Source organism: Ranitomeya variabilis, chromosome 4 (genome assembly GCF_051348905.1).
Source record: "Ranitomeya variabilis isolate aRanVar5 chromosome 4, aRanVar5.hap1, whole genome shotgun sequence".
Classification (NCBI taxonomy): Eukaryota; Metazoa; Chordata; class Amphibia; order Anura; family Dendrobatidae; genus Ranitomeya; species Ranitomeya variabilis.
This window is the reverse complement of record NC_135235.1, coordinates 410,477,683-410,741,311: the sequence shown is the minus strand read 5'-3', so window position 1 is coordinate 410,741,311 and position 263,629 is coordinate 410,477,683. Positions and strand designations below refer to the sequence as shown.

The 263,629-nt window shown below is 45.3% G+C and overlaps 1 protein-coding gene across 1 annotated transcript; it reads left to right on the top strand.

Moving 5' to 3' along the window:
• Positions 1–25,304: 25,304 nt before the first annotated feature.
• P2RX3 (purinergic receptor P2X 3) lies at positions 25,305–179,731 on the top strand. The gene is made up of 12 exons (XM_077251172.1): positions 25,305–26,294; positions 62,252–62,387; positions 68,013–68,084; positions 76,006–76,069; positions 93,748–93,826; positions 122,868–122,945; positions 126,114–126,237; positions 146,844–146,980; positions 147,303–147,396; positions 164,913–164,978; positions 177,392–177,469; positions 178,411–179,731. The coding sequence occupies exons 1-12, from the start codon at positions 26,176–26,178 to the stop codon at positions 178,525–178,527; spliced, it is 1,164 nt and encodes a 387-aa protein (XP_077107287.1). The 5' UTR covers positions 25,305–26,175; the 3' UTR covers positions 178,528–179,731.
• Positions 179,732–263,629: the final 83,898 nt, after the last annotated feature.

The following is a 263,629-nucleotide window of genomic DNA, read 5'->3' as shown; positions in this document are numbered from 1 at the left end:
GTCCATCGGAGCACCACCAACAGTGCCTGTCGGGCTGAGCTGGGCAGATTCTCACTGCAACTAGCAGTCCTGAAGAGGGTGCTATCCTTCCAGGCTCGCCTACAGAGTAGCAACCCAAGCTCCCATCACCATAAAGCCATGCTACATATAGGTGGTCCCCACAAACTAGGACCCCCAAAACAACTCACCCAACCTGACCGAACCGTCAACCAAAACAACCTGACAAAAGCCACAATCAGGAAGAGGGTAGAGGAGGGGCAAGAGAAGTACGTCAGTGTCTGGAGGAACGAGATCAGCAGCTCACAGAAACTGACCGTGTACCAGAGTCTACAGAGAGACTACAGACTGGCTCCTTATCTGGAGAAACTCTCGGATACCAGAGACCGCCAGATCCTGAGCCGGTATAGACTCGGTGCCCACAATCTGGCCCTCAAGGTCAGCCGGCACAGACAGAGCTACAAGCCCAGGGAGGGCAGATTGCCTAGACTGACCTGGAGGATGAGACCCACTTCCTGTTACACCGCCCCAAATACTCAGCAGTGAGGGGCACTCACTTCAGGAGACTCTCCGATCTCTTCCCGGATTTCAACTCCATGAAGGAGGAAGAGAAAACATCCTGCTGGGGGAAGAAGAGAGCGCAGTGGAAATAGCAGCGCAGTATGTGAGCGTGTGCCATAGACTGCGAGAAAGACAACCATGATATGCCATGGACTTCCTTAGCCCCTACCCTGTACCCCATCCATCGTACCCACAGTCCCCACCCATTATCCTCACAGTCCCTATTCCCTACTGTACACATGCTTTGGCAAAACTAATGTTTTTTGGTCCTGCCAATAAAGCTTTATTGAATTGAATATATGTTTGTGTATATACTTGACATTGATCTCTCCTTCAAACCACATATCCAAGCCCTTTCCACTTCCTGCCGCCTTCAACTCAAAAATATTTCACGGATCCGTACATTCCAAAACCAAGAAAATGCAAAAACCCTAGTCCATGCCCTCATCATCTCCCGCCTCGACTACTGTAACCTGCTCTGTGGCCTCCCCTCGAACACTCTTGCACCCCTCCAATCTATTCTAAACTCAGCTGCCCGACTAATCCACCTGTCCCCCCGCTATTCCCCGGCATCTCACCTCTGTCAATCCCTTCACTGGCTCCCCATTACCCAAGGACTCCAGTACAAAAGCCTAACCATGAGATACAAAGCCATCCACAACCTGTCTCCTCCATACATCTGTGACCTCGTCTCCCGGTACTTTCCTGCATGCAACCTCCGATCCTCGCAAGATCTCCTTCTCTACTCCCCTCTTATCTCCTCTTCCCACAAGATTTCTCTCGTGCATCCCCCCTACTCTGGAACTCTCTACCACAACATATCAGACTCTCACCTACCATCGAAACCTTCAAAAGGAACCTGAAGACCCACCTCTTCCGGCAAGCCTACAACCTGCAGTAATCACCGATCGACCAACCCACTGCACGACCAGCTCTATCCTTACCTACTGTATCCTCACCCATCCTTTGTAGATTGTGAGCCCTGGCGGACAGGGTCCTCTCTCCTCCTGTACCAGTTGTGACTTGTATTGTTAAGATTATTGTACCTGTTTTTATTATGTATATCCCTCACATGTAAAGCGCCATGGAATAAATGGCGCTATAATAATAAATAATAATTATATATATGTATGTGTGTGTGTGTATAAAAAAAAATGTACGCAATAGAGTATTACTCCAAGTAAATCAAACTTATGTGAAATCAAACTGTCCACTTAGGAAGCAACACTATTTGACAATTTCACATGCTGTTGTGCAAATGGAATAGACAACAGATGGAAATTATTGGCAATTATCAAGACACACTCAATAAAGGAGTTGTTCTGCAGGTGGGGATCACAGCCCACATCTCAGTACCAATGCTTTCTGGCTGACGTTTTGGTCACTTTTGAATGTTGGTTGTGCTTTCACACTCGTAGCATGAGACGGGCTCTACAACCCATACAAGTGGCTCAGGTTGTGCAGCTCATCCAGGATGGTACATCAATGCGAGCTGTGGCAAGAAGGTTTGCTGTGTCAGCGTAGTGTTCAGAGGCTGGAGGCGCTACCAGTAGACAGTCCAGTACACCAGGAGACGTGGAGGGGGCCGTAGGAGGGCAACAACCCAGAAGCAGGACCTTCTACCTCAACCTTTGTGCAAGGAGGAGCACTGCCAGAGCCCTGCAAAATGACTTCCAGCAGGCCCCAACTGTGCATGTGTGTGCAGAAACTAACTCCATGAGGATGGTCTGAGTGCCCGACGTCCACAGATGGGGGTTGTGCTCACAGCCCAACACCGTGCAGGATGCTTGGCATTTGCCACAGAACACTAGAATTGGAAAATTCGCCACTGGTGCCCTATGCTGTTCACAGATGAAAGCAGGTTCACACTGAGCACATGCGACAGATGCCGTGGAGCTTGATCTGCTGTCTGCAACATCCTTCAGCATGACCGATTTGGCAGTGGGTCAGTACTGGTGTGGGGTGGCATTCCTTAGGAGGACCACACAGCCCTCCATGTGCTTCTCAGAGGTAGCCTGTCTGCCATTAGGTACCGAGATGAGATCCTCAGACTCCTTGTTGAGACCATATGCTGGTGCGGTTGGCCCTGGCTTCCTCCAAATGCAGGACAATGCCAGACCTCATGTGGCTGGAGTGTGTGTCAGCAGTTCCTGCAAGATGAAGGCATTGAAGCTATGGACTGGCCCACTCGTTCCTCAGACCTGAATCTGATTGAACACATCTGGGACATCATGTCTCGCACCATCCACCAATGTCACGTTGCACCACAGACTGTCCAGGAGTTGCTGGATGCTTTAGTCCAGGTCTGGGAGGAGATCCCTCAGGATATCATCTGCTGCCTCATCAGGAGCATGCCCAGGCGTTGTAAGGAGGTCATACAGGCACGTGGAGGCCACACACCTATATGAGCATCATTTCCTTGTCTAGAGGCATTTCCACTGAAGTTGGATCAGCCTGTAACTTCATTTTCCACTTTGACTTTGAGCATCATCCCAACTCCAGACCTCCGTGGGATATTAGTTGTGATTTACGTTGATCATTTTTAGGTTTTATTGTTCTCAACACATTCCACTATGTAATGAATAAAGATTTACAACTGGAATATTTAATTCAGTGATATCTAGGATGTGGGATTTTAGTGTTCCCTTTTATTTTCTGAGCAGTGTGTATGTATTTGTGTGTTTGAGCAGTGTGTATATGTGTATGTGTATATATATATATATATATATATATATATATATATATATATATATATACACATACACACAGCTCTGGCAAAAATGGACCACTGCACTGTTTTATAAAAAATCAGCTTCTCCACATGTCTGACAGTCATTCCATTCCAGTGTCAGTTGAATTCCAACTAGAGGACACCTCATTCTACTTAATGTGCTTCTGATTAGGTGATCGCCTAAACCTAATCTTATTTAACAAAGGAAAGTATAAAAAAAAACCTGCTTTTGTGTTCACAATCCTCTTGCTATAAGACATGCTGGATGGCAAAACAAGTGCTAGTAAAAGTAATAGAAATGAAAAAAAGTAATAGAAATGGAAAAATAACTTTAAGACTTTTCTTTTCAACTCCTTTGGCATGGTTAAAGGGCTCAATTCTGGCTTTACTAGCAGAGTGATGCAGTGAGCGTTATGTTGCCTCCCTCCTTAAAATTTCTAAGACAGCAGTCCGTTACTACAAGGTCAAGCAGCAGACATTGGGGACAACAAAGCTACAGACCGGCAGAGGGCGAAAACGACTCTCCACTGACCGGGATGACAATCATATTTGAATGTCTCTCAGAAACCGCAGGTTGACATCAAGTGACCTACAAAAGGAATGGCAAATGGCAGCTGGGGTGAAGTGCATGGCATGAACAGTTCGTAACAGGCTCCTAGAGGCAGGACTCAAGTCATGCAAAGCTAGAAAAAAGGAGCAAAAAGAATGCAGTCATATAATCCAATAAAAACCAATTTTTATTAATAATCAGTAAAATTACACAAATAGAAGACCAAACAGTATATGGTGAGACCAGTAGATGGAAAATATGCCTAAAGCAACATGAAAGAAACTAGTCACCCGGGAACTAACGTCCCCAGTGGTGGTCCGGAATCAGCCCGTACAGGTAGAGGGGCATATAGTACAGCGCAGGATCAGTGCACAAAAGGTATCAGATAGTCACAGTGTCTGTAACCTAGTATAACCGGGAATATCCAGCAGTACCGTGGCTATAAATAGGGAAGAAGCACTGAAGTAAACATATCACCTGCTATGAAGAGTCCGGTCCAGCCCAGGGGACGTCAGATCACCCCGACGCGCGTTTCGGCACGTGTACCTTCTTCAGGGGGCGCTTAAAAAGCTAGAAAAAAGTAATCAATCAGAAGCAAAGGAGAGCCAGGCTGAAGTTTGCCAAAGTCCATCAGAATTGGATCATAGAGGACTGGAGTACGATAATCTTTCCTGATGAGTCTAATTTTCAGCTTTGCCCAACACCTGGTCATCTAATGGTTAGACGGACATCTGGAGAGGCGTACAAGCCACAGTGTCTTACACCCACTGTGAAATTTGGTGGAGGATCGGTGATGATCTGGGGATGCTTCAGCAAGGCTGGAATTGGGTAGGTTAATATTTGCGAAGGACACATGAATCAAGCCGCATACAAGGTTATCCTGGAAAAACAGTTGATTCCTTCTCAGGCAATGTTCCCCAGCTCTAAGGACTGTATTTTCCAGCAGGACAATTCGCTGTGCCACACAGCAAGGTCAATCAATGTGTGGATGAAGCACCACCACATCAAATACCAGTCATGGCCAGCCCAATCTCCAGACCTGAACCCCATTGAAAACCTCCGGAATGTAATCAAGAGATAGATGGATAGTCACAAGCTATCAAACAAAGAGCTGCTTAAATTTTTATACCAGTAGTGGCATAAGGTCACCCAAAAGCAGTGTGAAAGACTGGTGGAAAGCATGCCAAGACGCATGAAGGCTGTGATGACAAATCATGGTTATTCCACAAAATATTGATTTCTGAACTCTTCCTGAGTTAAAACATTATTTTTATTGTTTCTGAATGATTATGAACTTGTTTTCTTAGCATTATTTGAGGTCTGCAATCACTGCATTTTTTATTTTGAACATTTCTCATTTTCTGAAAATAAATACAAAATTTACTGCTTGGAAGTTCGAAGACGTCAGTAGTTTATAGAATAAAAGAGCAATTTACATTTTACTCAAAAATATACCTAGAAAGAGAAAAATCAGACAAACTGAAAATTTTGCAATGGTCTCTTAATTTTTGCCAGTGCTGTATATATACATATATGTGTCAGCCAGATACAATGTTCAAATATAATGTTTACACACACAAAACAAATGTTAGTGAATATAATGTATGTGTCAGCCAGATACCATCATTAATAAAATGGTACATAAAGAGTTAAAAGACACACACGAGAAATTTGCTTGAAACGAATTAAAAAAAGTAAAAAAAACTGCGTAGGCTCCTGCGTAATTTCCATAACCAGCAAAGGGAAAGCTGAGGGCTGATGTTAATATTCTGGGGGGGAGCCAATAGCCATAAAGGTTCCCAGGCTCTTAATATCGGTCCACATGTTTGCTTAGCCTTTACTGGCTAGTTTACAGGGGATCCCCAGAAAAAAATTGACATGGGGTCCCCCTATAAAATCGAACCAGCAAAGACTAGGCAGACCGCTGCGGGCTGATATTAATAGCCTGGGAAGGGGTCATGTATATTGGTCCCCCCAGGCTAAAAACATAAGCTCTCAGCTGCCCCAGAAATGGCGCAACTTATAGATGATAAATACAACCCCTGGCAAAACTGTTCATTCAGTTGTTTAATTTTGTAGAAAAAAAGCAGATCACAGACATGGCACAAAACTAAAGTAATTTCAAATGGCAGCTTTCTGGCTTTAAGAAACACTAAAAGAAATCAAGAACAAAAAGTGTGGTAGTCAGTAATGGTTACTTTTTTTTAACCACGCATATGGGAAAAATTATGGAATCACTCAATTCTGAGGAAAAAAATTATGGAATCATGAAAAACAAACAAACAAAAACACTCCAAAACATCACTAGTATTTTGTTGCACCACCTCTGGCTTTTACAACAGCTTGCAGTCTCTTGCAGCCATGTCTGTGATCTGCTTTTTTTCTACAAAATTAAACAACTGAATGAACATCCTCCAAGGCCGATAATTCCATAATTTTTGCCAGGGGTTGTATAATCCACCTGTGTGTAATCAAGTCTCCGTATAAATGCACCTGCTCTGTGATAGTCTCAGGGTTCTGTTTGAAGCACAGAGAGCATCATGAAGACCAAGGAACACAACAGGCAGGTCCGTGATACTGTTGTGGAGACGTTTTTAAAGCCGGATTTGGATACAAAATTATTTCCAAAACTAAACATCCCAAGGAGCACTGTGCAAGCGACCATATTGAAATGGAAGGAGTATCATACCACTGCATATCTACCGAGACCCGGCCGTCCCTCTAAAGTTTCATCTCAAACAAGGAGAAGACTGATCAGAGATGCAACCAAGAGGCCCATGATCACTCTGGATGAACTGCAGAGATCTACAGCTGAGGTGGGACAGTCTGTCCATAGGGCAACAATCAGTCGTACACTGCACAAATCTGGCTTTTATGGAAGAGTGGCAAGAAGAAAGTCATTTCTCAAAGATCCATAAAAAGTGTTTAAAGTTTGCAACCGGCCACCTGAGAGACACACCAAACATGTGGCAGAAGGTGCTCTAGTCAAATGAAGCCAAAAATCGAACTTTTTGGCAACAATGCCAAACGATATGTTTGGCGTAAAGGCAACACAGCTCATCACCCTGAACACACCATCCCCACTGTCAAACATGGTGGTGGCAGCATTATGGTTTGGGCCTTTTTTTCTTCAGCAGGGACAGGGAAGATGGTTAAAATTGATGGGAAGATGGATGGAGCAAAATACAGGGCCATTCTTGAAGAAAACCTGTTGGGAGTCTGCAAAAGACCTGAGACTGGGATGGAGATTTGTCTTCCAACAAGACAATGATCCCAAACATAAAGCAAAATGTACAATGGAATGCAAAAACAAAAGAAAAAAAGTAGTTGGCACTCACCAAGCCCGCTGCTGTAAACAAATCTTTATTAGGACATGGACAGGGAGAACATGATGTCCTCATCCACATCCCTGTCCATGTCCTAATAAAGACTTGTTTACAGCAGCGGGCTTGGTGAGTGCTAACTACTTTTTTTTCTTTTGTTTTTGGATGTAATGCACTTTTTTGGTTATGCACCCCTAGTGCCCACGCAATGAGTAGGAGGTAAAGGCACTGGTACAGCACTTTATAGCACGCTGATAGGTGATCGCGTATGACAGCAGTGCGGGTATATATATTTTCTTTTTTTGGACTTTGTGTACAATGGAATGGTTCACAAATAAACGCATCCAGGTGTTAAGAATGGCCAAGTCAAAGTCCAGACCTCAGTCCAATCGAGAATCTGGAAAGAGCTGAAAACTGCTGTTCACAAACTATCTCCATCAAACCTCACTGAGCTCTAGCTGTTTGCCAAGGAAGAATGGGCAAAAATTTCAGTCTTTCGATGTACAAAACTGATAGAAACATACCCCAAGCGACTTGCCTCTGTAATCACAGCAAAAGGTGGTGGAACAAAGTATTAAGTTAAAGGGGCCGAATAATATTGCGCGCCCCCACTTTTCAGGTTTTGAATTTCCACAAAAATTTAAAATAACCAATAAATTTTGTTCAACTTCACAATTGTGTTCCACTTGTTGTTGATTCTTCACCAACAATTTACATTTGGTATCTTTATGTTTGAAGCATGATATGTGGGAAAAGGTTGAAAAGTTCCAGGGGGCCGAATACGTTCGCAAGACACTGTATATGGTAAATAAAGACACGGACAGAATACAGTACTTTGTTTGAAGTAATCACACAGACTTCTTTATTGAATTTTAATTAAACCACACTTACTTAACGCCTAATCCCCTGAATCCCTCGATCTCCTTCAACAAAAATAAAATAATAAACCAGCACAAATATTCCCTGCCCAAAGTAGTCCATTTACCGAGTGTCTCACGACGATCTCACATGTAGAACAGTCACATCGGGAGATGTGACTGCTCTACCTGGCCTCCGGTGATACACTGAGAGTTCACCAGAGTTCGTGCTCTCACGGCACTACACTCATTATTAAATGGACTACAGCAGACAGGGAGTATTTGTGCTGGCTTATTTTATCTTGCAGGAGATGCGGGTGTTAGGGAACTAGGTGTTTGGTGAGTATAAATGTTTGGTTTTTTTACAATGGAACACAGTCGCCGGATGAAGAGACTACTACACTCCCATCATCGGCTCATGCTGTCACTGCTATATGTGACACCAGACACAGCCGGATGGGAGTAGTAGCCCCATCAGATGATGCCTGGCTACACACACAGACACCCGCACACACAGACGCAGGTGCACAGAGACCCACACATATTCTCCGCTCACACACAGACCCACACATTCTCCGCTCACACACTATTCCTTCTTCCTTTGTGCAGCGCTTTTGGCACTCAAATCCGCTGACCTTTTGACACCTGTGGTTTGGCTGCGGATTTGACTGACTCAATGTAAGTCAATGGGTGCAGAAACTCTGATCCGCAAAAAGAATAGACATGCTGCGGAAAATAAAATGCCGAGAATCGGTGTGGAATTTTCCACAGCATGTGCACACCAATTCTGGATTCCCATTGATTAAAATTGCCTGAGCTACCCTTTGTGGATTTGGTGCAAGTCCGTGCGGAAAAAAATGCTGCGGATCCACAACATGTGCACATAGCCTGATACATATTTATATCTCCCTATATCTAAGGGGCATGGGGATAATGTAATTGGAACAATGGAAATATTTGTGGGTTTTGTTTTTACAACTGAGGGGGTCAGTCAAAATTTAAATTGTGTTCCCAGTTCTGTAGAAAATAATTTTAGACATTAGACATGTTTATTCTTTTGCCAAGGCTAGAAACGGCAATACGGACTGCACATTGCTTTTTTTAAAAATATTTATATCACACAGTATGTCCCCTTTGGGGGACATTTCAACATTTTAAATTCAACCACCTGCTTGAACAGCAGAGCTGGACTCTGACGACATCTGCTCCATCACAGCACTGAGCAATCACATGACCACTGGGTCCAGAGGAAGCGCTGATGGCGCTTCCTATCTTGTATACATGGTGCTTACTCAACTCCGTGAATATAGCAGTCAGGAATGCAGAGATGATAAACTGTCTGCTCTCTCTGTAGGGAGTTCAACTGGGTCTGACCTCTTGCTCCCCAATCCTGCAGCTGCACAATCCCATAGAGCTCTTTATAAAGCAATTATATTTTAGAACTTCATTGCAGAGTAAAATGTGGAATTAAAGTCTATGGGCAGTCTGTAAGTAGTTACTTATGTTATCTTGTCATGGGGTCCATTTTGTCATTGCTTGCTTGCATAGCCCCTGAAATTTATGTTATATTTTGGAATCTGCTGTGTACATTAAAACCAAACTAGTTGAGACTTTTGCTTTGAACATCTAACTAGCAACTGCTGTGAGGAGGCAAGTTCCATGCTTGGTCAGGTAAGGCTGTTTATGTTGTCTATTTGGACTTTTCAAAGGCCTTTGATGCGGTGCCATGTAAGAGGTTGATGTGCAAGATGAGAACAATGGAATTAATCGAGAAATGTGTAAATGGATTAACAGGCTCTCTGATGAGTAACACAGGGTGGTTTTTAACCCCTTAAGCCCCGAGGGTAGTTTGCACGTTAATGACCGGGCCAATTTTTACAATTCTGACCACTGTCCCTTTATGAGGTTATAACTCTGGAACGCTTCAAACGGATCTTGGCGATTCTGACATTGTTTTCTCGTGACATATTGTACTTCATGATAGTGGTAAGATTTCTTTGATATAACTTGCGTTTATTTGTGAGAAAAATGGAAATTTGGCGAAAATCTTGAAAATTTCGCAATTTTCAAAATTTGAATTTTTATGCCCTTAAATCACAGAGATATGTCACACAAAATACTTAATAAGTAACATTTCCCATACGTCTACTTTACATCAGCATAATTTTGGAACCAACATTTTTTTTTGTTAGGGAGCTATAAGGGTTAAAATTTGACCCGCAATTTCTCATTTTTACAACACCATTTTTTTAGGCACCACATCTCGTTTGAAGTCATTTTGAGGGGTCTATATGATAGAAAATACCCAAGTGTGACACCATTCTAAAAACTGCACCCCTCAAGGTGCTCAAAACCACATTCAAGAAGTTTATTAACCCTTCAGGTGTTTCACAGGAATTTTTGGAATGTTTAAATAAAAATGAACATTTAACTTTTTTTCACACAAAATTTATTTCAGCTCCAATTTGTTTTTTTACCAAGGATAACAGGAGAAAATGGACCCCAAAAGTTGTTGTACAGTTTGTCCTGAGTACGCTGATACTCCATATGTGGGGGTAAACCACTGTTTGGGCGCATGGCAGAGCTCGGAAGGGAAGGAGCGCCATTTGACTTTTCAATGCAAAATTGACTAGAATTGAGATGGGACGCCATGTTGCGTTTGGAGAGCCCCTGATATGCCTAAACAATGAAACCCCCCACAAGTGACAACATTTTGGAAAGTAGACCCCCTAAGGAACTTATCTAGATGTGTGGTGAGCACATTGACCCACCAAGTACTTCACAGAAGTTTATAATGCAGAGCCGTAAAAATAAAAAATCACATTTTTTCACAAAAATGATCTTTTTGCCCCCAATTTTTTATTTTCTCAAGGGTAAGAAGAAATTGGACCCCAAAAGTTGTTGTGCAATTTGTCCTGAGTATGCTGATACCCCATATGTGGGTGTAAACCACAGTTTGGGCGCATGGCAGAGCTCGGAAGGGAAGGAGCGCCGTTTGACTTTTCAATGCAAAATTTACTGGAATTGAGATGGGACACCATGTTGCGTTTGGAGAGCCCCTGATGTGCCTAAACATTAAAACCCCCCACAAGTGACACCATTTTGGAATGTAGACCCCCTAAGGAACTTATCTAGATGTGTTTTGAGAACTTTGAACCCCCAAGTGTTTCACTACAGTTTATAACGCAGAATCGTAAAAAAAAAAATTCTTTTTTTTTCACAAAAATTATTTTTTAGCCCCCAGTTTTGTATTTTCACAAGGGTAACAGGATAAATTGGACCCCAAAAGTTGTCCAATTTGTCCTGAGTACGCTGATACCCCATATATGGGGGGGAACCACCGTTTGGGCGCATGGCAGAGCTCGGAAGGGAAGGAGCGCCATTTGGAATGCAGACTTAGATGGATTGGTCTGCAGTTGTCACGTTGCATTTGCAGAGCCCCTGATGTACCCAAACAGTTGAAACCCCCATAAGTGACCGCATATTGGAAACTAGACCTCCCAAGGAACTTATCTAGATGTGTTGTGAGAACTTTTAACCCCCAAGTGTTTCACTACAGTTTATAACGCAGAGCCGTGAAAAAAAAATTCCACAAAAATTATTTTTTAGCCCCCAGTTTTGTATTTTCCCAAGGGTAACAGTTGAAATTGGACCCCAAAAGTTGTTGTCCAATTTGTCCTGAGTACGCTGATACCCCACATGTGGGGGGGAACCACTGTTTGGGCGCATGGCAGAGCTCGGACGGGAAGGAGCGCCATTTGGAATGCAGACTTAGATGGATTGGTCTGCAGTTGTCACGTTGCATTTGCACAGCCCCTGATGTACCCAAACAGTAGAAACCCCCATAAGTGACCCCATATTGGAAACTAGACCTCCCAAGGAACTTATCTAGATGTGTTGTGAGAACTTTGAACCCCCAAGTGTTTCACTAAAGTTTACAACGCAGAGCCGTGAAAATAAAAAATCCTTTTTTTCACCACAAAAATGATTTTTAGCCCCCCAAATTTTTATTTTCTCAAGGGTAACAAGAGAACTTGGACCCCAAAAGTTGTTGTCCAATTTGTCCCGAGTACGCTGATACCCCATATGTTGGGGTAAACCCCTGTTTGGGCGCACGGGAGAGCTCGGAAGGGAAGGAGCACTGTTTTACTTTTTCAACGCAGAATTGGCTGGAATTGAGATCGGACGCCATGTCGCGTTTGGAGAGCCCCTGATGTGCCTAAACAGTGGAAACCCCCCAATTCTAACTAAAACCCTAATCCAAACACGCCCCTAATCCCAACAGTAACCCTAACCACACCCCTAACCCTGACACACCCCTAACTCTAATCCCAACCGTAAATGTAATCCAAACCCTAACCCTATCTTTAGCCCCAACCCTAACCATAACTTTAGTCCCAACCCTAACCCTAACTTTAGCCCCAACCCTAACTTTAGCCCCAACCCTAACCCTAACTTTAGCCCCAACCTTAACCTTAGCCCTAACGGGAAAATGGAAATAAATACATTTTTTAATTTTATTATTTTTCCCTAACTAAGGGGGGTTTCATTTACTTTTATAGCGTTTTTCATAGCGGATTTTTATGATTGGCAGCTGTCACACACTAAAAGACACTTTTTATAGCAAAAAAGTTTTTGTGTCTCCACATTTTGAGACCTATAATTCTTCCATATTTTGGTCCACAGAGTCATGTGATGTCTTGTTTTTTGCAGGACGAGTTGACGTTTTTATTGGTAACATTTTCGTGCACGTGACATTTTTTGATCGCTTTTTATTCCGATTTTTGTGAGACAGAATGACCAAAAACCAGCTATTCATGAATTTCTTTTGGGGGAGGCGTTTATACCATTCCACGTTTGGTAAAATTGATAAAGCAGTTTTATTCTTTGGGTCAGTACGATTACAGCGATACCTCATTTATATCATTTTTTTGGCGCTTTTATACGATAAAAACTATTTTATGGAAAAAATAATTATTTTGGCATCGCTTTATTCTGAGGACTATAACTTTTTTATTTTTTCGCTGATGATGCTGTTTGGCAGCTTGTTTTTTGCGGGACAAGATGACGTTTTCAGCGGTACCATGCTTATTTATATCCGTCTTTTTGATCGCGTGTTATTCCACTTTTTGTTCGGCAGTACGATAATGAAGCATTGTTTTTTGCCTCTTTTTTTTTTACGATGTTCACTGAAGGGGTTAACTAGTGGGACAGTTTTATAGGTCGGGTCATTACGGACGCCGCAATGCTAAATGTGTATTTTTATTGATTTTTTTTTTGTTTAGCTAAAGAAATGTATTTATGGAAATAATATATATATATATATATATATATTTTTTTTTTACACATGTGGACATTTTTTTTTTAACTTTTTTACTTTGCCCCAGGGAGGACATCACAGATCGCTGATCTGACAGTTTGCACAGCACTCTGTCAGATCAGCGATCTGACTTACAGTGCTGCAGGCTTACCAGCTCCTGCTCTGAGCAGGCGCTTGGTAAGCCACCTCCCTGCAGTACCCGGATGCAGCCCCGCGGCCATTTTGGATCCAGGGCCTGCAGGGAGAGGAGGTAAGAGATGCTCAGAGCAACGCGATCACATCGCGTTGCTCCGAGGGTCTCAGGGAAGGCCGCAGGGAGCCCCCTCCCTGCGCGAAGCTTTCCTATACTGCCGGAATGCTGCAATCATGTTTGATCGCAGTGTGCCGGGGGTTAATGTGCCGGGGGCGGTCCGTGACCGCTCCTGGCACATAGTGCCGCGATCGGCCGCGCCCCCCCCATGAGCGCGGCCGATCACATATGACGTACTATCCCGTCACTGGGAATTACGTTCCAGGTCACCTTGACGGGATAGTACATCATATGGGATTGAGGGGTTAATAGAACACACTTATTAGGTCACATTCAATAGTAAGGTACCACATTGGTCAGTATTGGACCCTATTCTTTGGAGCATATTAATGACCTTGCAGAAGGTATACAGAGTAGAATTTCAAAATTTGCAGATGATAAAAAGCTCTGCAAAGTAATCAACACCAAGGAGGATAATTTATTTCTATTGAGGAAGCTGGAGCCTTGAGCCAAGAAATAACAATTGATGTTTAATGTGTAATGTAAGTGTAATGTAAGGCCGTACATTTGGGGTTAGGAAGCAAAGTACAATTATGTAATAAATGGTCAAACAGTGTGTAAAACTCAAGGCTTTGGTGTATGGGTGGGCTGTCAACTCATCTTTAGTGACCAATGGCAATCAGCTGCTGCCAAGGCAATTAAAGTCATGGGATGCATTAAAACAGGTATTGTCATCACTCTGTTGTCGGGTATCCTGGGACCAGGGGCTCCTTTCCTGTCAGTACCGCTAGGGGTTCCCTAACTTGCCCTTTTCCCTGGATTACTTCTGATGGTGAAGATTGTGGAGCCATTTACCTTGCCTTAGCTCCTGAACTCGCCCTCAGTCTGTACCCTTCCCCCACCCAGGGAAGAGGGGTGTACTGTAATACTCCAACCAGACTAACAACAAGATATTACGAACAAAGTTAACGAAAAATACCAAACATAGAAATATACTCACAGAGGAATGCATCTGGGAGTAGAGGAGGGGGTTAAACCAAAGTAGGAGAAGAAAGGGAATTACCAAACACTCAAAACCTAGAAACAGTGACAAATCCACCAAACACCTCCAATAATAATCACTAACCACATCTAGCCATGCAGCAAAAGTTCGCTCTGACAATGAGTGCTAGCCATTATATAGGAGATGGGAGTGGCTATCAGTGCACAGCTGAGAGCCTTAATGCAGGAAAGCTTCCAGGAGCTCTCAACTGAGCAGATTATCCCCTGCACTGCTAAAAGAAACTTGCATTGTTTAATATGAAAGTGAGGTGCTTCTAATTAGTGCAGGAGTAGGAGAAATCAGATGCTGCGGTCTTCTGGCTCCTTTCTGTGACAGTAAACCCGTGACAGGTATGGTTTTGCCTCCATACAAGTCACTAGTGTGGCCATGCTTGGAATACTGAGCGCAATTTTGGGTTCCTGTGTATTAGGACTTAGCTGAAATAGAGCAGGTTCAAAAAGCGACCACGGTTATGGGATGGTTGAACTGCAGTACCAAGATGTGATAACTTAGAATTAGTGATGAGCGAGTGTACTCATTGCTCGGGTTTTCCCAAGCACGCTCTGGTGATCTCTGAGTATTTGTTAGTATTCGGAGATTTAGTTTTCATCACGGCAGCTGAATGATTTACAGCTATTAGCCAGGCTGAGTACATGTGGGGGTTGTCTGGTTGCTAGGGAATCACCACATGTAATCAAGCTGGCTAATAGCTGTAAATCATGCAGCTGCAGCGATGAAAACTTTATCTCCGAACACTGTTGTGAATTCTGCTCTTGGGCTCCCTCCGGTGGTTGTTGGTGGTAGTGCAGTTGTCTTGGGGTTGTAACCCGGGCAGGTGTTTCTGCTGATTGCAGCTCTATTAGGTATTTTGGTGTGCAGGATCCATGAGTCTGTGCCAGTTGTCCATTGTACTTGGAGGGATTGCATCTCTCTCTGGCTCCTCATGCCCTGCTGCCAATTCAACTAAGATAAGTGTCTGTTTTTTTTGTCTCTGTGCACACATGCTGTGTGCTTTGCAATTCAGTGCAATTTATTGTGTTTTTGTCCAGCTTAGACTTTGTTTGAATTTTTCAGTCATGCTGGATTCTCAGGAGATGCAGATATACTTTCTATGTCTTTAGTTAGATGTGGAATATTTGTATTATCTGCTGTGGATATTTTTAGGATTTTAATACTGACCGCTTAGAATTCTGTCCTATCCTTTTCTATTTAGCTAGAAGTGCCTCTTTTGCTAAATCCTGTTTTTCTGCCTGCGTGTGTCTTTCCTCTTATACTCACAGTCAATATTTGTGGGGGGCTGCCTATCCTTTGGGGTTCTGCTCTGAGGCAAGATAGAATTCCCATTTCCATCTATAGGGGTATTTAGTCCTCTGGCTGTGTTGAGATGTCTAGGACGTGTTAGGTACATCCCGCGGCTACTTCTAGTTGCGGTGTTAGTTTAGGGTATGCGGTCAGTACAGGTACCACCTACTCCTGAGAAAGTCTCTCATGCGGCTCTAAGGTCACCAGATCATAACAGAACACTAACAAATTCTCGGAGATCACCCGAGCGTGCTCTGGAAAACCCAAGCAACGAGTGCACTCGCTCATCACTACTTAGAATCATAGAATGTTATAGTTGGAAGGGACCTCCAGGCACATCATGTCTAACCTCTGCTCAATGCAGGTTTCACTAAATCATCTTCGACAGATATATGTCCAGCCTCTGTTTGAAGACTCTAGTCTCCACTAGTGATGAGTGATTATACTCGTTACTCGGGTTTCCCCAAGCATGCTCGGGTGGTCTCTGAGTATTTCCGCGTGCTTTGAGATTTAGTTTTTGTCGCCGCAGCTGCATGATTTGCAGCTGCCAGACAGGCTTAATTCATATGGGAATTCCCTAACAATCCGGCAACCCCAACATGTATTCAGGCTGCTTAGCAGTCGCAAATCATGCAGCTGCGGCAACGAAAACTAAATCTCCAGTTTTTCAATGTTTTTTTTTTTTTAAAATGTGGTGCCCAGAACTGGACACATTATTCCAGATGAGGCCTAACCAAGGAGGAGTAGGGGGGATAATTACTTCAGATTATCTGGGCTGTATGCTTCTCTTAATACTTTCCAGAACTGTTAGCCTTTTTTTTGCTGCTGTCTCACACTATTGACTCATGCAGTCTGATCTATTAGTATACCCAAATATTTTTCACACGTGCTGTTGCTTAGTTCTATTCCTCACATTCTGTAGATGTTCTTTAACTTTTTCTTTCCCAGATGTAGAATCCTACATTACTGCCTACTTGCATTTCTCCCATTCTATTAGTTGCTACTAGATATTGGCGAACCCAAACTGTAAAGTTTGGGGTTCATACCATTTACTTAGTGTCCGGTGCTGAACTCCAAACAATGACTTATCCTGAAAAGTCCGTTTTAATGGTTTGGGGAGGAGAGTGCGACTGACTCTTTAGTGAGATCAACTAAACTTTTCTCAACCATGTTCTTGAGTCCAGGTTGCAAAGATGTTCTTGTGGGCTGTCTGATTCACACAAAAAGCATGGGTACTTCATGTATCCTCCTTGCAGCCCAAGGAGTAAAGCGAAAACTTTCATTTCACCACATGTTGAGTATCCTTGAGCCTCTTAGTTAAGTTTCTTGAGAATAAAGTCTAAATTCTCATGGATTTCCTTAAAGTGCACAAAATGCCCTACATGCACTGAAGCTTCCTTGCTGCCATTGTTGTTATGACCCAAATGGCAGAGGGTCTCAGAAATAATAACCAAGTCTGCAAACACTAAAAACCAGCTCATAGGGCAGTGGTAACTGGGCTGACCATATATCTAATCCTAGCACCACAAATAGAAGTAGCCGGGGAACGTGCCTACGTTGGTTCTAGACGTCTCACGCCAGCCGGAGAACTAACTAACCCTAGAAGGGAAAAGAAAGACCTTTCTTGCCTCCAGAGATAAGACCCCAAAAAGTTGGATACAAGCCCCCAACAAATAATAACGGTGAGGTAAGAGGAAAAGACAAACATAAGAATGAACTAGGTATTTAGCAAAGAGAGGCCCACTAGCTAATAGCAGAATATAGTAAGATGACTTATATGGTCAGCAAAAAACCCTATTAAAATATCCACGCTGGATATTCAAGAACCCCCGAACCGTCTAACGGCCGGGGGGAGAACACCAGCACCCCTAGAGCTTCCAGCAAGGTCAGAAATCACATTTAGTACAAGCTGGACAAAAATAGAAGCAAAGCAAATAACCCAAATAACCAAAAAGCAAGACTTAGCTTAATTTTGCAAAAACCAGGACCAGCGGACAGGAGCAAACAGAAGGATCTGATTACAACGATGCCAGGCACTGGACTAAGGATCCAGGAAGTTAATATAGCAACACCCCTGGACTAACGGCCCAGGTGAGTGCCAAAGTGAAGAAAGACAATCCCAGAGTCATATCACTAGTGACCACAAGAGGGAGCCAAAAAGTCTAATTCACAACAGTACCCCCCCCTTAAGGAGGGGTCACCGAACCCTCACCAAGACCACCAGGGCGATCAGGATGAGCAGCGTGAAAGGCACGAACTAAATCGGCCGCATGCACATCAGAGGCAACCACCCAGGAATTATTCTCCTGACCATAGCCCTTCCACTTGACCAGATACTGAAGCCTCCGCCTGAAGAGACGAGAATCCAAGATCTTCTCCACCACGTACTCCAACTCGCCCTCAACCAACACCGGAGCAGGAGGCTCAACAGAAGGAACCACAGGCACAACGTACCGCCGCAACAAAGACCTATGGAACACGTTGTGAATGGCAAACGACACCGGAAGATCCAAGCGAAAGGACACCGGATTAAGGATTTCCAATATCTTGTAAGGACCGATGAAGCGAGGCTTAAATTTAGGAGAGGAGACCTTCATAGGAACAAATCGAGAAGACAGCCATACCAAATCCCCAACACGAAGTCGGGGACCCACACCGCGGCAGCGGTTGGCAAAACGCTGAGCCTTCTCCTGTGACAACTTCAAGTTGTCCACCACATGATTCCAGATCTGCTGCAACCTATCCACCACAGAATCTACCCCAGGACAGTCAGAAGGCTCCACATGTCCCGAGGAAAAACGAGGATGGAAACCAGAGTTGCAGAAAAAAGGCGAAACAAATGTAGCGGAACTAGCCCGATTATTAAGGGCAAACTCAGCCAACGGCAAGAAGGTCACCCAATCATCCTGATCCGCAGAAACAAAACACCTCAAATAAGCCTCCAGAGTCTGATTAGTTCGCTCCGTTTGTCCATTAGTCTGAGGATGAAAGGCAGACGAAAACGACAAATCAATGCCCATCCTAGCACAAAAGGATCGCCAGAACCTGGAAACAAACTGGGATCCTCTGTCAGACACAATATTCTCAGGAATGCCGTGTAAACGAACCACATTCTGAAAGAACACAGGAACCAGATCGGAAGAGGAAGGCAGCTTAGGCAAAGGTACCAAATGGACCATCTTAGAAAAGCGATCACATACCACCCAGATGACAGACATGCCCTGAGAAACCGGAAGATCTGAAATGAAATCCATGGAAATGTGTGTCCAAGGCCTCTTCGGGACAGGCAAGGGCAAGAGCAACCCGCTGGCACGAGAACAGCAAGGTTTAGCCCGAGCACAAGTCCCACAGGACTGCACAAACGACCGCATATCCCGAGACAAGGAAGGCCACCAAAGGGACCTAGCCACCAGATCTCTGGTGCCAAAAATTCCCGGATGCCCTGCCAACACCGAGGAATGAACCTCGGAAATGACTCTGCTGGTCCACTTATCAGGAACAAACAGTCTGTCAGGTGGACAAGAATCAGGTCTCCCAGCCTGAAATCTCTGCAACACACGTCGCAAATCCGGAGAAATGGCTGACAAGATAACTCCCTCTTTAAGAATACCAACTGGTTCTGCGACTCCCGGAGAGTCAGGCACAAAGCTCCTTGAAAGAGCATCAGCCTTCACATTCTTTGAACCTGGTAAATACGAGACCACAAAGTCAAAACGGGAGAAAAACAATGACCAGCGGGCCTGTCTAGGATTCAGGCGTTTAGCAGACTCGAGATACATCAAATTTTTGTGATCAGTCAAGACCACCACACGATGCTTAGCACCCTCGAGCCAATGACGCCACTCCTCAAATGCCCACTTCATGGCCAACAACTCCCGATTGCCAACATCATAATTCCGCTCAGCAGGCGAAAACTTCCTAGAGAAAAAGGCACAAGGTCTCATCACAGAGCAACCAGGGCCTCTCTGCGACAAAACGGCCCCTGCCCCAATCTCAGAAGCATCCACTTCAACCTGAAAGGGAAGTGAGACATCAGGCTGGCACAAAACAGGCGCCGAAGTAAACCGGCGCTTCAACTCCTGGAAAGCCCCCACGGCTGCAGGAGCCCAGTTAGCAACATCAGAACCTTTCTTGGTCATATCCGTCAAAGGTTTAACAATGCTAGAAAAATTAGCAATAAAACGACGGTAGAAGTTAGCAAAACCCAAGAACTTCTGAAGACTCTTAACTGACGTGGGCTGAGTCCAATCATGAATAGCTCGGACCTTGACTGGGTCCATCTCCACTGCAGAAGGGGAAAAAATAAACCCCAAAAAGGGAACCTTCTGTACTCCAAAGAGACACTTTGAGCCCTTAACAAACAACGCATTCTCGCGCAAAACCTGAAACACCATCCTGACCTGCTCCACATGCGAGTCCCAGTCATCAGAAAAAAACAGAATATCATCCAGATAAACGATCATAAATTTATCCAGATACTTCCGGAAAATATCATGCATAAAGGACTGAAACACTGAAGGAGCATTAGAGAGCCCAAAAGGCATCACCAAGTACTCAAAATGACCTTCGGGCGTATTAAATGCGGTTTTCCATTCATCTCCTCGCTTAATGCGCACAAGGTTGTACGCACCACGAAGATCTATCTTGGTGAACCACTTGGCACCTTTAATTCGGGCAAACAAGTCTGACAACAGAGGCAAAGGATACTGAAATTTAACAGTGATTTTATTCAAAAGCCGATAGTCAATACAAGGTCTCAAAGATCCGTCCTTCTTGGCCACAAAAAAGAATCCCGCACCAAGAGGGGAAGAGGATGGACGGATATGCCCCTTCTCCAGAGATTCCTTGATATACGAACGCATTGCGGTATGCTCAGGTACAGACAGATTAAATAATCTACCCTTAGGAAATTTGCTACCTGGAATCAAATCTATGGCACAGTCACAGTCCCTATGAGGGGGCAGAGCACTGGACCTGGACTCGCTGAACACATCCTGATAATCAGACAAATACTCAGGAACTTCCGAAGGAGTAGAGGAAGCAATAGACACCGGCGGGGAATCACCATGAATTCCCTGACAGCCCCAACTTGACACAGACATTGCCTTCCAATCCAAGACTGGATTATGAGTCTGTAACCATGGCAAACCCAAAACGACCAAATCATGCATTTTATGCAGAACAAGAAAACGAATCAACTCCCGATGTTCAGGAGTCATGCACATGGTTACCTGTGTCCAAAACTGCGGTTTATTTTCCGCCAATGGCGTAGCATCAATACCTCTAAGAGGGATAGGATTTACCAACGGCTCAAGAACAAAACCACAGCGCTTAGCGAATGACAGATCCATAAGACTCAGGGCAGCACCTGAATCCACAAACGCCATAACAGGGTAAGAGGACAATGAGCAAATTAAAGTTACAGACAAAATAAATTTAGGTTGCAAATTACCAATGGCGACAGGACTAACAACCCTTGTTAGGCGTTTAGAACATGCTGATATAACATGTGTAGAATCACCACAGTAAAAACACAACCCATTCTGACGTCTATGATTTTTCCGCTCATTTCTGGTCTGAATTCTATCACATTGCATCAAATCAGGTGCTTGTTCAGACAACACCACCAGAGGATTAGCGGTTTTGCGCTCCCGCAAACGCCAGTCAATTTGAATAGCCAGCGCCATGGAATCATTCAGACTTGTAGGAATGGGGAAACCCACCATCACATTCTTAATGGCTTCAGAAATGCCATTTCTGAAATTTGCGGCCAGAGCGCACTCATTCCACTGAGTAAGCACGGACCATTTCCGAAATTTTTGGCAATACACTTCAGCTTCATCCTGGCCCTGAGAAATAGCCAGCAAGGCTTTTTCTGCCTGAACCTCAAGATTGGGTTCCTCGTAAAGCAATCCAAGCGCCAGAAAAAACGCATCAATATTTGCCAATGCCGGATCTCCTGGCGCTAGCGAGAAGGCCCAATCCTGAGGGTCGCCCCGTAAAAAAGAGATAACAATTTTAACTTGCTGAGCTGAGTCTCCAGATGAACGGGGTCTCAGAGATAGAAACAATTTACAATTATTCCTGAAATTCCCAAACTTAAATCGATCTCCAGGAAACAGTTCAGGAATAGGTATTTTAGGTTCAGACAAAGGACTCCTGGTAACAAAATCTTGTATGCCTTGCACACGAGCAGCAAGCTGGTCCACACTTGTAATCAAGGTCTGGACATTCATGTCTGCAGCAAGCACAAGCCACTCCGAGGTAAAGGGGAGGAAGAGAGGAAAAAAAAAAAAAACTCAGAATTTCCTTTCTTATAATCCCACTTCTGCAATGCATTAAACATTCAATGTTGGCCTGGCATACTGTTATGACCCCAATGGCAGAGGGTCTCAGAAATAATAACCAAGTCTGCAAACACTAAAAACCAGCTCATAGGGCAGTGGTAACTGGGCTGACCATATATCTAATCCTAGCACCACAAATAGAAGTAGCCGGGGAACGTGCCTACGTTGGTTCTAGACGTCTCGCGCCAGCCGGAGAACTAACTAACCCTAGAAGGGAAAAGAAAGACCTTTCTTGCCTCCAGAGATAAGACCCCAAAAAGTTGGATACAAGCCCCCAACAAATAATAACGGTGAGGTAAGAGGAAAAGACAAACATAAGAATGAACTAGGTATTTAGCAAAGAGAGGCCCACTAGCTAATAGCAGAATATAGTAAGATGACTTATATGGTCAGCAAAAAACCCTATTAAAATATCCACGCTGGATATTCAAGAACCCCCGAACCGTCTAACGGCTGGGGGGAGAACACCAGCACCCCTAGAGCTTCCAGCAAGGTCAGAAATCACATTTAGTACAAGCTGGACAAAAATAGAAGCAAAGCAAATAACCCAAATAACCAAAAAGCAAGACTTAGCTTAATTTTGCAAAAACCAGGACCAGCGGACAGGAGCAAACAGAAGGATCTGATTACAACGATGCCAGGCACTGGACTAAGGATCCAGGAAGTTAATATAGCAACACCCCTGGACTAACGGCCCAGGTGAGTGCCAAAGTGAAGAAAGACAATCCCAGAGTCATATCACTAGTGACCACAAGAGGGAGCCAAAAAGTCTAATTCACAACACATTGTGCAGTAGCACAACTTTCAGACTTTTTATTGGATGAATCAAGTCTCGAATTTCTCACAATTGTACTCAATGTTAAATTTGACCATGATCATCACTGCAAATCACTAGAGCACAAGCTTGAGAAAAATATGTAAGGGATTCCTTTTCTCTGCTTCTGTTCCATGAAAAAAATTTTTTAACAATTCTAATGACACCAAATTCACCCACCAAAGGTCACCCAAAGCGGTCAAAGTATGATGCAGTAAAATGCCTATGAAGCCAGTGTTTGTGAAAAAGCTGTGAAGAAATTTTTTAGTTTATTTTCTGAATTCAGCGACCGAAAGTATGTAAAAATCACCTTTTCAAACAACTTTACCATTGCAGACCTGTGTAGTTTGTTCAAAGATCTTTCCTGGTATAGAAGTAAGTCTCACTGGCCTATAAGTTACTGGCTCCATCTTTTTTCCTTTTTTGAAGATGGGGACAACAATTAATGTATGTCCAGTATCCTGTTCGGGTATGCCAGTCTAATAAAGCTTGTTGAAAGGCTGCAGCACAGCCAATCAACAAGATTTTAGACAGTGGGCACTTCCAGAGCCATCACAGCCATGACAAGTATTAGCATGACTGTGATTGGCCACTGCAGCACGTGACACGGCCTGTATAAAGGCAGGATCGCGAGTGTCTTTGCCATTATGCTCTCATTAGTGTAGGGATAGGAAGCAGCTGGAGTGATGGACAGAGTCTGACTGCACACTCTGCAAAAAAAAAACGCTGTTTGTACTCTGCAACACATATCTGTGGGAGTACTGTGCTAAAAGTCGCTGTGTGTGTACTGTTTACCCATATTTGTGGGAGTACTGCACCTTTGAGCTGCTGTGTGTACTGTGCAAACCTTGCCTGCACGAATACTGTACCTTTTGTGCCTTTAAGCTGCTGTGTGTACTCTTTGGGAGTACTGTTCCTTTAAGCCACAGTGTGTACTCTGCCCGCCACCCATGCCTGTGGGGGTACAATTCCTTTAAGCCGCTGTCTGTATTCTGTAATATTTAAGCACTTTAAGTTTTCTTGTAGTCTGGCTTAACAAATAATTGGCCTCCGCCATCTCATTGCCATTTATAGGCCAAAGAAATAATTTTTCAGGACTGCTGTGTGTTTTCTAGTAGTGTTGTAAATAAATAATTGGCATCAGGCGTCTCATTGCCATTTATAGGCAAAATACATAATTTTCATAAGCTCGTGTGTTTTCTAGTAGTCTGGTAAGTAAATAATTGGCTTCAGCCATTTCATTGACATATATAGGCCAAATAAATATTTTTTCAGGATCGCTATGTTTTCTAGTAAAATAAAATAACTAAGACCCACTGAGGGAACCATTAGTAAACTGCCATGAGGACCAATAGTCCAGTGTATAGACCTCAGACAGACCATCAGAATAGGACACTCTAAAACATACCAATATGAAAGAAAAAACTGTGGAGCAACACTGTGCAACTTAATGTTTAAAGAGTATATATTTTTTCAATTGAATCATTACAAAATACCACTAGTGAAAAAATATTTTACATAGTACACGCACATAAACACAAGAGACCGTAAAACAAGGAAATCGGGTATAAAATGGCTGCGATGTCCAGGTTACAACAAGCAAAAAATGGTGTGAAGGGATAAGAGGACAATTTTAGGCTTGCTCTGATTGCTGACCAACTAAAGTTTGCTAAATGAGCAGGTGATGTTGCTTCATGTGAGAGCCATAGTTCTTAGTATATCAGAACTGGGAAATCCACAGCTTATTTTCTTGCAGAGCGCCAAAGTATCATTTGGCGGCAATGTGCAAAAGAACTCCCACACACGAGAATCTCACACAAATGACTCGCCAACACTGCCACCAGGACTTTCAGGCACTGTAAAGCCCTCTGCACTAACAGCACGTGCAATATTACCTGCTCCAGAGCTGACTGCAGGAAAAGCTGATTTGGCCCCAGAAGATGTTTTCAATGTGCGTCGCCTGCACTGTGTATAGCTCATGCCACCAACCTCCTTCTCTGATGACCTCTACTCCCCATTACCCCTGTCTGGTTACCAGGTTTTGTCCAACACAGAATCATCATTTTCATTGTTATCCATGATCCATCTGATAGTTGCCTGTGTGTGAAATAGTCAGCACTCCCTAATTTTTCCTTAGTATGGGGCTATTAGCATTTGCCTCATGGGGTTGCTACCTTCCTCTGGATCAACATGTTGGGCTATAGGTTGAATTATGTCTTTTAACCTCAAAATTATAATACAGAACACAATTTAAAAATTTGAGGTCTCCATTTTAATTTTGGCAATTTAACACTATTTTTTTTTTCAAATCCAAGAAGAGAACAGAAGGTATTAAAATGTGTCTATTTTACATCATGAATGATTAGACAATGGGCCCTGGCACCATTACAACATGCATTGTGTATGGCAGTACTCCTGCATTAGAAGATTTTGTTTCTTGTGTTATTTTTGCCTTGAGTTGATATTTCCTTTTCTTTTTGTTAAGTGTATTATCTTCCAAGAATGATCTTGGTTGTATTGAGAGGTCTTTTTCCTTGATGTTATTATATTCCTTCTGACTTCATCTGTAGTAATTGAGTTTTGCAAATTGAAACATTTTAACGGTCCATTGAGAATTTCAGAAGAAACCCTTTTACATTGGCTTAAGAAATGAGGAAACGTCACTTAAACATCAGATAAGAACCATATCAAGAACCATTTACTGCAAGCAAGCATACTAGAATTGTCATTTATGTAGGAGGTCACAGAAGATGTTCTTTTCAGGAGAAAATAATACCGAATATTACGAAAGAAGTTACATTTATAACCCTAGTCTCACAGGCTGGATATGGTCATTATAGCTAAAAGGGTCTTTGCGAGTTAAAGCTTTAATAATTGATGAGGGACTGCTTCGAGAATTAACATTTGCAGTTACTAAAAGTGCTAAAGAAGCCAAGACTCTTAAGACGCTTTCAAGATTAAGACACCTTCAGAATCACTACAATAATTGATCGCAGCAGAAAACATCGAATACAGGAGACGTGTCGGAAATAAGCTTTTTTTTAAGGAAAAACCTCAACTTGAGAGGAATTTTAAAAAACCATGGGTTGTGTCACTGACTTCTTCACCTATGAAACAACCAAGTCTGTGGTGGTTAAAAGTTGGACAATTGGAGTCATCAACAGGGCAGTGCAGCTTCTCATTATAACCTATTTTGTGTGGTGAGTAGATTGGGTCACTCTCTATTTGATAAGTTACTGGGCAATATTATGTATTTGGTGTCTACACAACTGGGGATTTAAAGATTTTTTGATCTATAATGTTTTTTAGATCGATGGTAGAAGAAAAGTAAAGGGCATACTTCACAATATTGCCGAGTATAGTTGAGGACATTAAAGAGGGATTTGTACATGCATGAAAAGTAATACTTCTTAGAGTTATATATGTATGACAGTGACGATAAGTGCAATATTTTAGATGGGAAATATGGAAAACTACAAGAAGTGCCTTGCACTGAATTTTACAGAGCTGTTTACAGTCTAAGTGCTGTCTTATGGTACTTTGGTGTTATTCTCCTAGAAGCAGTAGATAACTCTGCAGTATGGTGCCATATAGAACATCCCATCCTTTTTTTTTTTATAAAGATTAATGCATTAATAGAATAAAAAAAAATAATAATTGATGTGAAATGAGAAAAAAAATTTAAGTGCATTATAGGAGTTGCATATTTTGGCTCAGTACAACTCAAAGGTTGTAACAAACCTCCATATGGGCATCAGTGGTAATGAGTATTTATTTCTAGCACAGCATAGCTAAAACAATATAGAAAAGAGAGTATACTATGTGGTTACAGCCATTGTGAAGTTTACTCCTATAAGGACACTTGTAACCAACGACCATTGGCAGAATTCAGGCTTGAAGTTAATTAATTCAGTTATTTTAAGTAATTACTTGAATATATCTCCTCCTGTATTCCAATCTTAAGCCCATCATTATGTCTTTCAGGTAACGATATTTACCTATTTCCATTTCTGCTATGGTAGTTCTTCATGGTCCAGACCTATAATTACAGCCATGTTCAAAATATAACATTTCCACCACTATTATTTTTTAAAAATAGAATGATGTTAGTCATCATATCATTTTCAACCCCACATGCTACATCATAACATGATTACCAAAATAAAATTCACTTCCCATGTCTTCCATACTTCACATAATTTCCCTTTTGCCGTGTCCGTGATCTCAGTAGACTGTAAAATAACTGACATTTTATGATTCCATTAGGATTGATAACTAATAGAAATAAAAAAAAAAAACATTTTCTCAGTCTCTGTGATTGGCTCAACAAACAGCATTTTAATGTAACAGTAAAAGGTTAGGTAGACAAGCTCTATTAAAGGGAACCTGTCACCTGAATTTGTTGGGCCCTTTTTTCAGTCCAATGGGCGGTGTTTTCGGTGTTTTATTCACCCCTTACTTTCCCGCTGGCCGCAATATCGTCTTGAAGTTGATTCGCTTTCCTTCATAGAACACGCCTTGCGCACGCGCAGTATGCTTTGCCCAACTGCGGGCAAAGCCGAAAAAGATTGCCTTGCGCAGGCGTGTTCTACGAAGGAAAGCAAATCAACTTCAAGACGATATTGCGGCCAGCGTGCGGCCAGCGGGAAAGGAAGGGGTGAATAAAACCCCCGAAAACACCGCCCATCGGACCGAAAAAAGGGCCCGCCAAATTCAGGTGTCAGGTTCCCTTTAAACCCAATGACGTACATCCAAAAAAGAAACTAATTCCAGGTGACTCAGTGACCTGGCAGCTCACTGAGGTTCCTGGGTTACTGCTCATTGGGGAGTACCTATAAGCTGTCAATTCTCAACGTGAAGTGAATAAATTGTGAAAAGGCATAGAATGTTCCACGACAGTCCTAATGGAAGGTCTGAGGATCTCCAACCTATATATACCAAGTAGTGAAAGTCTTCATGAGTCTATGATAGAGCAACTCCTGAAGAAGAACCGCTTAATTGAGCAAGAAGCCTAAAGGAAGCCATTACTTCTGGGATTTCTTAGGTCATACTAGACCCATTACACTTGATGACATGAAAATAATACATGTCGTTACATGAGAGAGATTACAAATGCATGTGTTAAAGCAGATGTTTGAAGGAATTGACCAATGTCACAAGCATGAAACTTATGTAGATACCATCATTTCATTAAGGACAACCAATCACTATGCAAATAGTAAGCCCTATGGATCTTCATTATACAGCAACCCTACTAGTTGCAGACATTTTACAGACATCCTCATCATTGTCCCCATTGGTGCTCACAATTCCCTATGAATATGTCTTTGGGGTGTGGGAGGAAACCAGACTACCTGGAGGAAACCCATGCGAACAAGGGGAGAAACAAACTCCTTACAGATGTTGTCCTTGATTTAACCACTGAGCCTCTGGGCTTACTCTAAAACTTGACAAATCACATTACACTTTTTAAATTGTTACTGCATTAGTATTCTACTTAGTTTGTACTGAACAAAACTACTTCCTATAATTTTTCATCAGTCTGTCATGTTAATTTAGCCCTCAGTAGCAGGTTTTGTACATAAAGTACTTGATTCCAGTGCCAAAATAAATGAATAAAAGATTATAAAATGTATCAGTCTAGATATGATTACAAAGTTATTTCTAAGGTTCTAGAAGATTATTGCATTATTTCCAAATGAAGACAGCTTAATTTTCCCAGGATTGACCAACCTGCTTAAAGGGAATCTGTCACCCCAAAATTCACCTATAAGCTAAGGCCACCAGCATCAGGGGCTTATCTACAGCATTCTGTAATGCTGTAGATAAGCCCCCCGATGTAACCTGAAAGAGAAGAAAAAAAGTTAGATTATACTCACCCAGGGACGGTCCCGTTGCGGTCCTTTCCGAAGAGCGTCACGGTCTGGGTCCAACACCTCCCATCTTCATATGATGACGTCCTCTTCTTTGCTTCTTACCGCGGCTCCTGCGCAGGCGTACTTTATCTGTCCTGTTGAAGACGAAGTGGTGGATGACATAGTGACTAACCCAACCTGGCAGGAGGGCATGCAGTGCGAGGACAGCAGCATACATGGGAAAGGAGGCATATCACCACAACAGGCAGGAAGCAGTGTGGTGGCCACAGACAGAAGGTGTGCATCCGTTCCCCGTAACACCAACATGAGGGAAGTTGCCATTCCAACTGTTAGATCTTCCCAAGTCTGGTTATTTTTTAAAGACTGCCGATAACCCCAACAGGCCATTTGCAGCACCTGCCAAGCCCGCATCAGCAGGGGTAGCAAAACTACCAACCTGACCACCACCAGCATGATCAGGCGCATGGCAGCAAAGCACTCGACTTTGTGGGCCGAACCCCAGGCTCCAGGAACACTGTCTGCAGGTGACACCACTGCTTCTTTCACTGTTTTGCATAGAAGCCAATCCCCAGTCCACCGTGCATGTAAAGATGCCTCTAGCCCTGCACCTGTTGTTGCCCACAGTGAAGCAGCACCATCATAAAGCCCATCCACGTCCTTGTCCCAGCACAGCTTTCAGTTCTCTACACCCCAGTCATTAGAACGCAAGTGGAAATACCCAGCCAACGCCCCACAGGCCACAGTCCTAAATTCTAATATTTCTCTTCTGCTTGTGCTCGAAATGTTGCCTTTTAGACTCGTTGAGATGGAAGCTTTCTGCAACCTGATGGCGGCAGCGTCCCAAGATACTTGGTCCCCAGTCGCACTATTTCTCCCGGTGTGCCATACCAGCATTACACCAGCATGTGTCCCACAACATCACCCGACTCTCAACAAGGTGTTACTGGGAAAGTCCACCTAACCACGGACACGTGGACAAGTGCTTGTGGCCAGGGATGGTACATCTCACTGATGGCACACTGGGTTAACATAGTGGAAGCCGGGACCCAGTCGGACCTTGGGATGGAACACATCTTCCCCATGCCGAAGATTGCGGGCCCTACGTCAATCAGGGTTGCCCCCACAGTGTACAGCTCCTGCACCTCCTCCTCCTCTTCAGCCTCCATCTCTGAAATCAACACATCAGTCAGAAGCTGGAAGCACTGCAGCACTGCCTCAGCCAAGTGGCAACAGGCTGTGCTGAAGCTAATCTGCATAGGTGATAAACCGCACAATGCTGAAGAGTTGTGGACAGTGCTGAAAGAGCAGTCAGATATTTGGATGATACTGCTGAACCTACAGCCAGGCATGGTCGTGTATGACAATGGCCGGAACCTGGTGGCAGCTCTGAGGCAAGGTGAGCTCACACACCTACCTTGCCTGGCCCATGTGCTTAACCTCGTGGTTCAACATTTTTTTAAAAGCTACCCGGAGTTGCCGGATCTGCTAGTGAAAGTATGTGTCTGTCTGCCCATTTTAGAAAGTCAGCTACAGCTTCAGCCACCCTTGCCATGCTTCAGCAGCGCTTGCAGCTTCCAGCTCACCGACTCGTGTGTGATGTCCCCACACGCTGGAACTCTACACTGCATTTGTTGGAAGGGATTTGTGAACAGAAGAGGGCAGTTGTTGACTACCAACAGGGGCGGATTATAATAGGGTAAATTTGGGATGCAGCCCAGGGCCCAGTGGTGTGGGGGGGGGCCCTGGGCTACAGCTCAGATTGACTGCCGCCATTGACCGGGCGCCCGGTGGGCAGAGGGGGCCCGCATCGGGCCCCGTCTCATCTGCTCATCGGGCTCCTTCCAGCACTGCAGCATGCTATTGACCAATCAGAGGCTGGCAGCTGACATCACCCGCAGCGCGCATGTCGCCGGCATCTGATGTCATTGTCAGTCGCCAGCAAGTGCGAGCTGCTGAAGGGAGCTTCGCCGCTGGAGCACGGACAGGTGAGGAGAACTTGTTTTTTGTTTTTTTTTATGCGAACGGCAATCCGGGGGGCCTGGGGCAGAGATGCTGGACACACTGGGGGCTGTTGTGAATTAGACTTTTTGGCTCCCTCTTGTGGTTACTAGTGATATGACTCTGGGATTGTCTTTCCTCAGTTTGGCTCCCACCTGGGTCGTTAGTCCAGGGGAGTTGCTATATAAGCTCCTGGATCCTTAGTCCAGTGCCTGGCATCGTTGTAATCAGATCCTTTCTGTTTGCTCCTGTCTGCTGGTCCGGGTTCGTGCAAAATTAAGCTAAGTCCTGCTTCTTTGTTTTTTGGTTATTTGCTTGCTCTCATTTTTGTCCAGCTTGTACTAAATGTGATTCCTGACCTTGCTGGAAGCTCTAGGGGGCTGGTGTTCTCCCCCCGGGCCGTTAGACGGTTCGGGGGTTCTTGAATATCCAGCGTGGATATTTTGATAGGGTTTTTGCTGACCATGTAAGTCATCTTACTATATTCTGCTATTAGCTAGTGGGCCTCTCTTTGCTAAATACCTAGCTCATTCTTACGTTTGTCTTTTCCTCTTACCTCACCGTTATTATTTGTTGGGGGCTTGTATCCAACTTTTGGGGTCTTTTCTCTGGAGGCAAGAAAGGTCTTTCTTTTCCCTTCTAGGGTTAGTTAGTTCTCCGGCTGGCGCGAGACGTCTAGAACCAACGTAGGCACGTTCCCCGGCTGCTGCTATTTGTGGTGCTAGGATTAGATATATGGTCAGCTCAGTTACCACTGCCCTATGAGCTGGTTTTTTGTGTTTGCAGACTTAGTAATTATTTCTGAGACCCTCTGCCATTGGGATCATAACAGTATGCCAGGCCAACATTGAATGTTTAATGCATTGCTGAAGTGGGATTATAAGAAAGGAAATTCTGAGTTTTTTTTTTTCTTTTTTTTTTTTCCCTCTCTTCCTCCCCTTTACCTCTGAGTGGCTTGTGCTTGCTGCAGACATGAATGTCCAGACCTTGATTACAAGTGTAGACCAGCTTGCTGCTCGTGTGCAGGGCATACAAGATTTTGTTACCAGTAGTCCTATGTCTGAACCTAAAATACCTATTCCTGAACTGTTCTCTGGAGACCGATTTAAGTTTAAGAATTTCAGGAATAATTGTAAATTGTTTCTATCTCTGAGACCCCGTTCATCTGGAGATTCAGCTCAGCAAGTTAAAATTGTTATCTCTTTTTTACGGGGCGACCCTCAGGATTGGGCTTTCTCGCTAGCGCCAGGAGATCCGGCATTGGCAAATATTGATGCGTTTTTTCTGGCGCTCGGATTGCTTTACGAGGAACCCAATCTTGAAGTTCAGGCAGAAAAAGCCTTGCTGGCTATTTCTCAGGGCCAGGATGAAGCTGAAGTGTATTGCCAAAAATTTCGGAAATGGTCCGTGCTTACTCAGTGGAATGAGTGTGCTCTGGCCGCAAATTTCAGAAATGGCCTTTCTGAAGCCATTAAGAATGTGATGGTGGGTTACCCCATTCCTACAAGTCTGAATGATTCCATGGCGCTGGCTATTCAAATTGACCGGCGTTTGCGGGAGCGCAAAACCACTAATCCTCTGGTGGTGTTGTCTGAACAAACACCTGATTTAATGCAATGTGATAGAATTCAGACTAGAAATGAGCGGAAAAATCATAGACGTCAGAATGGGTTGTGTTTTTACTGTGGTGATTCTACACATGTTATATCAGCATGCTCTAAACGCCTAACAAGGGTTGTTAGTCCTGTCGCCTTTGGTAATTTGCAACCTAAATTTATTTTGTCTGTGACTTTAATTTGCTCATTGTCTTCTTACCCTGTTATGGCGTTTGTGGATTCAGGTGCTGCCCTGAGTCTTATGGATCTGTCATTTGCCAAGTGCTGTGGTTTTGTTCTTGAACCGTTGGTAAATCCTATTCCTCTTAGAGGTATTGATGCTACGCCATTGGCGGAAAATAAACCGCAGTTTTGGACGCAGGTAACCATGTGCATGACTCCTGAACATCGGGAGGTGATTCATTTTCTTGTTCTGCATAAAATGCATGATTTGGTCGTTTTGGGTCTGCCATGGTTACAGACCCACAATCCAGTCTTAGATTGGAAGGCTATGTCTGTGTCAAGTTGGGGCTGTCAGGGAATTCATGCTGATTCCCCGCCGGTGTCTGTTGCTTCCTCTACTCCTTCGGAAGTTCCTGAGTATTTGTCTGATTATCAGGATGTATTCAGCGAGTCCAGGTCCAGTGCTCTGCCTCCTCATAGGGACTGTGACTGCGCCATAAATTTGATTCCAGGTAGTAAATTTCCTAAGGGAAGACTATTTAATCTGTCTGTACCTGAGCATGCCGCAATGCGTTCGTATATCAAGGAGTCTCTGGAGAAGGGGCATATCCGTCCATCCTCTTCCCCTCTTGGTGCGGGATTCTTTTTTGTGGCCAAGAAGGATGGATCTTTGAGACCTTGTATTGACTATCGGCTTCTGAATAAAATCACTGTTAAATTTCAGTATCCTTTGCCTCTGTTGTCGGACTTGTTTGCCCGGATTAAAGGTGCCAAGTGGTTCACCAAGATAGATCTTCGTGGTGTGTACAACCTTGTGCGCATTAAGCAAGGAGATGAATCGAAGACAGCATTTAATACGCCCGAAGGTCATTTTGAGTACTTGGTGATGCCTTTTGGGCTCTCTAATGCTCCCTCAGTGTTTCAGTCCTTTATGCATGATATTTTCCGGAAGTATCTGGATAAATTTATGATTGTTTATCTGGATGATATTCTGGTTTTCTCTGAAGATTGGGACTCACATGTGGAGCAGGTCAGGATGGTGTTTCAGGTTTTGCGTGAGAATGCTTTGTTTGTTAAGGGCTCAAAGTGTCTCTTTGGAGTACAGAAGGTTCCCTTTTTGGGGTTTATTTTTTCCCCTTCTGCGGTGGAGATGGACCCAGTCAAGGTCCGAGCTATTCATGATTGGACTCAACCCACGTCAGTTAAGAGTCTTCAGAAGTTCTTGGGTTTTGCTAACTTCTACCGTCGTTTTATCGCTAATTTTTCTAGCGTTGTTAAACCTTTGACGGATATGACCAAGAAAGGTTCTGATGTTGCTAATTGGGCTCCTGCAGCCGTGGAGGCGTTCCAAGAGTTGAAGCGCTGGTTTACTTCGGCGCCTGTTTTGTGCCAGCCTGATGTCTCACTTCCCTTTCAGGTAGAAGTGGATGCTTCTGAGATTGGGGCAGGGGCCGTTTTGTCGCAGAGAGGCCCTGGTTGCTCGGTAATGAGACCATGTGCTTTCTTCTCTAGGAAGTTTTCGCCTGCTGAGCGGAATTATGATGTTGGCAATCGGGAGTTGCTGGCCATGAAGTGGGCATTTGAGGAGTGGCGTCATTGGCTCGAGGGTGCTAAGCATCGTGTGGTGGTCTTGACTGATCACAAAAATTTGATGTATCTCGAGTCTGCTAAACGCCTGAATCCTAGACAGGCCCGCTGGTCATTGTTTTTCTCCCGTTTTGACTTTGTGGTCTCGTATTTACCAGGTTCAAAGAATGTGAAGGCTGATGCTCTTTCAAGGAGCTTTGTGCCTGACTCTCCTGGAGCCGCAGAACCAGTTGGTATTCTTAAAGAGGGAGTTATCTTGTCGGCCATTTCTCCTGATTTGCGACGTGTGTTGCAGAGATTTCAGGCTGGTAGACCTGACTCTTGTCCACCTGACAGACTGTTTGTTCCTGATAAGTGGACCAGCAGAGTCATTTCCGAGGTTCATTCCTCGGTGTTGGCAGGGCATCCGGGAATTTTTGGCACCAGAGATCTGGTGGCTAGGTCCTTTTGGTGGCCTTCCTTGTCACGGGATGTGCGGTCATTTGTGCAGTCCTGTGGGACTTGTGCTCGAGCTAAGCCTTGCTGTTCTCGTGCCAGCGGGTTGCTCTTGCCCTTGCCTGTCCCGAAGAGGCCTTGGACACACATTTCCATGGATTTCATTTCAGATCTTCCGGTGTCTCAGGGCATGTCTGTCATCTGGGTGGTGTGTGATCGCTTTTCTAAAATGGTCCATTTGGTGCCTTTGCCTAAGCTGCCTTCCTCTTCCGATCTGGTTTCTGTGTTCTTTCAGAATGTGATTCGTTTACATGGCATTCCTGAGAATATTGTGTCTGACAGAGGATCCCAGTTTGTTTCCAGGTTCTGGCGATCCTTTTGTGCTAGGATGGGCATTGATTTGTCGTTTTCGTCTGCCTTTCATCCTCAGACTAATGGACAAACGGAGCGAACTAATCAGACTCTGGAGGCTTATTTGAGGTGTTTTGTTTTGGCAGATCAGGATGATTGGGTGACCTTCTTGCCGTTGGCTGAGTTTGCCCTTAATAATCGGGCTAGTTCCGCTACTTTGGTTTCACCATTTTTCTGCAACTCTGGTTTCCATCCTCGTTTTTCCTCGGGACATGTGGAGCCTTCTGACTGTCCTGGGGTAGATTCTGTGGTGGATAGGTTGCAGCAGATCTGGAATCATGTGGTGGACAACTTAAAGTTGTCACAGGAGAAGGCTCAGCGTTTTGCTAACCGCCGCCGCGGTGTGGGTCCCCGACTTCGTGTTGGGGATTTGGTATGGCTGTCTTCTCGATTTGTTCCGATGAAGGTCTCCTCTCCTAAATTTAAGCCTCGCTTCATCGGTCCTTACAAGATATTGGAAATCCTTAATCCTGTGTCCTTTCGCTTGGATCTTCCGGTGTCGTTTGCCATTCACAACGTGTTCCATAGGTCTTTGTTGCGGCGGTACGTTGTACCTGTGGTTCCTTCTGTTGAGCCTCCTGCTCCGGTGTTGGTTGAGGGCGAGTTGGAGTACGTGGTGGAGAAGATCTTGGATTCTCGTCTCTCCAGACGGAGGCTTCAGTATCTGGTCAAGTGGAAGGGCTATGGTCAGGAGGATAATTCCTGGGTGGTTGCCTCTGATGTGCATGCGGCCGATTTAGTTCGTGCCTTTCACGCTGCTCATCCTGATCGCCCTGGTGGTCTTGGTGAGGGTTCGGTGACCCCTCCTTAAGGGGGGGGTACTGTTGTGAATTAGACTTTTTGGCTCCCTCTTGTGGTTACTAGTGATATGACTCTGGGATTGTCTTTCCTCAGTTTGGCTCCCACCTGGGTCGTTAGTCCAGGGGAGTTGCTATATAAGCTCCTGGATCCTTAGTCCAGTGCCTGGCATCGTTCTAATCAGATCCTTTCTGTTTGCTCCTGTCTGCTGTTCCAGGTTCGTGCAAAATTAAGCTAAGTCCTGCTTCTTTGTTTTTTGGTTATTTGCTTGCTTTCATTTTTGTCCAGCTTGTACTAAATGTAATTCCTGACCTTGCTGGAAGCTCTAGGGGGCTGGTGTTCTCCCCCCGGGCCGTTAGACGGTTCGGGGGTTCTTGAATATCCAGCGTGGATATTTTGATAGGGTTTTTGCTGACCATGTAAGTCATCTTACTATATTCTGCTATTAGCTAGTGGGCCTCTCTTTGCTAAATACCTAGCTCATTCTTACGTTTGTCTTTTCCTCTTACCTCACCGTTATTATTTGTTGGGGGCTTGTATCCAACTTTTGGGGTCTTTTCTCTGGAGGCAAGAAAGGTCTTTCTTTTCCCTTCTAGGGTTAGTTAGTTCTCCGGCTGGCGCGAGACGTCTAGAACCAACGTAGGCACGTTCCCCGGCTGCTGCTATTTGTGGTGCTAGGATTAGATATATGGTCAGCTCAGTTACCACTGCCCTATGAGCTGTTTTTTTGTGTTTGCAGACTTAGTAATTATTTCTGAGACCCTCTGGCATTGGGGTCATAACAGGGGGCATTATGCTGGACACACTGGGGGCAATATGCTGGACACACTGGGGGCAATATGCTGGACACACTGGGGGCAGGATGCTGGACAAACTGGGGCAGATTGCTGGACACACTGGGGCAGAGATGCTGGACACATTGGGGGCATTATGGTGGACACTGGGGGCAATATGCTGGACACACTGGTGGCAGAATGCTGGACACACTGGTGGCAGATTGCTGGACACACTGGGGGCAGTATGCTGGACACACTGGGGCAGATTGCTGGATACACTGAGGCAGATTGCTGGACACACTGGGGGCAATATGCTGGACACACGGGCAGAATGCTGGACACACTGGGGGCAATATCCTGGAGACACTGGGGGCAGAATGCTGTACACACTGGGGGCAGGATGCTAGACACACAGGGGGCATTATGCTGGACACACTGGGGCAGAATGCTGGACACACTGGGGGCAATATGCTGGAGACACTGGGCCAGAATGCTGGACACACTGAGGTCAATATGCTGGACAACCTGGGGGCAGGATGCTAGACACACTGGGGCAGAATGCTGGACACACTGAGGGCGATATGCTGGACACACTGGGGGCAATATGCTGGACACACTGGGGGCAATATGCTGGACACACTGGGGGCAAGATGCTGGACAAACTGGGGCAGATTGCTGGACACACTGGGGCAGAGATGCTGGACACATTGGGGGCATTATGCTGGACACTGGGGGCAATATGCTGGACACACTGGGGGCATTTTGCTGGACACACTGAGGGCAATATGCTGGACACACTGGGGGCAATATGCTGGACACACTGGGGGCAAGATGCTGGACAAACTGGGGCAGATTGCTGGACACACTGGGGCAGAGATGCTGGACACATTGGGGGCATTATGCTGGACACACTGAGGGCAATATGCTGGACACACTGGGGGCAATATGCTGGACACACTGGTGGCAGAATGCTGGACACACTGGTGGCAGAATGCTGGAGACACTGGGGGCAGAATGCTGGGCAGAATGCTGGACACACTGGGGGCAGGATGCTAGACACACTGGGGCAGAATGCTGGATACACTGAGGGCAATATGCTGGACACACTGGGGGGCAATATGCTGGACAAACTGGGGCAGATTGCTGGACACACTGGGGCAGAGATGCTGGACACATTGGGGGCATTATGCTGGACACTGGGGGCAATATGCTGGACACACTGGGGGCAAGATGCTGGACAAACTGGGGCAGATTGCTGGACACACTGGGGCAGAGATGCTGAACACATTGGGGGCATTATGCTGGACACTGGGGGCAATATGCTGGACACACTGGGGGCATTTTGCTGGACACACTGAGGGCAATGTGCTGGACACACTGGGGGCAATATGCTGGACACACTGGGGGCAAGATGCTGGACAAACTGGGGGAGATTGCTGGACTCACTGGGGCAGAGATGCTGGACACATTGGGGGCATTATGCTGGACACTGGGGGCAATATGCTGGACACACTGGGGGCAAGATGCTGGACAAACTGGGGCAGATTGCTGGACACACTGGGGCAGAGATGCTGGACACATTGGGGGCATTATGCTGGACACTGGGGGCAATATGCTGGACACACTGGGGGCAAGATGCTGGACAAACTGGGGCAGATTGCTGGACACACTGGGGCAGAGATGCTGGACACATTGGGGGCATTATGCTGGACACTGGGGGCAATATGCTGGACACACTGGTGGCAGAATGCTGGACACACTGGTGGCAGAATGCTGGACACACTGGTGGCAGAATGCTGGAGACACTGGGGGCAGAATGCTGGGCAGAATGCTGTACACACTGGGGGCAGGATGCTAGACACAGGGGGCATTATACTGGACACACTGGGGCAGAATGCTGGACACACTGGGGGCAGGATGCTAGACACACTGGGGCAGAATGCTGGACACACTGAGGGCAATATGCTGGACACACTTGGGGCAATATGCTCGACACACTGGGGGCAAGATGCTGGACAAACTGGGGCAGATTGCTGGACACACTGGGGCAGAGATGCTGGACACATTGGGGGCATTATGCTGGACACTGGGGGCAATATGCTGGACACACTGGGGGCAAGATGCTGGAAAAACTGGGGCAGATTGCTGGACACACTGGGGCAGAGATGTTGGACACATTGGGGGCATTATGCTGGACACTGGGGGCAATATGCTGGACACACTGGGGGCAAGATGCTGGACAAACTGAGGCAGATTGCTGGACACACTGGGGCAGAGATGCTGGACACATTGGGGGCATTATGCTGGACACTGGGGGCAATATGCTGGACACACTGGTGGCAGAATGCTGGAGACACTGGGGGCAGAATGCTGGGCAGAATGCTGGACACACTGGGGGCAGGATGCTAGACACACAGGGGGCATTATGCTGGACACACTGGGGGCAGGATGCTAGACACACTGGGGCAGAATGCTGGACACACTGAGGGCAATATGTTGGACACACTGGGGGCAATATGCTGGACACACTGGGGGCAATATGCTGGACACACTGGGGGCAAGATGCTGGACAAACTGGGGCAAATTGCTGGACACACTGGGGCAGAGATGCTGGACACATTGGGGGCATTATGCTGGACACTGGGGGCAATATGCTGGACACACTGGGGGCATTTTGCTGGACACACTGAGGGCAATATGCTGGACACACTGGGGGCATTATGCTGGACACACTGGGGGCAAGATGCTGGACAAACTGGGGCAGATTGCTGGACACACTGGGGCAGAGATGCTGGACACATTGGGGGCATTATGCTGGACACACTGAGGGCAATATGCTGGACACACTGGGGGCAATATGCTGGACACACTGGGGGCAAGATGCTGGACAAACTGGGGCAGATTGCTGGACACACTGGGGCAGAGATGCTGGACACATTGGGGGCATTATGCTGGACACTGGGGGCAATATGCTGGACACACTGGTGGCAGAATGCTGGACACACTGGTGGCAGAATGCTGGAGACACTGGGGGCAGAATGCTGAGCAGAATGCTGGACACACTGGGGGCAGGATGCTAGACACACAGGGGGCATTATGCTGGACACACTGGGGCAGAATGCTGGACACACTGGGGGCAGGATGCTAGACACACTGGGGCAGAATGCTGGACACACTGAGGGCAATATGCTGGACACACTGGGGGCAATATGCTGGACACACTGGGGGCAATATGCTGGACACACTGGGGGCAAGATGCTGGACAAACTGGGGCAGATTGCTGGACACACTGGGGCAGAGATGCTGGACACATTGGGGGCATTATGCTGGACACTGGGGGCAAGATGCTGGACAAACTGGGGCAGATTGCTGGACACATTGGGGCAGAGATGCTGGACACATTGGGGGCATTATGCTGGACACTGGGGGCAATATGCTGGACACACTGGTGGCAGAATGCTGGACACACTGGTGGCAGAATGCTGGAGACACTGGGGGCAGAATGCTGGGCAGAATGCTGGACACACTGGGGGCAGGATGCTAGACACACAGGGGGCATTATACTGGACACACTGGGGCAGAATGCTGGACACACTGGGGGCAGGATGCTAGACACACTGGGGCAGAATGCTGGACACACTGAGGGCAATATGCTGGACACACTGGGGGCAATATGCTGGACACACTGGGGGCAAGATGCTGGACAAACTGGGGCAGATTGCTGGACACACTGGGGGCAATATGCTGGACACATTGGGGGCATTATGCTGGACACTGGGGGCAATATGCTGGACACACTGGGGGCAAGATGCTGGACAAACTGGGGCAGATTGCTGGACACACTGGGGCAGAGATGCTGGACATATTGGGGGCATTATGCTGGACACTGGGGGCAATATGCTGGACACACTGGGGGCAAGATGCTGGACAAACTGGGGCAGATTGCTGGACACACTGGGGCAGAGATGCTGGACACATTGGGGGCATTATGCTGGACACTGGGGGCAATATGCTGGACACACTGGGGGCAAGATGCTGGACAAACTGAGGCAGATTGCTGGACACACTGGGGCAGAGATGCTGGACACATTGGGGGCATTATGCTGGACACTGGGGGCAATATGCTGGACACACTGGTGGGAGAATGCTGGACACACTGGTGGCAGAATGCTGGAGACACTGGGGGCAGAATGCTGGGCAGAATGCTGGACACACTGGGGGCAGGATGCTAGACACACAGGGGGCATTATGCTGGACACACTGGGGGCAGGATGCTAGACACACTGGGGCAGAATGCTGGACACACTGAGGGCAATATGCTGGACACACTGGGGGCAATATGCTGGACACACTGGGGGCAATATGCTGGACACACTGGGGGCAAGATGCTGGACAAACTGGGGCAGATTGCTGGACACACTGGGGGAGAGATGCTGGACACATTGGGGGCATTATGCTGGACACTGGGGGCAATATGCTGGACACACTGGTGGCAGAATGCTGGACGCAATGGTGGCAATATCCTGGAGATACTGGGGGCATTTTGCTGGACACACTGGGGGCATTTTGCTGGACACACTGAGGGCAATATGCTGGACACACTGGGGGCAATATGCTGGACACACTGGGGGCAAGATGCTGGACAAACTGGGGCAGATTGCTGGACACACTGGGGCAGAGATGCTGGACACATTGGGGGCATTATGCTGGACACTGGGGGCAATATGCTGGACACACTGGTGGCAGAATGCTGGACACACTGGTGGCAGAATGCTGGAGACACTGGGGGCAGAATGCTGGGCAAAATGCTGGACACACTGGGGGCAGGATGCTGGACACACTGGGGCAGATTGCTGGACACACTGAGGCAGATTACTGGACATGCTGGGGGCAATATGCTGGAGACACTGGGGGCAGATTGCTGGACACACTGGGGGCAATATGCTGGACCAGAGGTGTCAAACTGCATTCCTCGAGGGCCGCCAACAGGTCATGTTTTCAGGATTTCCTTAGCATTCCACAAGGTGCTGGAATCATTCTGGGCAGGTGATTAAATTATCACCTGTGCAATACAAGGAAATCCTGAAAACATGACCTGTTGGCGGCCCTCGAGGAATGCAGTTTGACACCTCTGTGCTGGACACACTGGGGGCAGGATGCAGGACACACTGGGGGGCAGGATGCTGGACACACTGGCGTAGAATGCTGGAGACACTGGGGCAGATTGCTGGACACACTGGGGGCAATATGCTGAAGACACTGGGGCAGATTGCTGGAGATACTGGGGGCAGGATGCTGGACACACTGGGGTCAGGATGCTGGACATTGGGGGCAGAGATGCTGGACACTGTGGACAGAGATGCTGGACACTGGGCAGAGATGCTGGACACACTGGGGGCAGGACTGGAGACATGGGCAAAATGTAGATACGGGGCATGATTGGAGACACGGGGCAGAATGCTGGACACACTGAGGGCAATATGCTGGACACACTGGGGGCAATATGCTGGACACACTGGGGGCAATATGCTGGACACACTGGGGGCAAGATGCTGGACAAACTGGGGCAGATTGCTGGACACACTGGGGCAGAGATGCTGGACACATTGGGGGCATTATGCTGGACACTGGGGGCAAGATGCTGGACAAACTGGGGCAGATTGCTGGACACACTGGGGCAGAGATGCTTGACACATTGGGGGCATTATGCTGGACACTGGGGGCAATATGCTGGACACACTGGTGGCAGAATGCTGGACACACTGGTGGCAGAATGCTGGACACACTGGTGGCAGAATGCTGGAGACACTGGGGGCAGAATGCTGGGCAGAATTCTGGACACACTGGGGGCAGGATGCTAGACACACAGGTGGCATTATACTGGACACACTGGGGCAGAATGCTGGACACACTGGGGGCAGGATGCTAGACACACTGGGGCAGAATGCTGGACACACTGAGGGCAATATGCTGGACACACTGGGGGCAATATGCTGGACACACTGGGGGCAAGATGCTGGACAAACTGGGGCAGATTGCTGGACACACTGGGGCAGAGATGCTGGACACATTGGGGGCATTATGCTGGACACTGGGGGCAATATGCTGGACACACTGGGGGCAAGATGCTGGACAAACTGGGGCAGATTTCTGGACACACTGGGGCAGAGATGCTGGACATATTGGGGGCATTATGCTGGACACTGGGGGCAATATGCTGGACACACTGGGGGCAAGATGCTGGACAAACTGGGGCAGATTGCTGGACACACTGGGGCATAGATGCTGGACACATTGGGGGCATTATGCTGGACACTGGGGGCAATATGCTGGACACACTGGTGGCAGAATGCTGGACACACTGGGGGCAGAATGCTGGACACACTGGTGGCAGAATGCTGGAGACACTGGGGGCAGAATGCTGGGCAGAATGCTGGACACACTGGGGGCAGGATGCTAGACACACAGGGGGCATTATGCTGGACACACTGGGGGCAGGATGCTAGACACACTGGGGCAGAATGCTGGACACACTGAGGGCAATATGCTGGACACACTGGGGGCAATATGCTGGACACACTGGGGGCAATATGCTGGACACACTGGGGGCAAGATGCTGGACAAACTGGGGCAGATTGCTGGACACACTGGGGCAGAGATGCTGGACACATTGGGGGCATTATGCTGGACACTGGGGGCAATATGCTGGACACACTGGTGGCAGAATGCTGGACACAATGGTGGCAATATCCTGGAGATACTGGGGGCATTTTGCTGGACACACTGGGGGCATTTTGCTGGACACACTGAGGGCAATATGCTGGACACACTGGGGGCAATATGCTGGACACACTGGGGGCAAGATGCTGGACAAACTGGGGCAGATTGCTGGACACACTGGGGCAGAGATGCTGGACACATTGGGGGCATTATGCTGGACACTGGGGGCAATATGCTGGACACACTGGTGGCAGAATGCTGGACACACTGGTGGCAGAATGCTGGAGACACTGGGGGCAGAATGCTGGGCAGAATGCTGGACACACTGGGGGCAGGATGCTGGACACACTGGGGCAGATTGCTGGACACACTGAGGCAGATTACTGGACATGCTGGGGGCAATATGCTGGAGACACTGGGGGCAGAGTGCTGGACACACTAGGGGCAATATGCTGGACCAGAGGTGTCAAACTGCATTCCTCGAGGGCCGCCAACAGGTCATGTTTTCAGGATTTCATTAGCATTCCACAAGGTGCTGGAATCATTCTGGGCAGGTGATTAAATTATCACCTGTGCAATACAAGGAAATCCTGAAAACATGACCTGTTGGCGGCCCTCGAGGAATGCAGTTTGACACCTCTGTGCTGGACACACTGGGGGCAGGATGCAGGACACACTGGGGGGCAGGATGCTGGACACACTGGCGTAGAATGCTGGAGACACTGGGGCAGATTGCTGGACACACTGGGGGCAATATGCTGAAGACACTGGGGCAGATTGCTGGAGATACTGGGGGCAGGATGCTGGACACACTGGGGTCAGGATGCTGGACATTGGGGGCAGAGATGCTGGACACTGTGGACAGAGATGCTGGACACTGGGCAGAGATGCTGGACACACTGGGGGCAGGACTGGAGACATGGGCAAAATGTAGATACGGGGCATGATTGGAGACACGGGGCAGAATGAAAGACATGGGGCAGGATCGGAGACAGATCGTGCAGGATTATGGGGCAGGATGGATACGATGGAGACTGATGGGGCAGAATGGATACTCATGAGGGCAGGATGGGAGAACATATGGCTGGAGACAGGAATGAGATACACGGGGCCAGGATGGGGGATATTTTATTACCATACGGGCTAATTAAGGGATATTATTACTGCAGTGATGTATTTATTTTATTTTTCGAGGACACTGTTTTAAATGGGGGGGGGGGGGGGCGGTCCTGTTACTGTGTAGAGTGACACTATGTTGCCTCTTTTTCTTTATGTGGTGTAATGTAGAAGTTGGGAAAAATTAAATAATGTGTTCTGCAAGGGGAGCTCGAGATAACTGTGTTATTTCCTGTAGAGATGAGCCCTGGCTGGAAGAAGTGATGGCGGTCTGTGCTGGATGAAAGATGAAGGACTTCACCTAGAGACGTCACTGGTGAATCAGTGTTACCTATACACTGACACTTTACACTGTATACTATATACAGAGCTCCTGTGTATAATGTCACCGGTGATCACTGTATTACCTCTACACAGACACTGCATACTAAGTACAGATCTCCTGTGAATACTGGCACTTATGGTGATAGTATTGTGTTTTGTTTTTTTTTCTAACTGAAGGGTAAATTGACTAGATCAATGGATGTTTGACAGGTTATAGTTTCGGTTATAGTTTCACACAGCAGCTATTTTTCTGGAATAATCTGGTTCAGGTATATCATGACCCCGTCACATGACCGAGGGGCCCACAGTGTCTGAGCAGCCCGGGGACCTGGCTACCTTTAATCCACCCCTGACTACCAACATCAACAAGGCCGTCGATATTCAGTTCAGACTCCACACATAAGACCTCAGGAGTGAACATGGATGTCAGACATATGTACCATCCTCCAAAACTTTGAGGACTGCACCAAAATGTTGAGCGGTGATGATGCCATAATTAGCATCACCATCCCGCTTCTCAGCATTCTGAAAACCTCTCTGCTCACAATCACAATTAAAGAGGATGCATTGCAGGCAGAGCATGAGGACATGGATCAAGGAACCATACAGGGGGATTACACTCAGCCCAGCCTCATGTCTTCCCAACGTGGATTGGTAGACAATGAGGGAGAGGAGGAGGAGGAAGAACAGGAGCTACTTTCATGCCCTATAGACGGTACTACAAGCACAGCTGTCATACCGTCTGTTCAATGGCGATGGCCTGAGGACAGGGAGGATGAGGAGGAGGAGGACAGCATGGTCAGTCATCCTGTTGGTGAGGACACAGAAATCTTGTCTGTTAGCAGTCTGACACTCATGGCTGACTTTATGTTGCGCTGCGTTTCACGTGACCCTTGCATTATAACATTTTTTGGTGACACTCATTACTGGTTGGTGACATTTCTAGACCCACGCTACAAGGAGAACTTTCAATCTCTTCTGCCAGAGGCAGAGAGGTGTACTAAAATGTTGCAGTACCAGCGGGCCCTTGTAGCGGAATTACTTAGCAAATTCCCATGTGAGAACGCTGGCAGCAGACGTCAGAGTTTGTTGTACAAACTAGGAGTCCAAGCGAGATAGACAGAAGTACAATCCAGCTCAGGCAGGGGAACAATGGCAAAGTTCTGGGACAGTTTTCTCAAACCCTCCCATCGTGCCGGCACAGAGGTAAGGGGTGCTGTCACAATAAGTGCAATGTTTGGGAAGATGCTGAGTGAGTACCTTGCAGATCGTACAAACGTCCTCCGGGATTCCTCTGTGCCTTTTAATTATTGAGTGTCCAAGCTGGACACGTGGCATGAACTGTCTCTCTATGCCTTGGAGGTCATGGCCTGTCAGAGCGGGTTTTTAGTGCCGCTGGTGGAATTATAACAGATAAGCGCAATCACCTGTCAACTGAAAATGCTGACAGGCTGACTCTTATAAAAATGAACAAGATTGGGCAAGACTTCTGTACACCACCAAGTGAAAACAGCGAAACATAACCTTTAATACATTCTTTTTTTTGGGGAGGTGTATTCTCATGCACATCTTCACAACCACACATGGGTATACGCTTCCAGATTTGGTCTGTTTGTTGTTATCCTCCTCATCCTCATCATCCACAACCAGTAGAACACCAGGGTGAACGGATTGCATGATGCCAAAGTCACAAATTTTTTTGTGCAAGGGTGTTTTTATGATGCCCGTTACTAACTGGAAACCAAAACAAATGTTACTCCCACAGGGGGAAATGTCATAAAAGAGATGTATGTCTATTATTCCCATTTATTCTTATATATTCTATTTTCCCTATCTCTGGACAGTCCTCTAATGAGGTAGTATATACCTCTACAATAGAAAATTATTTAAAGACTTTTATATTATATTTTTATTTATAACACTGTCTCTGAGCTGTTGCTAGGGACAAACATATCTCATTGGACACATTTTGGCTTCAAATCTATGAACCTGTGTTCGCCCCTCCCTTTTTGTTATTTACTTTTATCGGTGGATTCACATTTTTTATTTATTTCTTTGATTTCATTATGATTTATCTTTATGTCTCCTCATTCTCCACCACTAGATCACCAGGCTTAACTTCTTCTGTGCCGCTGCAGGCAGTCCAAGTTTTGACAAGGGTGTCTATGATACCCATAGTATATTTTTTTTAAAATGTATCCCCCTTCGGGAAATGTTTGTCAGCCCATGCACTGCATGTATGGGCATTACAAGTCTAGGAGACACACTCCTTTACATTGGGCTTAGTTTTTAATGAGGCCTTCAGCAATGTCTCCTCATTCTCCACCACTAGATCACCACGCTGAACGTGTTCTGTGCTGCTATAGGCAGGCTATTTTTTGGCAAGGGTGTTTATGATGCCCATAGTATATTTTTAAAAAATGTATCCCCCTTGGGGAAATGTTTGTCAGCCCATGCACTGCGTGTATGGGCATTTGTTGTGAATTCTGTTCTCGAGCTCCCTCCTGTGGTTATGAATGGTACTTCGGTGAGTTCTGTTCATGGACTCCCTCTGGTGGCTGTGAGTGGAGCTGCTGGTTCTGAGATTCATTCTCCAGCTGATCTCGTTGAGGCCTTGGCTGGCTGCTCTATTTAACTCCACTCAGATCGTTACTTGATGCCAGCTGTCAATGTCCTAGTACTGGTTCAGTTCTCTTGGATCTTTCAGATGACCTGTCTATTTCAGCAAAAGCTAAGTCCTTGCTAGCTTATTTGTTACCACTGTGTTTTTGTCCAGCTTTCTATTATGAGTTTATCTTGTTAGCTGGAAGCTCTGGGATGCAGAGTGGCACCACCGCGCCGTGAGTCGGTGCGGTGGTTTCTTTTGCACACTCTGCGTGGTTTTTGTTAGTTTTTTATGCTGACCGCAAAGATACCTTTTCTATCCTCAGTCTGTTTAGTTAAGTCTGGCCTCCTATGCTGAAACCTGTTTCATTCCTGTGTTTGTGACTTCCATCTTAACTCACAGTCAATATATGTGGGGGCTGCCTATTTCTTTGGGGAATTTCTCTGAGGCAAGCTAGGCTGTATTTTCTATCTTTAGGGGTAGTTAGCTCTTAGGCTGTGAAGAGGCGTCTAGGCAGAGTCAGGAACGCTCCACGGCTATTTCTAGTTGTTGGTGTTAGGATTAGAGGCTGCGGACAGCAGAGCTCCCACTTCCCAGAGCTCGTCCTGTATTACTAGTTTGCTCATCTGGTCATTTCTTGTGCTCCTAACCACCAGTACGATCATAACAGTACAGCTGGCCCATAAAGTGTTAATGCATCTCAATAGAGGGATAAGAGAAGTTCTGAGACCATTTTTTTTTTTTTCCTCTGCAGTGTGTTTTGTTTCTCTTTTCCCCTAAATCTCTGGGTGGTTCAGGATACAGGTGTAGATATGGACATTCAAGGTCTGTCCTCTTGTGTGGATCAACTCACTGCAAGGGTACAAAGCATTCAAGATTATGTAGTTCAGAACCCGATGTTAGAACCCAGAGTTCCAATTCCTGATTTGTTTTCTGGGGATAGATCTAAGTTCCTGAATTTCAAAAATAATTGTAGACTGTTTTTTGCTTTGAAACCCCGCTCCTCTGGTGACCCCATTCAGCAAGTAAAAATCGTTATTTCTTTGCTACGTGGCGACCCTCAAGACTGGCCATTTTCCCTTGCGCCAGGAGATCCTGCATTGCGTAATGTAGATGCGTTTTTTCTGGCGCTTGGATTGCTTTATGATGAACCAGATTCAGTGGATCAGACAGAGAAAATTTTGCTGGCTTTGTGTCAGGGTCAGGATGAAGCGGAGGTATATTGTCAGAAGTTCAGAAAGTGGTCTGTGCTTACTCAGTGGAATGAGTGTGCCCTGGCGGCAATTTTCAGAAAGGGTCTGTCTGAAGCCCTTAAGGATGTTATGGTGGGATTCCCCACGCCTGCTGGTCTGAATGAGTCTATGTCCTTGGCCATTCAGATCGATCGACGCTTACGTGAGCGTAAAAATGTGCACCATTTGGCAGTATTTTCTGAGCAGAAGCCTGAGCCTATGCAATGTGATAGGACCTTGACCAGAGCTGAACGGCAAGAATACAGACGTCAGAATGGGCTGTGTTTTTACTGTGGTGACTCCACTCATGCTATCTCTGATTGTCCTAAGCGCACTAAACGGTTCGCTAGGTCTGCCACCATTGGTACGGTACAGCCAAAATTTATTTTGTGACTTTGTCCGTTACTCTGATTTGCTCTTTGTCGTCCTATTCTGTTATGTCATTTGTGGATTCTGGCGCTGCCCTGAATTTGATGGACTTGGAGTTTGCCAGGCGCTGTGGTTTTTTCTTGGAGCCCTTGCAGTGTCCTATTCCATTGAGAGGAATTGATGCTACACCTTTGGCCAAGAATAAGCCTCAGTACTGGACTCAATTGACCATGTGCATGGCTCTTGCACATCAGGAGGATATTCGCTTTTTGGTGTTGCATAATCTGCATGATGTGGTCGTTTTGGGCTTGCCATGGCTACAGCTCCATAATCCAGTATTGGATTGGAAATCAATGTCTGTATCCAGTTGGGGTTGTCAAGGGGTACATGGGGATGTCCCATTGTTGTCTATTTCGTCTTCCCATCCTTCTGAAGTCCCTGAGTTCTTGTCAGATTACCGGGATGTATTTGATGAGCCCAAATCCAGTGCCCTACCTCCTCATAGGGATTGTGATTGTGCTATTAATTTGATTCCTGGTAGTAAGTTTCCGAAGGGCCGACTGTTCAATTTATCTGTGCCAGAACACGCCGCAATGCGGAGTTATATAAAGGAGTCCTTGGAGAAAGGGCATATTCGCCCGTCGTCGTCACCGTTGGGAGCAGGGTTCTTTTTTGTGGCCAAGAAAAATGGTTCTCTGAGACCTTGTATAGATTACCGCCTTCTCAATAAAATCACCGTCAAATTTCAGTACCCTTTGCCGCTACTGTCTCATTTGTTTGCTCGGATTAAAGGGGCTAGCTGGTTCACCAAGATAGATCTTCGAGGGGCGTATAATCTTGTGCGTATTAAACGGGGCGACGAATGGAAAACAGCATTTAATACGCCCGAGGGCCATTTTGAGTACTTGGTGATGCCATTCGGGCTTTCTAATGCTCCATCTGTGTTTCAGTCCTTTATGCATGACATCTTCCGAAAGTACCTGGATAGATTCATGATTGTATATTTGGATGATATTTTGGTCTTTTCGGACGATTGGGAGTCTCATGTGAAGCAGGTCAGAATGGTGTTCCAGGTCCTTCGTGCTAATTCCTTGTTTGTGAAGGGATCTAAATGTCTCTTTGGAGTCCAGAAGGTTTCATTTTTGGGCTTCATTTTTTCCCCTTCTACTATCGAGATGGACCCTGTTAAAGTTCAGGCCATTTATGATTGGACTCAGCCTACTTCTGTGAAGAGCCTTCAGAAATTTCTGGGGTTTGCCAATTTTTACCGTCGCTTCATCGCTAATTTTTCTAGTGTTGTTAAACCATTGACTAATTTGACCAAGAAAGGTGCTGATGTGGTCAATTGGTCCTCTGCGGCCGTTGAGGCTTTTCAGGAGCTGAAGCGTCGTTTTTCTTCTGCCCCTGTGTTGTGTCAGCCAGATGTTTCGCTCCCGTTTCAGGTCGAGGTGGATGCTTCTGAGATTGGAGCAGGGGCTGTTTTGTCTCAAAGAGGTTCTGATGGCTCTGTGATGAAACCATGTGCTTTCTTTTCTAGAAAGTTTTCGCCTGCTGAGCGCAATTATGATGTGGGCAATCGAGAGTTGTTGACTATGAAGTGGGCGTTTGAGGAGTGGCGACATTGGCTTGAAGGAGCCAAGCATCGCGTGGTGGTCTTGACTGATCACAAGAATCTGACTTATCTCGAGTCTGCCAAGCGGTTGAATCCTAGACAGGCTCGATGGTCGCTGTTTTTCTCCCGCTTCAATTTTGTGGTTTCGTACCTTCCGGGTTCTAAGAATGTGAAGGCTGATGCCCTTTCAAGGAGTTTTGTGCCTGATTCTCCGGGAGTTCCTGAGCCGGCTGGTATTCTCAAAGAAGGGGTAATTTTGTCTGCCATCTCCCCTGATTTGCGGCGGGTGCTGCAGGAGTTTCAGGCTGATAGACCTGACCGTTGTCCAGCGGAGAAGCTGTTTGTCCCTGATAGATGGACTAGTAGAGTTATCTCTGAGGTTCATTGTTCGGTGTTGGCTGGTCATCCTGGAATCTTTGGTACCAGAGATTTGGTGGCTAGATCCTTTTGGTGGCCTTCCTTGTCACGAGATGTGCGTTCTTTTGTGCAGTCCTGTGGGACTTGTGCTCGGGCTAAGCCCTGCTGTTCTCGTGCCAGTGGGTTGCTTTTGCCCTTGCCGGTCCCGAAAAGGCCCTGGACGCATATTTCATGGATTTTATTTCTGATCTCCCTGTCTCTCAGAGGATGTCAGTTATCTGGGTGGTTTGTGATCGCTTCTCTAAGATGGTCCATTTGGTACCTTTGCCTAAGTTGCCTTCCTCCTCTGATTTGGTTCCATTGTTTTTCCAGCATGTGGTTCGTTTACATGGCATTCCGGAGAACATCGTGTCGGACAGAGGTTCCCAGTTTGTTTCAAGATTTTGGCGGTCCTTTTGTGCTAAGATGGGCATTGATTTGTCTTTTTCTTCAGCTTTCCATCCTCAGACAAATGGCCAAACCGAACGAACCAATCAGACTTTGGAAACATATCTGAGATGCTTTGTTTCTGCTGATCAGGATGATTGGGTGTCCTTCTTGCCTTTGGCTGAGTTCGCCCTTAATAATCGGGCCAGCTCGGCCACTTTGGTTTCGCCTTTTTTCTGTAATTCTGGTTTCCACCCTCGTTTTTCTTCAGGGCAGATTGAGCCTTCGGACTGTCCTGGTGTGGATTCTGTGGTGGACAGGTTGCAGCAAATTTGGACTCACGTAGTGGACAATTTGACTTTGTCCCAGGAGAACGCTCAACGTTTCGCTAACCGCCGTTGTTGTGTTGGTCCCAGACTTCGTGTTGGGGATTTGGTTTGGTTGTCATCTCGTTTTGTTCCTATGAAGGTTTCGTCTCCTAAGTTTAAGCCTCGTTTCATTGGTCCTTATAAGATTTCTGAAATTCTTAATCCTGTCTCATTTCGTTTGGACCTTCCAGCTTCTTTCGCCATTCATAATGTGTTCCATAGGTCGTTATTGCGGAGATATGTGGCTCCTATGGTTCCCTCCGTTGATCCTCCTGCCCCGGTGTTGGTTGAGGGGGAGTTGGAGTATGTGGTGGAGAAGATTTTGGATTCTCGTATTTCGAGACGGAAACTTCAGTACCTGGTCAAGTGGAAAGGTTATGGTCAGGAGGATAATTCCTGGGTGGTTGCCTCTGATGTTCATGCTGCCGATCTTGTTCGTGCCTTTCATTTGGCTCGTCCGGATCGGCCTGGGGGCTCTGGTGAGGGTTCGGTGACCCCTCCTCAAGGGGGGGGTACTGTTGTGAATTCTGTTCTCGAGCTCCCTCCTGTGGTTATGAATGGTACTTCAGTGAGTTCTGTTCATGGACTCCCTCTGGTGGCTGTGAGTGGAGCTGCTGGTTCTGAGATTCATTCTCCAGCTGATCTCGTTGAGGCCTTGGCTGGCTGCTCTATTTAACTCCACTCAGATCGTTACTTGATGCCAGCTGTCAATGTCCTAGTACTGGTTCAGTTCTCTTGGATCTTTCAGATGACCTGTCTATTTCAGCAAAAGCTAAGTCCTTGCTAGCTTATTTGTTACCACTGTGTTTTTGTCCAGCTTTCTATTATGAGTTTATCTTGTTAGCTGGAAGCTCTGGGATGCAGAGTGGCACCACCGCGCCGTGAGTCGGTGCGGTGGTTTCTTTTGCACACTCTGCGTGGTTTTTGTTAGTTTTTTATGCTGACCGCAAAGATACCTTTTCTATCCTCAGTCTGTTTAGTTAAGTCTGGCCTCCTATGCTGAAACCTGTTTCATTCCTGTGTTTGTGACTTCCATCTTAACTCACAGTCAATATATGTGGGGGCTGCCTATTTCTTTGGGGAATTTCTCTGAGGCAAGCTAGGCTGTATTTTCTATCTTTAGGGGTAGTTAGCTCTTAGGCTGTGAAGAGGCGTCTAGGCAGAGTCAGGAACGCTCCACGGCTATTTCTAGTTGTTGTTGATAGGATTAGAGGCTGCGGTCAGCAGAGCTCCCACTTCCCAGAGCTTGTCCTGTATTACTAGTTTGCTCATCTGGTCATTTCTTGTGCTCTTAACCACCAGTTCGATCATAACAGGCATTACAAGTCTAGGAGACACACTCCTTTACATTGGGCCTAGCTTTAATGAGGCCTTCAGCAATGTCTCCTCATTCTCCACAACTAGATCACCAGGCTTAACATGTTCTGTGCTGCTATATGCAGTTCATTTTTTGGCAAGGGTGTCTATGATGCCCATAGTATATTTTTTAAAAATGTACCCCCCATGGGGAAATGTTTGTCAGCCCATACACTTAGTGCATGGGCATTACAAGTCTAGGAGACCCGCTCCTTTAAATTGGGCCTAGTTTTTAATGATGCCTTCCTCCACCTCTCATCATTTTCCACCACTAGATCACCAGGGTTCACATGTTCTGTGCTGCTACAGACAAGTCAAATTTTTTACAAGGGTGTCTATGATGCCCACAGTATATTTTTAAAAATTTACCCCCCATGGAGAAATGTTTGTTAGCCCATACACTTAGGGTACCGTTACACTAAACGATTTACAAACGATCACGACCAGCGATACGACCTGGCCGTGATCGTTGGTAAGTCGTTGTGTGGTCGCTGGAGAGCTGTCACACAGACAGCGCTCCAGCGACCAACGATGCCGAAGTTCCCGGGTAACCAGGGTAAACATCGGGTTACTAAGCGCAGGGCCGCGCTTAGTAACCCGATGTTTACCCTGGTTACCATTGTAAATGTAAAAAAAAAACCCACTACATACTCACATTCCGGTGTCTGTCACGTCCCCCGCCGCCAGCTTCCCGCACTGACTGTGTCAGTGCCGGCCGTAAAGCACAGCACAGCGGTGACGTCACCGCTGTGCTCTGCTTTTACTTTACGGCCGGCGCTCAGAGTCAGTGCGGGAAGCTGACGGCGAGGGACGTGACAGACATCGGAATGTGAGTATGTATTTTTTTTTTTTACATTTACATACATCGGGATACTAAGCGCGGCCCTGCGCTTAGTAACCCGATGTTTACCCTGGTTACAAGCGAACACATCGCTGGATCCAGCGATGACAGCGGGTGATCCAGCGACGAAAGAAAGTTTCAAAGTATCTGCTACGACGTACGATTCTCAGCGGGGTCCCTGATCGCAGTAGCGTGTCAGACACAGCGAGATCGTAAGTATATCGCTGGAACGTCACGGATCGTAGCGACCAAAGTGCCACTGTGAGACGGTACCCTTAGTGTATGGGCATTGCAAGTTTAGGAGACCCGCTCCTTTAAATTGGGCCTAGTTTTTAATGAGGCCTTCCTCCACCTCTCATCATTTTCCATCACTAGATCACCAGGGTTCACATGTTCCATGCTGCTACAGAAAGTAATTTTTTTGGCAAGGGTGTCTATGATGCCCATAGTATATTTTAAAAATGTTTAACCCCCATGGGGAAATGTTTGTCAGCCCATGCACTTAGTGTATGGGCATTACGAGTCTAGGAGACCCGCTCCTTTGTAATGGGACTTTTTTTATGAGGCCCTCCTCCATGTTTCTTCCAAGGGGGGATTGGGGTGCCCGCAAATTTGGGTCAAGGCAGCCCTTGCATTCAATGCATAAGGAAATAGTATGGCAGGATCAACTGAAGAATGTGAAGTGTGTTTTCCTGTGGCCATCCAGTACCTGGGTTCAAAGGCTTATTGGGCAGGCCTTGCATTCAATGAAACATTTTTTCAGGAGTCCCTCCTGTACCTCTCATGAAAGGGGTATTGGGGTGCGTTGTAACTCTTTGCAGCCCAGCCATTCACTGCATAGGCAATAACAACATAGGAGACCCACTGTTTAATAATGGCCCTTTAAGAATATTATTGCCTCCTTATGCCCCTCTAAAAATAGGCTTTGTGACTTTGAGTCCCTCCTTCAGAAATGAAACAAGATGTGTCTGCTTATGTGTCACACACCACATGGCCAGCTAGGGTTGTTAAATGTTACAATGACATTTCCGAGTGAATGCATTTGTAGTGGTTGAAATCAATGTTAAAGTTGAAAAACGCATCAAAAACGCTGCGTGTGAACATAGCCCAAGTGGTGGAGGAACATTTTGGAATGGGGTAAGTAATTTTGCCTTAAATACAAGTCATAAGCCTGTACCTTAACATATTTCCCAACAAAATCCATTTTGGTTTCGTTTTTGTATGTTTCTTGGTGCACCTGTAAAAATGGCGTGAAACTCTGACAGCATTGCTTACAGCTGTGACCTAGGAGTCAGAAATGCTTCCAGGGGCGATCCCCATGATGTTCTTGTGTCATTTGAGCAGTGTTTCCATCATTTTCTGATGTTTCTAAACCTTAAAAGGACCCCCGGGGAGGGATTGCAGTAAAAATACTCGGGTTTCCCATAGACTTACATTGGGCTCGTTTCTCGGGTCGAGTACCCAAGTATTCCAATTTGCTCGACCCGAGCAACGCGCACCCGAGCATTTTAGTGCTCGCTCATCACTAATAATAATGAGAATATATAATTTTTTTTCTTTTTTCTTTTTACTACTTGGTACAAGCTAGCTTTCACTGTTATCATTTTTGGTACATATGACTTCTTGATCACTTTTTTACCTTCTCTGTGTGGGATAAAGTTATAGTTTTATAGTACGTGTTGATATGATTACAGCAATACCCAATTTATAAAGTTTTTTTTTCTTTTACTACATTTACACAAGAAAATCACTTGAACCAGTCAGCAAGATTGCAGTAACCTCCAACAGTGTCATTTTGGTGCCGTTATACTGATTGAAATGATACCTTGATTGATGAAATCCGTCTTGTGGTTCCTTAATCTTTTTAATGAGATTCTCATGCTCCAGGAGGTGAGGGGTCTTCATGTGGTGCTCTGCTTACATATTCATCTGTATGGCTTATTGCAGGTCAATGATCCCTCAGTGGCCTGCCCTTTATTTTACATACTGCATAGAATAACTTCACATTCAGGTGGCACCTGTGCTGTAGCATGATGCGATGGATAATATGCCGTTTTCATTTTATTTAAACATGTAGTTTTGTTTGAAACAAAAATTATTTTAATCAAAATTGCGCCGGCGGCCACTCCTGCGTAGATAGATGATGCTTTGGGTCATTATCTTGTTGGAAGGTGAACCTGCGTCCCAGTCTCAAATCATTGACAGACTGAAATAGGTTTTGATCTAGAATATCCCTGTATTTCGCACCATCCATCTTCATCTCGACTCGGACCATTTACCCTGTCACTGCGGCTGAAAAACATCCCAACAGCATGATGTTGCCACCACCATGTTTCACTGTGGAGATGGTATTCTTGGTGTGATGAGCTCTGGTGGTTTGGCGCCACACAGAGCGTTTACATTAGTGGCCAAAAAGATCAATTTTGGTCTCATTTGACCACAGCACCTTCCTCCATACATTTGCAGAGTCTCCCACATGTCTTTTGGCAAACTCAAAACAAGCATTGCAATTTTTGTAAGTGAAGGTTTATTTTTTTTTCTGCCCACTCTTCCATAAAGGCCACTTCTATGGAGTGCATGGCCTATTGTGGTCGTATGGACAGATACTCCAGTCTCTGCTTGGGAACTCTACAGTTACCTATGGTCTCTGTGCTACCTCTCTGATTAATGCCCTCCATTCCCAGGCTGAGAGTTTTGGTGGGCAGCTCTCTTGGTAGGTTTATTGTGATATCACTTTCTTTCCATTTCATGATAATGGATTTGATGGAGCTCCAGTGGATCATCAGAGATTAGGATAAAACCTAACCCTGACTTGCACCTCTCAACAGCTTTGTCCCTGACTTGTTTGGAGATCTCCCTGGTCATCATAGTATTGTTTGGTTAGTGGTACCTTGCTTAATTGTGTTGCAGTCTCTGTGGTCTTTCAGAAAAGGTGTGTATATACTGACAGACCATGTGACACTTAAGGTACCGTCACACTCAGCAACTTTGCAACGAGAACGACAACGATCCGTGACGTTGCAGCGTCCTGGATAGTGATCTCGTTGTGTTTGACACGCAGCAGCGATCTGGATCCCGCTGTGATATTGCTGGTCGGAGCTACAAGTCTAGAACTTTATTTTGTCGTCAGGTCGGCGTGTATCATCATGTTTGACATCAAAAGCAACGATGTCAGCAATGTTTTACATGGAGCTAACAACCAGCGAGAACGATAAGTGAGTCGCCGTTACGTCACTGGATCGCTCCTACATCGTTCTGGAGCTGCTGTGTTTGACGTCTCTACAGCGACCTAAACAGCGACGCTCCAGCGATCGGCTCGTTGTCTATATCGCTGCAGCGTCGCTGAGTGTGACGGTACCTTTAGATTGCACACAGGTGGGCATCCTTTCACTAAGCATGTGACTTATGAATGTATTTGCTTGCAACAAAAAATTTTAGGGGCTTCATAGGAAAAGGTGTAAATACATATGCACATGCCAATTTTTAGTTATTTGATCCCATAAATGTAATTCATGTCTACATTTTTCTCAGTTCACTTCACCAACTTAGACTATTTAGTGCTGATGCATCACACACAAATCGGATTCCGAAAATTTGTGATGCAACAATATAGGTAAAAAGCCAAATGGGTGAATACTTTCTCAAGCAACTGTATAACCTTGCCATTATATAAGGCCTTGTTACACAACACCCATGAGGGAAGAATTATTTTTTTGCTGAGTAGAAGATCACTTTTGTTGATGAAGATCTCGGGAAGCTCTCCAATTCACTAGATCTTGATCAGTTATGGTTGACACATACTATATGTTTCCCAATATGTTTAGTTTGACTATTTAATCTATTGTCCTATGGGAGACAACTAAAGGCAAGATACTACAGATCTGCTTACTACTGAAGTGTAGTATAATCCAAATATCTGAAAACAACGGTGAAACGTGTGAAGATACAAATAGCCTAATACTAGGGAAAACATTTTATCCCAACTAGTAATAAATGTGTATCCCATCTTCAGAAACCATGTTAGAATGCATTTACACAACCATATTTTAGGGACTATGTTATGACCACAATTCTTTAGCTTGACTGTGGGTCTTCTGACCTGAATCAACAGCCTCTTGCATAACTATAAAGCTGCTAGTTTGAGGGAAGGAGGCTCATTGTTGGTCTGAAAAAGATGGCCATAAAGTGAACCATAAGGTCCTGTGAATGCATCCTAATGTGGTTTCTGGATACGGGATTTAATTCATTGCCAAGGGTTCCATCACTTGAACAACAGGGCCTCCTTTACAGTCACCTCCTATAACTAACTTGCTAAACCAGATACATAACTCATGCTTAATTACATAACAGATAATAAAAGTGTAGGTCAGACCATGGCTTGAAATAAAGTGAGAAGATGAGCAGATTACACCTGATTACACCTGGAAGATGAAAGGCAATAACAACAGGAACTGCCGATAAATCATTTCCGAGACCTTGCAATGATGTCTTGTCCATCAGCATTCATTTCTCCTTGCAGTAACCATACGAAAAACTAGGACACTCTAATCCTAGATAGACATCATGTAGTTATACTTTACTTGATCTGGTCTTTAATAAGGTATGGTATTTCAGCTATACTTTATTTGATCTGGTCTTTAACAAGATATGGTTCTTCAGTAACATGCTAGATAGGATGGGTTAGGGTAGTAGATTTTTTCCTTCTTATTAAAAGATGCACACACGACGCATACAATTTGATGAATTTTGGTTCTTTTAAAAGCCAGGAAATTAAACCTAATACTGAGAAAGTGCAAATGTGCATGATTTTGTGCCATTTTCTGGCTTTAAGCTTAATAAATTTGTTGTACAGTAGTTAAGAAAAGCTGAATAAGTGAAACAATAGCATTAGTGCTTATTGTAGTAGAGAAGAAAAAGTATTGTCATCCCTGTAATTAAGATTCACAAATAATAATATAGGTTTTAATGGGGTTTTTTGAATATAGGAAGGTTCTCATATGATTCAAGTTATTACATCCTGCTGATCATGGACGTAAAGACCAAGGTCGCTGAGGTTGTGACCGCAACCAGGCAGGTGTGAGTGAGGACCCGCCAATGTCACCACAAACTTCACCTGGATGTACATACTTGGATGCACATTTGGTTAAAGTGTATAGCGGCGAAAGCAGTCAGGTCCATGTGCGGCAATACACACTACCGGCCAATCATAAGCCAATAGCTGACGTCTGCATGCAGTTGACTGGGGTGCATGGCAGTGACGTCATGCGCTCCTGTTGCTTGCACACTGATGTCTGCTGCCAGCTTCAAAAGAGGATGCCGCACGGTGGGGAAACAGAGGAAAGGTGAGTAGACGTTTACTTTTTTCTATGCATTAAAGATCTGTGCCAAAACGAGGGACATATACCAGGATGGGGGATATATATACGAGAATGAGGGCTATATGTATCAGGACGGAGCCCATGATGGGGATTATATATACAGTATACCAGCGAGGGGTCCAAGATAATGCACATACTAAAATGGGTAATTTATATATAAGGATGGGGATAAGGGACATATACCAGGGTGTAGATACAGTGGGCAAAATAACTATTTGATACAGTGCCGATTTTGCAAGGTTCCTGACCTACAAAGAATGGAGAGTTCTGTAATTTTTATCGTAGATAAACTTCAACTGTGAGAGACAAAATCTTACAAAAAAAAACAGAAAATCACATTGTATGATTTTTCATAATTAATTTGCATTTTGTTGCATGAAATAAGTATTTGAAACAATTTGTTTGCAATTACAGAGGTCAGTCTTTTCCTGTTGTTCTTGACCAAATTTGCACACACTGCAGCAGGGGTTTTGGCCCACTCCTCCATACTGATCTTCTCCAGATCTTTCAGGTTTCAGAGTTGTTGCTTGGCAACATTGAGATTTTGCTCCCTCCAAAGATTTTCTATCGGGTCCAGGTCTGGAGACTGGCTAGGCCACTCCAGGACCTTGAAATTCTTCTTATGGAGCCATTCCTTAGTTGCCCTTGCTGTGTGTTTCGGGTCAATGTCATGCTGGAAGACCCAGCCACAACCCATCTTCAATGTTCTTACTGGGGGAAGGAGGTTGTTAGCCAAAATCTTGCAATGCATAAACCTATCCATCCTCCCATCAATACGGCACAGTCGTCCAGCCCCCTTTGCAGAAAAGCACCCCCAAGGTATGAAGTTTCCCTCACCATGCTTCACGGTTAAGACGGTGTTCTTGGGGTTGTACTTATCCTTAGTACATGTACAGTTGATACCAAAAAGTTATATTTTTCTCTCATCTGACCACATGCCTCTCATGCCTCCCCTGGATCATCCAGATTTTCATTGTTGAACTTCAAATGGGCCTGGACATGTGCTAGCATGAGCTGGGGGACCTTGCGTGCCCTGCAGGATTTTAATGCATGACGGCGTAGTGTGTTACTAACCTTAGTGTTTGAGACTGTGGTCCCAGCTTTCTTCAGGTCATTGACCAGATCCTCCTGTGTAGTTCTGGGTGTATTCCTGACCTTTTTCTGAATCATTCTTACCCCAGGAGGCGAGATCTTGCATGAAGCCCCAGACCGAGAAAGATTGAAAGTCATCTTGTGTTTCTTCCATTTTTTTATAATTGTGCCAACAGTTTTTGCCTTCTCACCAAGCTGCTTGCCTATTGTCCTGTAGCCCATCCCAGCCTTGTGCAGGTCTACAATTTTGTCCCTGTTGTCCATAGACAGCTCTTCAGTTTTGGACATAGTGGAGTGTGATTGTGTGGACACATATCTTTTATACAGCTAATGAGTTCAAACAGGTGCAATTACTACAGGTAATGAGTGATGAGTAGGAGGGCTTTGTATAGAAAAACTAACAGGTCTGTGAGAGCCAGAATTCATACTGTTGGTAGTTTATCAAATACTTATTTCATGCACTAAAATTAAATTTAATTATATAAAAATCACACAATGTGATTTTTTGTTTTTAGATTCTGTCTCTCACAGCTGAAGTATACCTACGGTAAAAATTACAGACCTCTCCATTCTTTGCAGGTGGGAAAACTTGCAAAATCGGCAGTGTATTAAATGTTTATTTTCACCACTGTATATTTGGGATTATTGTCCTGTTGGAAGGTCTAAGAAATTTTCCGCTTCATCACAGAAATCATGATGTTTCCTCTTAGGATTTCCTGATAATTGAATCCATCTTGCTTTCCACACCCTACAGCTTTTAGTGCTAGAGGAAGCAAGAAGCCACAGAGGATCACTGAACTATCACCATGCTTCACTATAAGCAAGGGTTTAGTTTTAACATATGCTTCAATATTTCTCCTCCACACATACCACTGAACCATAGACCCCAAAAGTTCTTGTTTTGTTTCACGGCTCCACAGAACAGAATCCTATAACTGTTGTGACTTATTTACAGTATATATAGCTTTGAGCATTTTGGAGCAGACTTTTCTTGTGCTTTTGCTTCAGTTCAGGTATACATCTTTGGCGTTCGGTTATGGAGACCTTCAGCGTTTGTTATACCCTTTACTAGGTAAACTGAATCCTCAGTGCCTTCTGCCACCAAATCGTCTGCAGTCACTTTAGGGTCTTTGACCAACTGCCTACTCAGGTATCTTGAAGCAGCAAGTGAGAACGCCCTCTTTCGGCGTCTCCAGGTAGTGTAGCCAGTGTTCTTTTAACTTTGAACTTGTGAACTGTTCTTCCAAATGTATCTCTAGGAACACCCAATGCCTTTGCTTTCTCTTTGATATCCTTCTCTTAACTTTTTGGATCACTCTCTTCACATAACCGTGTACAGTAACAAACATACAAACAAATTAATTTGTTTGGTACAAGGTATTTGGTGTGTTTTAAAGAATCCCTAGATTAGCAGGATTGCTCAAGACATCACCTGATTTTTAGATGTTGGTTCTTATGAGGGATTCTCTTCAGGGGCTTGAAGAATTCTGATACTGCAGTAGTCACTAAAAGTGGCATTTAGTGTAGAATTTGGAGAAACCTCTTGTTATATTAGCTGTATTGAACTATTTAATGCATTCTTTTTTGATCGGTTTATTGTAAACATGAGAATTTTTGCTAAAAAACCTAATTTGGTAATAATTTTATTTGCATATACACATCTTTGATCTGTTTTGCTTTATTGCTTTACCTCTGGTTACAGTTGGGTTTTTCTTCATGAGAAAGCTTATCAAGTTCGAGACTCCTCCATTGAATCATCAGTAATGACAAAAGTAAAGGGTATTGGACGCTACAGTAAGCGAGTCATGGATGTAGCAGACTATGTCATCCCCCCACAGGTAAATCTGTTTTCCATTTGTTTTAATGTATTTGAGTTACACGAGAGCTGAAGGTTCCAATTCTAGTATAGGTTAAAAAATAAAAGGAAGTGATTTCTATGCAAGGTGACTCACTAATTCTTGCAGACATACATTTTCAGTAATCATGTCAGGTGTGACCCAGACTAATACAGATGGAAGACTATGCCATGTTACATTTATTATATTTTGTTTATTTTGCCATCTTATGTTTCATATGTTCTTTTCTAGGAAAAGATTGAAAGCTTAGCTTCCCAGCTTATTTTTATGTTCTGCAATGATACATTATCTATATGAAAAATCCGTCTATATCACCTACTGCTACAAGAAGCAGTGAAATAGAAAAAGCACAAAACTCTTCTTACCCAATAAAATCATTTTTTATTAAATAATTTACAATGTAAACACCATTAATAATCAATCATAAACCATATATCTCAGATGTGAGGGACTGATTGACTACTAATCTCTACGACTACGCCCCCTGAAGAAGTGTGGAAGAAACGCGACCTATATATCTTTATTTGCAGACTCACAAACAGGAGTGATAGCCTCCGGATCGCAGCCGGGTTTCCATATATACAGTCCGTGTTCCGAACCCGTTACCGTGGACAATAACACCACTGTGTCTTTTTGGTGCGTCAGCCGCCTGGAAGTCCCTGGCTCTGTGTTAGCTTCACACAGTCCTGGGTTGCACAGAGACATCTGCTCTGCAGCTTACAAACTCAAAACTGACACACCCAAGCAGCGTCGGACTGGAGCACCTTGGGCCCACCAGAGAAAATTATTCTTAGGGCCCACTATGTAGCTACATAGAAATAAATACAAGACCACCAATTGTGTGGTAAAACACGCTAATATCAGGGTATAATATAAGGTAGTACATGTCTTAATTATGTAGCAGGGGTAGTGGTAGGCCCCATCATAGAATATAATGTAGCCCCCCACATAGAACATAATGTAGCCCCCCTCATAGAATATAAAGTAGCCTCCCTCATAGAATATAATGTAGCCTCCCTCATAGAATATAATGCAGCCCCCTCATAAAATAATGTAGCCCCCTCAAAGAATATAATGCAGGCCCCTCTCATAGGATATAATGCAGCCCCCTCTCATAGAATTAGAATATAATGCAGCCCACCTCATAGAGTATAATGCAGCACCCCACAAAATATAATGCAACCCCCTCATAAGGTATAATGCAGTCCCCACCATAAATATAATGTACCACCCTCATAGGGTATAATGCAGCCCCCTCATATAGTATTATGCAGCCCCCCCATAGAGTATACTGTAGTCCCCTCATAGGGCATAATGCTGCTCCCCATATAGTATGATGTAGCCCCCCCAGAATATAATATAGTCCCCTGAGAGAATAATGCAGCCCCACCACAGAATATAATGTAGCCCCCATAGAGTATAATGTAGCCCCCTCATATAGTATGATGTAGCCCCCAGAATATAATGTAGTCCCCTGAGAGAATAATGTGGTCCCCCAGAATATAATGTAGCCCCCTCATAAAGTATAATTCAGCCCCCTCATAGGGTATAATGCAGCCTCTCTCCACCTCCATCATTGTTCTCCCCCCACCACCCCTATCATTGCCCTTTCCACCACCTCCATCATTGCCTTCTCCCCCACAACCCCCATCATGGCCTCCCCCCACCACCACCATTGCCTTTTCCACCACAACCATCATTGTCCTTTACACCACAACCATCATTGCTTTCTCCCCCACCACCCCATGATTGCCCATTGCAACACCCCCCATCATTGCCCATTTCAACACCTCCATCATTGCCTCCCCCCACCACCATCATTGTTCTTTCCACCACAACCATCATTGCCTTCTTCCCAACCACCCCATCATTGCCTCCTTCCCACACCACCATTGTCCTTCTCCACCACCCCATCATTGCCAGTCTCCAATACACACATCTCCAATGCACACACACACACACACAGCACACCGCACTACTCTATCACACTCACACACACACACCACTGCACCACTCTCTCAAACTCACACACAAAGCACCGCATCACACCACATACACACATGCACGCAGACAGACACACAGCACCACTCACCTCTTGCAGCACATCCCGGCAGCCTCTTCCTCGCCGACAGCTTTCTGTTTGAAAAAGCCGCGCGCTGAATGATGAAGTCATCCAGCTGCACTGCCTCATATAGGAAGTGCTGGGCAGGAAGCAGGACGCCGGGATGTGCTGCGAGAGGTGAGTGGTGCTGTGTATCTGTCTGCGTGTGTGTATGTGCTGCGGTGCTTTGTGTGTCTGTGAGAGAGTGGTTCGGCGGTGGTATTGGGGCTTTACATGCGGGCAGTGTTAGCTGCAGCCTGTGGCTAACGCTGCCTGCTATTAAAGTGAAATGGTATTCACTCCTCTCCATGCCCATGGGGTTGTAGAGAAGTGTGAATATTCATTTCTCTTTAGCAGCGGGGATAGGCGTGGTTTCCTGTCCTCCACTGCTGCTCCACTGGCACAGGGTGGGCCCCCTTGACTCAGGGGCCCCATAGCCACTGACCGAGAGGGCCCCTGACCAGTGAGGGCCTTAGGCAGCTGCTGGTCAGTATGCCAGCAGGTGTGAGTGCCTGGGTCCACCGGCACTACGGTGGGCCAGTACAACCCTACACCCAAGGCAAAACTGACAGATTTAAAGGGAATAGTGGCCATAAAACCACTTCCAAAACCCGGAGTGGAGAGAGGGATTCACCCCACTACCAAACCTGCAAATCCCTCCAAAAATAAAAGCCCTTAATGGGTTTCCTAAAAATCTGACTGAGTCACTACTTGGACCCAGTCCACCCTTTCCTTTATTTTGCCTTGTGACTCACAGGCATCCTGCTGTGAACACAAGGCACTCCAGTGGGTTTAATTGGACTCCGTCCGCATCCTGGGGACATATATTGACTCTCGCATATGATCCCCTTCACTGCCTCACACCATGTAAGGCCAGTCTCACACGTCCAGATAATTCCGGTACCGGAAAAATCGGTACCGGAGTTATCCGTGTCCGTGTGCTCACGTGGCACATCAGTGTGGCACACGTGTGGCAGCCGTGTGCCGCCCGTGTGCCGACTGGGTACCACACGGACCATGCAGGAGATAGTGCTAGAGATAAGTGCTGTCCCCTGCATCTGGTGCTGAAGCCGGAATTCATTCCTTCTTCCCAGCAGCGTTCGCTGGAGAGAAGGAATGAAAAATCATTGTTTTTTTATTTTTTTTGTGTTTAAAATAAAGATGCTTGTCACCACCCCCCTCCTACTCCCTGTGCGCCCACCCACTGGAAATAAAATACTCACCCGGCTCCCTCGATGCTTCCTCTCAGCGCCGCAGCTTCTTCCTGTATGAGCGGTCACGTGGTACCGCTCATTACAGTGATGAATATGCGGCTCCACCCCTATGGGAGGTGGAGCCGCATATTCATCACTGTAATAAGCGGCACCACGTGACCGCTCATACAGGAAGAAGCTGCGGTGCTGAGAGGAAGCATTGAGGGAGCCGGGTAAGTATTTTATTTCCAGCGGGCGGGCGCACAGGGGGTGGGAGGGGGGTGGTAACAAGGATCTTTATTTTAAACACAAAAAAATAAAAAAACAATGATTTTTCATTCCTTCTCTCCAGCGAACACTGCTGGAGAGAAGAAATGAATGGCGGCTTCAGCACCACGCTGGGGGGACAGCGCTTAATGTAGCGCTGTCTCCTGCATGGCACACAACTGCACACGGACAGCATCCGTGTGCGGTACGTGTTTTACACGGACCCATTGACTTTAATGGGTCCGTGTGATCCGTGCGCTCCCACGAACACTGACATATCTCCGTGTTTTTCAAACGGACACACGGTCCGTGAAAACATGCTGACATGTGCAGAGACACATTGATTTTAATGTGTCTACGTGTGTCAGTGTCTCCGGTACGTGAGAAAACTGACACCGCACGTACCGGAGCCACTGACGTGTGAAACCGGCCTAAACCAATAAGCCTACAGTAATTGGGCATAAAACAAACATGGGGTAGCAAAAACCTGGTGACAGTTTCCCTTTAAAGAGTTTTTTGATTCAATAAATTGATAGCATAGTGTAAGGACGTCATCAGTATACTATCAGATTGTGGTGCCATCAATGCTGCATTCAGTTCACTGTTTATTGAGCTTATGGAGCTGTCTACAGATTCCCTGTAAAGTGGCCAGGAGCACAGCTGTGCTGGTAAAAATTAGACGAGGACGCTACACCACATCGCCACATCTCTTTCATTCTCAGCATTGTGAAGGTTTCCAGGAGTGGTACTCCTCCTGATCATAAAGTGATAGCAAATCCCAGCATAATGCCATAAGCCTTATTCAAGTTTATGTGCAGCTATTATTTTGCTTTTCTTTTGTAACATTTTTAGGCCACGTTCACACGTTCAGTATTTGGTCAGTATTTCACATCAGTATTTGTAAGCCAAAACCACGAGTGGGTGAAAAATGCAAAAGTGGTGGTGTATTATGTGTCTATCATACTTTTCCTCTGATTGCTCCACTCCTGGTTTTGGCTTACAAATACTGATGTGAAATATTGTCCAAACATGTGAACATGGCCTAAGTATCATTGGGCAAAGATGGACCCAGGGCTTTGGTGAGAAGAAACTGAGGCAAATTCTAAGGGTTTGTTCCCACGGACAGTAATTGGCAGTGCTTTGGAAGCAGCACATGTCCGCTGCGTCCAAAGCGCTACGGGCTTTTGAACGCAGGTGATTCCGCATGTGTTCACTGAACCGTGCGGAATCACTGTGTCCAATACATTGTAAGAGTGATATTTATCTTGCGGAGACTCGCGTCTACGCAAGATAAATTGATATGCTGCGGTCTGGAAAGACGCGCCACATGTCCATCTCCACAGGTAATCCGCAGGTGTCTGTGCACGCATAGTGGGCATGGGATTTCTTGAAATCCCATCTGCTATGCTGTAAAATCTGGACTCTGTGGGTTGGATGCTGAGGAGGTGCGCAGCGTCCAACCCACAGCGTTTACTGACCGTGGGAACATAACCTAGGTCATTAAAACTGGTGACTGTTTGTAACAACAAAAGGCAAAATGTAGCCAATTAGTCTTTTCACCAATAATGGTCAAAGCTAGTGATGAGCGAGTGTACTCGCTGCTCGGGTTTTCCCTAGCACGCTCAGTTGATCTCCGAGTATTTGTAACTGCTCGGAGATTTAGTTTTCCTTGCCTCAGCTGCATGATTTACAGCTGATAGACAGCTTGAATACATGTGGGGATTCCCTAGCAACCCCCACATGTACTCAGGCTGGCTAGCAGCCGTAAATCATGCAGCTGTATCAACAAAAACTAATCTTCGAACAGTTACAAATACTCGGAGACCACCCAAGCGTGCTCGGGAAAACCCGAGCAACGAGTACACTCACTCATCACTAGTCGAAGCCAATTCAGAATTGATGAAAAACATTGCAGCTTGTAGCATGTGATGGGTCAACAATGACCAAACCGCTGACCCAATATAATGAAACCTTCCATAGATATCATTTTTTAAATTATGCATTGCTTAGGTCTTAAACAATGAACTTTTGCTTTTCAACTCATAGGGGTCCTCGGTGTTTGTAATCCTCACAAAACTTATAACAACTCCAGAACAAGTACAAGATCACTGTCCAGAGGTGAGTGAAACAAGGATTATGCCAAATAAAACCTCCTAAAAAGTAAGGTAACCTTAACCTCCCTAGGATCCAGTCAGGAATAGCTTTAGTTTGAACAGTATCCCATCTTATATGTAATATGGTGTACCCAGGGCTGCCATCAGAGCATTACTGCCATTACTGCCCAGTGAGCAGAAGCAAAGAGTTGGGCCTGGACTGGGTGAGATATGCTGCACAGCCTGTGCTGAGGCAGCACAGCCGAGCAGCTATATAAATAGCCTGGCAGACTGCGTGGCACTATGGGGCCCTGCTAATTATTCTACTTTGCTTTATTAAGCCCCGGAGCCACAGTCACTCACAGCCGCAACTACTCACATTGTATCACCGCAGCAGAGGGTGAAATCAATGTCAGACGCTGCCGGCCCACCCTTAGTTCCTAAGTTGGAGATGTGCCCTGAGCCCTTGCAGCACAGTAGATGCAGGAGTTGTGGGCCCAAAAGTGATGAGGTGCATGCACCTGCCTGCCTACTCTCCTGACCGTACTCCCATTCCCCCATTCTACCTCCCATTCGCCCACCTGCTGGCCCACCCACCCACTACACTTCTTGTGCCCCCTCTCTGCTCGTGCAGTGTAAAGTTGGAGGCAGTCTTTGTCTGCTGCCTGCAAACTACTAAGTACTACTAAGTTAAATCCTACTGACTTCTGCCTGCCTGCAATAAGGCACAGTTGCCTGTCTTAAAGGGGATATTCTAGCAACCCAATACTTATCCCCTATACACAACATATGGCATAAGTATTAGTACTAGGGGCCTCGTTACTCTAATTATCCCCTGAAATGAACAGAGCAACTGGTCAGACATGCGTGCAGTCGCTTGATTCATTTGTCTGGGAGTTCCGGATAAAAACAAGAGCTGATGAATATGTGTCATGCTGTGACTGTCCATGATTAGGGAAAGGGGCCCTGATCCTTCCCCAGGACTGTGGCTCTAAGTATCCCTGCTCCCAAAGGTACCTCCAAAGGGGAGGAGGTTTGGGCCACCAGCCTTACTGTCCTCCTGTTATATCCTAAGCTGTCACCTCCCCCCCAGGAGGCCTGGGACAGAAATGCTAGTATATCAACATGTAAGACAGACAGGGATAACAGAAAGCAACAAACATACAAACACTCACCAAAGGTAGAGAGAGGTATATAAGGAGCGATGGGAATAATCAACCAAATGGGAATAGGACAATTAGGAAAACATACACCCAAAAACAGCACGCAGCAATCTCCAGTAGCAACAATGATCTCCAATTCAACACAGTGTCTGCAAGAAGATAGGAAGCAAAGCTTTCACTGTCAAGAATAAGAAAGTTTGGCCAGATTTTATAGAAAGAGGAAATTACCAGGTCTGGAACAACTGTGAGATGGAACTGCAAATTTCTAATCAGCATGGAAAAGGTCGTTAACCTCTTCAGCACCAAAGGAAACAAAATCCATTTAACATGAAACACGAACACACAGACTAAATGGAAGATCTGTGACTCACAATACGTAGTGCTTTTCTAACCCCAGATCTCCCAGAAGGACGTTACCCGCTCGTGACACTACGTATATAATATGGTGCTAGATGGGAACTGGTAATGTGTGTGATTGGTGAGGCAGAGGTGGAGTTTTTCCAAGAGTGGGTGGTTGACTATGGAAGGTTCGAGGGGTGGAGGCAGAGACAAGGTGGAACCTGTGCAGAGTCTCAAGGGGGCCTGAAAATTTTACCAGTATGAGGCCCTGAAATTTCTGGTGGCAGCCCTGGGTATACCAGTGTAGAAAAATACAGTACCCAAAAACTATGCCATAATGTATCCAAATGACTCAATCAGTAAATTTTGGATGGAAGTTGCTTCAAATGCAGCTGCCTATTGATGGCTGTCAGTGCATATGTGGGATTAGAAGTGTAAGATGGAGCGACTTAACCCCTTCATGACCCAGCCTATTTTGGCCTTAATGACCTTGCCGTTTTTTGCAATTCTGACCAGTGTCCCTTTATGAGGTAATAACTCAGGAACGCTTCAACGGATCCTTGCGGTTCTGAGATTGTTTTTTCGTGACATATTGGGCTTCATGTTAGTGGTAAATTTAGGTCGATAATTTCTGAGTTTATTTGTGAAAAAAACGGAAATTTGGCAAAAAATTTGAAAATTTTGCAATTTTCACATTTTGAATTTTTATTCTGTTAAACCAGAGAGTTATGTGACACAAAATAGTTAATAAATAACATTTCCCACATGTCTACTTTACATCAGCACAATTTTGGAAACAAATTTTTTTTTTGCTAGGAAGTTATAAGGGTTAAAATTTGACCAGTGATTTCTCATTTTTACAACAAAATTTACAAAACCATTTTTTTTAGGGACCACCTCACATTTGAAGTCAGTTTGAGGGTTCTATATGGCTGAAAATACCCAAAAGTGACACCATTCTAAAAACTGCACCCCTCAAGGTGCTCAAAACCACATTCAAGAAGTTTATTAACCCTTCAGGTGTTTCACAGCAGCAGAAGCAACATGGAGGGGAAAAATTAACATTTAACTTTTTAGTCACAAAAATGATCTTTTCGCAACAATTTTTTTATTTTCCCAAGGATAAAAGGAGAAACTGGACCACGAATGTTGTTGTCCAATTTGTCCTGAGTACGCTGATACCTCATATGTGGGGGTAAACCACTGTTTGGGCGCACGGCAGGGCTCGGAAGGGAAGGAGCGCCATTTGACTTTTTGAATGAAAAATTGGCTCCAATCTTTAGCGGACACCATGTCGCGTTTGGAGAGCCCCCGTGTGCCTAAACATTGGAGCTCCCCCACAAGTGACCCCATTTTGGAAACTAGACCCCCCAAGGAACTTATCTAGAAGCATAGTGAGCACTTTAAACCCCCAGGTGCTTCACAAATTAATCCGTAAAAATGAAAAAGTACTTTTTTTTCACACAAAATTTCTTTTAGCCTTAATTTTTTCATTTTCACATGGGCAACAGGATAAAATGGATCCTAAAATTGGTTGGGCAATTTCTCCTGAGTACGCCAATACCTCATATGTGGGGGTAAACTACTGTTTGGGCACATGGTAAGGCTCGGAAGGGAAGGAGCGCCATTTGACTTTTTGAATGAAAAATTATCTCCATAGTTAGCGGACACCATGTCAGGTTTGGAGAGGCCCTGTGTGCCTAAACATTGGAGCTCCCCCAGAAGTGACCCCATTTTGGAAACTAGACCCCCCAAGGAACTTATCTAGATGCATAGTGAGCACTTTAAACCCTCAGGTGCTTCACAAATTGAGCCGTAAAAATGAAAAAGTACTTTTTTTTCACACAAAATTTCGTTTAGCCTCAATTTTTTCATTTTCACATGGGCAACAGGATAAAATGGATCCTAAAATTTGTTGGGCAATTTCTCCTGAGTACGCCGATACCTCATATGTGGGGGTAAACCACTGTTTGGGTGCACGGCAAGGCTCGGAAAGGAAGGCGTGCCATTTGACTTTTTGAATGGAAAATTAGCTCCAATCGTTAGTGGACACCATGTCGCGTTTGGAGAGCCCCTGTGTGCCTAAACATTGGAGCTCCCCTACAATTGACCCCATTTTGGAAACTAGACCCCCCAAGAAACTAATCTAGACGCATAGTGAGCACTTAAAACCCCCAGGTTCTTCACAGAAGTTTATAACGCAGAGCCATGAAAATAAAAAAAGTATTTTTCTTTCCTCAAAAATGATTTTTAGCCCGGAGTTTTTTATTTTCCCAAGGATAATAGGAGAAATTGGACCCCAAATGTTGTTGTCCAGTTTGTCCTGAGTACGATGATACCCCATATGTGGGGGTAAACCACTGTTTGGGCGCACGGCAGGGCTCGGAAGGGAAGGCACGCCATTTGGCTTTTTGAATGGAAAATTAGCTTCAATCATTAGCGGACACCATGTCGCGTTTGGAGAGCCCCTGTGTGCCTAAACATTGGAGCTCCCGCACAAGTGACCCCATTTTGGAAACTAGACCTCCCAAGGAACTAATCTAGATGTGTGGTGAGCACTTTGAACCCCCAAGTGCTTCACAGAAGTTTATAACGCAGAGCCATGAAAATAAAAAATTATTTTTCTTTCCTCAAAAATGATTTTTTAACCCACAATTTTTTATTTTCCCAAGGGTAACAGGAGAAATTGGACCCCAAAAGTTGTTGTGCAGTTTCTCCTGAGTACGCTGATACCCCATATGTGGGGGTAAACCACTGTTTGGGCACATGCCGGGGCTCGGAAGGGAAGTAGTGACGATTTGGAATGCAGACTTTGATGGAATGGTCTGCGGGAATCATGTTACGTTTGCAGAGCCCCTGATGTGCCTAAACAGTAGAAACCCTACACAAGTGACCCCATTTTGGAAACTAGACCCCCCAAGGAACTTATCTAGATGTGTGGTGAGCACGTTCAACCCCCAAGTGCTTCACAGAAGTTTACAACGCAGAGCCGTGAAAATAAAAAATCATTTTTCTGTCCTCAAAAAAGATGTTTTAGCAAGCAATTGTTTATTTTCACAAGGGTAACAGGAGAAATTGGACCCCAATATTTGTTGCCCAGTTTGCTGTGAGTACGCTGATACCTCATATGTGGGGGTAAACCACTGTTTGGGCGCACGTCAGGGCTCGGAAGGGAAGTAGTGACATTTGAAATGCAGACTTTGATGGAATGGTCTGCGGGCATCACGTTGCATTTGCAGAGCCCCTGATGTGCCTAAACAGTAGAAACCCCCCCTAAGTGACCCCATATTGGAAACTAGACCCCCCAAAGAACTTATCTAGATGTGTGGTGAGCACGTTCAACCCCCAAGTGCTTCACAGAAGTTTACAACGCAGAGCCGTGAAAATTAAAAATCATTTTTCTGTCCTCAAAAAAGATGTTTTAGCAAGCAATTTTTTTTTCACAAGGGTAGCAGGAGAAATTGGACCACAATATTTGTTGCCCAGTTTGTTGTGAGTATGCTGGTACCCCATATGTGGGGGTAAACCACTGTTTGGGCGCACGTCAGGGCTTGGAAGGGAAGTAGTGACATTTGAAATGCAGACTTTGATGGAATGGTCTGCAGGCATCACGTTGCATTTGCAGAGCCCCTGATGTGCCTAAACAGTAGAAACACCCCATAAGTGACCCCATTTTGGAAACTAGACCCCAAAAGGATCTTATCTAGATGTGTGGTGAGCACTTTCAACCCCCAAGTGCTTCACATAAGTTTATAACGTAGAGCCATGAAAATAAAAAATAATTGTTCTTTCCTCAAAAATTATGTTCTAGCAAGTAATTTTCTATTTTTGCAAGGGTAACAGGAGAAATTGGACCCCAATAGTTGTTGCCCAGTTTGTCCTGAGTACGCTGGTATCCCATATGTGGGGGTAAACCACTGTTTGGGCGCACGTCGGGGCTTGGAAGGGAGGGCGCACCATTTGACTTTTTGAACGCAAGATTGGCTGGAATCAATGGTGGCGCCATGTTGCGTTTGGAGACCCCTGATGTGCCTAAACAGTGGAAACCCCTCAATTCTAACTTCAACACTAACCCCAACACACCCCTAACCCTAATCCCAACTGTAGCCATAACCCTAATCACAACCCTAACCCCAACACACCCCTAACCACAACCCTAACCCCAACACACCCGTAACCCTAAATCCAACCCTAACCCTAATCCTAACCCTAATCCCAACCCTACCCACAACTGTAACCCCAACACAACCCTAACCCTATCCTTAACCCTAACCACAAGCCTAATCTTAACCCTATTTCCAACCCTAGCCCTAATTCCAACCCTAAGGGTACCGTCTCACATAACGATTTACCAACGATCACGACCAGCGATACGACCTGGCCGTGATCGTTGGAAAGTCGTTGTGTGGTCGCTGGGGAGCTGTCACACAGACCGCTCTCCAGGGACCAACGATGCCAAGGTCCCGGGTAACCAGGGTAAACATCGGGTTACTAAGCGGTGATGTCACTGCTGTGCTGTGCTCTCACTTTCCGGCCGGCAGACAGTCAGAGCGGGAAGCAGACGGCAAGGGACCTGAAGGACACCGAAATGTGAGTATGTACGGTTTTTTTTTTTTTACTTTTACGCTGGTAACCACGGTAAACATCGGGTTACTAAGCGCGGCCCTGCGCTTAGTAACCCGATGTTTACCCTGGTTACAAGCGAACGCATCGCTGGATCGCTGTCACAACGATCCAGCGATGACAGCAGGAGATCCAGCGACGAAAGAAAGTTCCAAACGATCTGCTACGACGTACGATTCTCAGCAGGGTCCCTGATCGCTGCTGCGTGTCAGACACAGCGATATCGTATGGATATCGCTGGAACGTCACGGATCGTACCGTCGTAGCGATCAAAGTGCCACTGTGAGACGGTACCCTAACTCTAATTCCAACCCTAACCCTAAGGCTATGTGCCCACGTTGCGGATTCGTGTGAGATTTTTCCGCACAATTTTTTAAAAATCTGCAGGTAAAAGGCACTGCGTTTTACCTGCAGATTTACAGCAGATTTCCAGTGTTTTTTTGTGCAGATTTCACCTGCGGATTCCTATTGAGGAACAGGTGTAAAACGCTGCGGAATCCGCACAAAAAATTGACATGCTGCAGAAAATACAACGCAGCGTTTCTGCACGGAATTTTCCGCACCATGGGCACAGTGGATTTGGTTTTCCATAGGTGTACATGGTACTGTAAACCTGATGGAAAACTGCAACGAATTCGCAGCGGCCAATCCGCTGCGGATCCGCAGCCAAATCCGCTGCGGATCCGCGGCCAATCCGCTGCGGATCCGCGGTCAATCCGCTGCGGATCCGCAGCCAAATCCGCACATGCCATAACCCTAACCCTACCCCTACCCGTAACCCTAACCCTACCCCTAACCCTACCCCTAGTTCTAACCCTAACCCTAGTTCTAACCCTGACCCTAGTGGAAAACGAAAAAAAAAAAATATATTTTCTTTATTTTATTATTGTCCCTACCTATGGGGGTGATAAAGGGGGGGGGTATTTATTATTTTTTTTATTTTGATCGCTGTGATAGAACCTACCACAGCGATCAAAATGTACTTGTAAGGAATCTGCCGGCTGGCAGATTCGGCGGGCGCACTGAGCATGCGCCCGCCATTTTCCAAGATGGCGGCGCCCAGCGAGGAGATGTACGGACACCGGGAGGATCGGTAAGTATGAAGGGGTGGTGGGGGGGTGGATTGGAGCACAGGGGGGTGATCGGACCACAGGGGGGGTTTATTCAAACAAGGAGGGAGCGGGCAGGAGGACGGGGGAGCCGGCAGGCGGACGGAGGGGACCGGACCCCATAACGGAGCACTGGGGGGGCGATCGGTGGGTGTGGGGGGGGGACATATTAGGTTTTCCAGCCAAGGCCGATGTTATTGCAGCATCGGCCATGGCTGGATTGTAATATTTCACCAGTTTTTTAGGTGAAATATTACAAATCGCTCTGATTGGCAGTTTCACTTTCAACAGCCAATCAGAGCGATCGTAGCCACGGGGGGGTGAAGCCACCCCCCCTGGGCTGAAGCACCACTCCCCCTGTCTCTGCAGATCGGGTAAAATGGGAGTTAACCCCTTCACCCGATCTGCAGGGACGCGATCCCTCCATGACGCATACGCTGCGTCATAGGTCGGGAAGGCACAGACTTTCATGACGCAGCGTATGCGTCACAGGTCGGGAAGGGGTTAATCTATTAAGACTTGTGGTGTAATGACAGGTGATTATACCCTCTGTGAATGTACTGGATGTTCCTGGCTCCAAAGCAAAATCTGCAACTCATAACACTGAAGTCCTTGTTATTTGACAGACATGAGGACCCAGGTTCTGCACTTCTGCACCCCCTACTGCTTCACCCCCTGCCGAAACGTAATTTGCTAATTTTTGTATTTTCAGACTGATGACAAGTATAGATGCAGTAATGATAGCAACTGTACAAGAAACAAGGCTACATCTAACGGTAGGAACATTGTATTTTGAGAAGTGTGTTTTTGCTACTATTTAAAATGTTCAAATATGCCTTTATTTATAGAACATCTCACATCTAACTACCTGGAACAAGGCCATGTTTGCCCTTATCCCCACGATTCCCTTCACTATTGTTTGTAGTACACTTGGATAAGGAGACACATATTTTTACCGCCTAATGCAGGGATTGTCCAATGCAAAAACCTTTTTTCAAGCCATGGATGGATACTCACCTTTTGCAACCCCATAGATCCTAGCACAGACCACTCCAGAGGTCTGCACCAGATTCGGAAGCGATGTCTGTGCCATACAGATATCAACAGTACCAATTAAGACTGTTCTTGGCTGCATCGTTCAGGTGACTAGAAGAGAGCGACATGTTATGTTTCTCTGATAACATGCTCCTCTAGTCATCTATCAACTGCAGTCAATCATAACCTTCACCAGTTCTGCTGACATCTGGATGATGCACATATTGCTTACGGAGCCAACGCAGACCTCTGCAGCACCCAGCACTATGATGCAGATGGATGAAAGGAAGGAGGTGAGTCTGCCTTTTGATATTTGGCAGACGCGGTACTGTATAAGGTGCGCGTCTCTGACTGGGGAGCGCCTAGATAGAGCAGCACAGAAAGGTTGTCAGTGCCAGATCCCCCCTGGCATCACTCCCCTTTAGTGATGCACTAATTGGAAGACCCCCGGCCGGCCAGTGGGCACTGGAGGGGAGGGGTCCTACGGCCACTCCTACAGGGGTTAAATCCAGGTGTCCGGCCGGGAACTTTCTCTTTTCCTCCCGGCGGACACCTGGAAGCATTGTGGAAGCATTGTCCCTGTAGTAGTGATGTCGGACCCCCTGGTTGAGGCCTTGCAGAGGAGTGCGGCACAGAAAGGTGAGAACTGGCTTCAGGCCATTGTCGCCAACATCAGGGCTCAGCTTTCTGTGCCCTCTCCCGACCCCCAGCTCACACCCCCCTCATCGGGTCTGGTCGGGTCTGCCTCGTCCACCCTCATGCCCCCGGGGCCCCTTAGGGTCACCTCACCTTCGGCCTGCTCGCCCGCTGGGGGGCGTCCTGGGCGGCCTCCCCATGGTCCGGAGCATGGATCCGTGATGCCCCTATCATCCACGCAGCGGTCCAGGGGTCTCCCAGCCGCCGAGGTTGGGCAGGCCTCTCGGAAGCGGCGGGGAAGGGCCGGGCGCCGCACGCGCCGCAAAAACGTAGTGGCCCCCCTTGCCGGCGGGGCACCGGGCTGCGCTGAGCGGCGCGCAGCGTCGCCTCCTCTCCCTGCTGCCCCGGTGGCTGGCGGCGAGCAGGCGGGCGGCGTGGAGCGGCGCGAGGCATCTCCCCCTTACCTGGCTGCTCCGGAGGCATCGCCCCCTTCCCTGGCTGCTCCGGCGGTTCCCCCAGCTGCGCGGGGGGGCAGGCGGTCTGCCCGCTTGCCCCGCGCTCCGGAGCGGCTCCAGGTTGGAGAGGGGGCGGCCTCGCCGCCTCTCCGCTGCCGGCGTCTTCCGGCTCCCTCGTCGGGCTCGGTCCGGCGATCAGAGTTAGCCCCGCCCACCAACTACGGGACTGATGGGAGGGGGGAAGGCACTGGTTACGACACCCAGGTCTCCACAGTCTTGAAATAATCAGTGCTTAAAAATGTTTTCTGCAGTTAACAACCCCTTTAAAATAACGTTATCTAGACTTTATTTGTCCATTAGGCCCATAGCAGCTGCATGGTTTGGCTCTATACCCTTACCACTGACCTACTGGCAGCAATGATTATGGACTCTGAATTATGGTGCCAGGTGTTGACACTGAGGAAAGAAGTTTGTTTCCCTCTTTAAATCACTGCTTGCTAAAAGTGGAGTCCTACTCAACACCTTTAATTACATGGGAGATTTTTGCCATTATTTTTATATTACTTTTTTTTCTGTTTCTGATTTAGTGTTTGTGTTATGGTGTCAAATCCTAGGAACTAGAGACCTCATTTCTTTTTACACAAAATAGAAATATAAATTTAGATTGTGATATCATCAGGTTTCCCTAGCTCAATGACCTTCTCTTCCTAGGCTCGTGGGAGTATTTTTTTGACATACTGTAAGTATTCTTCCCTTCCTAAAAAGGACTAAGCAAGATACATATCTGAAATGCCAAATGCTCGAATGGACACAACATTGGTGTGGCATGTACAGATGTCAAATTTGACTACTAAAGGTGGTGTGCAAAAAAATACAGTCACAGTTCAATGTCTGGATTTTTAAAACATTTTTTGCTATTTTTTTAATACAATTATTCTCCCCTTTGCAAAAAGGAGTGAATGAGAAATTTAAGCAGTTACATGTCCAAAAAGCCAGCAACCGCATCAGGCTGCAATATTGGTGTGGCATGTACAGATGTGAATACAGTCAGCGCTTAAATCAGATGATGGTTGTTAGTCATGGCTTTTTTTTTTGGTACTCTGGCAGCTGCTGTAGCGTATGTGTTTTTGCCTAGAATAAAACAAGTGTTTTCATTTCCATATGGTGCGGATTGCAAGATTAATGCATTAATCGCTTACGATTCGCGCCATCCTATATATTGCTTTGAATGTGATGCTAACAATGTTGGGTGTATTTGTTATACAACTAGAAAATTAAAGAAACGAATTGAAGAATACCTGTCCAATATAAACAACAAGATAGGAACATATTCATGTGCGGCTAAGCATTTTGTCAGCACTCACATCGGTGATACCTCTTATTTTAGCTTTTTGAAATTGAAAGATTGTCACACCCAAAAAGAGGAATGTTATGTGTGTCCATGTTGGTGATTGGTTTGCATTTGTTTAAATAGATTTCCCATAGCCCCTTTTTCTATCCTATGATTAAAAGCATTTGTCGCCCCATAAACACATCAGGTCTTAGCTGCTGTGAGGGTCAACCTGTTTTTATGGAATTTCGACTAAAGATTGTTTTTATCTTACTGGGTGGTCATGCCGGCTTTCCCCCTTATACTTGTATAGCAAAAAGGTATCTTCCAGCAGGGCAATAGTTAATACCGGACTAGTGTGCTAAGGTTCCTCCAGTAACCAAGTCCAGGGCCCCACATTTCTGCTACATGCAAATGTGACATTATACTCAATCACAAATTTATATAAATATGAACTGGATAGATTGTTAAATGAATGAGATGTTGCCTTTGTCTGTGCATAGTGATTCAAGTATATTGTGCCAAGCAATACTCATTTAATAGGGTGGCTCACCCACTCTTGCCCAGGGACCCACCAGAAGATTCCCCTGTTCTCCTGTGGGCCAGTCCAAGAGTTCCAGGTATAACGGAGAAGTAAAAGCAGCATGCTATCTATCAGCACAGCAATGGTTAATAGCAGCGATGTATGCAAGCTGGCACTTGTAGTGAGGTAATGGTTAACAGCAGGATAATAGCGTAGTATAAGTAAACTGGAGTCTCTTTTGGTGAGTTGAGATACCTGGATTGCAAAAGCCAGGTATGAACAGCATAGAGAATAGTTGACAGAAGTTGGTAGCTTTCTTGCTGAAAATGAGATGTGAACAACACCTAGTGAACCAGACTATGCTTAGCTTGGAAATAACTCTGGTTCTAGCACGGAAGTCAAGAATAGCAGAGCTAATTAGTAACAAACCCGTGATAAAGTTGAAGCAAATGTGCACAATGCTACTTAATACCCAAGCAATTGGACTTTGTCTGGTCTGGCCTTAAAAGGCCTGAGGAATAATGTCTTAGGAGTAACCTGGTGTGGGCTTCTCTCTAGACTTGGCATTGAGTTTGAAAGAGCGCTTCATTGTTAATACGTGGAGCAGCAATTATGGACAGGTCATGGTTATGCATAGTACATGTCTTTCACGACCCACTGAATCAATGTTTGGAGCTGCAGCAATGCACCATGGCATCCATGATAGGGGTTAAAACTGTGCTTAAACACTCATTCTGATTCTCCCCCCTAAGTTGTGATTATCTTCTTCTTACACCTCTTCTGCAACCAATGCACATAACACCCAACCTTAACAAAAACAGGGCAAAGTTTAATATGTACCCCCTGCTCTGTATCTTTTTGTTCTTGTAAGAAAAATGAACCAACAGGGCCCTTGATTGTGTTGTTCAGCTTTGTTGTACCAGCGCTCGGCTACAACAAGTAGCCGAAGCAGCAATTACAGTATATATGACACCCCCGATAAGATGCAGGTTATCTGCTGAGTATTTGAATTCCAGCCAATAAAGCCAAGTTTTATAGAATTTATCATGATTGTTGTTGATCTTTGAGGTTTGCTCGTTTATTTTAGAGAACCAAAGTGACTGTTGGGGTGGTGTCACTTTTCCATAGCAGAGGGATACATGGTCTAACAGACGTAATCAAATTCCTCAGAATCAAGTTTTTAAAGGCATGTCACTGCACTGAAGGAGAGCGGCAGCCGGGTCAAGGTCAGAAATGAGATCCGTGAATCTACGAATCACTAGTTGTACTTTTTCCCAGAAAGGCGACAGGAGGATCAAAAAATATGAAAAAGGCTGCCTTCCTCCTCCCTACACCTCCAACACATAGGATTGGCCTCTGGAAATATAGAGTGTAGGCGAGTTGGAACTCTGTACCATCCAGAGAGTAATTTGTACCCTCCCTCTTGAAGTCGTGAGCTGATGGATGTTTTATGTGTTAAGGTAAAGATACGCCTCCATTGATCCCTTGTTAATGTGCAATTCAGATCTTTCTCCCAATGGGTTTGAAAAAGGGTTTTAGGCTGGTCTGAGGGTTTCATCAGGAGGGAATATGAAAATGACAAAGTGTGTCTTAAGGAACCGGTCTTTGAACATTCCATCTCGAAAATTGTTTTCTCATTTTTATAAAAGGCTCTAGGTGGCAGAGAATGGAAAAATGAGTAAGTTGCCCAATTCTCCAGTGTCCTAAGGGCAGAGCTGAAGGTGATCTTTTGATGGCCAAATGTTCCCTTGTCCGAAATGTGACACTCTAAAATTGCCCTTTTTAAAACAGGAGCGAAAAATCTCGTCCTCTATTCCCAGGGGAAAAAGTGGATCACCCAAGATAGGATACATGGAAGAATATAATGGCAAAATCAACTACTAGGGATTGTTGTAGCATGCCAGAGTGGCCCCAATTAGAGGATAAGTTTTGAGTGTAGAGACCATAGATACATTGAGCCAAGGAAAGTTATTAATGGAGTGTTTGTCAAACTCTGTTCAATTCACCCATGCTTTCCCAGACCCATTCCTGGACCAATCCAGAACTTTAGAGAGATGAGAGGCAATATATGTTCTGAAATCTGGTACCCCTAAACGCCCTGAGGATTTTTGACCATATAATGTGGCCCTTCCTATGCATGGGGGTTTCCCCATCCAGATTAATTTAGTCTGGACCGTGGCTAGTCTTCTAAAGAAGGACGAGGGAATGCTGATTGGGAGCGCCTGAATGACAAATAAGATACGAGGAAGCATATTCACTTTGAAAATTGCACTTCTTCCAAACCATGTAAACGCACTCCTCGTCCATCTCAAGCAGTCCCCTTGAACTGATATAAGTAGTCTAGGAAAATTAAGAGGGAACATCAATTTAATATCTTTTGGCATGAGTATCCCTAGATATTTTATGGCTGTTTTGGCCCATTTAATAGTAAAGACTGTCTTCAGGGGTGTTAGGACAAATTGTGGAATGTTGATTTTCAAGGTTTCAGATTTAGAAAAGTTAATTTTGAAGTCTGATAGGCTATTGTATATCCTGAATTCTGTGATTAACCCCTTTCCGACGTTGTGCGTAATAGTACGCCCTTGTCGGAATTCCTCTCTTTGATGTGGGGTCCTGTGCTGAGCCCAAATCTTTCCTGGCACATTTCAGCTGTTTTGATGAGCTGCCATGTGCCTCTAACAGCTGCGGGTGAAATCCCTGACAGTGTCATTTAACTCACGCTTACCGGAAATCCCACCCATTGGAGATCCCGTCACGTTATCACGAGTCACCGATGGGTTGGCATGACAACAAGAGGTCTCCAGGCGGTGGTCGGCGCTCATAGCAAGTCAGCATTTCTGCTACGCACAGGCGATCTGATCATTGCCTGTGTGTAGCAGAAGCGATCAGGTTATCACTGCTTCTAGTCTCCCATGGAGACTATTGATTCATGCAAAAAGTAAAAAAAAATGTTTTTAAAAATATTAAAATTGTTTTTTTAAAATATAAAAGTTCAAATCACCCCCTTTCTCCCCATTCAAAGTAAAACAATAAAAAAATCAAATCTACACATATTTGGTATCGCCGCGTTCAGAATCACCCGATCTATCAATATCAAAAAGAATTAACCCCATCGCTAAACGACGTTACAAGAAAAACTTAAAAACATCAAAATAAATTTTTTTGATCGCCACTACATTGCAATAAACTGCAATAACAGGTGATCAAAAGATCGTATCTACACCAAAATGGTATCAATAGAAATGTCAGCTCGGCGTGCAAAAATTAAACCCTCACCCAACCCCAGATCACAAAAAATGGAGACGCTACAAGTCTCGGAAATGGCTCCTTTTTTTTCTTTTTTACCAAAGTTTGGATTTTTTTTCACCACTTAAATAAGAAAGAACCTATACATGTTTGGTGTCTATGAACTTGTAATGACCTGGAGAATCATAATTTCACCGAACTTGGATTTTTTTCCCGTTTTCCAGTACATGATATGTTATAACCAATGGTGTTGTTCAAAAGTACAACCTGTCCTGCAAAAACCAAGCCCCCACATGGCCATTTTGACCTAAAAATAAAAAAGTTATGGCTCTTGGAAGAAGGGGACAAAAAATGAAAATGCAAAAATGAAAATATCGCCATCATGAAGGGGTTAAATTGGGCAGGGAAGTTGTACGGAGAGCCACAATTTCAGGGTCCTGCTATGTCATTGATAGATTGAAAACTCTTGAGAAAGGGTTCCGATGTGAGTATGAAGATCAGCGGTGATAGCGGGGACCCCTGTCTTGTACTGTTTCGTATATTGAAATCCTTGAGAGAACCCCATTTAGTTTTACACTAGCAGTTGATTTTGAGTACAATGCCAAAATCCAATGTAGCATATTGGACTTCAGACCCAGTCGGGAGAGTGTGTCACTCATAAAAGTCCAATTCACCCTGTCAAATGGCTTTTCTGCATCGGAAGACAGTAGCATTAGTGGCTGCGATTTGACTCTAGTTTTATAGATAAGGTTCAAAGCCTTGGTTGTATTGTCCCTAGTTTCCCTACCCCTCATGAAGCTTGCCTGATCTGGGTGGATAATGTTTAAGAGCAGGGGAGTTAGTCTGGATGTGATCATTTTCGCAAATAGCTTAATGTCCTCGTTGATAAGGGAATAGGTCTTCCTTGTGTATGACCGATATGTGTGCTCGTAATGAGTCTCCCGGAAGTGACAAACCCTTAGATAAAGTGTTGAAACTGGAAATAAGATGGGGGTTATAGTGACTCCAGGAACATTTTGTAATATGGCAAAGAAAACCCTCTGGGCCAGGGGCCTTCCCTGTTTTAGTCTTGTTTACCGCAGATTGTAATTCCCATATAGTACAAGGTAGTTCAAGCGAATCTATTTCAGGAGACCAGACTTCTCAATGTATGCTCTAGTACATGATTTGAAGTCAGCACTGTGTGTAGTTGGATTAGATGAGTCTATTAAATATAAAAAAGAATAAGCATTTTTAAATGTTTCTGCGATATCAGAGAGAAGGTGTTTACGCTTTTGTGTTTGATCCATTATTGAAGGAATATATATGTTGGCTCTTTGAAATCTGTGGGCTCTAGCCAGAGACTTACCGCTTTTGTTGCCATGTTCACAATAATGACGCCGACATTTAATGAGATCTGCTTTTGATTTGTGTAGAAGTAATGAGCGTAGGGATTCACATTTAACTATCCAGGACCTTCTTGTGTCTTCAGACTGAGAGTGTTTGTGTGATCTCTAAAAGTTTTCAATCTCAGTGTCCAGGGAATTTTGCAAGTAAATCCTGACTATTGGGTCACCGAGGAGAGATAGGTTCAGAGGCCAGTAACATTTTTTGGTCTTAAAAGCAGAAAGAGCTATAGAGATACTAACAAGTGTGTGATCTGAGAAAATAATATTATCTATATTTGCTCTAAGTTGCAAAGAGATGTCTTGGTGTCTTAGCAGGAAATAGTCAATTCTTGTATATATGTTGTGGGAGTTAGAGTAGAAGAAAAAATGCTTGTCCGCTGGGTCGAGAAGTCGCCAGGAATTAGTCAATTGGTGTTCCTGAACGGTTCTCAATACATGTCTGTGTGGGGTGAGAAAGAGATGATATACCCCTAGTAGAGAGATTAAAGGCTATATTAAAGTCTCCCCCTACTATCAGCATTCCCTCCGCAATGCCAGTCGCCACCTGGTCTAAGTATGCAGAAAGTGCCCTGTCCTGTCCTGAGTTGAGTAGATACAGTGAAGCAAATGTTACCTTGTTGGGACCTATGAGACCTTTGACCGTTAAGAGGTGGTCCTCTTAGTCGGCACAAGAATCCTTCAACACCCACTGTACTGAACGAAATATTAGTATGCATGAAACTCTGGATTTGGAGTCAGGAGAGGGGCTATGGTACACCGTTGGAAATCTATAATTAGAGAGCTTATAGGTTTTATTTTGGCAGTAGTGCATTTCCTGTAGGAAAGCAATGTCTAATTTCCCTTTATATATAAGATTTAGAAGAATAGATCTCCTCTCTGGGCTATGTAGTCCCTTAACATTCAAGGAGCCCACCGTGAGACCTGAACAATGTTCATGTGTCATTCTGTAATAGGATGGAATAGGTATAAGAGCGGGAGAAGACAGGAGGGGACAATGGGTTTGGAAGGGGAGTTAGACAAGACGTGTACAAAAAAAAGGAAAAAAGAAGAAGAGCTTAACAAATAGCAAAAAGAAAGAACCAAGCTAATGCTGATTGTCCAAGAGAAATTCCTGGACAGCCTCCAATGACTAGGAGGTTAAGGGGATATGGAAAATAACCCCCAGGGGGAACAAAAGAGTGCCGTAAGGGCAGCAGACACCAATAGTTGAATGTATCAGTACAAAAAATATTGCTCAAAACTGAATCTCCCTTTCCTAGGGTATGGAACCCTGATAGAGGTCAGAAATAACTTTTTACATTAGGGAGATCATTGACAGTATATTATTAATAAACTAAAAATGGACTTAGTAGTCCTGTTAAGAGAGGATACTTAGGAGAAGAAAAGAGAGAAGGGAGCACAGAAAGGTGTAGTAATATTAATAACATTAAAGTCCATGCTTGAAACCCTTGTATGTCTCTCGTCCGTCTCCCTCCACATCACTCACCCGACTCCATAGCTGCTCTTGTCTACCCGATAAAGTCCATTTCTGGAAAAAGTACTCATCCAAGCAATAGGCAACCAAAGTTCCAGTAGAACAACATTAACTGGTATCGAGGAAAAGACAAGAGCAAATAGGGGGTGAGCCAATTGGGAATTGTAATTGGCTCTTGTCCCAGGAATTTAAAGAGTGCAGGAACATCTATGTGTCGTTCGAGGGCAAAGGTAGCATTCTCTTTTTTAACAATTAGATGGGAGGGGTGACCCCATCTATAAGATACACCAGTCTCACGGATTTTTACCAGTAGAGGTTGTATGATACGCCTCATGTACAGAGTACAACCAAAAACATCTGGAAAAAGTTTGATCTCTGCTCCATCCATGGATATGGGGTCTGCAATCCATGTGTTTCGTAGGATGTCCCTATATGTAAAATAATGGAGTCTACATAAAATGTCTCTCGAGTTATTAATGTCAATGGTGCCCATTCTTGTGACTCTGTGCACTCTGTGGAAGACGAAGGTTGCATCCAGGGGTCTTCGTGAGATTTTGTTAAATAGGATGGTAACCAAAGATTTCAGGTCCTCTTGGTTTCCATTTTCTGGCAATCCCTTAATGCGAATATTGTTTCTTCTGCCCTATTTTCTTGGTCATCGAGAAGAAGGGTCGTGTTTTGTACCTGGGCATAGAGGGTTTCATGTTTATTTTCCAGAGCTTGAATTCTGTCTGAAAGATCTCTAGAAGAACCTTCCGTAACTGTTGTCCTAGAAGTCAGACGATTGATTTCCCCTCGTAATGAGTCAATGGTCTGCTGGTGTGAGGTCTCTATCCTCTGTGCTAGAGAGTCAATGTCATGTTTCCTTGACAAGGCCTGAATTAATACCCGCAGTCCACATAGGTCTGAATGCATTGTGGGAGAAGATAATTTGTTTCCTTGATTAGCTGCATAGGAGGACTGACTAGTTTGAATGGTCTATGTTGTTTCTGCTTCCTCCGAAATGCAGAACTGACCAGACTCTTCTGGAGATAAGGAGATGGAAAGTGGCTCCTTCAGGAAGTCAACAGAGGCCTTGCAAGTAGTGTCTCTGGGACGTATGGTAGATTGATGAGTTAGGAATTGGAGCCATTTTAGTCACGGGAGGATTAACCCATGAGAAAAATCGTCCGACTGTGTTACTCTGCACTTCTTCAGCACATGTAGACAGAGTAGAAGATCGTATGTCATGTTCTCTGCATTTTCCGGGCATCCCCAGCTAAACCAATAGACATAGCTTAGGAGAGTTAGTCCTTATTTGGTGTCTGGAGCCCTAGGGCAAGGTGGCTTTTGTGCTCAATCCATCATCTCTAGGTCACACCATTCCGCAAATGTTCCGGGTTAGATGTAATTAGGCTGGGTCGGATGTTATACTGTATTATTGATATTGATAACAGACCTTTGTGAATGTCACCTGAGTTTCCATTTTGTCTGATGATCCAAGGATTGTGGTATGGAGGTAGTGGTCCACCCAAAAAGTAAGTCTGTAGTCTGCTATCCTCGACAGTGGAAACTAGATGGTGCTTGTATACTTAATATAGTGTTTTACAGTATATCATGGCTCATATCTTCATCAGAGGATGGAGAAAACAATATTTTTGCATATTTGCAGAGATGAAAGGTTGTAGAGTGATCCACCTTTCACTGCAATTCAAATGAGGCTATGCAGGGCCCGAAATCCTGTGTAGAAAGCTGCCTCTTATATGTCTCTGTATCAGATGTCATTGTCTTCTGCTTTCAAAATATCAGAGCGCCTGCAAGATGGACGTGATTGGCGGGAAAAAGTATATGGAAACGGAGTCCGGACTCCCGGCCTCTATAGCTCTCCAGCTCTCCCAGTAGACTCCAACGAGGGGTCACAGACCCAGGGCGCATGGGGTCCTACAGGAGAAGGGAACTGGAGCCGCTTCCTCATGGAGAGGAGAGGCACCACTTGTGGGTAAGCAGAGTGCATCTGCAGACAGGCACACGGTCCCCCCACGTGGTGCCGCATGCGAGTCTGTGCTGCTAGCCCGAGGATATCAGGGCAGATGGACTCACCCCGCAACAGCATCCAAACCTCCGGGGTATAGTTTCCCCATGTGGTACTCACCACTTGATGGTCAGGAGAACACCTCCAAGTGCACGGTGACCCGAAATCAAGGCCGCGGTTTCGGGCCTGCAGGAAGGCCTATGTGCCATATGTTTTATCTGCTTCACCAACCTGGGGCAAGTTAGCAAACAGAGACGCACAATCGTGACAATCATGTTCAGTTGTGTCTGGATTATGTCCTTTCTCCAGCAGGTACCATGTGCCATGGCCCTATCAACTTCTGGCTGAGCAGCTTGAACAATGAAATAATGGCAAAACCTATCTTGTCCAACCTCCAGTGTACTGTCAGAGAGGGTATTCAGCACAGAAGATGGCATTGTCCCACCCAAGTGGACAAGATTGTCTTCCGCAAGTGCGGAAAACCACGCACTTGTCAAAGTAAATCAGGCATGGAACATTGCTGACTTTCATTCCCCTACAAGTGATTACATCACTCGTAGAATCTGCCTGTCTGTTGATTGTATGTTATACTGTTCTGCTGCCTCCAGTCCCAATGATTTCACACAGCCGGCATCTGTTGTCCATCTGTAAGATGCTCATGCTTTCAGGAGTCGGACTACCAGTATTAACCCTACACAGCAGGACAACTCCTTGCCTGTCCAATCTATGCTGTGCTCCTCCTCGTCCATTGTATTCTTTACTGCTGCTGCCGGGGCAGCAAATGCTGGCCCTTTACAGCTAAATATTTTCTTGCATGTCCCGTTATATTCTGTACTGTGTACTTGGTGCCACTGCCACATCCACTGCCACTGCTGTTAGACAGTCACACATCTCCTGTTTGTCCATTGTGTTATATACTGTAGCTATATTATACTATCCTATACAGGGCCAATAATCCTAATATTACATGGCTTTTTAAAAAGACATTGCTTCTGCACTTACTGAACAGCAAACCTGTTGCTACTCCCAAAAAAGCGATATTTACTGAACAGCAAACATGTTGCTACTCCCAAAAAAGCAATATTTTTCCCCTTCTGACATGACAGCACCAACTGAGAGAGGGTATCCGCTCATCAAGGACAGGAAACCTACTGAATAAAAGGGTGGTACCTCTCCTCCACATCAGTTTTGGTTTCCTGTCCTTGAGGGAACCTAGGAAGTTTGTGGTACTTGGACTTACCCAGATCTGGAGGGTGTCCAGGACGGGATACCTTCCAGAGGGATGAGGTACCACTGGCCAGGAGGTCCGTGCAACGCTGTGCAGGCTGAGACCTCTTGCTACAAAGTCTGTTGCCGACACCAGGTCCCGGGTCTGCGCATGCAGGGGCGGCAGGAAAACCGGGTGCACTCTTGTGACAAGTGCGCCAGAAAGCAGGGTCGCGCGGGACACAGGGCGGATATCAGGCCGATGATGTAGCATGCTGGAAACTACAGCAGCCATCTGGGCCTGCTCGTGCGCGGAGCTGGCTGAGGCTCCCTGCCCACAGCGTGCAAGCTTCGAGTAACCGGAAATCAGTGGGCTGAATGGAGGTGTGCCTGGGCCATTCCGGTATATTGGTGGATGGCCAATGGATTATAGAAGCTTTTTCTGTGGCAGTCCTGAGCAATGGATATGCCGCAGCAGCCACTGCAGCTACCACAGCAGCAGCAGCCACCACAGCAGCCACTACAGCATCGCCAGCAGCGCCATTGCCAGGGACGTAGCAGTGGCAGTCGGATAAGCAGCAACACCAGCCTGAAGAGTAAGGCATGTCATGAGTCTTCCTCCACGGGAATATGTTCTTCTGAACTGATCCAGCCTCAACTGCGGTACCCTAGATTGATCAAGTGAATGGTGAGTGATCTACGTGAAAGTTCACCATATTAAATGGGTCCCCTTTTCTCTGTGTGTGTTTTTTACTAGGAAAGGCCCCTGAAACGTAGCGCTAAGCAGAACAACAAAGAATGTGCTCTGTGTGTAAGGGGGACGACGAGACAGCAGGTACCTACGTGCCGGGTCCGGGGCTAGAGAAGCTGCATCCACTGTTCCTGGGGGGAAGCAAAAGTAAGGTGGACCTTCCTCTGCTGCCTGAGGGAAGCGCTTGTGAGGGGCACCTTCCTGCTGACCGAGGGGAGTGGAGAAAGAGGAAAACTTCTGCGTGGTGAGTAGTGTGCCCAGCAGCAATTAAGAGATAGGGACCGTTGCAGATCCAGGGATGCGCAGCAGCAGCCAGGAAGAGAAGTGATCTGTCCCGGGAGCATCAGCATCACACAGGCCTGCCTCCGTACAGCAGCCCTGCAGACAGCAGTGGGGACCAGAGAGCGAGAGGGACATGCAGTGTGTGGCCAGTGGCTAATCAGGAGAAAGGCGCCGCATGCTAAGTGTCCGTGAGTACTGCACATGCATACAAGACTGACTCTTGCTGATTTTGATAGCGAATATTTGCCGAGAAACTTGTGACCTGACTTCACCTGGAATATAGTTGCAGAGCCACGTTGGACTCGTACAGTATTGTGGCTTGTACCCTTGTTAGCCACTGCAACATATGGACTAGGGGCAGTGGAAGGTACCGGAGATCGACTACTGTTGCCAGAAGACGGGACATTGATGCCCACAGGACTTTTCTGGAAAAAACACCATGCGAGCCGTTACCTGCGCCACTGAACTCTCAAGAGGAGTTACAGTTGGCAGAATTCCTGACACAAGTGCTTCACAAGAACTGTCGTTATCTGAACCGTCGTTCTCCTACTTACAATATCCTTTGCATCTAAACTGTTGAATCACCTGTTTAACCCTTTACCTCCCAACATCCTTTTCCCATTATACTGTTTAGCCTTTGACCTCCCTTCGTGAAGTATTCCCCAGTTATTAAACTTGTTAAGCCTTGCTCTGCCTCCTGTCCATCACTGCATCCCGCAACCTGCTTACATGTGCAGTGAGAGTTTACCCAGCACTTATGTTATAAGACTATGACCTGATTGTGTGGCACCCCAGGAGTCCGGTTGCCACAGTGGCATTGCCTCCCTCACAGGGGGTGATGTCATGCCTGGAAGCAAGGAGGGATGCCCTTACCAGGTAATACCAGCATCCAACACCTTCCTGACTCCAGACCAGAAGGGGGAGCTCTAGCACCCATTTTCAGGGAAGCTTCCCTATATGTTCTGGCCTGGAGGCGGGGTTAGTCAGTTTAGTCAGGAGCTTGAGAGTGAGAGGAGAAAGTCAAGGAGAACCTGGGGACTGGAGCTGTAGCCAGGCTCACCCCAGAACAGAGTGCTGACAGAGGACGCCAGAGTTCTTGGCTGTGTGGGTGCTGTACGCCCCGACAGCCGAATCTGGAGGGCAGGGAGCTGCAAGCTCCGTGGCCACATTGATCGCCTGGAGGCACCGCAGCAGACCAAGAGCTGGGGCTGCCAGTGAAAAGGCAGAGCCCGTAATAGGCTCACGAAACCTGCCATACAGGTTAGAAGCAACACGCAGCAGAGGAACTTGAGCAGAGCTTAAAGAAGCAAGGACCTAGGGCATGGCACAGAAGAAAGGCCTCCATACCCACCTGGCTGGTTCATCTATCATCATCTATCATCATCTATTATCCATGCCCCGGACTGCACCTGCACCAACAAGTAAAGGTAAAGGAAACTGCAATTCTTGTGTCCTCCAGTCATTTCCTGCACCCTTAGTCCTGCATCTCAATGTCTACGATCCCTTACCAACTATACCAGTAGCCCTGGGGCCGCACTCCACCTGTGGGAAGCAGAACCATCCCAGCTGCATCACCATTGGCCCCAGCAGTCTCCTTAAGCAGCATCGGCCATCCATTGCCGAACACCACAGGTGGCGTCATGAACGAATTCCCTATAGACTCTGTTTCCCCTTCATTTCATTACTTTTATTAGATACCCAAGGCCACGGACCGTGTCACTGCTGCCGTGACCACCCCCTTAAGAACTGTCGGACCCGGCCCAAGTACCCCACGGCACTAGCGGGCGCTCCAATTGCATACAGCGATCCATCTCAGAAGAAACCCCCGAGTTTTCTATGAACCTTAAGTCCATAATTAAATCTGAAATCCAGGATTCATTAAAATACCCAATGAAGCAGAAAGGGGAAGAAAGATCAGGACAGCATTGATTTGAGTCCAAGGGTTTGGTAACATTAAAGAATAGGGAAGATTCGGATCTATCTTGCTCCTCCTCCTCTTCCTCTTCTGATAGTGATATGGGGGGCAGGCCTTGTTTTTTAGCAGAGGACACGGACAGGCTATTCAGAGCAATCAGGTTAAATATGGGCATAGCTGATTCTAAGACCCCTAGAACAGTCCTGGATATCATGTTTGGGGACTTGTAAGAAAAGGCGCTCTTTCCTGGTCAATGAGAAAGTCAAAATACTCATTGGTAAGGAATGGAAGAAACCTAAGAGAAAGGGTCCGCTACCATCTTTGTCAAAAAGAAGATATCCATTTGATGAGGAGGAAACAGGCGTATGGGAGAAAACTCCTAACATTGATGTGGCAGTAGCAAAATCAGCATAGAAGTCTATATTGCCCTTTGAGTACATGGGGGCGCTTAAGGACCCCCTGAACAAGAAAGCGGAGGTTTACTTGAAACAGACATGGGAGTCATCAGCAGGGTCGTTAAAACCAGCAATAGCGGCAACCTGCACAGCCAGATCCATGATGGTGTGGCAACAGCAGCTTGAGGACCAAATCAAGAACAACACCCCTAGGGATAAGATCTTAGCAATCCTTCCACTGATGCAGGGAGCTGCTGCCTTCCTGGTTGATGCCTCAGCAGATTCGGTCAGGCTGGCTGCTAGGTCGACAAGTCTATCTAACGCGGCCTGCAGAGCTTTGTGGCTCAAAAGCTGGCCAGGAGATGCCCAATCCAAGGCCAGACTATGCTCAGTCCCATGTGAAAGGAAATATTTTTTCGGCCAGGCACTGGATGATATCTTAGATAAAGCAGTAGATAAGAAGAAAGGGTTCCCCAATGTGTCCCTTCCACAGTACAAAAGTTCCTTTCGTAAGAGGAAGTATAACAGGAACAAACCCCTTAGAGAACAAGGAAGGTGAAAGGAGAGAAAATCAAGGAACGGAGGCTTCATGTTTTAGGGCCCCTCTTCAGAAAGTCGGAAGCCCTCTAAATGATGGGCTTTCCCAGGTGGGAGGAAGGCTGTCCCACTTCCAACCTGCCTGGGAGAAAATCTCTTCCAGTACCTCGATCCTGAATATTATAAGATCAGGGCTAAAACTGGAGTTCAGGTCTACCCTCAGGCACAACCTCAAGATCTCATCCCCCAGGCCTCTGAAAGAACAGCTGAGCTGACCCTAGAGCCAGAAGTGTAAGGCTTACTGCAGAAACAGGCTATGGCGAAGGTACCTGTCCAGCAGCAGGGGAAGGGTTTTTATTCTCCCGTGTTCGTGATAAGGAAACCTGACCGGTCCTTCAGCACTATTGTCAACTTAAGCACATGACTTTGCTCCGTTAGGGCAATAGGGACCCACTGAGAGATTCACCGTGACGTGGCAGTGAGCTTTCATACAGTCTGATCAGAATGTTAAACTAAGAACCTCATGATCAGTTATATATATTTTTGCCTAGTGGCATTAGATCAATGTATGATTTTTGGAGGTGCCGTCCATTCTCTTTTTCAGCACATCTACATAAGGAAATGTTAGCAATAAGTTTTAGTACAAAAAATAGTAATAATATTACATAATTTTTTTTCTATCATAGTAGTTATCTGCTCTAAATTGTAAGAGTACTAAATATGGTTCTGCACCATGGGAATGAGCAGATCATATAAAAGTAAAAATGCAAGTGAACCAGAAGTTAAGAAAAACACGCTAATTAAAAAAAATTGCAATTTTATTGAAAAAAATTAATAATAAATATACCAATTAACCAATAGATGGCACCACATAGAAGCAATTGGGGAATAAACTTACCACATAGTCATCCTGAGTGAGACTAACACTAATAATGTCCAATGTAGCAGTTCACCACATCTAATAGAAAAATACAAACATCACCAGAATGAAAGTAGCAAATAGCAATTTAGCCATGCTGGAATGCGGTGACAGATCCCCAACGTGCATTTTGGTGCTGTGCTCTCTTCTTTCCTCGCCATGGTGCCTCTATGCAGGGAAAAAAAAAGTTAAGGACCATATAATTTAAGTTGGGAACAATTGTTTAAACTTATAGCTGTAAATCTGCTATTACAATAATCGCTACTTGTGTAATAATCTTCATACTCAGGAGCTCATCGGGTTGCTATGCCCTTGCATAGAGAGTGAGGAAGTTGTGCTTATGTATTACAGGTTTTCTCACTGGCCGTTGTGTTCTTTCATATTGTCAGATTCAAGGTTGGTGCCCAACAGAGAATGACACAGTTCATATGTAAGTATTAAACTTTTGACAAAGTGATGCAAATTTGATTAACTCTTACCATACACAGCTATTCTTTCTATTGCATTATATGGCTCGTCTTTCCCAGGTTGTTTTTGTAGTGATTTATGATATCTAGGGATTAGTGATGAGCGAGCACTAAAATGCTCGGGTGCTCGTTGCTCAGGTCGAGCAGATTGGAATACTCGGGTACTCGACCCGAGAAACAAGCCCTATGTAAGTCTATGGTAGACCCGAGTAGTCTTACCGCGATCCCCCAGGGGTCCTTTTAAGGTCTAAAAACATCTGAAAATGATGTAAACACTGCTCACATGACACAGGAACATCATGGGGATCGCCCCTGGAAGCATTCCTGACTCCTAGTTCACAGCTTTAATCAATTTTTTCTGAGATTCATGCCATTTTTCCTGGTGCCACAAAAACACATGAAAACGAAACCAAAACGGGTTTTGCTGGGAAATACGTCAAAGTACATCCGTTGCAGGTTAATGACTTGCCTGTAAGGCCAAATATTTAACCCCAGACTGAAAATTTCCTCCCCCACTTAGGCTTAGTTCAGACGCAGCGTTTTTGAAGCGTTTTTCAACTTTAACATTGCTTTCAACCACTACAAATGCATTCACTGGGAAATGTCATTGTAACATTTAACACCCCTAGCTGACCATGTGGAGTGTGACACATAAGCAGACCCATCTTGTTTCATTTACGAAGGAGGGACTCAAAGTTACAGAGCCTATTTTTACTGGTGCATCAGGCTGCATTAATCTTATAGCCTACGCTGTAAGTGGATGGGCTGCCAAGAATTACGACGCACCACAATACCTCAGGGGGGACTCCTGAAAAAATGTTGCATTGAATTCAAGGCCTGCCCTGCTACCAATTCATATGCACCCCAATAAGCCTTTGAACCCACATACTGGATGGGCCCAGGAAAATCCACTTCACAATATGCATTTTGTACTCCCGTACTCCTTTGTTTTACACATTGGCAGCAAGGCCAGCCCTGCTGCATAATCAATCATATGCACCCCATTACGCCTTTGAACCCGCATACTGGATAGGCCCAGGAAAATCCACTTCACAATATGCATTTTGTACTCCCGTACTCCTTTGTTTTACACATTGGCAGCAAGGCCAGCCCTGCTGCATAATCAATCATATGCACCCCATTACGCTTTTGAACCCACATACTGGATAGGCCCAGGAAAATCCACTTCACAATATGCATTTTGTACTCCTGTACTCCTTTGTTTTACACATTGGCAGCAAGGCCAGCCCTGCTGCATAGTCAGTCATATGCACCCCATTACGACTTTGAACCCACATACTGGATGGACCCATGAAAATCCACTCATATTTTTTAATGGTATGATGGTTCCCTCTTTGCACAATTATTTACAGGAGAATTTGGCAATTTTATTTGCCATGTTTTTAACACTAAGGTTCAGATACGGCTTTAAAAAAGGCTAATACTTGCAATACAAAGCAATTTTATTGAAAACTACAAAATTCAAGGAATAGTATGATTGAATAGTGTGACTGCGTACACTTTTGTATATGTTAACATACAAAGGTTAATAAGTACATATAAAGATTAAATAAATATAGTGATTACGTATATATGAAGATTAACTACATACAGTATACTTAGATCATCACCAAGAGGCTTTTAAATGGAATATCAGAGAAGCAACACCAAAACAGAGAACCCCTGGGAGATTACCTACACTGCATGGGCGTCCCCAATTATGCAGGTATCAGCACACTGTACATGTACAGGTACTCCAGTTTTGGCATCTGTCTTATTCATGTTTCTCTGGTCTTATACAGTGATTTACACTAAGTAGTAGCTCTAGTTTCACCCAGACCTTCAAGTGGCCACTTTTCAAGGTTGAATGAAACTGAGATATCATGGAGTCATCAGACAAGGGGCCATAAACCCCTAGAAAATAAAAGCCGCAAGGATTTAGATCAAACCACCACAGGCATAGTTTCAGTAAACCTTAATGTTTTACAATTACAAACAGCAAACATATAGAGGCTTAGAACTGTTTGTGAAGTAAATAAACAAACATTTATCAAGATTGTGTCACTATGAGCATTGTTATGGACCTGGTGGTTAGGTGCACCAGGAATGACCTGATAGTTAAACACGGAATCGGGACGGGCTCTGGGGAAATGGGAACTCTGCTGACCGCAAACCCTACTCCTATCAACACAACTAGAAATAGCCATGGAGCGTGCCTGACTCTGCCTAGATGCCTCTTCACAGCCTAAGTGCTAACTACCCCTAAAGAAAGGAAACAAAGCCTCACTTGCCTCAGAGAAATTTCCCCAAAGGTAAAAGCAGCCCCCCACAAGTATTGACTGTGAGTTAAGAGGAAATCACAAACACAGGATGAAATAGGCTTTAGCAAAGGGAGGCCAGTCTAACTAAACAGATTGAGGATAGAAAAGGGATCTTTGCGGTCAACACAAAAAACTACAAAACCACGCAGAGTGTGCAAAAAATACCCCCGCACCGACTCACGGTGCGGTGGTGCCACTCTGAACCCCCAGAGCTTCCAGCTAGCCAGGCAGTTTCATGATAGCAAGCTGGACTAGAACTTAGCAAGAAAAACCATATGTAACAAATGAACAAGCAGGAACTTAGCTTCGCTGGAGTAGACAGGTCCTCAGAAAGATCCAGGAGAGATCTGAACCAGTACTAGAACATTGACAGCTGGCATGGAGTAACGATCTGAGTGGAGTTAAATAGAGAATCCAGCCTAGCCCTAAACGAGGGCAGGTGGGGAAGGAATCTCAGAACCAGCAGCTCCACTCACAGCCACCAGAGGGAGTCCACGGACAGAACTCACCGAAGTACCATTCATGACCACAAGAGGGAGTTCGAGAACGGAATTCACAACAGAGCATTGTCTGTCACATCTGTAAATGTTTTACAAGAAATGCAGCTATGTGATTGTCTGAATGCATTCGGTATACAGTATTTTAAACTTGTTTACAAATCGCCATTTGTATATTCGCCATTTGTACATTTGAGGCAGCCAAAGTTATGGCTCTCAAGGAGAGAAACTAATATAGTGGACAAAGCTATATTTTTAATGAACTACTGAGCCAAACTAACAGCATTGCTTTAACAAATTTATATGAAGTGTATTGTGTCCAATGTGAGCAACCAGGCAACACAAAAAGAAGCTTTTTAAGTGAGCTCTTTAAGGTACACAAATGTTATGAAGTTTTGCCAACAAGGATGTGGTTTCACCAATGTGGGGTACCTTTTTTAAAAATATACTATTACCATTACAGCCCCCCTTGCCAAAACTTCACCGGCCTATAACAGTACAGAGCACGTTCACTCTGGTGATCTAGTTGTAGGTAAAGGACACACAAAGTAGGCCCAATGTAATATAATGCCCAATTCCCCAATGTGGGGTCCTGTTTTTACTAAATAAAATAGTGCCATCGCTGCCCCTGTGCCCAAAATTCACTGTACAGAGCACGTTCACCCTGGTGATCTAGTGGCAGTTAAAGAGGAGACATTGCATGAGACAGAGTTAAGAAGTAGGCCTAATGTAGTGGTGTGTGTCTCTGAGACTTGCAATGCAGTGCATGAGCTGCCAAACTATTCCCCAAAGGGGGGTACCTTTTTAAAAAATAGACTAGTGCCCCTTGCCCAAACTTTACCAGCCTATAACAGTTCTGAGCACGTTCACCCTGGTCATCTAGGGTGATAGAGTTAAGAAGTAGGCACAATGTAATGTAATGCCCAATTCCCCAATGTGGGGTCGTTTCTTTACTAAATAAAATAGTGCCATCAGAGCTCCCTTGCCCAAAATGCACCATACAGAGCATGTTCACCCTGGTGATCTAGTAGCAGGTAAAGGACACATTGCAGGAGACAGAGTTAAGAAGTAGGCCCAATGTAATGTAATGCCCAATTCCCCAATGTGGGGTCCTGTTTTTACTAAATAAAATAGTGCCTTCACAGCCCCCGTGCCCAAAATTCACCGGCCTATAACAGTACAGAGCACGTTCACCCTGGTCATCTTTTGGTTTTGGATGATGAATATGAGGATAAGGAGGAGGATAACAACAAACAGACTAAATCTAGAGGCGTATACCCATGTGTGGTTATGAAGAGGTGCATGAGAATGCACCTCCCCAAAACAGAGAATGTATTTGAGGTTATGTTTCGCTGTTTTCACTTGGTGGTGTACAGAAGTCTTTTCCAATTCAGCCCTTGTTCATTTTTATAAGAGTCGGCCTGTGAGCATTTTCAGTTGACAGGCAGATGCGCTTATCTGTTATAATTCCACCAGCGGCACTAAAAACCCACTCTGACAGGACGCAATAATTAAAAGGCACAGAGGAATCATGGAGGACTTTTGTACGATCTGCAAGGTACTCCCTCACCATCTTCACAAACATTGCACTTCTTGTGACAGCACCCCTTGATTCTGTGCTGTCATGATGGGAGGGTCTGAGAAAACTGTCCCAGAACTTTGCCATTGTTCCCCTGCCTGAGCTGGATTGCACTTCTGTCTCTCTCGCTTGGACTCTTTGGTTGTACAACAAACTCTGACGTCTGCTGAAAGCGTTCTCACATGGGAATTTTCTAAGTAATTCAAGGGCCCTCTGGTACTGCAACATATTAGTACACCTCTCTGCCTCTGGTAGAAGAGATTGAAAGTTCTCCTTGTAGCGTGGGTCTAGAAGTGTCACCAACCAGTAATGAGTATCACCCCAAATTTTTATAATGCGAGGGTCACGTGAAATGCAGCGCAACATAAAGTCAGCCATGCGTGCCAAACTGCTAAAAGGCATGACTTCTGTGTCCTTACCAACAGGACGACTGATGCTGTTCTCCTCCTCATCCTCATCCTCCTCTTCCCTGTCCTCAGGCCATCCCCGCTGAACAGACAACATGACAGCTGTGTTTGTAGTACCATCTATAGCGCATGAATGTAGCTGCTGTTCTTCCTCCTTTTCCTCATTGACTACCAATCCATGATGAGAAGACATGAGGCCAGGCTGAGTGTAATCCCCCTGTATGGTTCCTTGCTCCATGTCCTCGTGCTCTGCCTGCAATGTATCCTCTTTAATTGTGATTGTGAGCAGAGAGGTTTTCAGAGTGCTGAGAAGCGGGATGATGATGCTAATTATGGCGTCATCGCCGGTCACCATCTTGGTGCAGTCCTCAAAGTTTCGGAGGATGGTACATATGTCAGACATCCATGTTCACTCCTGAGGTCTTATGTGTGGAGTCTGAACTGAATATCGACGGCCTTGTTTATGTTGGTAGTCAACAACTGCCATCTTCTGCTCTCAAATCCTTTCCAACATAAGTAGCGTAGAGTTCCAGCGCGTGGGGACATCACACACCAGCCGGTGAGATGGAAGCTGGAAACGCTGCTGAAGCACAGCAAAGGCAGTTGAAGCTGTAGCTGACCTTCTAAAATGAGCAGACAGATGGCGTACTTTCACTAGTAGATCCGGCAGCTCTGGGTAGCTTTTCACAAAACGTTGAACCACGAGGTTAAGCACATGGGCCAAGCAAGGTACGTGTGTGAGCTCACCTTGCTTCAGAGCTGCCACCAGGTTATTGCCATTGTCACACACAACCATGCCTGGCTGTAGGTTTAGCGGTATCATCCAAACATCTGACTGCTCTTTCAGCCCTGTCCACAACTCTTCTGCATTGTGCGGTTTGTCACCTATGCAGATTAGCTTCAGCACAGCCTGTTGCCGCTTGGTTGAGGCAGTGCTGCAGTGCTTCCAGCTTCTGACTGATGTGTTGATTTCAGAGATAGAGGATGAAGAGGAGGAGGCGGTTCAGGAGCTGTAGACTGTGGGGTAACCCTGATTGACGTAGGGCCAGCAATCCTCGGCGTGGGGAGGATGTGTTCCATCCCAAGGTCCGACTGGGTCCCGGCTTCCACTATGTTAACCCAGTGAGATGTACCGTCCCTGCCCACAAGCACTTGTTCGTGGTTAGATGGACTTTCCCTGTAACAGTATTGTTGAGGGCACTGGTAATGTTGTGGGACACATGCTGGTGTAATGCCGGTATGGCACACTGGGAGAAATAGTGGCGGCTGGGGACCAAGTACCTTGGGATGGCCGCCGCCATCAGGTTGCGGAAAGCTTCCATCTCAATGAGCCTAAAAGGCAGCATTTGCAGCTCAAGCAGAAGAGAAATATTAGAATTTAGGACTGTGGCCTGTGGGGCGTTGGCGGGGTATTTCTGCTTGCGTTCCAAAGACTAGGTTATAGACAACTGAAGGCTGTGCTGGGACAAGGACGTGGATGGGCTTGATGATGGTTCTGCTTGACTGTGGGCCACAACAGGTGCAGGGCTATAGGCATCTTCACATGCACGGTGTACTGGGGATTGGCTTCTCCGCAAAACAGTCAAAGAAGCAGTGGTGTGACCTGCAGGCAGTGGTCTTGGAGCCTGGGGTTCAGCCCACAAAGTCGGGTGTTTTGCTGCCATGTGCCTGATCATGCTGGTGGTGGTCAGGCTGGTTGTTTTGCTACCCCTGCTGATGCGCGCATGGCAGGTGCTGCAAATGGCCTGTTTGGGGTTATCAGCAGAGTCTTTAAAAAATAACCAGACTCGGGAAGATCTAACAGTTGGAATGGCAACTTCCCTCATGTTGGTGTTACGGGGAATGGATGCACATCTTTTGTCTGTGGCCACCACACTGCTTCTTCCTGCCTGTTGTGGTGATATGCCTCCTTCCCCATGTGTGCTGCTGCCCTCGCTCTGCATGTCCTCCTGCCAGGTTGGGTCAGTCACTATGTCATCCACCACCTCGTCTTCCACATCCGCACCCTGCTCCTCCTGACTTTCTGACAATTGTGTCTGATCATCGTCCTCCTCTTCTAACACTTTCCCACCATTGCCTTTGCATGACAGGGGCTGGTCAAAGCTTTGGGCATCTGTACATGCGATCTCATCTGTCCCCACTTCAAGTTGACCGGCCGAGAGTTCAGAATCTTGAAATGGAAAACTGAACAGCTCTTCAGAGTGTCCAAGTGTGGAATCAGTTGTCTCAGGGCACTCAGCATGGTGGGAGGAAGGAGGATCAGGGTGAGGAATATCCGGGCCACACTCACGGCTACTTCGACTTGACTGTGTGGAAGACATGGTGGTGGCGGCTAAGTGACTGGAAGCATTATCGGCTATCCAACCAACAACCATTTCACACTGCTCTGGCTTCAATAGTGGTGTGCTGCGGTCACCTAGAAACTGGGACAGGAAGGTCGAGCGAGAAGATGTGGGTCTTTGTTGTTGCCCACTTTCACCTTGGCCACGGCCTCGTCCTCTGCATACACCATCATCATCACGTCCAATTACCTGTCCCTTGCCCCTTGCCTTGGCCATTTTAAATGGACTACTGCACTATTTCAAATGCTCAACACAAATATATTTATTAGTAGCGAAATAATATCTGATCAGTATGCCTGCAAATCTACGATTTTTAAAACCCAAACACCAGGCAGGCCTCAGCCTGATATAACAGACTGTATTCCATTTTGGGGGGCTTTTTTGTGAAGTAAATTTAAGCAAAATAGTGCTGTATAGAATTAGAGTATCAGACAGCAAAAAAAGGGGTCCACCGGCCTACAATGACCAAACTTGGAGCACGCAGATATATGAGGGCTGTCACGGAAATACCACACTGGCAAATATGTGGCCTTTTTATAATTTTATGCCAAATAGTGCTGTATATAATTACAGTAACAGACAGCAAAAAAAGGGGTACACCGGCCTACAATGACCAAACTTGGAGCAAGCAGAGATGTGAGTTCTCTCATGGAAATACCACACTGGGAAATATATGGCCTTTTTATATTTTTTTAAGCTAAATCGTGCTGTATAGAATTAGAGTATCAGACAGCAAAAAAAGGGGTTACCCCGGACTACAATGCCCAAACTTGGAGCACGCAGATATATGAGGGCTGTCACAGAAATACCACACTGGCAAATATGTGGCCTGTTTTTTTTTTAAATGCCAAATAGTGCTGTATATAATTAGAGTAACAGACAGCAAAAACAGTGGCAAAACACCCTAAAATGCAAAAACTTGGAGCACGCAGATATATTAGGCCTTTTTTGGTGAGTTTAAAATACAAAAAAAAGTGGCACAAGGCTAGCACACACAACTATGCTACGTATGCCTGACAAACTATGATTTTTCAACAGGCCTCAGTCTGACAGAACAGACTGTATATTTTTGTTTTTTGGGGGTTAATTTTAAAAACAAGAATGCAACTAGGTGTATAGTAAAGAAGCAGCAGCAGCAGCAGGCAGTTATGGAGCTTTGGGAAGGATGCAGTGGGAGCAATGGACGCATATACAGTGCCTGCAGGCTTTGCACTGATGTTGATATGCTGTGCCCTGCCTACCTAGCGCTGCAATATCAGGACCCACAAATTAGCCCTAAAAAGGACTTTTGGTTTCTGAGGAATTGTGGATTTAAGAGTTGCAGACCTACACTAACTCTAAAAACCACGGTTCTGACCCTATCTTGGCACCATCTCTCCCTACTCTCGCTGAATCCGGAACAGAATGCGGTGTCAGGTCTCTTATACTCGGGATGACGCTGTGCGGCCAAGCCAATCACTGCACGACCACAACAAAGATGGCTGCGGCGTTTCATGGCCTGGCAGACAATCCCTGCACCGTGATTTGGTCTCTAAAGTCCACCAAAAAGGCTGGGTGGAAACACCAGTTACCACCGAATAATCCCGGAAATGCTCAGTGCTCATCGAGCATAGTGATACTCGGGCGAGCAACGAGCAGTGTCGAGCACGTTCGCTCATCACTACTAGGGATCTATGTAGAAATCTTGTATAAACAGACCCTGTCAGTGCCCTTAAGACTAAAGCATGTTTTGAGCAAACGTTTTCAGAGTTTAGGGAGCAGGGGAGGAGAAGAAGTGGCTCTTAAGTAGAGAAAGAAGCAGATTTCTTGGATAAGATATATTACAAAACATATTGCAAGCTTCTTGTAACAAGAGCTGATATAGCTGAGCTTCAGTACCCGAGAATCAATTATCTGCTTCACTGATAGATCAGGTTACTGCTTGCTTCCCAATTAATTCAATAAGAGGGAAAAGTGAGAAGAGACACTGCTACTGCTAAGTACAAGTATTCTTTCATCTCATCCTAATGCTGTATTGTAGTTAGATTTCTCATTATAGTGATGTTCATCCTGATGCTGCTTTTGAGTGTATGAAAGAGTTTGGGAGATGTCATAGCAGAAATTTAAATGAGAATAAGCAGGTGGATGGCTGGACCATCATTGTAAATACACACCTGTACTTTGTATCTCCCCACCTCATTGTAGATTGTAAGCTCTCACGAGCAGGGTCGTCTTATTTTGCTTTATTGCTGTATTGTTAACATTGTTACCTATGACTGTTGTGTTTGAAACTGTTAAACTGTAAAGCGCTGCGGAATATGTTGGCGCTATATAAATAAAGATTATTATTATTATTATTATTAAGTAGAGTGGTCAAGGCAGGCCCTTAGGCTTGTAAGGTAGTGAAACTGTCTTTTATTGTGGGTTGATGTTATTCTTTTAAATCTTTATACTTTTATTCCACCGCCAATTCTGTGTGGCCCCCTTGTACTATTTTGGGGTTTCCCTTGTCTACCTGGCCCACTGTCTGAATCATCTACTGATGTGTGCCCACTTACCAGTTGTTACCCCTTCTGCTTGTCAACACAGAACACGGAAACAAAGTAGATAGTTGCAGCAGGCGAGCATAGCTAATGAGCATTTAGCAAGTGCAGCGAGTAGATTTTGCCATGCACATATTGCCCGGTTAGTGCCAGGGGCTTTAGCCCTAGCTTTAGTGGGAAGGAAACTTTCCTCTTAAATGCAAGAAGAACATGATGTAGGAGGCAAAAGCTCAGGGAGTGCGTTAGAATTTGGCCCAAGAATGTGAAGCCTCCATAAGAAACGTCCTTTAGGGTAAGGTGGCAGATAGAGGAGAGACAGTATGCAAAAGTCAACTTGTGCAACTCCTGAAGGACCTGTGCTGTGAGTGTGGAGCAGCAGGTCCATGTACATGGCATCCCTTTTCCAATAAAGACTTAACTGGGACTGTGTTGGCATCTTTGTGGTTAGGGACCAAAATCCTGTTGCCCAGAATATCATACCATGTGCATATTATACATTACAAATGTGGTCAATTGGAAATCTGCAAAAGACAGTGACAAAGCTGGCACCAAGACCTACAGAGATGCAAATGAAGTCTCTTACTAAGTATCTGATTAAAACACTGCAGGAGATGTAAAGGCTGGACTATCTGTAATAGAGAGTAACCTCTCAGAGACCCACAGCAGTACAAAAGGAAGGGCTCCTCTATTGTGAAGGCCTCACTCCCAATCATTCTCTAATCTGGTGCACATAAAATACATATCAATACTGTGTACAAATAGCATTGCCAATGAGACCAAGTGTGAAACAAAATATTGTGTGTGTGTGTGCCAAAACTCTGTTGTCAGAGTACCCTGCAGCCTAATGCTAGGGGCGCCCTAGCTATCCCTGTTCCCAGATTACTCCTGATGGTGAAGATGCCAGGGCTACGTTCCTTGCTAAATTCCTGCATCAGCCCTATATTTGTCCCCTTCCCCACCCAGGAGTGTAAGAAGTAATAATGTATGTATATACACAAACCAAACTAACAAGGGTAGACATACAGGGATAAATTAACACTAGGACTACTTAACTGGTGACCCCCCCCCCCCCCCCCCCAGAACTACCGAATGGAGTTATTTTGACTCCTGGCTTGTTTTCATTTATTTTTAGAGTTTCTTGCTCCTGGTATTGTTGTAACTTTAATTTATAAAATGTATATAGAATGTGTAGAATGCAAAATAGCAAGAATATCGTCAGGCTTTAGCGCAGTTCTTCTAGCCATATGAGCAATGAAAAATACTGCAGGCCGTATTCTACGGAAACTATGCAGTCCACTCGAGAGTTCACTGGTTCACTGACGGATGTCCTGTATATGTCCTGTGTATGTCAAGCATATTTGCAAAAAATTCTTAACATACAAGTAAATGAAAACTAAAAGAAATAATAACATTCAGCGACAAAGACTTGCACAATATAGTAGGGAGTCAAAATGACTCGCTTTGGTAATTAAAGGTAAATTTTGAAAAAAAGGTACTCTTTTTTTTTCCAAAATTATTTATTGTTACAAAATCTTTTTTCGCATCCTAAATGAGTAAAAGTCACCGAGTCTCAAGCCAGAATTCGGAAAAATGTAGTCACAGAAGAGAACTAAAAATCACGAGGAGTCAAAATGACTCTCGTGTTAAATACCAACCAGACAAATATGCATTCACAGACAACAGAGAGGAACACCGAGGAGAAAAGGACAGTAAACCAAATAGGTGAGGATGAGAATTTGCACACATCTGAAACACCAAGCAACAGTCACAGATCAACACTCCAAATGTCTCTACCAACAACTAACACCTCCACTTCACACCAGGCAGTATAAGAATAACACTGGCAATCTAGATTGCCAGAGACTAGTGTATATAGGAGAGAGGAGTGGCCAATACTGAACAGCTGAGATCATCCAGACAGGGAGGCTTTAGAGACTCCAAGCTGAACAGTTTAACCTCTACACTGCTAACAAAAACCTGCACTGTTTAATATGAAGGTGACATGCTTCTTCTAATCAGTGCAGGAGTATGTGAAATTAGACGGTGCGGTCTTCTGGCCGCTCTCTGACGTGGTAAACCCATGACAGCAAGTTTCAGGTATCTAATCTATAAGGGCCAGTGGGGTTATGGGTGGTGACGCACCCTATATTTGCATATTTATAAGGCCAGCCCTTAATCGGGTTGAGGGTTTGTACAAGGCACAAAAATAATGATTTTTACAGGTGCTAAGTGCCACGTACCCCTGTATCTAAAGCCATAGCCAGGGGATGTAAATACAAGAATAGGCTTAGTGAACGAACGTAGTTTGGGCAGTATTATTCACTAAATCTAATTTCAGAAGTGTCTGTAGCCATATGTACAGACAGGACAAAATGCTATTATCGGACCCCTCAGGTCACATATATTTTATTTATATTTTCCAATCCCACATAATGTGCTTTTATCTAGCAGTGCCTCACATCCTACAATATATCTCGGATATTGGCTATAGAAAATAACTGTCTCTGCCTGTTAATGGATTACATTACTGATATGTTTGCTTCCTAGAACTAATCAGTGGGGTGCACATCCGGGCAGGTGTCAGATATGATGAATATTTTATGAACCTGGAAAGCTCCTTTAATTTGTGGTATCCAGAAATGTTCAGCACCAAATGTGGAGCATGTTCTCCATTCCGTGCAGAATAGAGCACTGTAAAAAGAACATGGACTAATAGGTCATTGCATTCTGCAGTCCCATAGTGTACGGAGCCAAAATATTGTGCCAGTAGACTTTAAAGGGCTCTGCTTTACCCATATCTTTTTAGTACAAGCTAAGCATTGCTTCCAGCATAGTCCATAATAGAACACAACAGGGAACACTATACAGTATGACCAGGACTCCTTTGTATTAAGCTCCCGCACTGTACACTGGCACAGACCTGTACACTGGCACAGACAGTAACCAGGGAACCATTGTATGAAGCTCCAGCACTGTACACTGGCACAGACAGTAAACAGGGAACCATTGTATGAAGCTCCAGCACTGTACACTGGCACGGAGCGTAACCAGGGCTCCATTGTATGAAGCTCCAGCACTGTACAGTGGCACAGAGAGTAACCAGGGCTCCATTGTATAAAGCTCCAGCACTGTACAGTGGCACAGAGAGTAACCGGGGCTCCATTGTATAAAGCTCCAGCACTGTACAGTGGCACAGAGAGTAACCGGGGCTCCATTGTATAAAGCTCCAGCACTGTACAATGGCACAGAGAGTAACCGGGGCTCCATTGTATAAAGCTCCAGCACTTTATAATAGCACACAGAGTGACCAGGGTTCCATTGTATGAAGCTCCAGCACTGTACAGTGGCACAGAGAGTAACCGGGGCTCCATTGTATAAAGCTCCAGCACTGTACAGTGGCATAGATTGTAACCAGGGCTCCATGGTATGAAGCTCCAGCACTTTATAATAGCACACAGAGTGACCAGGGTTCCATTGTATGAAGCTCCATCACTGTACATTGGCACAGAGAGTAACCGGGGCTCCATTGTATAAAGCTCCAGCACTGTACAATGGCACAGAGAGTAACCGGGGCTCCATTGTATAAAGCTCCAGCACTGTACAGTGGCACAGAGTGTGACCAGGGCTCCATGGTATAAAGCTCCAGCACTTTACAATAGCACACAGAGTGACCAGGGTTCCATTGTATAAAGCTCCAGCACTGTACAGTGGCACAGAGAGTAACCGGGGCTCCATTGTATAAAGCTCCAGCACTGTACAGTGGCATAGAGTGTAACCAGGGCTCCATGGTATGAAGCTCCAGCACTTTATAATAGCACACAGAGTGACCAGGGTTCCATTGTATGAAGCTCCAGCACTGTACAGTGGCACAGAGAGTAACCGGGGCTCCATTGTATAAAGCTCCAGCACTGTACAGTGGCATAGATTGTAACCAGGGCTCCATGGTATGAAGCTCCAGCACTTTATAATAGCACACAGAGTGACCAGGGTTCCATTGTATGAAGCTCCATCACTGTACATTGGCACAGAGTGTGACCTAGTGCGCCATTGTATGAAGGACCAGCACTATACAGTTATAAATGTAAAAAATGTATACATATTATAGCGGTTCAGAGTGCAACTTTAATTTGTTAGCTATATAGAGTGGCTCTCTTAGCTTGCACCTGTTCACACTTGTCTCTTTCTGTTTAGAAATGACAGTCAGATTATTGATATTTATAGTACACACCTTCTGACTGAGCACTCACCCATCAACCTATGGCACATTGAAATAGAGCTTGATCCTACCTGCACATATAATTGTAGGCTTTTAGCCAGGAGGAGACCTCATGTTAAGCTTAGAGTGCCAACAAAGGGGTGGGCTGTGTCAGTGGCACAGACTGACCAAGGTTCCATTATATGAAGCTCCAGCACTATACAATGGTACACAGGGTGAGCAGGGCGCCATTGTATGAAGCTCCAGCACATTGCATCGGCACCCAGCGTGACCATGTCTCCATTGTGTGTACCTCAAGCACTATACGATTGCACACAGAGTGACCAGGGCACATAGTATAAAGATTCAGCGCAGTGGTACACAGAGTGATCAGGACACAATTGTATAAAGCTTCAGCACAGTGGTACACAGAGTGATCAGGGCTCCATTGTATAAAGCTTCATCACAGTGGTACACAGAGTGACCAGGACACCATTGTATAAAGCTTCAGCACAGTGGTACACAGAGTGATCAGGGCACAATTGTATAAAGCTTCAGCACAGTGCTACACAGTGTGACCAGGGCACCATTGCATACATCTTCAGCACAGTGGTACACAGAGTGATCCGGGCACCATTGTATAAAGCTTCAGTACAGTGGTACACAGTGACCAGAATACCATTGTATAAATCTTCAGCACAGTGGTACACAGAGTGACCAGGGCACCATTGTATAAATCTTCAGCACAGTGGTACAGAGAGTGATCAGGGCACCATTGTATAAAGCTTCAGCACAGGGGTACACAGAGTGATCAGGGCACCATTGTATAAAGCTTCAGCACAGGGGTACACAGAGTGATCAGTGTGTGACGCCCCAGGGTTCTGGTCTTCACAGTGGCATTGCTTTCCTCACGGGGAGAGTGATGTCACACTTGGAAATGATGAAGAATATCTTTCACCAGGTAATCACATACACACAACACGTTCATACTCCAGGCCAGAAGGGGGAGCTCTAAATCTAGTTTAGGGTGAACTCCCCTATAAATGCATTCTGGTCTGGAGGGAAAGAGTCAGTTCATGCCAGACAGCAGACTGGCTACCTCCCTGGCTAGCGCAGATTCCGGTAGCCAGAAGACCGAAACCGTGTCGGATTCTAAGGGACGTAGCTGAAACCGGCAGGACAGCTGAACTGCAAGTTACCTGTCCACTTTACACCCAGGAGGCACATTGACACATAGAGCCGGGGTCGTGATAGAGACCCTATAAAAAGGCTTCAGTCACCTGTTATACGGGTTTGTGTCCTAACCTATATGGGGGACAGAAGAATGGTGAGGACCTTATCAGAAGCCATAGGCAGTAAGGGACTACAACACCACCGCGCTTTGAGGAAGGCGTTCATCTCCTGGTAAAGGGAACTTTGAACTTGCTTCCAAGCCGGCCGGACCCTGCCTGTCCTGTGATCTGGTGCCCTGGACTGTTATGGACTGGTAATTTAGGAGCGACATGCGACTAGGTCTGAGCAGGTGGTAACTATACAGACCGCAGTTCCTGATCGTAACACTACACTAGCAGTAGCCGTGGGATGTTCCTGTCACTCCCTGGACACCTCGTCACAGCCGGAGAACTAGCTACCCCTAAAGGTAGAAAGAGGAAAGCTATCTTGCCTCAGAGAAAATCCCCAAAGGATAGGACAGCCCCCCACAAATATTGACTGTGAGAGGAGAAGGAAATGACATACGTAGTATGAAACAAGATTTAGCAAAGGAGGCCACTTCTAGCTAGATAGATAGTACAGGAAAGAACACTGTGCGGTCAGTAATAAAAACTAGAAAAAGTCCACCGCAGAGATATGCAAAAAATCTCCACACCTGACTAAAGGTGTGGAGGGCAAAATCTGCAGCCCAGAGCTTCCAGCTTAGCTGAATAGATCCATACTGATAAGCTGAACAAATGAGCAAAACATAGAATGTGCTGAACAATAAAGTCCACAACAAGTGGACTGCAAAAGGACAAGCAAGGACTTATCTTTGCTGAACTGGACAGAGTGTCAGGGAAATCCAAAAGAGCAGTGACTCCAAGCAGGAACAATTGGCAACTGGCATTGATTGAGGGATAAGGCCAGACTAAAATAGCCAAGCCAGAAAGACGATCAGTGGAAGCAGCTGCTGATGCTAAATCCAAGAAGCAGCTATACCACTCAAAACCACAGGAGGGAGCCCAAGAGCAGAATTCACAAAAGTGCTACTTACAACCACCGGAGGGAGCCCAAGAGCGGAATTCACAACAGTACCCCCCCCTTGAGGAGGGGTCACCGAACCCTCACCAGAGCCCCCAGGCCGATCAGGACGAACCAAGTGAAAAGCACGAACCAAATCGGCAGCATGGACATCGGAGGCAACCACCCAAGAATTATCCTCCTGGCCATAACCCTTCCACTTAACAAGATACTGAAGCCTCCGCCTCGAAAAACGAGAATCCAAAATTTTCTCAACCACATATTCCAACTCCTCCTCAACCAACACCGGGGCAGGAGGATCAACAGAGGGAACAACGGGTACCACATATCTCCGCAACAAAGATCTATGGAAAACATTGTGGATGGCAAAAGAGGCTGGAAGGGCCAAACGAAAAGACACTGGATTGATAATCTCAGAGATCTTATAAGGACCAATAAACCGAGGCTTGAACTTAGGGGAAGGAACCTTCATAGGAACATGACGAGAAGATAACCAGACTAAATCCCCCACACGAAGCCGAGGACCAACACACCGACGGCGGTTAGCAAAACGCTGAGCCTTTTCCTGAGACAACGTCAAATTGTCTACCACATGAGTCCAAATCTGCTGTAACCTGTCCATCACAGAATCTACACCAGGACAATCAGAAGGCTCAACCTGCCCTGAAGAAAAACGAGGATGGAAACCAAAATTACAAAAAAAAGGCAAAACCAAAGTAGCCGAACTGGCCCGATTATTAAGGGCAAACTTGGCCAACGGCAAGAAAGCCACCCAATCATCCTGATCAGCAGACACAAAGCATCTCAAATAGGTTTCCAAGGTTTGATTAGTTCGCTCAGTTTGGCCATTTGTCTGAGGATGGAACGCCGAAGAAAAATACAAATTAATGCCCATCCTAGCACAAAAGGCCCGCCAAAACCTGGAAACAAACTGGGAACCTCTGTCAGACACAATATTTTCCGGAATGCCATGCAAACGAACCACATGCTGAAAAAACAATGGAACCAAATCAGAGGAGGAAGGCAATTTAGGCAAAGGTACCAAATGGACCATTTTAGAGAACCGGTCACAAACCACCCAGATAACAGACATCCTCTGGGACACAGGAAGATCCGAAATAAAATCCATGGAAATATGTGTCCAGGGCCTCTCAGGGACAGGCAAAGGCAAAAGCAACCCACTAGCGCGGGAACAGCAAGGCTTAGCCCGGGCACAAGTCCCACAGGACTGCACAAAAGAACGCACATCCCGCGACAAGGAAGGCCACCAAAAGGACCTAGCCACCAAATCTCTGGTACCAAAAATCCCAGGATGACCGGCCAACACCGAACAATGGACCTCAGAAATTACCTTACTTGTCCATCTATCAGGAACAAACAGCTTCCCCACAGGACAGCGGTCAGGTTTATCAGCCTGAAATTCCTGAAGCACCCGCCGTAAATCAGGGGAGATGGCAGAAAGAATCACCCCTTCCCTAAGAATGCCAACCGGCTCAAGAACTCCAGGAGAATCAGGCAAAAAACTCCTAGAGAGGGCATCCGCTTTAACATTCTTAGATCCCGGAAGATATGAAACCACAAAATCGAAACGGGAGAAAAACAGGGACCATCGAGCCTGTCTAGGGTTCAGCCGCTTGGCCGACTCGAGGTAAATCAAATTCTTATGATCGGTCAAGACCACAACACGGTGCTTGGCTCCCTCAAGCCAATGTCGCCACTCCTCAAATGCCCACTTCATAGCCAACAACTCCCGATTGCCGACATCATAATTTCGTTCCGCAGGTGAAAACTTTCGGGAAAAGAAGGCACATGGTTTCATCAAGGAACCATCAGAATTCCTCTGTGACAAAACGGCCCCTGCCCCAATCTCAGAAGCGTCAACCTCAACCTGAAAAGGAAGAGACACATCCGGCTGACGCAAGACAGGGGCAGAAGTAAATCGGCGTTTAAGCTCCTGAAAGGCCTCAACAGCCTCAGAGGACCAATTTGTCACATCAGCGCCTTTCTTCGTCAAATCGGTCAGGGGCTTAACCACACTATAGAAGTTGGCAATGAAACGGCGATAAAAATTAGCAAAGCCCAAAAATTTCTGAAGGCTCTTCACAGATGTGGGTTGAATCCAGTCATGAATGGCTTGGACCTTAACAGGATCCATTTCTATAGACGAAGGAGAAAAAATAAACCCCAAAAAAGAGACCTTCTGAACTCCAAATAGGCACTTAGACCCCTTCACAAATAGAGCATTATCACGAAGGATCTGGAATACCATCCTGACCTGCTTCACATGAGACTCCCAATCATTGGAAAAAATCAAAATATCATCCAAATACACAATCAACAATTTATCAAGATAATTGTGGAAAATGTCATGCATGAAGGACTGAAATACAGAAGGAGCATTAGAAAGCCCGAAAGGCATCACCAGGTATTCAAAATGGCCTTCGGGCGTATTAAATGCAGTTTTCCATTCGTCAACCTGTTTAATACGAACAAGATTATATGCCCCTCGAAGGTCAATCTTGGTAAACCAACTAGCCCCCTTAATCTGAGCAAACAAATCAGAGAGCAAAGGTAAAGGATATTGGAATTTGACCGTGATCTTATTAAGAAGGCGATAATCAATACAGGGTCTCAAGGAGCCATCCTTCTTGGCAATAAAAAAGAATCCCGCTCCCAATGGTGACGAAGACGGCCGAATATGCCCCTTCTCCAAGGACTCCTTAACATAGCTCCGCATAGCGGTATGTTCTGGCACAGACAGGTTGAAAAGTCGGCCCTTAGGGAACTTAGAGCCTGGAATCAAGTCAATAGCACAATCACAGTCCCTATGTGGAGGAAGGGAACTGGACTTGGGCTCATCGAATACATCCTGGAAATCTGACAAAAATTCAGGAACATCAGAAGAGGGGGAAGAGGAAATTGACATTAAAGGAACGTCACTATGTACCCCTTGACAACCCCAACTAGTCACAGACATCGATTTCCAATCCAACACTGGATTGTGTACTTGTAACCATGGAAAACCCAGTACAACAACATCATGTAAATTATGCAACACCAGAAAACGACAATCTTCCTGATGTGCTGGAGCCATGCACATAGTCAGCTGAGTCCAATACTGAGGTTTATTCTTGGCCAACGGTGTAGCATCAATACCCCTCAAAGGAATAGGGCTCTGCAAAGGCTGCAAAGAAAAACCACAGCGCCTGGCGAATTCTAAGTCCATTAAGTTCAGGGCAGCGCCTGAATCCACAAATGCCATGACAGAGAAAGATGACAATGAGCAAATCAGGGTCACAGACAGGAGAAACTTAGGCTGTACAGTACTAATGGTAACAGATCTAGCGACCCTCTTAATACGCTTAGGGCAATCAGAGATAGTATGAGCTGAATCACCACAGTAAAAACATAGCCCATTCTGATGTCTGTATCCCCTCTGTTCCGCTTTAGTCAGAATCCTATCACATTGCATAGGCTCAGGACTCTGTTCAGAGGATGCTGCCATATGGTGCACCACTTTGCGCTCGCGCAGGCGCCGATCAATCTGAATGGCTAGAGACATAGATTCGCTCAGGCCAACAGGCATGGGGAACCCCACCATAACATCTTTAAGGGCTTCAGAAAGACCCTTTCTGAAAATTGCTGCCAGAGCGTCCTCATTCCATTTAGTGAGCACAGACCATTTTCTAAATTTCTGGCAGTATAATTCTGCCGCTTCCTGACCCTGGCACAGGGCCAACAAGGTTTTTTCCGCATGATCCACAGAGTTAGGTTCATCATACAATAATCCGAGCGATTTAAAAAATGCATCTACATTAAGCAATGCCGGATTCCCTGACTCAAGGGAGAATGCCCAGTCCTGAGGGTCACCACGCAGCAGAGAAATAACTATTTTAACTTGCTGAGTGGGGTCACCAGAGGAACGGGGTTTTAGAGCAAAAAACAATTTGCAGTTATTTTTAAAGTTCCAAAACTTTAGATCTATCCCCGTAAAACAAATCTGGAGTAGGAATTCTAGGCTCTAAGGCTGGAGTCTGAACAACATAATCTTGGATAGTCTGTACTCTTGCAGCAAGCTGATCCACACGAGAAAACAAACCCTGAACATCCATGTCCGCGCCCAAATCCACCCAGAGATTAAGAGGAAGGAAAAAGACAAAACAGACTAAAGAAAAAAAAAATGGCTCAGAACTCTTTTTCTTTTCCTTATTTTGAGATGCATTCAACTCATTTTTGGCCAGTTGCACTGTTATGGACTGGTAATTTAGGAGCGACATGCGACTAGCTCTGAGCAGGTGGTAACTATACAGACCGCAGATCCTGATCTTAACACTACACTAGCAGTAGCCGTGGGATGTTCCTGTCACTCCCTGGACACCTCGTCACAGCCGGAGAACTAGCTACCCCTAAAGGTAGAAAGAGGAAAGCTATCTTGCCTCAGAGAAAATCCCCAAAGGATAGGACAGCCCCCACAAATATTGACTGTGAGAGGAGAAGGAAATTACATACGTAGTATGAAACAAGATTTAGCAAAGGAGGCCACTTCTAGCTAGATAGATAGTACAGGAAAGAACACTGTGCGGTCAGTAATAAAAACTAGAAAAAGTCCACCGCAGAGATATGCAAAAAATCTCCACACCTGACTAAAGGTGTGGAGGGCAAAATCTGCAGCCCAGAGCTTCCAGCTTAGCTGAATAGATCCATACTGATAAGCTGAACAAATGAGCAAAACATAGAATGTGCTGAACAATAAAGTCCACAACAAGTGGACTGCAAAAGGACAAGCAAGGACTTATCTTTGCTGAACTGGACAGAGTGTCAGGGAAATCCAAAAGAGCAGTGACTCCAAGCAGGAACAATTGGCAACTGGCATTGATTGAGGGATAAGGCCAGACTAAAATAGCCGAGCCAGAAAGACGATCAGTGAAAGCAGCTGCTGATGCTAAATCCAAGAAGCAGCTATACCACTCAAAACCACAGGAGGGAGCCCAAGAGCAGAATTCACAAAAGTGCTACTTACAACCACCGGAGGGAGCCCAAGAGCGGAATTCACAACACTGGACTGCGGTTGCCTGAAGCTACAGTAAACCAGGTAAAGACTGCAAACCTGTGTCTTCGTTCTTTACTGCACCGTCCACCATTTCCACCTACACACGGGAGCCCTGGGGACCTACTTCACCTGTGGGAAGTTATACCATCTAGCTGCCATACCATCACCCCAGAGGACCTCTTTTAGCAGCGTCGGTCCCTACTGACCAAACACCACAGGTGACGTCACGAGCAAACTTTATTCACCAAACCCCTTTAAAAGACTTTCCCTTTAACATGCGTGCCAAGAGCAATGGACCGGATCGCCGCCACCGTGACATTCCCCTTGTCAGGACTCTGAACATTTTTTACCTTTTGTGCATTACTGCCCTTTTCCAAGATGGCGTCTTTGATCTCATGTGCACTGTGTCTTCCTGCTATAAAACTCCACCCCAGCCTTCAGTCTGTGCTAGAGTATTCTGCCTTGCATCCAGCTCCTGACCTCTGATTACTCCCTGGCTATATACCTGCTCCTGTGAACCTTTGTGGTGATCCTGCTACTCTGCTCTGAGTGCTGCACACAACCAGTTTCCAGTAATCCTCCTTCATCTGCTGCTCGTGTTTACTTCCATATGCATTTGCTGGACATGTAAGCTGTTTCTGCTCTGCAAAAACCTGAGACTATTAACCAGGCCTCCCTGGTTGAGCTAAGATATGATTTGAACTGCCTTATAAGCTTATCTATCTGTGTTTGGACTAAGACAAGGATTTATTCGTGTCAAGTATCCTCAAGAATAACTGTGCTTCATAGACTTTCTGCTTGATTGCATTTTCCTCTGAAGTTTCCTATAGACCAACACCAAGTGTTGTGGACTTGAGTTTCTCTCTGCACCTGTTTGAATCACCGTGTGATAATATAGACTTTACCACTTATAAAACTGTGTCCTGTAGTTGTCTTGTTCCACGCAAAGAGTCTCCTGAGTTATCCCCTATAATTATTATAGGATACTCTAGCCATAAAAAAAGGAGACTGCTGGAACAATGACTGCAGAAAGCAGATTAGAGCAGGAGTTTTCCATAATTAGATCACTGCAGAAAGATGTGGAAGGTCTGCAAAAAAAGTTTGGAAGCTTTGAACACAATCAACAAGTGTTTGGACAAACTTTGCAGGACTTAAGCAACCGCATGGCAGCCCAGGAAAACAAACTTGCTGGCATAGAGTCCCAGTATGGACAGGCTTTTCAGGACATAAGCACGCAAATAGCTGCACAAGTGACTTTACCCTCTGGGCAACCGCCACCAGCTAGCCCACCTAAGTTGCCCCCATTCAGATTTAATGGTGATCGCGACAAATTTCGTGGCTTTGTGAATCAATGTATGCTATAATTTGATGTGCATGCTGACCGTTTTCCTACTCGTAGATCCAAAGTATTGTGTGTAATAATGCTACTGACCTCACGAGCACTCACCTGGGCGAATCCGATGATTGAGTCTCGTGACCCACGGTTAAATAACTTGGATGATTTCTTGGCCGCTATGGTATTAATGTTTGATGACTAGTGTTGAGCATTCCGATACTGCAAATATCGGGTATCGGCCGATATTCGCTGTATCGGAATTCCGATACCGAGTTCCGATATTTTTGTGATATTTGAAATTGGAATCGGAAGTTCCTATAAGTTCCCAGGCATGTGCGGTGCGTATGGTTCCCAGGGTCTGGAGGAGAGGAGACTCTCCTTCAGGCCCTGGGATCCATATTCATGTAAAAAATAAAGAATAAAAATAAAAAATATGGATATACTCACCCCTCCGACGGACCCGGACCTCAGCCGTGCAACCGGCAGCCTCCGTTACTAAGAATGCAGTGAGTGTAGGACCTGCGATGACGTCGCGGCTTGTGATTGGTCGCGTGAGTGGTCACATGAGCGGTCACGTGACCAATCACAAGCCGCGACGTCATCGAAGGTCCTCCACTCTGCATTCTTAGGAACGGAGGCAGACGCTTGCAGCGGTGACAGCCAGGGGCCGTCCGAGGGTGAGTATATCCATATTTTTTATTTTTATTCTTTATTTTTTACATGAATATGGATCCCAGGGCCTGAAGGAGAGTTTCCTCTCCTTCAGACCCTGGGAACCATCCAGGATCACTTCCGATATTTGTGTCCCATTGACTTGTATTGGTATCGGTATCGGCGATATCCGATATTTTTTGGATATCGGCCGATCCAATCCGATATCGATACTTTCAAATATCGGAAGGTATCGCTCAACACTATTGATGACCCTAATCGCCGTGCAACCGCTGAAGCTGCTTTGTTGTCTTTACGCCAGGCTAAACATTATGTTATTGAGTATGCCACTGAATTCAGGAGATTAGCGGTAGATACCAATTGGGACAGTTATGCACAATTGCCTATTTTTAAAAGGGGTCTGTCTAATATTATAAAAGATGAACTAGCTGGCTCTGAGTCACCACAAGAGCTAGAGACATTTATACAGCATTGTGTGCGCATAGACATTCGCCTTACTGAGCGTAGGCAGGAGAAATTTGCTGCATATAACCGTATTTCTAACTTTTCCCTTCCTTCCAAAGAGCCTGCAAGTAAAACCTCTCGGGAGGTGGAGGAGGTGCCCATGCAAATTGATTCCGTTCAGAGGCGCGAGATCAATGAGCGCCGGGATCATCGCCTTCGTGAAAGTCTATGTTCCTACTGCGGCCAGTCTGACCACTTCTTGATCAATTGTCCTAAGTGTCCTAGACGGCCTAACAAGGTGCTAGCAGCAGTAGGGGAGTATGACAACTGTGATGATAAATCTGACATCTCTGAATGTAGCCTGCCTTTAAACGCTGTATTCCATTCACTTTCTATGACTTCACCCCCCAAGGAGCTGAAGGAGAAGAACTCTCACTGTTCTCTCTCTATTAAGATCCTGTGTTCAGGACAGTGGATTTCCAGTGCAGCTATGATTGACTCAGGTGCAGGTGGCAATTTCATGGATATCGCATTTGCCAAGGAACATGGTATTGAAATTCAGCAAAGAGCCTCTCCAATTACCATGGAAACAGTGGATGGGTCACCTTTAATCTCTGGGCCTGTGGATCAGGAGACCGTACTCCTTGAAATTTTGTTGGAGCCTAATCATCAGGAGCAACTTTATTTCTTGCTAATATCTTCTCCTCATTTTCCTGTGATTTTAGGCATTCCTTGGTTGCGTTCTCAGACGCCAATTATCAACTAGGAGACCAAGGAGATTATCTTTCCAACAAGGAGCAACTCAGTGTTAACAGAAGCTGTCCCTGAGTCCACGGCTACAGAACCACATGTACAGGTATTTTCTTTACCTCCAGCATATAAAGAGTTCTCTGACATCTGTGACAAGAAGAATGCAGATCAGCTTCCTCCACACAGGCATTATGACTGTCCCATTGAGTTGCTTCCTGGGGCAGCTATTCCTTTTGGTAACATATACCCTTTGGTGGCACCTGAGCTTCAAGCCTTAAAGGAGTATATTGATGAAAATCTGGCCAAAGGCTTCATACGTCCTTCTTCCTCACCAGCAGGGGCACCTATCTTTTTTGTAAAGAAGAAGGATGGGACCCTGAGACCCTGTGTTGACTATCGAAAACTTAATAAGATAACCGTATGAAACCGTTACCCTTTGCCTTTGATTCCCGAATTACTGGAAAGAGTCCGCCATGCTAAGGTGTTCTCTAAACTGGATCTTCGTGGGGCTTATAATTTGGTGCGTATTCGTCCAGGGGATGAGTGGAAGACAGCATTTAGATGCCGGTATGGACACTTTGAATCTCTTGTGAGGCCCTTCGGGCTTTGTAACGCCCCTGCAACATTTCAACACCTTGCTAATGACATTTTCAGAGATTTGTTGGACCAGTTTGTAGTGATCTATTTGGACGATATACTAATCTTTTCTGACTCTCTACAGGAACATGAAGAACCTGTCAAAACTGTTTTAAGACGTCTGAAAGAGAACCATCTGTATATTAAGCTGGAGAAATGCGAGTTCCATCGTTCTGAGATACAGTTCTTAGGTTATATCATCTCTCCCCAGGGGCTGAACATGGAATCTGGTAAGATTCAGGCTATCCTTGACTGGCCGGTACCCAAGAATGTTAAGGAGGTCCAACGTTTTATTGGTTTTGCAAATTTCTACAGACGCTTCATTCGAAATTTTTCTGATATTGTCCGTCCCATTACTTCCTTGACAAAGAAAGAAAAGCCCTTTAAGTGGTCATCACAGGCTCAAGAAGCTTTTGATCGGCTTAAGATCTGTTTCACATCAGCACCGCTGTTGATACACCCAGATCCAACACTTTCTTTCATTGTGGAGGTGGACGCTTCTGATAATGCTTTGGGGGCTATTCTCTCCCAAAGAACTGGAGAGAAGGGTCTGCTACATCCTTGTGCTTTCTTTTCCCGTAGACTAACCTCAGCACAGAAGAATTACGACGTGGGAGACAAGGAATTGCTGGCTATTATTGCGGCTTTCAAAGAATGGAGGCATCATCTGCAAGGAGCTGCACAACAGATCATAGTGCTAACTGACCATCGCAATTTAGAGTTCCTTAGATCCGCTAGATGTCTTTCTTCTCGTCTGGCTCTTTGGAAATTATTTTTAAATCAATTTAACTTTGTTATCTCGTACCTTCCAGGTTCTCGTAATGGGAAGGCTGATGCTTTATCCCGAATCCATGCTGCAGATTCCGTACCTGGAGCCCATCCAAGACCATTCTATCTGATGCCAATTTCATTGGAGTTATCCACGATCAGGACTTGTGGAAGGAGTGCAGGGAGGCCTATGACGGTGATGTATTTCTGGCCAATCCACCTGTGGATATTAATCTTGTCTTTAAGGGTGGCATGTGGTTCAGAGATCGACGTATCTACGTCCCTGAGGTCGTCCGTCTGCAGATCCTCAAGTTGGTACATGACTCCAAGTTGGCTGGTCACAGGGGGGTACAGAAGACACATGGCCAACTTGCCTGAAGGATACCAAGGACTATGTTCTCTCTTGCGAGGTATGTGCTCATTTCAAGACTCCTCATGTGGCACCTACGGGTCTTCTACAACCATTACTTGTTCTGTCCCGCCCTTGGGGGTCTATATCAATGGACTTTATTGTGGAGCTGCCTACATCGGGGGGCATGAATACAATCATGGTGGTAGTTGATCGCCTGACTAAAGCTGCTCATTTTGTTCCGTGCACTGGCCTCCCCTCAGCTAAAGATACAGTGAACTTGGTTATACAGAATGTCTTTCGGTTGCATGGGGTTCCAGATGAGATCATCTCTGACCGTGGAGTGCAGTTCACTTCAAGATTCTGGAAGGGGTTTTGCTCTGCACTCAATATTAATGTCTGCCTCTCTTCCGCTTACCATCCACAGACAAATGGTCAGACTGAGCGTACCAACCAGACGCTGGAACAATATCTAAGATGCTATGTTAGCCATCTCCAGGATGATTGGTTGGAGTTGCTGCCATTAGCCAAATTTTCATATAACAATTCTCAGAGCGCCTCCACTAAATTTACACCTTTCTTTGCCAATCATCCGTGTGTCTTACCTAGGTCTCCAATTAATTCTCCAGTTCCGGCAGTGGAGGAAAGGCTGACTGCGATGAGACAAAATCTGGAGGTTCTGAAGGAATCCCTGACCACAGCTCAAGAACGTTATAAGAGATCGGCTGATTCCGTAAATTTGCACCCATGTTCAAGGTAAGAGATTCCGTGTGGTTAGCAACTAAGAATCTGAAGTTAAACGTTCCTTCACAAAAACTTGGACAGAGATTCATTGGCCCTTTCAAGATCAACGGTATTGTGAGCTCTGTGGCCTGCCGGCTGAAGCAGCCTAGGACTATGAAGGTACACCCAGTTTTTCATGTATCTTTACTAAAGCCTGTATCTCCTAATACCTTCCAGGGACGTGTTGTGCCACCTCCGCAGCCTGTGGTGATTGATGGGCAAGAACAATTTGTGGTGGAGGAAATTATTGATTCCAGGATTCGCAGGAATCGGCTCCAATATCTGATAAGATGGCAGGGATATTCCCCTGTGGAAGTCTCTTGGGAACCTGTGGAAAACATCAATGCCCAACATAGGATTTCTCGTTTTCATCAGAGATTCCCAGAGAAACCAGGTCCAGGATCGTCCTGAGGCTGCTTCTAAGGAGGGAGTAATGTCAGGACTCTAAACATTTTTTACCTTTTGGCATTACTGCCCTTTTCCAAGATGGCGTCTTTGGTCTCATGTGCACTGTGTCTTCCTGCTATAAAACTCCACCCCAGCCTTCAGTCTGTGCTAGAGTATTCTGCCTTGCATCCAGCTCCTGACCTCTGATTACTCCCTGGCTATATACCTGCTCCTGTGAACCTGTGTGGTGATCCTGCTACTCTGCTCTGAGTTCCTGCTGCACACAACCAGTTTCCAGTAATCCTCCTTCATCTGCTGCTCGTGTTTACTTCCATCTGCATTTGCTGGACATGTAAGCTGTTTCTGCTCTGCAAAAACCTGAGACTAATAACCAGGCCTCCCTGGTTGAGCTAAGATATGATTTGAACTGCCTTATAAGCTTATCTATCTGTGTTTGGACTAAGACAAGGATTTATTCGTGTCACGTATCCTCAAGAATAACTGTGCTTCATAGACTTTCTGCTTGATTGCATTTTCCTCTGAAGTTTCCTATAGACCAACACCAAGTGTTGTGGACTTGAGTTTCTCTCTGCACCTGTTTGAATCACCGTGTGATAATATAGACTTTACCACTTATAAAACTGTGTCCTGTAGTTGTCTTGTTCCGAGCAAAGAGTCTCCTGAGTTATCCCCTATAATTATTACACCTCTGTGAGCTGACCAGACCCTATGCCGAGTACCCCACGGCCCTGGCAGGCGACTCAAGTGCACCATTGTATAAAGCTTCAGCACAGTTGTAAACAGAGTGACCAGGACACCATTGTATAAAGCTTCAGCATGGTGGTACACAGAGTGACCAAGGCATCATTGTATAACTCTTCAGCACGGTGGTATACAGCGTGACCAGGGCACCATTGTATAAAGTTTCAGCACAGTGGTACACAGAGTGACCAAAGCATCATTGTATAGCGCTTCAGCACGGTGGTACACAGAGTGACCAGGGCACCATTGTATAAAGCTTCAGCACAGTGGCACACAGAGTGACCAGGGCACCATTGTATAAAGCTTCAGCACAGTGGCACACAGAGTGACCAGGGCTCCATTGTATAAAGTTTCAGCACAGTGGTACACAAAGTGACCAAGGCATCATTGTATAACGCTTTAGCACGGTGGTATACAGAGTGACCAGGGTACCATTGTATAAAGCTTCAGCACAGTGGCACACAGAGTGACCAGGGCTCCATTGTATGGAGCTCCAGAACTATACAGTGGCACACAGAATTACCAGAGCTCTGTTGTATGAAGCTTCAGCACTATAGAGTGTCACAAAGAGTGATCAGGGCTCCATTGTATGAAACTTCGGCACTATACAAAGGCACACAGAGTGACCAAGGTGCCATTGTATGGGGACAGAATGGGGTTTAGGCTGGATGGTGTTGGAATACATACCTTTTATTGAGGACTCTACTCCTTTGTAATGTACCTTATGGTGCTGACATAATTCAGTGAAAAAGTGTACAAGTAACACTGGCAAACCAATTTTCATTTCTTAAGGCAAGGAGGGGATGGGGTGTGCAAGCTTCAGGTGTCCAGGCTACTTTGGCCAGCTGTGGAGCCAAAAAGATTGCATGATCCTAAAGCCAGTCTGTCCCTGAATGCGGATGGAGGTTGCATTAAAGTTTCACATTGGTTTCTCTATGTTTTTCATTACTGTCATTTTTTTTCCTTAAGGCCTATCTTGAACGAAGCTGAAAACTTCACTATTTTTGTGAAAAATAGTGTGAGGTTCCCAATTTTTAACTTTGAGAGGTAAGTAACCTTCTAGGGATTGTTTACTCTGTAATTATATAGCTGCAATCAAATTTATTTAACCACCATTACAAATTAGGTTTACTAGCATTATTTCCGAACTTAAGAAAAATATTGATCGCAGTGGTGGGATATGTAATATTACTAGATTGCACGGTATAGCTAATAGAGTTGGTGTGAATGGAATCACAGGACAAATTCAGTGATCTCAGACCGCTGGACTGGAGCCCTTAGAACCGTGTCCTTCCTTCCAGCATCTGTGGCTCTTCTTTTGATTAGCGAACTTGGTGCAACATGATCGTCGTAGTATGACACACATATGACGTGGCGTCAGGCCTTCTAATCAAAAGAAGAGCCACAAATGCTGGAAGGAATAATGTGGTTCTTGGACTCCCATCCAGTGTCCAGAGATTACTGATATGGCTGTTGGACTTGGTCCTGCAACTCGATTTGCACCAACTCTAATGGCTACATTATTCCATAGACTATGTGCATCCACAATTATACAGTAAGATCTCCTGTACTCTAAGTTTTGGATTATGGAATCACATAATGAATGAAGAGTGCAACCAAACTACGAAACCTAGCAACGTTACAATTCCCACTGGCATCCACATCGTTTCCCAGTTGGTTTGTTGGTTCCTTTTTATGATAGTTCTGAACATTGCTGAGCATGTGCGCTCAGGAGTTTTGAACTTCCCGTACAAATGTGTGGCTTCCTCTCCACTGGCTCCAACTCTCCAACAGGGCTCTGTTCTTATGGTAGATGTGGGTGGAACCCTACTCTGTCAGATGTTTATGACATATCCATATACCTGTTAAGCAGTGTTGTGGCTCCTTATTTGTTCAGAATTTGTGATTTTCGAAGTAGCTTTACTTAGTATAGGACAAAAATTTGGACTGCAAGACAGTAATACAATACAGAATTTTTTACACATTTAAATTAAAATTAGAAAAGGGTAGTTAACTAGTTATCATGAAACAGATAATATTGTACTAATCATAAAGAATGCCTTTACTTCTTGCAGTTTATATGTTTTCAACTCCAAAATAGATGTTTAAGTTTTTGACTAGGAATAGCTTGGAGTGCTTGAGATGTAAAAACCCAACTTCTAGTCTAAGACCCAAGATTTTCTATTGCTTACATATTAGTGCACCTTAAGAGTCAGACGCTTTAACACGTTCCCCACTTCTGCTTTTCTCTCCCACTCCTGATTTTGGCTTACAATGGCCTACAGGCACAAAAACAAAAACTTCCTATTCCTCAGAAAACTCCATGGAGACAGTGTCTTTTTACCATTTGGCACTGGGCAGCGTGGTGAAATTAAAGGATGAATGTGGAGTATAATTTTTGGTAACCACACCCCCATATATACATGTGTCCATAAAATCAAATGTGCAGTTGAAGGGAGCACAGGGCCAGTTGCGGTGGGCCGGAAATGAGTTCTCTTTGCCATGAAACCCCTCTTCTAAAGAGGAATCAGAGTTGAGTGTGACCTGCTATGGGGTGCTTTCTTTAATCACTTGTTGTTCGGGAGTCCTTGTTACCTCCCCATCCATGGGACTGGATACAGCTACAGACATGACAGCAGACCTTAGTTCTGGTTCAACAGGTTCAGCTTTACTGTGCAATTCAGATACATGCGGTTGCGGCACACATTGAGACAGAATTCCCGCCAGATGATGTTCCCTTTGTTCAGTGTACTATCAGTTCTTCTGCCCGACCTGCCCCCACCTCAACAGCTCCTGTTAGTACCAGGGACCATCTATCTTGCATAATTGCTTCCTTGAGGCCCACCATCCTTCTCTTTCACTGAATCCAATAGGTAATTGAGCTCAGGCAGTCTGTTAAAAGCTTTCAAATTCTATTAGGAACATTTTTTAAAATTAGTAATCCATTCAGCATAAAAGTCTCAAGCCCCCAATGTGGGAAGAGTTCTATGGGCAGATGCTTTTTGAACAAAGCGGTTCTCAATCCTTGCATTTTCTTTTACTGAGCCTGGCCAACATCTCCCTCACAGGGGAGCCAGATATATGACAATCCATACCTCTTCCGGGCCCAAGGCCCAAGACTGCCCGCTGTCCTCACAAAGCTTAAGATGTGTCCTCATACTGTTTGGAGACTTTCACTCACAGGACCCTTTTGCCTCTGCTGCATCCCCTTTCTTAGAACCTGTAGAATGCTGTCACTATCTAGAATTGGCCCAATATTTATGGACGTAACTGTTTATCACCCATGGTAATTCTGCTTCATGTCACCTGGCTTATCCATGGTTTTTTTCCTCCTCTCCCTTTTTTTTTCTTTCTTCTATACTATGTTGTGCATAAATATGTGATTCTTCAGAATTTGTTTTAGTCTTTGCCTGATGAAGAGACGTATGTAGTCTCGAAAGCTTGCAATTTGTTACCATCTTTTCAGTTAGCCATTAAAAGGTATCAACCACTGAGGACTCTCAATTCTAAATATGTCACTATCTAGCACTTCCTTTGCACTCCACTCACACACTGACTAAAGCTAGAAGTGCTTCCCTTCTTATCTGATCTAACCCCTCCCAACTAGTGAGCTAATCACAAGATTAACATCACAAGGTTAACTTGTGTGATAAAAACTATATCCCTATCCTTTGCAATGGTTCCCCTACTGGACAGACCTCCCCAATCTCTGGGAACGGTCATGAGGCAGAGCCTCCAGCAGAACCAAGACCCAAACCGGCCATAAGGATAAAAGGCAACACTCATTATCAAACATATAACGTAGCACATTATCATATAACACTATTCACATTAACTCCTTCTTACAATGACGTCTTTGTCTACCTCCCTACACAGTGGTCACTCTACACAAGACCATGGTATACTAAAACATACACTTTCTGGCAGTGCTGTGAACAGTACAAGTGTTATATATTGTAATATACACCTCAATTTTTGCAGAAAGGTTTGTTTTTAAAGGAGAAGAGGAATTTGTATAGCATAAATATTATGAAGATTGCAAGCCTAATAGAAGCCAATTAGTAGGCAATAACTACTGATTTTCATGTCTCATCCTGATTCTTTCACTGTGACCAGGCAATGGCTGTTCACCTTCTTAGAATATCGGCATGACGTGTTTATAAACATTTAGTACGTACATAGTCTTCACTAATTAAGTCTTTATTATTTAACTAGAGGAAACCTGCCTGCAAGTCTGAACTGCCGATATCACCCAAAGAAATCTCCATTGTGTCCAATATTCCGACTTGGGGACATAGTCAGTCTTGCTGGACAAGACTTCACCAATCTCGCACAGAAGGTTTGTCTATCTATCTGTCTATCTATCTATCTATCTATCTATCTATCTATCTATCTATCTATCTATCTATCTATTTCTCCCAGAAAATTATGACAATTACAGATGTTTTGTTATACAAATGTTTATTTCTCTTTGTATGGGAACAACATAAAAAACAGAGAAAACAAGGCAAATTAGACAAAATTTCACTCAAAACCCCCAAAATGGGACAGACAAAATTGTAGGCACCCTCAACTTAATATCTGGTTGCAAACCCTTTGGAATAAATAACCGCAAGCAATCACTTCCTATAATCATCAGCAAGCTTCTTACACCTCTGAACTGGAATTTTGAACCACTATTCTTTTGCATACTGCTCCAGGTCTCTCATATTTGAAGGCACCTTTTTCAAACATCAATTTTAATATCTCTCCACAGGTGTTCAATGGGATTTAGTTCCAGACTCATTGCTGGCGACTTCAGAACTCTCCAGCACTTTGTTTCCAATCATTCTTAGGTGTTTTTTGTAGTGTGTTTGGGGTCATTGTCCTGCTGAAAGACCCACGGCCTAGGACGCAAAACCACCTTTCTGACACAGGGCACTACATTGCAACCAAAAAATCCTTTGGTATTCTTCAGATTTCATGATAACTTGCACACAATGAGAGCACACAGTGCCAGAGGCAGCAAGATAAACCCAAAACATCTTTGAACCTCCACCATATTTAACTGTAGATACTCAGTTCTTTTCTTTGTAGGCTTCATTCCGCTTTCGGTAAACAGTATACTGGTGTGTTTTACCTAAAATCTCTATCTTGGTGTCATCTGTCTACAAGATGCTTTCCCAGAAGGATTTTGGCTTGCTCGCAGTAGCATAGCTACTGGGGGGGGCAGAGGGGGTGGTCGCCCAGGGCCCCTCGTTCTGAGAGGGTCCACCCGGAGCTACGCTACAGTTACATTCTGCGGCAGAGCAGGGAGAATCGATCTCCCTGCTCTGCCGCCTGGCCACTATGGAGCCCCTGAGCAGGTGGGGGGGGGGCCTCGGTGCCAGGAGTGGGCCCCCCGCCCATCATCGCAAGGTCAGCTGTACCGGCATTTAGCCAATGCAGCTGACCGCATTGATGGGAGAAAGAGCGCTACGCTCCTTCTCCCATCATCCCCTGTCAGCGTCTGGCATCGCCGACACTGACAGCGGGCACAATGATGTCACTAACCGGCGCCCGCTGTCTGGAGATGAGCGGGCGCTCAGAGCTGGGGAGGACCCAGGAAGAAGAGAGGTGAGTATTTATTTTTTATGGGGGCTGCCTTATACTACAGGGTCTGCCTATAGGGGTGCTGCTTTATACTACAGGGTCTACCTATATGGGTGCTGCCTTATACTACAGGATCTGCCTATAGGGGTGCTGCCTTATACTACAGAGTCTGCCTATAGGAGTGCTGCTATATACTACATGGTCTGCCTATAGAGGTGCTGCCTTATATTACAGGGTCTGCCTATTGGGGTGCTGTTTTATATTACAGGGTCTGCCTATGGGGTGCTGCCTTATATTACAGGGTCTGCCTATAGGGGTGCTGCCTCATACTACAGTCTGCCTATGGGGGTGCTGCCTTATGCTACAGAGTCTGCCTATGGGGGTGCTGCCTTATACTACAGGGTCTGCCTATAGGGGTGCTGCCTTATACTACAGGGTCTGCCCATAGGGGTGCTGCTTTATACTATAGGGTCTTCCAATAGAGGTGCTGCCTTACACTACATGGTCTGCCTATAGGAGTGCTGCTTTACACTACAGGGTCTGCCTATGGGGTGCCTTATGCTACATGGTCTGCCTATAGGGGTGCTGCCTTACACTACAGGGTCTGCCTATAGGGGTGGTGCTTTATACTACAGGGTCTACCTATAGGGGTCCTGCCTTTTACTACAGGGTCTGCCTATGGGGTGTTGCCTTATACTACAGGGTCTGCCTATAGGGGTGCTGCTATATACTACAGGGTCTGCCTATGGGGTCCTGCCTTACACTACAGGGTCTGCCTATGGGGTGTTGCCTTATACTACAGGGTCTGCCTATAGGGGTGCTGCTATATACTACAGGGTCTGCCTATGGGATGCTGCTTTATACTACAGGGTCTGCCTATCGGGGTGCTGCCTTTTTCTTATTAGGCCTGTCTATGGGGGTCTTGCCTTATACTACAGGGTCTGCCTATAGGGGTGTTGCTATATACTACAGGGTCTGCCTATGAGGTGCTACTTTATACTACAGTCTGCCTATCGGGGTACTGCCTTTTACTACAGGGTCTGTCTATGGGGGTGTTGCCTTATACTTCAGGGTCTGCCTATAGGGGTGCTGCTAAATACTACAGGGTCTGCCTATGGGGTGCTGCTTTATACTACAGGGTCTGCCTATCGGGGTGCTGCCTTTTACAACAGGGTAGGTCTATGGGGATGTTGCCTTATACTACAGGGTCTGCTTATAGGGGTGCTGCTATATACTGCAGGGTCTGCCTATGGGGTGCTGCCTTATACTACAGGGTCTGCCTATAGGGGTGCTGCCTTATACTACAGGATCTGCCTATAGGGGTGCTGCTTTATACTACAGGGTCTGCCTATAGAAGTGCTGCTATATACTACAGGGTCTGCCTATAGGGGTGCTGCCTTATATTACAGCGTAAGCCTATGGGATGTTGCCTTATATTACAGTGTCTTCCTATAGGGGTGCTGCCTTATACTACAAAGTCTGCCTATGGGGGTGCTGACTAATGCTACAGGGTCTGCTTATAGGGGTGCTGCTTTATACTACAGGGTCTGCCCATAGGGGTGCTGCTTTATACTACAGGGTCTGCCTATGGGGTGCCTTATACTACAGGATCTGCCTATGGGGGTGCGGCCTTATACTACAGGGTCTGCCTATAGGGGTGCTGCTTTATACTACAGGGTCTGCCTATAGGGGTACTGCCTTTTACTACAGGGTCTGTCTATGGGGGTGTATATAAAATGGAGTAGGATTTTTCATTTTCCCTGTTATCACGCACGCTGTGGGCTCTGACCCCCCCTTCTCTCTTTGCTTCTGCTGCTGTGTGTGTGTGAATCCTAAACTTCTCATTCCCTCCCACCACAAGAATGTTTACAAGAATAAAAACGTATATACACTGGCGCTTATTCACCTGGAAGGATGAGGTAGGAAGCCACGGAAGCTGCAGGTGGTTAAAACAGGTTCTGTGCAAAACTCTGTTAAAAATTAAACCAGTTGATTAATAATACTATTAACCACCGCGCTAAACTGAAACTGGAATATCAATGTACTTACTTTTGATATGGCTATTACTATGTTGTCTGGGGTCCCTTGTGAGTGAAGGGTTACACCTGGTTACAGTGGTTTGCTGAAAGGTAAAGTGTGCAGCAGAGTGATATATTATTTGATTTGGACCTTACAAAAAAAAAAAAGGTGTTGATTACAAACACTTAGGCCGGCCTCACACTCAGCGTATAAAAATACGGTCCGTTTTTTACGGCCGTAATACGCCTCCAGCTTCGAAATACGGTGATCCGTAAGAACTCCGTAGGCAAGGTGTGGTCGCGTATTTTGCGCAGGTAATGTTGCGTATGTAATCCGCATGGCCACCGTAATGCGTTTTTTTCACGCAACCTGACAAAATGGACATTTAACGGTTTTGGAAGCTGAACTTGATTGCAATTACCCTCATCAATCCTATTTAAGGCCCCTACAACAGGTGGCTCCCTCCCATATGGTCATTTTGTGGTTTGACATCTGTTGGAGTGTAGTGTTAACATTTGGACCATGTCTGACCACCTGCAGTTCACCCCAACGCAGCGGGTTTTGTTTAACTGGGTCTTGTCGCGTCGGTTTGGCCACCCATACCCTGTGATTGTGGATCCGCGAAGGAGGAGCAGAAGAATGTGGGTGCATCCTCTGTTGACCCAACGCCTCCCTAAAGGCCATTTTCATCGGCTATATACAGCTCTGCGTGAAAATCCTGATAAGTTCTATCTCTACTGTCGCATGACAATCCAAACATTTGACAGATTGTTGGAGATATTACGCCCAGGAATAACATTTCAGGACACAAGGATGCGCAAAGCCATCTCCGCCGAGGACCGTCTTCTCCTTACATTACGGTATGTATTCTACATCTTCACATACTGTATGTTGCTGTTCTTTTTTATTTTATGGGTTAGTTTCATTTTTTTTAGACCATAATATGTGTACATTATGTCACAAGTAGATGTGATCAAGTTCCGAAAAGATAATAGTTATGCACCCTTTGGAACTTTGTATTTTTCCTGCTTTTTTGGGGTGTTTTTTAAAAAGCAAATATGATTGTGCTCATTCATGTTTTGTGTGCACTCTTGAAACCTACCTAATTTTGTTTGGGGTTTCTCTTTCAGATTCCTGTCCACTGGATTGTCCTTTGTGGGCCTCCACCTGGAGTTTTTGATTGGCCAATCAACAATTTCAGGCATTGTGCGTTTAACCTGTCGGCAAAAATGGGAGAGACTCAAGGACCTTGTGATGACTGAGCCCAAAGAGGCTGATTGGCTCAAAATAGCCCGTGGTTTTCAGGTGAATTGTGACTTCCCAAACTGCATTGGAGCGGTGGATGGGAAACATATCAGGGTACGTAAGCCGCCGAACTCTGGCTCCCAATTCTACAACTATAAGCAGTTTTTCTCTGTAGTTCTGTTAGCTGTAGTTGACAGTAACTACAGGTTTATAATTGTAGACATTGGGGCCTATGGCCGAACTGGAGACTCTAGGGTCTTCAATTCGTCTATAATGGGTCGGCGGCTACGTGAGAACCAGTTACATCTCCCACCCCCACAACAACTCCCAGGCTCCACTGCAGAAGCAATGCCTTTTTTTTTGGTTGGTGATGAGGCGTTCCAACTGACCAGACACGTGATGAGGCCTTATCCCCGGCGCAACCTTGACCACCGTCGGAGGATATTTAGTTTGCGCCTTTCTAGGGCGCGGAGACTGGTGGAGTGCGCCTTTGGTATTCTGGTGGCCAAATGGCGTGTCCTACAGACTGCCATCCAGCTCAGTGAGGCTACAGTCTATTAAGTTATCAAAGCATCAGTAATTTTGCACAACTATACCCGCATACATGATTGCTTCTCAGATGGTAATGATGAACACATGTTGCGTAGTGGAATTAGGCCAACACCACATGGCCCTCCTCCGCGCCGTCCCCTTTCTGGCATCAAAGTTAGGGATGTTTTGACAAATTATTTTGTGTCTCCTCAGGGTTCTACTCCCTGGCAAGATTATGCTGTTTCTCAGTTGTGAGTTCCTTATTTTCTTGATTGCTTTTCCAAATATACTATTTTCAGCCCCTGAAACAGTACTGTGTGTGTTGTGTTTCCTTAATGACCATATGTTTATGTTTCTGGAATATGTGTGTGATGCAATAATGATTTGGGCACAAACATCAATTGGCTTTTTTCATCAAATTTTACTTAAATACCAAGCCTTTTTTGTTTTCCTTGATAACATATTTTTGTCATATGTTATATTTTCTTTTGGTATGGTATTTTTAAACAAGAAAACACAACAAAGTGGAACTGTTGCCCCAAAAAATAACAAACATGGTAGGCAGCTCACAAACATAATGAGTAAGAAGCAAACACAAAAACACATTACAGATCCCTGTAAGTTGGCGGGGGAGATGGTGGCAGCTCCGGGTCCTGGTCAGGGGGCCTTTGTTGGGGCAATGGGACTTCATCCTGTGAGGATGCAGTGGCTTGTGGCCCAGAATACTGGCCTTGTCCATATTGGCCAGTTGGGTGGTGTCCATAAGCAAATTGTCTCTGTGCCTCATGCTGACGGACATATTGGCTTGCATCATATCCAACACCAAAATGGCCATGTTGTCCAAACCCAGTTTGGGACCAGCCTCCATCACTGGGTCTGGAAAAGTGGCCATATTGGGATTGGGGGTTGTAGGCTGCCATTTGGTAGACTGATGGCCTTTGTATATTTGGTGGTGGAAGGGGTTGAGGTGTAGGCATACGTGGAGGAGGTGCCGCAAATCCTGATTGATCCTGCTCCTGTTGAGGGAATTGAAGGCGCAAGAGGTTGGTTTGGGAAAGCTGCCTTCGCTCCAGAAATTCAAACACTTCATAGGGGTTATTTGGAGCTGTGCTTAAATCAATCAGGATTTGCATACACCCTCTCACACGTAGCCTCACCTCACGTGGAAGGGGTCTAAGGTAACGGGCAAGGCTGCGGGCAAAGGCCTCCTCTCCATCATCCGTTGCTGCCCTGGCTAAATAATTGAGGACCCCAGCGTCAACATCATGTCTTGTGGCTTGCAGCTCTCTCCTTCGGCGGGCTCTCCGTAAAGGCCCAGCTGCCTGTGGGGATGACACCAGTGGTTGTGGAGGGCTGCTGCTCTGGGCATGTTCCTCATGCCTTTCTGCATCATGTGCTGATGATGGTGGTGGTGCTGCATCTTCCTCACTTGCTGCTGCCTGCAGTGATGATGATGCTGATGGCTCCTCAAGGATGGATGCTGAAGATTGAAAAGATGGGCCTGCCACCTCTTCATCCACACTTACTGGATCGATCACAGCCTCCGATTCCGACCCGGTCTCCCTCTCTGTGAGGTTAGACTGTGTTCTGGTAATAAAAGCCAAACAAAACAAAAATTATTTGGGCCATTGTTTAATTACACATCTGTGAGCTATATGAACCCAAAAAACATACACACAACCTCAGATCAGCACAACATCTCCTTCTCTACTCCAGTCTTATCTCAGATTCACACAAGAATATACCAGATTTTTCTTGTGGATCACCCCCAAAGTTAACAACACTATCACAACACATCATAATGTCGCATACCATTTCAAGCTCCAAAAAAACCATCAAGACCCACCTCTTCAAACAATCACAGGACATGCATTAACAACCCATCCAACAAACCACTGCATGAACATCTAGAATCTCGCCTACTACATTCTCACCCATCCCTTGTAGTAGGTAGTGATGCTTGGCGGCCAGGGTCCTCTCTCCTCCAGGACCCTTTTTGAATTTAGCCTTGTTTACATTCTTGTTTGCACTATATTTACACATCCTTACATGTAATTCGCAATGTAATAACCCTACCAAAAACAAAGTACGAAGATTGCTTATGACTAAAAATGTGTGGAGAAGTTATTACTTACTGCCTAAGATTCATACTGACATCCAAAAATGATAGACGGTCATAGTAGATATATTTCCACTTCTTGAGTGGGGCTGATGACCCACTTCTTGACCGCTGCTGTCTTTCACGCCGGTATTGGTCCCGGATGCTGCGCCATCGTGTCATGACATCATCCACTGCAATTACATGGTCCCAAATATTGTTCAATATCATTCTTAACATAGCTTATTACAGTTGTCTGTGATATATTCTTCTTAGTTTTAAGATTTTTTGTTCTTGCACCATTATTTCCATGGTGCTGCAGATGTTAAAGGGGTTACATGCAGTGGTCTATATATCGGTCACAGTTGGCAACTTTACAGTCACAGACTGGTACAGAGGGGAGAGAACCCTGTTCTTGCAAACATACATTAGGTAATATTTGGAATGTGAAATAAAAATGCCTTCTGCAAAAATTAGCCTAATGTGACAATTTATGAAAAATAAAGACAAGGGGCAACACCCCTCTGGACGAGGTATGAGTCCAATGAAATATTTAGCATCACAAAATCAAGATTACCTATGTACATAAACACTTGGGCATGTTAATCAGCTTTTGGAATTGGCAAAAATGGCCATAAATGACATAGATATATGAAAATGAGGGGTCAAGTAATCATGTAGGGAAAGCATCTTGTCAAGTAAAATCTTTATAAGACATGAGTGTACTTACATAGACTTGTCTGCTCCGCACGTGGCCGTTGGGCATAATCAGGGAATAGAAGACCACAGATTGCCCTCCAAGCTGCCTCTTTCCTGGCCCGGTTTGAGTAGTTGGGATCCCGCTGGTCCCATATTTCTGGCCTTTCTTGGACCAGGATGAGGAGCATGTCAACATTAATTATCCTGGCCATGATGCATTCCACTCTGTGGAGGCGACCAACAGACTTCCGGGATGTCTGTGTGTCTTTTTCAGCTAATTAGCATGTCTGGGATTCAGGTTTGAGGGCTTGGCTCAATTCCTTGCACCTGGCGATGTCTGGAGATGTCTGGCGTATTTCTTGCAAGTCACACTGCTGGTCCGTGTGTAATCCGTATTTTTCTCGCCCCCATAGACTTTCATTGGCGATATTTTTGCGCAATACGGTGACAAACGCAGCATGCTGCGATTTTGTACGGCCGTAGAAGACCGTATAATACGGATCAGTAAATTACGGCTGATAGGAGCTGGGCCATAGAGAATCATTGGGCTGTGTGTTATGCGTTTTTTACGGATGTATTTTCTGCGCTCATACGTCCGTAAAACTCGCCAGTGTGAGGCCGGCCTTACTCTTTTTATGAGGCTGTATAGGTTGCACCTGTGGACGTCCCTGCTTTCTGTGACGTCACACTAGCTCTGCCCCATCTCGGCACCGCATCCTCAGCGTTGCTTCCGGCCGGGGCACGCGAGGCGCTGGTACCTCCTCACCACTCGCCGGTACGTTCTCATCCAGGAACCGCGGCCTCTGGCACGCACACCGGACTCTAACCCTCCCAGCTCAGCGGGTTACTTTATCGGCACCGTATCCAGTGGACTACCTTGCCTACCTCACCGCGGGTACCTTCATAAGCAAACATGTGGTGAGTGCCAACTAATTCCTATTAATACCACTGCAATTATTGTGGCCAATAACTTCCTACTATTCTAGTGTATTGCTTGCAAATCACTTTATTCTCTACTTTGTTTACTCACCAGCATCAGTTTACCACACTGTGGAAAGACAAATACCAAAACCTCACATAAGAACATCCCAAGTGTAAACTGTACAACCTTATATAAGGAGTAAGTGCACCCAGCTAATACCCTTGATACTTTGTGTATAAAATATAAACAATATACCGAGGTTTTACACACTTTGCCTTCCAGTATCGGTTCACTACACTGTGGAAAGAGAAACTATTAACCCCACATTGAAACACCACAGGTGCAACCTATACAGCCTCATAAAAAGAGTGTTTGTAATCAACACCTTTTTTTTTTTTTTTTGTAAGGTCCAAATCAAATAAGAATGTTTACAACCTCTGTAGCTGCAATAGACAATTCTCCCATCTAGTACCAGCTGAAACTGGTCTAGACTCTCTCAAAAGACATGAGGTTCTTTGTTCTATTATAGTAAGATATTGAGCCACCGATTTGGGCTAAAAAACTACGGAGTACATATTGCGAATTCCCATCTGTAGATCTGTCAATCACTGTAAGCACTAGCAGCTAAACACAACGAGTACAAAGTGCGGATTTCTCCAGAACCGTGTGGACCAACTAGTCCAAGTGCGGTATCATTAGAAAGCAAATTTTAACCCCATCATGACCCAGCCTATTTTGGCCTTAATGACCTTGCCGTTTTTTGCAATTCTGACCAGTGTCCCTTTATGAGGTAATAACTCAGGAACGCTTCAACGGATCCTAGCGATTCTGAGATTGTTTTTTCGGGACATATTGGGCTTCATGTTAGTGGTAAATTTAGGTCGATAATTTCTGAGTTTATTTGTGGAAAAAACGGAAATTTGGTGAAAATTTTGAAAATTTCGCAATTTTCACATTTTGAATTTTTATTCTGTTAAACCAGAGAGTTATGTGACACAAAATAGTTAATAAATAACGTTTCCCACATGTCTACTTTACATCAGCACAATTTTGGAAACAAATTTTTTTTTGCTAGGAAGTTATAAGGGTTAAAATTTGACCAGGGATTTCTCATTTTTACAACAAAATTTACAAAACCATTTTTTTTAGGGACCACCTCACATTTGAAGTCATTTTGAGGGTTCTATATGGCTTAAAATACCCAAAAGTGACACCATTCTAAAAACTGCACCCCTCAAGGTGCTCAAAACCACATTCAAGAAGTTTATTAACCCTTCAGGTGTTTCACAGCAGCAGAAGCAACATGGAAGTAAAAAATGAACATTTAACTTTTTAGTCACAAAAATGATATTTTAGCAACAATTTTTTTATTTTCCCAAGGGTAAAAGGAGAAACTGGACCACGGACGTTGTTGTGCAATTTGTCCTGAGTACGCTGATACCTCATATGTGGGGGTAAACCACTGTTTGGGCGCACGGCAGGGCTCGGAAGGGAAGGAGCGCCATTTGACTTTTTGAATAAAAAATTGGCTCCAATCTTTAGCGGACACCATGTTGCGTTTGGAGAGCCCCCGTGTGCCTAAACATTGGAGCTCCCCCACAAGTGACCCCATTTTGGAAACTAGACCCCCCAATGAACTTATCTAGAAGCATAGTGAGCACTTTAAACCCCCAGGTGCTTCACAAATTGATCCGTAAAAATGAAAAAGTACTTTTTTTTCACACAAAGTTTCTTTTAGCCTCAATTCTTTCATTTTCACATGGGCAACAGGATAAAATGGATCCTAAATTTTGTTGGGCAATTTCTCCTGAGTACACCAATACCTCACATGTGGGGGTAAACCACTGTTTGGGCACATGGTAAGGCTCGGAAGGGAAGGAGCGCCATTTGACTTTTTGAATGAAAAATTATCTCCATCGTTAGCGTACACCATGTCGCGTTTGGAAAGCCCCTGTGTGCCTAAACATTGGAGCTCCTCCACAAGTGACCCCATTTTGGAAACTAGACCCCCCAAGGAACTTATCTAGAGGCATAGTGAGCACTTTAAACCCTCAGGTGCTTCACAAATTGATCCGCAAAAATGAAAAAGTACTTTTTTTTCACACAAAATTTCTTTTAGCCTCAATTCTTTCATTTTCACATGGGCAACAGGATAAAATGGATCCTAAAATTTGTTGGGCAATTTCTCCTGAGTACGCCGATGCCTCATATGTGGGAGTAAACCACTGTTTGGGTGCACGGCAAGGCTCGGAAGGGAAGGAGCACCATTTGACTTTTTGAATGAAAAATTAGCTCCAATCGTTAGCGGACACCATGTCACGTTTGGAGAGCCCCTGTGTGCCTAAACATTAGAGCTCCCCCACAAGTGACTCCATTTTGGAAACTAGACCTCCCAAGGAACTAATCTAGATGTGTGGTGAGCACTTTGAACCCCCAAGTGCTTCACAGAAGTTTATACCGCAGAGCCGTGAAAATAAAAAATAATTTTTCTTTCCTCAAAAATGATTTTTAGCCCAGAATTTTTTATTTTCCCAAGGGTAACAGGAGAAATTGGACCCCAAATGTTGTTGTCCAGTTTGTCCTGAGTACGATGATACCCCATATGTGGGGGTAAACCACTGTTTGTGCGCACGGCAGGGCTCGGAAGGGAAGGCACGCCATTTGGCTTTTTGAATGGAAGATTAGCTCCAATCATTAGCGGACACCATGTCGCGTTTGGAGAGCCCCTGTGTGCCTAAACATTGGAGCTCCCCCACAATTGACCCCATTTTGGAAACTAGACCTCCCAAGGAACTAATCTAGATGTGTGGTGAGCACTTTGAACCCCCAAGAGCTTCACAGAAGTTTATAACGCAGAGCCATGAAAATAAAAAATAATTTTTCTTTTCTCAAAAATGATTTTTTAGCCCACAATTTTTTATTTTCCCAAGGGTAACAGGAGAAATTGGACCCCAAAAGTTGTTGTCCAGTTTCTCCTGAGTACGCTGATACCCCATATGTGGGGATAAACCACTGTTTGGGCACAAGTCGGGGCTCGGAAGGGAGGTAGTGACGTTTTGAAATGCAGGCTTTGATGGAGTGGTCTGCGTGCATCACATTCCATTTGCAGAGCCCCTGATGTGCCTAAACAGTAGAAACCGCCCACAAGTCACCCCATTTTGGAAACTAGACCCCCCAAGAAACTTATCTAGATATGTGGTGAGCACTTTGAACCCCCAAGTGCTTCACAGAAGTTTACAACGCAGAGCCGTGAAAATAAAAAATCATTTTTCTTTCCTTAAAAATGATGTTTTAGCAAACAATTTTTTATTTTCCCAAGGGTAACAGGAGAAATTGGACCCCAATGGTTGTTGCCCAGTTTGTCCTGAGTACACTGATACCCCATATGTGGGGGTAAACCACTGTTTGGGCACAAGTCAGGGCTCGGAAGGGAGGTAGTGACGTTTTGAAATGCAGGCTTTGATGGAGTGTTCTGCATGCGTCACATTCCATTTGCAGAGCCCCTGATGTGCCTAAACAGTAGAAACCCCCCACAAGTGACCCCATTTTGGAAACTAGACCCCCCAAGAAACTTACCTAGATATGTGGTGAGCACTTTGAACCCCCAAGTGCTTCACAGAAGTTTACAACGCAGAGCTGTGAAAATAAAAAATCATTTTTCTTTCCTTAAAAATTATGTTTTAGCAAGCAATTTTTTATTTTCACAAGGGTAACAGGAGAAATTGGACCCCAATCGTTGTTGCCCAGTTTGTCCTGAGTACACTGATACCCCATATGTGGGGGTAAACCACTGTTTGGGCACAAGTCAGGGCTCGGAAGGGAGGTAGTGACGTTTTGAAATGCAGGCTTTGATGGAGTGTTCTGCGTGCGTCACATTCCATTTGCAGAGCCCCTGATGTGCCTAAACAGTAGAAACCCCCACAAGTGACCCCATTTTGGAAACTAGACCCCCCAAGAAACTTATCTAGATATCTGGTGAGCACTTTGAACCCCCAAGTGCTTCACAGAAGTTTACAACGCAGAGCCGTGAAAATAAAAAAATCATTTTTCTTTCCTTAAAAATGATGTTTTAGCAAGCAATTTTTTATTTTCACAAGGGTAACAGGAGAAATTGGACCTCAAAAGTTGTTGCCCAGTTTGTCCTGAGTACACTGATACCCCATATGTGGGGGTAAACCACTGTTTGGGCACAAGTCGGGGCTCGGAAGGGAGGTAGTGACGTTTTGAAATGCAGGCTTTGATGGAGTGGTCTGCGTGCGTCACATTCCATTTCCAGAGCCCCTGATGTGCCTAAACAGTAGAAACCCCCCAAAGTGACCCCATTTTGGAAACTAGACCCCCCAAGGAACTTATCTAGATGTATAGTGAGCACTTTGAACCCCCAAGTGCTTTACAGACGTTTATAACGCAGAGCCATGAAAATAAAAAAATCATTTTTCATTCCTCTAAAATTGTTTTAGCAAGCAATGTTTTATTTTTGCAAGGGTAACAGGAGAAATTGGACCCCAATAATTGTTGCCCAGTTTGTCCTGAGTATGGTGGTACCCCATATGTGGGGGTAAACCACTGTTTGGGCACACGTCGGGGGGCTCGGAAGGGAGGGAGCACCATTTGACTTTTTGAACGCAAGATTGGCTGGAATCAATGGTCGCGCCACGTTGCGTTTGGAGACCCCTGATGTGCCTAAACAGTGGAAACCCCTCAATTCTAACTCCAACACTAACCCCAACACACCCCTAACCCTAATCCCAACTCTAGCCATAACCCTAATCACAACCCAACCCCAACACACCCCTAACCACAACCCTAACCCTAATCCCAACCCTAACCACAACTTTAACCCCAACACACCCCTAACCCTAACCATAACCCTAACCACAAGCCTATTCTTAATCCTATTTCCAACCCTAGCCCTAATTCCAACCCTAACTCTAATTCCAACCCCAACCCTAAGGCTATGTGCCCACGTTGCGGATTCGTGTGAGATTTTTCCGCACCATTTTTGAAAAATCCGCAGGTAAAAGGCACTGCGTTTTACCTGCGGATTTACCGCGGATTTCCAGTGTTTTTTATGCGGATTTCACCTGCGGATTCCTATTGAGGAACAGCTGTAAAACGCTGCGAAATCCGCACAAAGAATTGACATGCTGCGGAAAATACAGCGCAGCATTTCCGTGCGGTATTTTCCGCACCATGGGCACAGCGGATTTGGTTTTCTATAGGCTTACATGGTACTGTAAACCTGATGGAACACTGCTATGAATCCGCAGCGGCCAATCCGCTGCGGATCCGCAGTCAAATCCGCACCGTGTGCACATAGCCTAATTCTAACGCTAACCCTAGTTCTAACCCTAACCCTACCCCTAACCCTACCCCTACCCCTAACCCTAACCCTAGTTCTTACCCTAACCCTAGTTCTAACCCTAACCCTAGTTCTAACCCTAACCCTAGTTCTAACCCTAGTGGGAAAAAAAATATTTTCTTTATTTTATTATTGTCCCTACCTATGGAGGTGATAAAGGGGGGGGGTCATTTACTATTTTTTTATTTTGATCACTGTGATAAGTTTACCACAGTGATCAAAATGTACATAGAACGCATCTGCCGGCCGGCAGATTCGGCGGGCGTACTGCGCATGCGCCCGCCATTTTGGAAGATGGCGGCGCCCAGGGAGAAGACGGACCGACTTCGGGAGGCTCGGTAAGTATGAGGGGGTGGTGGGGGGTGGATCGGAGCACAGGGGGGGGATCGGAGGACAGGGGGAGCGGACAGGAGCATGGGGGAGCGGACAGGGGGACGGAGGGGGGTACCGGACAGAACGGAGGGCTGGGGAGGAGATCGGGGGCGGTGGGGGGGGGGCAGAACATGATTTCCAGCCATGGCAGATGCTATTGCAGCATCGGCCATGGCTGGATTGCAATATTTCACCATTTTCATAGGTGAAATATTGCAAATTGCTCTGATTGGCTGTTGCACTTTCAACAGCCAATCAGAGCGATCGTAGCCACGTGGGGGCAAAGCCACCCCCCCTGGGCTGAAGTACAACTCCCCCTCTCCCTGCAGATCGGGTGAAATAGGAGTTAACCCGATCTGCAGGGACGCGATCATTCCATGACGCCACATAGGCATCATGGGTCGGATTGGCACCGACTTTCATGACGCCTACGTGGCGTCAAAGGTCGGGAAGGGGTTAATATAAGATGAATGATGGGGGTGCTGTGACTCTGCCATGTTCTGAAGCCAAGATATGAGAATTATAAGTATTGCTGGTACAATCTGTAACTTTGAGGAGAGGGGAGGGTGAAGGTAAACCAGCCCCTTTAGTGATGTCACAAGCCTGCAGGTATAAGTGACTGCACTTAACCCAGCCTTCATTCTTGCCTGGGATTTCTCTACTGAAAGACCTTCTGATGCACTGGGATATTTGGGCTCCGCCTGCCAGCATGGTTAGCTGAAATGATCTAAGCAAATGTGAGTTTTATATTTCTTTAATCCATTTTTTTTTTTATAATTGCTGTACATACTTTGTCTCATATTGTAACATCTTTATATACCTTTTATAAACACTGCCTAATCTTTTGGAGTAAACTATAAAATTACTAGTTTCGTCTTCTACATACTCTGTGCGAATTTTCACGTGCCTGAAGTAATTACGCTACTAATTTGGGTTGAGTCGAACCCCTCTCTGTGAGAAATCTGAGCTGGTGGCAGCGAAGTGTGTTCTGGGCTAGCTGGGTGCCGCTGGCAGCGACGGGGTGGGGTTTTATAATCTATTGTCTGGCTGTGGCCTGAGCATTTATAATTCCCTTGCTGCAGCGTGCCTGCTAGCCAGTCCACAGTGAAGCGGCTTGTCTGGCGACTAATTATCCCAGGTGTAGTTCCCTGACTGACCTGAGGGTAAGGGGGCGCCGGAGAGCTGCAAGCTCTGAAGCGGAACTGGAAAGCGGGATATACATAAATCCCTGCAGTTCGTAATATTGTAGCAGCAGTGGGAAAACTAAAATAAGCCCCTGTGGTAAATTGATAGGTCAATAGCCTTGTTTGTGCTTTATCACATTGTAGCAGTGGAGGGATAACTAAGATAAGCCCCCTGCACATGTGATAGCCGTGTGCTGGCCAAAGGTCACCCACGATCTGTGACCCATTGGTGTCGGCACGGTGGGAATCGTGACAGGTGTGCTGCCTGATACTACAGGGTCTGCGTATGGGGTGCTGCCTTATACTGCAGGGTCTGCCTATATGGGTGCTGCTTTATTCTACAGGGTCTGCCTATGGGAGTGTTTCCTTATACTACAGGGTCTGCGTATGGGGTGCTGCCTTATACTGCAGGATCTGCCTATGGGAGTGTTTCCTTATACTACAGGGTCTGCCTATGGGGTGTTGCCTTATACTACGGGGTCTGCCTATGGGATGCTGCCTTATACTACAGTCTGCCTATGGGTGCTGCCTTGTGCTATAGAGTCTGCCTATGGGGGTGCATTATCAATATCTACTACGGTATATTCTAGTAGGCCTATGGGGAGTGCATTATACTATATGGAGGCTTATGGGGAGTATATTATACTATATAGAGGCTTATGGGGAGTACATTATACTATATTTAGGACCATCTGGTGCATTATACTATATGGAGGCTATCTAGGGGGCATCATACAGTGTGGAGATTACAGTGAGGGGGCCATCGTACACTGTGGGGATTACAGTGAAGGGGCCATCATACAGAGTTGGAGCCATCAAACAGTTTGTGGGATACTAAGGGGTCAGTATAATGTGTGGGTGGTACTATACAGCGAGGGGGCATTATACTGTGTATAAGGGAGCATCATACTGTGTATAGGGGAGCTGTACAGGGGGCAGACTCTGGACATTATTAAATGTAAAGTGGGCACTTATTGTTATAGGGGAACTCAGGTTACTGTGACTATCAAAGAGGCACACAGGGCATTATTACTTTCTAGGGTGCAAAATATGGACACTGTTTTCTAGGGCACTTGCACCCGACATTACTATATTATAGAGGGTTGCTTTAGAGTTTAGAAGGCACAGAGACCCACACAGCAGGTGCAGTAATAGGGTCACATATGACAGCGGCTCAGTATTGCTGTATTAGCAGGATGAAGAGTTTGTGCAGGTTGGGAATAGATGGTGATTCCTGGAATATGAGAAGTGAAATGTGTCTTTGTTATATTCTTTGCAGACGAGTCATGGCTGGAAGAAGTTGTGTTGGTCTGGGCCAGATGGAAAAGATGGGAAAAGTGAACGATTCCATCAGAAAGAACACCAGTGGTAAGTCATTATCTGTAACTCAACTGTGATCTCTATATGTTCTGTAGGACTGACCATATGGCGGTAATATCCATGTTGGTCTTTATATAGAGATTATCTTCAGTAACAGCATGGTCATCTGCTGAGGTTCTCCTCCACCATTAGGGTGCGTCACCCAGTTGTAATCAAGGTTACCTGGTTAGGGGCCCACTCAGAAGCTTCGCCCCCCCCTGGACCCAAACCCTAGCTACACCTCTGCTTGCTCGCCTACATTTTGGCAAACTGCAGTCAGGCTTTTTATATCTCCGCATCAGCAATGGGGTCTTCCTGGGTCTCCTGCCATAGCATTTCATTTAATTCAAATTTTGAAGGATAACTCGCGCTGACACTGATGCACCTTGTGCCTGCATCTTGAATTTCTTTTAAACTTGCTTGGGGCTGCTTATCCACCATCAAGACTATCCTGCATTGCAACCTTTCATCAATTTTTCTCTGCTGTCCACGTCCAGGGAGATTAGTTACAGTGCCATGGGTTGTACTCTTCTTGATTATGTTGCTCTCCGTGAACAAAGGAACATCAAGATCTCTGGAGATAGACTTGTAACCTTGAGATTGTTGATATTTTCCAACAATTTTGGTTCTCAAGTCCTCAGACAGTTCTCTTCTCCTCTTTCTGTTCTTCATGCTTAGTGTGGCACATACAGACACACAATGCAAAGATTGAGTCAACTTCTCCCCTTTTTATCTGGTTTCAGGTGTGATTTTCATATTGCCCACACATGTTACTTGCCACAAGTGATGTTGACTGAGCATCACATACTTGAAACAAAGTTGTTTACCCACACTTTTGTGTCCCTTTTTCGGGTTTTGTGTGAAGTTATGTCCGATTTGCCTTTTTTTCTGTTTTTTTTTTTGTGTTGTTCCAATACACAGAAAGTAAATAAACATGTAAAATAAAACTTGTGTAATTGTAATAATTTTGTGGGAGAAATGCTTCGTTTTCTGGAAAAATTTCAAGACTGCGTCCCCTCTAGTCTACCACTGTAAGGAGTCTTCAGGGCTGCATGCACTTCTGTCAGCCTGCGACCGGACGGGAGAAGATGCAGAGAGCATGTCTGTAGCACACGCCTGACTACTGCCTCAGCGATGCAGCTTCAATCTAAATACTGGGCAGTGCTGCACTAAGCGGGAGAAGAGGCAGAGATAAATGTGTCTTTGCTTCTGTTCTCCTGCAATTTTCTGCACTGCCTAGTGTTGTTTATGGAACAATCAGGGATCTCTGGAGGCAGAAGCAGTCAGGCGGGTACTACTAACCTGCGCTATGAATCTTCTCATGCTCTGGGAGCTGGCCATCCAGCCTCACAGTGACAGGCTTATAATCTATGCTGTGTCATGGCAGCTGCTGTTCAGGACCTTACTACACAGCCTGAAAGAGGCACTTGACCACTGATGTAGTCGTGGTGTTGTTAGGACACAGTACAGCAGCTGTGTTGCCGCCCATGAGACATGTTCCCATAGACAACACTACAGCACTGGTCACCACTGGTGAGTTTCTTATTTCACCTCAACACCAATTAAACACTACACAGCAACACAAGCCTCCAATGTTATAAATGTAAAAAAAGAAATAAAAGCACAAACATACAATGATATAAACAAAATGAATAATACCTGCTGTCACTTATCAGGATCCTGCACGGGTTGCTCTGTGGTGCGCGCTGTCATAGAGTGGTGACGTCACTGTGATCTCAAGCCACAGGACCACTACATTATGTCATAAGGTGAATCCGTCAGGTGACGAGTAGTATGTATTATTGTGTGTTTTTCTGATGGCACGCTCCTCAAGTCACCTGATTGCAACTTATTACATGAGGAAATGGTCCTGTGATTAGAGCACAGTGTCGTCATCACTCCTGGTGCCATCATACGCCGCAGAGCTGCCTGTGCAGGATCCTGAAGGGTGACAGCAGGTAGCAATCATTTAATTATTTTTCGGAATTCCAAGACACCATGTAATATTACACTTAGCACAGACAACACTGTTAAAGGAGTGTTCTCAAGCTTAAAAGATATCCCTTATCCAAGGGATAATTTTCTGATTTCTTGCGTCCTACTGCCGTGGCCCCCACCGATCCCAATAATCAAGACTCTGAAGATCCCCGGCTAAATGTCGTGGAGGTTGATCATGTGCAATGAATGGAGTGTTAGTGCACATAATCAACCTCCACTCCATTCAAGCAGGGATCTTTACAGTAGAGTTCTGATTCTTGGAATCAGTGGGGCCACAGTGGTCAGGCCCCCAGCATTCAGAAAGTTATCCTTTGGATACAGGATCATTTTTAAACTTGAATACATCCCTTTTAAGGGATATCATCCATAACGTGGCCATATTTTTGTGGCTTTGTTATGTCCACAATTTCTTATTCAGTTGTGGGTCTTATGACCCAAACTTATAGCATCATGTATGCTTGTAATGCTGTATGCTCAGACCCTCAGTCATGTTAGGAATTGAAGATATAAGTCATCTCAAATAGGCTAGTGATCCCCTAATGGGATGAGAATTGCTGTGTGAATCTAGCTTTAGCCCATAGACCAGTTTCTGCAAAATGCTTTATGGACAGGTCCAATGACTTGTCTTTTCAGTGACCACCTTTGAATAAAATTACAGACCACAACGCAATCTGAGATTGGATGGAGATGTCTGTGAACAGAAATTTTCAAGTCTTGTCTCAGATTCTCACTGGGATTTAGGTCTGGACTGATTCTGGGCCATTTCCATACATGAATATGTTCTGATCTAAACCATCCATTGTAGCTCAAGCAGTATGTTTAGCATCGTTGTCCTGCTGGAAGGTGAAGCTATGCCCCATTCTCAAGTCTTCTGCAGCCTCTAACCAGTTTTCCTCCATTATTGCCCTGTATTTAGCTCCATCCATCTTCCCATCAACTCTGACCAGCTTCCCTGCCACTGCTGAAGAAAAGCATCCCCACAGCATGATGCTTCCACCACCATGCCTGACGGTGGGGATGGTGTTTTCAGGATGATGTGCAGTGCATTTTGTTTTTAGCCATTTTGGTATCATATTCTTAAATTTACATTGTCATCAATATTAGCAATTTTCAGAAATTGGGTAGCAAATGTATGGCTTCCCACAATTCACCTGCAACCTTTTCCCTTTACAATCACACAGATCAGAGTATGCCTAAAAGCCTTGCTGTTGAAGAGCCTGTCTGTGCTGCCTATGTCCATGTGACTGCTGAAAAATGGCCAGTGTGAAAATCACAAGATTATTGATTATTTTTAATATAGATAGTGAAATGGAAATACAAAAATACATAAAAAATACATTTAAAAAAAAAAGAAGATTTAAACAGTAGGTCATATTCTGATAACACATTCTCTTTATATAGCTTCTAAACATGTAACATGACAACCACGCTCTGCAAATGGTACTATAAGATCTCAAGGAGAATCAGTAGCCAAGAATCTGTACATATGCGCATATCTAGAAATATATAGATAAATCTCACAGATGGGTCAGAATCTAATAGTGGCTTGGGTATCTTAGCAATGCATGCTCATATTGTGTTACAGGGAGGAGTGTTGAGTATTAAGATCGGATGGCTCTGTGACCTTGACCAGTCTTGGGATCTCTGCGTTCCTCGCTACAGCTTTACCAGACTCGACAGTGTTTCAGAAAAGAACAATGTTTCTCCAGGATATAACTTCAGGTATTTGCATTTTTCTCCTATGTAAATGTATATTAAGCATATCGAATATTGTGATGATAATGTAACCATGATGTACAAGCTTGGACATACTTCTAGTGTACCAGTGGTATCATAGTTGGAGCTTGGCTGTAAGTTACAGCAATCAGATTATTTAAAAAGTAAACCCCTTTAGGACTGGTTTTTTTTCTTTTTGGCTTGAACCCCACCAAATTATAATCCTAAACATTGAATACCAATATAATGAAACATAATGAAATTGCTGAAAAAGGAAAATATATTATCTGGAGTGGTGTCACATTGTAACATTTTACATTTGTTTCAGATATGCACGATACTACATGCGCTCCGATGGTTCCGAGTTCCGGACCTTGATCAAAGCCTTCGGCATAAGAATTGATGTCCTTGTTTATGGCAATGTAAGCTCACAGCAATAAGCAATGTCTTTTTATATGTAAGGAAAAAAGTGGCTTATGGTTTAGTGTTCAACTATGTTCCTCCAATGTAAAGTAAGCTGCTGTAAGGACACATCTTACAGTGAATACTTCTAAACATACAGTTTTGCTCAAAAGTTTACATACCCCTGCAGAATTATTGCTTCCTTGGCCTTTTTTAAGAGAATATGAATGATAATACCAAATATTTTTCTCCACTCATGGGTAGTGGTTGGGTGAAGCCATTTATTTTCAAACTACTGTGTTTTCTCTTTTTTAATCATAATGACAACCCAAAACATCCAAATGATCCTGATCAAAAGTTCACATACCCCATTTCTTAATACTGTGTATTGCCCCCTCTAACATCAATGACAGCTTGAATTCTTTTGTGATAATTGTGGATGAGGTTCTTTATTTTTTCAGATGGTAAAGCTGCCCACTCTTCTTGGCAACAAGCCTCCCATTCCTGTAAATTCCTGGGCTGTCTAGCATGAACTGCGCGCTTGAGATCTCCCCAGAGTGGCTTAATGATATTGAGTAGGGTTGAGTGACTTTAACTTTTTCAGGATCGAGTCGGGTTTCGCGAAACCCGACTTTGTCAAATGTCGGGTCGGGTGAAATCGGCTGATTATTGCGAAAAGTCGGGGATCCGACCGAAACACGAAACCCAATGCAAGTCAATGGAGAATCAAAGTCGGCAGTGAGTGGAGGACAGGAAAACACCAACAGAGCCCATTTTAATGGCAAAAACATCAATTCTTGTTACTTAAGCTTGTCAATCTTAATTTACCTTATAATAATAGTTAGCCATTGAAAATTTGGGGGTCATTTGGCAACAGTTGTGGGGGGAGTAGGGCTGGCTCAAGTTTTTTGTGGGCCCAGGAAACGCGGACTACGTCACGGTGGTGGAGCAGGGAGAGGTAAGTATTTCAACTTTGCAAGTGCTGTGATCCTGAGCAAGCAGGGGGGGCACACTCGTTCGCATTGCCACTGGCACAGGGCCCCTCAAAGTACGGTGTTGTGATTGACGGCGGGGGCGCCTCCCACCGGCAGAGACACTTTTGCGTACTATGAGGGGCCCTGTGCCAGTGATGTCGCCAACGAGTATGCCCCCCCACCTGTTGAGGGAACCTGCACTTTCATCTGCACCTTCCTCTTTGTCCCCGTGTAAGGTGGTATAGTATGCGGGAAGGGGAACCAGACTTTCTGCAGGGTCAGATACTGGCTATGTAGAGTGCAAGGGGAATGTAGTGGTCTGGGTCAATGTACCGGCAGACTCATCTAGCAGTAGCTGGGCAATGGGCAGGATGAGGAGGAAACACAGATATAGGCCCAAAGAATAAAGTAGGCTAAATGCAGTTCAAAATTGGTAACAGGAGTAAACAGGCAGCACTGCTTTGTTCAGTGGAGGAGAACAGCAAGGAGTGGCAGACACCGTTAGTAGGCCCAACCAAACCAGTAGGCCAAATGCAGTTTTAAAATTCCTATAGGCTGAAAGCCTGAAGATTGAAGCTCAGGAGAAAAACACAGGAGAATACCAAGGAGCGGCAGACACTGTTAGTAGGCCCAACCAATCTAGTAGGCCAAATGCACTTTAATATGTGATATCGGCTACAAATTGAGGCTCTGCTTTGTGCAGTGAAGGACAGCTGTATTGAGTGGCGCAGACAGACACAGGTAGTAGGCCTAAATTTAAAAAGTTGGCTCAATGCAGTTTAAAATTGGTTACAGGGGTACACAGGCGGCAGAGCGTTGTTAAGCGGAGGATGATTGTCAGGACTGGAGTGGCCCAGACAGACTTAGTAGGCCTAAAATAAAAAAGTTGGCTCAATGCAGTTTAAAATGGGTAACGGGTACACAGGCAGCACTGGTTTGGTCAGCGGAGGACAATTGCTAGGAGTGGCGCAGACAGACTTACTAGGCCTAAAATAAAAAAGTAGGCTCAATGCAGTTCAAAATGGGTAACGGGTACACAGGCAGCATTGTTTTGGTCAGCGGAGGACGATTAGTAGGAGTGGCGCAGACAGACTTACTAGGCCTAAAATAAAAAAGTTGTCTCAATGCAGTTTAAAATGGGTAACGGGTACACAGGCAGCACTGGTTTGGTCAGCGGAGGATGATTGCTAGGAGTGGCGCAGACAGACTTACTAGGTCTAAAATAAAAAAGTAGGCTCAATGCAGTTCAAAATGGGTAACGGGTACACAGGCAGCATTGTTTTGGTCAGCGGAGGACGATTAGTAGGAGTGGCGCAGACAGACTTACTAGGCCTAAAATAAAAAAGTTGGCTCAATGCAGTTTAAAATGGGTAACAGGGGTACACAGGCAGCACTGGTTTGGTCAGCGGAGGACAATTGCTAGGAGTGGCGCAGACAGACTTACTAGGCCTAAAATAAAAAAGTTGGCTCAATGCAGTTCTAAACTGGTAACAGGCGTAAACTGGTGGCACTGCTTTGTTCGGTGGAGGACAACTGGAATAAGTGGCTGACACAGTACGTTGGCCTAAATAGTAAAGCGGGCTAAATGTCTGCAAAAAAAATGTTCGTAAATAAACAGGTGGCAAAGCAACGTACAGGGGTGGGTTCCTCTGCTGAGTACCAGATAGTGGTAGTTCGCGCACAGTATTCACATGTCAAAATGGAGGGCATGGTCCCTGTATATATTTACTATCATCTCTCAATATGTATTGGCAGTGCCATTGAAAGATTTAACAGCACCGGCTAAACAGCGGTGGAGCACTGTTTGAGCTGGGGTGGGGGACACTCTCTCGTGGGCGGCGGTACTGGCCCAGGGCCCCTCATATTACGATGGTGTGTCTGACGTTGGGTGTGCACCCCCACCGCCAGAGACACTTAATTGTACGATGAGGGACCCTGTGCCAGTGCCGTCGGCCAAAAGTGGGCACACCCACCTGTCCAGGCAAACGGCACTCGCACGGGTGCTTGCGCCAAGTGGTGACCACGGGCCCAGGGGGGGAGTGAGCCCATTTAGGGAGGTGTTAAAAATGGCCTATGGTGGACATTCAGCAGCAGCAAATGGAGGAATTGGAGCAGTCAGTAAGAGGAGTCCAAAAGCAAGACCTTTTTAAAGGAAAGCTACGTGTCAGCAGGGGAAGGTGGGGCAAAAGAATTTGAAATCCATGATTGATTCATTTTAATGAAGGTTAGATCATCAACATTTTGGGTAGCCAGACGTGTCCTTTCTTCGGTCAGTATTGAACCAGCAGCACTGAAGACTCTTTCTGATAGCACACTGGCAGCAGGGCAAGCGAGCTCCTGTAATGCATATTCTGCCAATTCAGGCCAGGTGTCTAGTTTAGATGCCCAGTAATCAAAGGGGAATGACCTGTGAGGGAGAACATCGATAAGGGAGGAAAAGTAGTTTGTAACCATACTGGACAAATGCTGTCTCCTGTCACTTTGAATCGATGCAGCTGTCCCTGTCGTGTCAGCGGTCATTGAAAAATCACTCCACAAGCTTGTCATAAAACCCCTCTGTCCAACGCCACTTCAGATTTCTGCACCGCTAGCACCTCTGCCATGTTGCCCCCTACGGCTCGTGTGAGAAGCATCACCGCCGCTGTGTGCTGGGAATGCCAGAACCAAACGGTCTACAAGAGTTGCTTGTTTGGTAGCCAATATTTGCTCTCATGTGGCATGATATTTTGCAATTTCCCTTTGTAGCGTGGATCCAGTAGGCAGGCCAACCAGTAATCGTCATCGGTCATCATTTTGACAATGCGGGGGTCCCTTTTTAGGATACGCAAGGCATACTCAGCCATGTGGGCCAATGTTCCAGGTGTCAATTCACTGCTTCTGCTGGGTTGAGGAGCACTTTCTTGCAAATCTACATCACAAGTGTCCCGCAAGAAACCTGTACCAGACCTTGCAACGGCACCAGTTTCTATTGCCCCCTGAGAAGCTCCCTCCTCCCATACATATTCAGCCCCATCATCCTCCTCCTCATCCTCTTCGTCTGCCACCTCGTCCTGGACAGTTCCCTGACCAGACAATGGCTGACTGTCATCAAGGCTTCCCTCCTCCTCGGCTGCAGACGCCTGCTCCTTAATGTGCGTTAAACTTTGCATCAGCAGATGCATAAGTGGGATGCTCATGCGTATGATGGCGTCGTCTGCACTTACCAGCCGTGTGCATTCCTCAAAACACTGAAGGACTTGACAGAGGTCTTGTAGCTTCGACCACTGCACACCAGACAACTCCATGTCTGCCATCCAACTGCCTGCCCGTGTATGCGTATCTTCCCACAAATAAATGACAGCATGCCTCTGTTCACACAGCCTCTGAACCATGTGCAGTGTGGAGTTCCACCTTGCTGCAACATCTATAATTAGGCGTTGCTGTGGAATATTTAGCGATCGCTGATGGTTCAGCATACGGCTGGAGTGTACGGGCGACCGGTGGATGTGCGAACAAAGTTTTCGCACCTTCAGGAGCAGGGCTGGTAACTCTGGATAATTTTTCAGGAAGCACTGCACCACCAGGTTCAAAGTGTGAGCCAAGCTAGGTATGTGTTTAAGTTGTGAAAGGGCTATGGCAGCCATAAAATTCCTTCCGTTATCACTGACTACCTTGCCTGCCTCAAGATGTACACTGCCCAGCCATGACTCACTTTCTTGCTGCAAGAACTCGGCCAGTACTTCCACGGTGTGTCTGTTGTCGCCCAAACAATTCATTTCCAACACAGCCTGCTGACGCTTACCACTAGCTGTTCCATAATGAGACACCTCGTGTGCAACACTGGCAGTTGCGGATGGAGTTGCCAGGCGACTGCGCTCTGTGGACGAGCTGTCGCTTCTGGAGGAGGAGGAGGAGGAGGAGGGGTGTCGAACGCCTACTGCCAACTGTTTTCTAGACCGTGGGCTAGGCAGAACTGTCCCACTATGGCTGTCCCCTGTGGACCCTGCATCCACCACATTAACCCAGTGCGCCGTGATGGACACGTAACGTCCCTGGCCATGCCTACTGGTCCATGCATCTGTGGTGAGGTGCACCTTTCCACTGACAGACTGCCTCAGTACATGGACAATGCGGTCTTTGACATGCTGGTGGAGGGCTGGGATGGCTTTTCTCGCAAAGAAGTGGCGACTGGGTAGGTCATAGCGTGGTACTGCGTAGGCCATCAGGTCTTTGAAAGCTTTGCTTTCGACCAACCGGTAGGGCATCATCTCTAACGAGATTAATCTGGCAATGTGGGCGTTCAAACCCTGTGTATGCGGATGAGAGGATGAGTACTTTCTTTTCCTCACGAGAGTCTCTTCTAGGGTAAGCCGGACAGGAGACCTGCAGATGGTGGAGCTAGCGGTGGTCATGGCGGATTGAGAGACAGTTGGTGATGTTGGCCTTCATACAGTCCTTCCTACCAATAACCTTCTGATTCCCTGCCTGCTTTGGCCTTGCGACGATCCCTCCACATTTGCTGCTGGTGGTGTCCGAACCGGTGGGCTTACAGTGAGGGAAGCAATGTAGTGTTGCTGACTACCTTCATTCTGATCAGGTGCACCAACGGTACAGGACGTTTGGTAATTAGTCCAGGCTTGCAAGTGCATGCTGGTTAAATGTCTATGCATGCACGTTGTATTTAAATTTTGAAGAATCTTCCCTCTGCTAAAGGTCTTTGAGCATTTCTTACAGATCACTTTAGACTGATCATTGGGATCTTGGTCAAAAAAATGCCACATTGCACTCTTCCTACTATGGAATTCCTTTACAGGCATTGCACGCTGTGCAACTTTCAGCGGTTGGCCACGCTGTCCTAAAACTGTTTTTGTCACACGTTTTGGGCCTGATACGGGCCTGGCTGATGACAGCTGTTGTGATGTAGATTGGTGTTGCTGCGGATAACCCTCCTCCACTTGTGAGCTAGTGCCAGCGGCACCCTCTTCCCCCAATGGCTGCCAATCTGGGTCAAGAACTGGGTCATCTATCACCTCCTCCTCCACAATGTCATGTGCACCTTCCTCAGTGTCACCGTGTAAGCCGGTGCTATAGTGTTTGGGACAGGGCACCATAGTCTCATCAGGGTCAGATTCTGGCTCAGGAAACTGCGAGGTCAATGTAGTGATCTGAGTCAATGGAACAGCATCATAATCTAGCTGTGGCTGTGCATCAGTGCACTCCATGTCCGATTCTTCTTGTAATGGGCAGTGTACAATTTCCCTTTCTAACCCTGGCACGGTATGGGTAAAGAGCTCCATGGAGTAACCTGTAGTGTCGCCTGATGCCTCCTTCACTTTTGGTTTGGGAGAAGGACACAAGGAAACGTCTTTTACCAGACCGGAAGCATCCACTGACGACTGGCTGCTCTTAGATTTTGAACTTTGGGAAGAGGAGGCGAAAGAGCTAGAGGCTGAGTCAGCAAGGAAAGACAAAACTTTTTCCTGCTGCTCCGGCTTTAAAAGCTGTTTTTCTACTCCCAGGTAAGGGAACCTTCGAGGCCTTGTGTAGCCAGACGATGACGCAGGCTCAACACCTCCAGCCTTAGGTGCTACTGTGCTTTTGCCACTACCACCAGATGCAGCACCACCACCACCATCAGTGCTAGCTGGCAACCCCCGCCCATGGCCTCTTCCACCGGACTTCCTCATTTTTTGGGGGGAGACACTGAACCACAACTCTGGCCCAGTGGTATAAAACAACACTATGAACGTGGCAGAAAGTGGCTGCCTGATATACGACACACTAGCAGTACGGCAGAATATAAACTGTGTGAGAAATACTATCTCACTTTTGGGGGGAGACACTGAACCACAGCTCTGGCCCAGTGGTATAACACAACACTATGAACATGGCAGAAAGTGGCTGCCTGATATATGACACACTAGCAGTACAGCAGAATATAAACTGTGTGAGAATTACTATCTCACTTTTGGGGGGAGACACTGAACCACAACTCTGGCCCAGTGGTATAACACAACACTATGAACGTGGCAGAAAGTGGCTGCCTGATATATGACACACTAGCAGTACTGCAGAATATAAACTGTGTGAGAATTACTATCTCACTTTTGGGGGGAGACACTGAACCACAACTCTGGCACAGTGGTATAACACAACACTATGAACGTGGCAGAAAGTGGCTGTAATTATTATAAAAAAAAAAAAAATTACTGCAATAACACGCTCCCTAGTCCCTACAATGATCTCAGGACAAGTATGGCAGCAATAAAAAGGACTTCAGAACAAAAAAGTGTGTACAAATAAACAAGACAGGTAACTGTGCAGAAAGGAGCAACAGGATTTTTGCTTTGAAAAAAGCAGTTGGTTTGTACAGCACCGTGCACACAGCTATGCAGCTGCTGCACTAAAATACGACCTCCACTGTCCCTGCACAAAAAGGTGGTGTGGGACAGTGAAAATCGCTCCAGTACAAGCGGTTTGGGGGTTTATATTTCCTCCCTAACTCTGTCCCTGCTTCTGACTAACTGCAGCAAACTCTCCCTATGCTCAGATTGGCAGAAGTAAGATGGCGGTCGGCGTGCACGCCCCTTTATAGCCCCTGTGACGCCGCAGACAGCAAGCCAATCACTGCCATGCCCTTGTCTAAGATGGTGGGGACAGAGACCTATGTCATCACGCTGCCCACACTCTGCGTCCTCCTTCATTGGATGAAAAACGGTGGTAACAGCGTCATACGAAATGCAACTTTGGCGCTCTGATCGTGTACCACATGGCCGATCCCACACTAGGATCGGTTCGGGTTTCATGAAACCCGACTTTGCCTAAAAGTCGGCGATTTCTGAAAATGACCGATCCGTTTCGCTCAACCCTAATATTGAGGTCAGGAGACTGAGATGGCCACTCCAGAACCTTCACTTTGTTCTGCTGTAGCCAATGACAGGTCGACTTGGCCTTGTGTATTGGTCGTTGTCATGTTGGAACATCCAAGTAAGTCCCATGCGCAGCTTCCGGGCTGATGAGTGCAAATTTGCCTCCAGTATTTGCTGATAACATGCTGTATTAATCATTCCCTCAAATTTGACCAAGTTTCCTATACCTTTGTAGCTCACATATTATTATTATTATTATTTATTGTTATAGCGCCATTTATTCCATGGCGCTTTACATGTGAGGAGGGGTATACATAATAAAAACAAGTACAATAATCTTAAACAATACAAGTCATAACTGGTACAGGAGGAGAGAGGACCCTGCCCGCGAAGGCTCACAATCTACAAGGGATGGGTGAGAATACAGTAGATGAGGATAGAGCTGGTCATGCAGCGGTTTGGTCGATCAGTGGTTACTGCAGGTTGTAGGCTTGTCGGAAGAGGTGGGTCTTCAGGTTCTTTTTGAAGATTTCGATGGTAGGCGAGAGTCTGATGTGTTGTGGTAGAGGGTTCCAGAGTAGGGGTGATACGCGAGAGAAATCTTGTATACGATTGTGGGAAGAGGAGATAAGAGGGGAGTAGAGAAGGAGATCTTGTGAGGATCGGAGGTTGTGTGTAGGTAAGTACCGGGAGACGAGGTCACAGATGTATGGAGGAGACAGGTTGTGGATGGCTTTGTACGTCACGGTTAGGGTTTTGTACTGGAGTCTCTGGGCAATGGGGAGCCAGTGAAGGGATTGACAGAGGGGAGAGGCCGGGGAATAGCGGGGGGACAGGTGGATTAGTCGGGCAGCAGAGTTTAGAATAGATTGGAGGGGTGTGAGAGTGTTCGAGGGGAGGCCACAGAGCAGGAGGTTGCAGTAGTCAAGGCGAGAGATGATGAGGGCATGGACTAGGGTTTTTGCAGATTCTTGGTTGAGGAATGAACGGATTCGTGAAATATTTTTGAGTTGAAGTCGGCAGGAAGTGGAAAGGGCTTGGATATGTGGTTTGAAGGAGAGATCAGCGTCAAGGATTACCCCGAGGCAGCGAGCTTGTGGGACTGGGGAGAGTGGGCAGCCATTTACTGTAATGGTTAGGTTCGTTGGGGGGGTCGCATGAGATGGGAGAAAGATGATGAATTCTGTTTTGTCCATGTTAAGTTTCAGAAATCTAGCGGAGAAGAAGGATGAAATAGTGGACAGACATTGAGGGATTCTGGTTACATAGCTACATAGTTATTAAGGTTGAAGGAAGACTTTAAGTCCATCTAGTTCAACCCATAGCCTAACATGCCCTAACATGTTGATCCAGGGGAAGGCAAAAAAAACCCATGTGGTAAGAGTAAGTTCCACCATGGGGAAAAAAAATTCCTTCCCGACCCCACATACGGCAATCAGACTAGTTCCCTGGATCAACGCCTTATCAAGGAATCTAATATATATACCCTGTAACATTATACTTTTCCAGAAAGGTATCCAGTCCCCTCTTAAATTTAAGTAATGAATCACTCATTACAACATCATATGGCAGAGAGTTCCATAGTCTCACTGCTCTTACAGTAAAGAATCCGCGTCTGTTATTATGCTTAAACCTTTTTTCCTCCAGACGTAGAGGATGCCCCCTTGTCCCTGTCACCAGTCTATGATTAAAAAGATCATCAGAAAGGTCTTTGTACTGTCCCCTCATATATTTATACATTAACATAAGATCACCACTTAGCCTTCGTTTTTCCAAACTAAATAGCCCCAAGTGTAATAACCTATCTTGGTATTGCAGACCCCCCTGTCCTCTAATAACCTTGGTCGCTCTTCTCTGCACCCGCTCTAGTTCAGCTATGTCTTTCTTATACACCGGAGACCAGAACTGTGCACAGTATTCTAAGTGTGGTCGAACTAGTGACTTGTATAGAGGTAAAATTATGTTCTCCTCATGAGCAGATGCTCATGCCTCTTTTAATGCATCCCATTATTTTATTTGCCTTTGTAGCAGCTGCCTGACTCTGCCCACTGAATATGAGTTTGTCATCCACCCATACACCCAGGTCTTTTTCATTGACGGTTTTGCCCAGAGTTTTAGAATTAAGCACATAGTTATACATCTTATTACTTCTACCCAAGTGCATGACCTTACATTTATCCCCATTAAAGCTCATTTGCCATTTATCAGCCCAAGCTTCTAGTTTACATAAATCATCCTGTAATATAAAATTGTCCTCCTCTGTATTGATTACCCTGCAGAGTTTAGTGTCATCTGCAAATATTGAAATTCTACTCTGAATGCCCCCTACAAGGTCATTAATAAATATGTTAAAAAGAAGAGGGCCCAATACTGACCCCTGTGATACCCCACTACTAACCGCGACCCAGTCCGAGTGTGCTCCATTAATAACCACCCTTTGTTTCCTATCCCTGAGCCAGCTCTCAACCCACTTGCACATATTTTCCCCTATCCCCATTATTCTCATTTTATGTATCAACCTTTTGTGTGGCACCGTATCAAAAGCTTTTGAAAAGTCCATATACACTACATCTACTGGGTTCCCTTGGTCCAGTCCGGAACTTACCTCTTCATAGAAGCTGATCAAATTAGTCTGACATGAACGGTCCCTAGTAAACCCGTGCTGATACTGGGTCATGAGGTTATTCCTCTTCAGATACTCCAGTATAGCATCCCTTAGAATGCCCTCCAGGATTTTACCCACAGCAGAGGTTAGGCTTACTGGCCTATAATTTCCGAGTTCAGTTTTTGTCCCCTTTTTGAATATTGGCACCACATTTGCTATACGCCAGTCCTGTGGTACAGACCCTGTTATTATGGACTCTTTAAAGATTAAAAATAATGGTCTATCAATGACTGTACTTAATTCCTGCAGTACTCGGGGGTGTATCCCTTCCGGGCCTGGATATTTGTCAATTTTTGTGATTTTTAGACGCCGCCGTACTTCCTGCTGGGTTAAGCAGGTAACATTTAATTGGGAATTTTTATCACTAGTCATATTGGCTGCCATGGTATTTTTTTTTTTGTAAATACTGATGAAAAAAAGTCATTTAGCATATTGGCTTTTTCCTCATCCTCATCCACCATTTCACCCAGACTATTTTTAAGGGGGCCAACACTATCATTTTTTAGTTTCTTACTATTTATGTAGTTAAAGAATATTTTGGGGTTATTTTTGCTCTCTCTAGCCATGAATCTCTCTGTCTGAATCTTTGCTGCCTTGATTTGCTTTTTACAGAATTTATTTAATTTTTTGTATTTATTTAATGCCTCCTCACTAGGGTTGAGCGAAACGGGTCGTTCATTTTCATAAGTCGCCGACTTTTGGCAAAGTCGGCGTCTCATGAAACCCGACCCGATCCCTGTGCGGGGTCGGCCATGCGGTACGCGATCATGGCGCGAAAGTCGCGTTTCGTATGACGCGAGTAGCGCCATTTTTTCAGCCAATGAATGAGCGTGGGCAGAGTGATGACATAGGTCTTAGGGGAGTGAACGCCTATCGTCATATTATCGCTTGTGCGCAGTAGGGATTTGGAATGTGCAATACGAAATTTTCTGTGCTGGGACGGAGGAGGAGGAGGAGGAGGAGGAGTTTTTCGGCCGAAACCCGACTTTTAACGGTGGTCGGCCGATTTCACTCGACTCGACTTTTAAGACAGTCGGGTTTCACAAAACCCGACTCGACCCTAAAAAACTAAAGGTTGCTCAACCCTACTCCTCACTACCTACTTCCTTTAATTCTCTAAATGCTTTCTTTTTGTCACTTATTGCACCCCTTACAGCTTTATTTAGCCATATTGGTTTCCTCCTATTTCTAGTATGTTTATTCCCATACGGTATATACTGTGCACAGGTCCTATCCAGGATGCTAATAAACGTCTCCCATTTTCTTTGTGTACTTTTATGTTTCAGGATATTGTCCCAGTTAATTGCACCAAGATCCTCTCTCATCCGTTGGAAATTTGCCCTCCTGAAGTTTAGTGTCCTTGTCACCCCTCTACTACACATCTTATTAAAGGAGACATGAAAACTTATTATTTTGTGATCACTATTCCCCAAGTGACTCCCAACCCTTATATTTAATATGCGGTCTGGCCTGTTGGTTAATATTAGGTCTAGCAGTGCCCCCCTTCTTGTTGGGTCCTGAACCAGTTGTGAAAGGTAATTGTCTCTCTTAGTTGTCAAAAACCGATTACCTTTACTGGAACTGCAGGTTTCTGTTCCCCAATCTATTTCAGGGTAGTTGAAGTCCCCCATAATAATGACTTCTCCTTGAGTCGCAGCTTCATCTATTTGCTTTACAAGGATATTCTCCATTGCTTCCATTATTTTTGGAGATTTATAACAAACCCCTATCAGTAATTTATTATTTTTCCCCCTCCCCTTATCTCCACCCACAGGGACTCTACATTTTCATTAGATTCACCTATATTATCACGCAGGATGGGTTTTAAGGTCGATTTTACATACAGACACACCCCACCCTCTCGCTTATCTGTACGGTCATTTCTGAAAAGGCTATAGCCCTGCAAGTTAACAGCCCAGTCATGGCTCTCATCCAGCCATGTTTCAGATATCCCCACCATATCATAATTATGTTCCAACAACATTAGTTCTAATTCATCCATTTTGTTGGCGAGGCTTCTGGCATTAGTATACATGCACTTGATGTTCCTCTCTGTACCTCTATTCTTTCTTAAATTACTAACTGTTCTAACCCCACCCCCCATGCCACCGCCACCCCCATTTTCCTTATTTGTGCCCAGGTCTCTATCTGCACTTCCCCTCCTATAAAATGAATACCCTCCCCCCCAATCCCTAGTTTAAACACTCCTCCAACCTTCTAGCCATTTTCTCCCCCAGCACAGCTGCACCTTCCCCATTGAGGTGCAGCCCGTCCCTAGCGTAGAGCCTGTAGCCAACTGAGAAGTCGGCCCAGTTCTGCAGGAACCCAAACCCCTCCTTCCTACACCAATTCTTGAGCCACTTATTAACCTCCCTAATCTCCCGTTGCCTCTCTGGCGTGTCACGTGGTACAGGCAGTATTTAGGAAAATACCACGTTGGAGGTCCTTGCTTTCAGCTTGCAGCCTAATTCCCTGAAATCATCTTTAAGGACCTTCCACCTACCTCTAACTTTGTCATTTGTGCCAATGTGCACAATGACCGCTGGGTCCTCACCAGCCCCTCCCAGTAATCTGTCCACCCGATCAGCGATGTGTCGGACTCGAGCGCCAGGTAGGCAGTACACCGTTCGACGATCCCTGTCTTTGTGACAGATTGCCCTATCTGTTCCCCTAATAATTGAGTCCCCCACTACCAGCACCTGTCTGGCCTGCCCTGCTCTCCTATTTCCCCCCTTACTGGAGCAGTCACTCCTCCGGCTTTCAGAGGACATGCCTGGCTGCAGCAGTGCTACCCCTGTACTGGTACCCCCCTCATCTGCTAACTTAGCAAACTTATTGGGGTGAGCCAGATCAGGACTAGCCTCCCTGGCACTCTTCCCTCTACCCCGCTTTCTGAATGTCACCCAGCTACCTACTTCACTGTCCTGCAGCTCCATCCTACCATCCCCCTCCTCATCTATCCCATTAAGCGTCTGCTCTGTGAGCAGAAGACTCCTCTCCATATTGTCTATGGATCTCAGTGTTGCCAGCTGCACATTTAGATCCAGAATCTGGGATTCCAAATGCACAACGTGCTCACATCTCGCACAGCAGTATGCACCCTCGACCGGCTGATTAAGGACTGCATACATGTGGCAAGATGTGCACTGGATGGCATTAACAATACTGGTGCACATTTCCTAATGGGGATTGCACCACACAGAAACGTTAAATAAAAAATAAATACAAGTATTAATTAAAAACAGACAGCAATTCCTCCCTTGGAAACTCCCTGATTCCAAAGTCACTGAATCACAAGTCACACTTACCGCCGTCCACACTTATGCTCAGGTCACACTCAGCTCGCTCACACTCGCTATGCTGAAGATTTATAGATTTTTTTTTTCCTCTATTTCCCTTCAACAACAAGCCACCTTGCTGTTCAAATGCACTTCCAAAAAGGTTAGTAGGGAGGTGATATCTGGTCCAGAGATGTAGATCTGTGTGTCATCAGCATAGAGGTGATACTGAAAGCCATGAGATTCTATGAGCTGTCCCAGGCCAAAGGTGTAAATGGAGAAGAGCAGGGGCCCAAGGACTGAACCTTGTGGGACTCCGACAGATAGGGGGCGAGGTGAGGAGGTGGTGTGTGAGTGGGAGACGCTGAATGTCCGGTCTGTTAGGTATGATGAGATCCAGGATAGGGCCAAGTCTGTGATGCCAAGTTATGAGAGGGTCTGTAATAATAGGGAATGGTCCACTGTGTCAAAGGCAGCTGACAGGTCGAGGAGGAGGAGGACAGAGTAGTGTCGCTTGCTCTTGGCGGTTAAGAGGTCGTTGGTGACCTTAGTTAGGGCAGTTTCAGTGGAATGGTGTGCCCGGAAGCCAGATTGTAAGCGGTCAAAGAGGGAGCAAGAAGAGAGATGGGAGGACAGTTCAAGGTAAACGTGTTGTTCCAGTAGTTTGGAGGCATAAGGGAGAAGTGATATAGGCCGATAGCTAGATACAGAGGATGGGTCAAGAGAGGGCTTTTTGAGGATAGGTGTGATGGAGGCATGTTTAAAGCTTGAGGGGAAAACACCAGTTGTTAGTGATAGGTTGAAGAGATGGGTTAGGGTTGGGATGAAGACTGTGGTGAGGTTTGGGATGAGGTGGGATGGGAGCGGGTCAAGCGCACAGGTGGTGAGATGCGATCTTGAGAGTAGAGTGGAGAGTTGATCTGTAATGGTGGAGAAGGTGGTTTTGGAGGTGGAGGGCTGGGAAGTCGGGATGAAGGGCTCTTGGGGTTGTTGACCAAAACTGTCTCTGATGCTATCAATCTTCTGCTTGAAAAATGAGGCAAAGTCTTCAGCGGAGATGAGTGGGGAGGGATGAGGTGCTGGGGGACAGAGGAGAGAATTGAAGGTGTTGAATAACTGTTTAGGGTTGTGAGACAGGGAGGATATGAGAGATGAGAAGTATGTTTGTTTAGCTGTGGCGAGTGTGGTCTTGAAAGTAGTGAGGGACTGTTTGAATACGATGAAGTGCTCATTGGAGTGGGATCTTTTCCATCTGCACTCAGCAGCCCTGGAAGCTCGCCTCAGTTCATTGGTCAGGCTGGTGTGCCAGGGCTGTCTGTTGATTTTGCGAGCTTTGGCATGTGTAAGTGGGGCAGCAGATTCCAAAGGTACAGCTATTGTGGTGTTATATAGAGCGGCAGCGTCATCCGCATTGTGTAAAGAACTTAGGTCTGTGAGAAGGAGGAGGGATTCAGAGAATGAATGTAGGTCAAGATGTTTAAGATTTCTGCGAGGGTGTGAAAGTTTGTGGGGTGGGGATTGTAGACATGGAGTGGAGAGAGATGAGAATGTGAGAAGGTTGTGGTCAGAGAGTGGAAGAGGTGAGTTAGAGAGGTTAGATAGGGAGCAGAGGCGGGTGAAGATGAGGTCCAGTGTGTGACCATCTTTGTGAGTGGCTGCAGAAGACCATTGAGTGAGGCCGAAGGAGGAAGTGAGAGATAGAAGTTTAGTGGCAGCTGAGAGGGAAGTGTCAATGGGGATGTTGAAATCGCCCATGATGATAGTGGGGATGTCCGCAGAAAGGAAATGAAGTAGCCAGGTGGTGAAGTGGTCAAAGAAGGTGGTGGCTGGCCCTGGGGGGCAGTAAATGGCAGCCAGTTGGAGGTTGGAGGGGGAGTAGATGTGCACAGAGTGCACCTCAAAGGAAGGGAGGGTAACAGAGGGTGGCAGTGGGATTGGGGTGAAGGAGCAGTTATCTGACAGGAGACATATCCCAAAACATCAGTGATCCACCTCTGTGCTTTACAGTAGGAATGGTTTTCCTTTCATCATAGGCCTTGTTGACCTGTCTGCAAATGTAATGTTTATGGCCAACAAGTTCAATTTTGGTCTCATCACTCCAAATTACCTTGTTTCAAAAGTTTTGTGGCTTGTCTATGTGCTGTTTTGCATATTGTAGATGAGATACTTTGTGGCATTTGCACAATAATGGCTAACTTCTGGCGACTCGACAATGCAGCCCATTTTTCTTCAAGTGCCTCCTTATTGTGAATCTTGAAACAGCCACACCGCTAGTTTTCAGAGAGTCCTGGATTTCAGCTGATGTTATTTGTGGGTTTTTCTTTGCATCCCAAACAATTTTCCTGGCAGTTGTGGACAACATTTTTGTTGGTCTACCTGACTGTGGTTTTGTTTTTACAGAGCCCCTGACTTTTCATTTGTTAATCACAGTTTGAATGCTGCTGACTGGCATTATCAATTCCTTGGATATCTTTTTGTATCCCTTTCCTGTTTTATACAGTTCAGCTACCTTTTCCCGTAGATCCGTTGACAATTCTTTTGCTTTCCCCATGACTCACAATCCAGAAATGTCAGTGGCTGGATGAAAGATGCAAGAGTCTGTCTGGATCCCAGAAACTCACTCAGCTTTTATGCGCACACACTGATTACAAGCAAACAGGTCACAGGTGATGATGTTACCTTTAGTAGCCATTCAAACCCATTTGTGTCAACTTCTGTGCATGTTATCAGGCCAAAATCACCGGGATATGTCAACTTTTGATCAGGGTCATTTGGATTTTTTGGGTTGTCATTATGATTTAAAAAGAGAAAACACAGTAGTTTGACAATAAATGGCTTCACGCAACCACTAACCATGAGTGGAGAAAAAGTTTTGGTGTTATAATTCATATTCTCTGAAAAAAGGACAAGACAGCAAAACTTCTGCTGGGGTATGTAAACTTTTGAGCACAACTGTACATTGTCAACATGGCCAATTAAGTAGTCATTAAAGTCAGTATACCTGCAGGTTTCAAATGCTCAAAGTCATAGTTGTTGTTTGGGCAAATAGTGAAGGCCTACATGCACATGAGGTAAAAGTCATTTTCTGCAAGATCAGCCTGCCACCTAATGTGTTTGGGGGACTGACAACTTTCCGCTGACAAATGATGTCATGTAAGAAGGATCAGGCCTGATCCTTCTTACCAAATCTCCAAACGTGGCCATACGCTTTAAGGGGCACCCGTCATCAGGCCAAAAGTGACCAGTTTTTGCTTTTATTTTATTTTTGTTGCTGCCCTGAGTATCCTTTCTTTTATTTATTTGCTATGCGCTTCCACAGATTTTTATTTAGTGTCCATTTTTATGGTCTTTATTGAGTATTCTCTGGGGGAGTGTCTTTAGGTTACTCTGTATTATTATTCTGTGAGCAATGCCCCATTATAAAGACCATAAAAATTAACACAAATTAAATTGGCTCCTATCTCTGGAACCACATATCGGATTTAAAAAAGACTGAAAAGCAGAATACTCAGGAGAGCAGCAGGAATAAAATAAGAGCAAAAACTCGCCACTTTTTACCTGTTGACAGGTCCTCTTTAAGGCCAAAATGTGCTTGGCCCCGGGAATCAAAAGAGGGATTGGCTGTGATAGGGACAATCATTTTGATTTTGGAACCTAGACTGTGCTGCTTGAGTTTATTTGACACTTGGCTTACTGATAAGTATTCATTCATCGTTTTGTATTCTTGTCTTACCACACATTTAGGCTATTTTCCTCTTTTCTTTTCTCCAGGCTGGGAAATTCAATATTATTCCAACTCTTATCAATATTGTCGCAGCCTTTACGTCTGTTGGTGTGGTGAGTTTTATTTTTATATATAAAAATGGATATATGATTATATGTCATATGCCAAATATATGAAAAAGTAAGGACTCTAAATGTAAAGCTCTTTTGCTATTTGAAGAACATTTGTAATATATATCAGTGTGCACATCCAGTTGGAAGAATGTCTCAAGTGGGGTACCACAGGGTTCTGTCCTGGGCCTTGTATTGTTCAACATCTTCATCAATGATTTAGATGAAGAAATTAAGGGTACACTAATTTAATTTGCTGATGACACAAAGCTAGGAGGGATAGCTAATACTAATAAGAGAGAGGATTCAAAAAGATATAAATAAACTGAAGCAGTGGGTAGCAACTAACAGAATGGTTTTTAACAAGGAAAAATGCAAAGTACTACATCTGGGCAGTAAAAATGAAAAAAGCATTTACAGAATGGGAGGAATGGGGCTACTAATAGATCATAAGCTGAACATGAGTCAACAGTGTGATGTAGCAGCAAAAAAGGCAAATGCAATTCTGGGATGTATTAACAGAAGCATACAGTCTAGATCATGCAAAGTCATTATTGCCCTCTACTCCTCTTTGGTCAGACCTCACCTGGAATTCTGTGTCCAGTTTTGGGCACTACATTTAAAAAAAGACATCAACAACTAGAGCAAGTTCAAAGAAGAGTGACCAGAATGGTGACCAGTCTGCAAACCATGTCCTATGAGGAACGGTTACAGGATTTGGGAATGTTTAGCTTGCAAAAAAGAAGACTGAGAGGAGACTTAATAGCTGTCTACAAATATCTCAAGGGCTGTCACATTGTAGAAGGATCATCTTTATTCTCATTTCCACAAGGAAAGACTAGAAGCAATGGGATGAAACTAAATGGGAGGAGACAGATTAGATATTAGAAAAAACTTTTTGACAGGGTGATCAATGAGTGGAACAGGCTGTCACGAGAGGTGGAGAGTTCTCCTTCAATGGAATTCTTCAAACAGAGACTGGACAGACATTTGTCTGGGATGATTTAGTGAATCCTGCTTTGAGCAGGGGGTTGGACCAGATGACCCAGGAGGTCCCGTCCAACTCTATCATTCTATGATATATATGATATATATATGTATGTGTGTATATATATCCATGTGTATATACAGTATATATACTGTATATATACACACAGTGTATATATATATGCCTCAGTGATGTGAATTTGGAAAAATGCTCCAGCATATTATGTGCTGAGAGGGGTTACTCCGCCACATTAAGGGCTGGGTTTTTGTGAACATTTGAAGAGTGTTTGGAAGGTTGTTCACCATATCTCCACCCCAAGGGTATTATTCTGTCCCTGGGCCTGTGGCTGCAAATATGGCTCTGTGAGATGCTGAATCTCTTCACCCTACTTACAATTGGCAACGGTCGCAGATAGCTTAACTCAGCTGCAGGCACACATGCTATGAAGAATCCAGAAGAGACTTTGATTTCTTTAAGAATCCTAGCTGAATGCATAAACAGCAGCAGGTAAAAAAGACTTTCTTCAGACAAACTGAAAGCACATGTGCTTCTAATGAAGCCAAGATGGAGACTGAGACACAGGGAGAAGAAGCAGGAAGTGACATGACACCCAGCAAAGGGAAACAGGGAGACAGAAGGGACAAACTTCATGGAAAGGGAAGATTTCAGCTATGCAAAACACAGGAACACATAGGAACAATAAACAATATGAGAAACTGCAATACAGCATGTAAAATGTACAGGACAGTCTGTAAAATGTCTCATTCATGGGACATAACACTCCCTGTCTGAAATCTTTAGATTTCATAATTTTTATGATGTCCTCTGGGGATGTCACTGTAGACCTGAAAAACAAAAAGAAAAAAAAACATGCAAGTAATAACAACAACGACAGTTGTAGTCCAATTGGCATGGTCCAATCTTCAGTTGGAGACAGGACAGTCTGTAAAATGTCTCATTCCTGGGACATAACAGGCATGGTCCAGAAGGTAAATGTGGAGCCTTTGGACTCATCCAGTGTTGGGTGTACCTGGAGGTGAGATCTCCAAAACTGTGCCCATATTAAAGACAGCTGAACCCTGCTTTTGTTCCCCTGAGTGGGCGGATCCCCGCCACCACACAGACTGTACTGTATGCTACTTTGTTTTTCCCATTATGACAGAAGGGCCATGTTTGTCTACCTAATTTTGGACTGGTTTATGCTTTCTTAAATGGAAAGTGTTTCAGTAACTACCTCTTTAAGCAGCTAAGTGAGTCGATCTACCGCAATATATATATATACAGTGGCATGTAAAAATGTTGGCCCCCCCCCGGTCAAAACTATTGTTATTATGAACAGATAAGCAAGATGAAGATGAATTGATCTCTGAAAGGCCTAAAGTTAAAGATGATACATTTTCTTTGTATTTTAGGCAATATATATATATATATATATATATATATATATATATATATATATATATATACCGTATTTTCCGGCGTATAAGACGACTGGGCGTATAAGACAACCCCCCAACTGTTCCAGTTAAAATATAAAATCTTCTTAAAAGTCGGGGGTCTTCTTATACGCCGATGACTAATGTGCCTTTTGGGGGGGAGTGGTCCCGATGACAAAGAGGGGGCGTCTCACAGGAAAGTGTGAGTGGAGTATCCCCCATTACCTCATTGTAGCTGCAGCGTGGGGTCTCTGTACTGGGAGCGGCGGCGGCTGCTCCTTTTTGTGCCGCGTGGGTGCTGTGCTGTGGGGCGGCGGCTCCTCTTCGTGCAGCGTCGGGGCTCTGTGCTGTGGGGCGGCATATCTTTGTCTCCCGAGATGTCGGGACGAGATCTGAATCTGAGCATGCGCCTCCCCCAGCGGCCATTTTCCCGGAGGCCACCGCATCGCAGCAATGGAGCTGCCGGGGCCTCCGGGCTTTGAGGAAATGCCGGAGTAGCCCAGACTGACTCTGCACGAAGATACGCCGCCGCCGCCCCACAGCACAGAGCCCCGACGCTGCACGAAGAGGAGCCGCCGCCCCACAGCACAGCACCCATGCGGCACAAAGAGGAGCAGCCACCGCTGCTCCCAGCACAGAGACCCCACGCTGCAGCTACAATGAGGTAATGGGGGATACTCCACTCACACTTTCCTGTGAGACGCCCCCTCTTCGTCATCAGGACCACTCCCCCCCACCCACCACATACACATTGGTGTCTGCACCCGGCGTACAAGACGACACCCGGCGTATAAGACGACCCCCGACTTTTAAGAAGATTTTCAGGGGTTAAAAAGTCGCCTTATACGCCAGAAAATATGGTATATATATATATTTATTTTTTTTTTTTCATATTTTGCATTTTGAAAAGTAAAACAAGGAAAATGGACCAATGCAAAAGTTTGGAGATTTGTGTGCTCAGATAACGTTGACCAAGGCTTCAGACCTTAGTTAGCCCGGTTTCACACGTCAGTGGCTCCGGTACGTGTGGTGACAGTTTCCTCACGTACCGGAGACACTGACCCACGTAGACACATTAAAATAAATGTGTCTCTGCACATGTCAGCGTGTTTTCACGGACCATGTTTCCTTTTGCAAAACACGGAGACATGTCAGTGTTCGTGGGAGCGCACGGATCACACGGACCCATTAAAGTCAATGGGTTCGTGTAAACATGTACCGCACACGGATGCTGTCCGTGTGCCATCCGTGTGCTGTCCATGTGCGTTTTTCCTGTCATAGGGTTAAAATTGTGAAAATTGTTGCAATACACGGAGACGGACACACGTACAGCACACAGACAGCACACAGACCCTAAAAACGTACTCACGGACATCACATGGATCCCACACGGATGGCCTACATGAGCACACGGACACGGATAACTCCGGTACTGTTTTCTCCGGTACCGGAATTATCTGGATGTGTGAGACTGGCCTTAGCCTGTTAGGGTTATAGCTTGTTCACTATCATCGTTAGGAAAGTCCAGGTGATAGAAATTTCTCAGCTTTTTAAAAGTCCAACCTCCTCTAACCTTATGCCAAAAAACAGCAGCCTTGGGTTCTTGTAAGCAGCTGCCTAGCACTCTGAAAATGAAAATAGTGGAAGTCCACAAAGCAGGAGAAGGCTCTAAGGGAGCTGTCACACAGACAGCTCTCCAGCGACCAACGATGCCGAAGTCCCCGGGTAACCAGGGTAAACATCGGGTTACTAAGCGCAGGGCCGCGCTTAGTAACCCGATGTTTACCCTGGTTACCATCGTAAATGTAAAAACAAACAAACCGTACATTCTCACATTCCGTTGTCCGTCAGGTCCCTCGCCGTCTGCTTCCCGCACTGACTGAGTGCCGGCCGTAAAGTGAAAGCAGAGCACAGCGGTGACGTCAAAGTTTACCCTGGTTACAAGCGAACGCATCGCTGGATCGGTGTCACACACACCGATCCAGCGACGACAGCGGGAGATCCAGTGACGAAATAAAGTTACAAACGATCTGCTACGACGTACGATTCTCAGCAGGGTCCCTGATCGCTGCTGCGTGTCAGACACAGCGATATCGTATGGATATCGCTGGAACGTCACGGATCGTACCGTCGTAGCGACAAAAGTGCCACTGTGAGACGGTACCCTTAGGCTATAAGATAATAGCAAAGTGTTTTCCTCAGTTCAAAATGTAATTAAGAAATGACAGTTAACAGGATCAGTGAAAGTCAAGATAATGCCTGGAAGACCAAGCAAAATTTCAGTGATAGCTGCTTTTAGGATTGCTAGAGAGGCAAATCAGAACCTTCGCTTGACTGCAAAAGAGCTTCAGAAAGATTTAGCAGACTCTGGAGTTGTGGTATATTGTTCTGCTGTTAAGAGACATCTGCACAAATATGGCCTTCATGGAAGAATAACCAGAAGAAAACCTCTCCTGCGACTTCACCATAAAATTCAGAGATAAAAGTATGTAAAAGAACATCTAACATCTAACAAGTCTGATGCCTTTTAGGATACAAGTCCTGTGGACTGATGAGGTTAAAATAGAACTATTTGGCCACAATGATCAAATATATGTGTGGAGAAGAAAAGGGCACAGAATTTCAGGAAAAGAAAGTCTCAGTCAGCAGCCATTAATCATGGGGGTGGATCAATCCTACTTTGGGGTTACTTTGCAGCCAATGGCACATGGAACATTTCATTGGTAGATGGAAGAATGGATTCATTGAAATTTCAACAAACTCTTGATGCAAACATAACACCATTAATGATGAGCGAATGTGCTGTTATAACCTGTTATTTGAGCATGCTCGGGCGTTATCCGAGTATCTTGGGCATGCACGAATGATATGTTCAAGTCCTCGCGGCTGCATTATTTTGATGCATAGTTTGGATTTTGATTGATGATTCACGGCTGTTATACAGCCACAACCATAGCCGTATTTGCCACTAGGCACTTGAGGGCACGTGCCTAGGGCGGGGACAATGCAGGGGGCGGCACCTGAGCAAGGTTTGTTTTTTTTTTGTTTTTTTTATAAGTCCTGGGTCACTTCCCGACCGATAGCCCCCCCGCCGCCTGTGCCCGCCACGCCCACCCTGGCCACCCACCCTCCTTGAAGGCGATACTCACCCTGCTCCAGCGATGCCTGGTCTTGGCGTCTGCAGCTCGTCCTGAATGAGCGGTCACGTGGTACTGCTCATTAAGGTCATGAATATGCGCATATTCATGACCTTAATGAGTGATAATCCATAACCGCTCATGCAGGAAGAAGGTGCTGCGCCGGGAGTCGGGACAGAGCCAGAGGGATGTCGGCGCGGTGTGGGACAGGTGAGTATGAGGGATGGGGGGACAGGGGAGGGGGATGAAGGAGGACGGTAAGCCGTGCCATGGAAGATGGGAGCGGGAGCGGGGGGGTGGAGAGATGAGCCATGCATACAGGGGGGGGAATATGAGCCATGCATACGGGGGGGAAATATGAGCCATGCATACAGGGGGGAATATGAGCTATGCATAAAGGGGGAATATGAGCCATGCATATAGGGGGGGAATATGAGCCATGCATACAGGAGGGGGAATATGAGCCATGCATACAGGGGGGAATATGAGCCATTCCAACAGGGGGGTGGTCATTAGATGAGCCATGCATACAGTGTGGGAATATGAGGGGGAATATGAGCCATGCATACAGGAGGGGGGAATATGAGGCATGCATACAGGGGGGAATATGAGCCATGCATACAGGAGGGGGGAATATGAGCCATGCATAGAGGGGGGGTATATGAGCCATGCATACAGGGGGAATATGAGCCATGCATACAGGGGGGGAATATTAGCCATGCATACAGGAGGGGGAATATGAGCCATGCATACAGGGGGGAATATGAGCCATGCATACAGGGGGGAATATGAGCCATGCATACAGGAGGGGGGAATATGAGCCATGCATACAGGAGGGGGGAATATGAGCCATGCATACAGGGGGAATATGAGCCATGCATACAGGGGGGGGGGAATATGAGCCATGCATACAGGGGGGGAATATGGGCCATGCATACAGGGGGGGAATATGAGCCATGCATACAGGGGGGGAATATGAGCCATGCATACAGGAGGGGGAATATTAGCCATGCATACAGGGGGGGGGAATATGAGCCATGCATACGGGGGGGGAATATGAGCTACGCATACAGGAGGGGGAACATGAGCCATGCATACAGGGGGGAATATGAGCCATGCATACAGGGGGGAATATGAGCCATGCATACAGGGGGGGAATATGAGCCATGCATACAGGAGGGGGGGATATCAGCTATGCATACAGGAGGGGGAATATGAGCCATGCATACAGGAGGGGGGATATGAGCCATGCATAGGGGATGGGAGGGAGATAAGCCACGCATACAGGAGGGGGGGTCATTATACAGTATTGAGCATCATGTGGGATCATTATACAGTATGGAGAACTGTGTGTGGCCATTATAATGTATTGAGCATCATGTGTGGCCTTTATACAGTATTTAGCATCATGTGTGGCCGTTATACAGTATGAAGCATCATGTGTGGCGATTATACAGTATTGAGCATGATGTGGGATCATTATACAGTATGGAGAACTGTGTGTGGCCGTTATACAGTATGGAGCACTATGTGTGGCCATTATACAGTATGGAGCACTGTGTGGCCATTATACAGTATGGAGCACTGTGTGGCCATTATACATTATGGAGCATCATGTGTGGCCATTATACACTATGGAGCATCATGTGTGGCCATTATACAGTATTGAGCATCATGTGTGGCCATTATACAGTATGGAGAACTGTGTGTGGCCATTATACAGTATGGAGCATCATGTGTGGTGGCCGTTATACAGTATTGAGCATCATGTGTGGCCATTATACAGTATGGAGCATCATGTGTGGCCATTATACAGTATGGAGCACTGTGTAGCCATATTTTTTTTGTTTACAATTATTGTATATAAAACAGTGTGATCACGTTGGGATGTGGATATGGGTGTGACTAGTTGTGAAATGGGTGTGGTCAGAGGTGTGGCCTAAAATTTGCCGCGGCGCACTACTCGCACCGCGAACTTCTTCTTCAAAAGTTGGGAGGTATGGTACCGCATTTGCCAGATCATGGCAAGTGCCGCAAATCCCATAGGGAATGAATGAGGCCGAACGCAGTGTTGCCGTAAGTGATCAGTTACGCAGCACATGCAGAAAAACTGCCGGATCTGCTGCAAAAGGCGACTTTCACATCAGTGATTCTTGCCAAAATCACTGCCAATAGTGTCATACTCACCAAAGGGGGAGGCAGCACTAAAAGTGCCTAGGGCAGCAGAAACTCTAAATACGGCCCTGGCCATAACACATGCGGGGACTGCTTGTTAGGTAATCCCATCATGTGTTGTGGCTGTCTAACAGCCACAAAACATGCCGCCGTAGGGACTTGAACGTATTATTCGTGCACACCCAAGATACTCAGATGACACCTGAGCATGCTCGGATAACACGTCATCCAAGTACACTCGCTCATCTCTAAACACCATCTGTAAAAAAACTGAAGTTGAAAAGAGTATGGCTTCTACAAATGGATAATGATCCTAAACACACGTCAAAATCCACAGTAAACAACCTCAAAAGGCGCAAGCTAAAGGCTTTCCAATGGCCCTCACAGTCCCCTGATCTGAACATCATTGAAAGTATGTGACTAGACCTCAAAATAGCAGTGCATATAAGCTGACCCAGAAATCTCACAGAACAGGAAGAATTTTCCAAGAATGGATGAAAATCCCTCAAGCAAGAAATGAATGCCTCTTGGCTGGCTAGGAAAAGCGTTTACAAGCTGTGAAACTTTAAAAAGGAACTAGCCAGATAAATAATAATATATTTTTATATTTTTTCCCCTAAATATAAAGGAAATGTGTCATCTTTTAACTTTAGACCTTTTAGAGATCATTTTGTCTTCAACTTGCTTAACTGTTCAAAAATAATAGTCATTTTGAGCAGGGGTACCCAACCTTTTACATGCCACTATACTTATATATATATAAAATTATGATAGCGGTACAGCAATTATATATTTTTGCAGAGTTCATTTAATGAACAAAAAAATCTGAGATGTACATTCTCTTTGGAATCAGTTTGCTCTATATTTTGGCTCCATAGAGCCGCATAGGCCAGGGCCGGCTCTAGGTTTTTGTGGGCCAGGCAAAAGAGTCTCAGTGGGCCCCTTTAACACATACCATGATTCATGATGCCCAGTTAAGAAATATACAGTAGGTACAGTACTTGGCCAAATATTTCACTTATTTCTTACATTACATGAGTGATATCTATTGTAAATTGTACATTAGCTCATAAACCGACGAATCCTCGCAGTGCACAGTGCGTGCGTTGGGGGGATTCAAAAGTCTGCAGTCACACAGACTGACTTCAGACTTTTCATTTTAGACCAGACAGTATAGTCCTCCATACAGTATTATGGGCACCACATAGTCCTCCATACAGTATAATGGCCCCATATAATGCTCCATACAGAATGGGCCCCATATATTGCTCCATATAGTATAATGGGCCCCATATATTGCTCCATATAGTATAATAGTGCCATATAATGCTACATACAGTATAATGGGCCTCATATAATGCTACAAACAGAATAATGGGCCTCATATAATGATCCATACAGTATACTGGGCCCTGTTATGATCCGGTGACCTTGGAGCCGCATGAAAACTTTCTCTGGAGTCGGTGGAACCTGTACTGACCGCAAATCCTGAACTAACACCGCAACTAGAAGTAGCCGTGGGGTGTGCCTAACAAACCCTAGACACCTCGACACAGCCAGAGGACTAAATACCCCTATAGATGGAAATAGGAATGCTATCTTGCCTCAGAGCAGACCCCCAAAGGATAGGCAGCCCCCCATGAATAATGACTGTGAGTAGGAGAAGAATAGACACACGCAGGTAGAAAACAGGATTTAGCAATTGAGGCCACTCTAGCTAAATAGGAAAGGATAGGACAGATTACTAGGCGGTCAGTATTAAAACCCTTCCAAAAATATCCACAACAGATAATACAGAAAGTTCCACAATCTAACTAAAGACATGGAATGTATATCTGCCACTCCAGAGAATCCAGCAAGACTGAGAAAATACTGACACAATCTAAGCTGGACAAGAAAACACAAAGAATAGCACTGAATTGTGAAGCACACAGCATGTGTGCCACAGGAAAAAAAAACCAGACACTTATCTTTGCTGATTTGGCAGAAAGACAGGAGGAACCAGGCAGAGGTCCACACCTCCCAACAACAATTGACAACTGGCAAGGACTAATGAATCCTGCACACCTAAATACCCCAGTCAGAACTGCAATCAGCAGACACACCTGACCAGGACTGCAACCCAGGGACAACTGCATTACCACCTACTACCACCGGAGGGAACCCAAAAGCAGAATTCACAACAGTACCCTCCCCTTGAGGAGGGGTCACCGAACCCTCACCAGCGCCCCCAGGCCGATCAGGACGAGCCAGATGAAAGGCACGGACCAGATCAGCAGCATGGACATCAGAAGCAAAAACCCAAGAATTATCCTCCTGGCCATAACCCTTCCATTTGACAAGGTACTGAAGCCTCCGCCTCGAAAAACGAGAATCCAAAATCTTCTCAACCACATACTCCAACTCCCCATCAACCAAAACAGGGGCTGGAGGATCAACAGAGGGAACAACGGGCACCACATATTTCCGCAATAAAGATCTATGGAAGACATTATGGATAGCAAAAGAGGCCGGAAGCGCCAATCGAAAAGACACCGGATTAATAATCTCAGAAATCCTATCACACTGCATTGGCTCAGGACTTTGCTCTAAGGACGACGCCACAGCGCTCACAGTTTGACGCTCCCGCAAACGCCGATCAATCTGAATGGCCAGAGACATAGAATCACTCAGACCAGAAGGCGTGGGAAACCCCACCATAACATCTTTAATGGATTCAGAAAGACCCTTTCTGAAAATTGCCGCCAAACCATGATCATTCCATTTAGTCAACACAGACCATTTTCTAAATTTCTGACAATACAATTCTGCCGCCTCTTGACCCTGAGACAGAGCCAACAAGGTCTTCTCCGCTTGATCCACAGAATTCGGTTCATCATATAATAATCCTAAAGCCTGAAAAAAGGAATCTACATTAAGCAAGGCCGGATTCCCAGATTCCAGGGAAAATGCCCAATCCTGAGGATCGCCACGCAGCAGGGAGATGACAATTTTAACCTGCTGAATGGAATCACCGGAGGATCGCGGTCTCAGAGCAAAAAACAGTTTACAATTGTTTTTAAAACCCCAAAATTTGGACCTATCACCAAAAAACAAATCAGGAGTAGGAATCTTCGGCTCTAAAGCAGGAGTCTGAACAATATAATCAGAAATATCCTGTACCCTAGCAGCAAGCTGGTCTACACAAGAAGCTAATTCCTGAACATCCATGCTGGCACAAGACTCCTCAGCCACCCATAAATAAAGAGGGAAGAGAAGACAAAACAGACTGCAGAAAAAAAAATGGCTCAACACCTTTCTTCCCTTCTTCTGAGATGCATTTAACTCATTATTGGCCAGTTGTACTGTTATCATCCGGTGACCTTGGAGCCGCATGAAAACTTTCTCTGGTGTCGGTGGAACCTGTACTGACCGCAAATCCTGAACTAACACCGCAACTAGAAGTAGCCGTGGGGTGTGCCTAACAAACCCTAGACACCTCGACACAGCCGGAGGACTAAATACCCCTATAGATGGAAATAGGAATGCTATCTTGCCTCAGAGCAGACCCCCAAAGGATAGGCAGCCCCCCACGAATAATGACTGTGAGTAGGAGAAGAATAGACACACGCAGGTAGAAAACAGGATTTAGCAAAAGAGGCCACTCTAGCTAAACAGGACAGGATAGGACAGATTACTAGGCGGTCAGTATTAAAACCCTTCCAAAAATATCCACAACAGATAATACAAAAAGTTCCACAATCTAACTAAAGACATGGAATGTATATCTGCCACTCCAGAGAATCCAGCAAAACTGAGAAAATACTGACACAATCTAAGCTGGACAAGAAAACACAAAGAATAGCACTGAATTGTGAAGCACACAGCATGTGTGCCACAGGAAAAAAAACCCAGACACTTATCTTTGCTGATTTGGCAGAAAGACAGGAGGAACCAGGCAGAGGTCCACACCTCCCAACAACAATTGACAACTGGCAAGGACTAATGAATCCTGTACACCTAAATACCCCAGTCAGAACTGCAATCAGCAGACACACCTGACCAGGACTGCAACCCAGGGATAACTGCATTACCACCTACTACCACCGGAGGGAACCCAAAAGCAGAATTCACAACAGGGCCCCATAGATTGCTACATACATAAAAAAATAATCAAATACTCACCTCTCCTCGTTTCCCGCTGCTGCAGTCATCTCACAGTCTTTTGACGTCTGGACTGCTCAGCACAGAGGACATGCTGTAGTGTCATCATGGCCTTTTGCCCTGAGACATGACAGAGAGTCAGAAGATGGTGAAGAGGCCGTAGGAGCGGAGACCAGGGAGAGGTGAGTATTTGAAGAGGGGGCCGGTGCCAGCGCAGGCACCTGGCTCCCCGACTTACGGGGCCCCATAGCATGCCGGTGCCCCCCACAGGGAGTGCTCCCCTCAAGACAGCAACTATGAGGCATACAGGTAAGACTAGATTAACAATTCTATTACCTGTATGCCCATAGTAATAGCTGAAAAGTGTCCCAGTAGGTGACAGATTCCCTTTAAATACTATGTAGCATTCTTTCTCCACCCTACAGATCAAAAATGGTATAAAAGCAAAACATAGGAATTTCAAAGTACAGTGTAACATGGTGGTGTAGAGTGATTGTCCTCCATGTGTAACATTTCTGTGATTATTTCCTCTTACAGGGCACTGTGCTATGTGACATCATTTTACTAAATTTTCTCAAAGGAGCAGACCAGTACAAAGCAAAGAAGTTTGAGGAGGTTTGTTATTCAATGGAACAATTATTTTCTCATTCTCTGATGTTCTTCTTGATTTGTCTCAATGGCATTGAAGTAACTGAGTCACTGTATTTCCTCTGTTTGAGGCAATATTTCACCATGTTTGACTACAAGATTTCTATTGCTTTCTATGAATAGAAAATCGCTGGCCTTGCATTTTGGCATCAGTTATGTAGCGGAACTGCATGGTCACGAGGCAACATAATCCTGTGAAAAAATATGATACATATTTCAGCAGTTTACAGACAATTCATCACTGCATTCAAGGTAATCTATAACCAGATTATTGATACTCCATCTGAGAGCAGCATAATTTTGGGGCAGAGATCTTGATTCCAGTGAAGTATCACATACTGGGCTGCTTGTTGTGGTTTTGATTAAGCAGATTAAGCAGTTCTCTGAATGCTGAGCTCTGTATAACTCCACCTACACCAATGATTGGTAGCTGTTTGTGTACTCTGTGCACATGAAGAAATCTGCCACTCAATGGTAAGGGTCTGGGTATGGTTGACTCCAGGCTTACTAGTCCTCCAGTGATTATCTCCCGCTGACAAAGCAATGATTTTATAAAAACTGCACTAAGAAAATCAGTAAGTGACACATCGCCGGAATCAGGGTCTCTGTCTCTACCTTATGCTGCTCTCAGATTAGGTATCAAAAACTGGCTGACAGATTATCTTTAAAAAGTTCTGCTGGATACACACTGCAGCCTCAGCGGCACCACTGACAGCTTAACTGAGCGCCTCTAAAGCTGTGCATTTTAAGAAATTCATTAGCAAACTTCATTGGCTACTGTAATGAGTCTGCTGTAAATAATAGACTCCCCAGGACTCTATAGGTAGTGAGTCATGCAGGTGTTTTAGGGAATGGAGTGTGTTATTTTATTCATATTTTATATAAATCTTTTACTGTCTTTCCTTTAGATCTCTGATACCACCCCTGCATTTGGAAGTAATTTTTTCAAAAGTGACCAGACTTTAGGCGGTCGTGGAGATGAAAAAAGATCTACAGACTCTGGGGCTTTCTCAATCGGTTTATAGACCTCCATCAGATATGGTTCTTCTCAGTGGCTTCCTCTGTTTAGAATTCTATGTAACAGTCTTCCTCTAGTATCCTATATATGTCCTTCTATTTTATGTTTTCACGTTTTGTGATGATCACTTAAAGGGGTTGTCTAACTTATAAAATAATTTTTAAATACAGAGTCTGATTGTTGTGTTCACCTACAGCTAATTATTTTCAGTAAATTCCGTGTAATTCTTCATTACGCCTGTGGAGGCACTGTAGGGAAATTGAATAACTGCTGCCAGGTTCCCCTGTAGATTACAGCTAATTCTTAGGGGGCCCAACAGTGGGATTACTTGTAAGCACATTATATTTAGGACACCCCTGTTGGACAACCCCTTTAATTGTCAAACAATGTATGTTAAAGTGTTGCTCATCTAGCACTTATTTTGTACTTCTGTCCATGTATGTATGAGCTTGAACTAAACAGACTGCATATCCTTTATTATTCTGAAGCAGAGCTTGGGTTTACGTCTTCCGCTGATTTAGGTGTGAAACATACTACCTGAAATTCTACCTCCATTTTCACATGTAAATAGTACTCTTCTTCAGGTATCCAATTCATTTCCTAGACCTGAATGTGCCGTTACGGTAGTTGTCAAAACATAGACATCAGAGGCCTATTGCTAAGATAGACCACCCATGTCTGTCCAGGTGGGATGTTTGTTTCTATTTGAATCCCCTACTGATCACTAGTATGAAAAACTTGGTGACATATCGTGCAGACTTACCACCGATGTCTAATTGGTAGCGATCCTGTTGTGGCGACCCTTTAAGACTATGTGAAAAATTGTCAACAAAGCCCTATATGAACCTTCAAAAAACAGTCAAGCAGAGCATGAAGCAGAACAATGCTTACCTGGCACCAATACCCCTTCATTCTAGCAGTGGGGGATCCAGCAGTTGGACCTCCGCCAATCAGACATATCCTAGTATTATTCCACCTGTTTCTATGCTTGGGCAACCCCTGTAATACCTGCATTATTTTTGCATTTTACGTGGTGTCCTTACCCACAAGGTTGCTTCAGACAAGAAGAGATTGTCTACTGCACGTGCCTTTAACCCTTGTAGGTTGTAAGTTCTCAGGTGCATGTCTACTTTATTTGTATCTGCGGATACATCGGAGCCTCTGTTAATAGGCTTATATTGCCCTGTTCTGTGGTAGAAAGATTAAATAAATGGAGTCTAGAATGAACATGTGCTTCGACTGATGTTCTATGATTTGGAAAAAGCCTGATAATGTTTTTAGCACTTCAAAAGAAAGAAAGGACCATTGATATCACCCAGGAGTTTTAAACAGGGTTATAAAGATGGTATAAAAAATAGGCAGAAAAGTCAGCTCACCGTATGTCGATATAAGTCCAGTGTGCCCGGGACTACGTACTGAACAGATGTGAAAATAATAGTGAGAAAAAAAGAAGTATGATCTTCCAGCTCCTGGATAAATGGTTCCACTTTATTAAGTTATTTAAAAGTTATTTCCCACAATGCGTAACAGAATACAAGCTCACATGCTATTCTAGTAATGAAGAGCTAAGAGACCTGCAGCTGGTGGGTGCTGATTCCCGCTGGTGTAGCACAGCCAAACAAAGGAGTGAAGATGAAGTCGTGCAGCACAATCATCAATTGATAAAACTTCTTTCATCGAAAATCTTTAAAACCAATGAATTCATCCAGACAGCCATGTTAAAATCCTGACGCATTTCTGGCAGTAAATGCCCTTAATCATAGGATACATAAATGGATAGTGGGAAACACTTTAAAGCATTTGAGAACCATTCACATTGAGATGTATTTAGCCTTAACATATACACCACCTGGAGTGACCACTAGAAAAACAAATACCATATTGTGATGAACCTGTAACTTGCCACCGTGCCTGACATCACTATTATGTTGGAGGGATCACACGTACCAACGTGACGTTCCGCACCTCCTGGGGACACAGAAGATCTGCTTGCCACAATTTTACACAGACACCCCCTGTCCTCATGTGACCATGGAGGCATGGGGAGTGAGAGAAGGTGGCCCACACAGTCGCTGACATGGCACCACACACGCTCACAACCCTGACGGGCTGAGAGGTCCCTTTCTCTAGCACCAGTGAAACGGAGAGGTAGGACGCGTGAGTGTGTGTGATGTTGTAAAAACACTTTGTAATCTTATTGATGTATTCAACAGGAAAATATATTTTTATTGTAGAAAATTACCAGTAGGACTGCCACCAGTTACCTGTTAGATATAAGTCCAGTCCGTTAACAGGATTATATCAGGCCAGAAACCAGCCCTGGTAGCATGAGAATTTAAAACCAAGAACATGGATGCATGGATTCGTGGATCAAGATAAAAGAGCAGCCCAAGGTTAAATTATATATTTAATCGCCTTAAGGACAGATTAGACAATACACTATATGCACCAGGGGTCTCAAACTCGGCTGGGTATATAAACATTTAATTTCGGGGGCTGCATTATTTGCATGACAAAATGATATTTTTAGTGATACCATTTTTTTCTCTATACACCTTTTGAACTGGTCCCTATCTTGTAGTAATGTGCCCCATGCTGGTCCCTATCTTGTAGTAATGCCCCATGCTGGTCCTCATCTTGTAGTAATGCCCCATGCTTGTCCATCTCTTGTAGATATGGCCTCATCCTGGTCCCATTCTTGTCGTTATTTCCCCCATCCATGTCCCCATATTGCAGAAATTTGCCCCATCCATGTCCCCATATTGCAGACATGTGCCCCATCCAGGTCCCCCCATATATTACACAAGTCCCCCATCCAGGTCCCCCCCCCCCCCATATATTGCAGACATGTCCCCCATCCAGGTTCCCCCATATATTACAGACAGAGTCTGAACATCAAGCATGACAAAGACATAGTGATTGCACATGACCTTACACATGCCTTTATCCTCTTGGTCAGGCACTCCTTTCTGCCCATGGGATGGTCCATATCCTTCCCCTGGGTGTTTGTAGCTAAAACTCCCAAACATATGAAGCATCATAACTAGTGTTGAGCGATACCGTCCGATACTTGAAAGTATCGGTATCGGAAAGTATCAGCCGATACCGGCAAAGTATCGGATCTAATCCGATACCGATACCCGATACCAATACAAGTCAATGGGACTCAAGTATCGGACGGTATTCCTGATGGTTCCCAGGGTCTGAAGGAGAGGAAACTCTCCTTCAGGCCCTGGGATCCATATTAATGTGTAAAATAAAGAATTAAAGGGAACCTGTCACCACGTTTTTGGAAGATGGGATAAAAATAGCGTTAAATAGGGGCAGAGGTGGGCATTACATTAGTGTGTGTGTTATGCGTTTATTACCCACCTAAGTTGCCGAAATAACTTTGCAAAGTCTCCGTTTTCGCCTGTCAATCAGGCTGGTCAGGTCACATGGGCGTGGTGTCTTCACCCAGATTTGGCGTAGTTTTCCGTTGGTGGCGTAGTGGTGTGCGCATGCCCAAAGTCCGGAATCCTCTTCCAGGGGATTTAAAATAGCGCGGTGTTCGTTATTGCATTGGTGATCGGTGGGCGCGGCCATCTTCCTTTGGCCGCGCGTGCGCAGAAGCGGCGCTCTGCTGGCCGCGGCTTCAGGAAAATGGCCGCGGGATGCCGCGCGTGCGCAGATGGATATCGCGGCGGCCATTTTCCTGAAGCCGCGGCCAGCAGAGCGCCGCTTCTGCGCACGCGCGGCCAAAGGAAGATGGCCGCGCCCACCGATCACCAATGCAATAACGAACACCGCGCTATTTTAAATCCCCTGGAAGAGGATTCCGGACTTTGGGCATGCGCACACCACTACGCCACCAACGGAAAACTACGCCAAATCTGGGGGAAGACAACGCCCATGCGACCTGACCAGCCTGATTGACAGGCGAAAACGGAGACTTTGCAAAGTTATTTCGGCAACTTAGGTGGGTAATAAACGCATAACACACACACTAATGTAACGCCCACCTCTGCCCCTATTTAACGCTATTTTTATCCCATCTTCCAAAAACGTGGTGACAGGTTCCCTTTAAAATAAAAAAATATTGCTATACTCACCTCTCCGACGCAGCCTGCACCTCACCGAGGGAACCGGCAGCGTTGTTTGCTTAAAATGCGCGCTTTTACTTCCTTCCGTGACGTCACGGCTTGTGATTGGTCGCGTGCCGCCCATGTGGCTGCGACGCGACCAATCACAGCAAGCCGTGACGTAATTTTCAGGTCCTCAATGCCTAATTCTAGGCATTCATGATTTTAAAATTACGTTCCGGCTTGTGATTGGTCGCGTCGCGGTCACATGGGCGACGCGACCAATCACAAGCCGTGACATCACGGGAGGCTGGAGACGCGCGCATTTTTAAAATTACGTCACGGCTTGTGATTGGTTGCGTGCCGCCCATGTGACCGCGACGCGACCAATCACAGCAAGCCGTGACGTAATTTCAGGTCCTGAATGCAGAAATAGGCATCAGGACCTGAAATTACGTCACGGCTTGCTGTGATTGGTCGCGTCGCGGTCACATGGGCGGCACGCAACCAATCACAAGCCGTGACGTAATTTTAAAAATGCGCGCATCTCCTGCCTCCCGTGACGTCACGGCTTGTGATTGGTCGCGTCGCCCATGTGACCGCGACGCGACCAATCACAAGCCGGAACGTAATTTTAAAATCATGAATGCCTAGAATTAGGCATTGAGGACCTGAAAATTACGTCACGGCTTGCTGTGATTGGTCGCGTCGCGGCCACATGGGCGGCACGCGACCAATCACAAGCCGTGACATCACGGAAGGAAGTAAAAGCGCGCATTTTAAGCAAACAACGCTGCCGGTTCCCTCGGTGAGGTCCAGGCTGCGTCGGAGAGGTGAGTATAGCAATATTTTTTATTTTAATTCTTTATTTTACACATTAATGTTGTTTCGATACCGATACCTGATACCACAAAAGTATCGAATCTCGGTATCGGAATTCCGATACCCGAAAGTATCGGCCGATACCCGATACTTGCGGTATCGGAATGCTCAACACTAATCATAACTTCCCAATGGAAGGTCATAGGGTGGCAGTCCAGGAGCCATTGGATCTGGCCGGACCACCGTTACGCTTGGAGACCAAGCCATTCTGTGTAACTCCCCACCCTAGGGTGCTAGAACGGATTGAGAAGATGGAAGGCATTCAGACTGTTCCAGAGATCTGGAAAATGTACCCGATGTGAGGCTAGGATGTAAAATAACTCCATATTCTCCTTAAATCTCCTTATGAAATCCTACCTGAGTGGAGGAAGTTTGAATGAAGCAGTCACACGGCATGGGCTCCACAGGTGGTCATCCTGTTTAAGCCTGGATATTAACTGGTGGGATTGGATAACCCGCTGAGCCAGGTAGCCTGGTGCAGCTACAAATGCTGATGGAGGATTGCTAACTGCCATTAAATCCCCCCATATCTTTCACACATAAACACAAAAAGATGACTCCTTAACTAATTAAACCAAATACAATGTCTGCAGAATAGACCGGCCACATGAACTAGTAAATGTAGAATAAACCATTTTTAATTTTCATTCGCTAGTAAATGCATAAATATATCACACTCCTAACCTCATCTTGCCCTGCAATTTAGCCTACCTGGTGTCTGTGGTGCTTCTTAGATTCTAACCTTGTCCTAGTCTCTGACATTGCTCCTGTTTGATAGCTTGATTGTCTCTGTTGCATTTTTCCATTCCTGACTTCAATTTCGATTTTAGTGACTAAGGGGCCCAATTCATCAAAACTTTTACACCAGAAAACTGTTGTAAAATGATTTGAAAAGTCACAAACTTTTTGCTCAACTTGAAATTGCGCTCAAATTTTGAGACTTTTGGCATTTTCATGCTAACTTGTGAGGAGCTGAAGAGGAGTCAGGGAGGAACAGGGTAAGGCTGTATCGGCATGCAGGATGTCAAAATAGTTGAAAGTATGATGTGGGGGGAGGGGGCCTGGTGCCAACGCTGGCAGTGGGCCCCACCAACTCAAGGTCTCAGTAGCGGCCACGTGGTCTGCTGCCAATGGACACTAGCACACGACAAGCTGTAATACTAAAAAATATTTTATTCGTTTTAGAGGAGACATATCTAATTTGGCAAGCAGGTGGCAGCATCTGATTAGTATGCTGTCTTCTGCTCAATTAGAGGACAACTTAGCAGTGAATAGAAGGTGATTGTACCCTTGGAAAGGTAAATATTAAGCATAGAATGCTTACCTTCCAACTTTGAAACATAACCATAACCTGGCCCAGTCCTTGATATGCACCCACAAAGATATATTGCCTGCAGTGAAGCACATAAGTGTGATCACAGTGTATGGTACTACTTTCTAGGCACAACAGTGTCCACTGCACAGAGTATGATGTTCCCAATACAGTAAGACCTCCGAGTATTTGTTACTAGATGGTGGCCCGATTCTAACGCATCGGGTATTCTAGAATATGTATAGTAGTATATAGCACAGCCCACGCAGTATATAACACAGCCCATGTAGAATATAACGCAGCCCACGTAGAATATAACGCAGCCCACGCAGTATATAACACAGCCCACGTAGTATATAACACAGCAGCCCATGTAGTATATAACACAGCCCACGTAGTATATAACTCAGCCCACGTAGTATATAACACAGCCACATAGTATATTGCACAGCCCACGTAGTATCTAACACAGCCCACGTAATATGTAGCAATGTGGGCACCATATCCCTGTTAAAAAAGAATTAAAATAAAAAATAGTTATATACTCACCTTCTGGCGGACCCCGGATCCAGCCCAGGCATTTAGCGATGTTCCTTGCGACGCTCCGGTCCCAAGAATGCATTGCGGCAATAACACGTGATGATGTAGCGGTCTCGCGAGACTGCCACGTCATCTCCGGTCATTGCCGCAATGAATTCTTGGGACCGGAGCGTCGCGAGGAGCAGGAAAGGTGCCGGAAGGTGAGAATATAATGATTTTTTATTTTTTTAATTATTTTTAACATTAGATCTTTTTTCTGTTGATGCTGCATAGGCAGCATCAATAGTAAAAAGTTGGTCACACAGGGTTAATAGCAGCGTAAACGGACTCCGTTACACCGCGTTATGCCGCGGTGTAACGCAGTCCGTTTAACGGAGTGCTAAAACGCTATGGGGGCACTGACTAAGGAGTAGGGGGGGCACTGACTGGAGGGGAGTCTCGCCCACGCAGTCTAAAGTCCCCACAACCTGACCTCCCCATACAATATGATGCCCCTGCTGCCTCTCACACAGACTAAGATGACTCACAGCACCCACACATAGTATGATGCCCCCACAGACCACTTAACACACATAGTATAATGCTCCCACAAACTCCATCCCATACACACATGGTATGATGCAATCACTTAACCTCTTATACAGTATGACAATAAACAGTGTACTCACACACACACACACACACACACACACACACACACACACACACACACACACACAGAGGAGCGGACACTTATAGCTTGGGGCCCTTGTGCAATAAATGTGTCTGGGCCCCCTCCCTGCCTGGTACGTTGCTTATGACGACGGCAATCTGGCTGTGGGAACCCTTCAACCTCATGCTCCAAGAAACAAGGCAGATTGCCCTCATTATCATTGCCCTACAAGCAGGGGCGTACATAGCAATCACAGGGCCCCATAGCAAAAGGTTCCAGCGCAGTCATACTTGCAGCCAAGTGACAACTAGTGTCAGCTGCAGATGTGGCTGATGCTCTAGTTGGCACATGACAGCAAGTGTGCAAAGCGCCTACTCGTGGTTACATGATAACTGCTGGAAGCGGCACAGGCCAACCATGTATTTAATATATTACATTATATGTCTGGTGTCTGCATCATCTGGTATCTGCTCTATTCATTGTCTATGGGAATGATGGAAATGGCCGAGCGCAGCGCTCAGAAGGTATAATGAATAGAGCAGAGGTCGAGCATGCACAACTCTGCTCCATCCTACTGTAGAGTCATGTTCCCTTTTGAGCTAGTACAGCCATGAGTCTTCTAAGGAATGAGGCAACACATTTTTGCACACCTGGATTTGGTGATCCTCTGCCATTCTTCCTTGCAGATCCTCTCCAGTTCCATCAGGTTGGATGGTGAACGTTGGTTGACAGCCATTTCCAGGGATCTCCAGAGATGCTTAATTGGGCTTAGGTCAGGGCTCTGGCTAGGCCAGTCAAAAATGGTCACAGAGTTGTTCTGAAGCCACTCCTTTGTTATTTTAGCTGTGTGCTTAGGGTCATTGTCTTATTGGAAGGTGAACCTTGGAGGTTCAGAGCACTGTGGAAGAGGTTTTCATTCAGGATATCTCTGTATTTGGCCGCATTCTTATTTCCTTCAATGGCAACAAGTCATCCTGTCCCTGCACCAGAAAAACACCCCCATAGCATGATGCTGCCACCACCATGTTTCACTGTTGGGATTGTATTGGGCAGGTGATGAACAGTATCTGGCTGTCTCCACACGTACTGCTTAGAATTATCACCAAAAAGGTCTATCTTCATCTCATCAGACCAGAAAATCTTATTTCTCATAGTCTGGGAGTCCTTCATTTGTTTTTTAGCAAACTCTACGCGGGCTTTCATATGTCTTGCACTGAGAAGATGCTGCCACTGGGCCACCCTGCCATAAAGGCCCGACTGGTGGAGGGCTGCAGTGATGGTTGACTTTGTGGAACTTTCTCCCATCTCCCTACTGCATCTCTGGAGCTCAGCCACAGTGATCTTGGGGTTCTTCTTTTCCTCTCTCACCAAGGCTCTTCTCCCACGATTGCTCAGTTTGGCTGGTCGGCCAGGTCTAGGAAGACTTCTGGTGGTTCCAAACTTCTTCCATTTAAGGATTATGGAGGCCACTGTGCTCTTATGAACCTTGAGTACTGCAGAAATTTTGTTGTTCTGTCTCTGAGGTCCTTGGCCAGTTCCTTTGACCTCATGATTCTCATTTGGTCTTACATGCACTGTGAGCTGTGAGGTCTTATATAGACAGGTGTGTGCTTTTTCCAAATCAAGTCCTATAAGTTTAATTAAACACAGCTGGACTCCAATGAAAGAGTAGAACCATCTCCAGGGGGATCACAAGGAAATGGATACCATGTGACTTAAATATGAGTGTCTGAGCAAAGTGTCTGAATACTTATGACCATGTGATATTTCAGTATTTCTTTTTTATTAAATTTGCAAAAATTTCTACATTTCTGTTTTTTTCAGTCAAGATGGGATGCAGAGTGTACATTAATGTGAAAAAAGGAACTTTTTGAATTTACCAAATGGCTGCAATGAAACAAAGAGTGACAAATTTAAAGGGGTCTGAATACTTTCAGTACCCACTGTATGTGTATATATATATATATATATATATATATATATATATATATATATATATATATATATATATGTACATATATATCTATATATATAACCATCTAAGGTCCATTTGCGTCTGTCTGTTTGTCTGTAACGGAGATCCCACGTCGCTGATTGGTCGCGCCCGGCCTGCCGCGACCAATCAGTGATATAGGGGCGGGATTTAAGCATCGCTTCACTTTTTACTATTGATGCTGCCTATGCAGCATCAATAGTAAAAAGATATGTTAAAAATAATAATAAAAAAAAAATCTCACCTTCCGCATTAATGACCCCAGATGACGTAGCGGTCTTGCGAGACTGCTACATCATCACGGGTTATTGCCGCAAAGCATCACTGGGAACGGACCTGGCGGGAGCATCGCTAAAGGCCTGGGCTGGATCCGGGGGCCGCCGAAAGGTGAGTATATAACTATTTTTTATTTTAATTCTTTTTAGCAGGGATATGGTGCCCACATTGCTATATACTACGTGGGCTGTGTTATATACTGCGTGGGCTCTGCTATATACTATGTGGGCTGTGCTATATACTACATGGGCTGTGTTATATACTACATGGGCTGTGTTATATACTGCGTGGGCTGAGCTATATAGTACGTGACTGTGCAATATACTACGTGGCAGTGGTATATATTACGTGGCTGTGTTATATGCTACGTGGCTGTGCTATATGCTATGTGAGCTGTGTTATATACTACGTGGACTGTGTTATATGCTATGTGGCTGTGCTATATACTACGTGGCTGTGTTACATACTACGTGGCTGTGCTATATACTATGTGGGCTGTTTTATATGCTACTTGGGCTGTTATATACTACGTGGCTGTGCAATATACTACGTGGCTGTGTTATATACTAGCTGGCTGTGTTATATGCTACATGGCTCTGCTATATGCTATGTGGGCTGTGTTATATACTATGTGGGCTGTGTTATATGCTACGTGGCTGTGCTATATGCTACGTGGGCTGTGTTATATACTATGTGGGCTGTGTTATATGCTACTTGGCTGTGCTATATGCTACGTAGGCTGTGTTATATGCTACGTGGCTGTGCTATATGCTATGTGGGCTGTGTTATATGCTATGTGGGCTGTGTTATATGCTACATGGCTGTGCTATATTTCTCTGCTGTATCTGTGCATCATGAATCGTGGGCCCTCAAAAACCTTGAGCTGGCCCTCCCGGGCGCGGCCATTCAGCGATAGGCGAAGGGCCGCGAATTGGTGTGGGATTTGAACCACGCTTCGCTGATTGGTCGCACCCGGCCAAACCTTGTGTATTCATTGCAATATTCTTAAATCTTCATAAGTAAACTACATACATATTCTAGAATACACGATGCGTTAGAATCGGTCCACTATCTAGTATGTAAATATATATATATATATACATATATATGTATATATATATATATATTTTGTTCTTTATTTTATTTTAATTTAAATACATTTACAATTTAATCTTTACTGGGTTTTTTTTACGTTTTACTTAGTCCCTCTATGACACTTTAACTTTTTTACCCTGATCAATGGTATTTCGCATTGCAGTGCATCAGCACTAAAATACATTATACCTGTCAGTGCTGTACTGACAGATGCCTCTTAGACCATGCTCTGAGCATGGTCTAACAGGCTTGCCGTAGATGGCTGACTCAGAGGACATCATAATCACCTTGAGTTGCCATGTCAAAGATTTGGTCCTTGCGATGATGCTGTGGGGTGCCGATCAGAAGAGATAGGGATCCCCCACCCTCTCCTTGCCTTTTAATTGTTTTGATCTATATCAATCGCAGCAGTTAGAGGCTAAATGGCCCAGAGCAGTTCAGGCATTGCTCCTGGCAGTGACAGCCGGGTCTCGGCTTTAACTTAAGCCGAGTTCCCGACAGCAATCGCTCGGGCACAACTCTTGTGCGGAGCACATCATGCAAAATGTTATTACTGTACTGAGATCTCTTATTCGTCTAAAGGCTTGTTTACACTTGGCCGCTTTCATTACTGTTTCCATAATAATTGACTATTGTGAATGCAGGAAAAGCTTAACAATAAAACTATTGTTTATCACTGATCTTTGTTAATTGTGAAGCTGTAACATTGATGGCCAAGTTCAGATGCGCGAAGCGATTTATGCATCGACTTTAAGAAGTCAACTATATTTAAAGGTCTTACTTTTCTATGAATACAAAACAATGTACTCCAACCACTTGTTGCAGTGTCGGAAACATCTCCTTTATACAGTCTTGTGATGTCCGCAGGTTCTGAAGCAATAGAATATCACCAGCACGTAACGACATGACTACCATCCTTGAAACCCACCATGCAAAAAGAAGATTGCATTAGTAGTATAGCTAAGGGAACAATTGCTAATACAGCATTTAATAAAGGCCAGCTTTGACATGTGCCCCAACTAGAAGGCATCAGTCAGACATATATTGGTCTGCTACTTTTCTATAGACAAGAAATCTGGGCCCAGTGATCAACAGTTAGGGAAAGATTTTGGATTTCAGCCCACAGAAAAACAGATTAGGCTCTAACTGAGCAGAATTTGTAAAGACACCTAAGTAGTGGGAAATTTCATGAAGGTATTTGATTTAGTTATGTAAAGATCTTTAGTAATAAGAGACCTCAGAGCTTAGGTCACAAATTACCATAATTGGGAACAGTGTGGGGTTGTTTCTGGCAAGGCATGCAAGAAAACCCTTAAAACGCGGTATCCCCAAAGGGCAGTTTATGAGACTCAGAAGAAACTGTTCAGATGCAGATACCTTTAAACAACAATCCTTCGATATGCGGAGGAGGTTTTTGGATAAGGGTTATCCACGAGCTGTCATTGAGACATCATACGCACATGCCCTTTCCCTAGATAGAAATACTCTGCTACAAAGCAGTACCAGGCCACCTGCTGCTAACAATGAGGTCATCAGGGTTATTGGTACTTTTGATTGCCAAAATGAAAGGGTCATTAAGGTTCTATCTAAATATTGGGACATCTTACTAAATGACCCTGATCTGAGTGATTCTATTGGCTCTAGCCCACGTGTTACATATAGAAAAGGTAAATCGCTAAAAGACAACTTGGTGCATAGCCACTTTAAGAGACGTACAACGTCGGTAGGCACGTGGCTTGACAGAAGAGTTTGCGGTTTTTTCAGGTGTGGCGGTTGTGTTAACTGTAAACTTATGAGACCGGGTAAACACATTACCAGCTCCACGACTGGTAAGAGATTTTACCTACGTGATTTCGCCAACTGTAAAACCAGTGGGGTTGTCTATATTGCCACATGTAGTTGTCCTAAGGACTATGTCGGCAAGACAAAGAGACAGTTTAGGCGACGCGTGGGCGAGCATGCCGGGGACATTAAGCACAAACGGGACACCCCATTGGCTAGGCACATGAATGATGTTCATGGTGGGAGGCTAGATGAGATCTCCTTTTGTGTCATAGATGTTTACACCCCAAACCCTAGAGGGGGTAATTTTGACAAATTCTTATTGCAGAAAGAATGCGCCTGGATTCATCGCATTAACTGCATTGCCCCACTGGGTTTAAACGAAAATATGTCGTATGCCTGTTTTTTATAATATATTAGTTGGGTTTCCTCAACTGTCTAGGCTGTACTTTCAATGGGGTACCGATCACTGGGCATTGTTAATAGAGCTAGCCATGCTTCATGATTTATGTCCCTTGATGTTAGGGACTTGCAGCATTGACTGCGGTCATTTAATTCATTATCATCTTTGGGTTTTCCCAATTCAATCATATCTTTGCTTTTTCATTATATTATTTTTTTTTTTTTTTCCCATTTATATGCATTTCTCCTTTTATATGTGGGCTATTGTTACCATCTTGAGTCTCTTTTCATCTAGCCGCTAAGTCACAAAATCATCTGTGCATATTTAGGTTTTTTATTACATCTATATCTGAGCCCTTCAAAATTATAACTAAGGGAATCATCCTCTGATCATATTGCAAATTGTTCTATTTGTGGCTAAAAATATATAATATGATCACAGCATGCTGGCTATAATGGCATTTTCAGCTATAATCCACTGCTCAGTATATCTGTGTGCGCTGACATGTGTACCAGCGCCCTGGTTGATCGATACACACGCGGTTTGTTGTCTTCCCAGGTTGCTAGGCTACGTCTGCGCTCCTTACTATGACCGGGGGCGGGTATCTGCGTTCTATTGTCCTGCTCAGTGGTCTGCTGGGGGCGTGTGCATCTGGAAGCTGACGCGCAGTCATGTGACTTCCTCCCTCCCGGTACCATGAGGCGGCATCTATACACAGCGCCCTGGCTGAGCGCTATCTGGGGGTGAGCACGTGTGTCCCGGCGTGCGGTTCAGCTGACACGCACGCCGGCTATTGGTTCTGATATTATCATGTGTTGTTTACAGATGAACCACGTTAATGCCTACAGCACCTCATAAGGTGTTGCCAGAGTTTTCCTCGGGTCCCAGTACTTCAGCACTGTGTGTCCTTTATTATAGGGGCTTTATAAATGAAATGTATGCTATAGTACCACAACAAAATGGCGGCTGCTATGTGGCTCTGGTGTTTCTTTATTGGCACTGCCCACTTCATTATTCCTGGATGTATATAAGGGGACAAACTCTGATTCCATGCAGCATCCACATATCATGGCCTCCTGATGATCCAGATTGGTGAAACGCGTAGAGGCGTGTTACTTCACATCAACCATAAGTATCACCTAATATCTTTTGCTGTCAAGCTATGTTTATAGTTAGCTGCCGTTTTAAGATATCATCATGTGCCTGCTGTTTTCTCAGTTTATGTGACTGAAGTATAAACTTCACTTGGAGCGTCATCATATATATCTTCTGTTAAGTTGACATCTAATTATCAGGAGGGTCAGCTTAGGGACAGCCGCCGCCGAGTGGGGGCGCCATATCCGCTGACAAGTAGGGTGCCAACCCCCACAGGCTAGGCAGGCTAAAACCTAGTGGACAGCATTAGTGTTTTTCACTTTTTCATTTTTCACAAGCACTTTTTTAGTTTTTGCACCATTGTCTGTGTCCGTGTTCCAGCACCCTTATTATTTTTGCCTTATCAAACAAAGGTCCTGTTGTCCTAAATACTTTCCTGTCATGCATGATTGGAGGCTTGTCTGAAACACTACAACTAGTGCACAAGCAAGGAGCCATAGGGCAAGCCGTCGAGGAGCGGGGGCGCCACTCTCGTATTATATGTTTCAGGGTGCCAACCTCCGCTGACAGGTAGTAATTATTAGGACAATCTGTAGCTAGGGTGATATAGAGCGCACGGTCAAGTGTTTTTTGTGTACATCTGTTTGTGGTTGTTTCATGTTTTTAGAGGTTCAATTTAATAAAGTCTGGTTTTATCCGGTAATCTGATAACTAAGGGTACTTTTTGTTACAATATTTGAATTTTCATTTACCCACAGCTTGTTATAGCTTTTTTGTTATTTCAAGGCATGCAAGAAAACCATTTTTATATCCATGGTCAAATACCTTTTGTCATGCGACAGGTTTCCTTTCTCATGACATGAGTAGTTTATAGTTCCTTCTTAGTGATTAAGGATATAGTTCAGAATGTTGCTCAGTGCTATTATGTGCATCAGAGAAGTGTCACAGTTCTTTACCACAGCCCTGTTAGCACTGATTGTGACTGCTGTTGTGTTTCCTCATTGATGTCTGAGTGCTAGGCAAATGGTAATTGTCTTTTCAGCAAACTTTGCATGGTATATGCAAATATACAAATACACTTTACAGCATATCTTAACAGTGTAGTATGCTTCTTTCTCCATTTATGAGCCACATCTTCGACACCCACTGCCTCCTAAATGCATCATTCACTTTGAAAAACTGATAAAATCCATCATGCTCAAAGAAAGACGGGGTGCCAGGTTACTGAGGAATCATATTACAGCCATCTACTGAAGGCTATGAAGGGGGAAGGAGCAGCAAAGTGAGACACAGAGATATTGGGCTACAGATTTCTAGTAAGTTAGATGAGGAAAAAATTGTCGCTCTTCCTAAAACAACTGAAGGCTATAGCTATCGGTAGAGAGACCGGTTCTGTGTACTTACCTGCCAAAAAATGTTAAATAGATATTGGAAACCTACCGCGCTAGAAATAAAAGGATACTGCCAAGGAAAGTTTAATGGGGGGCGTAGATGGACGAAAGGTGGCCAAAATGTATGGAAAAATAAATAATATCACATTCACATGTAAAGACAAGAAACCGGAGTAAAAATCCAACGAACACAGCCCTCATAGGGCACTTATTCAGTGTCAGTAATTACTGTGCTACCTGTAGTAGATTTCTAGTGTTTCATCTTTCCCAGTACTGGATTTACAGCTTACACTGCTCAGTAATGCTGAAAACGTTCTCCTGCTGCTCCTTTTGAGGTTCTGTTTCTGACTACACTATCACTTAGCGCTGCTTACAACAAACGATAACATATTCAGGGAACTAAGGATTTTCTTGTAGCAAAGGTTTAAAACCAGAAGACCCAATAGACGCTGGACCCCAATTTAAATTTCATGAAACAGAATGCAGACTCGAGAATGCATATTCTGGTTTGTGGTTGTATCAATCCCCAATTGTATTAGAATCCTCCAGCAGCATATTATGGGAAAGAGCCCTTTATTATATCATCCAACTCCTGGAGTTGGGCCAAGAAGAAGAGGTATATGACTTAGGTAAACAGATGTTTATTGTGCAACCTGAATAGTTACCTTGGTGGCATACTGTGAAAAGGTAGTAGGTAGAACAACAAAGCTTTGTTTAAGAACAAGAACATTGGAGACTTTCAAGTATATCTCTTACAGCAGGAGAATAAAAAGGGTATAGGCATTAGGAAAATACAAAAACAGGACTATTTATAATTTAGAGTTTGGTGTTTAGTCCCAAGACTTTCCAAAAGTATTCAGCCATTAGTAGTGGTGGAGAAGAAGTAGCAGCCATGATATCCACATAGATAAATTCCCAGTTGGTCAAGAAAGAATAGAAAGAATAGCTAAAATGAAAAGGCCGAATAGTAAGGAACTGACAAGAAAAACACTTAACAACACCACTTTACCTATCTAATGATACTAACAAACAGGGGACTGTAGAAACACTAAGCTAGGAGAGACACAGGCAGACATATTGCATCTGATTAAACAACTCATGTTGGAAGATGGAGTATATAATAGTAAAGTCCAGGAAAAGGACCTGAAAGTCAATGTTTCCTCTCCACCAGAATAAAGACTCAAAACCAATAATGCCTTTTAGTGGAAGTATGTGAAGTTCCAGATCGATGATAGCTGGATTGATCGTTCTTAGGCTTATAACTGCTTTCCTCAAAGTTGCCTCTTAGACTCAGCAGACTTCTGGCACTTTTTTGAGTCTCCAACTAAAAGTCCAAAAAAAATCCTCACCTCCAGCACCTTGACCTGATGTCTATTGAAATCTTGGTACTATAAATTCAACGATTTGGCAATAAAAGGCATGGAAGAGTATCACATAATCATGCTATTGATGAGAAGCTGTGCCCGAAATAAAACAAACAACTCTAATAGATTGCTTCATAACTTCCACATAACTTCCAATCCACTGGAAAAGACAGTGGACCTTCCTATTAAAATGACATGAAGATCAGCTGTGCAAGATGGGACAGTCTCAGACAACAGGGTGTTGCAGTTGGGCAGGGGGCAACCCATAGAGCTTGGCTCCGCAACTGGCTTCATACTCAATTTTTCCACGCTGCTAGATAGGAATGGTAATCAGTTGCCATAGTAACTATCAGTAGAAGTTTCAGGGAGGATAACCCTTAAAGGAGTTGTGTGTCTGGCTTTTGGGAAACTCCAGTTGTCCTAATCTGAATCCATCCACTTACTGACTTCATCTCTTTGCTTATGTACACAAACTTGGCAATCACCTGGAGCACCAGCCGAGGTTGTTGCCGTTGTAGACTTGTCTATGCCTTTGGTCCCCAGCTGGATCTTCTAACTATACATTCTCTGAAGGCTCTAAAGGGAAAAGTATACCTAAAGGTACCTTCACATGAAACGACTTTGTAACGATATCGCTAGCGATCCGTGACGTTGCAGCGTCCTGGCTAGCGATATTGTTTAGTTTGACACGCAGCAGCGATCAGGATCCTGCTGTGATGTCGCTGGTCGCTGAATAAAGTTCAGAACTTTATTTGGTCGTCCGATCGCCGTGTATCGTTGTGTTTGACAGCAAAAGCAACGATACCAGCGATATTTTACACTGGTAACCAGGGTAAACATCGAGTTACTAAGCACAGGAAGTAACCCGATGTTTACCCTGGTTACCAGTGTAAAATGTAAAAAAACCAAACACTACATACTTACATTCGCATCCCCCGCCGTCTGCTTCCCACACTGACTGAGCGCCGCAAAGTGAAAGTGAAGCACAGCACAGCGGTGACGTCACCGCTGTGCCCTGCTACTGCCGGCGCTCAGTCAGTCAGTCAGTGCAGGAAGCGGACGCTGGGGGACGCGAATGTAAGTATGTACTGTTTGTTTTTTTTACATTTTACGCTGGTAACCAGGGTAAACATCGGGTTACTAAGCGCGGCCCTGCGCTTAGCAACCCGATGTTTACCCTGGTTACCCGGGGACCTCGGTATCGTTGGTCGCTGGAGAGCGGTCTGTGTGACAGCTCTCCAGCGATCAAACAGCGACGCTGCAGCGATCAGCATCGTTGTCGCTATCGCTGCAGCGTCGTTTCGTGTGAAGGTACCTTAACAGCCAGTGGATCTGATTCCTGCTGAAAGTGGTTTGGGCCGCATGAATCGAGTTACAGGTTCCCTTGTACAAGCTGTTCTTCATTTGCAACAAGATACAGGAACAAAACTGCAATACCCTCATAGGGGCCAAGTCATGAAGACTGGCATTTCTCACACCAAACTTGATAATGGGTCTGCTGGAGAAAATGCTCCTTTTGATGAATTTGCAGCATCTTTTAGCTGCCTTGCACCAGTGTCATTAACTTAAGCACATTTCTGGCAAATTTTTTGTCACTTTTTGTGGTGTAATTTTCATGAATTTGTGGGTCATGAATCAAGACAAATTGCAACTGCTGCCTATAGGCATCTATGGAGAGGGTATGGAAGCAGAGAGAAACATAGTGAAAATGCTGCAGCTTCTAATGACTAGACGTTTAATAGGGGACAATGCTAACAAAAGGGATATAATGATAAAAATAACCAGAAATAGAGTTATCACTCACATGACAGCTTATTCTGAAAAGTTACCTGAAAGTACAGTTACACTATATATGTTAATGATTTAGATAGATATTCACACAAATGTTTTAGGTGACTGTAAATAGAGTGTCTGATTTGGCTTTTTATACTAAACTAGATGGTGGCCCGATTCTAACGCATCAGGTATTCTAGAATATGTATGTATGTATATGCAGCGCCCCAGAGACCTGGTCGTTGCAGTAACATCGCTCCGCCGCTAAGGGGGGGTGATGGTACGTCTGATGGCACTGAAGGAGTTCACCTGACCAGGTATCACAGACACCAATACACTTCACAGTCTGGCCTCCAGGGGGAGCAAAGGGCACTATGTATTAGGCCACTCCTCACAATCTGGTAAAACTGGGGGTTAGATAGGAAGTTAGACAGAAAGCTGACTGGGTTGGAACCAGGCAACATCCTGTGGCAGAGGGTGTTGCAGGGGAAGATTCAGGGGGGTCCCTGTCAGGGGTGGGATCCTGACAGAGGCCTAGTGAACAGAAAGAACGTTACGGGACCGCGCCTGCACTTCATTGCGGCGGTACCCCAAGAAAGGACAAGAAGCGAGGTTTATTGTGAAGAGTGAGAAACGAGATCAATGCAACAAGGAGAAAACACCAGTAGGAGTCGTGCTGTAAGATCAAGGCAACATCCTACTGAGGTGCGTAGCCGCAGGCCAGAAACACCGAGGAAGTACTGGCTCCAAGCCTTACTTCAAACCAACGGCAGGACAGTCAGTTATAGGTGGGCTGTCTCACCTAAATCACCTAAGCAGACATAGGGGGCAACAGTGGGAGAGGGGCGACTCTAGGGTCCCGGAAGAACTCCAGGCCTATCCGTCATACGGGTGCGTCCTAGCCATATCATCTGGGAGTACGGAGAAGAACATCAGAATCAGTTGTGAGGGAACATCAGAAACAGACACAACAGTTGTGAGGACTATCCCGTGGTGCTCAGCAGGGAAGGACTACAACACACAAGCGCTAGAAGGAAGGCACAGATTTCCACCTGCAAAGGGAACTCTGGAGGTGCCATCAGACCGCCCTGTTAACCGTACTCTGGACTGAGGATCCTGAAGCCTTCAGTAAAGAGGTAAAGAGACTGCAACCCTGTGTCCTCGTTATTCATCGCACCCTGCACCACACATCATCACTCTCAACTTTTACTGGACGCCCCTTAGCAGGGTCACGGACCGGGTCTAGCCACCGTGAAAATCCCAGAACAGAGACAGAGAGGCCCGGTACCGGGTACCCCTCGGCCCTGTGACAGTGGGGGCGCTCCAACTTGGCGTCACGAACAGGATCTACTTAATCCTGAAGAGTCAGGTCATGTGTGCCTTGGAACTGTGATTTATTTTGCTTGAACTGTGACTTATTGCAAAGACTGTGGATTGCCACTTGCCGCCAAAAGTTCCCGCCAAAACCGCCGCCATTGCTGCGCCACGGGGAGCGCAGAAGAAGAAGGGCGTGCCATGGGAGGAGATTACCAAAGTGGCGCCAGAAACAGCAACCGCCCCCTCCGATTATTGGTGCAAATTGACGATCTGCCCCGAAGCAGGGAGGAATCACCCCCTTGTGTGCAACCGCGGGAACTCAGACAAGAAGAAGTCCGACCCCCACGAAATGGCGGAGCCAGGTGCATGTGCAGCTATCGACCTCGAGACAGCGAAGGTGACCAGCGAGTGCCTGAGCGACGACGCAGTGATCCCGGATTATCCCCATCGACCGGAGACGGACCCGAATCCACCGCAGCTGAAGGATCCGAACTCCTTGGAGCCACTGGCGGAGGAGCCGAGTCCACCTACCCCGATCATGGAGCCAGCAGATGCGAAGCCGCGGAGGGCGGAGCCTAGTCGGGGGGACGCCTTGGAAGAACCGCGGTCCGAGCTGCTGCCGACTCCAGTGTCCTTGTCAGTGGAGCAGATCGGCACCGGTGGAACCACATCAGATGCAGGTATGGAAAGCGTTCCTGCCCCACCGACCGATCCCGCTCCCGTGACCGCTCCCCGCCCCGACAGTGACCGGTTCCTCTCAGCGGAGCTGGTGGTGCTAACCCCCGACACGATGGAGAAGCTGGTGCCTCCGCTACCAACCAAGATGGGGGAACCCTTAGATGTGGGCTCAGAGGGGGTGATCTTCCAGTGGGACACCCCCTGGATTGGGCTAGATGGAGCCCGGGAGGAGGGCCTCACCCTTGCTGTGCTCACTTGGGAACAGTATAAACAATGTTTAATCCTACACTGGAAAAACCGAGAAGAGACAGAACAAATTGACCCACCAAAAGTGCAACACTCAAAGCCTGCGCACGGCAGGAAAGACGTGGTAAAGCGGGGAACTGTGCTAGCCTTTCACCCAAAGCGGGGTTGGGGCTCCATACAGGAACCGAGACTACCAACTGACATCTTCGTTACCAGTTACAATGTGAAGACTCCCTTCCGCAACCGATATGGTGACCCATTATTGCAAAGGGGGGACCAGGTGACCTACACTCGCCACCGGAGTGCACAAGGATGGTGCGCTCGGAACGTCCAACGTTGTGGGCCTGTAGAGGTGTCACCTGTCGCCCCGAACGTGACCGATCTGGACTTGACAGATCTTGCTACTATCGCCACAGTGCGCCTTGTTGCTGCTACCGAGCTTGCAACCAGGGTTAGCCTTCGAATCCAGACACCGGGTGACCTGACTGCACCTGAGAGACGAACCACTGACACCGCATCAGCCGGGGACCAGGGACTGAAGCCTCCACGGTCAGGAGACATCCACTATCGGCTGATGTCTTGCAACTTACTATGAAGCCCTAAAGCTCGACATACTGTAAATAGTTAACTGTTCGTCTTTTGGTGTTTTTTCTGCTGCTACAACACGACTAGGGTTAACTCTTAAAGGGATCCCTTTGTTTACCCGGGATCCCTATTTTTGCCTTTTTGTTTTGTTTCCTGTTTATCACTGTTGAAAAGAACTGCTGGATCATGAACACTGCATGATTACAAACTTATTGTAAATAGTTTGCACCTTCTTAAAGGTGCCCCCTACTGGTTTTACAAGAACAAGAACTCTTTGCGAAGAAATTGTTCCTGGAGACAGTACAGGAGTTCCTGCTGCAAACGAACTCGCAATTTGAGAATTTGCACTACCTCAAAGAAACTTGAGCCCCTCTTAAAGGGAATGTTCACATGTTGCACTTAAGAATAGTGTTGCTTTAAGATAGTTAAATAGTAATGATGTCCACATAAAAGAGTATGTAGTTATTTAAATGTTTGATAATGTTGTTAGAGATTGAGGACAAGGAAGTGAACCCGTACGGGGTTAGATGGTGAGTCCTCCTAGGAGCCATACAGAGATGGCTCAGTGATCTGAGAGAAGGTTGATAAGTTCTATACTGTGTATAGCAGAAGAAAAGCAGTAGGCCCAGACGAGGAACTAGGCGGTCCTGCAAAAGAGTGAGAGGCAGTAGGCCTGGGCAAATAGACAGGCGGTCCTGTGAATGTAAAGTTGGAAAATGAAGGAAAGTTGATTAGTATTATAGTGTTTCATAAGTAATTCTTTAGTGGGTTCAGCTTATACGCCCTTAAAGAAAAAGTTAGTTTTGTAGTAGGCCTTTAGTGGATTCAGCTCATACGTCCTTAGAGGCAAAGTTAAATTATTGTTCAGAATTTGCACTTAGTAGAATACCCGGTTGGGTAATAGAAGTTATTTATAGACTGTTATTTAAAATATTCCACCATGTTTTGTTTGTAACGTTTAAGTGTCCTCACCTCCCATAAAGGGAAGCTTTGTTCAAGTTTACTTGTTTCTGCATTTCAAAATTGTATGTCTTTTTGCCGACATGTATTGTTGTTTTCTTCCCAGTCCGGGAGTACTGGATTTAACCGGGGGGGGGGGTAAGTGCAGCGCCCCAGAGACCTGGTCGTTGCAGCAACATCGCTCCGCCGCTAAGGGGGGGTGACGGTACGTCTGATAGCACTGAAGGAGTTCACCTGACAAGGTATCACAGACACCAATACACTTCACAGTCTGGCTTCCAGGGGGAGCAAAGGGCACTATGTATTAGGCCACTCCTCACAATCTGGTAAAACTGGGGGTTAGATAGGAAGTTAGACAGAAAGCTGACTGGGTTGGAACCAGGCAACATCCTGTGGCAGAGGGTGTTGCAGGGGAAGATTCAGGGGGGTCCCTGTCAGTGGTGGGATCCTGACAGAGGCCTAGCGAACAGAAAGAACGTTACGGGACCACGCCTGCACTTCATTGCGGTGGTACCCCAAGAAAGGACAAGAAGCGAGGTTTATTGTGAAGAGTAAGAAACGAGATCAACGCAACAAGGAGAAAACACCAGTAGGAGTCGTGCTGTAAGATCGAGGCAACATCCTACTGAGGTGCATAGCCGGTGGCCGGAAACACCGAGGAAGTACTGGCTCCAAGCCTTACTTCAAACCAACGGCAGGACAGTCAGTTATAGGCGGGCTGTCTCACCTAAATCACCTAAGCAGACATAGGGGGCAACAGTGGGAGAGGGGCGACTCTAGGGTCCCGGAAGAACTCCAGGCCTACCCGTCATACGGGTGCGTCCTAAGTCATATCATCTGGGGGACGGAGAAGAACATCAGAATCAGTTGTGAGGGAACATCAGAAACAGACACAACAGTTGTGAGGACTATCCCGTGGTGCTCAGCAGGGAAGGACTACAACACACAAGCGCTAGAAGGAAGGCACAGATTTCCACCTGCAAAGGGAACTCTGGAGGTGCCATCGGACCGCCCGGTCTCAGACAGCCCTGTTAACCGTACTCTGGACTGAGGATCCTGAAGCCTTCAGTAAAGAGGTAAAGAGACTGCAACCCTGTGTCCTCGTTATTCATCGCACCCTGCACCACACATCATCACTCTCAACTTTTACTGGACGCCCCTTAGCAGGGTCACGGACCAGGTCTAGCCACCGTGACAATCCCAGAACTGAGACAGAGAGGCCCGGTACCGGGTACCCCTCGGCCCTGCGACAGTGGGGGGCGCTCCATATATATATATAGCAGACACATAGCATATAGCAGAGGCCACGTAACACAGACAGCCACATAGTATATAGCACAGCCATGTAGTATATAGGAGCCACGTAGTCTATAACACAGCCACATAGTATATAACACAGCCCACGTAGTAAATAACACTGCCCACATACTATATAACACTGCCACATAGAATATTGCCCAGCCACATAGTATATAACACTGCCCACGTAGTATATAACAGTGCCCATGTAGTATATAACAAAGCCCAAGTAGGATATAACACAGCCCACGTAGTAAATAACACTGCGCACGTAGTCTATAACACTGAGCATGTAGTATATAACACTGCCATGTAGTATATAACACTGCCACGTAGTATATAACATAGCCCACGTAGTATATAACACTGTGCACGTAGTATATAACACTGAGCATGTAGTATATAACACTGCCACGTAGTATATAACACTGCCACGTAGTATATAACATAGCCCACGTAGTATATAACATAGCCCACATAGTATATAACACTGCGCACGTAGTATATAACACTGAGCATGTAGTATATAACACTGCCCACGTAGTATATAACACTGCCTGCACAGTATATAACACTGCCACGTAGTATATTGCCCAGCCACGTAGTATATAGCACAGCCCATGTAGTATATAACACTGCCACATAGTATATTGCCCAGCCACATAGTATATAACACTGCCCACGTAGTATATAACACTGCCCACATACTATATAACACTGCCACATAGAATATTGCCCAGCCACATAGTATATAACACTGCCCACGTAGTATATAACAGTGCCCATGTAGTATATAACAAAGCCCAAGTAGGATATAACACAGCCCACGTAGTAAATAACACTGCCCACGTAGTATATAACAGTACCCACGTAGTATATAACACAGCCCATGTAGTATATAACACTGCCACTGCCACGTAGTATATAACACTGCCACGTAGTATATAACACAGTGCACATACTGTAGTATAAAACACTGCCCACGTAGTATATAACACTGCCACATAGTATATTGCCCAGCCACATAGTATATAACACAGCCCACGTAGTATATAACACCGCGCACGTAGTGTATAACACAGCCCACGTAATATATAGCATCCCCGCAGTATATAACACAGCCCACATAGTATATAGAAGCCTCGCAGTTTATAACACAGCCCAAGTACTATATAGCACTGTGGGCACCATATTCCTGTTAAAAAAAAAATGAAAATAAAAAAGTTATATACTCATCCTCCGGCGTCCAGCGAAGCTGTCCCTATGCGCGCGATGTGGCCACCAGCTTCCGTTCCCAGCGATGCATTGCGAAATTACCCAGATGACTTAGCGGTCTCGCGAGACCGCTACGTCATCATTTCGCGAGACCGCAATGCATGGCCCGGAGCATCGTTAGGAGCGGGAAAGGCGCCGGACGGTGAGTATATAATGATTTTTTATTTTTTTATTATTTTTAACAATAGATCTTTTTACTATTGATGCTGCATAGGCAGCATCAATAGTAAAAAGTTGGTCACACAGGGTTAATAGCAGCATTAACAGACTGCGTTACACCGCAGCATAATGCGGTGTAACGCAGCCATTAACCCTGTGTGAGCGCTGACTGAAGGGGGCACTGACAGAGAGTAGGAAGGGGCGAATTCGCGACCGGACTGTGCCCGTCGCTGTGCCTGGCGGCCGCGACCAATCCGCGAACACAGGATTTCCATGACAGACAGACAGATGGAAGTGCCTCTTAGACGATTATATATAAAGACTAGATGGTGGCCCGATTCTAACGCATTGGGTATTCTAGAATATGTATGTAGTTTATGAAGTTTTCAGAATAATGCAATTTATACACAGGATTCAGCCGGTGGGCCGCGACTAATTAGGTTCAAATTCTGCGCCAATTCGCAGGTGGACTTGCGACTGTCGCTGATGGTTCACGGCCGGGCGTGACCAATCAGTGAAGCCAGGGCCGGCTCCAGGTTTTTGAGGGCCCCAGGAGAAAGAGTCTCAGTGGGCCCCCCTCTTTAACACATTCCACGATTCATGATGCACAGATACAGCAGAGAAATATGGCACAGCCAAGTAGCATATATCACAGCCCACATAGTATATAATACAGCCACGTATTATATAGCACAGCAGCATAGTATATTGCCCAGCCACGTAGTATATAGCACAGCCCACGTAGTATATAGCACAGCCCACGTAGTATATAATACAGCCCACGTAGTATATAACACAGCCATGTAGTATATAGCACAGCCACGTAGTATATTGCCCAACCCACGTAGTATATAGCACAGCCCACATAGTAAATAGCACAGACACGTAGTATATTGCCCAGCCACGTAGTATATTGCCCAGCCACTTAGTATATAGCACAGACCCATAGTGTATAGCACAGACGCATAGTGTATAGCACGGACATGTAGTATATTGCCCAGCCACGTAGTATATTGCCCAGCCAGGTAGTATATAGCACAAACACTTAGTATATAGCACAGACATGTAGTATATTGCCAAGCCACATAGTATATTGCCCAGCCACGTAGTAAATTGCCAAGCCACATAGTATATAGCACAGACACGTAGTATATTGCCCAGCCACGTAATATATTGCACAGCCACGTAGTATATTGCACAGCCACATAATATATTGCACAGCCACGTAGTATAAAGCACAGCCATGTAGTATGTAGCACAGACACGTAGTATATAACACTGCTCATGCAGTATATAACCCAGGCCACATAGTTTAGAGCACAGCAATGTAGTATATTGCCCAGCCACGTAATATATACCACAGCCACGTAGTATATAGCACAGCCCACATAGTATATAGCACAGAGACATAGTATATAACAGCCCATGCAGTATCTAACACAGCCCACGTAGTATATAGCAATGTGGGCACCATATCCCTGTTAAAAAATAATTAAAATAAAAAATAGTTATAAACTCACCTTCCGTCGGCCATCGGATCCAGCCGAGGTGTTTACCGATGCTCCTCGCGACGCTCCGGTCCCAAGAGTGCATTGCGGTCTCGTGAGATGATGACGTAGCGGTCACGTGCATCTCGCAAGACCGCAATGCATGGACCGGACCGTTGCGAGGAGCAGGAAAGGCGCCGGAAGGTGAGTATATAATGATTTTTTATTTTTTTTATTATTTTTAACATTAGATCTTTTTACTATTGATGCTGCATAGGCAGCATCAATAGTAAAAAGTTGGTCTCACAGGGTTAATAGCAGCATTAACGAACTGCGTTACACTGTGACATAACGTGGTCCGTTAACGCTGCCATTAACCCTGTGTGAGTGCTGACTGGAGGGGAGTATGGAGCGGGCGCTGACGGCAGTGGAGTAGGGAGCGGCCATTTCGCGGCCACACTGTGCCCGTCGTTGATTGGTCGTGGACGTTTGACCGCGACTAATCAGCGACTTGGGATTTCCGTGACAGACAGAAAGACAGACGGACAGAAAGACGAAAATGACCCTTAGACAATTATATAGTAGATTATCTGTCATGGCTTTTAGGCCATGTGCACACGTTAAGTATTTTTCGCGTTTTTTTCGCGTTTTTTCGCTATAAAAACGTGATAAAAATGCGAAAAAACGCTTACATATGCCTCCCATTATTTTAAGTGTATTCCGCATTTTTTGTGCAAATGTAGCCTTTTTTTCCGCGAAAAAATCGCATCGCGGAAAAAAAAGCAACATGTTCATTAAAATGCGGAATTGCAGGGGATTCCGCACACCTAGGGGTCCATTGATCTGCTTACTTCCCGCACGGGGCTGTGCACACCATGCGGGAAGTAAGCAGATTATGTGCGGTTGGTACCCAGGGTGGAGGAGAGGAGACTCTCCTCCACGCACTGGGCACCATATAAGTGGTCAAAAAATAAGAATTAAAATAAAAAATAGCGATATACTCACCCTCGATGTCTTCCCGCCTCCACTGCATGCTGCCGCTTCGGTTCCTGTAGCTGATGTGCGGCGAAGGACCTTGCCGATGACGTCACTGTCCTGTGATTGGTCGTGAGCGGTCATGTGACCTCTCACGTGACCGTGACGTCACGGAAGGTCCTGTGCGCACAGACCAGCTATAGGAAGACGAACGGACGCCGCTGATGAGATGTCTGGGTGAGTATAAGCATTTTTTTATTTTTTTTATTATTTTTAAACATTCTATCTTTTACTATAGATGCTGCATAAGCTGCATCTATAGTAAAAAGTTGGTCACACTTGTCAAACAGTATGTTTGACAAGTGTGACCAACTTGTCAGTCAGTTTTCCAAGCGATGCTACAGATCGCTTGGAAAACTTTAGCATTCTGCAAGCTAATTACGCTTGCAGAATGCTAAAAAAACGCGAAAAAAACGGAAAAAAAACGCAAAAAAAAAAATACAGATTTCTTGCAGAAAATTTCCGGTTTTCTTCAGGAAATTTCTGCAAGAAATCCGCAACGTGTGCACATACCCTTAAAGTGAAACCAGGAAAGATTTGTGGACTTGTTCACGCTGCTGATTTTTGAAGACGCCAATTTCAGAAAATTAATTAGACATTTGGTTTTATTCAACGCATTTCAAAGTATAATACACTTTTAAAGCTTTGATCTTGACTTTTAGGATTGCTACTTCCAATTGATCGCACTAGACTTCAAGTCCTCTTACTCTCTGAAGAGGCAATTTGCATATGAGACAAAAGTATTGAACAAAATGCTGTATTCTAAATTCATTCACCAATTTCTATTATACTATAGCCAATTTTTTCATTATTATGATAAAGCCTATCAGACACATATCCTGGCACTTGGCACCAATATCCCTGTGTGAGGTATGATATTTAATTCTTTCTTGAATTGTATGTCAGGTGTACAAGTAAAACTCACATATTAATTGTTTTTTGTGATGCCTCAGAGAATTGCTGATTCTTCTGTAAATCCAATAGGTTTTCCCTTTTTCCAGGGAACCTCCCAGACATTCTATGAGAGTGGCACATATGTGTAGTGTGTACACCAGGAAAACCCCTAATATATGGTATATACAGTACATGACTATACACTGTGTTCCAAATTATTATGCAAATAATATTTCCTCATATTTTCTCTAAATTACCTATCTGAATTGCAGTCATTGTTATTTTCCAGTCATCTACTATTCTAGTATAATTGCAATGTTTTGGAACAAACTGCCTATGAAAACAGTATCTTTAAAAAAAAAAAAATAAACACTCAAAATGCATGTTCCAAATCATTATGCACAGCAGAGTTTTCAACCTTTTTTTTATTTTGAGCAAAAAAATGGTCAATTCTGAAGTTATAAGCATTATCAGCTTATTACAAAATGAAATCAAACAGTTTTCAAGTGAAAACTTTATTCTAGGTGATGTTACATTTGCACATAGGACCCCTTGTTCGAAAGAAGCTTCTGAACTCTCTCGTCCATTGAATTTGTCAGTTTTTGGATGGTTTCTGCTTCAATTGTTTTGCATGTGGACAGAATACCCTCCCAGAGCTGTTGCTTAGATGTGAACTGCTTTCCGCCATCATAGACACTCCTTTTGATGATGCTCCAGAGGTTCTCAATGGGGTTGAGGCCAGGGGAAGATGGTGGCAACACCATAAGTTTGTCCTCTTTTATGCCCATAGCAGCCAGAGATGCAGATGTGTTTTTTGCAGCATGAGATGGTGCATTATTATGCATGAAAATGATCTTGCTGCGGAAAGCAAGGTTCTTCCTCTTGAACCATGGCAGGAAGTGTTTTTAGAAACTCCACATAGATTATGGAGTTCATCTTTACCCCTTCAGGGATCATAAAGGGGCAATCTCTCTCCCCATGATTCCAGCCCAAAACATTACTCCACCTCCTCCTTGTTGGCGCCTTAGCCGTGTTTTCATGGGGTGTCCATCAACCAGCCATCCTCCACTCCATCCATCTGGACCATCGAGCGTTGCACGGCACTCATCGGTGAACAAAACAGTTTGGAAGTCAGTCTTCATGTATCGTTTGGCCCACTGGAGCTGTTTACGCTTGTGTGCAGTGGATAGAGGTGGTCGACAGGATGGCTTACGCACCTCTGAAGGACCCTGCATCTTGTTGTTCTGGGGACGTTGGAGGCACCAACAGCTTCAAAAACTTGTCTGCTGCTATGACAAGGCATTTTTGCAGCTGCTCTTTTAACCTTACGCAATTGCCTGTTGGAAAGGGTCCTCAATTTTTCCTTATCAGCACGCACACGTGTGTGCTGGGAATCAGCTACATACTTCTTGATTGTGCAATGATCACGATGAAGTGTCTTGGCAATGTTGATTGTAGTCATGCCTTGACCTAAATACTCCACAATTTGTTGCTTCTCAGCAGCCGACACATCCTTTTTCTTTCCCATTTTGGCCAAAAATGTATGCTGCTTAATAATGTGGAACAGCTTTCTTAAGTAGTCTTGCCTTTATTTGGACACACCTGCCATACTAATTTGCACAGGTATCTGCAATTGCTTTCAGTGATATAAAGAGCCCTGACACACATCACCATCAATGAGTTTAAATGACAAACAAAAAAATTCTAACCTTATCACTCCTAAATTCTTTGTGCATAATAATTTGGAACACAGTGTACAGCTTCTTTGTCAGATTGCGGTAAAAAGAGTGGCCTTTACAGTTTTGTCTGGCATGTACATGTTACTATACTGCTAAATAGGATAGGCATGTAATAACATAATAGAATATAACATTTCATCAAGCGGAATCAGTAAAAGGGTATGAGTGTGTAAGAAGAGGGACCATGCCATGGGTACCTTTCTTGTGTCGGGTCCGGAACTGTCGGAGCTGTCTCCCTTGTTGCCCAGGGGAAAGCATAAGAGACTGGACCAATCATTGCAGGAAAATGCAGGGGGCGTGGCTAAGGTTTTGGTGACGCAGCGCGTTCAGAAACAGGCAGAATTGGCGGGAAGGGACAGCGCGCAGCAGGGAAACGTGAGTGCTCTGACCCTTGAGCATAGGGATAACGCAGGCCCACGCCCAAGCTTCCCCACCACCACTGCTTGAGACTGTGAGATGAGACGTGCCTGTTGGTCACCATAAAGCTAGGTGCAGAACGTTCCGGGCTAGCGATTGCCGTGCGCCTACCGCCAGAGCAAGACCGGGCGCAGGACTGCCATCTGCTTTCTGACTCACCAGTGTAAATCCTCTGGGCCATGACAGAATTGGACAGCGCAGTGGTTCCCACTCCTTCAGCCATGTCAGTATATGGACTAGGAGCTCAGCGGAAGGTACCGGAGACCAACTGCTGCCGCCAGAAGATGGATCATTGTTACCTGCCGGATAGTATTGGACAAGCATCGTGCCAGCTGTGGCTGGTACCATCTCCTGCTTCGGGACAACTACGTCATGATAAATGTTTGCCAGGATAAGTTAACCCCCAAGAACTGCCAACACCTTTTTCCACTGTTCTTTAACCCCTTAACCCCCAAGGGTGGTTTGCACGTTAATGACCGGGCCAATTTTTATAATTCTGACTACTGTCTTTTTATGAGGGTATAACTCTGGAAAGCTTCAACGGATCCTGATGATTCCGAGACTGTTTTGTCATGACATATTGTACTTCATGATATTGGTAAAATTTATTTGATTTTACCTGTTTATTTGTGAAAAAAATGGAAATTTGGCGAAAGTTTAGAAAATTTTGCAATTTTCCAAATTTGAATATTTATGCCCTTAAATCACAGAGATATGTCACACAAAATACTTAATAAGTAACATTTCCCACATGTCTACTTTACATCAGCACAATTTTGGAACCAAAATTTTTTTGTTAGGGAGTTATAAGGGTTAAAAGTTGACCAGCAATTTCTCATTTTTACAACACCATTTGTTTTTTAGGGACTACATCACATCTGAAGTCACTTTGAGGGGTCTATATGATAGAAAATACCCAAGTGTGACACCATTCTAAAAACTGCACCCCTCAAGGTGCTCAAAACCACATTCAAGAAGTTTATTAACCCTTCAGGTATTTCACATGAATTTTTGGAATGTTTTAAAAAAAATTAACATTTAACTTTTTTTCACAAAAAATTTACTTCAGCTCCAATTTGGAGAAACAGGAGAAATTGGACCCCAAAAGTTGTTGTACAATTTCTTCTAAGTATGCTGATACCCCAAATGTAGGGGTAAACCACTGTTTTGGCGCATGGCAGAGCTCAGAAGGGAAGGAGCCCCATTTGACTTTTCAATGCAAAATTGACTGGAATTGAGATGGGACACCATGTCGCGTTTGGAAAGCCACTGATGTGCCTACACATTGAAACACCCCACAAGTGACACCATTTTGGAAAGTAGATGCCCTAAGGAACTTATCTAGATGTGTGGTGAGCACTTTGACCCACAAAGTGCTTCACAGAAGTTTATAATGTAGAGCTGTAAAAATACAAAATCATTTTTTCACAAAAATGATCTTTTCGCCCCCAATTTTTTATTTTCCCAAGGGTAACAGAAGAAATTGGACCCCAAAATTTGTTGTGCAATTTGTCCTGTGTATGCTGATACCCCATATGTGGGGGTAAACCACTGTTTGGGTGCATAGCAGAGCTCGAAGGGAAGGAGCACCGTTTGACTTTAAAATGCAAAATTGACTGGAATTGAGATGGGATGCCATGTCGCGTTTGGAGAGCCCCTGATGTGCCTAAACATTGAAACCCCACACAAGTGACACCATTTTGGAAAGTAGACCCCCTAAGGAACTTATCTAGATGTGTGGCGAGCAAGGGTAACAGAAGAAATTGGACTCCAAAAGTTGTTGTCCAATTTGTCATGAGTACGCTGATACCCCATATGTTGGGGTAAACCCCTGTTTTGGCGCACGGGAGAGCTTGGAAGGGAAGGAGCACTGTTTTTTACTTTTTCAATGCAGAATTGGCTGGAATAGAGATCTGACGCCATGTCGCATTTGGAGAGCTCCTGATGTGCCTTAACAGTGAAAACCCCCAATTCTAACTGAAACCAAAGCCCAAGTACATCCCCAATCTTAATCCCAACTCTAACCATAACCTTAACCACAACCCTAACCCGAACATGCCCCTAACCCTAATCCCAACCACACCCCTAACCCGAACACACCAGTAACCCTAATCTCAACCCTAACCACACCTGTTGTGAATTCTGCTCTTGTGCTCCCTCCGGTGGTTGTAAGTGGTAGCGCTGCTGTCTCTGAATCGCAGCATTTGTCAGGTGTGTTCACTTTTTGCAATTCTGACTGGGCTATTTAGTCTGGCTTCACCCTTTGGTCAGTGCCAGTTGTCCATTGTTCCTGGAGGATTCACATCTCTGCCTGGTCTCTCCTGCTTTGCAGTTCATTTCAACAAAGATAAGTTCTGGCCTTGATTTTTTGCTGTCCACATGCTGTGGCCTTATTGTTCAGTTCTTTTCCATGTTTTTGTCTTGTCCAGCTTGGTCTGTATAAGGATTTGTTTAGCCAAGCTGGTATCTCTGGAGATGCAGATATACCCTCCATATCTTTAGTTAGCTGTGGAGATTTTGTATTTTCTGTGGTGGATATTTTCTAGTGTTTTAATACTGACCGCATAGTACTCTGTCCTATCCTTTCTATTTAGCTAGTAGTGGCCTCCTTTGCTAAATTCTGATTTCAGTCTGTGTATGTTTTTTCCCTCTCCTCTCACAGTCAATATTTGTGGGGGGCTGTCTATCCTTTGGGGATTTTCTCTGAGGCAAGATAGTTTTCCCTTTTCTATCTCTAGGGGTAATTAATTAGTCCTCCGGCTGTGTTGAGATGTCTAGGGAGCGCTAGGTACATTCCACGGCTACTTCTAGTTGCGGTGTTAAGTTCAGGGTCTGCGGTCAGTACAGGTACCACCTTCTCCAGAGTACGTCTCATGCTGCTCTTAGGCCACCAGATCATAACAGTACAACTGGCTAACAATGAGTTAATCGCATCTCAGAAGAAGGGAAGGAAAGTGCTGAGCCATTTTTTTTCTGTAGTCTGTTGTGTTTTTTTTTGTTTTTTTTCTTCCCTCTTTACCTCTGGGTGGCTCAGGAGTTCGGCTCTGGTATGGATGTTCAGGGATTGGCTTCTCGTGTGGATCAACTTGCTTCTAGAGTACAGGGTATTTCCGATTATATCGTTCAGACTCTGGTTTTAGAGCCTAGAATTCCAACTCCTGATTTGTTTTTTGGGGATAGGTCCAAATTTCTGAGCTTTAAAAATAACTGTAAACTGTTTTTTGCTCTGAAACCCCGTTCCTCTGGTGATCCCATCCAGCAGGTTAAAATTGTTACATCTCTGCTGCGTGGTGACCCCCAGGATTGGGCATTTGCCCTGGAACCTGGGAATCCGGCGTTGCTTAATGTAGACACCTTTTTTCAGGCGCTTGGGTTATTGTATGACGAACCTAATTCAGTGGATCATGCTGAGAAGACCTTGTTGGGCCTGTCTCAGGGTCAAGAAGCGGCAGAATCATATTGCCACAAGTTTAGAAAATGGTCTGTACTGACTAAATGGAATGAGGATGCCTTGGCAGCAATCTTCAGAAAGGGTCTTTCTGAATCCGTTAAGGATGTTATGGTGGGGTTCCCCACGCCTGCTGGTCTGAGTGATTCTATGTCTCTGGCCATTCAGATTGAACGGCGCTTGCGCGAGCGCAGAGTTGTGCACACTATGGCATTGTCTTCCGAGCGGAGTCCTGAGCCTATGCAGTGTGATAGGATTGTGTCTAGAGCTGAACGACAAGGATTCAGACGTCAGAATAGGTTGTGTTTTTACTGCGGCGATTCTGCTCATGTTATTTCTGATAGCCCTAAGCGTACCAAGAGAATCGCTAGTTCTGTTACCATCAGTACTGTACAACCTAAATTTCTGTTATCTGTGACCCTGATCTGCTCATTATCGTCATTTTCTGTCATGGCATTTGTGGATTCAGGCGCCGCTCTAAACTTAATGGACTTAGAATTTGCCAGACGTTGTGGTTTCCCCTTTGAGGGGCATTGATGCTACACCGTTGGCTAAAAATAAACCTCAGTTTTGGACACAGCTGACCATGTGCATGGCACCAGCCCATCAGGAAGATTGTCGTTTTCTGGTGTTGCATAATTTGCATGATGCTATTGTGCTGGGTTTCCCATGGTTACAGGTGCATAATCCGGCATTAGATTGGAAATCTATGTCTGTGACTAGTTGGGGTTGTCAGGGGGTTCATGGTGACGTTCCTTTGATGTCAATTGCCTCCTCCCCCTCTTCTGAAATTCCTGATTTTTTGTCAGATTTCCAGGATGTATTCAATGAGCCCAAGTCCAGTTCCCTTCCACCGCATATGGACTGTGATTGTGCTATTGACTTGATTCCAGGCTGTAAGTTCCCTAAGGGCCGACTTTTCAACCTGTCTGTGCCAGAACATACCGCCATACGGAGCTATGTTAAGGAGTCCTTGGAGAAGGGGCATATTCAGCCATCTTCTTCACCATTGGGAGCAGGGGTTTTTTTGTTGCCAAAAAAGATGGCTCCTTGAGACCCTGTATTGATTATCGCCTCTTGAATAAGATCACGGTCAAATTCCAATACCCTTTGCCTTTGCTTTCTGATCTGTTTGCTAGGATTAAGGGGGCTAGTTGGTTTACTAAGATTGACCTTCGAGGGGCATATAATCTTGTTCGTATTAAGCAGGGTGATGAATGGAAAACTGCGTTTAATACGCCCGAAGGCCATTTTGAATACCTTGTGATGCCATTCGGACTCTCTAATGCTCCATCTGTGTTTCAGTCCTTCCTGCATGATATATTTCGGAATTATCTTGATAAATTCATGATTGTATATTTGAATGATATTTTGATTTTTTCAGATGATTATGAGTCTCATGTGAAACAAGTCAGGATGGTATTTCAGATCCTTCGTGATAATGCCTTGTTTGTGAAGGGGTCTAAGTGCCTCTTTGGAGCACAGAAGATTTCTTTTTTGGGCTTCATTTTTTCTCCCTCATCTATAGAAATGGATCCGGTTAAGGTTCAGGCCATTCATGATTGGATCCAGCCCACATCCGTGAAGAGCCTTCAGAAATTTTTGGGCTTTGCTAATTTTTATCGTCGTTTCATTGCCAACTTCTCCAGTGTGGTTAAACCCCTGACCGATTTGACGAAGAAAGGCGCTGATGTGACGAATTGGTTCTCTGCGGCTGTTTCTGCCTTTCAGGAGCTTAAACGCCGATTTACTTCTGCCCCTGTGTTGTGTCAGCCGGATGTTTCTTTTCCTTTTCAGGTTGAGGTTGACGCTTCTGAGATTGGGGCAGGGGCCGTTTTGTCTCAGAGGAATTCTGATGGTTCCTTGATGAAACCGTGTGCCTTCTTTTCTCGAAAGTTTTCGCCTGCGGAACGCAATTATGATGTCGGCAATCGTGAGTTGTTGGCTATGAAGTGGGCATTTGAGGAGTGGCGACATTGGCTTGAGGGGGCCAAGCACCGTATTGTGGTCTTGACCGACCATAAGAATCTGATTTATCTCGAGTCTGCCAAACGGCTGAATCCTAGACAGGCCCGATGGTCCCTGTTTTTCTCCCGTTTTGATTTTGTGGTCTCGTATCTTCCAGGTTCTAAGAAGGTTAAGGCTGATGCCCTCTCTTGGGGCTTTTTGCCTGATTCTCCTGGGGTCCTTGAGCCGGTCGGTATTCTGAAGGAAGGGGTGATTCTTTCTGCCATCTCCCCTGATTTACGACGGGTTCTTCAGGAATTTCAGGCTGATAAACCTGACCGCTGTCCAGTGGGGAAATTGTTTGTTCCTGACAGATGGACTAGTAAAGTGATTTCGGAGGTTCATTGTTCTGTGTTAGCTGGTCATCCTGGGATTTTTGGTACCAGAGATTTGGTGGGTAGGTCCTATTGGTGGCCTTCTTTGTCACGGGATGTGCGTTCTTTTGTGCAGTCCTGTGGGACTTGTGCGCGGGCCAAGCCTTGCTGTTCCCGCGCTAGTGGGTTGCTTTTGCCTTTGCCGGTCCCTGAGAGGCCTTGGACGCATATTTCTATGGATTTTATTTCGGATCTTCCGGTTTCCCAGAGGATGTCAGTTATCTGGGTGGTTTGTGACCGGTTTTCTAAGATGGTTCATTTGGTACGTTTGCCTAAGTTGCCTTCCTCTTCTGATTTGGTTCCGTTGTCAGCATGTTATTCGTTTGCTTGGCATTCTGGAGAATATTGTGTCCGATAGAGGTTCCCAGTTTGTTTCTAGGTTTTGGCGGGCCTTTTGTGCTAGGCTGGGCATTGATTTGTCTTTTTCTTCCGCATTTCATCCTCAGACAAATGGCCAAACCGAGCGAACTAATCAGACTTTGGAAACTTATTTGAGATGCTTTATGTCTGCTGATCAGGACGATTGGGTGGCTTTCTTGCCATTGGCCGAGTTTGCCCTTAATAATCGGGCTAGTTCTGCTACCTTGGTTTCACCCTTCTTTTGTAACTCTGGTTTTCATCCTCGTTTTTCTTCGGGGCAGGTTGAGCCTTCTGATTGTCCTGGGGTGGACTCTGTGGTTGACAGGTTGCAGCAAATTTGGGCTCATGTTGTTGACAATTTGGTGTTGTCTCAGGAGGGGGCTCAGCGTTTTGCTAACCGTCGTCGGTGTGTTGGTTCCCGGCTTCGGGTTGGGGATTTGGTCTGGTTGTCTTCCCGTCATGTCCCTATGAAGGTTTCTTCCCCTAAGTTTAAGCCTCGGTTTATTGGCCCTTATAGGATTTCTGAGATTATCAATCCAGTGTCTTTTCGTTTGGCCCTTCCAGCCTCTTTTTCCATCCGTAATGTTTTTCATAGATCTTTGTTGCGGAAATATGTGGTGCCCGTTGTTCCCTCTGTTGATCCTCCTGCCCCGGTGTTGATTGATGGGGAGTTGGAGTATGTGGTTGAGAAGATTTTGGATTCTCGTTTTTCAAGGCGGAGGCTTCAGTATCTTGTCAAATGGAAGGGTTATGGCCAGGAGGATAATTCTTGGGTTGTTGCCTCCGATGTTCATGCTGATGATTTGGTTCGTGCCTTTCATTTGGCTCGTCCGGATCGGCCTGGGGGCTCTGGTGAGGGTTCGGTGACCCCTCCTCAAGGGGGGGGTACTGTTGTGAATTCTGCTCTTGGGCTCCCTCCGGTGGTTGTAAGTGGTAGCGCTGCTGTCTCTGAATCGCAGCATTTGTCAGGTGTGTTCACTTTTTGCAATTCTGACTGGGCTATTTAGTCTGGCTTCACCCTTTGGTCAGTGCCAGTTGTCCATTGTTCCTGGAGGATTCACATCTCTGCCTGGTCTCTCCTGCTTTGCAGTTCATTTCAACAAAGATAAGTTCTGGCCTTGATTTTTTGCTGTCCACATGCTGTGGCCTTATTGTTCAGTTCTTTTCCATGTTTTTGTCTTGTCCAGCTTGGTGTGTATAAGGATTTGTTTAGCCAAGCTGGTATCTCTGGAGATGCAGATATACCCTCCATATCTTTAGTTAGCTGTGGAGATTTTGTATTTTCTGTGGTGGATATTTTCTAGTGTTTTAATACTGACCACATAGTACTCTGTCCTATCCTTTCTATTTAGCTAGTAGTGGCCTCCTTTGCTAAATTCTGATTTCAGTCTGTGTATGTTTTTTCCCTCTCCTCTCACAGTCAATATTTGTGGGGGGCTGTCTATCCTTTGGGGATTTTCTCTGAGGCAAGATAGTTTTCCCTTTTCTATCACTAGGGGTAATTAGTTAGTCCTCCGGCTGTGTCGAGATGTCTAGGGAGCGCTAGGTACATTCCACGGCTACTTCTAGTTGCGGTGTTAAGTTCAGGGTCTGCAGTCAGTACAGGTACCACCTTCTCCAGAGTACATCTCATGCTGCTCTTAGGCCACCAGATCATAACACACACCCCTAACTCCAACAGACCACTAACCCTAATCCCAACCATAACCCTAACCACACCCCCAACCCAAACATGCCCCTAACCCTAATCCCAACCACACCCCTAACCCCAACACACCCCTAACCCTAATCTCAACCCTAACCACACCCCTAACTCCAACACACCCCTATGTTATGATCCTTAGTGGTTGAGGATCACAAATTACTCCAGCTAAGTAACAAACATAGGACAAGCTCTAGGGAGGTGGCAAACTGGACTGACCGCAAATCTGAACCTATCCAAACACACTAGAAGTAGCTGGTGAACGTGCCTAAAAATCCTAGACGTCTCGAGCCAGCCTGAGGAACTAACTACCCCTAGAGAGAAAGAAAGACCTCTCTTGCCTCCAGAGAAATAATCCCCAAAGATATAAAAGCCCCCAACAAATAATAACGGTGAGGGAAGAGGAAGGCACATACACAGGGGTGAAAGCAGATTCAGAAAATGAGGCCCACTAATACTAGATAGCAGAAAATAGAAAAGGGAATCTATGCGGTCAGTAAAAAACCCTTACAAAATATCCACTCTGAGATTTCAAGAACCCCCACACCAACTAACGGTGTGGGGGGAGAAACTCAGTCCCCTAGAGCAACCAGCAAGCGAGGAAATCACATTTTAGCAAGCTGGACAAGAAACATAATGAATGCTGAGAATCAAAAAATGAACAAACAAAAACTTAGCTTGTCTTGGAGAGACTGGGAGCAAGGTAGTCACAAGGAATCTGAAGAGCACTGAATACATTGATAGCAGGCAAGGAACTGAGTATCCAGGTGAGCTAAATAGGAAACCAACCACGGATAACGAACCAGCTGATGCTGCCAACCTGCAGAAAGACAACACTACACAGTACCGCTTGTGACCACTAGAGGGAGCCCAAAAATAGAGTTCACAACAGTACCCCCCCCTTGAGGAGGGGTCACCGAACCCTCATCAAGACCCCCAGGGCGATCAGGATGAGCCGCGTGGAAGGCACGAACCAAATCGGCCGCATGAACATCAGAGGCGACAACCCAGGAATTATCCTCCTGACCATACCCCTTCCACTTAACCAAATACTGAAGCCTCCGTCTAGAGATACGAGAATCCAAAATCTTCTCCACCACGTACTCCAATTCGCCCTCGACCAGCACCGGAGCAGGAGGCTCAACAGAAGGAACCACAGGTACCACATACCTCCGCAACAAAGACCTATGGAACACATTATGAATGGCAAATGATGCTGGGAGATCCAAACGAAAAGACACCGGCAGGGCCGGACTGGGACTAAAATTCAGCCCTGGCATTTGAAGTTACACAGGCCCACTTGTCACATGGTGACTGTATAATATCTTTGTACACTTGTAGGCAGGGCCGGTTTTAGGCAAAGTGGGGCCCTAGGCAAAGTTTAAAATGGGTCCCCAAATGCTAACATATTGCACATCACACAGAAGCATTTCGGTTGTATTTACTTACATGCGCTGATCTCAGGCCGCTAAATGAGTTTGATCGACAATACTGAAGTTGTTCACCGCTTGTTTCCCGGCCTCTTTCCACCAGCTGAGGAATAATGATGAGACAGAACGATCACTAATAGATCACTAACAGATCACCATACAGTATCATGTTTTCAGCAGCACATCTACAGTTTACACTGGCAATGTGCTGCTGACAACAAGGCTTTTTGTTCCAGCAAAAACAATCCGAATATGCAGCATTTTACTTGTTTAGTAAAATACACCCCATAGTCCTCCATATATTATAATGTGCTCCATAGTCCTCCATATAGTATAATACACTCCCTTTAGTCCTCCATATATTAAAATACATTGCTCAGTCCTCCACATAGTATAATACACTCCTCATAGTCCTCCATATAGCATAATACAATCCTCATAGTCCTCCATATAGCATAATACAATCCTCATAGTGCTCCATATAGCATAATACAATCCTCATAGTGCTCCATATAGTATAATGCACCGCCACAGTCATCCATGTAGTACAATTCACTTCCCATAGTATAATGCACCCCATAGTTCTTCATATAGTATAACGTATTCCCCATAGTCCTCGATACAGTATAATGCAGCCCACATAGAGTATAATGCAGCCACCCCACAGAGTATAATGCAGCCACCCCACAGAGTATAATGCAGCCACCCCACAGAGTATAATGCAGCCACCCCAGAGTATGTAACCCCCATAGAATATAATACAGCCCACCTCCCCATAATATATAATGTAGCCCCCCATAGAATATAATGCAGCCCCCCATAGTATATAACGCAGCCTCCCCCATAGAATATAATATACCCCCACAATAGTATATAACACAGCCACATAGTACATAACATGGCCTCCCCCATAGAATATAATATACTCCCCATAGTATATAGCAAAGCCCGCATATTATATAGCACAAACCGCATAGTATACAGCACAGCCTGCATACTATAGCACAGCTCGCGTAGTAGATAACACAGCCCACACAGCAGTATTCAGCACAGACCACACAGTAGTATTCAGCACAGACCACACAGTAGTATACAGCACAGACCACACAGTAGTATACAGCACAGCCCACGTAGAAGTATACAGCACAGTCCACACAGTAGTATACAGCACAGCCCACAGAGTAATATATACAGCACAGCCCACAAAGTAATATATACAGCACAGCCCACAAAGTAATATATACAGCACAGCCCACAGAGAACTATATACAGCACAGCCCACAGAGAACTATATACAGCACAGCCCACAGAGAACTATATAAAGCACAGCCCACAGAGAACTATATAAAGCACAGCCCAGAGTACTATATACAGCACAGCCCAGAGTACTATATACAGCACAGCCCAGAGAGTACTATATACAGCACAGCCCACAGAGAACTATATACAGCACAGCCCACAGAGAACTATATAAAGCACAGCCCACAGAGAACTATATACAGCACAGCCCACAGAGTACTATATACAGCACAGCCCACAGAGAACTATATACAGCCCACAGTAGTATACAGCACAGAGCACAGCCCACAGAGAACTATATACAGCACAGAGCACAGCCCACAGAGAACTATATACAGCACAGAGCACAGCCCACAGAGAACTATATACAGCCCACAGTAGCATACAGCACAGAGCACAGCCCACAGAGAGCTATATACAGCCCACAGCAGTATACAGCACAGAGCACAGCCCACAGAGTACTATATACAGCCCACAGCAGTATACAGCACAGAGAACAGCCCACAGAGAGCTATATACAGCCCACAGCAGTATACAGCACAGAGCACAGCCCACAGATAACTATATACAGCCCACAGTAGTATACAGCACAGAGCACAGCCCACAGAGAACTATATACAGCACAGAGCACAGCCCACAGAGAACTATATACAGCACAGAGCACAGCCCACAGAGAACTATATACAGCACACAGTAGTATACAGCACAGAGCACAGCCCACAGAGTACTATATATAGCACAGAGCACACAGTAGTATACAGCACAGAGCACAGCCCACAGAGAGCTATATACAGCCCACAGCAGTATACAGCACAGAGCACAGCCCACAGAGTACTATATATAGCACTGAGCACACAGTAGTATACAGCACAGAGCACAGCCCACAGAGAGCTATATACAGCCCACAGCAGTATACAGCACAGAGCACAGCCCACAGAGAACTATATACAGCACACAGCAGTATACAGCACAGAGCACAGCCCACAGAGAACTATATACAGCCCACAGTAGTATACAGCACAGAGCACAGCCCACAGAGAGCTATATACAGCCCACAGCAGTATACAGCACAGAGCACAGCCCACAGAGAACTATATACAGCCCACAGCAGTATACAGCACAGAGCACAGCCCACAGATAACTATATACAGCCCACAGCAGTATACAGCACAGAGCACAGCCCACAGAGAGCTATATACAGCCCACAGCAGTATACAGCACAGAGCACAGCCCACAGAGAACTATATACAGCCCACAGCAGTATACAGCACAGAGCACAGCCCACAGAGAACTATATACAGCCCACAGCAGTATACAGCACAGAGCACAGCCCACAGAGAACTATATACAGCCCACAGCAGTATACAGCACAGAGCACAGCCCACAGAGAACTATATACAGCCCACAGCAGTATACAGCACAGAGCACAGCCCACAGAGAACTATATACAGCCCACAGCAGTATACAGCACAGAGCACAGCCCACAGAGAACTATATACAGCCCACAGTGGTATACAGCACAGCCCACAGAGAACTATATACAGCCCACAGCAGTATACAGCACAGAGCACAGCCCACAGAGAGCTATATACAGCCCACAGCAGTATACAGCACAGAGCACAGCCCACAGAGAACTATATACAGCCCACAGCAGTATACAGCACAGAGCACAGCCCAGAGAACTATATACAGCCCACAGCAGTATACAGCACAGAGCACAGCCCACAGAGAACTATATACAGCCCACAGCAGTATACAGCACAGAGCACAGCCCACAGAGGACTATATACAGCCCACATCTCTTCTCTTCCTCCCCTCACCTCCTCCGAGAATGGCCCCACAGTCCAGAAAAAAAAAAAACTCTCCTCACCTCTCCTCGTGCCCAGCGTTGCTTCCTGGTTCCTGCTCCTGTCTCAGCAGCTGCAGTCTGCCCGGGACACAGCAGGTGCGCGATGATATGACGTCATCGCGCACCCGCAGTGTCAGAGGCAGAGCGGGGAATGATGGGAGAGGAGCGTCTGTAGACGCTCTCTCCTCCATCATTGCATTCAACTGTACCGGCGTCTATACGCCGGTATAGTTGAATGCGGGGGCGGTGGATTGGGCGGCCCACCACTGGCACCGGCCCTTCTGGCATTTGCCAGAAGTGCCCTATGGCCAGTCCGGCCCTGGACACCGGGTTAAGGATTTCCAAGATCTTATAAGGACCGATGAAGCGAGGCTTAAATTTAGGAGAGGAGACCTTCATAGGAACATACCGAGAAGACAGCCACACCAAATCCCCAACACGAAGTCGGGGACCCACACCGCGGCGGCGGTTGGCAAAGCGCTGAGCCTTCTCCTGTGACAACCTCAAATTGTCCACCACATGGTTCCAAATCTGCTGCAACCCATCCACCACAGAATCCACCATAGGACAGTCAGAAGGCTCAACCTGACCCGAGGAAAAACGAGGATGGAAACCAGAATTGCAGAAAAAAGGCGAAACCAAAGTAGCAGAACTAGCCCGATTATTAAGGGCAAACTCGGCCAATGGCAAAAAAGTCACCCAATCATCCTGATCAGCAGAAACAAAACATCTCAAATAAGTTTCCAACGTCTGATTAGTTCGCTCGGTTTGGCCATTAGTCTGAGGATGGAAGGCCGACGAAAAAGACAAATCAATGCCCATCTTAGCACAAAAAGTCCGCCAAAACCTGGACACAAACTGGGATCCTCTATCAGACACAATATTTTCAGGAATGCCGTGCAAGCGAACCATATTCTGAAAAAATAGAGGAACCAAATCGGAGGAAGAAGGCAACTTAGGCAAGGGCACCAAATGGACCATCTTGGAAAAACGATCACACACCACCCAGATGACAGACATTTTCTGAGATACTGGAAGATCCGAAATAAAATCCATGGAAATGTGCGTCCAAGGCCTTTTCGGAACAGGCAAAGCAAAAGCAAACCGCTGGCACGAGAACAGCAAGGCTTAGCCCGAGCACAAATCCCACAAGACTGCACAAAGGAACGCACATCCTGCGACAAGGAAGGCCACCAGAAGGACCTAGCCACCAAATCTCTGGTACCAAAAATCCCAGGATGACCCGCCAACACCGAAGAATGGACCTCGGAAATAACTCTGCTGGTCCATCTATCCGGGACAAACAGTCTCTCCGGTGGACAACGGTCAGGTCTATCCGCCTGAAATTTCTGCAGCACTCGTCGCAAATCTGGGGAAATGGCAGACAAAATCACTCCCTCTCTGAGAATACCAGCCGGCTCAGAAACTCCCGGAGAGTCAGGCACAAAACTCCTAGAAAGTGCATCAGCTTTCACGTTCTTCGAACCAGGCAGGTATGAGACCACGAAGTTGAAACGGGAGAAAAACAACGACCAACGAGCATGTCTAGGATTCAGGCGCTTGGCAGATTCAAGATAAATCAGATTTTTGTGATCAGTCAAGACCACCACACGATGTTTAGCTCCTTCGAGCCAATGTCGCCACTCCTCAAATGCCCACTTCATAGCCAACAACTCCCGATTACCAACATCATAATTCCGCTCGGCAGGCGAAAACTTTCTTGAAAAGAAAGCACATGGCTTCATCACAGAGCCATCAGAGCTTCTCTGCGACAAAACAGCCCCTGCTCCAATCTCAGAAGCATCAACCTCGACCTGGAAGGGGAGAGAGACATCTGGCTGACATAAGACTGGAGCTGAAGAAAACCGGTGCTTCAGCTCCCGAAAGGCCTCCACGGCCGCAGGAGACCAATTAGTCACATCAGAACCCTTCTTGGTCAAATCCGTCAAAGGTTTAACCACGCTAGAAAAATTAGCGATGAAACGCTAAAAATTAGCAAAACCCAAGAACTTCTGAAGACTCTTAACAGACGTGGGCTGAGTCCAGTCATGAATAGCCTGGACCTTGGCTGGGTCCATCTCCACAGTAGAAGGAGAAAAAATAAAACCCAAAAAGGATACCTTCTGTACTCCGAAGAGACATTTTGAGCCCTTCACAAATAAAGCATTAGCACGCAGGACCTGAAACACCATCCTGACCTGCTTCACATGGGACTCCCAATCATCAGAAAAGATCAAAATGTCATCCAGATAAACAATCATAAATTTATCCAGATATTCTCGGAAGATGTCATGCATGAAGGACTGAAACACAGAAGGGGCATTAGAGAGTCCAGAAAAAGCAACAGTCTATGTGGTGACTGTAAGTCACATAGACAAGACCACTATATTTCAGATATATAACAAAGCAAAAAGTGGAGAAATAATTGTGGAAGAAATAAAACGTAACTTTTATTAACTGGAACCACAAAACAACCAAAACCAAACACCCAAGTGGATAAAAATGGGACAGGGGTCTTTAGCAATTGGTATGATAACCACAAAGACCAGTTATCCCATAACAGGATTAATTGATAAATCTGTATAAATACTTTAAGACAAATCAAGATAACACTAAGATATATCCTGTAAAAGAGCTGCAAGAGAATAAGTAAATAACTTGCGGCATCATGATATACCTAGTTGCATGTAAAAACAATACATTGCCAGTAGCAGGCACATACAACATAACCAGTGCCACTGGTGGCTAAATGCATATAGTAAAAGGAACAATCTCACCCGTTCCTAGGTGCAGGCTAGGGAGCACCGGACCGACTCTAGTCCAGGAATAGTCCGGAGGAAGGGACGACAATCCCTATATCAATCCCTATGGGGCTATCAGTACACTAACCCCAGAGCTCCCGCCCTTACAAGGGCAGTCCACAGCTACCCCTGCATAAAATGCCCTGCACTCTCCCTATAAATGATACGTCCCGACGCGTTTCCTTCAAGCTGTTTCTTCAGGGGACTTGCTTGTGCATGGAGAAAAGTGCCTGTACACTAGAAAGGAGGGACACGCAGTCCTGCCACCCTCTATGCTAACTTGCAGAGAGTGGCAAAGACCTAGGGCTGGTACTTAAATACCAAAAAAGGGGGTGGAACAATCATGATCACTTCCCCCCACTTAAACAATAAGCAGCTGTGAGAAACCATAGCAACATCAGGGACAAACCTCCTGTTATATTCCATGCTGCCAAACTTTTCATCAAATGGTCCGTACACGTGGTTCGTATCTGCACCACGCCAGTGCCGTCATACGTCGACCGCCGAGAGTGCACTGGGAAATGCTGTCCCACATATTTCCGGTAGTATACGGCGTTCCCAAAGCCCGGGGCCGCCGCACTAAAAGGAAAATGGCGCCGACAGCATTTCCTGTAAGGTGCACTAGCACCGGAAGTAGATGTTGCTAAGAGACCGCAGACGCTAGGCTGTTTACCTGCAGCGCTGCTGATCAGCAACAAAGAGGAGCGATAACACTTAAGCGGTTGGATACACATAATAATAGAGGACATGTGGACGGAGGGTATCGGGCACTTACTGCCCTACATGCCTCCAACAGACCGGACAATGTCCCCTAATAGCGAACCCACCATAACGGTGAAAACAATGACAACGCTCCTACTTCCTATCCAGAGCGCTCACACCTGAACGTGAGCGTTACTAAGCGGCCAATGATGCTGTAGTTATTTGTATATGGCGCTGTTGGCAGACATGAATTGAGATGTGCCCATTAAGGAGCAATAAGAACCAAAAAGCTAACATAGGCATAAAAACCCCGTTTTTGCAATGGTTATAACAACTTTTTATAATGCCGCATAGAATTAAGTGGTGTAAAATATAAAAAAAGATTGTTAATCATGACAATAATCCATGACAAAATTGGGTGGACAACAAGGACTTAGGCATAAAAAGATAGTTTCTTACTGACTATGAAATACCGAGAGACAGGCTGAAAACAAAAACAATGGGGGGAACTTCAAATGAAGCAGCTGTAATTAATTTGGTCATTCAGGCCATGTGGACTCACTGTATTCAAGTAGAAGATCCACTTGGCCTCCCTTTGTAATAGAAATTGGTCCCAGTTACCTCCCCGTATTGGTTTAGTAACCTTATCAATGGCCATAAACTTCAGAGATTTGACCTGGCCATTATGCATGGCATTTACATGCCGGGAGATGGGGGTGTCTCTCCCATGTTCCACATCACCGACATGTTCCAAAACTCTTTTCTTAAACTCCCTAATGGTCTTCCCTACATATTCAATGCCACATACACAAGATACCTTATAGATCACACCCTTTGTGCTACAGTTCATAAACTGGTTGATCTTATAACTTTTGCCCGTGACATTACTCACAAAATTGGTGCCAGTCCCGATAAATTGGCAGGCGACACAATGGCCACATTTATGACAGCCCGTAACATTACTTCTAAGCCAGGTCTCATTAGTGGGGCTGACAAAGTGACTGTGAACCAGTCTATCATTTAGTGAGCGGGCTTTTCTGTAGGTAATGGCCGGGGTGTCACTCAGGTAGTTAGAGATCTCAGAGTCCATTTGTAAGATGGGCCAATGCTTTTTGATAATCTCTCTAACATATGTGGCACCATTATCAAAAGTGGTAATAAACCGTACCACGTCATTCTCTTGTGTTTTCTTAGTGGGGTTCAAAAGTGTGGTTCTATCTCTACTCTTGGCCTCATAATATGCTTTTTTCAGAGTTGTGGATGGATAGCCCCTATCCTGGAAATTATTCCTCAGTTCCCTTGCGTGGGCCTCAAAAGTAGCATCGTCTGAGCAGTTTCTACGGACTCTAAGGTACTGTCCCTTAGGGATCCCCCTCTTTAGATGTTCCGGGTGATGGCTGTTCCAATGTAGTAAAGCATTTGTAGCTGTAGGCTTTTTGTAGTTACTAGTGGCCAGATTCCCATCCTCCCCCTTAGTGATACAGATATCCAAAAAAGGTAAGGATGAAGATTCAATAACGGATGTAAAAAAAAGACCAATATTGTTGTGGTTGAGTCTATCCACAAAACTACCAAAGTCCTTAATGGAACCGGTCCAAACTAGAAACACATCATCTATGTACCGTGTCCAGATTTCCGGGACACGGTACATAGAGAAATCAGAATCATCACTCCAAACTACGGTCTCCTCCCACCAGCCGAGGAAGAGGTTGGCATAGGCCGGGGCGCAGGGGCTGTATCGGGGGTTGGCAGTTTGTGTCAAAATGCTGGCATCTACTTGGATCGCGTACTGAGCCCCTTTGTGTTGGCTTTGCAATCCTTTGTAAAGGATACTCCCGATTTGCTTCGTCGCCTGGAGGGCATAACTATTGAACCGGATGCGTATTTGGCAAGCATAGACGTGGAGGCCCTTTACTCCTCCATTCCTCATGACAAAGGCTTGGAGGCAGTGAATTTCTTTCTACAAACGAGAGGATGCCAATTTCGCGAACACAATCAGTTCATCTTGAAACTCCTGAGGTTTTGTCTAACACACAACGTCTTTACCTTTAACCGCAGGATCCACCACCAGCTGAGGGGGACGGCCATGGGCAGCCCCTGCGCCCCGGCCTATGCCAACCTCTTCCTCGGCTGGTGGGAGGAGACCGTAGTTTGGAGTGATGATTCTGATTTCTCTATGTACCGTGTCCCGGAAATCTGGACACGGTACATAGATGATGTGTTTCTAGTTTGGACCGGTTCCATTAAGGACTTTGGTAGTTTTGTGGATAGACTCAACCACAACAATATTGGTCTCTTTTTTTTACATCCGTTATTGAATCTTCATCCTTACCTTTTTTGGATATCTGTATCACTAAGGGGGAGGATGGGAATCTGGCCACTAGTAACTACAAAAAGCCTACAGCTACAAATGCTTTACTACATTGGAACAGCCATCACCCGGAACATCTAAAGAGGGGGATCCCTAAGGGACAGTACCTTAGAGTCCGTAGAAACTGCTCAGACGATGCTACTTTTGAGGCCCACGCAAGGGAACTGAGGAATAATTTCCAGGATAGGGGCTATCCATCCACAACTCTGAAAAAAGCATATTATGAGGCCAAGAGTAGAGATAGAACCACACTTTTGAACCCCACTAAGAAAACACAAGAGAATGACGTGGTACGGTTTATTACCACTTTTGATAATGGTGCCACATATGTTAGAGAGATTATCAAAAAGCATTGGCCCATCTTACAAATGGACTCTGAGATCTCTAACTACCTGAGTGACACCCCGGCCATTACCTACAGAAAAGCCCGCTCACTAAATGATAGACTGGTTCACAGTCACTTTGTCAGCCCCACTAATGAGACCTGGCTTAGAAGTAATGTTACGGGCTGTCATAAATGTGGCCATTGTGTCGCCTGCCAATTTATCGGGACTGGCACCAATTTTGTGAGTAATGTCACGGGCAAAAGTTATAAGATCAACCAGTTTATGAACTGTAGCACAAAGGGTGTGATCTATAAGGTATCTTGTGTATGTGGCATTGAATATGTAGGGAAGACCATTAGGGAGTTTAAGAAAAGAGTTTTGGAACATGTCGGTGATGTGGAACATGGGAGAGACACCCCCATCTCCCGGCATGTAAATGCCATGCATAATGGCCAGGTCAAATCTCTGAAGTTTATGGCCATTGATAAGGTTACTAAACCAATACGGGGAGGTAACTGGGACCAATTTCTATTACAAAGGGAGGCCAAGTGGATCTTCTACTTGAATACAGTGAGTCCACATGGCCTGAATGACCAAATTAATTACAGCTGCTTCATTTGAAGTTCCCCCCATTGTTTTTGTTTTCAGCCTGTCTCTCGGTATTTCATAGTCAGTAAGAAACTATCTTTTTATGCCTAAGTCCTTGTTGTCCACCCAATTTTGTCATGGATTATTGTCATGATTAACAATCTTTTTTTATATTTTACACCACTTAATTCTATGCGGCATTATAAAAAGTTGTTATAACCATTGCAAAAACGGGGTTTTTATGCCTATGTTAGCTTTTTGGTTCTTATTGCTCCTTAATGGGCACATCTCAATTCATGTCTGCCAACAGCGCCATATACAAATAACTACAGCATCATTGGCCGCTTAGTAACGCTCACGTTCAGGTGTGAGCGCTCTGGATAGGAAGTAGGAGCGTTGTCATTGTTTTCACCGTTATGGTGGGTTCGCTATTAGGGGACATTGTCCGGTCTGTTGGAGGCATGTAGGGCAGTAAGTGCCCGATACCCTCCATCCACATGTCCTCTATTATTATGTGTATCCAACCGCTTAAGTGTTATCGCTCCTCTTTGTTGCTGATCAGCAGCGCTGCAGGTAAACAGCCTAGCGTCTGCGGTCTCTTAGCAACATCTACTTCCGGTGCTAGTGCACCTTACAGGAAATGCTGTCGGCGCCATTTTCCTTTTAGTGCGGCGGCCCCGGGCTTTGGGAACGCCGTATACTACCGGAAATATGTGGGACAGCATTTCCCAGTGCACTCTCGGCGGTCGACGTATGACGGCACTGGCGTGGTGCAGATACGAACCACGTGTACGGACCATTTGATGAAAAGTTTGGCAGCATGGAATATAACAGGAGGTTTGTCCCTGATGTTGCTATGGTTTCTCACAGCTGCTTATTGTTTAAGTGGGGGGAAGTGATCATGATTGTTCCACCCCCTTTTTTGGTATTTAAGTACCAGCCCTAGGTCTTTGCCACTCTCTGCAAGTTAGCATAGAGGGTGGCAGGACTGCGTGTCCCTCCTTTCTAGTGTACAGGCACTTTTCTCCATGCACAAGCAAGTCCCCTGAAGAAACAGCTTGAAGGAAACGCGTCGGGACGTATCATTTATAGGGAGAGTGCAGGGCATTTTATGCAGGGGTAGCTGTGGACTGCCCTTGTAAGGGCGGGAGCTCTGGGGTTAGTGTACTGATAGCCCCATAGGGATTGATATAGGGATTGTCGTCCCTTCCTCCGGACTATTCCTGGACTAGAGTCGGTCCGGTGCTCCCTAGCCTGCACCTAGGAACGGGTGAGATTGTTCCTTTTACTATATGCATTTAGCCACCAGTGGCACTGGTTATGTTGTATGTGCCTGCTACTGGCAATGTATTGTTTTTACATGCAACTAGGTATATCATGATGCCGCAAGTTATTTACTTATTCTCTTGCAGCTCTTTTACAGGATATATCTTAGTGTTATCTTGATTTGTCTTAAAGTATTTATACAGATTTATCAATTAATCCTGTTATGGGATAACTGGTCTTTGTGGTTATCATACCAATTGCTAAAGACCCCTGTCCCATTTTTATCCACTTGGGTGTTTGGTTTTGGTTGTTTTGTGGTTCCAGTTAATAAAAGTTACGTTTTATTTCTTCCACAATTATTTCTCCACTTTTTGCTTTGTTATGCATTAGAGAGTCCAAAAGGCATCACCAAGTACTCAAAATGGCCTTCGGGCGTATTAAATGCTGTTTTCCATTCATCTCCCTGCTTAATGCGCACAAGGTTATACGCACCACGGAGATCTATCTTGGTGAATCAACTGGCACCCTTAATCCGAGCAAACAAATCAGACAATAGTGGCAAAGGATACTGAAATTTGACTGTGATTTTATTCAGAAGACGATAATCTATACAAGGTCTCAAAGAACCGTCCTTCTTGGCCACAAAAAAAAATCCTGCACCAAGAGGGGAAGAGGATGGGCGAATATGTCCCTTCTCCAAAGACTCCTTTATATAACTCCGCATCGCGGCATGCTCTGGTATAGACAAATTAAAAAGTCGTCCCTTAGGAAATTTACTACCAGGAATTAGATTTATAGCACAGTCACAATCCCTATGAGGGGGCAGGGCACTGGACCTGGGCTCATCAAATACATCCTGGTAGTCAGACAAAAACTCAGGGACCTCAGAAGGAGTGGAAGAAGCAATAGACACCAACGGAGTATCGCCATGAATTCCCTGACAACCCCAACTTGACACAGACATAGCTTTCCAATCTAAAACTGGATTATGAGCCTGCAGCCATGGCAGACCCAAAACGACAACATCATGCAAATTATGCAGAACAAAAAAGCGAATCACCTCCTGATGTACGGGAGTCATGCACATGGTCATTTGCGTCCAATACTGAGGCTTATTCTCAGCCAATGGCGTAGCATCAATTCCCCTCAGAGGAATAGGAAATTCCAAAGGCTCCAGGACAAAACCACAGCGCCTGGCAAACGACAAATCCATCAGATTCAGGGCAGCACCCGAATCCACAAAAGCCATAACCTGGTAGGACGACAAAGAACAAATCAAAGTAACAGACAAAATAAATTTAGGCTGTATAGTACCAATGGTGACAGGTTTAGCAAATTTTTTTAAGCGTTTAGAGCATGCTGAGATAACATGAGTAGAATCACCACAGTAAAAGCACAACCCATTTTGACATCTATGACTTTGTCGCTCAATTCTGGTCAGAGTTCGGTCACATTTCATAGACTCAGGTCTCTGTTCAGAAAACACCGCCAAAGGATGAGCAGATTTGCGCTCCCACAAACGCCGATCAACCTGAATGGCTAAAGCCATAGAATCACTCAGACTTGTAGGGGTGGGAAACCCCACCAAAACATTCTTAACGGCCTCAGAAAGACCTTCTCTGAAATTTGCAGCCAGGGCACACTCATTCCATTGAGTAAGCACCGACCATTTCCGAAATTTTTGACAATACACCTCTGCTTCATCCTGACCTTGAGAGATAGCCAGCAACGCTTTTTCTGCCTGATTCTCAAGATTAGGCTCCTCATAAAGTAGTCCAAGAGCCAGAAAAAATGCATCTACATTAAGCAATGCAGGATCTCCTGGCGCCAGAGAGAAGGCCCAATCTTGAGGGTCGCCACGCAACAAGGAGATAAACAATTTTAACTTGCTGAGCAGAATCACCAGAGGAACGAGGTCTCAGAGATAGAAATAACTTACAATTATTTTTAAAATTTTGAAACCTAGATCTATCTCCAGAAAACAACTCAGGAATGGGTATCTTTGGTTCTGACATAGGGCTATGAATAACAAAATCCTGAATACTTTGCACCCGTGCCGTAAGATGATCCACACTAGAAGTCAGAGTCTGAATATTCATGTCTGCAGCTGAGCTCAAAACCACCCAGAGTTCAAGGGGATGAAAGAAGCTAAACAGACTGCAGCAAAGGAGGAAAAAAAAAAAATGTACTCAGGTCTTCTTTTTATCCCACTTCTGCGATGCATTAAACACTTTTTGGCCTGCTATACTGTTATGATCCTTAGTGGTTGAGGATCACAAATTACTCCAGCTAAGTAACAAACCTAGGACAAGCTCTAGGGAGGTGGCAAACTGGACTGACCACAAATCTGAACCTATCCAAACACACTAGAAGTAGCCGGTGAACGTGCCTAAAAATCCTAGACGTCTCGAGCCAGCCTGAGGAACTAACTACCCCTAGAGAGAAAGAAAGACCTCTCTTGCCTCCAGAGAAATAATCCCCAAAGATATAGAAGCCCCCAACAAATAATAACGGTGAGGGAAGAGGAAGGCACATACACAGGGGTGAAAGCAGATTCAGCAAATGAGGCCCACTAATACTAGATAGCAGAAAATAGAAAAGGGAATCTATGCGGTCAGTAAAAAACCCTTACAAAATATCCATTCTGAGATTTCAAGAACCCCCACACCAACTAACGGTGTGGGGGGAGAAACTCAGTCCCCTAGAGCAACCAGCAAGCGAGGAAATCACATTTTAGCAAGCTGGACAAGAAACATAATGAATGCTGAGAATCAAAAAATGAACAAACAAAAACTTAGCTTGTCTTGGAGAGACTGGGAGCAAGGTAGTCACAAGGAATCTGAAGAGCACTGAATACATTGATAGCAGGCAAGGAACTGAGTATCCAGGTGAGCTAAATAGGAAACCAACCAAGGATAACGAACCAGCTGATGCTGCCAACCTGCAGAAAGACAACACTACACAGTACCGCTTGTGACCACTAGAGGGAGCCCAAAAATAGAGTTCACAACACCCGTAACCATAATCCCAATCATAACCCTAACCACACCCCTAACCCTGACACACCATTAACCCTAATCCCAACCCTAATCCCAACTGTAAATGTAATCCTAACCCTAACTTTAGCCCCAACCCTAACCCTAACTTTAGCCCCAACCCTAACCCTAACTTGAGCCCCAACCATAACTGTAGCCCCAACCCTAACAGTAGCCCAAACCCTAACTTTAGCCCCAACCCTAACCCTAACTTTAGCCCCAACCCTAACTTTAGCCCCAACCCTAACCCTAACTTTAGCCCCAACCCTAACTGTAGCACCAATCCTAACTATAGCCCTAACCCTAACTTTAGCCCCAACCCTAACCCTAACTTTAGCCCCAACCCTAACCTTAACTTTAGCCCCAACCCTAATCCTAACTTTAGCCCCAACCCTAACCCTAACCCTAATGGGAAAATAGAAATAAATACTTTTTTTAATTTTATTATTTTTCCCAAACTAAGGGGGTGATGGAGGGTTTGATTTACTTTTATAACGGGTTTTTTAGCGGATTTTTATGATTGACAGCTGTCACACACTAAAAGATGCTTTTTATTGCAAAAAATAGTTTTTGCATCTCCACATTTTCAGAGCTATAATTTTTCCATATTTTGGTCCATAGAGTCATGTGAGGTCTTGTTTTTTGCGGGATGAGTTGACATTTTTATTGGTACCATTTTCGGGCATGTGACATTTTTTGATCGCTTTTTATTCCGATTTTTGTGAGGCAGAATGACCAAAAACCAGCTATTCATGAATTTCTTTTTTTTTTTTTTGGGGGGGGGGGGCATTTATACCGTTCCACGTTTGATAAAATTGATAAAGCAGTTTTATTCTTCCGGTCAGTACGATTACAGCGAAACCTCATTTATATAATTTTTTTATGTTTTGGTGCTTTTATACGATAAAAACTATTTAATATAAAAAATAATTATTTTTGCATCGCTTTATTCTGAGGACTATAACTTTTTTATTTTTTCGCTGATGATGCTGTATGTGGCTCATTTTTTGCGGGACAAGATGAAGTTTTCAACGGTACCATGGTTCTTTATATCCTTCTTTTTGATCGTGTGTTATTCCACTTGTTGTTCGGCGGTATTATAATAAATATTGTAGTTTTTTGCCTCGTTTTTTTACGGTGTTCACTGAAGGGGTTAACTATTGGGACAGTTTTATAGGTCGGGTCGTTATGGACGCGGCGATACTAAATATGTGTACTTTTATTGTTTTTTATTTAGATAAAGAAATGTATTTACTGGAACAATATTTTTTTTTTCATTATTTAGGATTTTTTTTTTTTTTTTTTACACATGTAAATATTTTTTTTTTTACTTTATTACTTTGTCCCAGTGTGGGACATCACAGTATAGTGTCAGATCGCTGATCTGACATTTTGCAAAGCAACTGCCACCTCCCTGCAGGACCCGGAAGGAGCCCCGCGGCCATTTTGGATCCGGGGCCTGCAGGTAGGAGGACGTAGGAGACCCTCTGAACAACGCGATCACATCGCGTTGTTCCGAGAGTCTCAGGGAAGCACGCAGGGAGGGGGCTTCCCTATGCCGCCGGAACGCTGTCATGTTTGATCGCAGTGTTCTGGGGGTTAATGTGCCGGAAGCGGTCCGTGACCGCACCTGGCACATAGTGCCGGATGTCAGCTGTAATAATCAGCTGACACCCGGCGGCGATTGGCCGCGCTCCCCCCGTGTGCGTGGCCGATCGCCTATGACGTACTATCCCGTCCCTGAGAATTAAGTCCCAGGTCACCTCGACGGGATAATACGTCATATGGGATTAAGGGGTTAACCCCTGCACATTATACTTATTTTTGAACTGTCTACCTATCCTCTGTTAACCTTTTACCTCCCTGTGTGGAGTACTACAGTGTTAATTAAAATTGTTAACCCTTGCTCTGTCACTGCATCCCACAACCTACTCACAAGTATATAAATTGGACGTGTGCGTCCCAATTTTTGATCGAATTATACCCAGACAGCACATTGACCCTTGTTATTATATACAGTAGTGCTGTTCAGATTAAATATTTTTCTCAGATAAGACTCACCTTTTCAAGTCTATGTGCATAAAAAAATCAGATCCTACACAGAACATCCAATTTTTACAGATACAGCTCTGGCAAAAATTAAGAGACCACTTCAAAATGTTCAGTTTGTCTGATTTTTCTCTTTATAGGTATATTTGAGTAAAATGTAAATTTTTCTTTTATTCTATAAACTACTGACAACATATCTCTGAATTTCCAAGCAATAAACTTTGTATTTTTTTCTGAAACGGAGAAATGATCAAAATGTAAAAAAACCCAGTGCTTTCAGACCTCAAATCATGCAAAGAAAACAAGTTCCTAATCATTTAGAAACAACAATACCAATGTTTTAACTCAGGAAGAATTCAGAAATCAATATTTCGTGGAATAACGATGATTTTTAATCACAACTTTCATGCGTCTTGGCATGATTTCCACAAGTCTTTCACACTGCTCCAAGCGTAAAAATTTAAGCAGTTCTTTGTTTGATGGCTTGCGACTATCCATCATCCTCTTGATTACATTCCAAAGGTTTTCAATGTGGTTCAGGTCTGGAGATTGGGCTGCCCATGACAGGGTTTTGATGTGGTGGTCTCTTAATTTTTGCCATAGCTGTACATTTCCATTATTAATGTAATAATGTAACCACTCTCTAGACTCCGGAGGGAGCAGACGTGCCTATCTGCTCTCTGCAAGTCACAGGACATAACAGGGTGCCGTGCTACTGGCAGCCCATTCAGCAGCAGCTACTCTTTTGTTTCTTTTGTCTCTGTATGTTGTCTGTTCTTTGGGACTTTCTTTTGGACTTTCTACTGGCTTTGGTACCTTTATGAACTTCTAATATGTAATCGTGGATTGATGGATGGTTCATACTCTGTGGATCGCACTGTTCCTGTATGACGGACCATTGTGAGAAGGCGGAAACCATTCACCCATACAACCAAGTGCCTCTGGACACGCAGCGCTGGATCAGGATCTGCCACTACTACGTACATCCCTCCTACAGGTACATGCAACTCCTAAATGGATACCAGTGATGTGATGCACCCATGGACATGAATCTAATGCAACCACTACAAGCCACAGTTCCACATTACACACAGCTTCTACCTTGTTGGTTACTGATGCAGCCATCAGTGTACAGAGGAGAACACTGGAAACAGTCAGATATGGCACGGACGGAAGCAAAGGACAGGGACACTCATCTGCTGGTTGCCCTTAAAGGTACCTTCACACGAAACGACATCGCTAGCGATCCGTGACGTTGCAGCGTCCTCGCTAGCGATATCGTTTCGTTTGACACGCAACAGCGATCAGGATCCTGCTGTGATATCGCTGGTCGCTGAATAAAGTCCAGAACTTTATTTGGTCGTCCGATCGCTGTGTATCGTTGTGTTTGAAAGCAAAAGCAACGATACCAGCGATGTTTTACACTGGTAACCAGGGTAAACATCGGGTTACCAAGCGCAGGGCCGCGCTTAGTAACCCGATGTTTACCCTGGTTACCAGCGTAAAAGTAAAAAGAACAAACAGTACATGCTCACCTGCGCGTCCCCCAGCCTCTGCTTCCTGACACTTACTGAGCGCCGGCCCTAAACTGAAAGTGAAAGCACAGCGGTGACGTCACCGCTGTGCTGTTAGGGCCGGCGCTCAGTCAGTGTCAGGAAGCAGACGCTGGGGGACACGCAGGTGAGCATGTACTGTTTGTTTTTTTTACTTTTACGCTGGTAACCAGGGTAAACATCGGGTTACTAAGCGCGGCCCTGCGCTTAGCAACCCAATGTTTACCCTGGTTACCCGGGGGCCTCGGCATCGTTGGTCGCTGGAGAGCGGTCTGTGTGACAGCTCCCCAGCGATCAAACAGCGACGCTGCAGCGATCGGCATCGTTGTCGCTATCGCTGCAGCGTCGCTTCGTGTGAAGGTACCTTTAGTCTGTCACTGAACGTGTTGTGTATTCAAGGGGTCGATTTCTGGAGCTGAGCAAGATGAAGGCTACTCCAGCTGTGGCCATACAACTTGTTCTCCGTTAAGTGTGGAGACTAGGGTTGAGCGAAACGGGTCGATCATTTTCAAAAGTCGCCGACTTTTGGCTAAGTCGGCGTCTCATGAAACCCGATCCGACCCCTGTGCTTGTCGGCCATGCGGTACGCGACTTTCGCGCCAAAGTCGCGTTTCAATGACGCGAAAAGCGCCATTTCTCAGCCAATGAAGGTGAACGCAGAGTGTGGGCAGCGTGATGACATAGATCCTGGTCCCCACCATCTTAGAGAAGGGCATTGCAGTGATTGGCTTGCTGTCTGCGGCGTCACAGGGGCTATAAAGGGGCGTTCCCGCCGACCGCCATCTTACTGCTGCTGATCTGAGCTTAGGGAGAGGTTGCTGCCGCTTCGTCAGAAGCAGGGAGAGCGTTAGGCAGGGTCCACTAACCACCAAACCGCTTGTGCTGTAGCGATTTCCACTGTCCAACACCACCTTCGGTGTGCAGGAACAGTGGAAGCTATTTTTTTTTTTTTTCCTCAGCGCTGTAGCTCATTGGGCTGCCCTAGAAGGCTCCGTGATAGCTGTATTGCTGTGTGTACGCCACTGTGGAAACCAACTGCTTTTTTCAAAGCACATATCCTCTTGTTCCTTTCTGCACAGCTATCTTTTTTGTTTGTCCACACTTTTTATTTAATTTGTGCATCAGTCCACTCCTATTGCTGCCTGCCATACCTGGCTTAGATTACTGCAGGGAGATAGTAATTGTAGGACAGTCCCTGTTTTTTTTTTTTTTTTGTGGGAGATTAAGATTGGCATTTCTGCTACAGTGCCATCCCTGTGTGTGCCATCTCTCACTGAGTGGGCCATAGAAAGCCTATTTATTTTTTCCGTGATTTGTGTTCTAAATTCTACCTCAACACAAAAACACTACATCAATCAGTGGTAGAAAAATATTGGCCTCAGTCAGGGCTTGTGTGCCACTGCTGTGTGTGCTATCTCTTATTCAGTGGGCTATAGAAAGCCTATTTATTTATTTATTTTTTTTCTTATTATTTGGTTTCTAAAGTCTCCCTGAAAAAAAAAAAAATAAATAAAAAAACAGTGGGAGAGTAATATTGCCCTTTCAGCTTGTGTGCCAGTCTTGACTCCTGGGTGTGCCACCTCTCTCTCTAATTGTGGGCCATAGAAAGCCTTTTTTTTTTTTTTTTTTTTAAATATTATTGGGTTTCTAAAGTCTCCCTTAAAAAACAAAAAATACATAAAAAACAGTGGGAGAGTAATATTGCCCTTTCAGCTTGTGTGCCAGTCTTGACTCCTGGGTGTGCCACCTCTCTCTCTCATTCAGTGGGCCATAGAAAGCCTTTTTTTTTTTTTTTTTTTTTTAATATTATTGGGTTTCTAAAGTCTCCCTTAAAAAACAAAAAATACATAAAAAAACAGTGGGAGAGTAATATTGCCCTTTCAGCTTGTGTGCCAGTCTTGACTCCTGGGTGTGCCACCTCTCTCTCTCATTCAGTGGGCCATAGAAAGGCTATTTATTTTTTTGGTTTTTTTAATATTATTTGGTTTCTAAAGTCTCCCTGAAAAAAAAAAAAACATAAAAAAACAGTGGGAGAGTAATATTGCCCTTTCAGCTTGTGTGCCAGTCTTGACTCCTGGGTGTGCCACCTCTCTCTCTCATTCAGTGGGCCATAGAAAGGCTATTTATTTTTTTGGTTTTTTTAATATTATTTGGTTTCTAAAGTCTCCCTGAAAAAAAACAAAACATAAAAAAACAGTGGGAGAGTAATATTGCCCTTTCAGCTTGTGTGCCAGTCTTGACTCCTGGGTGTGCCACCTCTCTCTCTCATTCAGTGGGCCATAGAAAGCCTTTTTTTTTTTTTTTTTTAAATATTATTGGGTTTCTAAAGTCTCCCTTAAAAAACAAAAAATACATAAAAAAACAGTGGGAGAGTAATATTGCCCTTTCAGCTTGTGTGCCAGTCTTGACTCCTGGGTGTGCCACCTCTCTCTCTCATTCAGTGGGCCATAGAAAGGCTATTTATTTTTTTGGTTTTTTTAATATTATTTGGTTTCTAAAGTCTCCCTGAAAATAAAAAAAAAAAAACTTAAAAAAACAGTGGGAGAGTAATATTGCGCTTTCAGCTTGTGCGCCAGTCTTGACTCCTGGGTGTGCCACCTCTCTCTCTCATTCAGTGGGCCATAGAAAGCCTTTTTTTTTTTTTTTTTTTAAATATTATTGGGTTTCTAAAGTCTCCCTTAAAAAACAAAAAATACATAAAAAAACAGTGGGAGAGTAATATTGCCCTTTCAGCTTGTGTGCCAGTCTTGACTCCTGGGTGTGCCACCTCTCTCTCTCATTCAGTGGGCCATAGAAAGGCTATTTATTTTTTTGGTTTTTTTAATATTATTTGGTTTCTAAAGTCTCCCTGAAAAAAAAAAAAACATAAAAAAACAGTGGGAGAGTAATATTGCCCTTTCAGCTTGTGTGCCAGTCTTGACTCCTGGGTGTGCCACCTCTCTCTCTCATTCAGTGGGCCATAGAAAGGCTATTTATTTTTTTGGTTTTTTTAATATTATTTGGTTTCTAAAGTCTCCCTGAAAAAAAAAAAAACATAAAAAAACAGTGGGAGAGTAATATTGCCCTTTCAGCTTGTGTGCCAGTCTTGACTCCTGGGTGTGCCACCTCTCTCTCTCATTCAGTGGGCCATAGAAAGGCTATTTATTTTTTTGGTTTTTTTAATATTATTGGGTTTCTAAAGTCTCCCTTAAAAAACAAAAAATACATAAAAAAACAGTGGGAGAGTAATATTGCCCTTTCAGCTTGTGTGCCAGTCTTGACTCCTGGGTGTGCCACCTCTCTCTCTCATTCAGTGGGCCATAGAAAGGCTATTTATTTTTTTGGTTTTTTTAATATTATTTGGTTTCTAAAGTCTCCCTGAAAATAAAAAATAAAAAACTTAAAAAAACAGTGGGAGAGTAATATTGCCCTTTCAGCTTGTGCGCCAGTCTTGACTCCTGGGTGTGCCACCTCTCTCTCTCTAATTGTGGGGCATAGAAAGCCTTTTTTTTTTGGTTTTTTTTAAATATTATTTGGTTTCTAAAGTCTCCCTTAAAAAACAAAAAATACATAAAAAAACAGTGGGAGAGTAATATTGCCCTTTCAGCTTGTGCGCCAGTCTTGACTCCTGGGTGTGCCACCTCTCTCTCTCTAATTGTGGGGCATAGAAAGCCTTTTTTTGTTTGTTTTTTTTAAAATATTATTTGGTTTCTAAAGTCTCCCTTAAAAAACAAAAAATACATAAAAAAACAGTGGGAGAGTAATATTGCCCTTTCAGCTTGTGTGCCAGTCTTGACTCCTGGGTGTGCCACCTCTCTCTCTCATTCAGTGGGCCATAGAAAGGCTATTTATTTTTTTGGTTTTTTTAATATTATTTGGTTTCTAAAGTCTCCCTGAAAATAATAAAAAAAAAACTTAAAAAAACAGTGGGAGAGTAATATTGCCCTTTCAGCTTGTGCGCCAGTCTTGACTCCTGGGTGTGCCACCTCTCTCTCTCTAATTGTGGGCCATAGAAAGCCTTTTTTTTGTTGTTTTTTGTTTTGTTTTTTTTTTTATATTATTTGGTTTCTAAAGTCTCCCTGAGAAAAAAAAATAAATAAATTAGGTGGGAGATTAATATTGACATTAGTGCTTGAGTGACAGTCCTGCGTGTGTGTCATCTCTGTGATTTTGTGCCACAGAAAACAGAGTGTGTAACAGTGTGCCTGATTTTCCTTGTGGTCTCACCAACCTGTTAAGGGATATTGAAATCATACTGAAGTTATAGCTCACCGTGTAAGTTGTTTGACAGCAACAAATAAAGTTACTTTGGTTAAGATTTTAAAACAATGAGGAAGTCTGGTGCAAGAGGTCGTCGTGGGCGTTCATTGTCAGCTGGTAATGATGGTAGTGGTAGTGGAGCATCAGGTGGTCGTGGGGATAAAAATATTCCACCTAAGTCTGGAGCTGTGGAGCCAGTTTCGTCGTCAGGCTACACAAGGCCTCGAACGCTCTCTTTTCTGGGAGTAGGAAAACCGCTTTTAAAGGCGGAGCAGCAACAGCAAGTTTTGGCTTACATTGCAGACTCAGCCTCTAGCTCTTTTGCCTCCTCTTCCGAAACTGGTAAATGTAAAAGCAGCGCGTCGCTTGTGGATGTTCACGGTCAGGGACAAGTCGCTTCCTTGTCCTCCTCAGCAAAAACTACAACAAGAGAGAAGGATGCAGCAGGCGACACAACGGGTCACTCCATGGAGCTCTTTACACATACCGTCCCTGGCTTAGAAAGTGAAACATTTAACAGGCCATGCCCATTACAAGTATATTCTGACATGGAGTGCACTGATGCACAGCCACAGCCAGAGTACTATGCTGCTCCTTTGACTCAGACCACCACATTGCCCTCTCAGGGTACAGATCCACAATCAGACCCTGATGAGACTATGTTGCCCCGCCACGAACGCTATACCACCGACCGACACAGTGACACAGACGAAGTTGCACACGAGCTCGAAGAGGAGGTAATAGATGACCCAGTTATTGACCCCGATTGGCAGCCATTGGGGGAACAGGGTGCAGGCGGCAGTAGTTCAGAAGCGGAGGTGGAGGAGGGGCCGCAGCAGGCATCAACATCGCAACAGGTTCCATCTGCCGGGCCCGTATCTGGCCCAAAACGCGTGTCAAAGCCAAAACCTGTTGGAGGACAGCGTGGCCATCCGGTTAAAGCTCAGTCTGCAATCCCTGAAAAGGGATCCGAGTCTAGGAAGAGTGCAGTCTGGCATTTTTTTAAACAACATCCAACTGATCAGCGCAAAGTCATCTGTCAAAAATGTTCAACTAGCTTAAGCAGAGGTCAGAATCTGAAAAGTCTAAATACTAGTTGCATGCATAGACACTTAACCACCATGCATTTTCAAGCCTGGACTAACTACCAAACGTCCCTTAAGGTTGTAGCACCCTCGGCCAATGAAGCTAGTCAGCAACGCAACATCCCTTCCGTCACTGTAAGGCCACCATTTTCCGCACCACCGGCAGTATCTGTGCAGGTTTCTTTGCCAGCCAAAAGCAGTCAGGGTCAGGGAACCACCAGTTTTGTAGGAGGAAATATTGCATCTAGGGCACCGGCGGAAACAATACCGTCTCCAACCGTCTCTCAGTCTGCCATGTACACCGGCACACCCGAAAGTTCCACGATCTCCAGCTCTCCAGTCCAGCTCACCCTACATGAGACTCTGGTTAGAAAAAGGAAGTACTTATCCTCGCATCCGCGTACACAGGGTTTTAACGCCCACATAGCTAGACTAATCTCGTTAGAGATGATGCCCTACCGGTTAGTTGAAAGCGAAGCTTTCAAAGCCCTGATGGAGTACGCTGAACCACGATACGAGCTACCCAGTCGACACTTTTTTTCCAGAAAAGCCATCCCAGCCCTGCACCAGCATGTTAAACAGCGCATCGTCCATGCACTCAGGCAATCTGTGAGTACAAAGGTGCACCTGACTACAGATGCATGGACCAGTAGGCATGGCCAGGGACGTTATGTGTCCATCACGGCACACTGGGTGAATGTGGTGGATGCAGGGTCCACAGGCGACATCAATTTAGGGACAGTTGTGCCTAGCCCACGGTCTAGGAAACAGTTGGCTGTAGGCGTTCGCACCCCCTCCTCCTCCTCCTCCTCGTCCTCCTGCAGAAGCTACAGCTCTTCCACAGAACGCAGTCTGCCAACCACTCCATCGGCAGATGACACTGTTGCACACCAGTTGTCCCATTATGGGCCAGCTACTGCCAAGCGTCAGCAGGCTGTATTGGCTATGAAGTGTTTGGGCGACAACAGACACACCGCGGAAGTTCTGTCCGAGTTCTTGCAACAAGAAACGCAGTCGTGGCTGGGCACAGTAGATCTTGAGGCAGGCAAGGTAGTGAGTGATAACGGAAGGAATTTCATGGCTGCCATCTCCCTTTCCCAACTGAAACACATTCCTTGCCTGGCTCACACCTTAAACCTGGTGGTGCAGTGCTTATTGAAAACTTATCCTGGGTTCTCCGACCTGCTCCTCAAAGTGCGTGCACTTTGCTCACATATCCGACGTTCGCCTGTACACGCCAGCCGTATGCAGACCTATCAGCGGTCTTTGAACCTTCCCCAGCATCGCCTCATCATAGACGTTGCAACAAGGTGGAACTCAACACTGCACATGCTTCAGAGACTGTGCGAACAGAGGCGTGCTGTTATTTATTTGTGGGAGGATACACGGGCAGGCAGTAGGATGGCAGACATGGAGTTGTCAGGTGTGCAGTGGTCTAAGATACAAGACATGTGTCAAGTCCTTCAGTGTTTTGAGGAATGCACACGGCTGGTTAGTGCAGACAACGCCGTAATAAGCATGAGCATCCCCCTAATGCGTCTGCTGATGCAAAGTTTGACGCACATAAAGGAGCAGGCGTCTGCACCAGAGGAAGAGGAAAGCCTTGATGACAGTCAGCCATTGTCTGGTCAGGGCAGTGTACAGGACGAGGTAGCGGGCGAAGAGGAGGTGGAGGACGAGGAGGATGATGGGGATGAGTATATTTTTAATGCCGAACCTTTCCCGGGGGCACAGGAAATTGGTTGCGTGTCACGGCCGGGTTCTGGTTTTTTGAGGGACACAAGTGACGTAGATTTGCCTGCAACTGCCCCTCAACCAATCACAACCGGAGATTTGACAACTGGAACTTTGGCCCACATGGCGGATTATGCCTTACGTATCCTAAAAAGGGACACACGCATTACGAAAATGATGAACGATGACGATTACTGGTTGGCCTGCCTCCTTGATCCACGCTATAAAGGCAAATTGCAAAATATTATGCCACATGAGAACTTGGAACTAATATTAGCAACCAAACAATCAACTCTTGTTGACCGTTTGCTTCAGGCATTCCCAGCACACAGCGCACATGATCGTTCTCACACGAGCTCCAGGGGGCAGCAGACTAGGAGTGTTAGGGGTGCACACATCAGAAGTGGCGTTGGACAGAGGGGTTTTCTGACCAGGTTGTGGAGTGATTTTGCTATGACCGCAGACAGGACAGGTACTGCTGCATCAATTGAAAGTGACAGGAGACAACATTTGTCCAGTATGGTTACTAACTATTTTTCATCCCTTATCGATGTTCTCCCTCAACCGTCATTCCCATTTGATTACTGGGCCTCCAAATTAGACACCTGGCCAGAATTGGCAGAATATGCATTGCAGGAGCTTGCTTGCCCGGCAGCAAGTGTCCTATCAGAAAGAGTATTCAGTGCTGCAGGTTCAATATTAACCGAAAAAAGGACTCGTCTGGCTACCCAAAATGTTGACGATCTAACATTCATTAAAATGAACCACAACTGGATTTCGAAATCTTTTGCCCCACCTTGCCCGGCCGACACCTAGCTTTCCTATGAAAAGCTCTTGCCTGTGAATTACTTTTCTAATGTCTAATTTGCTGCAGCTGATTGTACAGCATACGACATGTTTACACCTCCCTAAATGGCAAAACTCCCCACACGGGGCCGTGGTATCGCGACTTGGCGCAAGCACCCGTGAGACTGCTGTTTGTCTGAAGAGGTGGGTGTGCTCGCTTTTGGTTGACGGCATTGCTACTGGGTCCCTCATAGTACAATGTAGTGTCTCTGGCGGTGGCGGTGCGCACCCAACGTCAGACACATCGTTGTAACATGAGGGGCCCTGGGGCGGTCCCGCCGGCCTCAAGAGAGTTCCCCCCTACCCCAGCTCAAAATGTGCTCTACCACGTGCAAAATTATGTCGCACAGCTCCACCAATCTTTAGTCTATTCGCTGACATCATTCAATGTCTGGCACTGACAATACAAATTTGTAGACATCTATGATGCAACTTAAAGTAGTCTGTGTCTGTGTCCTATATTGGCACCATTAAATAGTTACTGCCAAATTACTATGTCAGAAACTCAGTAGATGAGCCCACCCCTGTACCTAAGTATGCCACCTTTTTTTTTGTTTTGGTTGTTTTGCGAGACATTAACATCTATTTATATTTTGGGAGTACTGGGACAGACACTCCTTGCACTACTCCTCCACTCACCACCAAGCTGCCTGTGTATCCATGTAACCGCTGTAAAGCTGCCATGAGCCTATTGTTTGTTATTTTAGGCCTTTGATAGCCTGTCTGCGGTCCCTACTTTAAATACTCCTCCACTCATCACCAGCTGCCTGCCCGTGTATCCATGTAACCGCTGTAAAACTGCCATGAGCCTATTGTTTGTTATTTTAGGCCTTTGATAGCCTGTCTGCGGTCCCTACTTTAAATACTCCTCCACTCATCACCAGCTGCCTGCCCGTGTATCCATGTAACCGCTGTAAAACTGCCATGAGCCTATTGTTTGTTATTTTAGGCCTTTGATAGCCTGTCTGCGGTCCCTACTTTAAATACTCCTCCACTCACCACCAAGCTGCCTGTGTATCCATGTAACCGCTGTAAAACTGCCATGAGCCTATTGTTTGTTATTTTAGGCCTTTGATAGCCTGTCTGCGGTCCCTACTTTAAATACTCCTCCACTCATCACCAGCTGCCTGCCCGTGTATCCATGTAACCGCTGTAAAACTGCCATGAGCCTATTGTTTGTTATTTTAGGCCTTTGATAGCCTGTCTGCGGTCCCTACTTTAAATACTCCTCCACTCACCACCAAGCTGCCTGTGTATCCATGTAACCGCTGTAAAACTGCCATGAGCCTATTGTTTGTTATTTTAGGCCTTTGATAGCCTGTCTGCGGTCCCTACTTTAAATACTCCTCCACTCACCACCAAGCTGCCTGTGTATCCATATAACCGCTGTAAAACTGCCATGAGCCTATTGTTTGTTATTTTAGGCCTTTGATAGCCTGTCTGCGGTCCCTACTTTAAATACTCCTCCACTCACCACCAAGCTGCCTGTGTATCCATGTAACCGCTGTAAAACTGCCATGAGCCTATTGTTTGTTATTTTAGGCCTTTGATAGCCTGTCTGCGGTCCCTACTTTAAATACTCCTCCACTCACCACCAAGCTGCCTGTGTATCCATGTAACCGCTGTAAAACTGCCATGAGCCTATTGTTTGTTATTTTAGGCCTTTGATAGCCTGTCTGCGGTCCCTACTTTAAATACTCCTCCACTCATCACCAAGCTGCCTGTGTATCCATGTAACCGCTGTAAAACTGCCATGAGCCTATTGTTTGTTATTTTAGGCCTTTGATAGCCTGTCTGCGGTCCCTACTTTAAATACTCCTCCACTCATCACCAGCTGCCTGCCCGTGTATCCATGTAACCGCTGTAAAACTGCCATGAGCCTATTGTTTGTTATTTTAGGCCTTTGATAGCCTGTCTGCGGTCCCTACTTTAAATACTCCTCCACTCATCACCAGCTGCCTGCCTGTGTATCCATGTAACCGCTGTAAAACTGCCATGAGCCTATTGTTTGTTATTTTAGGCCTTTGATAGCCTGTCTGCGGTCCCTACTTTAAATACTCCTCCACTCATCACCAGCTGCCTGCCCGTGTATCCATGTAACCGCTGTAAAACTGCCATGAGCCTATTGTTTGTTATTTTAGGCCTTTGATAGCCTGTCTGCGGTCCCTCCTTCCACTAGGCCTCCACTGACCAGACCACTGCTGCCCGTGTACCCCTGGAACCAATTTTAAAGTGCCTACAGCCAGCCCATTTTATTGTGTTAGGCCTTCGAAGCCTGTCTGCGGTCCCTCCTTCCACTAGGCCTCCACTGACCAGACCACTGCTGCCCGTGTACCCCTGGAACCAATTTTAAAGTGCCTACAGCCAGCCCATTTTATTGTGTTAGGCCTTCGAAGCCTGTCTGCGGTCCCTCCTTCCACTAGGCCTCCACTGACCAGACCACTGCTGCCCGTGTACCCCTGGAACCAATTTTAAAGTGCCTACAGCCAGCCCATTTTATTGTGTTAGGCCTTCGAAGCCTGTCTGCGGTCCCTCCTTCCACTAGGCCTCCACTGACCAGACCACTGCTGCCCGTGTACCCCTGGAACCAATTTTAAAGTGCCTACAGCCAGCCCATTTTATTGTGTTAGGCCTTTGAAGCCTGTCTGCGGTCCCTCCTTCCAATAGGCCTACACTGACAAAGGTACACCTGACAACAGACACATGGACCTGTAGGCATGGCCACGGAAGGTTACGTGTCCTTTGTGGCTCAATGGGTTAATGTATTGGATGCATGGTCCACACAGGGGACAGCCTGCTAAGTCTGTATGCAGTCCCTAATTCAAGTTGTCCTCAACTGAATAAAGCTGAGCTTCTACCTTCTGGCTCTCATTAAGTGTTTTTTAAAAAACAAAATGGTGGTTCCGGCCTACTAACGGTGTCTGCCCCTGCCTGGTGTTGCCCTCAACTGAATAAAGCTGAGCTTCAACCTTCTGGCTCTCATTAAGTGTTTTTTAAAAAACAAAATGGTGGTTAGGGCCTACTAACGGCTTCTGCCCCTCCCTGGTGTTGCCCTCAACTGAATAAAGCTGAGCTTCTACCTTCCGGCTCTGATTAACTGCTGTTTTTAAACAAAATGGTGGTTCCGGCCTACTAACGGTGTCTGCCCCTGCCTGGTGTTGCCCTCAACTGAATAAAGCTGAGCTTCAACCTTCTGGCTCTCATTAAGTGTTTTTTAAAAAACAAAATGGTGGTTCCGGCCTACTAACGGTGTCTGCCCCTGCCTGGTGTTGCCCTCAAATGAATAAAGCTGAGCTTCAACCTTCTGGCTCTCATTAAGTGTTTTTTAAAAAACAAAATGGTGGTTAGGGCCTACTAACGGCTTCTGTCCCTCCCTGGTGTTGCCCTCAACTGAATAAAGCTGAGCTTCTACCTTCCGGCTCTGATTAACTGCTGTTTTTAAACACATTGCTGGTTCCGGCCTACTAACGGTGTCTGCCCCTGCCTGGTGTTGCCCTCAACTGAATAAAGCTGAGCTTCAACCTTCTGGCTCTCATTAAGTGTTTTTTAAAAAACAAAATGGTGGTTAGGGCCTACTAACGGCTTCTGCCCCTCCCTGGTGTTGCCCTCAACTGAATAAAGCTGAGCTTCTACCTTCCGGCTCTGATTAACTGCTGTTTTTAAACACATTGCTGGTTCCGGCCTACTAACGGTGTCTGCCCCTGCCTGGTGTTGCCCTCAACTGAATAAAGCTGAGCTTCAACCTTCTGGCTTTCATTAAGTGTTTTTTAAAAAACAAAATGGTGGTTCCGGCCTACTAACGGTGTCTGCCCCTGCCTGGTGTTGCCCTCAACTGAATAAAGCTGAGCTTCAACCTTCTGGCTCTCATTAAGTGTTTTTTAAAAAACAAAATGGTGGTTAGGGCCTACTAACGGCTTCTGTCCCTCCCTGGTGTTGCCCTCAACTGAATAAAGCTGAGCTTCTACCTTCCGGCTCTGATTAACTGCTGTTTTTAAACACATTGCTGGTTCCGGCCTACTAACGGTGTCTGCCCCTGCCTGGTGTTGCCCTCAACTGAATAAAGCTGAGCTTCAACCTTCTGGCTCTCATTAAGTGTTTTTTAAAAAACAAAATGGTGGTTAGGGCCTACTAACGGCTTCTGTCCCTCCCTGGTGTTGCCCTCAACTGAATAAAGCTGAGCTTCTACCTTCCGGCTCTGATTAACTGCTGTTTTTAAACACATTGCTGGTTCCGGCCTACTAACGGTGTCTGCCCCTGCCTGGTGTTGCCCTCAACTGAATAAAGCTGAGCTTCAACCTTCTGGCTCTCATTAAGTGTTTTTTAAAAAACAAAATGGTGGTTAGGGCCTACTAACGGCTTCTGCCCCTCCCTGGTGTTGCCCTCAACTGAATAAAGCTGAGCTTCTACCTTCCGGCTCTGATTAACTGCTGTTTTTAAACACATTGCTGGTTCCGGCCTACTAACGGTGTCTGCCCCTGCCTGGTGTTGCCCTCAACTGAATAAAGCTGAGCTTCAACCTTCTGGCTCTCATTAAGTGTTTTTTAAAAAACAAAATGGTGGTTAGGGCCTACTAACGGCTTCTGCCCCTCCCTGGTGTTGCCCTCAACTGAATAAAGCTGGGCTTCTACCTTCCGGCTCTGATTAACTGCTGTTTTTAAACAAAATGGTGGTTCCGGCCTACTAACGGTGTCTGCCCCTGCCTGGTGTTGCCCTCAACTGAATAAAGCTGAGCTTCAACCTTCTGGCTCTCATTAAGTGTTTTTTAAAAAACAAAATGGTGGTTCCGGCCTACTAACGGTGTCTGCCCCTGCCTGGTGTTGCCCTCAACTGAATAAAGCTGAGCTTCTACCTTCCGGCTCTGATTAACTGCTGTTTTTAAACACATTGCTGGTTCCGGCCTACTAACGGTGTCTGCCCCTGCCTGGTGTTGCCCTCAACTGAATAAAGCTGAGCTTCAACCTTCTGGCTCTCATTAAGTGTTTTTTAAAAAACAAAATGGTGGTTAGGGCCTACTAACGGCTTCTGCCCCTCCCTGGTGTTGCCCTCAACTGAATAAAGCTGAGCTTCTACCTTCCGGCTCTGATTAACTGCTGTTTTTAAACAAAATGGTGGTTCCAGCCTACTAACGGTGTCTGCCCCTGCCTGGTGTTGCCCTCAACTGAATAAAGCTGAGCTTCAACCTTCTGGCTCTCATTAAGTGTTTTTTAAAAAACAAAATGGTGGTTCCGGCCTACTAACGGTGTCTGCCCCTGCCTGGTGTTGCCCTCAACTGAATAAAGCTGAGCTTCAACCTTCTGGCTCTCATTAAGTGTTTTTTAAAAAACAAAATGGTGGTTAGGGCCTACTAACGGCTTCTGTCCCTCCCTGGTGTTGCCCTCAACTGAATAAAGCTGAGCTTCTACCTTCCGGCTCTGATTAACTGCTGTTTTTAAACACATTGCTGGTTCCGGCCTACTAACGGTGTCTGCCCCTGCCTGGTGTTGCCCTCAACTGAATAAAGCTGAGCTTCAACCTTCTGGCTCTCATTAAGTGTTTTTTAAAAAACAAAATGGTGGTTAGGGCCTACTAACGGCTTCTGTCCCTCCCTGGTGTTGCCCTCAACTGAATAAAGCTGAGCTTCTACCTTCCGGCTCTGATTAACTGCTGTTTTTAAACACATTGCTGGTTCCGGCCTACTAACGGTGTCTGCCCCTGCCTGGTGTTGCCCTCAACTGAATAAAGCTGAGCTTCAACCTTCTGGCTCTCATTAAGTGTTTTTTAAAAAACAAAATGGTGGTTAGGGCCTACTAACGGCTTCTGCCCCTCCCTGGTGTTGCCCTCAACTGAATAAAGCTGAGCTTCTACCTTCCGGCTCTGATTAACTGCTGTTTTTAAACACATTGCTGGTTCCGGCCTACTAACGGTGTCTGCCCCTGCCTGGTGTTGCCCTCAACTGAATAAAGCTGAGCTTCAACCTTCTGGCTCTCATTAAGTGTTTTTTAAAAAACAAAATGGTGGTTCCGGCCTACTAACGGTGTCTGCCCCTGCCTGGTGTTGCCCTCAACTGAATAAAGCTGAGCTTCAACCTTCTGGCTCTCATTAAGTGTTTTTTAAAAAACAAAATGGTGGTTAGGGCCTACTAACGGCTTCTGTCCCTCCCTGGTGTTGCCCTCAACTGAATAAAGCTGAGCTTCTACCTTCCGGCTCTGATTAACTGCTGTTTTTAAACACATTGCTGGTTCCGGCCTACTAACGGTGTCTGCCCCTGCCTGGTGTTGCCCTCAACTGAATAAAGCTGAGCTTCAACCTTCTGGCTCTCATTAAGTGTTTTTTAAAAAACAAAATGGTGGTTAGGGCCTACTAACGGCTTCTGTCCCTCCCTGGTGTTGCCCTCAACTGAATAAAGCTGAGCTTCTACCTTCCGGCTCTGATTAACTGCTGTTTTTAAACACATTGCTGGTTCCGGCCTACTAACGGTGTCTGCCCCTGCCTGGTGTTGCCCTCAACTGAATAAAGCTGAGCTTCAACCTTCTGGCTCTCATTAAGTGTTTTTTAAAAAACAAAATGGTGGTTAGGGCCTACTAACGGCTTCTGCCCCTCCCTGGTGTTGCCCTCAACTGAATAAAGCTGAGCTTCTACCTTCCGGCTCTGATTAACTGCTGTTTTTAAACACATTGCTGGTTCCGGCCTACTAACGGTGTCTGCCCCTGCCTGGTGTTGCCCTCAACTGAATAAAGCTGAGCTTCAACCTTCTGGCTCTCATTAAGTGTTTTTTAAAAAACAAAATGGTGGTTCCGGCCTACTAACGGTGTCTGCCCCTGCCTGGTGTTGCCCTCAACTGAATAAAGCTGAGCTTCTACCTTCCGGCTCTGATTAACTGCTGTTTTTAAACACATTGCTGGTTCCGGCCTACTAACGGTGTCTGCCCCTGCCTGGTGTTGCCCTCAACTGAATAAAGCTGAGCTTCAACCTTCTGGCTCTCATTAAGTGTTTTTTAAAAAACAAAATGGTGGTTAGGGCCTACTAACGGCTTCTGTCCCTCCCTGGTGTTGCCCTCAACTGAATAAAGCTGAGCTTCTACCTTCCGGCTCTGATTAACTGCTGTTTTTAAACACATTGCTGGTTCCGGCCTACTAACGGTGTCTGCCCCTGCCTGGTGTTGCCCTCAACTGAATAAAGCTGAGCTTCAACCTTCTGGCTCTCATTAAGTGTTTTTTAAAAAACAAAATGGTGGTTCCGGCCTACTAACGGTGTCTGCCCCTGCCTGGTGTTGCCCTCAACTGAATAAAGCTGAGCTTCAACCTTCTGGCTCTCATTAAGTGTTTTTTAAAAAACAAAATGGTGGTTAGGGCCTACTAACGGCTTCTGCCCCTCCCTGGTGTTGCCCTCAACTGAATAAAGCTGAGCTTCTACCTTCCGGCTCTGATTAACTGCTGTTTTTAAACAAAATGGTGGTTCCGGCCTACTAACGGTGTCTGCCCCTGCCTGGTGTTGCCCTCAACTGAATAAAGCTGAGCTTCAACCTTCTGGCTCTCATTAAGTGTTTTTTAAAAAACAAAATGGTGGTTAGGGCCTACTAACGGTGTCTGCCCCTCCCTGGTGTTGTCCTCAACTGAACAAAGCTGAGCTTCCACATTCTGGCTTTCGGCCTATACTATCAGATATTAAACTGCATTTGGCCTACTAGTGTGGTTAGGCCCTTGAAACAGTGTCTGCTGCTCTTGGGTTTGCTACTCCACTGAACAAAGCAATGCCGCCTGTTTAGTCCTGTTACCAATTTTGATCTGCATTTAGCCTACTTTATTCTTTGGCCCTATATCTGTTTCCTCATCATCCTGCCCATTGCCCAGCCACTGCTAGATGAGTCTGCTGGTACATTGACCTAGACCACTACATTCCCCTTGTACTCTACACAGCCAGAATCTGACCCTGCTGAAAGTAAGGTTCCCCTTCCCGCATATTATACCACCTTACACAGGGACAAAGAGGAAGGTGCAGATGAAAGTGCAGGTTCCTTCATCAGGTGGGGGGGCATACTCGTTGGCGACGTCACTGGCACAGGGCCACTCAGAGTATGCAAAAGTGTCGCTGCTGGTGGGAGGCGCCCCCGCCATGCAAACACACCGCCGTACTTTGAGGGGCCCTGTGCCAGTGCCAATGCGAACGAGTGGGCCCCCCCTGCTTGCTCAGGATCACAGCACTTGCAACGTTGAAATACTTACCTCTCCCTGCTCCACCGCCATGACGTAGTCCATGTTTCCTGGGCCCACTAAAACCTTGAACCAGCCCTACCCCCACAACTTTTGCCAAATGACCCCCAATTTCCAGTGCCCAACTATTATTATAAAGTTAATTAAGATTGACAAGCTTCAGAAAACAAGAATGGATGTTTTTGGCAGTAAAATGTGCACTGTAGGTGTTTTCCTGGCCTCCACTCACTGCCGGCTATGCTTCCCCATTGACTTGCATTGGGTTTCGTGTTTCGGTCGATCCCCGACTTTTAGCGATAATCGGCCGACTTCACTCGACTCGACTCTGGACTAAATCGGGTTTCACAAAACCAGACTCGATCTTAAAAAAATGAAAGTCGCTCAACCCTAGTGGAGACCTTTCAGAGGCTGTAGAGCATGAAAAAAGGTGACGTCCAGGAGAAGAAAGTTTAAACCAGCAGTCCCATCCATTATCATGGGTAATGTACGCTGGGAAATAAGACGGATGAACTGCTAGCTCTGTGTAAAACCCAGACGGAGTTCAAGGAATGCAGTCTCATGTGCTTTACAGAAACCTCGTTACTTGGGGAGGTCCCAGATTCAAGTGTCTTGATTCCAGGGTTTCACATGGTTCGGGCTGATAGAGACAAAACTAAGTGTGGTAAGAAGAAAGGGGTGGGGGTGATATTGTACATTAATAACAGATGGTGCAATCAGTGGCACGTAACTGTGAAGGAAAGTCATTGCTGTCAAAACATTGAACTCTTAGCAGTTGGCCTCAGGCCCTACTATCTACCTAGAGAATTCTCCATTTGCATTACAGTAGTCATGTATATACCTTCATCTACAAACCAAGAGGCAGCTGGGGAAGTATTGTCAGGGGTGTTAGATCGCTTCCAGACAAAGCACCCAAACTCGTTAAGTGTAATCTCTAAAACTTAACAGAGCCATGATCTCAAGGACTCTTGCAAAGTTCTATCAATATGTAAAATGTACAAAAAAGGTTGCACTCTATCGTGCTAAAGCATGTCTAATATGGAATACTTGAAATTTGAATAGCAAAATGGCTTTTGAACATTAGAAAATTATTTAAGAGACGCTTAGCACAGAATTTGATTTAATCAAATAGTGTGTGCCCATCAACCAACGTCAAGGTGGTATCATAAACTGATGGGTCCCTGACCTCCCTGTCCAAATGTGAACACTTACCAAAGGCCAATGTCTGTATGCCTGGGTGAATGTGAAAACCTCTGTTCAGCACAGCCTACATATGAGTTGGCCGGGACCAAGCGTAATGAGATGCAATTAAAAACCACATGGTGATGGGAGGAGTGCTCAGTCAATAAGCTAGCATTGAAATGACAGAAAAAAGACTCGCACATCCTAACTAGTGTGAATAGGTGCATACCAGGAGCAGCTACCTCCATGCATAAATATACAAAAAAGGTTGCACTCTATCGTGCTAAAGCATGTCTAATATGGAATACTTGAAATTTGAATAGCAAAATGGCTTTTGAACATTAGAAAATTATTTAAGAGACGCTTAGCACAGAATTTGATATAATCAAATAGTGTGTGCCCATCAACCGACGTCAAGGTGGTCTCATAAACTGATGGGTCCCTGACCTCCCTGTCCAAATGTGAACACTTACCAAAGGCCAATGTCTGTATGCCTGGGTGAATGTGAAAACCTCTGTTCAGCACAGCCTACATATGTGTTGGCCGGGACCAAGTGTAATGAGATGCAATTAAAAACCACATGGTGATGGGAGGAGTGCTCAGTCAATAAGCTAGCATTGAAATGACAGAAAAAAGACTCGCACATCCTAACTAGTGTGAATAGGTGCATACCAGGAGCAGCTACCTCCATGCATAAATATACAAAAAAGGTTGCACTCTATCGTGCTAAAGCATGTCTAATATGGAATACTTGAAATTTGAATAGCAAAATGGCTTTTGAACATTAGAAAATTATTTAAGAGATGCTTAGCACAGAATTTGATATAATCAAATAGTGTGTGCCCATCAACCGACGTCAAGGTGGTCTCATAAACTGATGGGTCCCTGACCTCCCTGTCCAAATGTGAACACTTACCAAAGGCCAATGTCTGTATGCCTGGGTGAATGTGAAAACCTCTGTTCAGCACAGACTACATATGAGTTGGCCGGGACCAAGTGTAATGAGATGCAATTAAAAACCACATGGTGATGGGAGGAGTGCTCAGTCAATAAGCTAGCATTGAAATGACAGAAAAAAGACTCGCACATCCTAACTAGTGTGAATAGGTGCATACCAGGAGCAGCTACCTCCATGCATAAATATACAAAAAAGGTTGCACTCTATTGTGCTAAAGCATGTCTAATATGGAATACTTGAAATTTGAATAGCAAAATGGCTTTTGAACATTAGAAAATTATTTAAGAGACGCTTAGCGCAGAATTTGATATAATCAAATAGTGTGTGCCCATCAACCGACGTCAAGGTGGTCTCATAAACTGATGGGTCCCTGACCTCCCTGTCCAAATGTGAACACTTACCAAAGGCCAATGTCTGTATGCCTGGGTGAATGTGAAAACCTCTGTTCAGCACAGCCTACATATGAGTTGGCCGGGACCAAGTGTAATGAGATGCAATTAAAAACCACATGGTGATGGGAGGAGTGCTCAGTCAATAAGCTAGCATTGAAATGACAGAAAAAAGACTCGCACATCCTAACTAGTGTGAATAGGTGCATACCAGGAGCAGCTACCTCCATGCATAAATATACAAAAAAGGTTGCACTCTATCGTGCTAAAGCATGTCTAATATGGAATACTTGAAATTTGAATAGCAAAATGGCTTTTGAACATTAGAAAATTATTTAAGAGACGCTTAGCACAGAATTTGATATAATCAAATAGTGTGTGCCCATCAACTGACGTCAAGGTGGTCTCATAAACTGTGTAAAATGTGCCACAAGGAACAACAGTATATTGGATCTCCTCTATGCGAATGTTAAAGATGCCTATTCATCGTCTGCACTGCCCCCTGGGGAAATCAGACCACAACATCATACTATTGTCTCCATCTTACCAACCTGTTGTTAGCAAACAACCAGCGACAATAAAACTAATCAGGAAGTGGACTCCAGCAGCAGAGGAGGCTCTGCAAGACTGCTTTGACCTCACAGACTGGGAGGTGATATGCGACAGGGGAGAGCATGATGATGTAAATGATATTTTCGGGCGAGTAACTGATTATATAAATTTTTGTACTGACACTGTTGTACCATCTAAAAATATTCGATGCTACGCAAATAACAAGCATTGGATTACAAAAGAATTGAAACACTTACTAAGCAAGAAAAAAATGGCATTTAAAATGAAGGATACAAAGAAACTGAAATTGATACAAAGGGATTTAAAGGGGAAAATTAAGAATGCCTGTGAGCTGTTCCAAATTAAAGTAGAAAATAAATTGTCACACAACAATTCCATGGAGGTGTGATCGGACATGAAACAGCTAACTGGGTTTAAGGCAAAGCCAAAGAGTGGGGAAGTGGATCTGCCCTTGGCTAATGAAATGAATGAGTTTTTCAACAGATTCACCAACACAAGCACAGCGTCATCAGGAATGGGAGATGGAGCTGGGAAACGATCGGCAGCATTGACATTGGGGAATAAACTGCCTGCTTTCACTGTCTCCCAAAGCGACGTGAGAAAACAGTTTAGTAGACTAGTTATTGGCAAGGCAGCTGAGCCTGATGGCCTAAGCCCACGTGTCCTCAGAGCGTGTGCAAAACCAGCTGTGTACTGTCTACCAGCACCTGTTTAACTGAAGCCTTTTATCACAGGGTGTTCCAGAACTGTGGAAGACCACCTGCCTGGTGCCAGTTCCTAAGACCACTTTTCCAACTTCCCTACAAGACTATCGTCCAGTGGCCTTAACATCACATGCTATGAAGTCCTTGGAGAGAATAATACTTGCCTACTTGTGTCCAAGGGTGAGGGCTTTTTCTGACCCCCTACAGTTTGTGTACCAGCAGAGATTGGGGGTAGATGATGCGGTAGTGTCTCTGCTACATACAGTACATTCATTCTTGGACAATGATGGAACTGCAGTGGGCGCCATGTTCTTTCACTGCTCAAGTGCTTTAATTACCTTACAGCCACTCTTACTACGTAGTAAGCTGACTGATATGGCAGTGGATGAGTGGATGGTGAACTGAATAAATGACTACCTGACGGACAGGCCGCAGTTTGTGAGGATGGGGGAAGTTGTATCTGGCAGTGTACGGAGCAGTGTTGGAGCCCCTCAGGGTACAGTGTTGTCACCCTTCCTCTTCACATTGTATACAGCTGACTTTCAGTATAAATCAAATTTTTGTCACCTCCAAAAATTCTCAGATGACTCAGTGATTTTAGGAGGCATTGTGGCAGGCCGAGGGGTGGAGGAATATAGAAGGGTGGTTTCTGACTTTGTGGATTGGTGCCGGACTAACTGTCTAGAACTAAATGTAAAGAAAACCAAGGAGTTGGTGGTGAGTTATAGAAGGAAAAAGGAGGATTACTTACTGATCAATATTGCTGGCCAGGAGGTTGAGATTGTTGAGAGCTACAAATAATTGGGGGTTCACCTTGACAGTTAACTCGATTAGAGGTGTCATACAGAAAAGGTTTACAAGAAGGGAATGAGTAGACTGTACTTTCTTCGGAAGCTCAGGTCATTCAATGTATGCAGTAAAATGCTGGAAATGTTCTACCAGTACGTTGTGGCAAGCACCATTTTTTTGCTATCATATGCTGGGGCAGTAGTGTGCAAGTATCTGACGCTAATAAGCTCAACAAACTTATCAAGAAGGCAAGCGCGGCTGTTGGCCTCCATCTGGACTCTTTTGGGGAGATATTGGAGGATAGAATTCAGAAGAAGTGTAGGGCTATAATGATCAATAATACACACCCACTATGTGAGCTGTTCTTGAAGCAGAATAGCACATTCAGCAGCCGTCTAATCCTACTAAGGTGTAAGAAGGAGAAATTCAGGAAATCGTTTGTACCTACTGCTATGGGGATGTATAATAATTTCCTAAGGGTGGTAGACAACAATGACTGATTGCTGGTGTACTAATGTCAATTAACAGTGACTTATATACTTGAACTACCCACATTTATTTGTTATGTAATGTTGGTATACTTGTGCAAGATTTGTGTCCTAATATTTTATGTACTCCCAGGGCCGTATTTAGAGTTTCTGCTGCCCTAGGCACTTTTAGTGCTGCCTCCCCCATTGGTGAGTATGATACTATCGGCAGTGACTTTGGCAAAAATCGCTGATGTGAAAGGAGCCTTTTGCAGCAGATCCGGCAGTTTTTCCGCATCTGCCGCGTAATGGATCACTTACGGCAACACTGCGCTCGGCCTCATTCATTCCCTATGGGACTTGCAGACATGTGCGGCACTTGCGATTTTGCCGCGATCCGGCAAATGCGTTACTTGCAGCAATGGAAAAAAACACTGCTAGCAGTGTTTTTTTGTATCACCGCAAGTGCAAAACCGCAAGTGCCGCACATGTCCGCAAGTAGCCATCACTACCTGTCCCTGCACCTTGCTAGCTCATCCCTAACCATCCCTCTGACCTAAAACTACACTATAAAGCTTTAGAAAATCAATTTATTAACTGACATATTCCATTGACATATAATGAGGGCTCCAGGCTACTGCGTAGACTGGGACGGGCAGTCTCCGGGTCTCCATTCTCTCTGTGCACACCCTCAGTCCCTGCCTCACTGCCTGTGCTGCACTGTGCACAGACCTCCCTCCACCGGACCCGGTATTCGCCGCTCGCAGTAGCATACCAGCAGAGGTGTATCTAGGGTTTCTGGCACCAGGGGCAAGAATTCACTTGACCCCGGACTTTTATAAAAAAAAAAAAAAAAACCTAGCTCAAGTGCGCCCCCCTGCATCCTGCCACCCTAGGCACGTGCCCTCAAGTGCCTAGTGGCAAATTCGGCCCTGTGTACTGCTGTTTGTATTGCCTCTGTAATACCATAATTTCCCCCGGGATCAATAAAGTGTATTGTATCGTATCGTATCGTAAACTGAATTTGATCATGCACATTTTTGAATGTAGATGTATGAAAATGAATTGCATATAGGCATCACATATATGTCACACGGATGACACGTGGACATAAAAAGAAGGGCACATGGCTGGCACTCAAATGCTCATCTATTCTTGGCCAAAAATGGTAAAGGGAACACTTAAACAACAGAATATAACTCCAAGTAAATCAAACTTCTGTGAAATCAAACTGTCCAATTAGAAAGCAACACTGTTTGACAATCAATTTCACATGCTGTTGTGCGAATGGAATAGACAACAGATGGAAATTATTGGCAATTATCAAGACACACTCAATCAAGGCGTGGTTCTGCAGGTGGGGACCACAGACCACATCTCAGTACCAATGCTTTCTGGCTGATGTTTTGGTCACTTCTGAATGTTAGTTGTGCTTTCACACTCGTGGTAGCATGAGACGGACTCTACAACCCACTCAAGTGGCTCAGGTAGTGCAGCTCATCCAGGATGGCACATCAATGCGAACTGAGGCAAGTGTAATGAATGGAAACAGAAGCACAGGTGGTGAAGTTCACATTCGTTTTTATTATAGTTTAACGTGGAATCTCGGGACCATGGTCTGGGGGGGCTCCGAAGGGGGCGTGACTACGTGAGCCCCAGACAACCGCGGTAAGACCCCTCGAACAGGGCCAGAATGGGATGCCTCTGGGACACGGGTGCTACCTCCAGTTAGATCCCGGACTCATGGTAGCTGACCCAGCAGGACAGACGGACAAGCAGGGTTAGCAGGTGACATAGAGCTAACCGGTAGGTACCGGGTGAACGGGTAGAAGCTGGTTCTGGCGGTACTGACATTGTCCAGAGGTACGGGTAACTGAATGGTGGGATGAGATGGAACTGGAGTAGGCAGATCGGAGGTCATCCAGGAAAGCCAGGAAAGTCAGGTAACGGGTAGCAGACAGTCTGTGGAGACAAGCAGTGTAAGCGGAGCACTGGCAGAGAATTTCAGAAACAGAAGCACATGCTAGCAGGAACCGAAAGTTAGCAACAGAGGATACTTGTTGCTCCGGCACCATCCTTATGGTGCAGGGGCTAGAAATAGTGATCATTAACACGCCATTGGTCAGAATCACTTTTTAGAAAATGCACACTGTCTCTTTAAGAGACCGGGAGCGAGCGTGCGCGTGACATAAGCACACAGCCCGAGAACCTGCTGGCTACGTGCCAGGAAGCAGAGGAGGAAGGGGAAGCAGAGGCTGTGTCAGGACAGCCTGGAGCCGACACAGAGCGGGAGTCCCGACGGGGACCCCGCGAAGGTACAGGGACCAGACCGGGTGTAACAGTATCCCCCTCTTTACGCCCCCTCTTTTTCAAGCCTGCATAGAATCTTTTCAGAAGGAGAGGGGCCTGGATATTCAATTTAGGGTCCCATGACCTCTCCTCACGACCAAAGCCTCTCCAATCCACCAAGTAAAAAATCTTACCCCTTACTCTTTTAGTGGTCAAGATGTTCTTTACCTCAAAAACATCCTCCTCACTGACGGGCTCAGGAGTGGAACATGGGTCTTTAAAGAAGCAGCTCAAAACTACTGGTTTGAGGAAGGAAACATGGAAAGAGTTAGGCAAACGCAAAGAAGCAGGCAAGTTCAATTTGTACGAGATTTCGCTGATCTGTTTCAAGACTTCAAATGGACCGATGAAGCGGGGACTCAGTTTGTATGAGGGAACCTTCAGACGGATATACCAGGAGGAGCGCCACACCTTATCTCCAGGCCGAAAGATGGGTGCATCCAGACGTCTTTTGTTCACATGCCTCTTCTTACGTTGTGAGGCTTTCTGCAAGGCGAACTTGGTGTCATTCTTTTGACACTACTTTTGAGAATTCCCCAGTAAAGAAGTCAGCTGCAGGGACGCCTGAAGGCCCAGAGATGGGAAGAGGGATCCCGGGTTGGAGTCCAAACACAATCTGAAAAGGAGATTTTCCAGAGGATTCACTTACTTGATTATTGTACAATAATTCTGCCCAAGGCAGCAATTTGATCCAGTCATCATGATGCACATAGACGAAGATACGCAGGAATCCAGTCAGGATTTGATTGGTCCTCTCTACTTGCCCATTGGATTGAGGGTGGTATGCAGAAGAGAAGTCCAGTTCCACTTGCACAGATTTATAAACCGCTCTCCAGAACTTGGAGGTGAACTGGACTCCCCTGTCAGACACAATGTGGAGAGGAAATCCATGAAGACGCAAGATGTGCTGTATGAAATGGTCAGCGAGCTCAAGAGCAGAGGGAAGACCAAGTAAGGGAACTAAATGAGCAATCTTGGAGAAACAATCCACTACTACCCAGATGATGGAACAGCTGGAAGAGACGTGAAGATCAGTAATGAAGTCCATCGCTATGTGCTGCCAGAGAACTGAAGGAACAGAGAGAGATAATAGCTGCCCGGAGGGCAGATGCTTAGCAGTCTTGTTGCGGGCACACGAAGGACAGGTAGCGACATATTCCTGGACATCTTTGCCCATGGTGGGCTACCAGTAGTAATGGGAGATGAGTTGCAGAGTCTTTTTCTGACCGGCATGGCCAGCCAACTTGGAAGAATGATCCCACCGGAGGACACGGCTCTGATCCGAAGTGAAGTAGATACAAGAGTCTTTCCCGAGGGAAGTTGAGCAAGATTAACTGCGGCTACGGGCACAAACCTGGATGGTTAAATGATGTGCTGTGGTTCTTCCTCAAAATCGGGGGCAGGAACGCTCTAGAGAATGCATCGGCTTTAACGTTCCTATCAGCCGGACGGAAATGAAGAGCAAAATTAAATCGGGCAAAAAACAAAGCCCAACGGGCCTGATGAGGATTCAGTCTTTGTGTGGATTGGAGATAAGCGAGGTTCTTATGATCAGTGAAGATGACAACCTGATGGACCGCTCCCTCAAGGAGATGTCGCCACTCTTGCAGGGCTAACTTGATTGCCAACAATTCTTGATCTCTGATGGAATAGTTCCTTTCTGAGGTAGAAAAGACCTTCAAGAAGAAACCACAGGTGGGCGATTTCTGGGTGAGAACCGCACCAGCACCTATGGAAGAAGCGTCTACCTCTAGAAAGGGTCAAAGTCTGGATAACCCCTGGTAATAAACTGTACCAGTCCAAGTAGTAAGTGTGTCCTCCTTTGAGCAGCTGCTCGAGCTGTATGAGCCCAAAATGATATAGAAGCCGACCAGGCAATGTGGTGGATGCGCTTTCCTTGGTTAAATGCACTAGTAGAGCTGTATGAGCCCAGGTTGTGTAGATGCCAACCAGCAATTATGGTGAGTGTGCTCTCTTTGGTGAGGCGTAATCCTAGAGCTATATGAGCCCAGATAATGTGGATGCCAACCGGTAAAAATAGTAGGTGCGCCTTCTTGGTTGTAGCGCAACACTGGAGCTGTGTGAGCCCAGATTCCGGGTTATGCAGACGCCAATGTGAACAGGTTTGAAGAGGTGCTGGCACATCCGTGCCTTAGCAATGGGACGCCTGGCGTCCCATTGCTAAGGCACGGATGTGCCAGCACCTCTTCAAACCTGTTCACATTGGCGTCTGCATAACCCGGAATCTGGGCTCACACAGCTCCAGTGTTGCGCTACAACCAAGAAGGCGCACCTACTATTTTTACCGGTTGGCATCCACATTATCTGGGCTCATATAGCTCTAGGATTACGCCTCACCAAAGAGAGCACACTCACCATAATTGCTGGTTGGCATCTACACAACCTGGGCTCATACAGCTCTACTAGTGCATTTAACCAAGGAAAGCGCATCCACCACATTGCCTGGTCGGCTTCTATATCATTTTGGGCTCATACAGCTCGAGCAGCTGCTCAAAGGAGGACACACTTACTACTTGGACTGGTACAGTTTATTACCAGGGGTTATCCAGACTTTGACCCAGACTAATCCAGGACGTTCGAGCATTACTCAGCGACACATCACTACGCGACACAGTGATCAAGGCCACAGAGTGGCCGAAACGTCTATACTTGTCGCCTCTTCATTCATAATAAAATACACATGATTTTGAAGCATAAATCTTGTTGTAAAGTGTGCAGTGATTAGAGACTTATATATGTTGTTGGGATCACTTCCCGTTCACTAGCACCTTATTTCCCGTGATCGTGTGCTAGCCATCTCTATACTTGTACCTCTAGAAAGAATTGTTTATCTGAATCCGGTCGATGAAGAACAGGTGCAGAGGAGAAGGCCTGTTTTAGAGAAACAAAAGCCTCCTCTGCCTCAGGAGTCCAATCCTTGGCGCTAGCGCCTTTCCGGGTCAAGGCCGAGATGGGTGCCACTTGGGTGGAAAAGTGTGGAATAAATAAACAGTAATAGTTGGCGAACCCCAGGAAGCGTTGTATGGCTTTAAGACCAGATGGGCGAGGCCACTTAAGGATGGCAGATACCTTCTCTGGATCCATCTTTAATCCTGTGGACGAGACAATATAACCAAGGAAAGACAGAGAGTATTGTTCAAAGAGGCATTTTTCAAATTTAGCATAAAAACTGTTCCCCCTGAGTCTTTGTAAGACTAGACATACTTGTCTCCGGTGGGAGGCTAAATCTGCAGAGAAGATCAGGATGTCGTCCAGGTAAACAACAACACGCGAATAGAGCAGAGCTCTGAAAATATCATTTACGAATTCCTGAAAAACTGCAGGTGCATTACTTAGGCTGGATGGCAAAAACAGATATTCGTAGTGTCCATCCCAGAGGTTAAAAGTGATTTTCCACTTGTCTCCTTTATGAATACGTATTAGGTTGTAGGCCCCTCTGAGGTCCAGTTTGGTGAAGAATTTAGAACCCCTAAGACGATCAAATATCTCTGAGATAAGAAGCAAGGGATACCTGTTCTTTACCGTAATCTGGTTCAGCCCCCTGTAGTCGATACAGGGGGTAATGTTCCGGGGAGCAGATCAATCGGGCAATCAGACGACATGTGCAGAGGTAATTTCTCTGCCTCCTTTTTCCCGAAGACGTCAGCGAAAGCCCAGTAAGAGGAGGGTAGGCCCGGCAGGGCAGTGGGCTGGGCTGGAGGAAGAACAGGTCGAACA

Coding starts and splice junctions, on each gene's coding strand:
- P2RX3 (XM_077251172.1), top strand. CDS start 26,176: ATGGGTTGTGTCACTGACTTCTTCACCTATGAAACAACCAAGTCTGTG. Junction 76,070..93,747: donor AAACAAGGCTACATCTAACG/GTAGGAACATTG, acceptor TATGTATTACAG/GTTTTCTCACTGGCCGTTGT. Junction 177,470..178,410: donor AAGCAAAGAAGTTTGAGGAG/GTTTGTTATTCA, acceptor TCTTTCCTTTAG/ATCTCTGATACCACCCCTGC.